At 41.2% G+C, this 288,358-nt stretch overlaps 3 protein-coding genes and 2 pseudogenes across 4 annotated transcripts in view; 2 read left to right on the top strand and 3 right to left on the bottom strand.

Moving 5' to 3' along the window:
* The window catches only part of LOC111147828 (heme binding protein 2), an 8,367-nt gene extending 1,484 nt beyond the window's left edge, over positions 1–6,883 (bottom strand). Inside the window, exons 1-3 of one of the 2 annotated variants that reach the window (XM_022504079.1) lie at positions 6,776–6,883; positions 6,105–6,240; positions 5,116–5,296 (exon numbers count right to left, since the gene is read on the bottom strand). In XM_022504079.1, coding sequence (XP_022359787.1) covers positions 5,116–5,296; positions 6,105–6,240; positions 6,776–6,877 — 419 coding nt within the window. In that variant the 5' untranslated portion in view covers positions 6,878–6,883. The remainder of the gene's footprint in view (positions 1–5,115; positions 5,297–6,104; positions 6,241–6,775) is intronic. The other variant, XM_022504080.1, reaches the window with a different exon arrangement.
* Positions 6,884–59,889: 53,006 nt separating this feature from the next.
* On the bottom strand, positions 59,890–229,191 carry LOC111147693 (ARFGEF family member 3). Its single transcript, XM_022503919.1, has 34 exons — positions 229,028–229,191; positions 221,119–221,170; positions 184,717–184,798; positions 181,159–181,290; positions 164,112–164,180; positions 152,088–152,210; positions 148,641–148,683; positions 146,304–146,382; positions 137,726–137,830; positions 136,521–136,854; positions 126,983–127,095; positions 125,113–126,023; positions 112,091–112,257; positions 110,930–111,095; positions 107,340–107,447; positions 106,765–106,980; positions 106,490–106,600; positions 104,925–105,075; positions 103,330–103,650; positions 101,058–101,191; positions 99,026–99,171; positions 96,779–96,958; positions 90,646–90,790; positions 89,017–89,139; positions 84,336–84,439; positions 82,501–82,645; positions 77,977–78,105; positions 75,555–75,731; positions 73,862–73,976; positions 72,996–73,098; positions 72,634–72,765; positions 70,199–70,320; positions 64,470–65,691; positions 59,890–60,081 (listed from the first exon to the last, which is right to left on the bottom strand). The coding sequence occupies exons 1-34, from the start codon at positions 229,110–229,112 to the stop codon at positions 59,890–59,892; spliced, it is 6,537 nt and encodes a 2,178-aa protein (XP_022359627.1). The 5' UTR covers positions 229,113–229,191.
* On the top strand, positions 129,155–129,585 carry LOC111147713 (annotated as a pseudogene).
* A 45,514-nt stretch (positions 229,192–274,705) lies between the features above and the next one.
* Positions 274,706–287,938, top strand: LOC111147607 (PERP, TP53 apoptosis effector). The gene is made up of 3 exons (XM_022503762.1): positions 274,706–275,083; positions 284,765–284,905; positions 286,449–287,938. Exons 1-3 carry the CDS (start codon positions 274,870–274,872, stop codon positions 286,673–286,675), a joined length of 582 nt encoding a protein of 193 aa, XP_022359470.1. The 5' UTR covers positions 274,706–274,869; the 3' UTR covers positions 286,676–287,938.
* LOC111147711 lies at positions 280,402–281,891 on the bottom strand (annotated as a pseudogene).
* Positions 287,939–288,358: the final 420 nt, after the last annotated feature.

Raw genomic sequence — 288,358 nt, 5'->3', positions numbered from 1 at the left:
TGGGAAAGACAGATGGAAAAGAGACTGGAGGGAAGGAGCCAGTTTGGAGGTTGCTATGGGGATGGGGAAGAAAAGACAGTCAAAAGATTTAAATAACAAGTGGGAAAAGAGAATCAAAGTTTAAGTATAGATTTTCAAGTATATAAACAAAACTATCCTGAGGTTAAATTATGACAGCACTCAGACCTAGCTAAGTTGTTGTTATGTATAGATGATGAATTTGACTTTGAAGAATAGGAAACACAGAAAATCGTGGATATTCCAAATATGGCTTCTTTTGCATAAGTTGTATTATCAATGTGCCAGTGGAAAAGCTTAGTCCTACCATTCTCCAGGTAAGATGTAAGGTCTCAAAGGTACAAACCATGTGTACTTCATTCAACGATGTTCATGAGGCACCTAGAATTGTTCCTGGCACACATCAAATAGTGTAGAAATCTAATATGCACATGTACATGAAACAAAATGTTGAATATAAATTGATAAAGCTGTTCTAATTTTCAGAATGTTGACCAATAATGATAATTCTGAACCATATGTTTACCTCCTAAATCTATTATTTCCTTAATGAAGAGCCAACTCTTAGTCTGTTCTGCCTAAAGGAAACTTGCTTTCAGATCCTATTTCTGCCCTGACATCAAATCTCAAATCCCCCTAGTTAGAAATCATCTTTTGTTCTCTGAATACATATTGTTCTACAATGACCCATCACAGCTTTATTCAGTACACAAACATATGAATCTCTTCCCACGCACCTGCCTTGCTAGGAGCTGCAGGGTATGAACAGAGGACCATGTTCCTGTATTGTTGAGAAACTTACAGTCTGTACCTCTATCACTCTAATTTAGAATAACAGAAGAACAGAGTGACTAGCTAACTGGAGAAACTGAGGAAGGCATCGCAGAGGAGGTACCATTTGATCCAAGTCCTAAAGGATGAAAGTGGATGCTCCAGGAAGAGGAGAAATGAAGAGCTAGAACTAGTAGCAAAGTCAAGGTGCATGTTTTAATATTTTACAGAAATCAACTCATTTAATCTTCATGGCAACCCTATGAGATAGGTTGGTACTATAACTATGTATATTTTACAGAAGAAGAGCTTTGGGCAAGGAAAATCTGAGGAACCTGCCTAAGGTCACAGGTAGAGACATGTGGAAGGTCCTAGCCACAGTGATCCAGTAACAGAAAGAAATAAAAACCATCCAAAATGGCAAGGAAGAAGTAAAACTTTCACTATTTGCAGATGACATGATAGTATATATAGAAAGCCTGAAAGACTCTGCCAAAAAACTGTTAGATCTGATAAATGAATTCTGTAAAGTTGCAAGATACAAAATCAATTTACAGAAACCTGTTGCATTTTTATACACCCATAATGAAACAGCAGAGAGAGAAATTAAAGAATCAATCCCATTTATAATGGCACCAAAAGCCATAAGATCCCTAGGAATAAACCTAATCGAAGATGTAAAGGACCTGTACTCTGAAAACTATAAAATATTGATGAATGGGGCACCTGGGTGGCTCTGTTGGTTAAACGTCTGCCTTCGGCTCAGGTCATAATTCCAGAGTCCTGGATAATTCCAAGCCCCGTCTTGCGGGGTGGGGGAGGTCCCTCCTTAGTGTGGAGTCTGCTGCTTCCTCTCTCTCTACCTCTCTTCCCCCAACTCATGCTTTCTCACTCTCCCTTTCTCAAATAAATAACATCTTTTAAAAAATAAAATACTGATGAAGGAAACTGAAGAGGACACAAAGAAATGGAAAGGCATTCCATGCTCATAGATTGGAAGAACAAATATTGTTAAAATGTCTATATTACACAAAGAAATCTACATATTTAATGCAATCCCTATCAAAATACCAACAGCATTTTTTCACAGAGCTTGATCAAACAGTAAAATTTATATGGAACCACAAAAGACCCTGAATAGCGAAAGCCACCTTGAAAAAGAGAACAAAGCTAGAGGCATTTCAATTTCAGACATCAAGTTACATTACAAAGTTGTAGGAATGAAAACAGTATGGAATTGACACAAAAATAGACACATAAATTAATAGAACAGAATAGAAAACCAGAACTGAGCTCACAGTTATATCATCAATCTTTGACATAGGAGGAAAGAATGTTCAATGGGATATTGGATCATCTCTTCAACAAAGGGTACCGGGAAAATGGGACAGCAACCTACAAAAGAATGAAATTGCCACTTTCTTGCACCATACACAAAAAGATTCAAAATGGGTTAAAGACCTAAATGTGAGACTTGAAACCATAAAATTCTAAAAGAGAACACAGGCAGTAATTTTCACATTGCCCATAGCAACCTTTCTAGATATGTCTCCTAAGGCAAGAGAAACAAAAGAAAAGGAAACTATTGGGAATACATAAAAATAAAAAACTACAAAGTGAAGGAAACAATCAACAAAACTAAAAGGCAACCTACAGGATGGGAGAAGATATTTGCAAATGACATATCTGATAAAGGGTTAGTATCCAAAATATATAAAGAACTTAGAAAACTCACCACCTAAAAAAACAAATCCAATTTAAAAATGGGCAGAAGACATGAACAGACATTTCTCCAAAGAAGACAAACAGATATTATGGACACTGGGGAGGGTATGTGCTATGGTGAGTGCTGTGAAGTGTGTAAACCTGGCGATTCACAGACCTGTACTCCTGGGGCTAATAATACATTATATGTTTATAAAAAAATAAATTATTAAAAAAAAGACAAACAGATGGCCAACACACACATGAAAAGATGCTCAATATCACTTATTAGGGAAATGCAAGTCAAAACTACAATGAGATACCACATCACACCTATCAGAATGGCTAAAATCAACACAAGATACAACAGGTGTTGGCAAGGATGTGGAGAAGGGGGAACTCTCTTGCGCTGTTGATGGGAATGCAAACTGGTGCAGACACTCTGAAAACAGTATGGAAGTTCCTCAAAAAGTTAAAAAAGAAAAAAAAAAAAAAACTACCCTATGGTCCAGCAATTGTTTTACTAGTTATTTACCCAAAGAATACAAAAATACTAATTCAAAGGGATACATGCACCCTGATGATTACAGCCTGATTATCAACAACAGCTAAAACAGGGAAACAGCTCAAATGGGTGAATGGATAAAGAAGATGTGCTATATATACACAGTGGAATATTACTCAGCTATAGAAAGAATGAAATGTTGCCATTTGCAATGACATGGATGGAGCTAGAGAGTACTATGCTAAGCAAAATGAGTGAGAGAAAGACAAATGTCATGATTTCATATGTAGAATTTAAGAAACAAAATAAATGAGCAAAAGGGGGAAAAAAGAGAGGCAAAACAAGAAACAGACTCTTAACTATAGAGAACAAACTGGTGGTTACCAGAGGGGTGGTAGGTGGGGGATGGGTGGGACAGGTGATAGGGATGAAGGAGGGCACTTGTCGTGATGAGCTCTGGGTGATGGATGGACGTGTTGAATTCCTTAAACTAATAGGATACTCTATGTTGACTAACTAGAATTTAAATAAAAACTTAAGAAAAAGGAGAGATGTGGAAGAACATGGGCTGCTTGGGGAAGGGTGGGAAGGTCAGCGGAACATAACTAGTGGGGAGACACGTCTGGGCCATGTTATAAAAGACATTGTGAACAATCTGAACTCCCCCCCAGAGCAAGTGGAAAGTCACAGAGATTTCTAGTGAAGTAACAGGTTGAGGTTTTTGTTTTGCTGCTGTTGTAGTAAGAAAGACCATGGATTCCTGTGAGGAGCACGAGGGGAAGAGAAGGGTGGGCAGGTTACTCCCAGAAGCTGGGAGGCTACTGAAGTGGAACAGTCAAGACCTGAGATGAAGAGACATCCGAGCATCTACTGAGGGTCCAGCATTGTGCCGAGCCCTGAGGGATACAGAGATGATTGACGTGTGGTTCCTAGAAGATGGCGACCTGAAGAAGTCACAGGGAAGGGGAGAAGGGAACAGAATTGTGGATCATTTCCAAGGAGACTGGATCGGATCTTGTAACCAGTTGTCAGGGAAGGGTGCGCTGATGATGGCCTTGGAGTCCTGCTGGGGAGGTTATCTGGTAGATAAAGGTCACTGCTCACATACATTGAGGACTGGGGAAAGCTCACTTGTAGAGCTGTTGACTTTAATCCCCACCTACCCCCCAATGGAAATGTCCAGCAATTAGGGTAATCAGGGCTGGATACACCAAATTTTGAGAGTCACTAGACACACGTGGTTGAAGCTTTATAAACAGATCACTCAGCGTAAGTCTGCTTTGACATGGGGGTCAATGCGAGCTGTCAATAGCACTTTCTGGGTAAGACAGAGGAATAGGAGGAGGAGAACGGCAAGACAGTGACTTTCTGAGACATAACAGGATGAATCAGCATCCAGAGAACAGATGAGTCAATACACAAAGACCACAGGGGTCACATGGGCAAGAGCGGTCATCACGTGACAAAGGCAAGGGCACTGCTGACAGTGACAAGGGCATTCCCAAGGAGATAGTACAGGCTCCCCCAGACTGTCCGTGGAAACAGAGACAGATTCCTTTAGCGGGTGAGTGGTGACAAGAGGGAGAAAGGAATCAAGTGACACCAGTACAAGACTCTTAGCATGTTCTGTGCATGTTTTATATTTCAACAGAGAGAATTTAAGAATGTGTCGAACAGGTACTGGAAGCCAGAAACAGTACAAGGAACCACTCAACGAACAGAGGCAATGACTGCTGGAAGCAGCCAGCATCCCTCGGGCTGGGGCACAGTGGAAGAGTCTGGGGCTATCGGAATCTAGAAGCTGGGAGGAGGGGTACTGTGCCCTGTGTGTTAGGATTTTTGTTCAGGGTTACCTCAACGGCAGGTGGAGAATAATGTGCATCGTGTCTTAGCTGTGTAAGGTATGCAACAAGCTCTTCATTACATGAATTGATTGTACCTTGCAGTAGCCCCTTAGTAACACATAAAACTAAGCCAGGAGGGAAACACCATGAAAATGCGTTTGGCCTCTTTTTTACCAGAAGGGTGAAAAGCCGGCTGAAATTGCAGAGGAGCAAAACCGAGAGCAGGCAAGGAAAGCTAGCAGTGGGCAGGGCCATAAATTATCTACCACTTACCGTACAAACACAGTCATTTCAGCTCTGTCTTCAATGAAGACATCTGACTCTGAAGGCCAGGGCGGATCGGATTGCTGCTCAGAGGGGATGTACAGGGAAATGGTAATGATAGACTCGCTAAAAGGACCTGAACCGGGCTCCACATAGCTTGTCACCGGAGCTGTCATCTTTATCTTCATTTCTGGACCATAAAATAACATATTTAATGCCATGAAAAGACCGTGAAAACAGATTTAGTTTCTTTACGACTATTTCTAAAAACATAACCTATTATTTTTTGATTGGAGTTTCCTGACTTACATTATGGTACTGACATAAAATTTACCTTTGAGATAATTTTCATCCTTAAAAAATAAGGGCAAATGATTCAATTATCCCCTGGCCACATTAAACACTTTCTCTACTATTAATATTTTTGGTTAATAAAATCTAGTTTTAGGGATGGAAGGGAAAATTAGAGATCATATAGTACAGTCTTGTCTGTCTTTCTTTCTTTTTCTTTCTTCCTTCCTTCCTTTCTTCCTTCCTTCCTCCCTCCCTCCCTCCCTCTCTTTCTTTCTTTAACAATTCAGAAACGGAGATCCCACAGGCTAGGTGACCCGCTAAAACACAAATAGCGAAAGAGCCGGACCCAGATGTCTTGAGACCCTGAATCTTGGGTTCTTTGTACCTTCCTGCTTCCTGATGACTCTTAACCTACCAGTCACCAAATTACCTGGAAGCACTAGCCATGAAATGGACTTAACAGTAGTTACACAGAGGCCTAGTTCATCCAGCAGAAACAGACAAGAACAGAGGCTGAAAAGCACTAGCCTCCTCTAGACTCTGTTAAAGGTCCTGAGCGGAGTCTCTGCCTTCAAACACTAAGTCTTTGATGATCTCATTATTTTTCTGTTCTAAAGTATCTCTCTTTAATAAGCTAAAACACAGGAATAAGCCAGGGGACTCGACCACAATATATATATAATTATAAGGTAAACTGTCTTCACCTTTCTCATTTTTGCCTTGAATGTAGCCGTTCAGCTTTGTAAAACCAGTCTGGATGGCTGAATCCCAGTCCATGGACTCAACGGAAGTGCTGACCCACTTGGCGGGTCCATAGTGCCGGATCTCGTAACTTCCGGGCTAAAATGGAACAGAGAAAACTGGGGGAAGCAATTCGAAAAAGGCAGGACGTGCGAGGCAACAGTCCAGGTTCCTTGATCTCAGGTCCACCTGGGATGGACCCCGGGTTCTGGTTCCTTCAACCTGGCGGGGCCCCTCTCCCGCGGCTCCCATCCTTGGATGAGAGACTGTGGAGGCCTCCGCCCCCCGCAGAGGTCGGGAGTCGGCTCCGTTGACATTAACACCTAGCATCTGTTAGGTCCTCTGGGCTGGAGAGTCCTCTGCGGGCTCTGGGACCTGATCAATTCCTTTTTCTTTTTTTAACCTCACAAGAAACTGAGATGTGGCCAGTTGAAATGGAGATGTGGCCATGATCCAGGGTTATGGCTAACCGACCGAATTTTCCCCTCTGAGCAGGAACGGAACTGGGGACCCAGACAACTTTTTTAAAAATTGAAGTTTTTACTTAAATCTGCGGGACCCTCCGGTCCCACTGCCAATCCTCCGGCGCGCTCCGGCCCGCACCCGACCGTCCAAGCCCGCGGGAGGCGCCTACCTGGGGGCCCACGTCCTTCGGGGCCGTCCAGCCCGGCGTCTCCACGGCTTGGGCCGCCGCGCGCTCGGCTGTCGCGGGGTCCGGCTCCAGCACCTCGGCCATGGGCGGCGCCGACGCTCGGGGGGAAAGAGGCTGGCGAGCGGAGCCAGGAAGGGGCCGCCCCGCTGCGTGTGCGCGCCGCTCCCGCCTGCTCCGCCGCGAGTCCCCGCCCCGGCGCTGCCCGCAGCCCAGGTCACCCGGCCGACGCGCGTCCCTCCTCCCCGCAGTGCGGGGGACCCGAGTTCGCAGGAGCCCGCCCGCGCTTGGGCCGGGAGGGGGCGCTGCGACCGCAGGTCCGGCGGGGCCGCGCCCCCTCTGCCGGGATCCCCCCCCACCCCCGCCCGCAACACCGCAGCGGTGAGGGCGGGAGACAGGACTGCAGGGTTCGCTTAGGCGGGCGTCCTTTGGGATTCCCTCCCGTCCCCTGCGCGCAGAGGTGTCGGCTGTGGAAGCCGGGGGTGGAGGACTCAGAGACTGGCTTGCGGGGTTTCTAGTGTAACCGGTTTGGGAACCTCTCTGCGGCTCCACCCGCGCAGGAAGCCGGTTCTGCAGATCGGGCGACTCCCGGGGAGCGGCGTGAGCTCGGCCCGCACCCTGCGTGCACTCAGTGGGAGGCGGGAGGGAGCCTGCTCGCCCGGTGGGACGGTGGACAGGCTGCCAACTGGGACCTTGGCTGTATCTTCTGCCCCTACCCCCTCCTCCAGCCGTGGGCCCAGGGCTCCGTGCACAAATCGGATCCCGGGCGCACCCAGAGACATGAGGTCCTACTCACACCTAGAAAGTGTCCAAGGTGCCCAACAGCCATCAAGGTCCGCCGGGGGAGGAGTCAGATGGGGCTACAGTCAGGCCTGGAGACAATCTTAAACTGTCCTGGTTTAATGACCTTTCCCTGAAATGATCCCAGAACCTCTGAGGTGGTCCCACTAGAACTATCAGGCTGGAGGGAGGGAGGTGAAAGGGGGGCAGAGAAATGAGGGGGTACAGCGACAGGACTCTGTGCTTCTAAAACTTTGTGGTTGGATTTATTCTTTATTTTTCCTAAGAGCTTTACTGAGATATAATTCACATACCATCAAATTCACCCATCTAATGTGTACCATTCAGTGTTTCAGTGTATTCACAGTTGTGCAACCATCACTACAATCAACTTTACATTTTCCTTAAAGACTTTTATTTTTTATTCCTCAGAGAGATAGAGAGCACAAGTAGGCAGAGCGGCAGGCAGAGGGAGGGGGAGAAGCAGGCCCTTGGCTGAGCAGGGAGCCTGCTTGGGGGCTCGATCCCAGGACGCTGGGATCATGACCTGAGCGGAAGACCACCGCTTAACCGACTGAGCCATCCAGGTGCCCCACTATAATCAATTTTAGAGCATTGTTATCACCTCTTCCTGGACCCCAAACCCCATACTCCTTAGCCATCGCTCCCCAATTCCCCATTCCCCAGCCATAGGCAACTACTAATCTCCCTTCTGTCTCTATAGGTTTGCTTTTTCTGGCATTTCATATAAATGAAATAATGCAGTGTCTTAAGGTCCCACTCATCAGGGCTTACAAGGAACAGAACCTTATTGCTCAGGGTTCTGGATGTGCGAAGTCCAAGATCAGAATGCTAGCAAGTTCAGCGCAGGCTCTTCTCCGGGAGGCAGACTGCTGGTGGCGTCCTTACAAGGTGGAAGGGGCAAGGCAGCTTTCTCTGGCTTCTTCTATAAGGGCACTAATCCCATTCATGAGGGAGTCTGCCCTCCTGACCTATCACCTCCCCAAGGCCCCACTTCCTAATACCATCACATAGAGCATTTGGTTTTCAAAACATGAGTTTTGGGGGGATGCGAGCATACAGACCATATAGGATGCAGCGTGTGGTCCTTTATCGCTGACTTCCTTCACTGAGCAAAATATTTCAGGTTTCATCCATGTTGTAGCATGCATCCTTGCTTCACTCCTTTTGGTGGCTGAGAATATTCCATTGGATAAATATTTTTCATCAGTTGATGGACGTTCGAGTGGTTTCAAGCTTTGGGCTATTGTGAGGATGCTGCCACAAACATTTGTGCCCAGGTTTCTGTATGGACATGTTTTCATTCCTCTTGAGTGAATTCCAAGGAGTGGGATTTGCTGGGTCAAATGGTAACACGGCATTTAACTTTTTGAGGAACAGCCAGACTGTTTTCTAAAGTAGGTGTACCCTTTTAGGTTTTCATCAGCAGGCTTTGAACAATCTGTTTCTCCACACCCTCACTAATGCTTGTTATCACTTTGCTTTTTGATTATAGCCATCTTATTGTGCATGCCTGATGTAAAAATAAGGGTGTTTTGAGCTACAATTCACATAATGTAAGATTCACTACTTTAAAGTATACAGTTCAGTGGATTTCAGTATTTTCAGTACGGTGTACAACCACCATCACTATCTAATTCCAGAACATTTCATCACTCCAAAAAGAAACCCCATACAATTGAGCAGTCACTCCCAATCTCCAAAAGCTCCCAGCCCCTGGCAATCACTAATTTATTTCTATCTCTGTGGATCTGCCCATTCTGAACATTTCATTTAAATGGAAAATAACACGTGTTCTTTTGTGAGCGACATCTTTCTCGGAGTGTAATGTCTTCAGAAGTCATCTGTGTTGTTGCACGTATTAGTGCTTCATTCTTTTTTATTGCTGACGACCATCCCATTGTGTGATCCTACTGCTTTTAAAACAATTGATGTCTTCTTTCTCCTTTCCCCTTCCCTGTCCTAACAAGTGGACACATGATACTTGCTAGTGTTTACATCAATTTTATCATTATGCTGATGTAAGTTAGAATTCTTTAGTGAAGGCGAAATAATGAATTTTGACTGATTTTTTTTTTAAACAGCCTGATTATTTTAACTGCTATCACATGTGATCCTCTGCTTAAGTGACTTGGCAAAGTTGGGAATATAATTTTACTTCTCAGAAAGTTTTTTTTTTTTTAAGATTTTTATTTATTTGACAGAGAGAGAGAGATCACAAGTAGGCAGAGAGGCAGGCAGAGAGAGCAGGGAAGCAGTCTCCCTGCTAAGCAGAGAGCCCGATGTAATTCGGGGCTGGATCTCAGGACCCTGAGATCATGACCTGAGCTGAAGGCAGAGGCTTAACCCACTGAGCCACCCAGGCGCCCCTACTTCTCAGAATGTTTTAAGAGAAAAAGAAATAATTTATATTGTTTAAGACTCCTGTTGTTCTTTTCATCTGCAGTTGTAGAAAAACTGAGGCTGAATTTGGAGACATTCAATTAATAGGGTGTGGAATGCCCAATTATTGAAGATAACAGCAGGTGACTCAGTTGAGTTACCTATATTTATAAGGTGATAATTAGCCACGTGTAAGAACAGAAGGAGGGAAAGAAAAGGATTTATTTCAGAATAATAGGATTTCAGTTAGCATGAATTTAATGAGATTCAGAAGGCTCAAGTTTTATACCCATATGTCAAAATAATCTAGCTAGTTTTCTTGTTGATTAATTATGGTAAAATTGTTCTATTAGCACATATTTAGTCACTCTTTGTATGACATTATGAAAAAGATACTCTGTTGAAGCTTTACAACACATGTGGTGGTGCCATTGGGGGGCGAGGGTGGGGGTGAGAACAGGTTTCTCCACTTCACCCCAGCAGGGGAAGGAGCCTGCATAGCCCTGCGGCAGTTGCCGCAGTCGGTTCTCATGACTTGCAGCAGCTTTGTTCTATAAAGTCACCATGAGTGACACCTGAGTGGCTCAGTCAGCTAAGCTTCTGCCTTCAGCTCAGGTTATGATCCCAGGGCCCTAGGACCGAGTCCCTCATCGGGCTCCTTGCTCAGTGTGGGGTCCTACTGCTCCCTCCACCTGATGCTCCCCCTGCTTGTGCTCTCTCTCTCTCTCTCTGACAAATAAATAAATAAATCTTAAAAAAAAAATCAAGCCATCACAAACATTGAATTAATGAATCCCGAACTATTGATTCCAGAGGAAATACAGAGATAGGTTCCTGTGAACCTCCGGTCACAACATCTTTGCCAACTAATCACTAAGTAACCTTGTTTTATATGCGTTATTGTATAAAGAGACCTTATTTAATAGATATTGTTGGTTCATGAACATTGAGATCTTCACCAACAACACTGTAGCTCGTACTTTAATGAAGCTTATATAACACACGTATCTCCTCCACTTGAGTGCTATGTTCAGAGGCCATTTTAAGCAACAAAATCAACAAGAAGCACAAAAATGCAGAAAACCACAGAACTAAATAGACTGCAAAAAAGGCTTGTTTACTATATGACAGCTGAGACTAGAAGGCAGAGAGCTCCACCTTATTTAACCTGAGCAGGGAATGTGTGCCTCGTGTGGCTAGATTTCTCACAGCTCTCCACAGGCAGATGTCCACCAGTGACCAAGAAGGTGATGAGAGCATTGGAGTTCTGAATACAGACCAACAAGTCAGTGAACTTGCACGTACAGAATCTGTGAACGAGGAGAATCAACGATAAATGCTTCCTGCAGAAAGCTACACAAGTCACTTCCATCCATATTTCATTGACCAAAGCAAATCATAGGCCTTGATTAACCTCAAGAGGGTGGAGAAGTTCAATCACACTGTATTTTCAAAGAAGAACTCAACTATTGGAGAGAATTACTAATGTTCATTACTGATACCGTTTAGTCATTCATTGATTAGTCCATCCTTGTGGCAGTTTTTCTTTTCCAAAGACGTGGGCCATATTATCTTCCAACCAACATGTTGTCCTTATAATGTGGCTTTGATACATCCTCCCTACCCACCCCACCGCACCCCCTCCCCCATTGAGGGATGGAGGTCTATGCTTCCTTTCCTTGAAACCGGGAAGGTTTGTGACTCCAGGATAAGTCACCCTGTGTGACTTCTGAGACTAGACCATTAAGGACTTCCACTTGATTTTCTTTGGCACAATTAATCTTAAAATCCAACAACTATGCCGAAGGGAAGCCCAAGCAGCTCCAGCTCCATGGAGAGCCTATGTCTGGGCTGACGGTACGCATCGACCCTACCTTGTGTTCAGACAGCGCCAGCCCACCACTACTGAGTCACCACCAGACATCCTCGATTCTTCCAAACTGAGGCCCCAGAGGTCGCAGGGTGGACACAAGCTGTCCCTGCAGTACCCACAGAATCTGGGAGCATAATTAAATGGTTATTTTTTTGTGCCACTAAGTTTGGGGTGACATGGTTTTCAGGATAATTGAAAAATTACCTTCTATGTAAAGTGCTATAGTAGATGTTGGTGGGTTTTAGTAATGCACAACCTGTAGTTCTGGTCTGTCTTGGTCTATCTGGTCTATCTGACTATCTTATAGTGAGGCATTGTTTACTCTGGGGCCACTCCTGCATCCATAATGTAATTAAATATTTGGTCTTTTTAGAGTTGCCACTATCTCAAATATGGCAACTGTAAAATGGGTAGAAACTTGGTAGTCTAACAGGAAGTGTAACCTTTGAATTTGCCTGGCTTCTCCTTTAGTTTTGGTGAGAATTAGAATACTCATCCATTATTGAGATATCAAGACAACCCATTGAAGCCCCTCTTACATGAAGCACTTTACTCAGGGCCTGACACATACTTGCTTGAAAAAGTTGAATGAATGCCAGTCAGAATTTATCAGACGCATTGATAGTGACTCCGTGTTTTCAGGAGCACCTGTGAAGCTCCTTTCTAATGGGCCACAGAAAATGAAGAGACATTTATTAAATGTGGGGCCGAGGAATAGAAGGCTAAAGTCTAAAACCGAGAATGTCTTGAAAAATTAAAATATCGATCCTAAGCAATATGAGGCCTGATATCACTTCTGAGACTGTGGGGAGTGGTTATAAAAACAAAGGAGAGGGATCTTCATACTCATTTTAAAAGGTTCATGCTTTGAAATAAAAAGAGACCACCAGCTCTTCCACAGCTAGATAGCTCTCACTCTCAAAAAACTCTTACCTATGGGGCTTTAGGTGTTGCCATACATTATTACATTATTTCTTGATTTAGAAAAAATGGAAGAATTGGTAGGAATGGGACTCGATTCCCTAATGACACTTTTAGAACAGAGGTGTTCAGTGTTTCAGTGCTCCCAGTTCTGAGAGGAGGAGCCACACAGCCCCAACCTAACATACACCTGTGAACCAAGTAGCTCTTAGCCTGCTCATGGGTCCCACAGAATGGTCTCTCCAGGCAGTTCCACACTTGACTATGTTCAGGTCTGCATGTTCAGAATGAGTTCCAAGCATGGGTGAGGTCAGTGGCAGATTGACTTGGCTCCAAGATGGAGGAGAAATTTAGCAGTAATGCCTGGGACATCTCGTCTTCTAGACCAGTGCTCCTCAAGCTGTCTGTGATGAAGAGCCTTCTCCCTTTAAGAAATACTTTCTAGTTCATCAGGAACCAATATGTGATTCTACTGCACAAGACTATAGGCAGCTCGCTATGTGGATCTTAACCCATGAGTTCAACAAGAATTTAGTTGGTCTATGCCATGCTCAGTGAGATGAGTCTACTGAAGATGTGCATGGATTTTGTAAAAATGTTGAATTCCTGTGACATTTTTAAACACTTACTGTCAATTTCTCTAGTTATTTTATCTCAGATCGGTGACAAATAGTTTGTGAGCCAGCACCATTTCGTGGCTCATACCTTGAAGAATACTGATTTATTCAACAGTACATTAAAAGGATTATTCACCACGACCAAGTGGGATTTATTCCAGGGCTGCAAGGTTGGTTCAACATCCGCAAATCAATCAATGTGATACAACACATTAATAAAAGAAAGAACAAGAACCATATGATACTCTCCATAGATGCTGAAAAAGCATTTGACAAAGTACAGCATCCCTTCCTGATCAAAACTCTTCAAAGTGTAGGGATAGAGGGCACATACCTCAATATTATCAAAGCCATCTATGAAAAACCCACCGCAAATATCATTCTCAATGGAGAAAAACTGAAAGCTTTTCCACTAAGGTCAGGAACACGGCAGGGATGTCCGTTATCACCACTGCTATTCAACATAGTACTAGAAGTCCTAGCCTCAGCAATAAGACAACAAAAGGAAATTAAAGGCATCCAAATCGGCAAAGAAGAAGTCAAACTATCACTCTTCGCAGATGATATGATACTATATGCGGAAAACCCAAAAGACTCCACTCCAAAACTGCTAGAACTTGTACAGGAATTCAGTAAAGTGTCAGGATATAAAATCAATGCACAGAAATCAGTTGCATTTCTCTACACCAACAACAAGACAGAAGAAAGAGAAATTAAGGAGTCCATCCCATTTACAATTGCACCCAAAACTATAAGATACCTAGGAATAAACCTAACCAAAGAGACTAAGAATCGATACACAGAAAACTATAAAGTACTCATGAAAGAAATTGAGGAAGACCCAAAGAAATGGAAAAATGTTCCATGCTCCTGGATTGGAAGAATAAATATTGTGAAAATGTCTATGCTACCTAAAGCAATCTACACATTTAATGCAATTCCTATCAAAGTACCATCCATTTTTTTTCAAAGAAATGGAACAAATAATCCTAAAATTTATATGGAACCAGAAAAGACCTCGAATAGCCAAAGCAATATTGAAAAAGAAAGCCAAAGTTGGTGGCATCACAATTCCGGACTTCAAGCTCTATTACAAAGCTGTCATCATCAAGACAGCATGGTACTGGCACAAAAACAGACACATAGATCAATGGAACAGAATAGAGAGCCCAGAAATAGACCCTCAACTCTATGGTCAACTAATCTTCGACAAAGCAGGAAAGAATATCCAATGGAAAAAAGACAGCCTCTTCAACAAATGGTGTTGGGAAAATTGGACAGCCACATGCAGAAAAATGAAATTGGATCATTTCCTTACACCACACACGAAAATAGACTCAAAATGGATGAAGGACCTCAATGTGAGAAAGGAATCCATCAAAATCCTTGAGGAGAACACAGGCAGCAACCTCTTCGACCTCAGCCGCAGCAACATCTTCCTAGGAACATCGCCAAAGGCAAGGGAAGCAAGGGCAAAAATGAACTATTGGGATTTTATCAAGATCAAAAGCTTTTGCACAGCAAAGGAAACAGTTAACAAAACCAAAAGACAACTGACAGAATGGGAGAAGATATTTGCAAGTGACATATCAGATAAAGGGCTAGTGTCCAAAATCTATAAAGAACTTAGCAAACTCAACACCCAAAGAACAAATAATCCAATCAAGAAATGGGCAGAGGACATGAACAGACATTTCTGCAAAGAAGACATCCAGATGGCCAACAGACACATGAAAAAGTGCTCCATATCACTCAGCATCAGGGAAATACAAATCAAAACCACAATGAGATATCACCTCACACCAGTCAGAATGGCTAAAATTAACAAGTCAGGAAATGACAGATGCTGGCGAGGATGTGGAGAAAGGGGAACCCTCCTACACTGTTGGTGGGAATGCAAGCTGGTGCAACCACTCTGGAAAACAGCATGGAGGTTCCTCAAAATGTTGAAAATAGAACTACCCTATGACCCAGCAATTGCACTGCTGGGTATTTACCCTAAAGATACAAACGTAGTGATCCGAAGGGGCACGTGCACCCGAATGTTTATAGCAGCAATGTCTACAATAGCCAAACGATGGAAAGAACCTAGATGTCCATCAACAGACGAATGGATAAAGAAGATGTGGTATATATACACAATGGAATACTATGCAGCCATCAAAAGAAATGAAATCTTGCCATTTGCGACGACGTGGATGGAACTAGAGGCTATCATGCTTAGCGAAATAAGTCAATCGGAGAAGACAACTATCATATGATCTCCCTGATATGAGGGAGAGGAGATGCAACATGGGGGGTTAAGGGGGTAGGGAAGAATAAATGAAACAAGATGGGATTGGGAGGGAGACAAACCATAATTGACTCTTAATCTCACAAAACAAACTGAGGGTTAATGGGGGGAGGGGGGTTGGGGGGTGGGATTATGGACATTGGGGAGGGTATGTGCTATGGTGAGTGCTGTGAAGTGTGTAAACCTGGCGATTCACAGACCTGTACCCCTGGGGATAAAAAGATATTATATGTTTAAAAAATAAAATTAAAAAAAAAAAAAGAATACTAATTTAGGTGACCTTCCCAGTCTCCTGGTGATGTTTTGGAAGGTTATTATTGATTCAATTTCTTTAGTAGATAGAACCTTATGCAAATTGTCTGTTTCTTCTTGCATGAATTTTTGCAGATTATATATTTTAAGGAATTGGTTCATTTCTTCTAGGTTATCAAATGGGCATGGAGTTGTTTATAGTATTTCTTTTTTTGCCCTTTTAACATCCATGGAATCTGTAGTGATGTTTCCTTTTTTATTTCTGATATCAATAATTTGTATCCTCTTTATTTATTTTTTTTTTTTTAGTTGGCCTGGCTTATCAATTTCATTTATCTTCAAAAAGCCAGCTTTTGGGGATGTCTGGGTGGCTCAGTGGGTTAAAACCTCTGCCTTCGGCTCGGGTCATGGTCTCAGGGTCCTGGGATCGAGCCCCAAGTTGGGCTCTCTGCTCAGCGGGGAGCCTGCTTCCCTTCCTCTCTCTCTCTGTGCCTGCCTCTCTGCCTACTTGTGATCTCTGTCAAATAAATAAAATCTTAAAAAAAAAAAAAAAGCCAGCTTTTGGCTTCCTTGATTTTCTCTGCTGATTTCCTGTCTTCATTTTAATTTTCATTAATTTCTTCTCTAATTTTTATTACTTACTTTCTTCTGCTTACTTTGGATTTAATTTGCTTTTCCTTATCTAGTTTTGTAAGGTGGAAGCTTAAATAATGATTTGTGATTTTTCTTCTTTTCTAATATATACATTAAATAATGTAGATTTCCCTCTAAGCACTGCTTTTGCTGCAACTGCAAATTTTGATAAGTTGTATATTCCTTTAAATTTAGTTTTAAATATTTTTATTTTCTCTTGAGTTTTCTTCTCTGCCCCATGTATTATTTACAAGTGGGCTGTGTAAGCTCTAAGTATTTCAGAATTTTCCAGCTATTTTTCTGCTACTGATTTTTTAGTTTAATCCCAGTGTGGTCTGACAGCATACATTGTATGATATCAATTTTTTTAAAATTTGTTACACCATGTCTTGTGACCAAGAATGTATGTGGTCAATCTTGGTGAATGTTCCATGTGAGCTTGAGAAGAATGTGTATTCTGCTGTTGTTGGATGAAGTCATGTACAGAAGTCCATTATATCCAGTTGATTCATGGTAATTTTTCAACACAACTATGTTCTTACTGATTTTCCACCTGTTAGATCTGTTTCTTATGGAGGGGTATCTCCAACTGTAGTCATGGATTCATCCTTGATTTCTATCTATCAGTTTTCCTTGCAATTCTATAAGTTTTTGCCTCAAGTATTTTGATACTCTGTAGTTAGGGGTATATGCATTAAAAAATGATGATGTCTTTTTGGAGAACTGACCTCTTTATCATTACATCATGCTACTCTTTATCTCTGGTAACTTTCCCTGCTCTGAAATCTGCTTTGTCTGAAATTAATATAGTGCAGCTTTTTTTTTTTCCTGGATTAGCATTAGCATGGCATTTCTTTCTCCATCCCTTTATTTTTCGTGTATATGTGTCTTTGTATTTATTGTGGGTTTCTTGTAGACAAGATAGTTGAGTCTTGTTTTTAATCCACTATGACAATATCTTTATTTCTTTTTTTTAAAGATTTATTTATTTATTTATTTGAGAGAGATAGAAAGAGAGAAATAGAGAGGGCATAAGCAGAGAGAGAGCAGCAGGCAGAGGGAGAGAGAGAAGCAGACCCTCCTCTGAGCAGGGAGCCTGATGTGGGACTCCATTCCAGGACCCTGGACCATGACCTGAGCTGAAAGCAGACACTTAGCCAACTGAGCCATCTAGGTACCCCGGTATCTGTCTTTCAATTGGTGTATTTAGACCATTGAACTTTAAAGTATTATCGATATGGCTGGGTTTATATCTACCATATTTATTACTGTTTTCTATTCCTTCCCCTTGTTCTTTGCTTCTTTTTTGGTCTTCTTTTGCCTTTTGTCCTTCTAACTGAACATTTTAGAGGATTCCATTTTCTCTCATTTCTTAGTATATTGATTATACCTTTTTTTTTTAACTTCTCTTAGTTGCCCTAGAGTTTGCAATATACATTTACAACTAATCTAAGTCAACTTTCAAATGGTACTCTACTGCTTCACCAGTGGCATGGGTACCTTATAATAACAAAATTGTCTTAATTCCTCCCTCCTGTTTCTTGTATTATTTCTATTATTTATTTCACTTATATGTAAGCTATAATCATCAAATACATTATTGCTATTATTATTTTGAACAAATTTTTACCTGTTAGATCAATTAAGAATAAGAAAATTTCCCAGTTTTGTTTGTCTGAGAAAGTCTTTATTTATCCTTCACTTCAAAGAATAACTTTGCAGAATACAGAGTTCAGGCTGGTGTTTTATTCTCTCTCACAACCATTGGAAATTTCACTCCATTCCACTAGATTGTGTGGTTTCTGAAGAGAAGCCAGGGTAATTCTTATCTTTGCTCTTCTACAGGTAAGGTGTTTTCTTCCTCTAGCCTCTTTCAAGATTTTTAAAGATTTATTTATTTATTTTTTTAAAGATTTTATTTATTTATTTGACAGACAGAGATCACAAGTAGGCAGAGAGGCAGGCAGAGAGAGAGAGAGAGAGGAGGAAGCAGGCTCCCCGCAGAGCAGAGAGCCCGATGTGGGGCTCCATCCCAGGACACTGGGATCATGACCTGAGCCGAAGGCAGAGGCTTTAACCCACTGAGCCACCCAGGTGCCCCTTAAAATTTATTTTTAAAATTTATTTTATTTCCTTTTTAAGTAGGCTCCATGCCCAGCGTGGAGCCAAATGTGGGGCTTGAACTCATGACCCTGAGATGAAGACCTGAGCTGAGATCAAGAGTTGGATATTTAACCAACTAAGCCACTCAGGGTGATTTTTTTTTTTTTTTAAATCTTTGATTTTCTGCAGTTTGAATACAGTACACCCAGCTGTAGTATTTTTGTTTTTTTGTTTCTTCTTTGGCATTATTCCTGCTTGGTGCTCTCTGAGCTTCCTGCATCTATTGTTTGACATTAATTTGTGGACATTTGCAGTTATTATTGTTTAAATATTTCTTCTGGGCCTTTCTGCTTTTCTTCTCTTTCTGGTATTCCCACTATGTGCACGTAACACCTCTTGAATTTGTCTCACAGTTCTTGGATATTCTGCTCTGTTTTTTTTTTTTCCTCTTTGCCTTTCTGTTTTAGAAGTTTCTATTAACATATCCTTAAGCTCCAAGACTATTTCCTCAACTGTGTCAGTCTACTAAGAAGCCCACGAAAGGCATTCTTCTTTTCTGTTTCAGTGTTCTTGACCTCTAGCATTTCCTTTTGGTTCTTTCTTAGAATTTCCATCTCTCCATTGATATTACCTATCTGCTCCTGCATATTGTCTACCTTACTCCTTAGAGCCCTTTGCATATTAATGATAGTTATCTTACATTTCTGTTCTGATAAATCTCGCATATCTGAGTCTGGTCCCAAAGCTTGCTCTGTCTCTTCAAATTGTTTTTTTTTGGGGGGGGTTGCTTTTGTTCTTGTTTTTTGCCTTTTAGTATGCCTTATAGTTTTTGTTGAATGGTGGACTTGATGGACTGGGTAAGAGGAACTGCAGTAAAGAGGTCTTTCCTAACGTAGTAGTGGTTTAGTGGAGGGGGGGCAGGGTCTATAGTCCTATATGATTAGGTCTCAGCCTTTGAGTGTGGCTGCTCCTCTGGTCTGTGAACCTCACAAGGGCTTCTCTGTTTTTTCTTGCACTCCCTTAAGTAGAACAAGATGGCTAGAGAAGCTGGAATTGGGTATTTTCCTTCTCCACTGTAAGGCTAGAGCCACATAGGGTTAATTAATCCCCAGGTTAATTAGGCTTTGATAAAACCCAGTTGATTAGGGCCTGGTAAAACAGTTTCATCTGAGGGCATGACTTGTTAAGAACAGAGTGCTCTGGCCATTTCAAAATGGTTCCTTTCCTTTCTTGCTCTACCAGAAAGCATGAGAGGCTTTTCCTCAGATCTTTACTGTGAGAACCCGGTAAGACTCCTGAGGCAAACTCACAGAGTGTGGGGCCCCTCTGGAATTTGTAACTCTCTGATTTGCCCCCTCTGAGCCTCCAGCAGTCTGTTGATTCCGATTCAGGCCTCCCTATGCCGGCACTGGTTCCTGAGGAGGTTTTTGCTCCTGGATTTCTACTCCGATAAGTTGTGCTTCTCTTTCTCTCACTTTGGGGGCAGTGGTTTGTCCTGTGACCTCTGTTCTCTGATGGAGATAAGAAGTGTTGATTTTCAGTTCAGCTTCTTGTTGGGAAGGAGTGATGGTTCCAAGCTCCTTTCACGGCTGACCAGACATTAGATTTCTTTCCTTTTTATAAAATGATGTCATGCCGATATTTTCTGGTCTAGTGTGGGATCTAGTGAAAATGTCCACATTCAAGTCACTGTTTCTATTATACTGCCTCCCATTCTTAACCTTTTCTGGCTATACAATTTTTTCCCAAAATACTTCTCAATTGCTAAAAATCTAGTTCTTTGATTTGTGGATTTTCTTCAGTCCCACTCTGGGAGCATTAGCAACCAGTCCCACTGTGTTTGCCAGTTGTGTCAACATGTAAGCAAGGGTGTAGTTTACTCTGTTGTTGTTAATATTCTGCTTGCAAATCTGCTGGATATTAGCCTGGTGGCTTCAGGCATGTACAGAAAATGTTGGGTTATAAATGATGGTTCAAAGCTTGATTTACAGATCTAGTTTCCTCTCCACCTGGAACCTTCCATCTATCCATAGTGAATTCAGCTGTGTTTTGTGGCCTAGTCACATCAATGAATTGCTTTCAGCCTTGATTTTATATTAGAATCACTTGCTTTATTTCAGTTAAATTGGCCTAGGTGGGTCCTGGTATTGGTAAGTTCAATTAATTCTACCATGCAACTGGGGGTAAAATCCACTGCTCTGTAGTAAGGGTTAAGTCTGAGGTAGCAACCATAGGCAAGTGAGCACTAACTTATGTTCCAATAACTTCATTTCTAGACACCAGAATTTAAATTTATATAATTTCACGCATCACAAAATCCTTCTCCCTTTGATATATTTTTTCAACTATTTAAAGATGTAAAAACCATTCTTGTCTCCAGGACGTGTAGTAACAGGTTACAAGCAGGATTTGGCTCGTGGGCTGTACTTCGGCAACCTCTGGTTAGGAGTTTATCTGCTGCTTCAGTTTGGTTCCAGAGGAGAAAATCTTTCTTCCTCAGATCACTGATCTATTTTAAAGGAGTCCTATCATTGACTATTTATTTATTTTTAAAAATTTACTCATGTATGTATGTATGTTAGCACGCAAGTGGGGGTGGGAGGTGGCAGAGGGAGAAGCTGGCTCCCTGCTGAGCAGAGAACCCCACCTGGGGCTCCATCCCAGGACCCTGGGATCATGACCTGAGCTGAAGGCAGGTGGTTAACTTATTGAACCACCCAGGCATCCCAGACTAAATCTGGAACTAATTGCCTCATGGTTGACTAATTGCCTCATGGTTGCAATGATGGTTGTAGCAGCCCCAGGTGTTACATGAGACATATTAACATCCAGCAAAGATGCACAGTATTTCCTCGTGTGTGTGTGTGTGTGTGTGTATTTTGTTTTTTAATGAGGCAACCTTTTCTAGAAAAACTCTCTCCTGCATTTATCTCCCCTTAGGTCCCAAAGATCTGATCAGTTCCTGGTAGAGGAATTGAGGTCACTGTGATTAACTCTCATGATGCCTCCCCTGGCGTTGGGAGGGATCTGGTCTTACACAAGTGGCCTCAGGATCCCAGACCAAATCAGGGTTCTCTTAGCAAAGGAGGAGGAATGGAGGTTAGCAAAGGAGTTGGAAAAGAATAAACATAGTTTCACCCAGAACTAGATCCTTAGGATTTAAAAAAAATAAAAATTTGAAGAAGGCTCTCTGCTGAGCTTTTCATTTCCATTTGTTTTATTTACTTCCCTTAATGGCCACCAGGGAATTTTTCAGTATAATTTTTCTGAGAGAAATTTTATTGATCTTCATTCTAATAGCTTATATTTTACATTAGTCCTTAAAGATACTATTATTTCTCTCAGATTCTATTTAGAAATAAATGTATCCTATTTGGGCTTACTTTGTTATCTTCCTAAAACCGTATCACATTGTATATCTAGCATAAAACTGCTTATGTAAAAAAGTAAAAAAAATTTTTTGTTCATTTTTAACCATCAAAGTGTCGCCTGGTTTTTGTCTTACAAAAACAACAACAAAAGAAGAGTTTTACCAACAAAATTAGAGTATCAAATACAAGTTCTAGAATCATCCACATCACTCTCCTGCTTCTTCTAATACCTCCAAGGGAATTCTGATCTGCATTCCGTGTGGTAAAAGCCCCACCTCTATCTCCCCATTTGAAAATCATAGAGGTAGTTTTGTATCCTTCCAAACTAAGCTGGGCTCCTCCTACTGAGCTCCTTGATGCCCAACCAGGAGCTTGGCCTGAAATTCCACATTTGCAATTTTCTTAGAAGAACGTCTGGTGCAGTGGAAGGTGCTCTAGCCCAGAGGGGAGAGGCTTCTGATCCCAACTCTTGATGAGGTATTTAGTCTCATACAAGTTACTTAACTTCTCCTCATTCTAGTGTTGATACCTGTAAAACAAAAGTTTGGGCCATATGATTCATGAGGTCCCTGTTAAAGCTAGTCTAGGTTTCTCCTCACTGTGTGATCCGAAATTTTGACCTTTGCTTTCCAGTGTTAAACCAGTATCTACTCTGTTACTACTGCTTGCTGTATGCCACACAGTTGCTCATGGTGTCCCCTAAGATAATGTCCTACCATAGCATTGAGGGACAAGCCGTCATGCTCTAGTGGGAGACTGTCCCACCCAATAGCCGGGTCCCTTTCCCATTCTAGGAGGCAAATTAGAACACAAGTCAGCAAGGGCTACATCAAGAAGGAGATAATTTTGGAGAGCTTTATTAGTTTTTTAAAACTAAAATGTCTGCACATGTCTCTCTGTACCTTCATTCTTAATATTGAGCCCCACTTAACCATTTTTTAACCACATAACTGACCACTGCAGCTCTAGAGATATTTTCCTTCTAGAATTCTCCAGCCATCTTGAAGCCCTCACATAAAAGTGAAGCCATAAAACCCTGAAGAACATGCGTAGGAAGAACCATTTTATTTGGTGGCAAAAGCCGTTTCCTTTGGCTTAGCAGCGTTTCTCTTTTCCTTCAGAACTCGTCCGCAGGCTTACCAGTAATTCTAAGGGTTTCTCAACTCACATAGAATTTTCCTATTTTTTTCCTCAAGGGTGTTAAATATTTTAGATAAACCTAGCCCTCCTCACGACAACCTAGGAGAAATTTTCCCTAAGGAACTTAAGAATGGTTAACCAGAATGATATCAGCTCGAAGCGCCCATTCATCCAGGAGTTTAAGTCCAGAGGCCTCCCCACCGCTCGCCTGGCCCGGCTGGCTCCGGGAGGGACTGCGAGCTGTGCTCTAGACTGTTCCCAGCTGCCCTTCCTATCTGCTTCTCCCGGCTGGGGGAGCGCTCTTTACCGGGGGGGCCCGCCTCGGCCTCCGGAACCTCCGTCCCCTGGCGATTCCTGGTGGCCTCCTCATAGGAGGGAGGCAGGCCCGTGGAGAGGAGGGCCGCCTCCCGGGGCACCGGGGAGTACGGGAAGTCCTGCTCGCCTCTCCCGGGGAAGCCCGGCAGGAAGTCGGTGGCCTCGTCTGCGGTGGGGTGCGCTGGGGGGTCGGTGCTGAAAACCTGCCCCTGGGGTCGGGGAGCCTTGCAGTGACGGTACAGGAAAAGCAGCAGAAAGGCCAAGAAGAGCAGGATGGTCGCTGGAAGAAGGATGCACAGGAAGGGCTCCACGTCGTCTTTGGTGGAGCTTATCTTCTGGGTGCCCTGGAATTCGGGAACGAGGCTGGGTTAGGAGAGGAGGAAAGACTTCTGTGTTCCTGAAGCTCCTCTCTTTGATCTTTTATTCCTATCTTCCTTACCTGCTCTGAAAACCACCATGCTCCTTTTTTTTTTTATGCCAATGGGCTTGAGCCCATGGGAAGTAAAGTAAATGGATGAGATAAAGGATGCATCGAGATGTCAAAATACATATTGTCGACATTCTACCATAGCTCCCTGAAAGTGAACCAGGAGAGTGGGTTTTAGTTGGTCAGCTCACCATGCATTCTTTGAACAGGAGCTCTTACTCTTTATGGACTTATTTTATTTAGAATTAGACCAATAATGTGGTATTACCACAAAAAGTATCCTATGGAACTCAAATTATTTAATTCTGGAATGAATTCTGACATTAGGTGTTCATAGGCCATATTAATATTTGAAATATGAGTTGATCGCTGATGTTTATGATGAATGAGATTTTAAAATTCCTTCCATTTGTTTTTGCAATATTGGTAGAATCAATATGGAAACTTGTGAACCCTTTATAGAAAAAGAATTGTAGAGGCACCTGGGTGGCTCACTGGGTTAAAGCCTCTGTCTTCTGCTCAGTTCGTGATCCCAGGGTTCTGGGATCGAGCCCACATCGGGCTCCCTGCTCAGCAGGGAGCCTGCTTCCTTTCCTCTCTGCCTGCCTTTCTGCCTTCTTGTGATCTCTGTCTGTCAAATAAACGAAATAAAAATCTAAAAAAAAAAAAAAGAATTGTATTCTATTGCAGCCTAAAATTTCTCTAAGTGGCTGTGTAGTGATGATTTGCAGCCAAATTCCTGCAACATGCAGTTTATATCTGTTCAAGAGGGAAAAAAGCCTGAATTGAACAATAAAGTTTAATGAATCTTATATAAAAAAACACCCCCCCCCCCCAAGAAAAAACCCGACCTAGTCTAGGGTATTATTAAACTAGATATGAGAAGATTTCTGCAATATCTGTGCTTTGAGAGTAGAGGTCATTTGTGGATTCTATCTGGTATTAACACTAATTTTTTGGTTGTTAGAGTACAATCTCTACAGTGTAAGCATATCTGGTGCTTTTATGATATTCATCATCTGACTTTGCATCTCAGTCAGACTTCAATGCAAACATGAAATTAAATATTCCTGAAAGTTCAGAGACGCCTAGGTGGCTAAGTCATTAAGTGTCTGCCTTTCGCTCAGGTCGTGATCCCAGGGTCCTGGGACCAAGCCCCGTATCCGGCTCCCTGCTTCTCCCTCTCCCACTCTCCCTGCTTGTGTTCCCTCTCTCACTGTGTCTCTCTCTCTGTCAAATAAATGAATACAATCTTAAAAAATAAAAAAATAAATATTCGTGAAAGTTCAGTAGTTAAAAAAAAATTGCGGATAAATTCTTTAGCAACCCAGGAGGTATTGATTTTACAATATTAGCTCACAAGGTAATGATGGTTCCTGACAGAGTAAAGAAATGTAATCGCCATGAAATGATGCTTCAGCAGCAAGGCAGAGAAGCACCAAAAATACTGCCCCAAACTGCAGAGATGTTGCTTTAAATAAAGCTGCCAGTAGTGAGGTATTAAAAACTTCTCTCTTATGTGAAGCATAAAGCAACAAACGTGTTTGGATGCACTACTACAGAAGGAAAAAACCCTTGAAGCCTTACATTGTGTTTCAAACAACCAAAATACTAAGCTCTTTATCTACTTATTTCATATAAAATATAATAATAAAACTATGAGAGCCAGGGATCTTTCCTTTATTTTGGGGGGTAAGGACAACTTTTGCTGTACTCTTTTGCTGAACTCTTTTTTAAAAGATTTTATTTATTTACTCGACAGTGGCCATGACCTCTTAAGAGTCTGGCTTATCTAGTGGTGTTTGCATTGTCTTCTTTTCTTACTAAAGAATTATGTGTTATGTTGATTCAAAATCAGATAGTTAATTTAGTATTTATATTGCCAGATATTTTGTCCTTGGTAAGATGAGTTCAGATATTTTAGCTTAAAGTGCGTAAAAATTAAAAGTGTGTTTTGTTTTGTTTTTGTTTTTGGAAACCGAGTATCATTTTTGGGGTTTGCTGGCTTTGAATTCTGGTAGGACTTTCTAATATTTGCATGACAACGGACCATTTATTAATCCCCTATGGGCCTGGATTTCCTTCTCTATGAAATGGAAATAATATCTTTTTTGAATGGTTGGGATGATGATTTAATGAATCAATGTGTGTAAAACACTTGGTGAATAACAGATATGTATTTTTACCTCGGGAACTCACATGGTTAAATTTACTAGAAAATAAAATACTAAAAATAACTAGAAGAAGTCTAGAAATTTATTGCTAAGGTTAGAAAATGCAGTGAAAATAAAACTAGCATTACTATGTTTACATTTTAATATATTTTTTCAGAAAAAATATTTTCATAACAATAGATTTTATGTGTGTGATTGTTGTTTTGTTTCTAAGTTATGGGTTCTTTCTGTTTTCTTATACATAATCTATCAAAACTATTAACTTAAAACCTGTTGTGATATAATAGGACTTTGATTACAAAAGCCATAAGATTAGATGAACTCATAAATAATTTACTACCATTAGTAAAAAATCAAGTTGGACTCCAAAGCAATTTAACTATGTTTAGGCTTTTTCTCCAGATGAATTGTTAAAAATATTAAAGCTGTTTAGACACTCTTCAACCTTGATAAACATGGATCATTATGCATGACCTAGTTTTCTTCATTCTCCATCAATTATATGGACGATAATAGTTTCTAAACAGTTGTGGGCATCAAATTTTAAATACTCCATAAGTTTGGGGCGCCTGGGTGGCTTAGTGGGTTGAAGCCTCTGCCTTTGGCTCAGGTCATGATCTCAGGGTCCTGGGATCTAGCCCCACATTGGGCTCTCTGCTCAGCAGGGAGTCTGCTTCCCCCCCGCCGCCCACCTCTCTCTGCCTGCCTCTCTGCCTACTTGTGATCTCTGTCTGTCAAATAAATAAATAAAATCTTTAAAAATAAATAAATAAATAAATACTCCATAAGTTCAAGATGCATAGAGTATAAAGAGACTTAAAGAGACTTAATGTTCTAGTTAAAAGATTTTGTGTAATAGACCCTGTCGTTTATGGCTATGCCACTTATGGTATTATCAGTATTAGTTGCATTTTTTTTTTTTTGAAATTAGTTGCCAAATTAGTTGCCACAGTCCCCTCCTGTAATCAGTATTTCCATTGGTTAAGTTTATCCAAATATCAAGTGGAACTAAAAGACTTATCTAAGATGGCAAATTCAGACAATTTCTCGAGATAACTCCTCTTGTGTTATCTCTTGTGTCCTCTTCTAGTTAAGAGAAGCACAGAGCAACAGGACAAATTTATGATGATGGTCTCCTTAATCTTCTCTTTTACTAATTCTTGTTATATTGGTTCAAGTTGTTTTGAATTTTTTTTTTTAATGCGGAAAAGATGTTTACTTTTCTAGTCAAATGTTATTTGTCTCATAACTTTTAATATTTTTGATACATATATTGACAGCATTCTTGTTCAGGGAATATTTTTCAAAATATTCAGTGAAGAGTATGACTGTTGAAGGATATAAAATCATAGTTAAATATATGCAATTATAAATGTTAAATATAAATAATATATAAATATATAAAAATATCTTTCTGTAAAAGGTAGTTTGGGAGAATGTAAATGCCAAACTCATCAGTTGGTTTTCCAGACAACAAGAAATTAGGTTAATTTTCGTCTCTTTGTGTAACAGCAGTATCTCTCCTTTCCCTCCTGATCATGAAACTGAGTTCTTAGGTTTCTGCAAACATTTTTCCTTTCTGCTGTCTCAGATTGAGGCTTCTTTGGTGATTTCCCAGACAAACCAGAGCAGCTGCTGCGTTTCTTAGAGACAAAAACCTCCTTAACCCTCTGCTACCCTGCCCGAGGTAAGATCTTTGGCTTCTCCTAACTCCTGGAAACACGGTCATTCTAAAGCCACAGGGAGCCTCTTCGTTATTGTGTATGTAGACATTGCTTTACTGTGCAAAGAACAAAGTCCTAAAACCAAGGCATAAAGATTTGTTGACTCCTCCCTTCAGGTGTACTTTGATAAGCTTGATCTATCTGGAGTTCTTGGAATATATTTGTGGCAAGTTTGACCTGAATCCATCCTTGGTCAAAGAATACAACTTTCCAATTACTTTCTTAGACCATGCCAGTCAGTGAATGAATATTTCTGTTCTATCCATAAAGTAAAATGTTGCTACTAAGTTTTAAGATCCTAAAAACATAGGCATAGTTGGTTTTAAAACTGACAAAGACACTTTGGGGAAGAAAAGGCTGAAGTCATAGATACAGACCTGCAGCTGGGTTTCCAGAAGAGGTAGGCTTGGTTCACTCGTTAACCACTCATATGTCCCCCTGCCGGCGTGGCCAAACTTCCTCCAGCTGCTGGCCATCAGTCCCCGCATGTTTCCATCCGACTGATGCACCGACCACCCTTCCACCTCGCCGCCCAGATTCCAGCAATACTGCTTGCTCTTGGCCTGGATCCAGCTTGGATGTGCTCGGCTGATGGCTGTTGGTAAACTCGTTCTCTGATGAGTGGCAACCGGGAAAAGAAACCAATCAGAGAGACCTCTTGGGGCTGGCTGTATTTAAATTCAGTGCCTCTGCATTTGTTTTTGTGGCCTTTATCACTGTGAGGATTGGCATCAGATATCAGACACAGAATAGATTTCAGACAGAGACATTCTCTGCATTAGTGTTATTACAGTGCAGTGGACGGTCTCAGTGAGAAAAAGCTGTTTATATTGAGATATAAATAAGACCCTCTCCCTTCCCTCACCACATCCCTCTCCAGAGATAACAGCTCAGCAAGAAAAACTACCCAAGCTGAATTTCCTTTAATTATTTCTGGGTTCTATGATACAGAGAGAAGGGATATTTGGTAGAGAAGCAAGAGTCCTTTGTAATATTTTAGTGAATTATTTAGATGAAAGTTGCTAATGATAAAGTTGTACAGCAGCCAGACGGACAATAGCTCAGATTATTTGGAAGAAATATTTGCTGATTTCGTTAAAAAAAAAAAAATCAAATCACCAATACTTATTGGTAATCTTGGGAACTTTATAAAATTATTTATAATAAGCCGAAAATAAGGAACTTTCAATTTGAATATTCACTGAGATAACTTTGGGATGTCTAATTCAACATATTTGCGAAGACTTGAACATTTAAGACATGGTGGTTGGATTCTCTTTCTTTTAGTGGAGGAAACTTCAGTTTCAAATATTTATTCAATTCATGACAACTCAATATTACAACTACCCACATCCTGATCTAAGCATCATTTCCATCCAAGCAGCTGTCATGATGCTGAAAGAGTAACTAGGATTTTTTTCTAAATTAGAATTCTTCCCCACTGGCCCATGGTGTCCCATGGATAGGTTTCGGGGATGGGGTAGTGAACTCACTTCACTTGAGATACAATTTCCGAGGAGAAGCCATCGTTTTCAATACCTTTTCTTTTCCTTTTTTTTTTTTTTTTTGAGGAAAGATACACATTTTTTTTTTTTTTTTTTTTACTACAGCTCATCAAGAAAGTCTTGTCTACATTTACATATTTCTGGATGTCCGTTATTCCAAAATTTATTTCAAATGTAATATACTTCTGAAAAAAAGTTTCTTATAGAACTTGATAATGATTTGAAGTTCATATGGAATGAGTTTAGCCAGAAGCATTTTGTTTTATTTTATTTTTTCAGTGTTCCAAGATTCATTGTTTATGCACCACACCCAGGGCTCCATGCAATACATGCCCTCCTTAATACCCACCACCAAGCTCACCCATCCCCCTGTTCCCCTCCCAAACCCTCAGTTTGTTTCTCAGAGTCCACGGTCTCTCATGGCTTGTTACCCTTTCAAAGACAGCAGCCCTCCTTGATAGAGTTTGTCTCTTTGCCAAACTTCTCATTTGTGGTAAGTTTTCACCAAGTTTCCAAGCACCTGGATCAGTATCCTAGTGTGGAACGCTTTATCACTTTCTCCTTTTAGTTCTTACCATGGAGTAAGTTGATTTGGTGCTCTCAGTAAAAATATTGCTTTGTCCCACTGATGTGTTCCTATTTTAAGCCAGACCTGTATCCCCACACTGGTGTATCCAAAGCATCCGGCCATCAGTGCACTATTTTGCTTTTTTTGCATGTCTGTGACTTTGCCAATATTGTCTCCTCAACTTCTCCTTCACTCTATTGACTTCAATACCTTCACTTCTTAAGAAGCAAGTTGGAAATCTGGATCAAAAGCATTAAATAGGCACAATGTAAATGTTGGACCCTCCTCTAGTACTGAATGAATCAGATACAAATTCCCGCTCTTCTAGAAGTATTTTTGGGGACCAAGAGAAACAAATCAAATAAAGTATCAGAAGGTGATACATCTTATGGAGAAAAAGGAAGAGCAGATTATGGGGGAAGTCAACTATGACCTCAGGAAAAGTAATATTTGCATAAAAAGCTGAAGGATGCAAGTGATTCAGCCATGAAGTTATCAGATGGAAAAGTATTGCAGACTAAGGGAATAGTCAGTGCAAAGGCCCTGAGGCAGTCACATGCCTGGTGAGTTCTCAGAATGATTAGAGGGTCAGGGTGGCAGGAGCTGTAAGCCAGGAAAAAAGTAGGATATAAAAGAGAGTGAGGATATGTCGGAGATGGTAGGACAGAGGGTTTATAGGGCATTGTAAGAATTGTGGCTTTAAGTAAAATGCAGGAGCCATTTTACTCTAAGTAAAATGTGGAGTTTTAAGCAGAGGAGTGATAAAATCTGACTTCCATTTTAAAAGGATCACTCAGGTTCATCTGTGTTGGAAATAGTATAGGTATTAGGGCAAATGGAGGGAGACCAGCTAAGGCCTCTTTTAATAATTCAGGAGGGAAATAATAGGCCAGAGTAGTTGCAAGGAAGTGGTAAAATTCTAGACCTATTTTAGGAATAGAGCCAACAAGATTTCTGGAAGAACTGAAAGTGCTAAAAATGGGGGGAAAAAATCAAGGAGGACTCTGTTTTAGGCTTGAGCAATAGGAAGGATGACCATTCTCCTTTACAGAGAGGGAGAAAGACTGGATGGGGCAAGTTGTGTTGTTGTCTTGTTTTGTTTTTACACAAGAGGAATAAAGAGAGTTGAGTTGAGACATGGTAAGTTTGCAATGTGTGTGAGTTTGGGTATTCCAATTTGGAGTTCAGGAGTGAGGACTAGGCCACAGTCAATAGCTGAAACTCATTGGCAAAGAGATGGTATTTGAAACTACAAGACTTACTGAGATCACCAAGAGGATGAGGGTCAATAGGGTGGAGAGACAGGGAGTGGCCAGTGAGGTGAAAGAGAAACCAAGAATGTGAGGTGTCCTGGAATCCAAAGCAGGAAATGTTTCCAGAAGGAGGGGATGATTGTCTCAAAAGGTAGGTACTGTGTAAACATGTGGATGGGTGAGATTTACAACTGGATTTAACAAAATGAGCTTGGGGAAGGGGTGTCCTTGGTTATTTGGACAGGAGGAGTTTTGGTGGAGTGGTTGGAGCAAAGCTTGATTGGAATGGTTATAAGAGAGAAAGGGGGAGCAGAATTGGAGGTAGTGAGTATCAACAATCTTGGGTTATTTTTGCTTGAAAGGGGAGCAAAGGAATGATGTCGTAGCTGGATAGAGAAGCAGAGTTAAGAGTTATATGTTCAAACAGAACAAGTTAATAGATTATAGAGAAATCATCAATATATGTCAACCCTCAATAGTTCTACTTCTAGGAATTCATCCTAAAAAGATAATCTGATGAATACTCAAAGATAATAGGTTGTTGAAAGATGATTGAGCACACCTTAAATGTCTATAACAACAAACAGATTTTTAAAAATTCCACAAAATACTTAGCTAATAAGCTATCCACATATAAAGACAGATTATCACCTGAAAAGAAATACCAGAAAAATGTAAACATGTTTACCACATATTAAGATGAACTTGCCAGAAAATTACATGTTTATTATAAATTTTCATGTCTCTACATATAGAAAAAAGTCAATGTTAACAATGGTATTTTTTCTACGTGGTGGAATTATGAGGGTTTTTTTTTTTTGATGAAACTATGGTTCTTTTTGCTGATCAACATTGGTCATTTTTCTATGAATAGAGATATTCTATTTTCAAGAATTACCAAGAAAAAAAAAACTTCTTGTTTTTTTTGATTCTGTTGGTCTGTGGAGCAGTTGGATCCAGGGCAGTCTGCTTTAGTTGTGAGACATAGTTCATCTTCTGGGTCAATAATGGAGAAAAATCCTGGAGAACTCCTGGTTAGGGAAGATTGAAATGAACTAAAGATGCCTATAGAACAGTAGTAGGTCTTTTCCCCCCAATATTTAATTCTAAGCTAGTAAATACATTTGAATTTTAGCAAACTGGTCAGTGCTCTTTCTCAGGATGCTATTATAGGAATTAAATAAGCTTATATTTGATTAGGAGAACTGAAAACTAATCAGTAGATGGCAGGCAGTGCTGTGATGAATCACTCTGCCTGAACCAGAGTTCCATGGAGACCAAGGGTTCACTTAACGGTCAGCAGATCTGGCCTTGGGTTTTGTTTGACTTTGTCCCTGATAATCTGGAAGGGAAGAGTCCTAAACAATGTAACTAAATCCGGTAGCAATAATGGACTGAGTGAGGAAGATATGCCAGAAATGATTTTTTAAAAAAACTAAACAAGTATGACAATAGAAAAGGAAAAATTATTGCTTTGAAGTTTACTTTGGAAAAATATGAACACTTATGGAAATGGAAAATTTCCATTTTGAACAGAAGATTAAAAAATATTTTATGAAGCTATAATTAAAATAAATTAGAATCTTAGTGTTCTTATATGCAAATTCTGGTGAATCTTAGCGTAAAGATCTTCTGTGTTCTCTTTGATAAATGTTGACAGTTTTATTCACCCTTATAATCACCACATAAAACAAGATATAAAACCTTTCCATCAGCCCAGAAATTTCCTTTTTCCTTAAGTCAACTATTTTTAAATTCCTGTCTACAATGGAAAAATAATTTAAAAAATCTCAATTCCTCCCCCAGATCAAAAGCAGGATATGAAATGTATAAGCTTAATGTATTTTCTGGTTATGAACTTGGGTATCTTCAAGCATTTGGCCTTTACTTTTTCTATACCTGGAATCAAGGCAAATCTAGTATATTTAAAATAGTATAATGATCACAAATGTTTGGAAATCAGATTGATATTCTTGAACTTAAAACTGGAACTAAGTAGGTGGATACATTGATTAAAAATCCTTATGTAATTTGTCTATGCATGTTTTCTTTATTCATACATATGACAGGGAATGGGTTAGCTGGGGTGGAGGAGTTCCAGTATTTAATCTCTGAATTGTCATATATTATTATATTATCTATTTTTTTTCACAACTGTGAATTATAAGAATTCTTCCTAATTTGCAGATTAGGAAATTAAGGATTAAATAATATTTGGGGAAAATTTGCCAAGGTTTTCCTAGATTCTATAATTCCTGGAGCCAGATCTGGATGTCCCCATGCCTCATTGTCTGCAAAGCAAAGCAAGTTTAAGATGATGAGGGCTGTTCCTCTTCTCCAACATGTAGCTGCCTCCAGCTTGATGTGCAACCTAGAACTGGCAAATGTTGTATGACTATAAATACGAGGCCTCTTACAAAAAATCAGTTGCCTTCAAACTCCTTTCTCTACCATTTCCTTTTTGAAATGGTTTGCCTCTGTCACCATCAGCCCAGACACATGTGGCTGGCTCCCATGCCATACACATGCTTTCATTAGTTCACAGGTTGTAGTCTGTGTTGAAATTGTCTAAAAGTCTTTCTTGACCTCCCCAATAGAATACAAACAATTGTCTTTTAAGTCTCAGTACGCCCAGTCCAGGTGTGACGCGCAGTGGGCACTCAAAGGCTTTGGGAAGAATGAAGTTCCGGAGTCTTCTTTTACATGTAATCTCTATTGCTCTATTCAACACTGTCAGACGACCTCACCAGAGGGTTATTGGATTGTATGTACTGGGACGAGGGGGCCTTTTGGGTTGACCTGGGAGCTGCTGGAACTACATCTAGGTACTGGACCTGTTCCCTGCTCTGTGGAGGTCTCTGCTCAAACTCCACAGGGCTGGCCCTTGGGAATCTGTGGGTCTATACACTGTGCTGCGCCATTCACTTGAGCTCATTCAAATCCCCTGAAAGATGCTCTCAAGAACGTGCATTTAAGCAAGGTCACTTAAAATATCCAAAACGCTCTTGGGAAAATTTTAATCTGAACCCCACATTTAGCAAGTAGTTTAGAGTGGAACAAATAACAGAAGTGGCATATGTTTGGGATAGGATAGCTCCCGAATAAACAGCAGTTACTGTTGGCCATACAGAAGAACCTCTAGAACATCCATTAACTCTGATTTAAATACATGTTTGAAGTCCTCATTTGTATCAAGGTCTTCTCCCTCTGGTTTGGAATACTATCCTATGATAAATGCTTGATAAATTTGACCTCATGATTTAAAATAAGAGAAATGAATTCCAAATACATCTTGGTTGTTTTCATGTGAGGCCTGATCATGGAGACAATGTCTTTTCCTTCAGCAAGCATTTTAGTATTTTTGAAATTATGATGTAATTAAAGTCAGCGTCCAGGTTCCCAGTATTTCTTCCCCTATAGACATCAGTCAGTACTAGTGCGAGTGTGCCCAAATGATAACAACAATGAAACCTGAATATCCCCTACCCCTCCTACAAACACACACTTAGGCTAACAGTGACAGTGTTACTTATTCCTTACCAATATGGATAACTTTTATTTCTTGTCTAATTGCTATGGCTCAGAATTCCAGTACAATATGGACTAAAAGTGTTGAGAGTGGATACCTTTGTCTTGTTCCTGACCTTAGAGGAAATTTCTAAGTATTTCACCACTGAGTGTAATGTTAGCTGTGGGTATTTAATATATGGGCTTTATGTTGTTGAGGTATATTCCCTCTAAACCTACTTTTTTGAGAATTTCTCTCATAAATGGATGTCAAATATTGTCAAATATTTTCTCTGAATCTATTGAGATGATCATATGATTTTTTATTCTTCATTTTGGTAATATGGTATATCACATTGATTGGTTTGCAAATATTGAACCATCCTTATATCCCCAGAATCAATCCCACTTGATTATGGTGAATGATCTTTTTATTCTTGCTGTTAAATGCAGTTTGGTAATGTATTGTTGAGGATTTTTCATCTATGTTCATCAGGGATATTGGCCTACAGTTCTCTTTTTTTTTGTACTGACTTTGTCTGGATTTTGTATCTAAATGCTGGTCTCATAGAATGTATTTAGAAGCTTTTATCCCTCTTATATTTCTGGAATAGTTTGAGGACTATTGATATATTAAATGCTTATAAATATTTTAATGTTTGGTAGAATTCACCTGTGAATCCATCTGGTCCTGGACTTTTGTTTGTTGGGAATTTTTTGATTACTGACTCAATTTCATTACTAATAATTGGTATGTTCAGATATTCTTTTTTTCTTGTTTCAGTTTTGGAAGATTGTATGTTTCTTCCTAGAAACATTTTTTTCTTGGTTGTCTAATTTATCCAATTTGTTGGCCTGTAATTTTTCATAGCCTCATAACCCTCTGTATTTCTTTTAAAAAATTATTTATTTATTCAAAAGAGAGAGTAGAGAGAGAAGCAGAGAAAGAGACAGACAAGCAGACTCCATGCTGAGTGTAGAGCTTGACAGGGGCTTGATCTCACGATGCTGAGATTGTGACCTGAGCTGAAATCAAGGGTCAGACACTGAACTGACTGAGCCACCTAAGTGCCCCTTTAAAGATTTTACTTATGAGAGAGAGAGAGAGAGAAAGAGAGAATGAGTGGGGGAGGGGAAGAGGAAGAGGGATAAGCAGACTCCCCAATGAACATGGAGCCTAACAAGGGCCTTAATCCCAGGACCCTGAGATCATGACCTGAGCCAAAGTCAGATCCTTAACTGACTGAGCCAGCTGGGTGACACAACCCTCTGAATTTCTGTGGTGTTGGTTGTTACTTCTCCTTTCCATTTCCGATTTTATTTATCTGAGTCCTTCCTCTTTTTTTCTTGATGAGTCTGGGTAAAGGTTTATCAATATTGTTTATCTTTACAAAGAAATAGCTTTTGGTTTTATTGATCTGTTGTATTTTTTAGTCTCTATTTCATTTATTTCTTCTCTGATCTTTAATATACCCTCCCTCCTATGAACTTTGGGGTTTGTTTTTCTTTTTCTAGCTTTTGGGGGGGGGTAAGTGTAGTTTGTGTATTTGAGATTTTTCTTATTTCTTGAGGTAGGCCTGTATTGTTATAAATTTCCCTAGACTTGCTTTTGCTGTGTTCCAGAAATTTTGGACTATAGTTTTTTTTTTTTTTTTCCATTTGTCTACATGTGTTTTTATTTATTTGTTTATTTTTAAAGATTTTATTTATTTATTTGACACAGAGAGAGAGAGAGAACACAAGCAGTGAGAGTGGTAGGGAGAGTGAGAGGCAGGCTCCCTGTTGAACAGGGAGCCCAATGCAGGGCTCAATCCCAAGATCCCATGATCATGACCTGAGCCAAAGAAAGATGCTTAACTGACTGAGCCATCCAGGCATCCTTGTAATTGATTTCTATTTTCATGCCATTATGGCTGGAAAAGATACATGATATGATTTTAGTTCTCTTAAAATTTTTAAGACTTGTTTCATGGCCTAACATATGATCTATCTTGGAGAATACTCCATGTACACTTGAAAATAATCTGTATTCTGCTGTTTTGGGATGCATTGTTCTGTATATATCTATTAAGTCTCCTTGGTCTAATGCTTTATTTAAAGACACTATTTCCTTATTGATTATTTTCCTGAATGGTATATCAATTGATGTAAGTGAGGTGTTAAAGTCTTCTACCATTAATGCATTGTTGTCAATTTCTCCCTTTGTTAAGATTTGCTTTATTTACTTAGATGCTCCAATGTTTGGTGCATAGATAATTACAATTGTTATAGACTCTTGTTGGATCAACCCTTTGACATTAGGTAATGCCCTTCTTTGTCTCTTGCTAATCTTTGATTTAAAGTTTGTTTGCTTAAAATATTGCTGCTACTTTGATAAGTGATTGCTCCACTCTTTTTGGTATGTTTCCTTTTACTTGTGAATTTTTCTCCTTTCATAATTTTCTTACTTCTGATTATGACCTTTTCCTTTCCATTTAAATGTCCCTTAAACATTTTTTATAAGGCTAAATTAGTGCTAATGAACTTCTTTAACTTTTGTTTTCTGGGAGACTATCTCTCCTTCAATTCTGAGAGATAACCTTGCCAGCAGAGAATTCTTGGTTTTAGCTGAAAAATCAGCTGATAGCCTTATGGGGTTTCCCTTGTTTGTTACTAGTTGCCTCTCTCTTGATGATTTTAAAATTATCTATCTTTAATATTTACTGTTTTAATTATTATGTGTCATGATGTGGACCTCCTCGTGTTCATTTCATTTGGAACTTCTATGATTCTTGAAGCTGGATGTTTTTCCCCTTTCCAGGTTTGGAAATTTTTCAGCTATTATATCTTCAAGTATGTTTTCTGTGCCTTTCTCTCTTTTTCTAGGATCCCTATAATACAAATGTTTCTTTGCTTGATGTAGTCCAAGAGATCCTTTAAGGTATCCTCACTTTTAACATTCCTTTTTCAGAAAGAACTCTTATCATAACAAGAAGGCAATGTGACTTAAAAATGCATAAAATATTTGAACAGTATTTCATCCCCCCCATCAAAAAAGGGAAACAAGAACACAGAAAGATTCTCAACATCATTAGTAATTAAGGAACTGCAAATTAAAGCTATAATGAGATGTCACTACATATTTTTCTAGAATGGATGAGATTAAAGAGATTTTAATCTTCCTGATAATAAGAACAGTTTTTAGCAGGGCTATGGAGTAACTAGAACTAGTATACTGTCTGTGGATATGAAAATAGTGTCACTTTGGAAAAATGTTTCAGTCAAAAAAAAAAAATTAAAACCTGCAATGTCACCACTTGGTATATACCCAGGAGATTTGAAAATATATCTTTACATAGACACCTATGATTGTTTATGGTGTTTTATCCATAAAAGTCTCTAATTGGAAACAAGACAGTGCACATCAACTGAAGAATGCCAAAACATTGTAAGAATCCTTACATTGGAACACTTGGCAATTTAAAGAAATGAATTTTTTTAAAAGATTTTATTTATTTATTTGACAGAGATCACAAGTAGGCAGAGAGGCAGGCAGAGAGAGAGGAGGAAGCAGGCTCCCTGCTGAGCAGAGAGCCTGATGTGGGGCTTGATCCCAGGACCCTGAGATCATGACCTGAGCCAAAGGCAGAGGCTTTAACCGACTGAGCCAGCCAGGCGCCCTAAAGAAATGAATTATTGACACATGCATCAACATGCAGGAATCTCTGAAAACTTACCCTTGTATAAAAAGTCAAACACAGGGCGCCTGGGTGGCTCAGTGGGTTAAAGCCTCTGCCCTCGGCTCATGTCATGATCCTAGAGTCCTGGGATTGAGCCCTGCATTGGGCTCTCTGCTCAGCGGGGAGCCTGCTTCCCCTCCCCCCCGTCCCTGCCTGCCTCTCTGCCTACTTGTGATCTCTGTGAAGTAAATAAATAAAATCTTTAAAAAAAAGAAAGTCAAACACAAAAGAGTATACACTGTACAATGCTATTTATATGAAACTGTAGGGGAAAAAAAATCTATAAAGAAGAAAACAAAATAGTGGTTGCCAAAGGCCAGGTTGGAGGGGGATGACTGGCTGGTAAGGGGATATGGTTTGGGGATGAAAGCATTACCTATTGTGATTGATGTGTTAGCCACACAGTTTTTTATTTGTCACACTTACCGAATTGTACACTTAAAACTGGTGGATTTCACTATGTGTAACTTGGACATCTATAAAAATTATTTTGTTTAGAATGCAATAAGAATGTACAGTACATGAGGCACACCTGGAATTGTTTGGGTAGGTTGGCAGGCTTGAAGGAATTTTTGGAAAAGCAGAAGCTGACTGGGAGCTCCATGAATGCAGGAGGGTGTCTTTCTTGTGCACTACTGTGTATCCAGTCTCTGTCCTTGTGCTCAGCACATGGTATGTGCTCAGTAGAAACCTACTGATTGAATGAAGAATGATAGTCTTTCTGACTGTCAAAGAATGAAGATTGGGACCAAGAGAGAGCAGTGTGAATTTCCAGAGATTGGCAAGGAGAGGACAGGAAAGTAGAATAAGCTAATTATGTGGAGCCCTCAGTGCCACGATTGTACATATTAACTATACTCTAATGATAGTAATATTAAAGCTACATTCTGTGAAAACCAAACAAATAAATACGTGATCTTAAATTTTTAAGGAGGAAAAATGATACACGAATTCCTCTGGTAACAGTGTGGATGGAAGCTAACGGAGAGGAGAAAGTTTGGAGTGAGTGCTCTCAGTGAGGAGAACATTTGGGAGGCTGTTGAGACATGTGGGTCAAAGGAAAGTTCAACTGTGGTAGAAATGAACATAAAGAAGGTCTTGGAGATCTTTATCCTTTCCTTTTTGTGGACTTTTGATTTGGGCCTAGAAAATATTTTCCTTTTAAAAACAATTTTTCTGATTATTTAGAGTAATCCATGGCACAAGGATTAGAAAATTAAACATAGAAGAAAATTAACATGTCTATTAATTTTATCAACTTAAAAATTTTAGTATATATACTTCTGATTTGTGCACTTATGATTGTATGTATTTTTTACACAAATATGAAGGTTGGATGAAAAAATGTTAAGTTGGAAAACTGCAGTTTAAGGAGTCTTAGGTAGTTTCTGCTTTCTAGGGTAGACCCTTCCTTTGTGTTGGGAGATATCCTTCATTCTAGCAGAAGTCCCAAATTGTTGAGGAATTGACCCCAGTGCAGAAATTTCAGCCTGAGTTGTGTTCTGTTTAGTAGAAGTTGATAACTGGTGGTAACATGATTTGCCCCTGACACTTGAAGATATTTTCTACATACAATTGGAAACTTTAGCTCCTTATGCCCAACTGTGAATGGGGGTCCATATTTGGGCAAAAGCAATGACATTTGTCCAAGTAATTGCTTTCAGGTGGAGTGACTGGTAGACTATGATTGGACTGCCTATCAGACAGTGTGACCTGGACTGAATGAGGTCTTGGGGAATGTTCTTTGGATTTCTTACATTGTGAAGGACTGAATCATGAGGATTAGATCAGAGTCTAGTTGTTGTTCACCAGTCCAATCATCCCAGGACAGAAAATGGAATAAATATTAAGTTAGAGGAAAAAAGGATGGCTATAGCCTGGAGGGCAAAGTAGGTCAATGTTTCAAAGGAGACAGTTGACAAAAGAATCACAATGGTATGAAACAGGGTGGGGGGCTGAAGGTGTCCTATATTTCTTCCAACCTTATTCCTAGAAAGTTTTAAGGACTGTGGAATTATCAAGAAAAAACAAGTGGTTTTTTTTTTTTTTAAGGTAAGGAAGTGGAGGGAACTGTCTAGAAAAATATTGCTGAGGAAGGGGAGTTTATTAATAATAGAGCAGTTATAAGATCACCACTGTAACTGGATCAAAAGCAATAAAAGTGTAATTCTAGAGAATGACTGCTCCCTCTTTTTCGGCTGCTATCACAAGACACCATCAACCGGGTAGCTTATAAACAACAGAAATTTATTTCTCACAGTTCTGGAGGCTAGGAAGTCCAAGATCAGGAACTGGCAGATTCAGTGCCAGAAGAGAAGCTACTTCCTGGTTCCAGATGAATGTCTTCTTGTGTCCTCACATGTGGGAAAGGGCAAGAGAGCTCTTGAGGTCTCTCTCATAAGAACACTAATCCTATTCATGAGGACTCCACGCTCTATCTGAATCACCTCTGAAAGACCCCCCACCTCCTAATACCATTACATTGAGGATTAGGTTTCAACATATGAATTTTGGGGGGGAAACAGTGTACAGTAGTAACTCACTTTTTTTTTTAAAGTAGATTTTGGGTCTAAGCATAAATTAGACTAATAGAAAACTTTGATTTCTTGCTATTTTGAAAAATATTTAGACTACCTTGTGCTATTCTGAGAATCAAATATTCAATTACTATATATCCCATTGAATTTTGCCTATTCTAGATTAATACAAATTTTAGAAATGTACAAATAAATGCTAATTGGGTGCAGTTTTTTGATAAGTTTTATAGCTCTTTAGGTTATTGTGCTCTAATGAGTTTTTGAACGGGCCTATAGGTCAGTAGTAAAATGGATAAGCTCTGGGGCAAGATTGGTTAGTGTTCTACTTCTATTTAAACAGAAATGAGTTTGAATGATAGGTAATTTCTTTAAGCTGCAGGTTCTTCTGTAAAACATGGATAATGCCTTGCTCAAAACTGTCCTGAGGATTTTATGAAATAATCCATGTCAAATGCTTTGTACTTAAAATGTTCTCAGTGTTCACCACAGTGAGGATAGGAAATGCTATTTCTCTTATTAAAAGAGAATTATACACTTAACAAATTTAACTCTGAAAGCTCTTTGGTCAAAATCCCCTTTCTCAGGTCTTTTTTAAATTGATATATAATTATCATACAATGTTATGTTTCAGGTATGCAACATATTGATATAACAGTTCCATACATACTTTACTCAGGGTTCACCACAATACATGTAGTCACCATCTGTCACTATACAACATTATTGCAATGTTATGAATTATATTTCATATACTATATTTTCCATCTCTCTGACATTTATTTTGTAACTAGAATTTTGTACCTCTTAATCCCCTTTGTCTATTTCACCCATCTACTTTCTGGTAACCATGAATATGTTCTTTGTATTTAAGAGTCTGGTTTTTTTTTTTTGCTGTTGTTGTTCATGTTTGTTTTTAGATTCCGTGTATAAACGAAATGATATGGTATTTGTCTTTCTTGGTCTGATTTATTTCACTTAGCATAATGCCCTTTAGGTCCATCCATGTTGTTGCAGATCACAAGATTGCATTCTTTTTTATGCCTGTGCAATATCCCATGATGTATTTATACCAAACCTTCTTTATCCATTCATCTGTTTATGGACACAGGTTGCTTCCATCTTGGATACTGTAAATAACATTGCAGTAAATCTAGGAGTGCATGTATCTTTTCAAATTAGTGTTTTTGTTTTATCTGGGTAAATACCCAGTGGTGAAAATTATCAGATGATATGGTATTTCTACTTTTAAGTATTTGAGGAAGCTCATACTGTTTTCCACAGTGGATGTACCAATTTACATTCTCATCAACAGTGCATGAGTGTTCCCTTTTCTCCACATCCTTGCCAAACTTATTTTTAGTCTTTTTATACTTATCATTCTGCCTGGAGTGAGATGTCTCATTATGGTTTTGATTTACATTTCCCTATTTATTTGTGATGTTAAGCATCTTTTTGTGTGTCTGTTTTCTATCTGCGTGTCTTCTTTGGAAAAATTCAGGTCCTCCACCAGTTTTTTAATTGGATTGTTTTTTGCTGTTGAGTTGTATATGTCTATGTATTTTGAATATTAACCTTCTTATTGGAAATGCCAGTTGCAGATATCTTCTCTCATTCACTAGGTCACCTTTTAGTTTTGTTGATGGTTTCCTTTGCTGTGCAAAGAGTTTTTACATCAGTGTAATCTTAATAGTTTATTTTTGCTCTTGTCTCCATTGCCTGAGGATACATATCCATAAATACGTTGCTAAAGGTGATGTCCAAGAGATTACTGCTTCTGTTTTCTTAAAGGGGTTTTATGGTTTCATTTTTAAAAATTCTCTATTTTATTTTTTCCTTTAGTTTGGTTGTTTTCCATTACTCTGTCTTCCAGATCACTGACTTGCTCTTCTACAACCTCTAATGTGCTGTTGATTCCCTTCAGTCTATTTTTAAATTTTAGGTATTGAATTTTTTCAGCTCTGATTGGTTCTTTTTCAGGTTTTCTATTTTTGTTGTTGTTGTTGTTGTTGTTGTTGTTGGCATTCTCACTGAGTTCCTCCACTTTTTTGTTAAGTCTAGTTAGTATCTTTATGACCATAACTTTGAATTTTTTATTGGGCATATTGCTTAACTGTTTCATTTAGCTCTTTGTGGTTTTTGTCTTATTCTTTCATTTGGGACACATTCTTCTGTCTTCTCATTTTGTCTAGCTCTCTGTATTTGTGTCTAGGTGTTGGGCAGGTCAGCCATATCTTCTGGTCCTGAAAGTAGTGGCTTTGTACAGAAGAGATCCTGTGGTGCGCCACAGTGCAATACCCCCTGGTCATCAGACCATGTGCTTCAGTGGTGTCCTCTGTATGGGCTGTTTGGCCCTACTGCTGTGGCTGAGCTCCAACTGCTTTCTGCCCAGCTGGGTGCAATGACCCACTTTGCCTACTATGAGCATAAGGGGTAGGGTTTGTTTTGCCTGCTGTGGAGAGGCCTGAGGCCACCAGAGGTTCATTGGTGAGTGGGAGCAGCAGTCAGCCTACATGTTGGCAATTGGCTTCCCTGCCTCAGTTGTGGGCACACTGAATGTCAGGACTTGCTCCCTGAGCAGCCAGCTAAGAACCTGCGCTGTTGGAACTGTGGATATTACCAGTGTGTGGAGCTATCTTCCTTTCTGGCCAGGGCTGCTTACAGGGTGTGGTGCTTGTGGTATTCCATTTGTGATTAGGTTCACTGTGGGTTTGGTTCCTGGCCATGTCTTCACCCTTCCTACCCTTTTCAATGTGGCCTTCTCTTTGCCATTCACTGTGGAAGGTCTGTTTTGCTGGTCTTCAGGTCACTTTCAGAGTTAGTTACATAATTGTAGCTGACATCTCAGTGTGTTCATGGGATGAGGTGAGCTCAGGATCCTACTACTCTGCCATCTCTCTGTCTCCCTTCTTGCTCTCAACTCTTTAGACAAGAATGTGATCTAAATAAAGACTGGTAAACTACATTCCCTCCCTGTCCCCATGGATGCTGAGGGACCCAAGTGGGATTGAGGGTCACCTGCTTCAGATTCTGTGGGTTATGCCATGGAGTTTTGCCACTGATCCATTTCTGGCTAGGAAGGACCTGAAATTTGGGTATCTGGTGTGGCTAAGAGAACTTGTAAGTATTCATGCTAATTATTTCATAGTGTTAGCTAGGCTACATATTCCCCGAGGGAATATTTTATTTACATGTGACTTATTTCTAACTCAAAAAAAGGTTTTAGGCTGTTAATAAACAAAAACAATACAAAATGAAAAAACAAGGGGATAGGTGCTACTAAGGAATAAAAGTGAAACAATTCTTTTCACCTTGTGGAAGACTTGAACTTTGACTCAGACCTGGACTTGAATGCTGTTTTCTAGCTGCCTCCTTGGGAAAGTGATCTTCATGCACTTTCCTTCCATAAGATAACATGATTGACTCTACCTTGTTTAAGTGTTGCAATGAGTGAATAAGGAGAGTCAAGAGATGCAGTAGGTAGAATGGTGCTTGTGGTTTGCTCATCCCTTATTCCTCAACATTCCTATTCAGCCTGAATTTAGTTCTGAGTTTCCTGGAAACTAATGCAAAACCGAAGAAGTTAATATCTAGTATAAGATCAAATAACTGTTATCAAAGACCTTGGCTTTGAATTTGGGAAGAACTCCTTGGAGTTTCTTATATAAGAAAGCAAATGATTAGTGTAATGGGTACCTACTACTTTAAATATAGATTTATAAAAAGACAAATTTGGCAATTTTTGTATTGACCTTCTTTAAAAGCCAAGGACATAACATTAAATCTTAATTTGTGAAGGCATTTCTAAAGGAAGCTGAGATAATTTGGTTTGAATACATAGCTTCTCAACAGCATAACCTAATGCAAGAATAAAATTAGAAATTCTAAAAATTGTGTGTTTATAAGATGACCTTTAAGTTTTTCATGAGTATTAGCTCTCTCAAGTTATCCTTTGGCAAAATGCTAGATTGCTGGATTGAATACAACTGTCAATTGAATTTCATGCTGCTTATTCCTATAGCAGATGAATTTATTCTGTATTTTCTATGGTCATAAAAGATTGTCTCTCATTGTGAGGACTAATGCAACACAATTATTTTGAGAGTACTGATTGAAAAAAAAATGTTTGAATTTAAGTTTGTAGGTGATTTTATCTGATTGAGGTTGGAGGTACTGCACAGGGCAAGTCTTCCTCCAGGCTGTTAATTTCTTTTAAATTTTAACCTTGAGGTGTATCATGTTCTAATGCAGAGAGCATGGCTCTCTGGTCAGACTGAGGTTTGAATCCTGGCTCTGCCAATTACTAGTCATGTGACCTTCAGAAATTTACTTTCCCTTTCATTTCTTGGAGACTTTGCTTTCCTCATCTGTAAAATGTATCTGAGAAACTCACCCTGTGGAGTGTTCCTGAGAACAGTTGTACATAAAGTGCCCTACACAGGTCTAATTGAGATAGTGAACGTTGGACATGGGGTTTATTTAGGTTCTCCACAATCTAATGCTCCATTCAGACAGGAAATAATTTTCTTACGATGGATTAAGTGTGGATTATCAGACACCCCTGTTCTTTTAAAAAGTCCATCCTCTCAGTCTTGCCTTTCTCTAAAAAATGGCTACTTCTGAGGCACCTGGGTTGCTCAGTTGAGTAAATGTCCAACTCTTGATTTTTGGCTCAGGTCCTCAGAGTCACGAGATCAAGCCCCATGTTGTGCTCCATACGCAGTGTTAAGTCTGCTTGGGATTCTCTCTCTTTCCCTCTCTCTACCTCTGGTCATATGCACCCTCTATCTCTAAAATAAATAATTAATCTTTAGAAAAGGATTACTTCAATCATCTATGAATTCATTTTAAAAACGAAAATAATGAAGATATGATTAAATAGTCTTGTTGCTCCAGGGTTAGTGCTGTAAGTAAAATTCCCCTCAATTTATTTCATAGTCTACAGACTGATAATGTAAGATTGTGATAATAAATGGGTTTGACCATTTATTCATCAGATTTCCTCAGTAAAATCATTGCCAATATTAGTTATTGAATATTTTAGAATAAATATTAGCTTAGAATTTAGTAGTCAAACTGATTCCAGACTTCAGAGTTAATATATTCATTTTTTAAAAAAAGATTTTATTATTTGAGAGAACGTGTGCATGAGCAGGGCGGGGGCGGGGGACAGTGGCACAAGGAGGAGCAGACTCCCTGCTGAGCAGGGAGCCCCATGTGGAACTTGATTCCAGGCTCTGGAATCATGACCTGAGCCAAAGGCAGACACTTAACCAACTGAACCACCCAGGCGTTCCTGGTATATTCATTAGTGGGAAGCTGAATCTAAATAAGAATTTAAAGTTAATTCTTTTGATTTGATATTTTGCCCATTTCATCTTTTAACATTGCTAGCTCTATTTTTTATTTTTGAAATATTTCTAATTCAAAACAATTTTTAAAATTTACATGAAATTAGTCTTTTTTTTAATTTAAAGAGCCAATCTGACATTAAAAACATTGCATTTTTCCATTTTTCACAATATGAGCAGAGGGAGATTTTAGGACATTCTATTTTTTTCCTACAGAGCTTTAAAAATTCAAACCAACTGGAATTTGTATAAAATTCATGAATACGTATAGAATTATATTTTTAGTAAGCTTTACTCTATAGAATGGAGACATTTCTTCTTAGTTGGAAAAAAATCTGTGCACTGTCCCCATTTGAATGCCTCCAAAGCAAGAGCTTTTGTGAGAATTTACAGGAACTGTCTTGCTATCAGAATTTTGGTCAGGAAAGTGGAATGGTTTATGTTTCAAGTGCCATTGGCAATCACTTTACTAGCCCTGTCATATGGCAGGTGAGGGAATGAGACTCAGAGGTAATTTGCTGACAAACAGTGCTAATCTGGAACTGGAATTAGGGCTTTTGATTCCCAGGTGATCACACTAAAATATAAGGTGACATGAGAGAGAAAATGCTGTTACCCCAAACGTGATTTGATGCATTTACCCCAGATTTACAGCCATTCTTCCTTATGAGAATTTTGGACAGAATTTCTCTCTTTTCTTTTCTTTTTTTTTTTTAAGATTTTATTTATTTGACAGGGAGAAAGAGATCACAAATAGGCAGAGAGGCAAGCAGAGAGAAAGGGGGGGGGGAAGCAGGCTCCCCTGCTGAGCAGACAGCCTGATGTGTGGCTCTATCCCAGGAGTCTGGGACCATGACCTGAGCCATAGGCAGAGGCTTAACCCAGTGAGCTACCCAGGCTCGCCTTTGGACAGGATTTCTTTAGCTGATTATTGTGCCATAGATTTCTTGCAGTTTGGAGAAGTCTATGAATCCTTTTTCAGAATAATTTAAAGTATTTTAAATACCTTTAAGTGCATATGGTAAAATACATTTTATTAAAAAAGGAAACGAAACTAGTGTAGTTATCAAAATATTCACCTTTTAAAGAGTATATACATATATTCTTCCTCATTAACACATTAGATAACAAGATCTAGCAGTGGTTCTAATAGCAACTTTAGTGCTTCCCAAGTATGGGAATTTTGAGGGATCTGTAATAGGGAAAGATCTTGTAGCCTTTGTGGGAAACCAGTCATAGGCCTGCCAGCGTCATGGGGGTTTGTTGCCTATAATAAAAAATGAAGGACATGTTAAATTTCAGTTAGAAGTCTGTAAAAATAGGAGGTACCTGGCTGGCTCAGTCGGTAGAGTATGTGACTCTTGATCTTGGGATTGTAAGTTTGAGCCACATGTTGGGTGGAGAGATTACATAAAAAAAGAAGATAGGGAAAACAAAGCTATAATTTTTCCTTTTCTTGTTCATTGACCCCCTAAATTCTCGGGAATCCCAAGTTACAAACCTCTGCTCTAAAGTGAAGCCATCTGGGCAAGTAAAGGTTTGAACAGCTACAGTATTTCTGGGCCTCCAACTTAAACATCTGTATTTAAGGACCAAACTTTCAGGTTTTAATTTTAGGTCAGATTCTACATCAGATTCTTAGAAACAGATTCTTTGAGTAAGAATCTTAGAATAAGGTGAAGCATCTTAGAATAATTTTTGAAGAGTGATCCATAGGTTTTCTGTATCAGAATACTTTCGAATGCTTATTGCCTTGATTTCTGAGCTCTGCCTCCTTTTTCCTGGGTCCGAATTTCTGAGGCAAGGCGTGGACACCCGCAAGTTCAACAATCAGTCAAGTGGATGTTACACCCATCCCAGCTTGGGGCTGTCTAGGGTAGCTGAGCTAGTAATGGGCATACATGAGCTAGGTGGGAAGATGGCTTGTAGGCAGGGGAGGCGTGATTTTGACAGAGGTTGAAGTCACTCTGCAAACTGTTGTCCTGTTCTATTTCTTATGATGATTACATAAAGAAACTAGTTCTAAGTCTGCATTAATCTATAATACACATGGATGGGTGATGTCTTTTACTGGTTAGATAAAACCTGAAGTGAGACTATTGCAGCTGCTGGTAGAAGAGGAGGTGAGCTGCTTAGGTTCACCCAGAAGCAAATAGGTGGAAGGATCTGGAATCAGGTGGAGGACACTGGACTGGGTTTATCTGCAGCAATGGAGCCCTGCCCATTTGGAGGAACCAAACTGCCCTTGGTCAAAACAGCTCATACATCCAAGTGCAGACAGTTTGGGAGCCCAATTCTTCATGATCTAAGACAGACTTACTCCCAAAGGGGGCGGACAACTTTTTGACACTGAGGGCCACGGACATTGAACCTGAGGGGGTCTTGTCAATTGTCAACTCAGTTGGCCCTTCCTTAGAAATAACTTTGCATTTGTGGGGGCAGCTGTCTCCCCTACCTACCCTCCATTCCAATCACCTTACAAAATCAGACATACTGTGATTTTTACATTATTCATTACAAAATCAGGTATAAATCTCAGCCTACAACTTCATGTATCACATTTTGATCTTTATTTTTTTCTGACTCAATGAAAAAAAGTATCCCAAGCTTCTGTTCTCTACAGGTGCCTGCTCGCTCTGCTGCTTCAACACCATGAGGGTGGAGATCTTTCTGATACCCTGAGCCACTCCCAGAGATTGGTTTTTTTTCCCAGGCTAGCTGGTCAACCGCAGCCAAGGAACACCATGCAGACCGGCCTTCTCTGGGCTCTTACAGTCTTGTCATTGCAATGGTCCTCCCTGACCTGCAGTATTTCTGCTACTAAACCTCTTTTCCCTGCTTCCTTATATCCCTGGGGATTCACTTCTAGTCAAGGACAAAGGAATTCTTTCTCCTTATGTTTCTACCCTAGAGAGTTTGTCTATAATCTCCCTTTCGATGGCTTCTTCCCTTAAAACCCATATTAAAAAAACCCAAACTGTGTGTGTATACATACATATATATGTACATGTATGTGTATGGCTTAGGCTTTTGGAGTATTAGAGCCAGAAAATGTCCCAGCAACTCATTGTCATTCTGCTCCATCATAACCCTCCCCTGAAACAATGAACCCCTGAGCCAGTTACCTACTTAAATATGGGGAGAAAAAAGAACATGGGTTAATATCTCAATTACTTGTTAGTCACAGGATTCTACTTAATGCTTTTTTTTTTTTAAGATTTTATTTATTTATTTGACAGAGAGAGATCACAAGTAGATGGAGAGGCAGGCAGAGAGAGAGAGAGGGAAGCAGGATCTCTGCCGAGCAGAGAACCCGATGTGGGACTCAATCCCAGGACCCTGAGATCATGACCTGAGCCGAAGGCAGTGGCTTAACCCACTGAGCCACGCAGGCGCCCTCTACTTAATGCTTTTGAAGAAAGACTTATATTCAAGAAAGAAGCCCTGGTAGATTCATCTATGATCTTTGAATCAGGGATCTGGTCCTGTAATTCTGTATCTATGCCCATTCCTGAATATTGGCCAGTCAACAGTTTCATGAAAGACACAGTCCTGGTTATTCTGATAAGTAATGAATCCTGTGCACCTATGATTATGTTAACTTCTTACTATTTGATTCCTTGGAGTGGCATGAGAGGGAAGGAAGCAGGACACAGGCTAGCTGTGTGTGTGTGGGGTGGGGCAGAGCATCCCCCCTGCGCTCCCACCAAACCCTCTGCCAGCCAAACCTGGCAGGGGGCTGAGGGAGACCTGGTGAGAGGAGATATAATTTTTATCCTTAGGGCATGCTCTAATCCCCAAGGGTTTTATAGGCTTTTCCACCTCATTGGAATAAGAGCTACTTAAAATAAATTTGCCAATTTAATAATGTAAAATTTAACTCCCTAAATTTGTACTAATTTAAACACTGCCAGTGTCTTCAGTTGATAAGGTTTGGTTTTCCAACAAGCCCATTTCCAAATAGTTTGATCTGACAGTCCGTGGTAGTATCTATTCCTCCTACTTGAAAGAAAAATCTATTCTAGGCTTTTAGAATAATGTTACTTTTATAACCTATTGTCATCTTAGAAAACCCATTGAGTATTTACTGATTCGATGGAATATTGAATTTTTAACTATAATATAGCCAACCGTATCTTCTTCTTTACAACTGGTAAATTAACTTTGATTCTTATTTTTTCAAGTTGAGGTATGATGGAGCCTTCTGCATCACAACATTTATCATCTAATTTATCTTCTTGAAGGTTATTCTCTGCAAGAGACTGGGAAACCAGGTCAAAGTCAACTGAAGTTCTGTGTTTGGGTTCCCAAACACTGTTGTAAATTTGATCCTTTCAGGTTGAGACCAACTTTTTTTTTTTTTTTTTTTTCCTGATTTAGAAACTGCTTATAAACTTTTCTGGGATTTAATTATGCTGTTGCCCCCTCTTAGTTTGCATGAGATCATTAAGCTGGAGAGTTTGTTTCTCTGACAACAAAACATTTTGAGCTATCAGATTAAGTTAGTGGGGCAGATTGGGGTGCCTATGACTTGATGTTGTAACTAGGAACCTATAAATAAAAATAAACAAGGAAGAGAGAAAAGGAAAGCTTTTAGAGTATTCTTTCAAAGGCTGGAGATAACAGGAATGTTTGTCAATATGTGAAAGCCACAATATTACATTATGCTTCAATTCTATTTTCACTTTCTTATTGAACGTACCTTTAAGCCAGATGGGAAAGTGAATTTTCCAACGAGCGAGATGAAATATTTATCAAAGCTAGATTATGCAGGTTTTGATCATAAGCCAAATAGCTGAAGCATATCAAGTCTCTACTTTAAAGAAATACATATAGATTAATGCACGTATTATATTCATTGCTGGATATTAATAATGGAAGAACTGGCTATTGACCTGGAATTTATTTCCAAAATGTTGGATTAAAGAGATCTGCATTTGGGCTGCTAACCTCCTTGTATATGATTGGCACAGAAGTTAAGCTTTCTGTGTTGGAGTGTATTCATGGGTATGAATGTCAAGGGCATGTACACATGAGGTCTCAAGTATAAATCATCTTGCAAAATAGTGGCGCTATTTCTGAGATGGCTTATTCTCCAGCACATAGTAGTACTGCATTTAGTAGTCATTAACATTTACAAAACACCGCAACTTTGGGGCTTTCGTGTTATCTTGAAGCAGCTCTGAGGTTAGAGTTTTTATTCATTTTACAGTGTGGGAACCTTGAGCTCTGTACTCAAACGTTGTATGGTTTTCCCACTCCCGGGAAGGGGTGAAGCTTGGGATGTGGACTCTGCTTTTCAGGCTCAAGTCCAGGGTTGCCTTGGGTCTGCTCCTCTCCATCCATGAACATGGTTGGTCACTTATGTTTGTGATGTCCACATGCAAAGTATAGTAGTATCTATTATAGTTTTATTTCATCCATAAGAGGAAAGGGACAGTGTCTTCGTGATACAACTGTGAGATTGCCAGTGTATGATAGAATGAGAATTGTGGTTTAAAGTCATGTACACAGATTCCATCCCTAGGCATCTTGTACTTCTTTTATCCTTCTAATGGCCAGCTTTGCACAATTTAGGCATGATGATGTCTAAGCTTATACTATTACAGGCTTTTGAAATAGTTTTAAAGCTGCAATTTAATAAGACCATGACATTAAAAGTGGCTGTATTTTCTTTTCAATAACTATCTTCTAATAATATTATTTCTATTAATTGACGGATTTAATTATTTATGAACAAAAGGTAACAATTTTTGTAATGAATAAATTCCATCATTATCTACTGATATTATGACTTTATTTTAAAAAAGAAAAATAATTATAGGGGTGCCCTCCTGGCTCAGTAGAGCATGGGACTCTTGATCTCTGGATTCTGAATTCAAATCTCAGTTAGGTGTGAGGCCTGCTTTAAATAAATAAAATATTTAAAAATTATATATAGGTTATATATATATATTTCTTTAAATGTACTTTCTAGGCATGTACCCAAATTGTTAACAGCGACCATCTCTGTGTTATGGAACTGGAAGGGGCCTCTTCATTCAGTTGTGAAATTCCATGGAAAAAGGAACCTCATTTTTTTTGGCCAAATTCTATAAACATAAGGTATTTATATAAATTATTTTGATATACGTATTAGGTAAATAAAACTGTTTCACATAGATTTTTTTTAATGCATTTGAATTTTTATTCTACAACACAGGCAACATAAATACAATATCTTTTAAAATATTTTCTCTTTAGAATTTTCATTTTCACTTCAGATAAAATGTACACAAAATACACTTGCAAGCTTGCTTACAGGGACCTGTTAAACAATGAACAGACAGATTCTATCAAATCAAACAGTTTATCAACATACAAAGGAGGGTAGTTTCAGGTTTTTTTTAATTAATTTTTTTTATTAATGTGAGTAAACTAAATAAGAAGGCAAAATAAAAACTGTACTTCCTTGACAAGTCCTTTGGAGTAAACAAAATGCTTCAAGGCTACTGGTGAATGGGACTGCAAGGATGAATTCTGCATTTTATAGATAAAATGGTATACTGACTCAAATCATTATGGCTAAAACAAGCTTCATTTATTTATAATTTTTAGTGGAAACAAGTCAATTCTTTGGCATAATATAAGAAGGGATAAAAGAACCCTTACCACCCACTGGCTTTATTTAGAGTGGGAAATGGTAGTTGGGGAACTGTTTATAATGTAATTTATTTCTCTTAGAAAAGCAGGAAAATAATCTTAAATAATAGTCTTTTGGCATGATTAGGGCAATAAACATCTTATTCTTAGCTCCCTTCTTCCCACCCCCACCCATCCACTGAAAACAAATTAACAAAGAAAAATAAGTGAAATTACTTTTTCCCTCTAGGCACCTGTTCCTGCCCCTATCATGCCATACCTGGATATCCTACCGTATGGTTTCCATTGAAGTGAAACCCAAAGTATCAACACCATTAATCTTTGTCCAGTTTTGCCTATTTAGCAGGAAATGAATTTTTATTACAGAGAACCACTTCCAACAAAATTTAGATGGAAGAATTGCCAAGGGAGGAATACAAGGTAGCCCACATGTAATCATGAGATAGCCATGGGTGACCACTGGTGGCTGGTAGTGTCAGGGCCCAAGATTCCCTAACTTGAAAACAATATTCTATGTGGTAGCTCGAAAGACTGGCTTTTAGATTGCCCCCTTCCTTTTTTGGCACCAGTTGGTAACATAAGTCGGAAATAAATTATTCCTAGAGATTAATATTTTAAATTTAATTTGAAAATCAATTACTATTAGAAGAACTAAAAGCAAACCTAATTTCCAAACAGATTATGGAAAACAAAAGTGAAATAAACCACTTCGATTATTTCCATCCACAGAAGCAAGAACTTGATTCTTTAGTATCATTAGCACTTTGACATGTTTTCTGATCTCACTAATTCTGTCATTACTTTCTGTTCATACAATAATCTAAAGTAATTTAAATGATGTCAGAATATTCAAGCAGAAGGCTTTAGAGAAAATTAAATCAATAAGAATTATATGTAATTACTATAGTTTATATGTGGATGATAATTTTAAGGTACTTAATTTTTTTCTCTTGAATTATTCGATGATCCTTATTTTTTTTTTTAATGCAAAAAGAATTTCCAAAGCTAATTAATCAAAGTGTTAGGAAGTAAACTAAGGCTCCACCTATATTTGAATTATGATTTCACTGTATTCCCAAAGCATGCTGATGCATGTGTACATTTCTCCCACCACTGGAAGATGAGAGAATACAGTCTTTGCTGTGTGGATACGAACACAACCATATTTATGAAAAATCCTTAAAACAGGCACATGGACTGCTCAAAAGGGAGTTGTTCAGTTTGCAAATTTCTTTGAAACCACTTGGTAGACTCTTGACAGGTACACAGTAAATTAAAATATTAATCTACACCTGTTAAGTGAAAGATGAAGGTACATCAAGTAGTGTAACATCATTTTGAAGTGTCAATATTTGGGTAACTAATGAGAGAGAGAAACCTACTGGCAAGCAAGCAACTACTCAAAAACCTCTGGAAGCCAGGAGCCAAGGCTGTGACAGAGTTGAGACGGGAACAGTAAAACTGTAATGCCAGAAGAAACTCAAACCCTACATATTGAAATTTAAAATCACATCAGTACAAGTCAAAGGGTCAACATGATACAAATGATTATCCATAGAACCAGTGTTTCTAAATACAAAGACAAGAAGTTTACACAGATCTCACTGTTGCATTGAACAGATACATTCATTGTCTTTTAGCTTGTAAAAAACCGAATTGTTGGTATAATAAACCTAGAAACCGGGAAGATGGAATAGGAATGCTGTAGAGAATCCAATCCCAAGTTGTCTGCCCAAGGTTCAGTTTGGTGTTTCTCTTGAGCTTGATAAGTCAGGCTGATCTTAAACGTAGTAGCTAGAAATTTTTTCAAGGCGGTCCTCAGAGTGTAGTCCCCAGACGAGCAGCACTGGCCTCACCTGGGTCCTTGTCAGAAATGCAAATTTCCAGGCCTACTAAATCCGAAACCCTGGGCGTGGGCCCAACAACCTGTGTTTTAACAAACCCTCTAGGTGATCCTGATGTGTGCTAATGTTTGAGAACCACTTTAGAACAAAGTCAAAAGATACTACACAACCACTACTTAACCTTCAGGATAGGAACTAATAGTACAAATAATTCTTGGTGGTTGAAAAGCCGGAAGGACCATAACTGGATGGGATTGACCAGCAGCTGATAAAGTTTTCTTGCTAAGATGGTCAGCCAGTCTCTCCTCCCTGGACCTCTCATGCATTATGACACACAGATAGAAGGGAAAGGTTTTGTATGGTACTAGTGGTGTGGTATCGAGTTTTCTTTAATTAGTATGTGGTGTCATAGTTTATGAGGAAATTGAGCATTGTTCTCAACTGAGTTTCTCATAAATTATCCCCGGGGATAATTTTTTTTTTTTTTGGTCTGTTTTCCCTGAAGCAATAATTGTGTTTTGGAAATCTAAGTGGTGTTCTAGTCCAAAACTTCGTATTAAACTATTTCTTACTTCCACATCAAATACAAACAATTACAAGCAGAGGAAGAGGAGCTCACAGAGGAGAGACAAACAGTTTTCTAGATAGCTCCACTACGAGAGAAGAGAACACAATTTTTTTGATGAAGCATAATTATGAGTTCTTTACTAGTTTCACAAGTCTTGCCCCATAGCAAGTTCATATTTCCAATAAAAAGTGCTTAAAAAGAAGTCTCTTGCTTTTTTAAGGCCACACTAAATGTCCCTAGGATCACCTAAGAGGTACCCATGTGTATCCAAGTTCTGTCACCTGCTTAATGCAATATGTTGGATTTTCCTTCTGCCTGTTTCCTTGTCTGCAGAGTATGTAGAAATATTTAGGCATATGGCACATGGTTACTATGGATATTGACCTGATGCCCCCAGTACCTGGATCTTTAAACAATCCTGTCTTACCCGTAGCTTCCTCTTCAGAGAGTGCATTTGAAAACTGGTTATAATTTATTTTGCATATTCCCAAACTTTGATGATGACTTCCATATTTACTACTGTATACTTCCCAGGGAAGTAAGTAGAGAGGCACTGTTGGCTACAGGGCACTTTATTTTGAGTGGTTAAATGACAATTGAAAAAAGTTTACCAACTGTGTATGTCATTCTGGACACAGACTGCCACGCTTTTCTGCGTAGCAGCTGGCCATGAGCAATACTATTCCATCATTTCCAACTAATTAGGCAAGTTTTCTAAATTACCACGGAAGGCCTGTTTTAAGATTCAACTTCAGACCTTGTTTTATTTTCACTTAAAATATTATGTTACATGGGATCTTTCTCTGTATAAACACTAGCTTTTTCTTTTTTTCAACCCTATTTGAAAAATCCCTATATCACAGCAGATCTGGGACACCGATCAGATATTTTCAACTCATTTTAACTTTTTAATTCCTTGAAACACTAAAGTGCTTACTCTGTGTACTTCGAGCACAGCGTCCTAGAGAGCATGGCCTTCGAATTCAGGAACACCTCTTTGGCAACGAGTTTTGTCATTTATTGGCTATCTCGGGCCAGTTTCTTAACCTCCCTGGGTCTGTATCCTCATCTGAAAAAATATGAGGAAATCTATGCCCGTTTGGCCAGGTTTCTGTGAGAATGAAATGCTAATGTAGGTCAGGTCTACATTCACAGTGGCTCTAGACAAATGTCACCATGCCCCGCAGTTTGTAAATTCTTGCTGTGGTTACCAGCTCCCAACAAAGGTCTTTATTCTGCTTAGTTTGATGGGTGGAACACAAAAGGATTTTCCTTTCTGAGAAAAACTTTCCTACCTAAGCAGTCTTGTGATGTATTTGGAGGAAGTCTGGGGTTATCCATTATACAATTGCATTACCTTCTTATGGTTATAGATCATTTGACTTTCTCTACTGACTCTGTATAAGCCTTCTTCTTAAAACAGCAAAAACTAAAAGCCTGGTGATACTGTACCAAGAAGTTTCCATTTAAAGGTACTTTTGAATTATGTTAAGTCTTTGTCACATTTGATTGCAAATATTTTAATCTGAGCTGTTATATATGTTACAATCTGCCTTGATCAGTCACTAAATAGCATAAAGATGGTAGAAAATGTCCTAGTTTTATATTGATGGTGAGGGCTAGAAAATAATCATAAGGGGAGAGATAATAAGGTGGTGTAAAGAGGCAGCCCAACCATTTTTAGAAGCTAATCAGGAGAGGCAAGAGCTGGGAGAGATCTTAGCCTTCCATCAAACTCTGCCCTTATGGCAAGGAAAAATCTGATGATAAGTGTGGTCTACTTGGCGGCCAGGAATTCCTAAACACTTTCAATTTTCTAGGTGCTTTCATGATACATACTTTACCAAAATATTAAAGAGTAATTCCCAGCCTTAGAGTAAATATAGGCAACTGAAAGCAATGTGAAAATCTTATTCTGCTTAGATCAGTAAATATATGGTAGTGACTGTTTACCTTGGTCTTTCAGAGACCTTGGGCGAGAAGGAGTGAAGGAAGAGATGGGGAAAGGTAGAAAGCAAGACACCAAGAGAGTGTGAGAGGTTGACCAGGGCAGTCTGGAAAGGGATCGCTTATCTACTTAGGGTTCCTCTCCACCCCTGGAGAACACGGACTTCACTGTGACCTGACGTCCTATTCATTAGAGATTGTTTGCATCAGGCAATATCCTTTTTTTACAACCACAAATACCTCTGGGAAGCATTAAGGTGGTTTAGTTAGCTTTCTGCTTGAAATCTGATGTAGATCTGGAGCACGGGGTATGCTGGGAATGGAGGTGGGCAGAGACCAATGCAGGCCTTGGGGTAGACTGTAGAATAGATGATGGAAAGGGGTCAAAACCGTCTTAAAAACTGTAGGTAAAGAACTATGTACAATTCCTCACTTTTTAATTCTTGGAACCTGCGATCAGTTTATTTTCATAAACTAGCCTTTGATCTCATAATAGAAAATCTATGGGAGAATGGAGTCTGATTAGTCTGATTTCTAAACAATTAACATACTCTGGGACATGACATTCTACATTGAGACTGGCTTTCCTTGAATTTTTATACTTCTTAAAAAGTTGCTACATTTAAGCATTTTATAATCATTCTGATTTGACACTCTACTGAAGTTTATTCCTCACCCCCAAAGTAAATTTTGGGGTCCTCATGGGGAAAAGGGGAGCTAAACCTCAGATAAGCAGTAAATCGTGGTGGTTCTGTTTCTTTTTGTAGCTTTTGTTAAAACAAAAAAGAGAAAGTACCTTTCAATTCTACTTCCAAAATATAAAAATTTTATAGGCTATAGCTCATTGCTATCCCCAAAGGTCACTGCTTAAGATCAAATAGTTGATCTGTTCCTAAACTTATTTGTCTATTGGGTAAAACCTGAAGGCAAAGAGTGTGTTGTGGAACTGAAATATGTCTTCTGAACTCTGTGGTGATTTCTAGATGGTATATGGAATGATGGGGTTCTTTTAGATTGCCTAAATAAATCAGGGAACCCTGTATTCATCTTAATCTTGTAGATAGTTACATATTTCTCAAGGAAGACAAAGTTTACAAATCCAGCACTGAGTAAAGTTCTAAGTTTTAAATCCTTACTTCTATACTGAAGAGTTGATGTTTTATTTTAAAAGAATGATACTCAATTATGAACACATTTTTAGGGCCTGGGAAAATGATAACGTATGTCTTAGCAACTAACTCTACTTTTCTAGAATGTACATGAGTGGGCTTGACTGAGGTGTTTCAATCATTATAATTTAAGAACTACTAAGTATGTGGTAATTAAGATAAAGGTTCCAAATTAATTTTCTAGTTCTATCTAAAAGAAAAATCCATGTAAGAATAGCCATTTAGAAAGACCTCAGACATACAGTAAATTTACTGTCCTGGGAGGACAAATATTTTAAATTGAAAAACTTAATTTCCTAAATTTCACCGGGTCCCCTCCTCCTTCAGTTTTATTTTCTTCTGAGACTAGAGCTTGGATGTCTGACACTGCAATTTCATGTGACGGTTGTATAATATTTTAAGGTTTCAAATGACTTCCTCCCAGTCTCCTTTCTCACCCCGTGCAGCTGTCTCCTTACCACCCCATAACTTCCTGCCCCATTCCCTGAGAAGTCTGCTCACTGGATGGAGAATGGAGTCCTTTCCTCCACGGGTGCTGATACAAAATGAGTTGCATTTTAAGATTTTGTTTTCTTAAAAACCTGATGTTCTGCCTTATGTTCAGATAACTGGAGCATAGAAATGTCTGTGCAACAAGAAACTAAGGCACCGTTTTTTTCTTTCCCTTCCTGTTTGGCCTTGGGAGCAAAAAGCAAAGACTAATGGGAAGCCAGGGTGGCAGGACAGTCTCACGTCTCCTGGCAAGAAATGTATCAGCCACTGTACTGGGATCTGTGTGTCAACAGCTGTCAGGACACAGACTTAAAACCTTGCCAGGAAAGCATTTTCTTCCTTGAGAAATAGGGAAATAAAGGCACAACAGCACCTTAAAAGAAGTTGGTTATGCCAACCAGAAAATCTTAACAATTTAGGACAACTTTGAAATGTTCTGGAACATGTTACAGAGAAAGTCACCCCTTTCTTGCTTATGACACCCAGAATTGTTTTTCCAGGTGTCTTCTTCCCTGCTAAGCCCATAATCATAATGGAAATCTTCCTCCGATGAAGAACGTCCACTACTAGATGCCAGAGGACCTACACATCAGCATGACTTACCAGTGGATATTTCCTTAACAACTGCATTTAAAAGGAAAAAAATCAAATGGATCAGTGTGGTGTTTTCAAAGGAGTACTCCTTCAAAGGGACCCTTTTGGGAGTAGCATGGCAGGCAAAAGCACTGGGAAATAGACATCAAGATTTAGAAATGTGTCAAAGAATGGAGACTTTTCTGAAATGATGTGCAAAATCAGAGTATCATTGGTGTCCTCCAAATACAAGGTGAGTGTCCAGAATGGCCCCAGTGCTGATTAGCGAGGGACAGGTAGACACTGGTTTCAGTGGGGCTGGTGGTGGGGCAAATGCTATCCGTTGGGGACTGGTGGGCATTCTCTAACCTTCGCGATTGTATTTCCTCAATGTGAGTCTTCTACACGATGATGTCATAGACCCGGCCCACTCTGCCCAGCCATTCCCTCACAGCCTGGCGCACTCTGATGTCTGTCACGTGGCAGGTCAGCTGGCTGATGCACGGGAACACTGCTGGCTGGAGGGCTGTGAAGGTCTGGTCTGGAAGGATCTGAATCTGATTGAGAACGGTTAGCACCATGTTGGTCCACGCCTACGAGAAAGGATTGAGGAGAATTATTAGCAGCTTTCTCTAGGTTCCTTCGAACTCTCGGGTGTGTGGCTAAGCCCTGCCAATTGGCAGGTGAGTTTTCTCAGGGTTTAGGTTGCAATAAATCAGTCTTTAGTCATTTACTATGGCTAAAAGTTGTCATTTTAAGTTCATCTACACAAGGCAGAGCAGAGTCTCCTTTAACATTAGGAATACCTTATTTTCAGGTTTCATGGACTACTGGCATACCTTGTTTTATTGTGCTTTGCTTTACTATACTGTGTTTTCCAGATAGTGCTTTTCTTTCTTTTTTCTCTTTTCAGACTGAACATCTGCGCAGCCCTGTGTGGAGCATGTCCATTGGTGGCACCATTTTCCCCACAGTATTTGCTCACTTGGTATCTCTGTGTTACATTTTGGTAATTCTCACAATATTTCAAACTTTTGCATTATTATTATATTTGTTATGGTGATCTGTGCTCAGTGATCTTTGATGATGCTATTGCTTGTTTTGGGGTGCCTATATAGAATGGTAAACATACTTGATAAATGTGTGTGTTCTGACTGCTCCACTGACCAGGTCCTTCATCTCTCTCCTGCTGCTCAGGTCTCCCTACTCCCTGAGACACAACTGTTACTGAAGCTAGGCCAATTAAAAACCCCACACTGGCCTCTAAAGTTTTCAAAGAAAAGGAAGAGTCACAGGTCTCTCCCTTTAAATCAAAACCTAGAAATGATTACGCTTAGTGAGGAAGGCATGCTGAAAGCCAAGATTGGCACAAGAGCCTAGCTTCTAGCCTAGGTAAGCCAAGTTGTGAATGCAAAGGGAAAGTTCCTGAAGGAAATGAAAAGTTCTACTCCGTGAAGACAGAGATGACAAGAAAGAGAAACAACCTTAGTGCTGATACAGAGAAAGTCTGAGTGGTCTGGATAGAAGATCAAAGCAGCCACAACACTCCCTTTAGCCAAAGCCTAATCCAGAGCAAGGTGCTAACTCTCTTCAATTCTGTGAGGGCTTGGGAGGTGCAGAAGCTGCAGAAGAAAAGTCTGAAGCTTGCAGAAGTGGGTTCATAAGGTTTAAGGGAAAAAGCTGTTTCCATAACAGAAAGTTGTGAGGTGAAGTAGCAAGTGCTGATGTAGAAGCTGCAGGAAGTTCTCCAGAAGGTCTGGCTCAGATCATTCATGAAGCTGGCTACACTAGACAACAGATTTTCAGTGTAGATAAAATAGCTGTCTATGGGAAGATGCCATCTAGGACATCATAGCAATAGAGGAGAAGTCAATGGCTGGCTTGAAAGAACAGGCTGACTCTTTAGTTAGGGGCTAATGCAGCTGGGGACTTTCAGCAGAAACCAGTGCTCATTTACCATTCTGAAAATTCTAGAACCCTTAAGAATTATACTAAATCTACTCTACCTGTGCTCCATAAATGGAAGAACAAAGCCTGGATGACAGCACATCTGTTTACAACATGGTTTACTGAATATTTTAAGCCCACTGTTCAGAACTACTACTCAGAAAAAAAAGATTCCTTTTAAAATAATACTACTTTTTGGAAATAGTACAGAGGTTGCTCAAGAAGTTAAAAACAGAGTTACCCTACAACCCAGTAATTGCACCACTGGGTATTTATCCCGAAGATACAGATGTAGTGAAACGAAGGGGCACCTGTACCCCATTGTTCATAGCAGCAATGTCCATGATAGCCAAACTGTGAAGGAGCCAAGATGCCCTTCAGCAGATGAATGGATAAAGAAGATGTGGTTCATATAGACAATGGAATATTACTCAGCCATCAGAAAGGATGAATACCTACCATTTGCATTGACATGGATGGAATTGGAGGGGATTACGCTCAGTGAAATAAGTCAATTAGAGAAAGACAACTGTCATATGGTTTCACTCCTATGTGGAACATAAGGAATAGTGCAGAAGACCACAGGGGAAGGGAGGGAAAACTAATGGGAAGAAATCAGAGAGGGAGACAAACCATGAGAGGCTCTTGACCCCAGGAAACAACCTGAGGGTTGCAGAAGAGAGGGGGTTAGGGGATGGAGTAACTGGGTGATGGGCATTAAGAAGGGCCCATGATCTGATGAGCACGGGGTGTGATATGCAACTAATGGGTCACTGAACACTACATCAAAAACTAATGATTGTCCTATATGCTGGCAAGTTGAAATTAAAAAAAATAAAAAATAGTACTGCTCATTGATAATGCTCTGGTTACTTAAGAGCTCTGATGGAGATACACAGTGAGATTACTGCCATTTTCATGCCCACTAACACAACATCTCTTCTGCAGTCCGTGGATCAAGGAGTCATTATATAAGAAATCCATTTTGTAAAGTTATGGCTGCCGTGGATAGTGATTCCTTTGATGGATCTGGGCAAAGTATATTGAGAACCTGGACAAATATTCACTATTCTAGATGCCATTAAGAACATTCGTGATTCATGGGAAGAGATCAAGACATCAACATGAACATCAACATTGGAAGAAGCCGATTCCAACCTCATGGATGACGGTGAGGGTTCAGGACTTCAGTGGCAGAAGTAACTGTGGTGGGAACAGCAGGGGAACTAGAATTAGCCTGCATATGGGACTGGACTGCTGCAATCTCTTGATAAAACTTGAACAGATGAGGAGCTACTGCTTATGGATAAGCACAAAGGGGTTTCTTGAGATGGAACCTACTCCTGGTGAAGATGCCATGAGGATTGTTGAAGTGACAACTAAGGATTTAGAATATATAAATTTAGTTGATAAAGCAGCTACAGGGTTTGAGAAGACTGACTCCCATTTTGAAAGAAGTTCTACTGTGGGTAAATGTTACCAAACAGCATTGCATGCTACAGAGAAATCGTTTGTGAAAGAGTCAATGCAGTAAACTTTATTGCTGCCTTACTTTAAGAAACTGTCACAGCCATCCCAACCTTCAGCAACCACTACCCTGATCAGTCAGCAGCCATCAATGTCGAGGCAAGACCTTCCGTTGGCCGAAAGACTGGCTGAAAACTTCAGACGACGGTTAGCATTTTTTAGCAATAAAGTATTTTTTAAATTAAGGTATGTGTATAGATATATATATTTCTAGATATGCTTTTACACACTTTATAGACTACAGTATAGTGTAAACATAACTTTCACACGCACTGGGAAACCAAAAAGTTCATCTGACTCACTTTGATATTTGCTTTACTGCAGTTGTCTGGAGTCAAACCCACAGTATCTCCAAGGTATGCCTGTACACAAATCTTATTTATTCCTCAGATTTTTAAAGGCACTCTTGCCTTCTCATAATGAAATTTCCATAGGACATAGGACATTCTTAATTATCAGTCTCTATAATGCCTAGCAAACTGGAATAGGACTACCTTCCCTCAGAATAACTTTTTTAAAATCATAAGCAAATCTCCAAGACATGAAGAAAATGAAGACATGTTATTTGTCAAGAAGGTCATCTATTACAGAACAAACATACATTTCCGTTTGATTGGGCTTTTACAAATCTAGTCTGCTTTTTCTGGATTCTGAAGTTTGGTTCTACATTCAAGTACCTTACAGGAAAATAAGGCATCCTGCAAGAGTCATGCTAAGTCCAAATTTATGTTTATTCTGAGAACATGTTTTTGTGTCAGTTCACAGAATCCTAGGATCTCAGATCTTCCAACTTATGCCTGTGACAGGAGCCCAAATTTAAACACCTGGATTATTTTTAAAGGGTCTCTATGACTCTAGATCCCTCTGTTTCTCTTTTACCGTCTCATCTATTCTTAAATTGAACAAACAGCACTAACACTTTTCTTCTCAAGCTGTTTTTGATGTACCGTGGAATTACGAGTATTAAATATATGAAGGAACAGGAATAGTCAAAGCCCTCTAAAGAATGAGATGTGTTATGTGCTCCTAATGGGTTAGAAAACCTCGAGATGAAAACATTGGTATTCACGGATATGACCACATAATAATAGGCACTTTGCTTTTTTTCCTTTACACGTTTCTTCCATGCCTCTTCCAATTATCAACTCAGGACCCTATGCCAGTGAAAGCACATCTCCTTTAGAAGTTTCAGCTTCATCTTGTTTATCCAGGTGAGTTCTGAGTTCTCAATATCTCGTATAACCCTTAAAAATAATTCCTGAAGTTATGTAAGAGTAAAATTTCACACTGATACATTGACCCAGATGGATGCTCCGGGTTAGGCTCGGCCCACCCTCTGACTTTGGTGGGGAAATGGGTTGGTCTCCTGCTGGTGTCTATTGACTTACACAATGTGTGAGTGTTCCATGAGGGGGACATGTCTGTCCCTGGAAGGCTAGCCCCCCCACCCCCAACACACACACTGCTAGGTGTGCCTCCCGGCATCCCCAGGCTGATGGGAACCCACCTGGATCTGTGCTTCCGCGTCCCTCACAGAGACACTCAGGGAGCTCCCGGTGGAGCCGGAGCGGGGCCTCTTCTCCTGTCGCAGCAGCTCGGGGCCTGCGCTGAATGAATGGCGCATCTGGCCCTGGTCTATCAAGTGCTGGGGACGCTGAAGCAGCGGGGAGTCCTGGCCCCGCGGACCCAGTGGCTCTCCCTTCTTCTCCCCTTTGACCTCTTTGGGGAATGTGGGCAGGTTATGCTGCTGCTTCCTCTTTTTGTATTCAGTCATCAGTTTAGAGATGGTTTTGTCGGCGGCCATGGTGTAGATCTTGTTGCCCGCGTTCTCCCACCATTCCTTCTTCCGGCTGGGGTCCTTCTTCTCCACCTTGGGGCTCGGCGGCAGCAGCAGCAAGTCCCCGCCGCCTGCCCTCAGGCTGCCGGCCTCGCCGGCATGATCCCGGGTCTGGCTCCGGTCATCCTCGGAAGGGGTGTCTTTCCCCGAGAACCCCCCGGTTGAGGGGGTGGACGACTCTGACTGGAAGGACGGAAGGATGAAGAATGGGTCAGTCTTGAAGACGGGGGCCTCCTCCAGGCTGCTCTCCAGGTCCAGGTGCATCTGGATGTAGTTGTTGCACAGCTCCATGCACAGCTTGTGCAGCCGCTTGACCAGCCACACCCAGTCGGCGTTGCTGATGGGCTGCACGCTCAGGGAGGGCAGCCGGGCCCGCCACTGCCTCTTCTCCTTGCCCCTCGGGGGGCTCACCTGGGCCGTCTCCTCAAAAATATCCTCGTCTTCGGATGAACACTGCTGGGACGAATCTGTGCTTCTCTCCTCGTCCTCAAAAAGCACCTTCTTCACTTGCTCGGCGGTGATGGTTTCCTGGTTGGTGAGGACAGCACAGACCAGCGCGTGGAAATAAATATTAAAACTCATGGCGGACTGGCGGTAGAGGTTGGCCGCGCCTCCAATGCCCGACACCTTCTTCAGTAGGCACTTCAGCCCGGGGCTGGTGTCGAACTCCCGCGCCGTCCTGTATGAGTCCAGCAACAGGTCAAAGATGACCGCCAGGTTCTGCATGGAGATGTACCTGAGGAAGCCGGCCAACTTGGCCTCTGGGACTTGCCCTGTCTTCTCCTCCCCAGGGGAGGGGCCCTTGACGAACTCTTCTAACAAGATGTCATACAAGTTCTGGAGTAACACCTGATGGGATAGCAGGCTCACCACAATTTCCCTGAAAGAAACGCTTCAAATGAAAAGAAGGGATTGATTAGTAGCCTTCTGCCCAATGTTGGTTACTTTAAAGGGATTCCAGTGTTACACATTTTAGAATGACATAGGCAAAACTATAGGCTAAACTGCTTTATTTCAATGCCTTCTTTTAAAAAGGGCAAACTCGGGGGTGCCTGGTTAGCCGGCTTCCTTCGACTCAGCTCGTGATCCCGGGGTCCTGGGATTGGACCCCGCATCAGTCTCCCTGCTCAGCGGGGCGTCTGCTTCTCCTTCTCTCTCTGCAGCCTCCCCAACTCCGGCATGCTTGCTTTCTCTCTCAAGTAGAGAAATAAAATCTTAAAAAAAAAAAAAATTAAAGGCCAACTTCTGGAGCCATTACATGATCACCATTTTAGTCATGATTAATGGAATTGCCGATACTTCCTAAAATCTAGGCACTGTATGCTATTACTGTTTTATAAAAACTTTTCAATATAGGCACAGTAATGGGATACAACATTTGACATTTTATTACTCATAACATGAAGGAGATAAAATCAGAAAGTAATAACGTCTGGTCAATTCTCTGAATTTTAAGTGGCTTTCTTCATTACTGTGTGGGCTTTTTTCTCAACCCCAAAGTTGTGAGCAATCTCACTGAAGTCTAGCTTTCTAGGGACCAAACCAGTTTACCAGGATTAACTTTTAATGCCTTCGGTGAGTGGATGTAAAAACTTCAGTGCTTCCAGCACATGAGATGAATGAGGTCCAAACATTCGCAATATTAATAAATAAGTCAAGCTTTCTAAACCAAACCTAGGAGAGAAAAAGCCATGTTCGCTCAACACGTACAATTCTCTTCCGTGTCCGTTCCTGCTATCATGGCCCACAGGACACCTCTGTGGACCCTGAATGCTCTTTTGGATCCACTGAGATGCCCCTCAGGTCAGCTGTGTGGCATGGGGGTGGGGCGAACCCTCCCCAGACACCTGGCCAGGACTCCTGGTTGAGAAGCGGGCACAGCCCACATAAGGAAGCCTTCAAAGTGCCCTTTGGTGATTCGGCCTCTTTTGTTTGGTTGGATTCTTAGACTAAGAAAACAATTTCAATTCTAGGCACTACCTTTACTAAATATTTTAATTCACCCTTGTGGTTTGTGGTTTATGGTTTCACTTTGTTTTCAGTGCTCTTGGAATTGCATGAAAGTAGCTTATGCCATTATGTTGCAAACTAATTTTCCTCACAGGGTAATTATAAAATTATGATCCTTGGATTAATTGCTTATTTCAGAGATTCAACTATTATGTCAATATGTCTAGCCATGACCTTGCATTTAAAAAGGACTCTTTTAGCAGAAAAGAACACAAATGCTTCATACATTTAAGGGCTGAACTTGCCCTTGGTGGGGTGGTACACTGAAGGAACACAGTAGGCTCAGCCCAGATCTGTCATTTACAGACTCCAACCCTTTCTAACAAATCACTGAAGTAATTTTTTCTTTTTGGTGGTAAAATATACATGATATAAAGTTGCTATTTGAGCCATTTTAAAAAGTACAATTCAGTAGCATTAAGCACCTGCACAATTTTGGGTAACTGTCACCACTGTTTCTAGAATCTTTTCATCCCAAACTCAATACCCCTTGAACAATAACTCCCCATTCTTTCCTCCCTCCTTCTGGTAAATTATTTAAGGTATTAGGAACTGTGAATATGCATTTTTCTGGAGAAGAGGGCTCAAAAAGCCACCAAGTTGGTCTAACGCTTCATGTCTACAGCTATAGGACGCTAACTAAAGGGAACTTCTGTCACCAGGCACTCAGGTCTGTTCCCTTGTCTGTCGGCCCCAGTACACTATGCAGGGCAGCCTGTTATTCCTCTATGTCCCAGGGCCTGGGAAACTGGTGAGAACAGTACTTAGTAAGTGTCCAAGACCAACGGAGTAACAGACAGATTGGTTCTATGCGCAGGTGCCTGCACAGATTGCTACCTGGAGGAAGTGTTCTCCTGGAGAAATGGCTCAGACACCTCAACCCCGTGCCCCTGGCAGCCTGGACTCCTGCAGCAGAAACCACAGCGAGTGGTGGGAGTCTGACCAACCTTCGGAAGGTATGACACCACAGCCCACAGGACATGATCTGTTACCTTTCCTGAGAGCTGGAAAGCCCTTTCCCAGCAAATATTTAAAAGGACGGTGGATACGAGGCCATGTTTGAATTTTGGAGCATCTTTATCAGCCAAGATCATCCCCTTTGATGCTTTAGGAGACAAAATTGCTAAGGGTGCATGTGAAAAGGACAGAAAATTCCTTTTGCTTTAGGTTCAAGCCACACGATGCACAATAAGAAAAGAAAAGAAGCCAGAACAATAGTGAGATAAGCATTTCAGAAAGACACGGAAAGAGTAAAATAACTGGTTACAGAGTGCAACTTTTCTTTTAAAATTTTTTCAGTGTTTCAGAATTCATTATTCATGCACCACACCCAGTGCTCTATGCAATACGTGCCCTCCATAATACCCACCACCATCCTCACCCAACCTCCCACCCCCCCACCCCTCCAAAACCCTCAGTTTGTTTCTCAGAGTCTACAGTCTCTCATGGTTCCTCTCCCACTCCAATTTCCCCCAACTCACTTCCCCTATCTCCCCATGTCCTCCGTGTTATTCCTTATGCTCCACAAGTAAGTGAAACCATGTGATAATTGACTCTCTCTGCTTGACTTATTTCACTCAGCATAATCTCTTCCAGTGCAACTTTTAAAGATTTTATTTATTTATTTTACAGAGAGCGAGACACAGTAAGAGAGAGAGCACAGCAAGGGGAGTGGGAGAGGGAGAAGCAGGCTTCCCACCAAGCAGGGAGCCCGATGCGGGGCTCGATCACAGCACCCTGGGATCATGACCTGAGCCGAAGGCAGACGCTTAATGACTGAGCCACCCAGCCATCCCCAGAATGCAACTTTTAATCACTTATTCTGACAGGAGCTAAATAAAATCAACCGATAATTTCTCAATTTGTTGTACCCAAGTGTTTCAACCTTTTTCTCCACCGCCCGTTACTAAGGGGACTGCGAAGTGCTTCTGAGGCCAAGTGCAAAGGAAAGCTGTCCTCCTGGAGAGTTAATTGTCCAACAGGTGGCTGACATAAGACATGCTAATACTAGCTTCAGAGAGAAACAGACCCAGAATTTCAAGTACCACATCTTAAAGCTCACATACGAGGTGGTTTGGGTAAAGTTCGGGGCTATCCCTGCCAACGTGATTTAAAACCACACCCAGATTTCTCTTTATTAATAGGTCTTTTTTCCACAGGTGACTTCAACATGGACCTTTGAAGATACACTGGATGGTATGTACAAGAACCTTCCATAGGTCTAACTCATCTCGTGCTATATCTTTTGCTAAGCTAAGAACTGCTCTGTAATAAGAGTCAAATCCATGTATGCCAGATGGCTCCCTGCCTTTGTGCTTGTGTGCCCTGGGACAGCTGGTCCAGCCTCTCTGAATGTTTCCCCATGGTAAAATGGGAGTGGAAATAGCCGCTGTGGCTCACATATAGTGCTCAAATAGTCGTCATTATTTGTGTGCTGAAGTTTAAAAATGGGAGATTTCAGTGGTGGCCATTATCTCCAAGTCTAGGAACAAGAGTTTTTAGGCAAAATGATAGTATTTAAAAAGGGCAAGATTAGGGGCACCTGTATGGCTCAGTCGGTTAAGCATCGACTCTTGATTTCAACTCAGGTCATGATCTCAGGGTCTGGGACTGGGCTGCGTTGGGCTCCGCATTCAGTGGGGAGTCTCCTTGAGGTTCTCTCTCCTCCTCTGCCCCCCAGCTCTCTCTAAAATAATAAATGAATAAATCTAAAAAGGGTAAGATTCATGTGGCAGGGCACAGATCTTTTTGTCTCCTGACAGTTGTATTGCTCATGAGAAGTTGATGTATTTCTCCCCAAAACAGTATGAATCATGCCTTACGCTACAAATTTGTTTTTAAAAGGCATAATATGGACAATACTATAGACACAATGAGTTGTGTCCCCTCTCCCCCAATTCACATGTCAAAGTCCAAACCTATAGTACCACAGAGTGACTGGATGTGGAGATAAGGTCTTGAAAAATAATTAGGGCAGGCCCTAATCCACCGTATGACCGGTGTCCTTATAAGAAGAGATTAGGATGCAGGCATGTACAGAAGAGTGATCCAAGTGAAGACACAGGGAGAGAACATCCAACCAGAAGCCAAGGAGAGAGGCTCTCAGAAGGAACCAGCCCTGCCACCACCTGGATCTTGGACTTCTAGGCTCCAGAACTGTGAGCAAATGCATTTCTGTTGTTTGAGCCACCCAGTGGAGGGTACTCACGTGGAGCATGGAAGCTCTGGTTAACAAGTGAACAATTTTCTGTAAAAACTCTTGCTAAATGACTCTATGAATATTTTCTGTATTCTTAGCCAAAGCTTGGATTACAAGCAGCCAGAAGTGAAGATAAATGGACTTCCTTCATTCTAAGTTGTCCACATGTTTAAGCTTCTTCGCTGCTTACCTTTTCTTGGTGTGTCCATTTGGCTTCTCATCAGGAGGCAGTTCAATAATGAGCTGACAGGACTGTGCGTGATCGAAGTTGTTTGGAGTCTTCGGTGAGCACTGGGTGTCCAACATAAACACCTGCAAAGGTATGCAAAGGTTCAGTTTGGAGCTCCATCATCCTCAACATGGCTCCGCCAGGGACTGGCTGGATGGCTCTGGGTAAGTTGCTAACTCTTCCACTCATCTCACCTATAAAATGAGGTTGATAATGGTCTTCTACCTGGTGTGTTTGTTGAGAGGGTTAATATGTATCACGTACATATTGTGTTAGAAGAATAAACATTCAGAAGTTAGCAGCTGACACTAATACTAATAACATATTTTATAACATGACAACTCATTACACTCCAACTAGCAAGCACTGATATTTAATATTAATTGAGAGTAAACAAAGAGGGGCTGTGTTTGTGAAAAAAAAAAAATCTCTGATTTTGACGTCTGTGTGGTATTATATTCTGTCCAACACAGGAGGGAGAAATTAATTAGGGCCCCCTCTCCGGACTCTGGATGTGGACATGCTACTCTACGGGATGGTGGGAAAAGTGACTAAAAAAACTGTAAGCACTTCTTGATTCTTCCCTTTGAAAACAGAAGTACTTTTTTCTTTTTTTTTTTTTTTAAGCTTTTACTTATTTATTTGACAGACAGAGATCACAAGCAGGCAGAGAGGCAGACAGAGAGAGAGGAAGGGAAGCAGGCTCCCTGCTGAGCAGAGAGCCCGATGTGGGGCTCGATCCCAGGACCCTGGGATCATGACCTGAGCCGAAGCAGAGGCTTTAACCCACTGAGCCACCCAGGCGCCCCAATAGAAGTACTTTTAAATGTTTTCTTTCCAAAGTTTTTGGTTAGGGACTGAGGAAGAGAAAATATTAAAAAGTAAAAGCTTCACTAAATGGCCTCTGCCTTTTTTCTCCATTAATGATCTACTGTTTCAGAAGGTTCCGTGTTCTTGCTGTGTGGTGGGATGTAGTTTGGAAGCCCACTGTAAGCACAGGGGAGGATTGTTAGCAGTGTGATGGATTCCCCTTAGGGAAGCTATCCTGTCAGAGGATGGCCTCTTGGCTTCTTGTTATGGTGCCTTTCTGTGGCGGCTGTTCGTCACAGCTGTGTGGGCCGAAGTGGATCCTCACTGCAGCCTTGTTCCTTCTCTTCCGACCTCTGCAGACTGGCCATGGATGCTTCAGTGGGATGTGCTCTCTCCCTTCCCAACAGAACCATCATGTCCTGGGCTGTCATGAATGTGGACAGCAGAGGATGGGAGAAGCAGAGAGTGGAAGGTTCTTGACCCACCCTGTGAGGCGTGCTAGGGAAAGCCCTTTAGAAACCAGACCTAGCCAGGAAACGTCTCAACTGATAATCCGGGTATCCTGGATTATTTATGTCCTAAGGGGAGATTTTATTAAGGATTTGAACAGATCTAGAAAAAGGGTGCCTTTGAATATAACCCCCAATTCACTTTATTTTTCTAAAGAATTAGAATACTTAACCAAAAATTTAATCCAACACTGCATACACATTTATAAAAATTGCTTAATGTTTTAAACATATCACACATTTGCAAAATATCTTCTGCATGCGAAGACATATTTCAAATACGTCTGTTGCCACTAAATGATAGACTGAATTCTCAACAACCACTCACTATTTTGAATATATGTATATTTAGGGACAGTGCTTAATCCTACTGCTGGAAGCCCCATGCAGTCTATCTCAGAGATAGACTGACATGTCACTTAAGTATTTGGGGGCATGTCTGTAGCTAGTGCTAATGTTGGAAGGCCTTTTGTGATTTAGTAACTCTCAGACTCAACAGACATTAAGTAAGTGTCTTCTACATGCCTTGCTCTAGGAACACCAGGGGAAAGTATATAGAATATGCTCTCTGCTCAGGAGAATACAACCAACTTTTCTGCCTTCTGACATTTGCCAGAAGAAAAAAGTCATTGGTACATGGTGATCCCTGCATGTGTAAGTATATTTTAATTTTACTTATGCCTTACATTCCACTGAAATTAAGCAGCTTGAAAAAGGCTCTGAAGGGGAGATATAAGGAAAAAACCACATAGGTTTGCCATCCTTAGGCACTTGTAGACTGCAAGTAACATCAATATTTAAGCAAATATGGATAATATAAGGAGTCCAAGCAAATCAAGTGGTGTATGAAGTGTAGTGGCCAGGGAGAGAAAGGGCTTTAGCTGATCTGGGCACTGCGGGATGCCCTAAGAAAGAGATGGTAGAGAGGATTCTAATGCTATTGATTGCGTTAGTCATTCCTCATCAAGAACAGTACTGACAAGATGTCAGAGCCAGGAGGGGTAGCTCTCTAACGGAATGAAAGTCTGGTGATGCAGGACCATTAGGAAGAAGCTTCTAGAAGTCCCCAGTCCTTACCTGCTGAGCCATGGCTCGAATGCGCCAGTACTCGGCCTCGGCACTGGGGGAGGAGGAGGGCGCTGCCACCCTCACCTGGCAGCCTTCCCCACTGAAGCTCTCGGTGCCGCTGTGGAAGCAGCCCAGCAGATCCTGGGGAGAAACACAGCAGAGGTTCCCTGGGTGCCCCCGGCCCCGTCCTGAGTGTCCCTCAGTCTGGGACAAAAGCACTGCTCTGACAGCTTCTTTTTCTGCCCCTGTAGGAGTTCAAGAGAGGCTGCCTTCCAGGAGGAGGAGGGCGGCATCCAGATGCCCCACCTGCGAGGCATGAGGGGACAACGGGAGACGGGAACCCGCTCTGGCTCTCTCTGCCAGCAGTTTACCTTCACGGGCTTGAGTGTGGCGGAGAAGGCATCCTGCAGGGCACAGCAGGCCAGCCTCCACATTTCTTCAGTGAACACAGGGCCCGCAGTGACGAGGACGTACCTGTTCGAGGAGACAAGAAAAGGATTCTTGAATCTGTACGTGTTGTTGCCCTTATAGAAGCATACCCAGATTCATCCCACAGCTTCCATGCACGCCTTGCTGCCTCTTGTCTTCAACCCAGCTGGTGTTCCACTGTCCCAACATGATTTCCTAAGGCATTCCACTATAAAATATCAATGGGTCCCCATGACAAACAGGGCAATGTTTCAATTTAGGCTTGCATGCAAGACTGTATATATTCTGTACTATTTTTTCCATTCTAGCCCCATTTTCTACTACTTCTGGACAAATACCAACCAAAATAACTCTTACTGGTGACTCCAATCTCCATGCATAGGTCTGTGATGTTCTGCTTACAAGTCCCCAACTAGCAAGAGCTTGCCCACCTTGGGGGACCTGACAAAGTGTCATCAATAGAAAAAGCTCTTGCTGACCATCTACTCCCCTGCCCTCCTTGGCCTGTAGAGTAACTCCTTCCTATTATCATTTTCTATGCATCTCTTTCTGTTATGTCCCTTAGAAAAGGCTATAAACCTCTCAAGGGCAGGGGCCTTGGCTGATTTCTCATGCAGCTGAGTACCTCTCGTATAATGCCTACACAATAAATATTTGCTGATTAAACACTGAAATGAGGAATTACTGGCATATACATGCAGACATTTTTACCTTTAGAAAGCAATCCAAAAGTGAATTGCTACAATAAAATAATCCCGTTGGATTTCATAATAAAAACTGTGGAGAGCTAGGGAAGGTTTTTCCTCACCTAATACAGGAGCAGCCCACTCTGGAGATGGTTTCTGTGGGCTTGGCCACACAGGCTACCAGTAACTCAAACAGGTCCTTCAGCATCGTGTTGATCATACTCTCATACCGGATGTCTACATGGAAAAGTAAAACCAAGATTTCACTCAACCCTGTTGTAAAGGAGGGGGTTGAAAAGGCATCTATAGCTAAAGGAGAAAGTCTGAGCAATAAAAAAAATATAAATATCTGGGGAGAAAAAGTAATTTTCTTGGATTTTTTAAAACTTGATTTTAGCTTGTATTAATCATTTTATGATGAAGTATGTGGCTTTGGTGTGTTGATGTACATTTTTCAAAGTTATGTATATTAGTTATGCATATAATATAATGCATAGATGCACAAATCTACTTACACAGAATAGAACACAGAACAGCCTGAATAGTAGCTAGTAAAAATTTAAATTCTTAAAAAGAAAAGAGAAAAATGAAACGTATACTTTCCTTACGCCTGATAGACTAATTAAATGCTCCTGGCAAACAAACCCTCTCTCAGTTTACTATCTTCAACTTCTCAGTCTGGCTTCAGTCTGCACACTATCCCCAGATTAAAGAAAATGAGACCTTCCCAAATCACATTCTATTTTCCCAATTCAAGAAATACATCTGTATTCTTGGGGCGCCTGGGTGGCTCAGTGGGTTAAAGCCTCTGCCTTTGGCTCAGGTCATGATCCCAGGGTCCTGGGATCGAGCCCCACATCGGGCTCTCTGCTCAGCGGGGAGCCTGCTTCCCTCTCTCTCTCTCTTTCTCTCTGCCTGCCTCTCTGCCTACTTGTGATCTCTGTCTAATAAATAAATAAAAAATCTTTAAAAAAAAAAAGAAATACATCTGTATTCTCTTCTCAAAGTCCTTGTGATGACACAGATCCAATTTTCAGTAGCCTCCTCAGTGATTTTGTGCTGGGCAAAGCAGCGATCTAGTTGAGAACATCTACCCCTAGGGATAGTTACCGTTACATGTGGAAACACCCACTTGTTTTCTTTCTCTATTAATGTTCCTTTTTTGTGGAGGCAAGTTGTCATTAAATCTAATAGAGCTACCCATTTCTTATCTTTGCTTTTTGACTCTCCCTTGGGGTGAACATCTTATGAGTTTCTCTCACCTCTCCAACAAGGGAGCCCCTTACCTCTTCTTTATAAAGAAAAGCCAAGGGCATATAGAATTATAACATCTAGGGCCAACAGTGATTTTTTTTTTCTGACTTCAATATACTATCCACCACATGCTTTTTCAAAGTGCCACAGATATTAAGATGCTTCACCCCTAACCTCCTAAGCAGCTTCTTGCCTACAACTGAAGCCTATGTTAAAATCTTCTCTCCTCCGTTTAACCTCCCAGAGGAGGCAGGAGGCTATACCCCCTTCTCACTCCCAGACCACAGGGCCAGTTCTTTTTTTAATTGATTATATACTTGAACTTGCCTCCCTTCTTCTCATACACAGATCTACTAGATGGCATTATATTTCTAGTCACATACGTATTTTAAGTGTCAAGTTTCATTTTGATAATCTAGGAGAAGGGTGGCACTGACCATATACTTCCCTTTGAGAAATTTCCAGACAAAATCATACACTGGTATTTATAAGCACTTTTAGACAGTGATGCTTCCCGTGAAAAAATGTGCTCAGCATGGACTTCTATGGGAGCATAGATACCTGAGTGTATAAAGCTTTGAATGTGCTCCACCACCAGCTCACAGGACAGGCCAATGGCATGCTTAAAATTAGCTGAAGCTGCATCCCAGTATGAATGGTCTTTATGGCTACGACGGAGCCACACGGACATCACAGGGAGGAGAAGGTGAACAACTGCATAGATACCAAATCCCGGTCCTGAAAAAGAAAAATTAGCATCAGAACTGTGATCGCAACAGCTTTCCTATAGGGAAATGGAAGTCACTGCCATGGCTTGGCATGGCCCTTCTCTTTCACAGGTGGCCTCCTTCCCCCTCTCTTAGAAGCTGCAAGGAAAGAGAATTTACTACTAATTAGGGAATATATGACCTTCGGTGGCATTTTTCTTTAAGATTTATTTTAGAGAGCATTTGAGCTGGAGGGGCAGAAGGAAAAGAGCATCTCAAGCAGACTTCCTGCTGAGTGCAGAGCTGGACATGGGGGATCGATCCCAAGAGCCCGAAATCATGACCTGAGCCAAAATCGAGTCAGAAGTTTAACTGACTGGGCCACCCAGGTGCTCCTCTTTTTTGTTTCTGTATGAATTTAGTTATGCAAGTGACACACAAATAAATTCATAAAAATTCAAATAATACCCATAAAGCTAAAGTATCACCTGATTAACTCCAGTCCCCAGATGTAAACATACAGATGCATATACACATATAAGAAAATAACTTCTAAAGTGTACATACAAGTATCTATAGGAAACATCAAGAAACACATTAACATGAGTTAGAGATCATTCTGTCAGTGGATTTAGATATTCCTCATTTTTACTGCCACAGACTATTCTGTTGTTTGTATACACAATAGTTACGTCTCTGTTCCCTTACTGATGGACAGTTAAGGTGTTCTAATTTTTTGCTTTATAGATAATGCTATAGTGAAAATCCTTGTGAAAGTGATCGGTTTTTAAAGCTCTGATCACAAAAACAAGCATCCTTTTCCTAATAAACAGAAAACATAAGAATACAAAGAAGAAAGAAACCTTGCCCACAGAGATAATCACATTTTTGTTCGACTTCTAGTCTTTTTGAATGTACGTATGTATTTATAGATGCATAAACTTTCATGTTGTGATTATATTCCATAGTATATATACCTTAAATGTTATTCACAAATACTCATTTGAATGTCTGTGGAAAATTCATCTGCCCTTATCATAATTTACTTAGCACATTTAAGGTGTTCATAATTTTTTTGGAATTCAGAATATTTCAGCAATCATTATAAACCCATTTTGTCTTCATCACCATTAATTTCCTTTGATGATAGATTTCTAGAATTAAGTGCTCCTCACATACATCTAATGGCAATGTGAAAACAGAAAATATGTACTAACTAGTGAAAGAGTGGTATATAATTAATTCTATAAAGTACCTGCTTATTTTTGGATAAAAGATATAACTTTCTGACATATGGGAGTAGCTATGCTGGATTTTCTGAAAAAAATTCTCCTATACACTTTGCAATGGATTTTAAAACAGTATCAAGTATCAAGTCTTCATCACTTTGTGATAACAAAACTCTTATTACTCTGGAATTAACTAGTGGGTTCATTTGTGGTTCTGATTGTGAAAACTAAAATTTCTGTAAGTTGCTTGGATCTTGGCAAAATTTGCATGGGTTAAGTGCACATGCTAAATTTAATTAATTCAAAAGAAGAAATAAATTCCTCAGGGCCATTCTTTTCTTATACTATCAAGGTATAGATGATCACTACAAGTCTTTTTCCTTTTTTGAGAGAGAGAGAGCAAGCGAGCGTGCGAAAGCACGCATGAGCAGGGGGAGGGGCAGAGGGAGAGAGGAAGAGAGAGACAATCTTAAGCAGGCTCCATGCTGAGCATGGAGCCCAATGTGGGGATCATCTCATGACCCTGAGATCATGATCTGAGCTGAGATCGATAGTCAGATGCTCAACTACTAAGCCACCCAGGTGCCCCTATATGTCTTTTTCTCAATCATTAAGGATCTTGCTGTCTTAATACTGTATATACTTCTGAGTGGTTTATGTCCTTGGAAACTCAGCGGGCCCTACTGACAGCCCTGGGGCCAAGAGCATGTAACATCTAGCTAAAGAGGAAGGCTGTAATCATGGAACAGAGCAAAGCCAATAACCTTGCCTCATTATTGGAGGGATCCAACACACCCAACTAACTGGATAGCACACATTATTTGTAAATGGACTGGTGGGAATATATGTCAACAATAACAGGACATACCATAACCTATCACTGCCTCATTGTCATTCAATAAGTGTTTACGAGCAGCTATTATGCAGGAGGCTCTGTACCAAGTCTAGGGGTAGAGCTGTGAAATGGGCAGGCACACGGAAATACCTTCCTGAAAAAAGTTTTATGTATCACAACTCCCCACAAAAGACAGACATAGAAATTTTTACCAGGTGTTTTTGTCACGTCTCTCAACAGCTCAAAGAGTAAATCCAAGGTTGGCGGTTGGTGCTGACGTGGACAGTTGGACACAGCCGCTGTCAGCTGCTCTAGGAGGATGATCCACACTTCTATCAGCCCTGGAAACCAAGCAGCAGATCTTAGTGAGATCCAGTTAGACACAACACAGAGTCATTGTAAGAGCCAACTAAGCGTCGTTAGCATGGCAGAGTGCCACATGGTGTGGTAGCCCTCAGTGTCTACAAGCCTGGGCAGATGATGACTAACAGCCTCTAACAAAGTCAAAGGGAAAAAAAAACAAAATTTCTTCTCATCCCCCTACAGGAAGAAGATTATGTGGTAAACTCTACTATAATGAAATAAAGGTCAGATATCTTGGGAGCTGACAATACCAAAATAATAAAATATCATTTTGCATCATCTTAGTATATTTTTTAAAAATTATTTTACTGTAAATATGTAACATACATATATATATGTATATACTTTTCTTGTAAATATATATAAATATATAACAAAAATTTGCCATTTAAGTCTTGTTACATATACAATTCAGTGGTATTCATGCACAGTTTTGTGCAACCATCAGCCCTGCAACCAGTAACTTTCTGTTCTCCCCTCATTCCCCTGGCAACATCTCATCTACTCTCTGTCTTTATGAAGTTGTCTATTCTGGATATTTCATATAAGTGGAATCATGTAGTATTTGTGTTTCCGTGTCTGGCCAATTTCATTTAGTGTAATGGTTTCAGGATCCATCTGTGTTGTACTGTGTATCAAATGAATAGTATTCCCTGGAATGTTGTACCACGTTCTGTTTGTTCATTCATCTGTTGATGGACACCTGTGTTGTGTCCACCTTTGGCTGTGGTGAGTAAGGCTGCCATGAACACAGGGGTGTAAATATCTGTTTCAGTCTCTCAATTCCTTAGGGTATAGACCCAAGAGAGGAATTTCTGGGTCATCTAGTAGTTCCGTTTTTGAAGAAATGCCAAATTGTTTTCCATAGAGCTGTACCATTTCATATTCCTGCGAGGGTTCCAATTTCTCCACGTCCTTGTCAACACTTATGTTGTTTTTTGTTTTAACTACAGCCATCTTGGTAGGTGTGAAGTGGTTTTGCCCCATGGCTTTGATTTACATTTCCATGATGACTAATGACGTTGAGCATCTTTTCATGTGTTCATCGGTTATTTGTAGATCTTTTGAGAAATACCTATTCAGGTCCCTTGCCCATTTTTAAATTGTGTTGTCTTGTTGGGTTTTAGGAATTCTGTATATATTCTGGATATTACAACCTTATCAGAAATAGGATTTACAAATATGTTCTCCTTTCGATTGTTCTTTCACTTTCTTGATAATGCCTTGGATGTACAAAAGTCTTGAAATTTGATGGAGTCCATGTCAACCAGTTTTTCTTTTGTTGCTTATGTGTGCTGGCCTATTTACTTTGCTCTTCTTTGTGCCCCATTTTCTCCAAAGGTCCATCATTCATCTCCCATTTCACTCTTTTTTTTTTTTTCTATCTATACATTATTGTGAATATAACTGCCCACCTTGCAGTCGGCACTGCTGGCGCTCTCTCATCCTGGGTACATGCAAATCACTTCATTTACTGCTCACAGGTGGGGAATGGTACTCACAGCATCGATGGAATCACATGCCCAGAGTAGCACACCTCTCAGCACATACCTCTCTCTTCCTCCTCCCCTCCAGAGTTTCTTTTTTAAAATAAAATACTAACTTTTAGTGTTGCTCATTACTAGAGAAAGGAAAAAGCATGAGAAGCTTTTTACTACATCTGAACAATTTTAGTTTTGCCATTTACAGAAGTACTGTCTGAGCCAACATTTCTGCTCACCCCTGCCTTTGGAAATCTGTGAATCTGACACTCAGATAACTGCTGCAAGGAAGGGACTTGACTTCCCTAGCTCCATCCCAAAGAACCCAGGACAGAGAATAAAAAAAATAGTCCACCCTACATTTTAATCCTAATACTTCTCATTTTCCTGTGAAAGACAACTGTCAAAAGATGGCTGCTTTTAAATATTCCCATTAATCACTGGGGCACCCAGGTGGCTCAGATGGCTAAGTATCTGCCTTTGGCTCAGGTCATGATCCTGAGTCCTGGGACTGAGCACTGCAGTGGGCTCCCTGCTCAGAGGGGAGTCGGCTTCTCCCTCTTCCTCTGCCCCTCCCTCTGCTCACACTCTTCTCTGACTCTCTCTCTTTCAGGTAGATACATAAAATCTTTTAAAAAATAAATATTCCCATTAAGAAAAATATACTGGGGCACCTGGGTGGCTCAGTGGGTTAAAGCCTCTGTCTTTAGCTCAGGTCGTGATCCCAGGGTCCTGGGATCAAGCCCCGCATCGGGCTCTCTGGTCAGTGGGAAACCTGATTCCCTTCCTCTCTCTGCCTGCCTCTCTGCCTACTTGTGATCTCTGTCAAATAAATAAATAAGAATCTTAAAAAAAAAAAAAAAGAAAAGAAAAAAAAGAAAAGTCTACTTCCACAATTTTGAACATCCCCATTCAAATTTAGATTCATTTGGTGTAGGAAGCTACACCAAACCCATGAACCGCAAATATAATAAAACTAGGGGACAAAGGCTCATGAACCTCAGAATATAAGCAGTGTGAATAAGCTAATTTATAGGAAAGGCAGAAGCCAGAATCACATGTTATGCACCACTCTAGGGGGTATAACCAATAAAGTCCACATGGAAAACTCCATGGGACATGGGACCTCACTTCTTCCACAAATGAAGAGCGAATGAAAAAGAGTTGGAGAGGAAAATCTAGAGATTGTAAAGGACTTCAGAGACCTATCAGCCAAACATAGAGTGCAGATCTTAGACCAGTCCTGGAAATTCACTGACATAAGAAAAGGGAAATGCTAACACTGAATTTGATATTCAATAATTACTGTTAATTTTTTGGTGTGATAGTGGAATTATGATTATGTTTGTTATATTCAAAGATCACATACTGAAACATTTACAGATGAAATGCTATAATGTCTGGGATCTGATATAAAGTAGCGGATGTGAATGGAGGGAGGAAATAGAGTGAGGGTGTATGTGTAAATATATGTAATAGATTGGCCATAAGTTAATAGCTGAAGCTGGGTGATGGGTACATGAAGGTTCATTATACCAGTCTAGTTTTACACGTTTGAAATTTCAATAAGAAAAAAAAGTTATTTGCTTTTGGAAACCAGAGGAATAACATCTAAGAGCATATCAATTTTTAATACTAAGTTGAAGACTTTGTTTTCAATTCTTTTGTCTGAGCTAGCTATGCTTCATATATAATTATAAATTGAAAGATCTCAATGAATTGATAATGTGGAAAAGTTTAGATAGGTCTTGGCTGAACTTAATCCTTAAAAAATGGAGTGCCTAGAAAAAAACCCAATGGATTAATGATTTGCATGAATGGAAAGAGGATTGCTGACTGCCACGTACACAAACCATTTACAACAGTTTAAGACTGTATTATAGATAAATAACACTAGCTTCTGTTTATAATTGTCTGGGTTGGAGGTTTAAGAGGCTAAGTAAAAATTCTTAACTAATCATTAAATGAAACCTCTATTGAGCAACATCTAGCCAATTTCCATCTTAATAGTTCTCTACATTAGCTATTCTTTCCTATGGTTTTTCCTTAAAATTAGTCTCAACTAGTGAGGCTTTACTGTTTGTAATCCTTATGGAAAACTATAAATCCTCTTGCTACTCTAAGTGAATTTATAACAGAAAAATAAAACAAAAATTAAAAACAAAGAAGCAAATTAAAAACAACCTCTCCCCGAAACTCCTTTTGCAAGGGTGTGAATCAACCTATGCCACTTATTAGTCCCCTTTAAGGATGTAATTTCCATTTTTAGATCTAGAACAGGGCAGGGTCGACTGAATCAGAAGACAAGCATGAGCGTGATTTAACCCATCTGAAAATTTCCCAAAGTTACTAGACTGAGCTCCAATCCACAGGAAATTACATGGGAACTAATTTGAAACACATTCTTTAAAATTATTCTTTTAATGAGCCTTCAGTTCCACCAGTCACAAATAGATTCTCTCTTCAGTAGTGGCTTAATTTCCCCAGTCTCTAACCAAATAGTCCTGCAGGAAGTAATTATATAATGATTGTGTTTCCTAGAAGGTATTAAAGACAATTACCAGCCAATTTAAGTACCAATGCAACCACATTCCAATTTGCTAAATTATAGAGAATTCGGAGTTAGAAACTATATTTGGTGGAGTCTGCAGATCCGCACAGAGCTTGGAGGGAGGCATCCATCTAAAAAGGATGGGTTTGGAGACAAGACATCAAATGATGTTTTTAAACAGTCCATGGAAACTTTAGGTAGGCTTGTGCTGTTAAAGTTAAAAACAGTAGCAACATATGCGTGATCATTCTTACGATTTATAAGCTACTGAACTCAGGGCTCAAGTTTCTGGGAATACAAACACAGCAAATAACCTCGTTCAGTTCAGTCAGTCAACTCACCAGTGTCGTCATCAAAATCCGACAGGACTGACTCCATTCCATCCTCGCTGCTCGCCGACTGCTCCTGAAGTCTTCGAGGCAAGCTAGCGAGTCGCCCACTAAGGAATATTGGCTTCAAGGGCATTTTGTAGATTTTGGCCAGTAACTAAATAATGGAATACCAAATTGCAATTATATGTCGGAAAAAGCTGCACTCTGGGTGTTGAAGAAGAATAAAATTGTATACCAGCAATACTGGGGTTAGGGAAAACCAGAGAAGCTCCCAACGTATGGAAGTTTGAGGCTGTTCGTGATTTGGACTCAAACAGTAGCTTATGAGAGGCTTCTTATCCCGTGGAGCCGACGAAATAGCATTTAGTGGTAGAGGGAAAAAGGCTCTAGGGATACTTTTTCAGCATCTCAAATACCTATGAGTTTTATAGACTTTTGTAAACTGACCCAGGGAACCACAAAACATGTCAAGAGTTTCTGCCTATGGGAAAGTGTTCTGTGGGGATCACTGAGAAGAGGGTCTCTAGGTAAATGGGATACCAGACTGACTTCCCCTTCCCTTGCTTCAACACCAGGGCCAGGAGGCCAACAGTAAGTGGGGAAAGGGAGGCATCTGTGGGCCACGGGGGACAGATGAAGGTATGGAAGCAGAGCTGACAGACTGCCCTGGGTTCTTTATTCCCTTCACTGCTAGAGCCCAGCCCCCCAGGAATCCTCATTACTGGGCCAAATGCCCAAGGATCTTCATGGATTAGAAGTGTGCCTGCTGTTCTAGGAAAAGAGTTGTGGGTGAGACAGACAAAATTCCTGTTCTGGGGTCTTACGGTGATCCTTTCACAAAGAATAAATAAAATTTTGGACATAAAAGCTATAGAAAATATTGGGTGATACTAGAGTAACCAGGGTATGTGGGAGCACTGGTGGTGAGCTGATCGATACTCAAGCTCTGGTCTCTCTGAGGAGGTCGTGTTTCAGATGAGAGCCAGGAAGATAAGGAGTGTCGCAAGGAGATGCAGGGAGAGGCCATTCCAGTCAGAGGGAACAGCCGTGGCCCTGAACATTAAGGCACCATGTATCTGAGGGGAAGAGAGTCAGTGTGGTTGGAGCCCAGAGCAAGAGGGAAGGATCTGAGGGTGAAAAGGTAGATGGGGTCCCGTCATGTGGGGCCTTGTGGAGGCAGCTAGGGGAAGAAGCTGGGGCTGGGGATCCTTTCCAAAGCCCTGGGATTTCACACTATTGCTGCTATCCCCGTGGGAGTGGCTCCACAGACTGGAAGAGGCCTGGTGACATGACCCGCAAAGATAGGAGGGGGCAACTACTGAGCATTACTGAAGCCTGGGGGAGAAAGGGCTTCAGGAGGGAGCATCCTCTTGGGATAATGGCAATTACTAGGTTTAGCACAATGAAGGGCGCTGTTCCCTTTGACAAGTGTAGTTTCATGGGATTTCTTCACTAGATCTTGACAGAATGTGCCCCTCTTTTGTTTTCGTCTCTCTTCATTGGTGGCATCCCCACCATCCACGTCCTATCATGAAGACTTCCCAGGACTTCATGACCTCTCTCCCTATATCCTGACGAAAATATAGAGATTACGACAGTTTCTGTGTCTGAGTATATGTGAGAAGTTTCAGAGATTTCAATTCAATTGTGTGTACCAGCACATGATTATTCCGTTTTTCTCTCCTTCATGGAAGAGGTGGGGACAAAAATTTCTACTCCAGATCTAAGCCCCCAATCTTCTCAGAATCAACAGAAAGTGTTTCTCTTGGGCTTCGGCAAAAGACATTCAGGCAGGTTTTTGAGTATCATCTGAGGTGGGTTTCAGGGCCTGGAGCTCAGTGTACCTGAGAGCAGCGCCTGAGGTAATCTAGGGCTGGGAGGCACAGGTCTGGGGATGTGGCTCCGGGTCCGGGGACGCAGTCTCCTATTTCCTTACAGTCCACCTCTCCTGGAAGACAGACAGACAAAATTACTTTTGCGTTCGCCCTTCAACGGGAGACCTATTTATTCACACAACATTCGTTCATTAAACGTTGGCTAAAATAGAAGAAAAAATGATCCTGAACTCTGTGACCCTGAGATGAATCGTTTCAGTCATTTTTTTTTCCTCTGCCTGGTGTACATGCAGTTGGGAATGATACCATTCTTATTTTGTTGGGATTAACCCATTTTGTAATTCCCCTCTTCACTAACCTATACTTTCCCCGTATTCTACCACAGTTCCTGGCTGGCCAGAGTTCTTTTGTACCTGGCCCCATTGGAATTCCCTTCATGGTGTCCCTGCTGTGGGTGGTGTGACTGTGAAGCTTGATGATAAAGAACAATCCTGGTGACAGTCCACACGCTGGGCTGGAGGGAAGTGCTAGGTCACTGTCTGTTTGGAAAAGGACCCATTTGCTGCCAGTGTTCAGTGCTAAACAGTGATGATAAATTAAGTCCCTGGGTAGAGTCTGAACATCTGGGGCTTGGGGATAGAGACTACTGAATGGAATTGAAATGGTTTCTATTTTTCTTGTGGTACGTATCTAGAGATTTCACAGATCTGGAGAGCATCTAGATTTCCTATAAGTAAATAGTTGAGGAATACCAGTTTTATCCTCATGTAATGAATCTATTTCATACTCTTAATAAAATCATTCCACGGTACTGTAATTGTTTCTAATTGTCTACAGTCGTAGCCACTAGGCACCCTCCCCTGTGGGTAAACACACCTAATTATGAGGCATTAGTTAAAATTCAGACAAAGAGGCATGTCTCTCCTTAGAAAAGATAAACAGTTGTATTTTAGATCAGCGATTGGCAAGCTATCTGTGTAGAGGGCGAGACAATAAATACTTTAGCCTTTTGGGTCATCATGTTTTTGTTACAACTCCTTGAATCTACCATTGTAACCCAAAAATAGTTACAGACAAATGACCATGGCTGTGTTCCAATAAACTTTATTTGTAAAAACTATTGATAGGTTGGTTCTGGCCTGCAGGCCACTGTTTGGCCAGCCCCTGGGTTGCGTTAACATATTTTACAACATAAAAACACAGACTAGGTCAAACTCATGTTGAAATAACCCAGTGGGAATTAAAATAAATTAATTTTTAAATTAAATTAAAAATAAATTCATTTCTTAGCCTGTTGGTCAAAGTGAGCATCCCCTTTTGTTTTGTCTTTTTAACCAAGGCCGCTGTGTTTCACATCAAAGTCTGTGCAAATGGCGCCCCCTGGAGTCCGGGGCAGGACATAGCCAGCTTGGCAACGGAAGCTCTTTGGTTCCTGCAGACTCCATGCCCCACACAAGTAACTCCCCTTATAATTCACAGAAAAAAAAAAAAAAATCCTCCACGTACATACCAATTATTCTGCATCTTTATTTGCTGCCTCTATCTCCCTCCCTAAGATAAAATCTCAAATTTGTAACTTGCTGCTAGGCATTTCCACTTGAATGGAGTTTCACAGAAGCTCAACCTATCTAATGTCCAAAGATAGAATTCATAACTTGTTCTTTTCCTCCACACCTAATCTGCTCAGCTTTCGAACACCTTATTTCTGGGTAACACCAGTCCTTGGAAGGGAAGCAGAGAGTGGTGCTCAGTTCCTCCAGTCCAAGCCTCCACTGGAGCAGGGCCAAGCCTCACAGATCCCACCTCTACCATGAGCTGGAGCCAATCACATCCTGTCTCCTATCTCTCTACCTGCAGCTGCCCATCCCCATGTATGGGGGCATCAGTCTGCCAGAGTTCATGTGGTTGTATCATTCTTTACATAGAAACCCTGGGCACCTGGGTGGCTCAGTGTGTTATGCCTCTGCCTTCGGCTCAGGTCATGTTCTCAGGGTCCTGGGATTGAGGCCTGCATCAGGCTCTCTGCTCAGTGAGGAGCCTGCTTCTCCCTCTCTCTCTGCCTGGCTCTTTGCCTACTTGTGATCTCTGTCTGTCAAATAAATAAATAAAATCTTAAAAAAAATTCTAAGTTATTTCTTAAAAAAGAAAACTTCCCCACACATTCTGGATTCCTTGAACCTTCCCCAAATGCCCCCTTCCTTTCTTTCCAACTCGTCACCTATTATACCTTTTTTGTGGGTACCTCCAATATACCCTGTTTTTTAGAAAAGCAAACCTATAGCTTACTCCACAAATTTCAAATGTCACTTCCTCTTTGAAGCCTGCACAGGCCCCCACTACCAAATATCTCTTTCAGGAGCTTGTTTATTTCTGCTTAAATGCCTTTTTCCTTTTTTTCTTTTTACTATCCTCCACAAAAGTATTCATCTTACTGAATTGTAGTTATTGATTTATGTGTGCTTCTGAGAAGAGGCTGTGAGCCTCTCATAGGCGGGAAGCGTGTTTTGTTCATTTTTACACCTTCGCAGTACATATGGGCTGTTGTGCCCCACGGTGAGCACCTAACTGCTCACTGAATAAGAGAATACCAGTAATTATTCTTAAATGAAATACAAGACTGTGTCATAGTAGCAAATACATATATTGGTCTCTGTTCCTAGTTCCCCACACAGAGCCCCTAAAACCCTGGTAATTTCCCAAGCGATAAGAGTACTGGAAGCATCTTGTGGTCTAATGTTTGGTCTTTGATTCCAATTCCTGACACAGAACTCCTAACTCCTTGGGGTTTCCTGGATGATAGGAAGGTCTTCTAATCAAGGCAACACGTGGTGCGCTCTTAGATGTGGATTGGTCACCAGAAAGACCAAACTGCGACTAGAAGTTGAAATGTTTAGCCACTTTCCACATCCTAGGGCAGAGAGCCTGGAAACAGAGTTAAAGATCTGTCCTGCCTACGTGATGAAACCTAAATAAAATTCCAAAAGTATGGGGTGCAGAGAGCTTCTGGGTTGGTGAACACATCTCCATTGTGGGAGGGTGCACACCCTCACTCCATGGGGACAAAAGCTCCTGTGTTTGGGACCCTTATGGATCTCATCCAATGTATCTCTTTGGATATTCATCCGTATCCCTAATTATATCCTTCATTATATAAGAAAGGGTGAACATGTTATCCTGAGCTCTATGAGTTGTTCCAACAATTAACCAAATCCAAGGGGTGGGCTCATGGAACCCCCAAAGTGTAGCCATGTCAGACTTGTGGGTAACCCGGGGATCTACCTTTGTTTTGGCATGTGAAGTGGAGGGGGGAGTCTTGTGGGACTGAGTCCCTAACCTGTGGAGTCTGAGCTAACTCCGGGGAGTGCCAGAACTGAATTGAGTTATAGGACACCCAGCTGGTGTCACAGAATATTGCATGGTGTGAGACCCTCACACCCCACCCCTATGTCCAGTGTCAGAGCACTGTGAGGGTGCCATTCAGAGGGGGAAGGGAACAAAGAAGCCACCCAGGGTGAGCTTTTCCTATAGAAGAACTGAATTTTCTACTACCTGAGACAAAGATTCATACTTAAAGATCTTCTTGTGATGGAGATACTAAATTACTTGGTTTTTATTTAACATAGAGCAGAGTTAAAATAAATAAATAAAATCTGATGCTGTAGATCACAAGAAATCGTCCTCTGAAGCCTAGTTTGTAAAATCGATGAGAAAGTGGCCATGGTTGTCCTGCTCAGTCCTCCATTCTTTGGGGTATATGTAACAACAGAATGAGGCACATGTAATACATAATAGACTATAATAACAATGGTCAATACATCAGACTTGTTGCCTCTATCCTGAAACTTGCATTTTTGTTCCTGCTCCCCAAGAAGGGGAACATGAATGAAGTCCCCTAGTTTCTTTGTGTCCAGTCTTTTTCTGCAAGTGAACTGTTGACTATTTAGCAAACATTTAAAAAAAATTATGAACCTTATATTGTTCTTCTTCAAATTGTTCTTAGCCTCAGGGTCTAAGAGTACTCCCTGGTGAGGTTCTCAAAACTTTAAGACTTCAAGTCCTTCTCAAATTTTTGATTTCACTAACTGCCCTCTCTTCTGTTTCACCCCAGATCAACTTGGGCTCCATAAAAAATCTGCTTCAGCAGGTCAAATTGTATAGCAAGGCTCTCCTTTGTTCAAGCATTGCTCAGTGAAGTGGAAAATCAGGCCTTGTGTATTTCAGAGAAGGGGGAATTTACCCTCCAAAGAAATGTTATGATTAATATGGCCCAGGGGTAGGCATCCTAAATTTTTGCTTAGGAGGAGCTGGAAACTCAAGCTCAGGCTGCTAATTATGTGACATTGAGGACAGCAGCTCCCATGTCAGGAAGATTATAGCATATGATACTGAATATTTTAAGATTCAAAACGAAGTTGGAGTCAAGTAACATATAGATTGAAAACATGCTACACTACAAGAGCATTCCAGGAACATGATGAAAAATAGCAACCCTGGACAGAATCCCAGCTGCTTTTACAGTAAGCTTTCTGCTTCTGAATACACAACGCACACCGCCATCTGCTTAAAGCCCAGGCAGTGGGCTTACTGGCTCTAGGCAGGCAGTGGGCCTGTCTCCAGGGTTTTTCACACACGGTCACCCAGGAAAGGGCCCTCCAGTTGTCGTGAGGGACGACAAGAAGACTCCACTCACCCAGTCCTTTGACAAACTTCATAAGGCACATGATGTAACTTGTGGCCGCATTAGCAAAGACCTGGATGTTGTCAGTATTGAGAAACGCTTCAAATACATCAAACACTGGAGCCTGGCTCTTTCCTAAGGGAGGAAGGTTGTAGAATATTAAGAACATCAACATTACCCTTCAGGTTGCCCATACTCGCAGCACCTTCCATGAAGACTTGGAAAAGACCTACCACTGGAGGAAATTCCTGGCCTTTTGAGGGGACAGGGAGCTTGGCTCCAATGCTGTCCTTCTCAGCTTTGCCTGCAGGGGGAGCTGCAGGAAGGCTACAAATACCAGAGAGCTCCTCCACAGGGACAGGAGGGCAAAGCCCACTAAGTGCAGCGCTGTGGCAATGGGTGGGTCTACATCCTTGGGAAACACGCAGACCTCTGGGATTCCACACACGTAATTATAGGGAAGGGAAGGTTTAGATAAGCCCTGATGGCATATACTAATTGATTCACAACTGTGCAGGAGAAAGTTAACAGGCTCGAGATTGCTATCCTTAGAAAAGCTGGCTTACAAGATTGGCCGTTGGCTCACATCTGGGAACTTGGTTCTCAGAATATTCCTAGGCAACAGTGAACTGATGAGGGTGGTTCACGGTGCCTAGACTATGAAAACAACATGGTTTGTTCTGAACATTGGCTTTCCTCTGGGGAGTCTGGGATTTTGGTAGGTGCTGGTCAGGGGGTACTTAGATGGCCAGCTCTTAGCTGGGTCTCCAAAGGGCTTCGCTGGGGAGGAACATCAGACTCATGTTGCTGCATTTTCACTCCCAGAGCAGAGTGTGCTCTGTGGGACCCTCGGGGGAGGCTGAGAGCACACGGTAGCCTGCACAGGAATTTGCCTTAATTCTGTGTCTTCTGCCCTTACAATCTGGTTTGTCCTCACCATGTTGCCATGATAATCTGAGCCATGCAATAAGACTTAGCTTACCTATATGCTGAGTCCTGTGCATCCCCTGTTGGGTCTCTTGGCTTGCTTTATGGGTCCCCATTCATTTCCAGCTAAGCTCAATTTCCCTAACTGGGATTCAACTGTGTTATGATGCTTTTTTGCTTCTTACTAGGAAGCAAATAATGCTTGCTTTTTTGGCTTTAGGAATGAACTCAACACAGATATGTAAAACTGGAAAGACAGAAGTGTCAGCATTTGGTCTAACCTATCAGTGAGAGCAGGGCCTGATAATGCTTAGGGTTCTTGGTCTGCCAGCAGAACTCAGAATGGGTGCCCCTGCTAGAACAGGTTCATTTCCTACCAAGAAAACATGGCTGAATGGTAGCCTGCCCTGTTGTTCAGTTCCTTTTGATAGCATGAAAATTGGCATCAAGAATTCATACTTTATGATAAAAATCATCTACCCATTCTTTCCTCTCACCACCCTTATTTAATATAGTACTGGAAATACTCCCCAGAGCAAGTAGACAGGAAAAAATAAATAAATAAATAAAACACATCCAAGTCAGAGAGGAAAGAGTAAAATTGACTGTTTGTAGATCACATGATCCAAATCCTAAAGATGCCACCCAAAACTTTATAACTAATAAGTGCATTCATTAAAGATTTAGGATACAAAATCAAACACACGTTCTTACCCATGGAGTAATCACCGACCAGATACTCCTTCACCTCAGACTTGTTTCCACTGTGCACAGTTTCCAGGGCACTGAACAAGGGCCTCCATCCCGACTGAATTTGTGTGGAACACACCTCAACTAGCTCGCCAATGGATGTCACGACCTGGCAGAGGCAAAGGGGGTGGCACTAAAAATCTTTCCCTTAAAAGCAGGAGGAAAATTTCTGGGAAGGGGGATATACTTCTCCGCTTCCTATTTCTGGGTTCATTACAGTGAAAAAAGAAAAACCAGAATTCATCCAAACCCACTCAAAAATCTCCTTAAATGAGCCGCCATATTGCATTAATTTGCATTTGCTAATGACTAATGTTGAGCAACTTTTCACATGCTTATTTGCCATCTGCAAATGTTTTGCTGTTTTTTTTAAAAAACCTTTTTGTCTTCTCATTATTGTCTTTTCTCAAAGAAAGACTGATCTATTTTTAGAGAGTGAATGTACGCGTAGATGGGGAGGGCCAGAAGGAGAGGGAGAGAATCTCAAACAGACTCCACACTGAGCGTAGAGTCCAACATAGGTTCAGTCTCATGACCCCAAGATCATGACCTGAGCCGAAACCAAGAGTTGGGCGCTTAACTGCCTGTGCCACCCAGGCACCCCTCATCACTGTTTTTTTTTAGTGAGTTGTTAGAGCTGTTTACGTATTCTAGATTCAAATCTTTCCTCCGATACATGATTTACTCTTTTTTTTTTTTTTACAGCTTTGACTTTGTCTTTTTATTTTTTTAATGGTGTCTTTTAAAGAACAAGTTTTTAATTTTGACAAAATCTAATTCATCAACTTCTCTTTTTATGGATCATGTTGGTGTCATTCCTAAGAAATCTTTGCCTAACCCAAGGGCCCAAAGATTGTTTCTAATAATATTTGTCATACTGGTGTTCATTTGGCTGGAGGTTAATATGGCTACCCCGGCCGTTTGATGGTTACTGTTTGCATGGCATATCATTTTCACCTCTTCTACTCTCAATCTTTGTGCCTTTGAATGTAAAATCTGTCTCTTGTAGACTGTGTATTATAATATCTTATTGTTATATCCACCCTTACAATTCTGCCTTCTGATAGCTTGGTTATTTCATGTTTTTTAACATTTTTAAAAAAGATTTTATTTATTTATTTGACAGACAGAGATCACAAGTAGGCAGAGAGGCAGGCAGAGAGAGAGAAAGAGAGAGAGAGGAGGAAGCAGGCTCCCCACTGAGCAGAGAGCCTGACGCGGGGCCCGATCCCAAGACCCTGAGACCATGACCCGAGCCGAAGGTAGAGGTTTTAACTCAGGCCACCACCCAGGCGCCCCGTTTTTTAACATTTTTATTGAGATATAAATCCCATATGATAAAGTTCACCCATTTATACTGTACAATTTGGTGTTTTTTAGCAGATTTAGAGAGTTGTGCAACCATGACTAATCTAATTTTAGAACATTTTCTTGACCTGCCTATGCCCCCAAGCCAGCACGTGCCAGTAGTCATTCCCTCCACAAAACCCTACTCTCTGCCCTAGGCAATCACTAACTTACTTTTTCTCTCCTTAGATTTGCTTATTATGGACATTTTATACAAATGAAATAAAATGTGGGGTTTTTTTGGTTGTTTGTTTATTTTGGTGACTGGCTTTTTTAATTTAGTGTAATGTTTCCAAGCTTCATTCATGCTGTAGCACAAATCAGTACTGTTTTTTTTTTTTATTACAGAATAGTATTTTATTGTGTGGAAATACCACATTCATCCATTTATCAGCAAATGGAATTTAGGTTGTTTCCAACATTCTGGCTGTTATGAATAATGCTGCTCTGAATGTTTGTGTCTAGATTTATATGGATATAATAGAATTTCTTGCCAATAGACCTATCCTATAAGAAGTACTAAAGGAATTCCTTCAGACTAAAAGGAGATAAAACAACAGAGTTAAGTCAGTTTCACAAGAAGAAATGGGTGTGTGGGTAAATATATTTTTTAATTTTAAAAGCAATGTTTACATAAACACTGACTCTAACACTGTATTTTTTAATTTATTAACTATAAAGATGTATATAGCCGTAGCAAAAAGAAAGGGGAGAAAATGAAACTATTAGAAGCAAAGTTGCCATATTTTGCTAGAATTAAGTCATTATTAACTTGAATATTGTGATAAGTCGAAGATGTATATTCTAATCCTTAGGACAACAGCCTTGAGAATAACACAAAACATAAATTAAAAAGAGAGGAATCAAAATGATACACTAAAAATATGTTTAACACAAAAGAAGGCAGTAAAGGAGGAACAGAGGAACAATAAACACATTATATGTGGAAAAGAAGTAGTAAAATGACAGATGTAAATAAGACCATTTTAATAGTATTAAATATGTATTTGTGAAAAGAGGCTCCACATCTTTAGTCATTAAGGAAATGAAAATCAAAACCACAATGAGATATCACTTCAGACCACCTAGGATGACTTCAGTAAAAAAGATGAAAACATATATCTGTATAAATCTAGACACAAACATATGGATATATGTTTTCATTTTTCTTGGGTATGTACCTTTTGAGGAACTCCCAGACTGTTTTCCATGGCAGCGCATTTAGTAGCATATGGAAGTTCCAGTTTCTCCACATCCTCATGAAACCTTACTATCTTTTTTACTGAAGTCATCCTAGGTGGTCTGAAGTGATACCTCATTGTGGTTTTGATTTGCATTTCCTTAATGACTTCCCTTTTCCTTCCATCCTTCCTTCCTCTTTCTCTCTCTCTCCTTCCTCTCTCCCTCCCTTCTTTCCTTTTTGCCTTCCTTCCATTTCCATTTCCCTCCTTCCCTTCCTTCCTCTCCTTTCCCCTTTCCTTTCCTTTCTCCCCTCTTCCTTTCCTTTTTCTTTGCTGAAAAGTCAACATTTTATATAACATATTGTGGCAATGCTGAATTCTGATTAATTTTTGAGTTGTTGTTGTTGTTGTTGTTTTTCCTAAATAAGGGGTTGGATTTATACTGTGAAATCTGTCTCTTCCCATGTGTGAGGAGCCAGTGTGTCTGGATCAGTTTCTTTGTTTTTAGGTCTTAGATTTACTATTTAACAATCCTCCCCATGTCTGAATAGGTTAGGGGTCAGCTGATGATTTGGGCAGAAATTGTTCTCAGACAACTTGAGCCTTTAAGGCTTCCATCCTCCTCAACCAATCCACATGTGTAGGTTGGGGAAAATATTCTAAGTTTAGACAGGTCTTGTTTTTTACTTTCTGATGGGATTTGTATGGTCTATAGTGCATATGCATATGTTTCATTCAGCCAGAGATGCGTGAGGAATCGATCTAGTCTTTCTGTAAGTCTCTGGTTTCCAGGGACTCATGTTACATTTCTTATTTGATCACTGCTCACTATAACCTTAGGCTAGCAAAATTGCAGTTTCCCCTGTTCACTACTACTACTCCTTCTTCTTCTTTTTAAAGATTTTATTTATTTATTTGAGAGAGCAAGGGAGAGACAGAGAGCGAGCACAAGCAGGGGGAGTGGCAGAAAGAGAAGGAGAAGCAGGTTTCCTGCTGAGAGAGCCCGATGCCGGGCTGGATCCCAGGACCCTGGGATCATGACCTGAGCCAAAGGCTTGACTGACTGAGCCACCCAGGTGTCCCTCTAAGTCTTCTTTAAACTAAATCTGTCCCTTATAGTGGAAAAGCTGCTGATTTTCTAAGTTAGCTTCACACTAGTCAAACTACTATACTAGCCAATAGCTTGAGAGTAAGGGTGATGGGGACAGTGTTTGGCAAGAGGTCACAAACTTCCATTGTTCTTAAGCAAAGTTCTGGCAAGAAGGATTTCTAAGCATAAATGCTGCTCAATTTGTTGTCTGCCCTTGGTCAATTTCCAGAAACCTGAAACCATTGATTTTGACAATTTTGTCTTGTTTTATACTTGATTTTTGTGAGGTAGCTTCATTAACTTTTTCATGCTGCCATAGCCCAAATCCCTCCAGTTCTAAATCTTTTTTTTTTTTTTTTTAAATTTTATTTTTTTTAAACATATAATATCTTTTTATCCCCAGGGGTACAGGTCTGTGGTCTTTTTTTTTTTTTTTTAAGATTTTATTTATTTATTTGAAAGGGAGAGAGAGAGAGAATGAGAGAGAGAGCATGAGAGGAGAGAGGTCAGTGGGAGAAGCAGACTCCCTGTTGAGCAGGAAGCCTGATATGGGACTCGATCCTGGGACTCCAGGATCATGACCTGAACTGAAGGCAGTTGCTTAACTGACTGAGCCACCCAGGCACTCCCAGTTCTAAATCTTTCTGAACACATTGAAGCATAGTTATTTTAAAGTCTGTCTCTGATGACTCTGGATCCCTGGCTAAGCATGTGATTGTGTGTGTGTGTGTGTGTGTGTGTGTGTGTGTGTGTGTGTATCTATTTTTATTGTTTTTCTTTTTGTTGTCAGTGACGTGTTATTTCCTAATGAGCCTGATTATTTTTGACTGAATGTAGACACTACATATGCAAATCAAGAAATAATTTGAATCCTTGGGATGACGTCATCTTCTGTCAGAGAGTTGTTTTGTGCTAGGGCAGAGGCCCCAGAACTTGCAAATAATCTAATCTCATGTTAGGGATTGGGATTATTTAAAGTTGGGGATTATTTCCTGGTATGATTAGTCTATTTAAGTTTCACTCTTCTTCCTAATATGTCCCTTTCTATTCATGGTTCTGTTCCAGGATGTCTGTAAGTTACCAGACTTGGTGGGCCCCAGATTCCAGTTTTGGTTAGTTCTCAATCTTGCAACATCCTTTTCTGAAATTAGTGGATTCCCTTTTCAGGAAATGTCACCTCCAACACCAGGCACAGACTCTGGGTATTCTTCTTCTTGTAGACATTGGCCTCAGTTATTCATTGCCTTATGTTCCAATATCTAACAATGATGAAAAAAAATTTTTTTTTATCCAACTTTTCCTGGTTGTTCCCTGTGGAAAGTTGATCTGACCTACTTAATTCACTATGATGGAAATCTTCCAACTTAGTCTTTAGGCATTAACTTACTTTTCATTTTGCTTTCTTTTGTTTCATTAAACTTACTTTACATTCCTATTTAATATTTTGCAGGAAGGATACCAACATTTCAACTCTTTTCAGTCCTGACTGTACCATCTGTTATTTCAGCAGCTTGCTCTGAGTATTGCCTTGTCTCCCTGTGTGTTTTGTAATATTTTGGAAATACTGTGAACTCACATATCTGGGAACTTTATTTGTGGGATTCTTTTATGGCCCAAGTTGAAATGAGTTCCTCTGGGGGAATTTCTGTTGCTTTTGTATCATGCCTGTATAAAGTTATTCAGACTACAAAGGTGGTGTAATTTCATACGCTGACCTGCTAGAAGGGATAGCTTGTAAATTTAAATCCTGTAGAGTTTTTTTTTTTTCCTTGTTTGTTTGTGTTTTAGTCTCTATGAAGAGCCAATGTTAAAGAGAGGCTGCTACTATCCACAGGAGGGTGGTATTGGGTTCATTTTGAATTCAACTTTGCCCTGAATGAACACCAGTCTTACACAGTTTGCCCTGAGATTGATCTCCTATTCCTGTGGCCTCAAGGAGGTGCTAAGCAGACCTCTGTTTCACCCAATGGCAAATTCCCTCATGGCAAAGGCAGGCTTAGGACTCTACTTAGTGCTCTGACTTCCCATGGTTACTTAGTTTTGGACACATTAGTACTCTTGCCTTTCTTGCCAGAAAGGGTCAATGCATTTACAAGGAATTTTTAAACCTTTATTCGACCTTTTTGGTAGGTTTCAGAGGCAGAGCCCTGAATTATGATTTCCTAGCCCACCATTATGATATGAAGTAAACAGTTTCCTTACTGTCTGTCTCCTGGCAGAGGTACTGTAGTGATGAAAGAGTATGGGTTAGGTATATCGAAGTATGCACTGGTGCAGCTAGATTGCCTAGGTTCAAACCCCGGTTCCACTAATCATGAACCACGTATCATCAGCTAAATTGCTTGGCCTCCCTGTCACGGATTCCACAAAGGATTACTGGAAAGATGAACCATGCAAAGACCATAGAGCAGGGCTGGCCAGGGCGCTCAGGAGGGGCCGGCTCTGATGCTGGCGATGCTGACTTCCACACGCCACTGACCTGGTCTTGGACGTCCTCATCACACAACTCCAGCTGCATGATACGCTCAAAAGGTCGGAAAAGTGCTTCATTAAAGTGAAAATGAGGTGGCTCATTCCAGTCAGTGAGAACCTCTGTCAGTATATCATGGATGAAGGAAACAGCCTTCTGAGACACGTGCCTTTCCTTATGGCAGGCGGCCTGCAAAATCCAAGGGAGAGTAGAACACCATCAGGACTTTACGAAGCAAGAAATTGGTCTCTTAAACTCCTAACCCACTTCGTTGTGGGGAGGTAGAAGAAGCAGCAATTCTGTTGACGTAAAAATAAATAAATAAATGAAAAGAAAAATAACTCCAAGGAATAAGTATAGATGAACAGCACACTAAAGTTAATTTTTTTTAAAAGATTTTATTTATTTATTTGACAGACAGAGATCACAGGCAGACAGAGAGGCAGGCAGAGAGAGGGGGAAGCAGGCTCCCTGCTGAGCAGAGAGCCCGACGCGGGGCTCGATCCCAGGACCCCGAGATCATGACCCGAGCCGAAGGCAGAGGGTCTAACCCACTGAGCCACCCAGGCGCCCCTAAAGTTAAATTTTTAATAATTTAACTAAAGATCACACACAACTCTAGTTTCACCTTAATATTTTGGAAAAAAAATGAGACTTTCTAGTAATTTTCTTTTCATTTTTCTTCTTGTAACATGACAGTTTTCTTGGGTGGTAAAGAACACAAGGACTATAAATACACTGGAAGCTAGTGGGGGAACTGCCTATGGTCTCATTTTAGCCATGTTCTGAATATGATCAGAGGTGTCACCTGTCCCTCAAGGAAGTGGGCCAGTTGCCCCCAGGATGGTCTAACTGGCTCACATCTTTGTATGCATGCCCTTGTGGAACCCTCTCTCTCACTGACCTTGGGCTTGGATGTGAGATCTGCTTTGGACAAAGGAAAAATACCAAACATGTATCAGTAGAGAACTGGAAAGTTGCTCTGATTTGGGGTTTGCCCTCTCACTTTTCTTGGGAATCCTAAGAATACCACGTGAATGAGCCAGGGCTAGTCTGCTGAAGGGAGAGACACCATGAGGAGAGGCCCCCATGTCCAGCCCTCCTAGTCAAGGCTATCATGAACCAGCTGACGACAGGTGTACAAGTGAGGCAAGAAGAGCTCAGCCAAGCCTAGCTCAAGCCAGCTCAGATACCTGAACCACAGTATCAGGAGCTAAATAAATGGTTGTTGTTTTATGTGGCCAGATTTTGCGGGTGGTTGGTTGTTGTTTAACAGATAAGTCATAAACCCTGTTTTTCCATGACTAAGTTGTGATTTTCTATCCCTTTTCTTTACTAGAATGTTCTCAGTTTAGTGAATTAAGTTCCACAAAACACTTTATTTGGTGATGTAACTCTGCCAGATTAACACTGAAGAACTAATAAGAATCGTTTTTTGAAATGATTACTGAACGATTACTGAAACGATTACTGAAAAAGGAGGCAATAATTTTCCCACCAACTGAGAAGGAGCCAGTCGTTATGTACTGAAATGCTTAGTTCATAGGATATAATTTAAGGCATGCACTACTTTGTATGAGAGTGAAAGGGGTCCTAACATTAATTTTGTTGGGAAAACTAGGGCATATGGTTCACCTATTTACAGGGTACTTCCCAGAGTACATTTAGCTCTCAGAAAAGAGAGACTGGCAGAACAAGAGGCATTTTCTTTATACATAATCATGTGTAAAAGTGAAACTCCTGGGGTGCCTGAGTGGCTCCGTGGGTTAAGCCTCTGCCTTGTGCTCAGGTCATGATCTCAGGGTCCTAGGATCAGGCCCGGCATTGGGCTCCCTGCTCAGCAGGGAGCCTGCTTCCTCCTCTCTCTCTGCCTGCCTCTCTGCCTACTTGTGATCTCTGTCTGTCAAATCAATAAATAAAATCTTAAAAGAAACAAAAAACAAAAAATAAAAAATAAAAGTGAAACTCCAGCCTCAGGCTGAAAGTAAAGCATAAAGATCGGAAAGCCAGCTATGGGAAGTACTTCACCAAGTCACGCGACTGTAAAGAAAGATTGGGGCAAAACCAGGGTGGGACTGCCCTTTGGGGTGATTCTCTAGATGCCCAGATGTCGTTTGGAGACCTGTGATGTTTGTGCCCGGGTTGCGGGGAGGGGGGGGGGGGGAGTTGGGAACCTTAGCCTTGCTCCGAGGCCACGACGCTCTTCAGCCCACCCCGCATGGCAAGTCCCGTGAGGGCTCAGCTGCAGGGGCTCACCTCCACCAGGTGTGGGGCCACGAGGCTCCAGCAGCGCATCACGTGGAGCAGCGGCCGCGACTTGCTCCGCACGATCCTCAGCATGGCGTCGCCGAGGCGGAAGAGGTGGAGGGCGCTCTTCCGGTCTTGGGTCGATTTAACTTCTCCTAGAAGAAGGCAAGACCATAAAAGCCATAAAGCCCAAACACAGGGGTAGTTCGGCCTGTTCTCAAGCAGAGAGAGGATGAAAATCAAAGGGGATGAAAAATACTCAGGGTGGTAGGATTAGTCAATGCGGGCCAACTGAGGGAGGAGAGGACCCAGGGTTCAGGAGGGACGAGGGGGTTCACTCAGCACCTCTCCTATGGGCCGCCATATTCCCAGGGCCTGCCGGGACAAGCGTGAGCACTGTTTGTGGAGAAGGGGGAATGGCCTGGTGGTTAAGTAGGATGGGTTGGGACTCAGACTGCCTGGGCTCAACTCCTGGCTGCACCATTTAGTAGCTAGGCTTTGTTGGACCAGGACTTTCTCTCTCTAGGCTACATTTCGTGTAAAAGTGGGGCTATCAGCACTTACCTCTTCAAGGATTAAATATGGAGATCCTCACAAAGTGTCTATCACAGGGCTGGGCACATACTAAACACCCCCTGCTGTTAGCCATTAGCATTACTGCTGTCACTGTGTCATCCACTTTGCCAACCCTTAATGGCACCCCTGAAGTGCTTACCAAGCAGGTCAGGCCCCTTTCTACTCAAGGACATGCTTGTTGAACCTGCTCTGTCTTGCTTCAGTGTAATCCTCACCTCCTCCGATCTTTTGCTACTGCTCTGCCCTGTCACCTTGGTCTTCTCCCTTTTCATCACTTTCTTCTTCCTCATGTCCTACTGCTTCTCCTACATTGCCTACAAAATGCTGATCATTATCTTGCTCTTGCAACCAGATTGCTCCTTTCTAATTAATATTGCCATAGCAGATAAACTTCAAAATGACAGTAATATTATTACCAACTCACCTAAGAGAGTGTAGCTGGAAAAGATGGACACAGCATTTTAACTCCTATCTGATTCATCCCAAAGCAAATGCCTCCTCCTCCCAGCTGCCTCTTCCTAACCCTGCTCCTTGCTTTTTGGTAAGATGAGAGCTTGCTGATTTTTCAACCCCAAACACTTTGAAGGTGGCCCCCAAGTCTAGGGCTGTTCTGGAAGTTCGAGGGGTCTGGGAAGTTGGCGTTACAGAGCTAAGGTTTTAAAGTCTATTAAAAACTAGCAGGGAAAGGACTGTGCTTCTCAAATCAGAATCTGCAGTAAGGGTCAAAAGGCCAAATGCATGCACTTAGAACTTAAGATCCCTAAAGATGGGACCTCAAGAGGCTATATGATCCAGCTTGCTGGTACAGTGTGTCCCCAGCATGTAGTTCTGTGCCCCTGCCCAGACTCATCAGGACAGAGGCTCACTGTTTTGGCACAACAACCTTGGCTACTGATGGACCATTGCATCTGTGAGCAGCCTACCACCCGCTTGGGACCCTTGGGCAGCTCATTACAACTGTGCTCCCTTCAAGGTCCTCATCAGTGAAGACAGTGACATTGACCTATCATTAGGGATGTGCCTCGACAGCAGTTTTTCTAAGAGTAGCAAGCAGCTTCTCCCCCTTCCACTCTTCTCTCCCCTCAGCCTCTTGTGGAATCAGGAGCTGCTTCTGCAAGCAGCTGAATTGAATGAAACAAGAGACATGGCTTGTGATACGGGGAAGGGGGTCCCACCCTCATGGGAACTACCTGCACCCTGAGTAGCCACATAATTTTCTCTATCTCAAGCATAAAACTTTGCAGAACCACCCGGCACAGTTCCAGTGGGAAGAGGGGCAGCACTGGCCGCAGCAGCATTTCTCCCAGCATGCCTGAAAACTGATGACAAATCTGCACTAGATCTTAGCCAGGGTGACCATGTGTGATGAGAATGGGGATTCAAGTCTTCAGGTGGGCCTCTGCTTTCAGAGATCTGGGCTGCTTCCTCCTGATCTCATGGCATGGTTCTTCTGGGAAAGAATTACCTGGCATGGCCAGAGAGTAATCCACTGTATCTGTAACAGAATGGAAGAGCTGGGACTGGGACGCTTTCTTCAGCTGGTAGAGGAACCCCCCCAAAGCCATCAGGTTCAATTTGTCCGTGGCATCTTCGAAGAGCCTGGAGGAAAGAAACAGATTTTTTACTTGGGAACAATTCCACCAAGTCTTTGTGGTAGAGTGATGATGGTAATTTTGTTAACTGTGAGTAATGAAAATGTGTAAAACTGTAAAGAAATGTGCGTTATGCTTCTCTACCTATTATTACTGTGTATAAGTCTGCTCAAACTAGGAGACTTTCATATAAAGGGCACAGACCATTAAAAAAGAAATCTTTGTTTCCGCATGGCGTAGCTCAGCCATGCTGGGCACTCATAAAACATTTGGCAAGAAGCTGAAACTTGGCAAAGCATCACCCCCTAAAACTGAGTAACTGGGAATGGAATCCTTAAAATTAGTTTTAGCTTCATACATGTGATAGAAAAACCCATTAAGTCAATCAAGTCTTTTGCTGGGCTACGATTGATGAGTCTAATGTTGGGTTTGGTCTTCAGAAGGATACAAAACCAAAGTACACCCAAACCTGTAAGCCCCCTGGGGGTGGGCCCAGTTTAATTATTGCCTCTGACTCATACACCCAGCACCCTGCACGCAGTGGGAGCTCAAGTAGCTACTAAAAGAACAAATATTCCCTAACATAATGAACCTCGCAGGTTCCTTCTGTTTTCTACTCTGCTGGGCGCAGACATTTCTAGCAGAAGGAGGAGGGGAACACAGGTAGCAGGGCTTGGAGGAGGAGCTGAGGCTCGCTGGAATTCAGAAGGCTGGCATCCGATGTGGGTTTCTATGGCTGGCCTTTCACTGCTCTTCAGTCATCTGCTGCTTGCCCACCAAATCTGTGCTTACATCAGAAGGGCAAGCAGCCCCGTGGGCTGTCACATGCTGAGCAAGGGAGAGGGTCTCCAACAGGAATTGAATACAGAGTCCCTTTTGAAGAGGTTATATGAGATGTACAGATTTTTAAGATGGGAATTAGTAGGTTAAGCATTCACAAATGATGGAAACAAAGACTTTTTCCTTGCTATTTTTGTAAATCCAATTTTAATGTCATTTAGTGTCTGCGTCCTATTAACCATTTCTTCTCTCTCGTTGCTAGTAAAAGAAGAGCAATGAATATTATGCCCCGCTGGATGCTTGCATACTACTTTCCAGATACCAGCACACTTTCCCAGCCACCTTGTTGGATAAGCTGGGAAAAGAGAACACTGCACGGAGTCTCAGCATAACTCTTTATGCAGACATGACCTTGTAGTTGATTAGTGTCAAAGCCAGGAAAGAACTCAGGTGTTCTGAGCCCCCGTGAGTGCTGTTTTTCTTTCCCACTCCCCGGCCTCGGGCTCCCTGTATAAACTTCACTGCCCTGGGGCTGGGGGCACAATGACCCAGTGTGGACAGTGCAGTGTGGTAGGATGACATGTGACGTGATGACCAGCAGCAGGTTCAACATCAGGAGGTGTTGCCGCTTGGGGCTGGGGTTATTGAGTTTTTCCTTTCAACCTCAATATGGTTAAAGAATATATCACCCCCTTAGGTGTGGGATATAGATAATAACTATCATAAGAATAATGGGTTTTTGGTGACACCTGGGTGGCTCAGTCAGTTAAGCATCTGCTTTCAGCTCGGGTTATGAGCCCAGCATCCTGGGATCCAGCCCTGAGTCAGCCTCCTTGCTCGGCACGGAGCCTGCTTCTCCCTCTCCCTCTGCCTGCCGGTACCCCCTGCTTCTGTTTTCTCTCTCTGTCAAATAAATAAATCAATAAAATCTTAAAAAAAAATAATGGATTTTTACAATTTATCAAGCTCTGTCTTAAGTGCTTCAAATGTAGTAATTAATTTAACCTTATGACCGCCCTGAGAGAGGCTGACTTTATGGCCTTATTTGAGGTGAGGCAGTCAGGGCCCTGGGGGGCGAACCTGCCCAAGATCCCAGAGTTTACGTGCAGGGCACTAGCCCCAGGGAACCCGCCTCCGGGTCTCTGCTCTTAATCAACAGACAGCAGTTCATTTTAAGTGTGGGGCCTGATGGGAGACAGAGGTATGTTTGAAAAAAATGAAAAAAGAGGCTTAAATGACTGGCCAACCCAACACATCTAGTTGTCCTGGGAGTGATTTGAGAGGAGAGACATGGGTGTGGTGTTGCCCACTGGTGCTCTGCAGGGAGCACTCCTCTGAGGTATGAAGACCCCAGGGCACTCTTACCTGTCCGCCTGGGTGGACAGCGTGAGCACGGCCTTGGCGGCACTGCTCCCGGTCATGAGGCTGCCCCCGCGGAAGTCAGAGGCCCGGCCTCGGCTGCCTTCCCTGACCAGCTCTTGGATGGAGAGGGGCTGGATGACGGGGGCTGCGCTCAGGGAGCTCTCGGGCTCTAGGCTCTGCTCTGGGGCCGAGCCCTCACACTCTGGGTCGCCGAGGAGTCCGGAGCCCCCTGACGCCTTCTGGGGCTGGCTGATGGTCAGAGGCGGCTGAGAGGTGCCGTCGCTGAAATGTGTGTGCTCCAGCGTGCCTACGTACTCACAGACCCTAGACAGAGGCGCAGACAGACAGATGTTAGGTCGCGTAGCTCAGCAGGCCAGCTCTGTAAATCCCACAGTGAGAGAAAGGAACCCCACCCAGCTTTGCCGTCCCCCCTCTCCCCAATTTCCTTTCTTCTCTTATCAGAGCAACCTCTCCCTCTCCCCCCTCACTATCCATATTATTTTTCTTTTTTTGATTTGGACCAGATGACTTGGAAGTGGGGTAAGGATTCCTCAGACTGCCTTCCGTGCTGGGAGGAAAGGTGGGTAACAGAAGCCCTGTTCGTCCAGTTCCATCCCGTCCGGTTTACTGGCTTATTTGGACTTGGGCTGCCTGAGGGAGTTTTCCCAGGGGGCCCTCTCTGCTTCTCTCTAGTGCTCTGATGAGGACTTGGGAAGCCCTTCTTTAGGATCCCAGCCGGAGTGTGCATGTGCCTGGCAGGCCCGCTGGACACACTGGGCCCACTCTCAAGGGCTCTGCTCAGCCATGTCCCGACTGGCCTCAAAGGCATCTAGTGCTGGTGCTGGGTTCGCACCCTGATCGTGGCAAACCCAGAGAAGCATCACAATGTAGGGGATAGCTGCCAACTTCCAAACTGTTCGTGCCCAACAGACCCTGGGGCTAAGATGGTTCATAAGAGGCCCAGTAACCCAGAGAAGTCCAGTGACTGATAAAGATCATCCCGGATAACCCACTTTGTGTTCTATGCTCAGGCAATTTTTTGATTCCCTATAAAATGCTCTGGTGCAATTTAAGTCATTTTCTTTTTCCTATTTTGCCTGTGAGCACAACGAAGAGCAGTAGGACACCAGCTCCCACGCTGAAACCCATTTGTTCCAGGCTGATTCATACTGGCTCTTTCACATGTTCCCCCCAAGACGGGGTTTGCAATCCTTGAACGACCTGCATGCTTCTCTCTTTGAAACCCAACACTTAGAACTATATTTGCTTTGAGGGCATCAAACTGAACCCAGATTTGGCTGGGGCTCTGGGTGAGGTCTAGGTGCCTGGGTCCTGCCCTTGTCTGCCCCACCGCTGCTCTTCCAGAATGGAGCTCAGTGCAAGGCATCAGGCGTGCACTGAGGAAGCAGTGAGGAGACAGCCTGGCCCCTGTCCCCTGCCCCATGCCGGCACCATGGACACTGCTTCTCTGTCCCAGATCAGCCCAAAGCCAATGCCTGCAAGACATGCTTTTTGTCTTAGTCTCGTGAGGACTGTGGAGAGATCATTGCTGCTTCTGCCTTACTGTAACTGATCGGGGTTGGGGGATCATCATGCACCTGAACACGTGGGGCCAGCAGTCCGGATTGTGGCTTCCCATCTCCAGGCCTACGCTGAGGATGGCATCCATGCACAGGACGTGGGCGGTGTGCAGCCAGACCCCCTGCAGCTTCCCGATCTGCTCCAGTTTCTGCTCTACCTTCAGTTTCACTATGCCGGAAAGACATTCATTAATGTAATGGTCCAAGACAGGGCCAGAGAAGGATAAGAGAGAAGGGATAAAAAGGAGAGAATGGGTTGCCATGCAAGAGCAAAAGGGAAACAGCAGATGTCACTTGATGGCACTGGCAGCCAGGTCCTCAACAGCACATCTCTGTGGTTCAGTGTCCAAGCTACACAGCCGTCAGCCCCTCGGATGCTGGTGAGCCCAGTTTGGCAGCCTCACAAGGTGGATGGGGTTCTTTACCCCAGCTAAAGCTGTTTGCGCCCGAGACCTTCCCCACCCATGTGTTACACTGATAAGACAAAATTCCTGGTAATCTGTGAGTTCTCTGAGGTTTATTTAACATCACAGGTTCATGGTGATGATCATCTAAAATATATGTATACATATATATGCTCTGAGCCCATGATCATCAGATCATTTCATTTCCTGAATTTGTTTATATTTGTGATCTTCAAATAACACTTTTTAAATTGTAGATAACTAATGAGAAAGGATGCAGAGGGTAACTTAATATGTCAATTATGCAAAATGCCAAGGCAAGGCCCAATGTCAACATCCTCCATGAATAAAGGTATCAACTCATTGGAATATGGGTCCAGTGGGATATGTGAAGGATGGTCTGGAGTCTAGAAACACAGCACGCTCACTTCAGAGGAGTCAAACCATATTCCTGCTGTGAGAGGCAAACTGAGTTTTAGCCAAGTGTTTTTGTCGTATGGCTGTGATACTGATTTTATTTGTATATAACTAGGACATCAATTCTGGTTTTATAATTTTTTAAGAACTTTAAATGTAAGGATTTTTATGTAATTTATGGTTGTGCATATCAAGTATATATACTAATCATCCACTTCATTGGCTAACCGATTTTCACAAGTTAAAAATCAACTCTTTCGGGAGTTCACAAAGCTCAGGTTTTTCTCTTACAAGAACAAACTTTTCCTGAAGCCTCTCTTGGGGATTTCCTCCATTTGATTTCCCTCTTCAGAAAACTGGCTGTTCTGCCTTTCCCTGCTAGGACCTGAGGAGTCTTCAGATGGGTACTCTGTGCAGTGCCAAAGCATGTGGCCAGATGAGGACAGAAGAACGAACAGCTCGGCCAAGCAGGCCTCTGGTGTCCCAGAGGACTCCTGTGAGCAGCCATGAGCACTTTCCGAGTCAGCAAGGGCCAGGATGTCTATTATCTCTAAAGGGATCTACAGAGGCGCTCTGCAGGGTCAGCTGTGTCAAAGAGAGCCACACCTGGAATCTGGATGGATCCAGACAGGGACTTCGTGACTGGCGGCAAACATAGGCTGTGCATGCCTCAAGGATCCGGGACAGGGATCTGCTCACATGTGCAGGTGTGTGCAGATGGCACAGAAGGCGCCAGGTGGATTCTGGCCCTTCGGTGGTTACCTTGGGCTATGGCATCACTGGGTTCTTGGACTTCCTTTTCCTCTTTTTCTTCCTGGACACAGGAGGCAGCTGCCATCTGGGCAAGGGCTGAGGCGCAGTTAGCCGCAACTCCTACAGAGACAACAAACGATCGCAGCTCACTGAGTCTCTTCTCCAACCACTTACCAACAGGGCCCTTCCAGAAGACTTGGAAGGCCAAGTCTAGGCCATGCCCCAAGCACTCCTCAGGGATGCCCCTCAGGTCACGCATCAGGGGACGTCACTCCCTCTGGTACCTAGAGCACAGCTCAGCCGCGCCGCTTTCCGCAGCCCATCGAGGCTCATGCAGATGGCATCACGCTCCTTTTGGTTCTGCTCCTTGACTCCTTCAGCTCCCAGAATGAAGGCCAACCCTTTGGAGCTTCCTGCCATCCGGCCAGTCAGCGGGGTTGATAAAGTATCGATGAGGTTCTTCCAGCAGCCCACCAGAATGTAGCGAGCAAATGCCACACCTGGAACGTGAAAGGGTGGAGGCATCACTTTCCAGAGGCAGAAACAACCTGGCAGGGAGCGGCACGGGATCTCCTGACCATCCAAATAGCAAGCCTGAATTGTGAGGCATTCTGCTACTGGAAATATAATTTAATGGCTATTGGATTGCATTTTACATTAAACATTTGTGTGTTTATAAATAATGAATGTTGCGTCATCAGCAAGACATTGCAAAGTAACTTCCATCAGGCACACTTTTTCTGACAGGATAAGACGTTAATTCATCTACGTCAGCACACAAAGCTGCCACTTAATGCTTTAACTGCTGGTAACATACGTGACACATGCATATTCATAAACTCAAGACCCAAGTCATTACCTGCCACTGTGGAGTCATCAATTCTCCTGCCCTGGGTGAAAGGGGACTCGGTAGAAGCTGAGGCCATCAGCTGGCCCCCAATCGCACTGCTCTCTAAGCCATCGATGTCTGTCAGGGAAAAAGACAAGGTTTTCCCTGATTAAGAACACTCCAGTCAAAAACAAATGGCCACCGCAATATTCATTTCTTCCCAAACAAACATCCATTGGCTCTATTATGTAGCAAGAAAATAATAATCTTTTATCAGAATATTAAAATTTTTGTTTAATCTCATAGTCCAGTTTTCTTTCATTGCTAGAACATTCTTGTTAGGCTGTTGTATATTTTTTACTTTTAAAAAAGGAAGATAAACTCTATGTCTGTTGTTGGAAAATGTATTGATTTAGAATACTTAGATGTCTGAATACTCCTTTTATCCAGAACAGTGACATTATTGCCAAGTTTTATACATGCAGGTTGCCCCAACCTGGATTTCTCTTTCAGAGTTTCCTCATAAGAATAAAGAAAAGAAGAATAGTATCTCTTTGGTCAGATAATCACATAATCTGATTTCAAAATACCAAAAATCACTTGATAATAATACCTTACAGTTTATGAAGTGTTTTCCCATTTAGATTTTTCTGTCAACTCTAAGTAAGTAAGCAGGATAGGTAGCATTTTTCCCATTTCACCAAAAAAGAAATAAATATTCAAAGTAGGTAAGCTACCCAAGGCCATGGGGCCAGTAAATGAAGGAATCAGACTTAGTATTCACGTCTTCGGATTCCCATCTGGGCCTCTTTCCATGACATCATATACTCCATCCAGCTCAATACAGGAATCTTAACTCTCCTTCATTTGAATTTTTGTTAAAACACTCATTTCTGGAATTATTTCAATGAAACACTTCTTAATATATTGGCAAGAAGAAACTGGCCTGGGACTGAGAAGCCTTAGCTCTGAATTAAGTAGCCTTGCAGCCATGGGCTAATCTGCACCCTCTGGGCCCCAAATGTCTCAGTGGAAAGGAGGGAACCGCTAGAGAAGTGATGGAATTGGGGCATACGTACTTGAATGCAGCTAACATAGCTGAATACCAGCCGGGGAGAGCATGGGAAAAGAGGGTAGCTGAAGTTTATTCCTTGACCCTAGAACTTGACCCTCACCAACAGGATGAGCCTTCTCTGCATGCTGTCTCGAAATTATTTTATTATATCTTTGATTCTTATAGTAAGTCCAAGAAGACTAGAGACTTTTGGCAACACATCTCTTTGAAAGTTGCAAAGACAGCAGATCTTAAAAGTTCTGATCACAAGAAAAGAAAATTGTAACTATGTAAGGGGATTGACATTAACTAAACTTACCATGATGATCATTTTGCAATAACACACCACACACACACACACACACACACACACACACACACACACACACACACGATATGTATCATCAAATCATGCTGTATACCCCAAACTAAAAAATGTTTTATGTCAATTACGCTCTCAACAAAACTGGGGAACAGAAGCAGGGAGAAACCTCAACGGCTACTGAAGTGGGAGCAGGCCTGTTTCAATGACATTAATTTGACTTATAGTCAAATGGTCTTATGGCATTCACCGAAAATTGCCATTTCTGGAAGTTATGAGGTTTCCTGTATGCTAGGTAAAGTACTGCTGGATTCAAGTAATACGAAGCTTATCTAAGCACTAAAATTCCGGTACTACAGAACACCTTTCCATGACATCAAGAATGGACTGTTTGTATAACATTGATAATAAGATTGCTGCTGTTGCTTTTCCCTGCATGTGACGAAAAGATCAGATGGAAGTTTCCAAGCTCCAGGTTAATTGCTGATCAAATTCATTTGCCATTTCATACCTGGAATTTGCCACAAAGAATCATAGAATTTTATTTTGCAGAATTGTATGGAAAAACCTATGTTTTTATATCGTTTTGTGTCTAGAACTCTCCCATGGAGGTAGCGACTGAGCTTACAGTTCCGTGACAAAGAGGTGGCTGATACACAGGAATGTGTGACGCATGTGGCTACTGTGAATGGCCTGTTATTTCTTCATTTTTATAACTACTGAATGGCTCCCTTTGTTAAGGTTCAGGTAAGAGAGTCACAGAGATTCATTTTGGCAGAAACTGTGGTCTTTGAAAATTAAAGTTGGCATGTTTAGGATCCTTACCCAAATCCCAAGGCACCTTAAGCTCTGGGAAGTACCTTCAATCCCTATTGGAGGGATTTTACAAGGAAAGATGGAAACCGCACACTACTTATAGGATGCCTGAATAAATGTCTCACACATTTATGAAGTCCTAGATTTCAGATGGATATGAAAGTTATCATGATTAGTCAAACACAAATTAGTCACCTGTCCAGGGATCCTGATCCCTACACTTAGGGACCTTGCCCTTGCTTCTCCCAGTTGCATCCTAGTTCTAGAACCAAGACTCCAAACGCCAGCCAATGATCAAGGCTCTGTCTGCTGTGGACAGACCACACTATGTGTCTTGACTCCCTGCCTGATTCCTAAAGAACACCTCAGCCTAAATCCCTCTTTGTTGGGTTTTATCTGTCAGTGGTCTACTCTGCTACCCTTGTAAGAGCCCCCGACAAACTGGCCGCAGGTAACATAACATTGCCCTTGGACATTGGATTTTGCCTCCTCCCTGGACTGTCCTGCCCCAGCCCGGTTGGGATCCTGCCCATGTGGCCTGCCTGGTGCAGAGCCATGCTGAGCTGGGTGTGGACATGTGACATGATAGAGGCAGGGGAGGTATCTGGCATAGGGCTGTGCCCTACATACCCTGTCACCTGGGGCCATAAGATGATAACTTGGATCAGAAACCAGTCTGGGAACTCAGCTCAAACAGAAGACGAGCCTGGATATAATATATGAAGCCTACTGATGGCCAAGGTCTTGAGCACTCCCTGGTCTACGTGACACCATAGCTAAGCTGTGAGAAACCATGAATGACTGCTTTCTCTCTCTCTCTCTCTCTCTCTCTCACACACACACACACACACACACACACTCAAAAAACAAAAACCCCTGCTTTGTGACCACACCCCATAGAGCTCTCTATGCTCTCATGTAAAATTTCTAATAAACTGGATTTTACAAACTCTGGACACTGAAAACAAAGATGCTGGGTAACCTCTTGGTATTATTTCAAATTCTCATATAGTCAGGAAGGGAACAGAAGCCAAATTTAAGATCAAGCATTTTACATTTCTGGCAAATTTGGGAGCATTAAATGATATGGGGTTATCTATTAGCACATGGGAGTTTCCAGGAATAATTCTGGGCTCTAAGCCCAGAAAGTACTTCATATCCCTAGAGAGGCCCATCGTTTTACTCTGACAGACACAGGTGCTAAGTAGTCCTTATCTAATGGGGCACAGTGAGTCCCCCAGTGTCCCATGTGAGAAACAGACAGAACATTCCTATGAGATGAATTCATGACACTTCCCTGGAACTGTTACCAGTTGCTGGGGAGGCTCTGTGGGTGCTGTTTCGAGGCTGGCTTCTCTGAAAGGGGCTTTGGAGTGTCTGTCCCCCCTCCACACCAAGAGTCTCGGAGCTGTGTGAGGAGCCACTGACCGGTCAGCATGGTGATGAGGGGCAGGCTGTTGTCCTCCGGGCTGCCCCAGTAGCCGGCTTCTCCAAGCATGTTTCTGTCGAGCACCTGATGGTAGAGCTCCTCAATCCAGGCCTGGGAGAAAACCATCAGCACCCCGCTGGTCTGGACCTGCTTCATGAACTCTTTCTATGGAGAGGATCACATGAGAAGGTGACCAGATAGGATCCCTCACAAATGAACATGTTTCCCTGCTGCCGCTTCCCTTCAGGCATCCCCTACCTGAGTCAAGGCTTCTAGAAAAAATAAAACCTTATTGATTGGGGGCAGGTGGGGGTGTGGTTAAGGGAAGGGGAAACCAAGACGGGGAAGTTCTAAACTTCATGAAGTTCCTTTTACTTACAGTATCTTTTTAAGAAACCCCGTAGAAGGATTAGGAACGCTGCCTCTCATCTCTCCCATCTTTGATGTGTGGGGCGACTAGAGACGGTGCAGAAATATGAACAGAGCAGCTCCATCTCATTGCCCCAAGAGCAGCAGAGATGGAAAGTGTTCCCTGAAAAAGCCTATGCGGCTCAAGAACTACTGGATTTATACCCGTTACCCCTGCGGACTTATAGTTTATGCAGCAAACAAATGCAGCTCGACAGACGGAGGCTCACAAGCTGACATGAGGGCGGAGACGACCACTGGACGATCAGCTTGCACGAGGTGCTCTATTTCTGACCAGTGGGAAGTGTGGTTGTGGGTTATGAGTAGATCTGAGTACATTCTGGAAGACCATGAAGAGTGTTGGTAAAGTAGATCTTGATTTTCAGAGAAGGGGACCATTCCTTGCCCATCTTCTGATGTTTGAATGGTCCGTTCTGATCACCTGTTTTGGACTGCAGCTCACACATGTGTGTGTAACAGTGCCACTGGGGGGACATTCCTGGGCCGCTGGCAGGCAGCCAATTCTAGGCACTTGGGTCCTTGCTTCTCTGGAGCAAGGTGGGTAGCCGTGTGGCCCATCGCACTCTGCAAACCGCCTTGCATCCCCCTCGGCCCGTCACAGCCCCCCACCTGCATTGCCCATGCCACGCTAGTGGGGAAGAGAGCACACCATGCCACTCCTCCCAGGACACTGGTGCTCGGCTCTCCAGCCACCTGTCCTCAGAGGGTCGGCACAGAGGCGTCAGGCTCACCATCATGCCTGGTGCCAGGGCGGGCCGCTTCCGGTAGTAGTCGCCGTGGGAGAGTTTCAGGTTGAGCAGCAGAGCACAGTGCGCGGCCGTGTACAGGCTGTCCGCATTCATCAGCATCTGCAGGCTGAGGCTGCCGGTCCCATCGAACCCGGGGGAGTGCATCATGCCTGTGGGGCAGAGTGCAGACACCACTGGGGCTACAGACAAGGTGCCCGGCAAGGCTGGCTTATGGAGAGCTCTGACCTAATCCTTGTGATGGGAACATGCATCCTGTAGGACACTTAAAACAGCTACAGAAAGCAAGGAGCATTGTGAAGTTTCCATATATGCCCTAGCCTGCTGGGGATGGGGATGTACTCTGGAGTGAAGCGACTTGGGCAAGTTTGGATGAGCTACTCACCAGCTACTTTGGTAAACTCACTCAGACCCTCCAAGTCTCAGCCTCAACTGGTCCATCTCCTGCTCAAAGTCTCCAATGACTTCCCATCACAACAAAATAAAACCTGGACTTCCTCTCCTCTCTGTTTCTCACGCCCCAGGGCCACTAGGACCTGTGCTGCTCCTTAGACCACACCAAGACTGGGCCTGCCTCAGGACCTTTGCATTTGTTCTTGCCATTCCTCAGAATGATCTCTCAAGATCTCTGGAGGAGGTACTCCCTTCTTTCAGGTTTCTGCTCAAACATCAGCTTTACAGAGGCCTTCCCTTCCAGTTCCATCTCAGACAGCATCCCACTGCTCCCACCACTGCTGTGCTATTCTTCCTTCTCACCTTTGTTTTGCATTGTTTTCATTGCCTTGATGTCATTTATGCCACCCTGCATTGTATTAACATCTATTTATTGCCTGCTGTCACTACTATTATCTACTATTATGTAAGATCTATGAGAGGGCAGGACTTTATTAGTTTTGTTCACTACAGAGGCCCCAGTGCCTAGAAAAGTGCCTGGCATATAGAAGATCCTTAAGAAACATTGCTGAGGGGAGGGCGGTAGGGAGACAGTGGTTGGGTTATGGACATTGGGGAGGGTATGTGCTATGGTGAATACTGTGAAGTGTGTAAACCTGTCACTTCACAGACCTGTACCTCTGGGGCTAATAATAGATTATATTTTAATAAAAAAATTAAAAAATTTAAAAAAATGTGCTAAGAATGAACGAACATGTTTGTTATGAGAACTAGACGTAATAACACAGGTAAGATGCTTAGTGCAGTAACCCATTAGTACATACTTTTAAAAAATAGTGTTCCTCAATAAACAAAGCAGAATTCCCATATGACCCAGTAATTATGCTCTTTGTGTGTACAGTATGCCCCAAAGAATTAAAAGCAGGGATTTGAACAGATCCTTGTATACCAATTTCACTGCATCGTTATTCACAACTGCCAAACTATGGAGACGATTGGACTGTCCATCAGAGAGGAATGGATCGACAGAGTACAGTACACACATACCACGGAGTTCGGATCCATGCTTCACCATGGATGAACCCTGCAAACATGCTGAGTAAAATGAACCAGGCACAAAATGATGTCAATTGTATGATCCACGCAGAGGAGGCTCAGGCAAGAAGAGCCAAATGTACAGAGACATTATGAGTAGATGAGAAGTCACCAGGGGCTGGCGGAGAATCCTTTCTCTTTGGGATGATAAATAAAATTTCTGAAAGTCAGGATGACGGTAATACAACGTTGTAGATGTAGGGAGTACCATTGAATTGCACATGTAAAAATGGGAAAAGTGGAAATTTTTAAGTTTTATATATTTTTTATCCCAATTAAAATAAATAATGTAATATATCAAAACTACTGAACTGCACACTCTAAATGGGTGAATTGTATGGTATGCAAATTATATCTCAATAAATTTTATTTCAGTAACGCTCTTAAATGAGGAAACAGAGTCTTAAAAATATATGTAAAGGAATAGCTGCTGGTTCTTCCCTCATTATTTTTTCTAAACATCATTTTATGCTTAAAAGTTTTTCATTTTGAAGGGCTCCATGTGTTTTATACAAATTAACTGAAAGAAACAAAGAAACAACTATATGTCATAGATGGGCTTTAAAGATGGGCTTGTTTGGCCAGAGAGGATTAGTGCCTTGTTCAAACTTCAGAGAATGTGGGGGACAAACATTTCTCAGGCTGGGTTCTCTTCATCTGGTCCCACATCAGCCTCAGTGCTCCTCTTGGTCCTACATACACTCTGATGCTTGGTTTAGAAATGTGGCTGAAACAGACCATCCGAAATAATATGCATGCAAACGACACATGTCTGTATGATCTTCATATGCTTAAAATTATCCTGTGATCAAAAAGGTACCTCTTTGGGGCACCTGCTTTCCCCTCTCTCTTCTGCCTCTCTGCCTACTTGTGATCTCTCTCTCTCTCTCGCAGTCAAATAAATAAATAAAATCTTTAAAAAAAAGATACTTCTTCTATAAAATGCAAGAGTTTTCAACACTAACAGTCAAATATATTGGAAATACAAATTTGTAACTGGAATTGTTACTTATATGCTTATATCCCTGTGGATTTCTTTCTTTCTTTTTTTTTAAAGATAGATTATTATAGATTATATATAGATTAAAAAAATAAATTATTTATTTATTTATTTATTTATTTGACAGACAGAGGTCACAAGTAGGCACAGAAGCAGGCAGAGACAGAGAGAAAGAGGGAAGCAGGCTCTCTGCTGAGCAGAGAGCCAGATGCGGGGCTCAATTCCAGGACCCTGGGATCATGACCTGAGCCGAAGGCAGAGGCTTTAACCCACTGAGCCACCCAGGCACCCCTCTCTGTGGATTTCTTAATGAATATGCTAACAAGAGGACATGGGCCAGAAGAAGCTTTGAAGCTGAAAAATCTTCAAGACTTTTGTTAAATTTGAAAACGGCATAAATATCCCTTAGTGGGCGTTAAGTATATAGCTTATTCCCATAAAACCACTTTACTCAGTCAAATGTTAGGCATCTCCCCGGCTTTCCTTTAAGAACTTTGCAGCTGTTATAAGAAATATTTTGTTGAGGGAACTTTGTGATCATAGGTGGAGGTGCATTTATAAAAGGAAGGTTGAGAGTGAGATTTAAAAATGTCATCCTTAGGGTACCTGGGTGACTCAGCCGGTTAGGCAGCTGACTCTTGGTTTCTGCTCAGGTCATGAACTTGGCGTCCTGGGATTGGGCCTGTGTTGGCTTCACACTTAGTGGGGAGTGTGCTTGAGGATTCTCTCTCTCCCTCTCCCTTTGCCTCTATCACCTGCATACAAGCGCTTTCTCTAAAGTAAATGAATAAATCTTAAAAAAAAAATGATATCCTTGATCAGGACATGGGCAATGTGTTTCTTCCGTGATGGCCCAGAGGAATACTCCATACTCTTAAGGTCCTGGTGGGGTTAGTTCTAGTCTCCGGAGGAGATAAAGGACACATGATGGGTCTCCTTCTAGAGTAAACAGAAAGCAGATCTCAGCATTGTTGGTATTTAACTATCCAGGATCATAGATGAAAGGAATATTTGAATCTGTGAATTAGGAAAATGACATTTGCAAATGGCTTTGATTTCAGGCTTCAGAAATAATTTCTTTTAACGTTTTAAAACCAACCACTATTTACCTTGGATATGGTTTGGAAAACCAAGCACATACTCAGATGCTGAAAGGGAAGAAGGCAGCTGATGTGTCTGCTGACACAGAGACCCAAATCACTAGCAGAGGTGTGACAATGTTCTAGAAGGGCTAGTGCATATGCGGAGTTCTGAAATGATTTGTCAGGCCTGTTAGGAGCAATCTGTTGGTACTGACCTCTCTCTCTGTAAGCAGGCTAATTTCTTACATTACAAGGAGCTGGCAAATTTGAGAATAAAACAAAAGGATGTATAGTCTATCAACTTAAGGAAGACACTCATTTTCTTGCCATACCAGATAGAGTTCACTGGTGATGTTAATAATGGAAATAACAAAATAGCTATAATGTATTAAGTGCTTTCTAATTTTTAGAACCAATCTCTTCTTATACTTTATTTCATTTGACATATAAAGTCTATATTGATTGCCTTCCTTTATTTTCCCAGTAAGGAGAGTGCCTCAGAAATATTAAAGTAATTTGCCTAAAGTTATATAGCTAGAAATTGCAAAGGTATTTTGGGCCCAAACTCCAGGCTTTTTGCACAATGCCATGCTGTACTTATTTCTAATGTTGTTAAAAGATTGTACTCTATCATGTCCCTCTCAAACAGATACTCTATTTTAAATTCATCCTCTGATTGGGTTCATTGAAGTGTTATAAATTTGGAATGACAAACTATAGGAGATCTGACCTTTAACGCATTTTGGCTACCCTTTTCCCCCAGTTTTCTGTAACTAAAGTTCATTCTCTCCCTCTATAATCAAGATGTTCTTTACTGTCAGGAACAGAAGGCTGGGTCACTTGCTTGATTGCCTACCAGTAAAAGACTGGATACAAAATTAGCATAAGTGACCTTGAAACATCTCCTCCATTCCTTAGATAATTTTTTTTTCAAATAAACATTACTTATGTCACTTAAGAGTACTAAAAAATATAAGTAAGAGTAACTGGTCCCTGCTTCTTCCAAGCCCCAATGATACCCATCCCAGCACACTTAGTTCCTTGTATGTATTGTGTGGAAATATAATCACAAATGAGATCATACTACATACACTGTACCAAGACTTGGTGTTTTCTTAGCAATACATGTTAGGTATCTCTTTTTATTTTGTTTTATTTATTTTTTTTTTTTTAGAGAGAGAGGTGTGTGAGTGATGGGAAGAACAGGGAGGGAGAAGGAATCTTAAGCAGGCTCCATTCTCTGTGCGGAGCCTGACGCAGGGCTCGATCTCATGACCCTGAGATCATGAGCTGAGCCGAAATCAAGAGTCAAATGCTTAACTGACTGACCCACCCAGTTGCAGGTACCCTTAGATATCTCTTGATACTAGCACTGAAGGATCTATCTCATTCTTTTCAAATAACTATGCATATACCACTGCATGGTTGGAGTATGATTTATTTAACTAATGCTCTCTTGGTAGACATTTATGTAGTCTCAATTATGACAAAAAGCTGAAATGATGAAATGATGAAAAGCTGAAATGCCTTTTAACACTTATGCAAGGGTATCTGTGGGATAAATTCCTTAAAGTAGACTAAAGAACATATATAAAGCTTGACAGATACAGCCCAAATATCTTCCCAACAGTTTATAGCAATTTTTCTCCCTACCAATGGTACATAAGAACACTGTTGTACCTACTCAGCAATACTGGGGATTATTGACTTTCTAAACCTTTGTAACGATAGTATATGATTTTTGGTTGCATTTCTATATACTAATAACAAAGTCACAGAAAAAGAAATTAAGAAAACAATTCCATTTGTAATTGCTCCTAAGAGAATGAAATACCCTGCAATAAACTTAACAAAGGAGATGAAAGACCTGTACTCTGAAACTATAAAACATTGATAAAAGAAACTAAAGATGACACAAATAAATGGAAAGATACCCTCTGCCCATGGGTTAGAAGCTTTCATATTGATAAAATGTCCACGCTACCAAAGCAATCTACAGATTCGAAGCAATCTCCATCAAAATACCAATAGCATTTTTCACAGAGCTAGAAGAATCCCATAATTTGCGCAGAACCTCGAAAGAAACCCAAATAGCCAAAGCAATCTTTAGAAAGGTATCACAGTCCCAGATTTCAATATATACTACAATGTTATATTCACCAAAACCGTGTGGTATTGGCTCATCAATAGACCTATAGATCAACAGCACAGAACAGAGATCCCAGAAATAAACCCATACTTACATAGTCAACTAATAGACAAAAAAGGAACCTCTAAGAATATACAATGAGGAAAAGACAATCTCTTCAGTAAATGGTGCTGGGAAAACTAGACAGCTAGATTCTGAATAAAATGGGATCACTTTCTTACACTAACTCCAAATGGATTAAGGACCTAAAAAAAGTGAGACATGAAACCATAAAACTCCCAGAAGAAAAATAGGCAGTAATTTCTTTGACATTGGTCTTAGCAACATTTTTCTAGATATGCCTCCTCAGGCAAGGGAAACAAAAGCACAAACTATTGGGACTACAACAAAATAAAAAGCTTTTACACAGCAAAGGAAACCTTCAGTAAAACAAAAAGGCAACCTACTGAACAGGAGAAGATATTTGTGAATGACATATCCAATAAGGGGTGGAAATCCAAAATAGATGAAGAACTTGCACAACTCAATACCGAAAAACCAAATAATCTGATTAAAAAGTGGGCAGAGGACCTGAATATATGTTTTTCCACAGAACACGTACAGACGGCAAATAGATACACAAAAAGATGCCACACATTGCTAATCATCAGGGGAATGCAAACCCAAACCACATGCAACATGATCTTATGCCTGTCAGACTGGCTAGAATCAAAAAGACAAGAAATAACAAGTGTTGGTGAGGATGTGGAGAAGAAGGAACCCTCATGCCCCTGCTGGTACAGCTCCTGTGGAAAACGGTATGGAAGTCCCTTAAAAAATTAAAAATAGAATTATCCTATGATCTAATAAACTATTGAGTATTTACCCAAAGTAAATGATGGGGTGAAAAATACGTACCTCTAGGTTTACTGCAGCATTATTTATAATAGTCAACCAAGTATGGAAGCAACCCAAGTGTCCACCCATAGAGGAATGGATAAAGAAGATGTGGCATATATATGTTTACAAACACACGCATCATGGAATATTATTCAGCTGTTAGAAGAATGAGATCCTGCCATTTGCGACAACATGGATGGACCTAGAGGGTATCATGCTAAGTGAAATAAATCATACAGAGAAAGACAAACACCGTATGATTTCACTTACAAGTGGAATCTAAAACACAAAACAAACAAACAGAAAAACAAAAAGCAGAAACAGACTTGTAAATACAGAGAATAAACTGATGGTTGCCCAAGGGGAGGGTTGGAGGATAAGCAAAATGGGTGAAAGGAAGAGAGAGATACAGGCTTCCAGTTATGGAATGAATAAGTCACAGGAATACAAGAAACAGCACAGGGAATAGGGTCAATGGTATTACAGTGTAATAGTGTTGTGTCTTGACAAAGGGTAGCCACACTCGTGGTGAGCACAGGAAAATGTCTAGACCTGTTCAATCACTATGTTGTATACCTGACATTGCTGCGACATTGTGTGTCAACTCGACTTCAGTTAAAACAAAACAATTACACTATTTTACTTGGTAATATATCTCCTTAAGTCCATGTTTCCAATTTTTAAATAACATAGCTATTTTATTTTCTGCTGATAGAAGTCATAAGAAAAAAAAAATTTAAGGGGTTTGGAAAAAGGTACAAAGAAGAAAATGAAAATAATCTGTAATTATATCATCATGAAGTATTAACATTTGAAGTTAATTTTGAATCCTTTTTAAAATTACATTATGACCATTAACTGTACCATTAAATATCACTTGAAAACATCATTTTAAACAGCTACATAGTGTCCTAAGTGGACATAGTAGAAATCATTTAACTTTCCTCTTATTTGGGGGCATTTAGGTTATTTCTAGTATTTGTGCTATGAAATATGTATCATATACATTTTGATATAGAAATCTGCTTGAGTTTCTGGTCCCTTAGTATAAACTCCTGTGGTTCTCTCAGGAGCCAGTGAGATGATGGGCTTCCATGGCCTCTATCAGGATTTTTCTGTCAGGACTTGGAAAACTGTCCCACATGTCCTGGGCTACAGTCTGCAACTTCTTTTCTTATCATGGCCAATCAACTCCAGAGGGGTTTGTGTTCTTGAACAGAGCCTCTGATTTACCCATCCATTCATCCCTCCTCCATCCACTCCTCCCCCACCAACGCAGCAGGCACAGTGTGGTACTAGGAACAGGTCTCTGAAGCCAGACTGTGTACACACCTTGGTAGCTGTGTACCTTGTTTGACTTAGTTGACCTCTCTGTGCCTCAGTTTTCTTACCTATAAAATGAGAATAAGAATACTATCTACCCTATGGGGTTCTTATGAATTTTAAATGAGTTAATATAGATAAAAGCCTTAATCAATGCAGAGCTATGTTCCTGTTAGTTATTATTATCCTTGCAGATACATATCAAGGCTGAGAAATGACTCCAAGGAAAGACACCAAGATATTTCAGAGGCAAACTCTGGGTGGTGTATAATTATGGTTTTTAAAAATCTTTATATTATTATATTCTCCAAATTTCATATTGCACAAATGACAGGGTATCGGAGGAGGGTTTTGTTAGACTACTTATTCCCTAACCCTGCTTCCAGAATACTCCTCTTCCTCCTTTCTTAAAGCAAACGAACAACTCCACCAGCAGCAGTCATCTTGGCAAATGAGGAAACCTCAGGATGAGAATCCCGTGTTAACAAAGGTAGGGCAGGGAGACAGGAGAGTCATCACAGAGTGCCGGACAGCCTACCCCAGCCTACCTCAGACGTAATTTAGGAGAAAGAAGCTGAATCTTAAACACTTGAGTTTTTTTACCAAAAGCAAACAAATCTAATTCTAACTGATAGAGGCAGGGTAATACATTATTTATTTGAGATTTTCTTTCTGCATTTTACCTTTTGTATTCCACAGACATACTCTGGACTGTTCAAATCCCAGGGCCAAAAACTGAAGCTGGCAAGGGCATACTTGCCTTCCTGGTTTCGTATCCACAAAGCCAGAGATCCTTCCAGGGACGGTGGTCTATTCCCAGAAGGCAATGAGAGGAGAGAGGAAGCAGCAAGGCAGAGAAGGGAGACCCCCAAATGGGCCAGGGTTGGAGATCTGTGGCTTCCTGCTGCTGGCAGTATGGGGGGCATTGGTGGGGCCTCAGAGGAGAACATACAATGGTGCCCAGGGGCTCCCAGTCTTGCCAGAGCAGTCCTGGCACCATGCTGGCAGAGGGGTAGCAAAAGCACAGGATGTCAGGGAGCCTGTGAAGTGGACAGTGGGGGCTCCTTGGCCAAGTGAGGTGAGAGGCCTCCCTGTCCAGATAGATCCCACATAAGCTCCAGCTTCTGGTTTTACCCTGGGATGGGAACCTGAGGGCTAACTTCAAATGTTTGGCCACCCAGGCTGGCTGGAGGGTTTGCAGTCAGGTTTGCTTTAATTCAAAGAAAGAGATAGTTCCTGCATCACTGAGATTCATACTTGCTCTAGTATCCTTTATGAAATTTGGTACTTTATAGACATCAAATGGCTTATAAATAAGCCTCATGTGGGGTCACAGAGAATCCCAAGGTCAGAACGGAATACCCCGCATCTAAGGAACAGCGATCCCAAGGCCACGTAGGTGCCCGCGCCCCTCTACTCGTTGCTGTGTGAGGCTGGTCTTGCTTCTTCATCCGGGAGGGGCCACTTCACACAGATACCACTCTGTTCTGCGCAGGATGAGGGAGGAATTTCTGCAGCTGTCACAGCTCACGTCCACTCCCGTCTCTATAAAACCTATTGCATTTGGATGTTTTCAAACTCCCCCACCGTAAAAACCTTTCATTGCTTTCAGAGGAGAGGCTCCCTTGAATCATGTGGAATTAAGGGGCTCATTTCAACTGGATGTTAGTTGTCTGAGGACAGGGTCCCTGAGAAACACTGAGCTAGTCTGGTCTCAGCCGCAGAGCAGACCCTGATACAAGTCAGGGGCAAATGCTCAATGGGAGCTTTTGACAAAATAAGGTTTAAAGCTTTTGACATTGAAGGAAATAATGAGCAAAATACCTGGGTTGTCACTCAGGGAGACTCACTTCTCATTTCCTGTTGTTACCTTTTCAATGTTGTCTTGGATAAACAAAGGCCATCTGTCTTCTCTCTCGTCCCTACAGGGTACAGGTGTTTCTCTTTTACTAGTCTTTCATCTTGGAGGTGATGCTGGCAGTGGGAGGCGGGGATCGGCAGGGCCAAAGTGGACCCAGGCCAATATCTAGCAGCTTTGGCCTACCCCTAGCAATGGTCAGTGTGATCCATCAAACCACAGCTATGACTGAGGAGACTGACCTTATTGCTAGCGGACCACAGCGTGATGGGTCTGTAATTTGTAAAGGCAGACCAACTCCTAACTGGTAAAAATACTGTGGCATTCATTAGAACTAAAAAGACAAATGACTAACTCGGTTATAGACAATTACTAAAAATTATATTTGGAAACAACCAAAAGACTGTGAAGTCTCTTTTCAATGTATTGGTTCCTACATATAAAAATCAACATCACAACATATTGGGTCTGATGGGACATTTTACTGACCTCTAAAATTTGAGCAGTTTGCAACATCCATGGAGCCATTTCCATTCTGGAAAAACTGAGTGAAAAAATTTACCCAAGCTCTGTTCAGCATGTACTGTAAATAAATATTGATTTGAAAGGTACAAAAACACAGCTGGTAAGATTTGCTTTAGCTTCAAATTTTACAAAAGACTTTGCTAGGATTCTGTTTCCCAATTCTTGTAGGAAATGAAGCAGGGCCTTTGACGGTCAGTCTTTACACCAGAACAACTTACTTATCTGGAATTACTTAGGGATGTTGTTGATAAATATGAAGTAATCTGAATGTCAGATCTTACCTAGGTAAAGGCTGAAATTTCTGCAGCTGAGTTGTTTTATATGGATTAGCTTCATTTTATATATGTATGTATCTGGGGGTGGGGGAGAGGGTGAGGGGGAAAGAGAATCTTAAGGAGACTCCACGCCTGGTGCGGAGCTTGATGCGGGGCTCGATCTCACTACCCTGAGATCATGACCTGAGTCGAATCAAGAGTTGGACACTAAACTGACTGAGCCACCCACGTGCCCCAAGATTATTTTAATTTTAAATACAAGACCCTAAAGATAATTTTTCCATTTGTTAATGATTCAAGGCCACCAGTATCATAACCAGTGGCAGTGCTACAGTCTGATATACGGCTGTTCCTTGGGATCACTGATGTTCCCCAGCCTGCCTGCCTTGGCACTGGGGAGGCTGGTCAGAGCACCTGCTGAGCTCCTCTCCCCGTGAATACTACCAGCTGAGAAGGAGCACAGGCTCAGAGGTTCTACCAAACCCCCTCAAAAGGGAAGTGAATATTCCTTCCAGTTCAGGCTTTACCCATGACTCACTTCTTCAACCCATGCCATATTCCACAGGTTAAGGGACCAAAGAACAAGCTTATGAATCTACAGTCAATACATATTTGTTGAGAGTAAGTCATGTATATCATGTATATCTTGAGGCCCCTAGTCCAGAGCACAGTGAAGCTTCTCTATAAATGCTGACTGATGAAGTGTCACTGTGTGTGTGTGTGTGTGTGTGTGTGTGTGTGACAGAGAGAGAGAGAGACAGGGAGAGAGAGAGGAGGAGACAGACACACAAAACATACTAGTAATGTTCAATAAAACAATAACAAATTTAATAATGGTAGCATAAAAGATATTAGGAGAAATAAATTTTTAGGAAGAGTATTTACATATTATCTTAGTATCTCAATGAAACATGAATTTTGCAGATGGGTGTGTGTTCCTTCATACAAATCGAATATCCTAACTTTATTTTTGTATTTAATTCCAAAAGGACAAGTATCAAGAAAAAAAATATTGGGTAGCCTTAAAAATAGGAATTTTTATGTCTTTAAAAGAATCATAGTATAGTTAGGAAAGCTGAGAAATTATATGTCTCTTTCCAATCTCTGGATAGGTTGAAAAGTCCAGGAGTATTAGTCCAGGACTGGAAGTTCATTACCTCTGCTGGTACTTACAACTTTAGATCATTCTCATATTAAAAAATGTCCTTCCTTAAATATACCTGAGTTAAAGTGTCTTTTTTGTGTCCTTTTGACAAAGGACAATCTGGTCAGTTTCTTAAAGATACTTATTAAGCTAACTCTTAACAGTACAGCAGTGAGCTCTACCAAGATCCAGTAAATGGGCTAGGATTTTGTGTGTGTGTGTGTGTGTGTGTGTGTGTGTGTGATGTGCTCTTTTGTTGGAAGACTGAATATGTGTTAGACACGGTTGGAGCATGCAAGGAGTTCAAAGGACAGAGGGGAAGGTGGATGCATCACAAATAACTTGATAGATGGGGTAAGTGCAATGACAGACACATGCCCAAGCCTTACAGGTGGAAGAGCAAATGGTGATCCTGACTTTTAACAATGCAGTGTTCATTTTTAGGATTAGTCCTTTCTCTGTGAGCACAAGCCCAGCAAGTTCCAACCAGCTCGGTGGGTTGTGGTCAAGAAACCCTTGAGTGTCAGGGGAAGGCACAGGTGATTACCTAGGAGTAAGGCACTCCTAGGTTGCCATAAATGTTTGCATCCATCTTTCTGTAGTCCTGTGAGATAATTAGTCTCCACCCATTTCCTGGCACAGAGCTCCTAAAATCCTTACAATTTCCTGAGTGATATGAACTCTAGAAGGATCTCTTGTTCTAGTATTTATCTTTGACCTCATCCTGAGTCCTAAAACCCTTGTAAATGCCTAAGTGATAAGAGCACCAGGAACGCCTTTTGTTCTAAGGAGGTGACTCTGGGTGGGCTGTTGGTTGGGGACTGACCACCAGAAAGCCCCCCACAATGATCAGATGCTGGGATATCCCACACTGCAAGTTCGGGGGAGTCAGCCTATAGCTGATTCAAACCCTCATTTAAAATAGTTGACATACTGGTATACCCAAGTGCATGGCTTTGTGATTTTTAGACAGAGAGGTGTAGAACTACACTAAGAACTCAAGGTTTTGAGAGTCAGAGATTGTCATTTTGTTTTAGTCAGCAGCAACTTTCTAGAAGGTAGCAAGCTCTATCAACCTCAGAGTATCCCAGCCATCAGCTGCCTACAATTCCAGCCGGTGCCAATAGGTCTTACATTCCTTTGTTCTCTTCAAATATAAGAAACCAGAAGCGTGATTAAGATGTTCTGAGCACTTCAAACTACAGGCCAGACGGCAATTTCCCATTTCAGCAAAATGCCCTGAACACCCTTCCTGACTCGATAGCCAAGCCCCCTTTTACAAACCTGAGCAGAAGGTAGAGGCGAAGTTCTGGAGGGCCGAGTCCACCTCTTCCACGCTGGGCAGAGCCAGCAGGCGGGGAAGGAGGCTTTCCAGGGTCTGCAGGAACAGCCTGGCGCTGTGCTGGTCCGCCTCCTGGTTCTTCAACAGTTTCAGGGACAGAGCGGCGGTCCGCAGGGACCGGTGGCCCAGGCAGTCCCGAGGGGTCTGCTCTTCATCCGCCAGCGAGCCGTTGTCCGAACCGATATCCGACACGTCCGACCTCCCCGAGTCCTTCTCTGCCGCCATTGAGTACTGATCACAGGAATCGAATTCGGTCCGCGAAAGGTCTTGGTCATCTACGCTGAAATTGCTTTCGCTGTACCTGGAGCCGTAGGACCTCATCCTGCAGTCCACCGACAGGAAGTTAGTTATGTCGGGGAAAGCAACCGTGTGGCTTCTCTGCACCACATCTGGCTGGTCCACGGCTTCGGCCTCGGGCACCTTGCTCAGCATCTCCTTGCTCTCGGGCACGGCGGGCGACTTGAGGCTGCTCTTGTGGTGGTCCGCGTGCTCCTCGGGCGTCGTCTGGCCCAACTCGCCCTCCAGCGTGGTCTGGCCCGTGTCAGTGGTCACGCTGATGCTAATGTCAGGGCTCCTCTCATTCCCCAGCTCCCACGACGTGTGCTCCGAGGACAGGACGCGCCGCTGCCAGCGGAAGTCGGCCTCATTGATCTCCATGGAGTCCCGGCTCCACTCGGCGCCATCCTTCAGCTCCTCCAGGCGCAGCAGCAACAGCTGGACCTGGCCTTCGCTCAAGCCCTTGCCCTGGCTGAGCTCGTCCAAGGCCCCGAGCAAGGTGCAGACGCAGGACACCGCAGCATAGCATGCTTCGATGCCGCCCTTGATGCACGCTTCTGTCATGCCATCCATGATGCTGAGGGTCCAAAGAAGAAAACAGCGTGAGAAACATGCGAGAATGCTCCAAAAGAAACAAGAAGTGTCAGTCTAGTGAACAGCACAGTATTCAAGAGAGATCCTCTGATCTGTATGGAATTAAATGGTCTGGGCCAAGGAGGAAATGAAACTAACATGCCTGGGCCCACAGAGGAAAACCTTCAGGTAGAGTGGCCCACCTTGAATCACATTCTCTCTCAGTTGGCTGGTTTATTTGGATATACACAAAAATTCCAGATGGACTTTATAATCTCCACAAGGACAGAGGACAGGCATTGAATAATCTCACTTTTGTGTTATGTTCCGTTTTTCACAATGCCTATCCGATAATGAGGACATCCTCTATGAAACAAACATGTTCCTGAACAGATGCATGTGAGTACAACTATTACAAATCAGATAATATTCAGTTTTCTAGGGGAGGGCTAAAGGAACCTTACAGTACTGTGATTCAAAAAGTTTTTGCCTAGGGACGCCTGGGTGGCTCAGTTGGTTAAGCAGCTGCCTTCGGCTCAGGTCATGATCCCAGCGTCCTGGGATGGAGTCCCACATCGGGCTCCCTGCTCGGCAGGGAGCCTGCTTCTCCCTCTGCCTCTGCCTGCCACTCTGTCTGCCTGTGCTCGCTCTCTCTGACAAATAAATAAATAAACTCTTAAAAAAAAAAAAGTTTTTGCCTAAAATAACCCCAATGAATAATTGTTGTACATTTCACTTTGCATACTGGGTTTACTTTAAGCCAATATGAAAATATGGAAAGCACATGATCATAATACATTGAAATAAGATTTCTCATATGGCTTGTGGGAACATTATTAAACAATAAAATTCCACATAATGCAGATTCATAAAAGTTTCAGGGATTTTAAAACAAGGTCAAATGTATTCAGAGAAAGAGTCCTCGCCAGGCAATAATAGATGGAAAAGGGGAATGTAGCATACAGTTTGAGAAGATCCAGATGAGACTTTCTTTTAGAAATTGATCTTTTTCTAGATTCTGGTTCAGTGGAGCTGGGTCCTGCCAAGTCACAGAGACGCTGTGGGCTCCCAAGTAGCTTTAAGAAAAAGGGGGGGAAAATAAGTGTAGTGAATACCATAAAAAAGCACAAGGTTTTAAATTGTGAGCTCAAGTAAGCATGTATTTTAGAGAAAGTGAGTGATATACTCTAAGGAAAAACACAACTATTTGGAACTACAAATCTTAATAAAACTGATCTAGTATTCCTCTTGTCATGGAATACACGGGTTCCCTGCTCCCTAATTCAGGACTGGCTTAGACAAAGAAAATTCTCTAAGGATTGTTTCAAAAAATTTTATAGCACAGAATCATAAGGCCCTTGCATCTACGCTCTTTACTGAGAATGGCCTATAATTTAACTTCTTTGTACTCTCTTTGTCTCATTTTGCTATCAAAGCTGGTTAGCTTCAAAACAGGACTGATCAAGTATACATGGAACATTCTCTGGGGTAGATCATAAGTTAGGTCATAAAACAAGTCTTAAATTTAAGATAACTGAAATCATAGCAAGCACCTTTTCTAACCACACTGGCATGAAAATAGAAATTAATTACATGAAGACAGTATCGTTACACTTTAAGGAACTGGAAAAAGAAAAAGTGAAGCCCAAACTTGGTAGAAGTAAATAAAGATCACAGCAGAAATAAATGAAACAGAGACTAAGAAATAATAGAAAAGATCAATGAAACTAAGAGTTGGTTCTTGGGAAAGATAAAATGGACACACCGCTGACTAGACTCGTAAAAAAAATCCAAAAACAAACAAAAAACCCATTAGATTTAAGTAAATAAAATCAGAAATGAAAGAGATGTTAAAACTGATACCACAGAAATACAAAAGATCATAAGAGACTCCTATAAAGGATATATGCCAACAAGTTGGACAACCCAGAAGAAATTAATACAGTTCTAGATGTATTCGACCTATGAAGACTAAATCATGACGAAAAAGAATATCCGAACTGACCAATAACCAGTATGGACATCAAATCGGTAATCAAAAGCCTCCCAACTGGATGTGCACTGGGTGTTATACGCAACTGATGAATCGTTGAACGTTACAAAAAAACTTATGATGTACTATATGCTGGCTAACTGAACATAATAAAAAAATTAAATTCATATATTAAAATTATTTTTTAACATGGAAGAAAAAACCTCCCAACTAACAAAAGTCCAGGACCAGATGGTTTCACCAGTGAATTCTACCAAATGATCGAAGAAGAATTAGTATCAATCCTTCTCAAAAAATAGAAAAGGAGGGAACTGTCCCAATCTCATTTTGTAAGGCTAGCATTACCTTGACACCAAAACCTGGCAAGGATACCACAAGTAAAGAAAATTATAGGCCAATATCCCTGAGGAACATAGATGCAAAAATCTTCAATGAAATGTGATCAAACTAAATTTAACAACATATTAAAAGGATCATATACCATAAACAACTGGTATTTATTTCAGGGATGCAAAGATGGCTCAATGTGCACAAATTAGTGGAATGATACACAACATTAACAAAATGAAGGAAAAAAATAGATCATTTTAATAGATGCAGAAAAAATATTTTGACAAAATTCCACAACCACTTATGACAAGAATTCTCAAAAAGGTGAACATAGAGGGAACATACCTCAACATAATAAAGCCCACATATTATAAACTCACAGCTAGCACGGTATTCCACAGTAAAAAGCTGAAAGCTTTTCCTCTAAGATCAGGCACAAGACAAGGATGTCAGTCTTGCCACTTTTATTCAATATAGTATTGTCAGTCCTAGCTACAGCAATCAGGCAAGAAAAGAAATAAAAGGGATCCAAATTGGAAAGGAAGATGTAAAACTGTCACTATTCACAGATGGCATGATATTATATATAGAAAACCCTACAGACTCTATAAAAAACTGTTAGAACTAACAACTGAATTCAGTAAAGTTGCAGGACACAGAATCAACATACAAAAATCTGTTGTATTTCTATCCACAAATAAACTATCAGAAAGAGAAATGAAAAAAAATTGTATTTACAAAGCATCAAAAATAATAAAATGCCCTTCCAACCCACCATCTGCCATGGAACTACCACCAAGATGTAAAGTTTCATGAAAACCCTTAAGGCTGAACCCTTGGCTATAGTAGACAGTGTAAAAGCCAAGATTCAGGATAAGGAAGGAATTCCTCATGATGAGCAGAAACTGATTTTTGCTGGCAAGCAACTGGAAGATGGATGTACTTTGTCCGACTACAGCATGCAAAAGGAGCCCACTCTTCATCTTGTGTTGAGACTTCGTGGTGGTGCTAAGAAGAAGGAAAGAAGAATAAGTCCTACACTGCTCCCAAGAAGAATAAACGAAGAGAAACGGCTGTTCTGAAATACTTTAAGGTGGATGAGAACGGCAACATCAGTCACCTTCTTTGGGAGTGCCCTTCAGATGCGTGTGGTGCTGGAGTTTTTATGGCTAGCCACTTCGACGGATGTTATTGTGGCAAATGTGGTCTGACCTATTGCTTCAACAAACTGGAAGACAAGTAATTATATATGGGTTAATAAAAGACATGAACATTCAAGAAAAAACAATAAACTGCCTAGGAATAAATTTAATCAAGGAGATGAAAGATTGGAATACTGAAAATTGTAAGACATTAATAAAAGAAATTGAAGATGACACAAATAAATGGAAAGATACTCTGTGCTCATGAATTGGGAGATTAATATCGTTAAAATGTCCATAGTACCCAAAGCAATCTGCACATTTAACGCAGTATCTATCAAATTTTCAATGTATTTTTCACAGAAATAGCACAAATAAACCTGAGGTTTGCATGGAACCTTGAAAGACCTGGAATAGCCAAAGTAATCGAGAAAGAAGAACAAAGCAGGAGACATCACACTCCCTGATTTAAAATTATATTATAAAGTTATAATAATTAAAACACTTATATAATAATTTATATAATAATTAAAACAGCATTTATATAATAATTAAAAGTTTTTAGGTACTAACCTAAAAACAGACATGTAGATCAGAAAGTATACGTTTATTTCTAGGCTCTCTAAGAATAGAGATCCTAGAAATAAACCTGTACATATATGTCAAATTAATTTACAACAAAGGAGGTAAGAATAGACACTAGGGAAAGGACAGTCCCTTCAACAAATGGTGCTTGAAAAACTGGACAGTCACAAGCAAAAGTATGAAAACGGACCTCTGTCTTATACCATACACAAAAATTAACTCAAAATGGATTGACTTTAATGTAAGCCCTGAGACCATAAAACTCCTAGAAGAAAACACAGGCAATAGCTCCCGGACATGAGTCTTGGAGAGATTTCTTTAATCTTACACCAAAAGCAAAAATAATCATGTGGGACTACATCAAACAACAAAGGAACCGCTGACAAAATGAAAAGGTCATCTACTGAAAGTATTTGTGAGTCATATATCTGATAAGGGGTTAAAATCCAAAATACATAAAGAACTCAAGTAACTCAATAAAAAAGCAAAAAACCCAAATAATCTGATTTAAAAAATGGGCCGAGGATCTGAATAGACATTTTTCCAAAGAAGACATATAGATGGTCAACAGGCACATGAAAGATGTTCAGTATTAATAATCACGGGAAATGCAAATCAAAACCGCAATAAGATATCACTTCACATCTGCTAGAATAGCTATTATCAAAAGACTAGAAAAAATAAGTATTGACAAGGATGTGGAGAAAAAAGGACCACCTTGCACAGCTGATGGGAATGGAAATTGGTACAGCCACTATGGAAAACAGCAGGAAGGTTCCTCAAAAATTAAAAATAGATTGCCATATGATCCATCAATTCCACTTCTGGATATTTATCTGAAGAAAATGAGAACACTAAATAAAAAAGATACATGTACCCCCATGTTCACTGTAGCATTATTTACAATAGCTAAAATATGGAAACAACCTAAGTGTGTCTCAGTGGATAAATGGATAAAGAAATACACACACACACACACACACACACACACACACACACACACACACACACAATGGAATATTACTTATCTATAAAAAAGGATGAAATCTTGCCATTAGTGACAACATGGATGAACCTAGAGGGTATTATGCCAAGTGAAATAAGCCAGACAGAGAGAGACAAATGCTGTATGATTTCTCCTATAGGTGGAATCTTAAAGAAACAGACAAAAAACCAAGCTCGTAGTTACAGAAAATGGACTGGTGGTTGCCAGAGGTGAGGGGTGGGAGGATAGAAAAAAATGGATGAAGGGGGTCAAAAGGTAAAACAACTTCTAAAAATTAAAAAAAAAAAAGAAAAACCAAACACGTTGAGAAGCATTTCCTCTTTCTACTTTCTGGAAAAGTTCATATATTATTAGAATTACCTATTCCTTAAATGTTGGTATAAATATATATATATATATATTTAAGATTTCATTTATTTGGCAGAGAGAAACACAGTGAGAAAGGGAACGGGAGAAGGAGAAGCAGGCCTCCCACCGAGCAGGCAGCCTTGAACCCAGGACCCTGGGACCATGACCCTAGCCGAAGGCAGATGCTCAACGACTGAGCCACTCAGGCACCCCAGTATAACTAGTTTTTAAAGTTATATGGGGAGGTCAGTTTTTTTTTTTAATGGAAATATTTTTTATATACTGATTCAATTTCTTTAAAGATTCTAGAACTATGTAGGTTCTCAATTTCTTCTTGAGCCAAACTGTTAAAGGTTGTATTATTTCCCAGGGATTTATCTATTTTATCTAAGTTTTCAAATTTACTGGTCTCAGTGGCCTTAATACCTTCTTTAATGTTTTAATGTTTATAATACCTGTAGTTACATGCATGTTTTCATTCTTATTTCCACTTGTTTTTACTTATTCTGGAATTTTTTTAACTGTGTTTATCAAGAGTTTTTCAACTTCCTTAGTCTTTTCAGAGTCCTGGTACTTTTCACTTTATTGATCCACTTTATTTTCTTTTTATCACATTCCTTTCTGCTTTCATCCTTATTTTTCCTTTCTACTTTCTTTGAACTTAATCTGCTCTTTTCCCAGCTACCTAACTTGGAATATTAGAATATTAATTTTAGGTTTCCAATTTTTAAAATACAATCATTTTAAGCTATGAATACCCTCCTATGTATAGCTTTGGCTACATCCTACAAGTTTTCATGTATAGCATTTTCATAACTGTTCAGTTCTTACTAGTTTTTATTTCCATGTGGTAGAAATCTTTGCAGAGAATTTCAATTTGAAGCTAATTAATTCAGGAAAAGATTGGGCTAAGTGTATTGGAACAGACTTCCTATCACTAAGCCCATTATTTTCAAAGTAATTTATAGTCACAGGAAAAGGTATATTAACTAGAAAAAGTTATATCTTCAGGGGCACTCTTCTTTCCCTCCCTCCTTCCACATTTCCTTTGTACCCGGAAATTGCAAATGTCTCTCTTAGAGGTATAGCAATGAAGCTTTTCTCTCCACATTTTATTTTTTTTTTTTTACATTGAAAGAGTCAAGTTTCCCTTTCTCCTCTCTTTCCTTTCCCCTCCCTCTCCCTCTTTTCCTCTCTCTCCTGCCCTTGCTCTCCTCATCCCTCTCCTCCCCCCAACCCTCTCTCTAACCACCAGCCTGCCCTGCATCCAAGGGAAGGGGTCAGGCCTAAGAGCCTCCAGCTGCCCCCTCTCAGGCTAGAAAGGAAGGTGCATTTCAGAGGGATAGCTGTGGGGAATCTCACTTTCTCTTGGAATCTCATTACATTCTCGAATCTAACCTTACCAGTAATAAGTTAGATGACATATTTGAATCCCCACATTGATTTTGGGTTTATTTCTCAGTTGTTTCCAAATCTGGAAGGAAAGCAATCACGCTTCTAAAGAATCCTCAACAACCACTTGAAGAAAGGCAGGGCACGTGGAATCTGAGCTTCCTCCAGGGGGAGGGAGGGATGTGCTATCAGAGGCTGGGGTGTCACAGTCTGATAAAGATTAAGGAACTTCTGGGTACCTGTATGGCTCAGTTGGTTAAGCGTCTGCCTTTGGCTCAAGTCATGATCCCAGGGTCCTGGGATGGAGCCCTGTGTTGGGCTCCCTGCTCAGCGGGGAGTCTGTTTCTCCCTCCCCCCTGCTCATGTATGTGCTCTCTCACTCTCTCCCTCTCTCAGATAAATAAATAAAATCTTAAAAAAAAAAAATTAAGGAACTCCTTCTGAAGCCAAACCAGGGAAAGAGGAAAGGAAGCAAGGTGAACTTTTGATTACTGTTCCTTTTTTGGGAAAGCAGAAACAGAGAAGAAAACTGTCATTTGAAGAACAAAATGTCCTGTCTTTGATTAATAGGCACACGGCGTGTATGGCGGGGTGACAAGTCACAAAGACAACAGGGAAATAACACACCAAGTGCTCAAACTCTGAAAGGTTGAACAAACATCCTGGGTGCGCAGTGGTTTTCCTTGTGTGCACAGATGGCACATTTTGGTTTCCAAGTTACAAGCTTCCCAGCTGATTGGTTGTCATAGTGAGTGGAGTAACTCAGCCCCCATCGGTCAACTGTGCTCCATGGGGCAGCATGGCCTGGCCATGCTACTTATGTAAAATCATCTGGGGGAGAGCTAGACAAATTGATGAGAAAGGGGAAAACATGCCAAATTTCCTGCACGGTGGCCAATAAATGCTTATTGAAAATACATTTAGACACCTATGTGCCCCGTAATGCGATGTATTTACTTAGCATTCAGGCAGCAAGTGCATCTGCCGTGGGCAGCCACAAGCCCAGGACCAGTCATGTCTGGGTGGGAAAGAAAGGTTTCTGCTGTTCTCAAAACACCCTCTTTGCGGATATTCTGTCCTCAGGTTCATCTGTCATTCAGCCACAATTCCCTGAGCACTTACGCTGAGGCAAGCACTCTGCAGTGTTAGATAAGGGGGTGGGCAGGGCACACATAAGAGTAACGTACACACACACATACTTGAAGAGACAGGAAGTTTGTACCAAGTCATACTGGGAAACGATCAGTGGGATGGGACATAAAATTAATTGCTAAATGATGGAATTTAAAGAATTTCATGGTTTAAGGAAGCAAAACTGTAAAGGAGGAGGATTTTGACAGCAGAGGCAGCTGTCCTTAGAATGTCTGGGTTCACCTGGTAGCCCGGCTACTCATAAGGACTTTGGGCAAGTAACTTCACATGGGGCCTCAGCTTCCCCATCTGGAAATTGGGCATGGTATTCTTTTCCTAAGAGGGTTTGTAAATAAACGAACATGTAGTGCCAGCTACACCTAGCACAGTGGAATCACTTCTGGACCCTGCTACAGGGCATGGGCCCTGGGGAGAAGGGAAGGAAGTCTGAATAGAGGCAGGAAAGTGGGAGCGGGACAGAGCAGGGTCAGTCAGATGGAAGGGGGGTGAACCTGGGAAATGATGGGAAATGAGAATGGTGAGAGAAGGATCTGGAAACTGGGCAGAGTAATTCAGTCTTGCTGAGAGAGTCAACAGGAGCCATTAGAGCCTGAAAAATACTTAACGGTAGTGACTTATGAGCCTAAATTCAGAAAGACAAAAGGAAGAAAACAGGCAGGCGGCAGACAAGGAGCTGAGCGAGAACTGGTATACTACTCTTGGCAGGAGGTCATGAGGACCAGCTCTTTTCAGCCTCCACACATTTCTTCTTTTCCTTAGGATAGCGATAAGCATGCCAAATAGTTACCTAGCACTTTATACTTACAGAGTATTTATACCAACGTTATTGCATTTTGAGCCTTTGGAATATTGCTACTGTGTAAAGATAAAAAATTGTGAGTTCAGGGTTAAATGATTTAGCTGCTACAACCTTGCTGGGGAGTGGCAGAGACAGGATCCAAACCCTGACTCTTCAACTCAGTCTCACCAAGGGGTAGGTGAGACAGCATGGAAAGGGACTCCCAGAATCATCTGCATTGCAATATCAAAGTGTGGTAATAAGTGTGTTGCAGCAAAAGATGATGGGTTTCAGGTCAGATGGACCATGGTATACACCCTTCCTCTTTCTCTGTGACCTTGGGAAAATCATCTGACCCCTTGGGATCTTAGTTTCTTTGTGGGAGGGAAAATTCCTTTTCCCGGCATTATATCTCTACGAGAAGGAATATTCAGTGGAATAAAATTCTGGAGCTCTTTCCTTTCTCTCCCTTCCTTCTGAAGGAGGGGGAGTCTCATCTGACTGGTGGATTTAGAAGGAATTGAGCATGTGTAGCCAGTCCCTCCCTCTTTCTTCCCCTTGAAGATCTGCTTATTCAGACAAAGCCCATCTTGTGTCCCCAGTTACACACTCAACAAGGGTAGGGCCAGGTCCCCAAGGGAGGGCCACCGCTGTCTGGGTGGTAACAAACTAGTCTAGTCTCACTTGCCTCCAAAGCCGTATTGGGTTCACCAACCTAGGAGTAGCCAGGTATTAAAGCTGACCTCTTTTGTTCTCATTGCCTGAGGCTGTGATGGGGGAAAGAAATACCATTCTTTACAGGTAAAAGTTGATATATAACATCAAAGAGCTATTAAGAATACTAAAGATAATATATACGAAGTGCTGGGCATATAGAAGGTAAGAAAAAAAATATTATGGTGTGCTCATAGATTTCCTTAAAGAACAAAGGAATCTGGATCACTCCTTCTTTTCTAGAAATGTTGAGTTAGAACTTTCCATTGCTCATTACAGTTAAATCTTATTAAAACAACACCAAGAGGCATTTTAAATTAAGCTTTTGAGAAACCGATGAGTAGCAAATATTACTTAAAATAAATGAATCATCAACAAAGGAATTTTGTTACTCTGGGTTTGTTGTTGTTTGGGAATAGGTACGAAAAACAAAGCCAATAAACAAGTTTCCAAGTACAAAAATGCCGATCACTTTTCTTTCTGGTTATTTACAAGAAAGCAGAGAAATTCTTCTTTGAAGTACCTCCTCAAAATGGTGAAAGATGGGATTTCTATTACAAGCTGGACAAGTCTACCTTCTCACAGGGGTCATGATGTTTGGGATATGAACCCTAAGAAGGAATGCGGCAAAGGGATCCTTTTACCAGTCAGAGATTAGCGATTTTTTTTTTTTTTTTTTTTTTGGATAATGTACAACCTGAGCATAAAATCAGTTTGAAATCCAATGTTAGCCAAAGGGAATAAACACCGATATCTGCCCAAACAGTACCTAAGGAAGAGAATGCAATCAGCCTGTGGCCCAGTCAAATGCCTGCAGCTTTAATTATCAATGACTTTGCATCAATGAGCACTGATCAACCCCTCCTCACCCAGGCTCCCAACACATGCACCCACACCCCAGCCCTAAAGATACAGCCTAAAGATTACTGGATAGCACGAGGTAGCAAGTAAGTGTTAGCAGGTGATCGGCAAACATGTTCTGAGTGCTTCCTGTAGGAAAGCCACTGTGTTCAGATACTGCCCCCCTGGCAAGCATGGTGGCCTTCTTCATGCCTCCCTACCTCTTTCATTATTTTGATGGCTTCCACCCGGTGCTGGGGTGGGGGATAAAGCAGCACACGGTGATAGAGGGACTGGAGCACGGGCTTCATGGAGTCCACCGACCCCACCAGCCGGACCAGCTCGGCCGCAATGTAATAGATGGTCCGAGCCACGGGCCCACTCAGGGCTGGTGCGGTGGACGAGCAGCCCGACCCCCGGCCATGGTCAGAGACTCCCGGAGACGCAGAGTCTGACTCAATGCCCGGGCCAGTGCTGCTGCTGTGAGCGGAGGTGATGCTTTTATCATGGATCGGATTCCCCAGGATCACGACGAGAGCAGGGCAAAGGTTTTTCCTGGGAAGACACAGGAGGAAAAAAGGGCTTTGTTAACAAGGCAAAAGGATAAGATGTGAATACAGTCCTGAGGGTAAATACCAGATGCCACAAAAATGACTAGTAAGGGCGGGGTTCTTTGCTGCTCCTCTTTTGGGTGACATCTTGCCCCCATCTTCCATGTCTCTCATCACTTCTCGATATACGAACAGAATAGCTTTTTCATAACTCAAGGCAGAATGAACTAAATAAAAATACCAAGAGAAGTGTTAAGAAACCATCTTATATAAAGAAACTGACTCAAAATGCTAAATGGCTTAGTTAGAAAGTTTCATTTTACCATAAATAACAAAATTATTTCTACTTCTAATGTGAGAAGTTAATTTAAATTTCTGACACATACACTGTCACATATCCTTCGACTTCCTCCCCGTGGAAAAGCCCAGGAACCCTGAGCAACTAGCTGGCTGCTTGGGACCCTGTCACCTGTGGGCCCTCTGGCTGTAATAGAGTGACTAGTCTTCAGGCTGAGACGGAGAATGTACCAGGCAAGGGCTAAGAATAACATTCAATAGCTCTTGCCCCCCCCCCTCCCGAGCAACTTTCTGGTGCCTTTGTATACTTTTAGGATGATCTAATAACCTAGAAAATACTCTCCTCATTTTTGAGTCACATGAGCCCGTGGCGTCAACAAAACACAAGAGGCCCTCGGATCTAGCTTCTGTATTTTGATCCAGTGCATGTAAGCAAAGCAATTTCCCTACTTTTCCTCTAAATACTATTCACACACAGATGAGGTGACCAGTTGGGCATGGATGCCATGGGCAGGGACCCGGGTGCAGAGCTGGAAGGGGGACGAGTCTGGTCGGTGTGGGGGGCGTAGGGGGCTCACCAGATCAGGTCGGTGAAGGCTCTGTGCAGGTGCATGGAGGACGAGGAGCTGCTGAGCACGGACAGGACGCACTCCAAGTACAGGAGCTGCAGCTGCTGCTGGTCACTGCGGAACAAAACCAACACACAGACACATGCACAGGAAGGCAGAATTAAAGAGGGGGTGTGTGGGGAGCACTTGGAAGAATGCCAGGCATGAGAGAAGTGCTCATTTTGGTGGGGGGCAGTTAGCATGAGGGGTTGAATTGCATCCCTGCGTGTTTCTATGTTGAGGACTGAACACCTGGTACCTCAGAATATGCCCTGATAGGAGACAGGGTCTCTGACACAGGCCATCAAGTTCAAGGGAGGTCCTTTGGGTGGGTCCTAACCCAATATGACTGAGGTCCATATAAAATGGATAACACTGGGCATAGAGACACACACAGATGGAGGACAATGGAAAAGACATAAGGAGAAGATGGCCGTCTGCAAACCAAGGAGAGTGGTGTGGGACAGATCCTTCCCTGAAGCCCTGAGAAGGAGCCAGCTCTGCTCATATCCTGATCTTGGACATCCCACCTCCAAAACTGGGAGACAGTAGATGTCTGTTCTGTAAGCCACCCAGTCTAAGGAACTTTGTTACAGCAGCCCAAGCAAACTAATACAGTTCGGGGGAGTTTTTTTTTTTAATTAACAGACTTCGTTTTTCAGAGGAATTTTAGATATATAGAAAAATTGAGCATGGAATAGTTACCGTGTTCTACCTCGCCGGCATTTGCTACCATTAAAGAACGAATATGGATATATCATTATCAATTAAATTCCACAGTTTATTCCAGAAACATTCAAACTCTTAATGTGTTCAATTTAATGTGTGTCTAAACTTTTCAAAGACCACTAATCACATTATCTTTTAAATGGTGAACATTTTGGGGCACCTGGGTGGCTAAGTGGGTTAAGCCTCTGCCTTCGGCTCAGGTCATGATCTCAGGGTCCTGGGATCGAGCCCTGTATGGGGCTCTCTGCTCAGCGGGGAGCCTGTTTCCCCCTCCCTCTGCCTACCTCTCTGCCTATTTGTGATCTCTGTCAAGTAAATAATAAAATCTTTTTAAAAAAATGGTCAACACTTTACTAATTTGAATTTGAATTTGTTTTGAAGGTAACATGGTTTTTCAATGGACAAATTATTTTTCTCAGAGTTATTATCATGAGATTAATCCATACAGCCAGATTAAAAAAAAAAAAAAGACAACTTCAGGGGATGCATGTTCTTTTTTTTTTTTTAATTTTATTTTTTATAAACATATAATATATTTTTATCCCCAGGGGTACAGGTCTGTGAATCGCCAGGTTTACACACTTCACAGCACTCACCATAGCACACACCCTCCCTAATGTCCATAATCCCACCCCCCCAACTCCCCTCCCCCCATTAACCCTCAGTTTGTTTTGTGAGATTAAGAGTCACTTATGGTTTGTCTCCCTCCCAATCCCATCTTGTTTCATTTACTCTTCTCCTACACCCTTAACCCCCCCAGGGGATGCATGTTCTTATACCCAGGCTAAGTTTTCTGTCTAATCCACCAGCAAGTATTAAACTCCAGGTGGGTGGTAAGTGACCGACAGGAATAAGGAAGAATTTGCTGTTTGAGTGCACATTTATGATATATAATAAATACTTCTAAGAGAATTCATTCAGGAGTCCTGTATGTTCTGAAAAAGGAGGAACTTGCTTTGAAAATCATTTTTGGTTGTATATCTTTTCTCCTAACTTAAATAAATGCCAAAAGGAAGTTTAATACCCATAACAGTTCAAATACCTCCCAGGAGAAGGGGGTGGACATGAGAGGCAAGACCAGTGACAGGCAGACTAGAAATTTGAGACAGAAAGGAAGAAAAGTTTACATCAGCCCATCCCAAAGACCCAGAGATTACACACATACCATTGCCAAACTGAAAGTTTGTACAGATGCAAGACGAAGGATCTCAAGACGGGGGTTGCTGCGGGCCCCTCGCTTAATGGCTATGTTAGATTTTTGGCAATAGGTCTCTGTAAAATCGACATCAAATTCTAAAACTGGTTGGCAAGCTATATCCAAGAGCAAAATCCTGCCTATGGCCTCATGATCTAAAAATAATTTTTACGTTTTTAAGGGGTTGTAGAAAAACAAGAGAAATGAATAGGAACAGAGGTAGTACGAGACCCTCCACAGAAAAAGCTTGCTGACTCATACTCTATGATGATCTCCCTTGTCCAAAGAGAATTGCACAATGATCCAAATAATGCCATTTTTCTGAAGAAGGGAATTCCATGGAGCTCTTGGGTGGCTCAGTTGGTTAAACATCTGCCTTCAGCTCAGGTCATGATCCCAGGGTCCTGGGATTGAGTCCTACGTTGGGCTCTCTGCTCAGTGGGGAGCCTGCTTCTCCCTCTCCCTTGCCTGCTGCTCCCCTACTTGTGCTCTCTTTCTCTGTCAAATACACACACACACATATATATTTTTTAAAGGGAATTCTGCTTATATTTGGATATACTCTTCCACACCTGCTGACGGAGGAAGAAGAGGTGGGTAAAGGCTGAGTTTCCACAAAAATTATTACCATTTACCAAGAGGAAGGTGGTGGTTGGAGGAAGAATACAAAAGGTAATACCTACTTAGCCCTTCTGGGGTCAGGGAAGGACTTCATATTTCTATACTCCTACACCCACAAGCTTCCCTGTGCTTTTGTGCAAGACATCATTCCTGACCAGAAAGAGCACATTCTTCATTCTCAAGGGACTAGAGAAACAAGGAAGCAAGTAGGTAAAGCATTGTGTAAGAACAGCTGCACATGAATAATTTAACACAAGGTTCTATGAGAGTATATGGGAGTGGCATCTAATCCTTAGAAAGATCCAGAAAGAATGTCTAAAAGAAAAGCCATCTTCATAGAAACCTAAAGTTCAAGTAGGAGTCTTCCATGTCAGTGCTGGGGAGAGGGTGGTGGTCTGTGGTTGGAGCGGACTGTGAGGATACTATCAGGGAGAGGTGGGCCTGGGGAGGTGGCAGGGGCCAGATCAGGAAGGGATTGGGAGGACTTGTTCTGGACTTTATTCTGCAGGTAGGAAAGGGACAGGACCAAATGTACATTTTAGAACAATCATTCTGGAAGCTGTAGAAATGAACAGATTGGAGAAGGTAAAACAGAAGTGTCATAAACCAATAAGCCACATTTTGAAAAAGTTCTAAAAGGACCATCTCTGCTATAGTCTCAGGTTCGTCTTTCTGACCAATCACCAGACTTATTACTCAGCCATCAAAAAAAGAAATCTTACCATTTGCAATGATATGGATGGAACTGGAGGGTATTATGCTAAGTGAAATAGGTCAATCAGAGAAAGATGATTATCCTATGACTTCAGCACATGTGGATTTTAAGAAACAAAACAGAGGCTCATAGGAGAAAGGAGGGAAAAATAAAATAAGACAAAAGCAGAGAGGGAGACAAACTATAAGAGACTCTTAACTACAGGAAACAAACTGAGGGTTATAGGAGGGGAGGTGGCGTGGGGGGATGAGGTAACTGGGTGATGGGCATTAAGGAGGGCACCTGATGTAATGAGCACTGGGTGTTATATGCAACTGATGAATCCCTGAACTCTACCTCTGAAACTAATACACTCCATGTTACTAATTGAATTTAAATAAGATATAATAAAAAAATTACTAAGTGTCCCTATTCAAAAACATCTATTTTTCAAACTGGCAGTCTCACATCGCAGAACTCAAAGAATTATAGACGATAAAGATTCCCAGTTTCTGAAACTGGAAATTGACCCGTAGAAAAGCCACGAGCAGTCAAGGGTCCTCTGAGTATCTGCAGAGAACACACACGGCAGCAATACTGCAAGCCTGAGTCATCACACCCGATGACAGAGAGGAGGCATCGCCAAGGTAACTGGCCTGGGAGTCTCCTTGGAGACCAAACACAGCAGCTTTTCTGTGGGCTGCTGCAGTCTGGAAAAATGGGTGCTCATGGCCTTGCATGAGTCACGTCACTAAAAGAGCTGTCTGAAATGTAAGCGACCTCCACACGTGTGCCTTGCGAGATACACACGGGCATGTGCCATGTGTGTGTGCAGTTCTTATTTGTCTGACTGTAGACAGACAAATATGTGGAAGGCACAGCATGGCGAGAAGCCAAGAAGCCAGCCAACCCTTTCAAAACACATGAGGAAAAATCTGCCAACATGGAGTGTTGCGAGTCCCTCGGCCGTGTCTTCCGTTGGAGCATTTCATGGATGGCAGGTTGAGGAGCTGCTGGTCTCATTCTCTGCCCATCTCTGAACTTCTTCCCAGGTTCAAGAGCCATGGAGAACGACTCTCGTGAGTGGACCAGTGGGCCCTGAAAGCTAAGGAGGCCCCATCCCGGCAAGGTCCCTGCGAAGGTAATCTGGTAGCACATCCTGGATCTCTGGAGTTCTTAGAATTTTGTTTGATGATCAATCATTTGGATCTTACCCCTTCCCCCTTGAGACAATTCAAATTTAGGTAGCAGAAGGAGAGAGGGACTTATGTAATTGTGTAAGAAGTGGAATGAAATTAAACACATGATAGGAACACCTGGCCTTGCTTCATTGGTCCCAAGACTGCTTTGGTGTACACTAGTCTCTGACATTCTGCACTGGGAGGAGAGGGAAGTGGGGAGAGGCTGATAGGAGACCAATGGGCAGAGGATGAATAAATATCTTTCTAAGCCCAATTATCCTTCCCAAAACCCTTGGATTTAAAAAGCATCGTGTAACTCAACATGCCTAATATAGAGGTCTATTAATAACACATCTCCAAGGCATGTGAGTTATTCTGCGTACCTGGATGAATTTTGTGAATCCTCCCGGGAGACTGAGCATATCATGAATACATACCCATACAGAGTGAAATGAGGTATGTGGGCACTAATTTTTGGAAATGGTTGTTGAGGGAAGGTACTGACCATAGTGTGATTTCAGAGGAAGAAGATATTTAGAAGGTAGGAGAAATATCAAGTTTAGCTAGTAGAAATAAAGGGAGTTTGGGTAGCAAATTCAGAAGAAATTGTAAAAGATGTGGAAACTTAACAAGAAGAATAAAGAGAACCACCAGATTGAAAGTAGCCAAGAGTATGGTACCATCTGACCAGGTGGCCTTACAGGTCTCCTGTTGAAGCTAATGCTTAAGCAGGCTGTACTCCAGTGTCCTTAGCAACAGAACCCTCATCTTAGGGAAATGGAATCATGATGAGAAAGGCCATACTCAAACACAGTGAACAGTCTCCAGAGGCAAAATGATGGCTGGGGCATTGCATTAAAAAACCAAGCAAGACCATGGGAATTCTATAAAAACCATTAATCTCTATAACAACATGCCTAAAGCCATCTTTGAGTTAACGTCCAATGAGAAATCCTAGAAAACCATGTATGTGCTGCATGAATTACTTTTCCTGTTTAAAATCAATTCCCAAGTCATATGGTTCAGAAAATGTTTTCATCCTTTTTTTAGTGACTGATAGAAATCTATGCCCTTTAGTTGGTAATATGTGTATACGTGCATTTGCAGTTTGTGTTTGTGCAATGTATTTTCCTAATAATCTACAAATGTCTGATGTAAGAAGTTCAATGTCCCAAACTGCATCATAAACCAGAAATAGCACTGACAATTCTAAAAGTAAACAAATAATTTTAGAATATCAAATATTTATCACATGTTAGGCACTATGCAGTTAAAAAAACTCCATTTATCCCAAACTTCCTAGAAGATACCAATACTGACAATCTATAATAAGTACAACAGGTGTAACCTCAGACTGTCCCAGGTATACTAGATCATGTGGTCACTCTACAGATGGCAGTCCCTTCAGCTGATGTTAGAGACATCTAGGTTTTAAAGATCCATGAACTTGAAGCACTTATTGGACCCAGCTGAAGACAGTCTTGACCAGTGAACAATAGTATGTTTTAAATCTATCATTCATAGACCTATAGATTTGTTCAGACTTACCTTGGTGGCTGATTTTCAATTATTAATAGCATAACTACCTCGAGGTTTTTTAGTACTTAAAATCTTAGTTTTCTCTTAGTACACTGTTCAGGAAAAAAGTGTGCAATTTTTTTCCCCCTTGATTGCAAGGTGATGAACATAGCCTTTATATTTTTCAAAGTTTTGATGGTCTTTGTTTTTTTCCCTCATAATGCTGAGACCTGAGGGGGTGGAGGATGGAGAAGAGGCATCTTTGACAGCTGGCGACTGCCTAGTTACTACCAGCCAGCTGGGATGTCTCCCTGGGGAACACAAACAATTTCACAGAATGTTAATATTGGATGAGGACTCTTCACAATGGCAACAGAACAAAATGAAAGCCAATCTATGAATTGGCCTGATCAGAGATTTAAAAAAAGGAATCCTGTATGACTACAAAAATGACCAAATATCACCTTCCCCTGTAAATGACTCCTGTTTCTTCTACAATGATAGCTCCTTAACTGTTCCTCCCATCAGCTAAATAAAAATGAAGATGTCCCATCCTGGGAATGCCCCTACTTTCTGACAGCACCCAATCCTTGAACAGAGCCTCGGTTCCTTTCACCCACTCCAGATCGCCTAACTCTGGTTTGAATCCATAACAATCCCTCCTAACATCCTTTGCCTGATTACCCTTGGCTCCCCAGAGTGTACAGCCTTCTTCATTAATACAAGTTGATAAACCAAATTCTCTTAGCCTCAGGTAATCTTTGGTTATTGGGACTCAACTATCTTTTAAGTAAATTTTCTCATTTCATTCTTACAAAAACCTTAATATATTTTATATCACTAATACTATATCACATACAAATAATAATAAATAATATATTAATTATTTTACAGGATATATAAGCTTTCAGTGGTTGAGAGCTCTGCACAAAGACAAGAGGTAGTAAGGGGCCAAACAGGTTTTACCCATCTAATGCAACAAAGATAATGTAGTTGAGCCAATAGTGATTAAACACCAGATATGTTTATATCTCAGGAGAAAACAAGCCAATGAGAAGCATCCCCCACCTCTGACATAACCACTGGCTTTGCCATGAGGTAGTAGAACTAGGCAGGGGTGGAAAGGAGTGAGCACTAGAAGAATCGAAACCTGGGTCATGGATACGTACAGTGAATATATAACCTTTCCCAGCCAGGACACTGTCAAGAGTGAAGGAGGGTGATTACAATCATACAGAATAGGTACAACCTGGAACTGTCCCAAGGTAATCAGGTCACATGAAGACTCTACAGATGAGGTCATTGTAGTTGGTGTTAGAATCTTGAGGTTAGGATCAGAGTCTGGGTCCCAGGCCTACTGCCCTAACTCTCCATGGTCAGGGGAGATGGAGACTTGAGCAGAGTAAGGAGAAGCCAACTACACATGGCATCTGCTTTTAGACATATCCCCTCTGAGGAAAAATAATGTTCTGCCCAGGGTCCAGGGGTGAGAGAAACTTGCAGGTGGGGCTTGTGGAAGAAGTGCTTTTCTTTTTCGCTTGTAGTACCTATGGATTCACTAGATCTCTTCATTGTTTAAGTGCCTAATATGAAGGGAACTTCATTTGGTCAAAATGTACAAGTGACCTAAAGGAATGATGGATACACCATAAAGAAACCATTGGACAAAAAACTCGAAAGAGTCATTCTAAGCTTAGCTTTCAAAAATCCCAAGTTTATTTAAAAAAGAAACAAGAACAAAAACAAAAACCCAACAAGTTTCTGCAACTCTTCCCGCAAAGTGAGAAGCCTCACTAATGTCTCAACTAGACTATGTCTCCCAACTTATTAGTATATAGGAAATTCTATGAGTAAAAGTTTTCTGAATTACCAAATATTCTAGTTACTAGCAAATTACAGTGTCTTTCACAACTCAAAAGGCATTTCAGAATTGTATTGTGTTGTAGATTTTGTAATTAATTATATATGTAGCTGGTAGAGGCTTTTCATCTCATCTTGGAAAGTCTAGTCCTTTTATGATTTGGCTTGACTAAAGATGCATGAATTAATAAGTTAACTTACTACATGGAGAGTTGGAACAGTGGATATCATCTATATGATCTAATATTGAGGATTAAACTGGCATACAAAAAATGAGTATATAAAAGAACAATGTGTTCTTTTCAAAAATATGCATATGAACTCACAGGCTCAGGAAATGTTAGAAGAAATATGGAAAGACCACAGAGTCTGTCCTTGCCATTAGCAGAGGTCAGTGAGAAGACTCATTTAGAGTCACACAGCTGGGATGTGCCTGGGTTACATCAACTAACTTTGTTAACTACCTCTTAGCCAACATTCTTCTCACTCAGATCCATGCTTGAGGGATTAAGTCTTCTTTGAAAGCTATTGTTTTCCCATTTCTCATGAGAAAGTTATATCCTTCAGTCATGGTATTGGTAGTGTGGGCTTGCCCAAAGTCACTGAGTAGATTTCTCAGGATTGGCAGGTGAATACCAATGGGGGTAACCATTGCCCCTATAATCTGTAATTGTAAGTGATGCTGTAGACAAAAGTTATCTCAGAAATAGACTAGTGGTGAATAAGAACACCAATGTTGAAGGCACTTACTTAATGGCGGCTTGCAGCTTCTCACACAGAACAGTGAGCACAGAGACAAGGTCATCACAGAGGGACTCAACTGTCGACCCTTCAAACAGAAGAGATTATAAGCATTAGACATTGGCAGAGGGCACTAGAAGCTTCCTCAACAGTCCTTCTCATCCTCTGCTTTTAATGTTTTCAGGACTGAAAAGAAGGTCTTCAGATGCTGAGCCTTCCTCAGGCCACTAAAATGATCATAGAAAATATAATTATTCATTTCTGAAGTAAAACACTTCAAAAATTAGGTTCAAAAAGAAAATGATACATTGTTTACTATTATAAATTAAACTAATTCACACGTAACAAAAGGAGAGTTCATTAATTTAAGAAACAATACAACTGACAACAATTTCCACAATATTTAGGTCGGTAGACTACAAATGTATCCCTTATTCTGACCTTTGAAATTTCTGGATCTCTTGAGCAGATTTGAGTTGTATCAAAGAGATAAAATGTGGCAGCATGGAAGAAAGATGGGCTTCTCAAACTAAGGAACCAGGGAAAGATGGCAAAATAACTTACTCCCCATTTGCACTACTTTACCTATTTTCCCAGCATCCTCTGGGCACACAGTTGCTAACAGAGCAATGACAAAGGCCAGAAGAAATAATTTTTCCTCCAGACATGTTCATGTTCAGAAGCTAGCAACAAAACACCCACAGAAGCACTGAATGTATTGGAGAGAGGGTGAAATTTAGAATCTGGTCAGGTACTGGTCCACAACTTGCTGACCATGAGAGTTTGGGTAAGCTTCAGTTCTCCCTTTGGGGGAATGGATACAAATAATCCCAGTCTCACAGAATTGTTGGGCCCAGTGAAATAACAGGTGAAAGCGTTTGTTTTTCTAATAACAAACACCTTTAAAGATCTATACAATTGGGGCTGAGTATTTGATGAATGCAGAGATAAAAAAAAATGAACATGAGGTCAAGAATGATGGAGAAAAAAATGGCAAGAGTGTAAGACAGAAAACGACAGTGAAGTCAGAGGAGGATGGGAAAGAGAAATAGCTAATCCTGAGAATTTATGCTCTTCCACAAAGAAACAAACCTGAGAAATGATAAGACAACAATAAGACACCACTAAAAATAAATAAAACCCATAAGTAGTCCTTAAACAAAGTTTTAGATAAAAGTCAGTGGGTCCATCCACTTTTTACTAATATATATATTTTTAAAGATAAACCTGTGGCCAAGAGGACTTGGACCTCCTCTTTGGTTTATAAAACCAAAGTGAAGGTTTTATAGAACCGCAATGACCCAAGAGAGGGAAAGACAGGTGGAGCGCGTCACTGGGAGCTTCCACAGGTGGCGAGATGCTGAAGCATGTTCTGGTCGGCAGCCCAAGAAGGGAGTGAGGGGGAATGAAAAACACAAGCTCCAGCAATCTTTCAGAGATGACTTAATGCCTTTCTCATTTCTTTCCTTCATTCTGCGTCTCCTAATTGTGGCTGCTTGGCTGCATTTCTTTCTGCCTTTTATTCCCCTTTTCATCCTCTCTGTAACCAACTTTCCTCTCGCCTCCATCTTTTCTTATTATTAACATGCAACGATATCAAAGAAAAGCAGATTTTCTCATATTTTTTAAATTACTGAATAAAATATGAGATAAAACATGTTTCCATTTTCTAAATTCAATGGTTTGAATTTTTCATATCTTTTCAGAAAATACTACCAAACTAAGAAACAAAACAAAAGACCCCAAAAAACAAAAGACAAACTGCTTGTCAGTTATAGGTAGACCTCTGTTTTTCCTTTTCCTCTGGGTCAGAATGAAATTCCTTACCTGGATTTCATCTGCCACCTATATTGAGCTGTTTGTCCTACTGTCAGATTCCCTGTGAGATTCATTTTTTTTCATATTAAAAAAATGGCATTTCACCAACTTATTGTGGGTACAGTAGCTCTACGCCAATCAGGTTTCCACAACCCTCTATCCAATTCTCATTTTAACAATTAATAAACCTTACTTCATGGAAAACAAAACAAAGCAAAAACAAAACAATGACAACAACAACAACAAAAACAAAGCCACAAAAAAACCCTAGCCTCCAACAGGGAGGTATATGAAAAGTTACTCTCCTTCACAGAGTTGGAACAGAAATAGGTGTAGGGGCAGAGTACAGGGCCAGAAGGAAGGTTAGGGAACAGCTGATGAAGTACTAGCTGGTAAAGCAAAGCTAAGCAGAACCTCCAGGGAGCTCCCTGAGAGCCCCACTCACCTCTATATCCCCAGTGCCAAGCACGTAGTAGGCATTCTTAGACTTGCTTTTTAAACTGAACTAGCAAAAATCAAATGCAATACCTTGATTCCTGAATTCCTGTGGGACATCCGGGTTTTCAATTATCTAGCAAGGGAAACACACACAAGACAATTAGGAGATTCAGGCACAAAAATTCCTGACTCCTACACCATGGAAAATCCTAGGAAACAAATGTCATTCTGAGTGCTCTGGGCTCAACGAACTATCCTAAGTGGCCCTTCCAGGTCTTGATAGCATTTCATTACTCATGGTATTTGGGAGAAGCCTCTGATGTCTGGAACTGAGTTCATCAGTTCCTAAAATAATTCATTCCAGACTCCACAATCTTAATAAGGCTTAAGCCCTTTGCTCACTGTATGTATGATTCCAGGGCACTGAGCTAGGGCCTGGAGCTGTCCCTATGGAAACAGGTGAGTTACCTTTGCACAGACGGCTTGTTCCAAGGTCACAGCCTATACTTGAGTTGGCACCTACTGAATACAGACTCTTAGTAATGAGAAGGATTAAAATAGAGGTCTGTAGAAAGGTTCTTCAGTCTTCCTACCTCTGAGCACTGGGAGAGAAAAGGGTATTTTCCAGCTGATCAACTGCCAGATGTAGAAATTCTCCCAGGGCACTGTTTTGTCTTTTAAACTTGTTACAAGCACATATTTTTACTTTTCTTTGTTCATCAATTTGCAAGCTCAGCGGCTTTCATAGCATTCATGGTGAAAGGCTATGTCAATATCAACAGCTCAGCAGTGGCTAAATAGAGAGTGTAGAATAACATTTTCTGGAGAAAATACATCTGAATCATCTTTAAAGGACAGGAGAAGCACTACCACCTACATCCTAGTATTTACATGTGGCATTTTTGCTTTTTGAAATTAGTAACTTATAATTTAACAATGGTTTTCATCACCTAAATAATTTGACAATAAAGCTTGATAGTAACTCCAAGATCCTGATGGCACAAAATCAAATTGTGTGATCTGTTCTGGGAGTAGGGATAGCTATTAAATTGAAATTACAGGTGACCCATGAACAATGTGGGGGCTGGGGGTACCAATTACCTCTAAAAAAATCTGTATGTCCCTTCTGACTCCCCTAAAACATGACTACTAAGAGCATAGTGTTCACTAGAAACCTTACCAATAACATAAACAAGCCAAGAAACACATATTTTGTATGCCGTATGTAAAATATTCTGTTTTTTTAATAAAGCAAGATAGAAAAAAGAAGGTATTAAGAAACTCATAAGAAAAAATACAGTACTATATTTATGAAGAAAATCTATTAGTGGACTCGTGTGGTCCAAACCCGTGTTGTTCAAGGATCAACTGTACATTTCCTGCTAAGGGTTTTGGCATTCTAGATTCATTTTCTTTCTGTTGTATTTAAGCCTTCCTAATTCTGAGGTGGCCCATGAAGCGATCCTGTGAGGGGTCATGGTACACACTACATATCTTCCCCAGGTAAGGCTAGGTGGGCTGTGGGCGAACACACAGTCTCTTTTGAATGAACCTCTCCACTCCTGTAGACCACTTCCCTTTACTAGCTTTTTAAAAAAATCACTGTTCTTAGCTGACAAAACTTAGGTCTCCCACTAGTAGACATCGCATATGCTTCAAATATTAGCATCCTGAGAATTATTTTTCTGGGACATGGAAACATCTCCGGGGACTGCATGAGTAATGGAAAGGAAATGACAGGAAACACTAATTTTCCACCTAATTTGGGATCTTGCCTCAGGTTGGGTAAGTCCAGATGGTCCGTGATGAGCAGGACCAGAGGGCTTGTTAGACACATAATACCACAAGCAAAGGAAGATAAACCTCTGAGTTTTTGAGTTTTTTTTTTTAAAGATTTTATTTTTAAGCAATCTCTACACCCAATGTGGGGCTCAAACTCATAACCCCATGATCAAGAGTCGCACACTCTGGGTTTTACCCTGACCTCTATAATGTGCCTGTTATCCTTCCTACAGAAGAGCAAGGTGAGCTAAAAGGCTGAGTCATTTCACTTAAAGCCTCATATTCTCCTCCTTAACATTTCAAAAATAAGATTAAGTTAAGGGGTACAATGGAAATCACTTTGAAACTACAAAGTTTCATTTAAATGTTTCATCTCAAAACATGGAGACACCATTAGTATTACATTATTTCATCACATTGCATTTAGCAAGGATGAACTATGAATGTATGATTAATATAAGATTTTCAATGTCTTAGGTTTACTTCTTTTAAAATGTGTTTTTAATGTTTTTTGGGTTTCTTTTCTTAGCTTGTTTGCTATTTATAATCTGAATTTCTTTTTAACTACTATTTCCACGCTATAATACTCAGAATCCTAATTTAAGTGAAGTAGTTTTTAACAAAGGGTAACCTAAGGTAATACTCTCAAGATAAAACAATTTTTTAATAGAAACTTGGGCTGTGGACATAGCAAACGTAAAAATGTAAAACAAACAAACAAACAAACAAAAACCAACAACCATTAAAAGAAAAAAGTGTTTGCATTTTCAGATTAGTGTTGCTTTTTCAAACCCTATCTGCTGCAGAGGCAGGAGCCCAGTGACTTAGTTCTGGCTCTTTTACTGATAAGCTCATTCATTTTAGATTTCAATTTCACCTTTCTGGGCTTCATCTTCCTCATTTGTAAAATGAGGGCTAAAAGAATTTGACTAGAAAAACCCTAAGGTTCCACTCAACTGTAAAAATTAGAAAATAATTGAGGTTAAAAATTGGAAATAATTTAAGTTAAACATGAGAACTTCACTTCTATAAAGTTAACTTCTGAGATATTTCAGACCACCCCTGAGATTTCCTATTCTAGAGAATAATAAAGTGTTCATTTCAGAATACTTCTTGTAGATTTTTAAAGAATTTTAATCTGAATTATTCAGAAGCAGATAAAAAAAAACACCACATACCTATTTTAAAGAATCATCATCTCCTTCATTAACATTCCCCAAAGATAAAATATACGAGAAGCCAACGACATTTACATTTTTCTTGGGAACACTCATTTTAGACAGTCTGTTCAAGTTTAGATCAATAAGTGCCAATGGACTTTGGTGACAGAGAGAAGGCAAATCAAGCTTTACCTTGATGGTCCCAGAAGGTGAAGAAAGATCTGGAACAATCTTTTAGTTAACAAAGAGCAACAGACACCAAGCCTCAAAGCAAGTAATTAATTGCTATTAATTTTGCCTAATTTTGAACTTACTTCTGGTATTTGTTAGGATATTAACATAGTATTTTTATATAAAATTTTCAATAATGACTAAAAAATGATAGGAACCATAAGGAAAAACGACTCTCAAAACTTTAAACAGGCAAAAATATAAAGAGCTGAATTTATAGAAATGAATGTTCTTCTAAACCAAGCAAGCCTCCCCCACTGCTTCAGGAGGAGGCCGCCCTAGCGGCAGGTGGGAGAGGAGGGAGCATCGAGGGTGTGGGACACGCAGCATGCAGTTACACAGAGACGCTGGCAAGCCTGCTCACCGTGTTCTCCTGCCTTTGTCGTAACTGTAAAGTCAAGTCACTCAGCATTTGACTGAGAGTTGCCCGCACAGCCGTGTTTATACTACGTTGGTGACAGCTACATATGTATGTCTCAATGCACACCTGGTAAAGAGATAAGATAGCAACATACACGCTCTGTAGATACCAGTTCATTACCAACATGCTTTGGAATTAACCAGAGAGGACAGTAAATCCCTCTTGAACAGAAAGTCAGCCTGATTTAGGACTAATTATCGATGAGTACTATAAATCTTTAAAATCCCTGAAAATTTGTTTTTAAGCCTATAGGCAAGTAACATTGTGATAAAGATTATCACTCTCAGAACTTACTGTTCTGAGCATCATAGGAGAATGCAAAGGAGTGATTTTTAGATATGCCAGATAATTCTATCGAGAGCAAACTCAGGTGTCTGGAAATTAATCCAGAAAAACTCCTCCCATGGTCAAACAGGAACAGAATCTACTCACTCCTATGTTATGAAGCATGGGGAAAGGGTTGTGAATCCCTTTCTCCTGCACTGTAAACAGTGATCTTGGATTTACGCTCTAGCTGTGTTCTGGAAACCTGATACAAATGGACAATCGGCTGGGTAACTGAGCAGCGTGGCTTAGGGTGAAAGTGTCTCTCGATGACTACGTTGCATCTGAATTGGAAAAACTATGGATGGACTTTAGAAACCTGGCAAGAAGTCACAGGTTTGGGTTTCCTGAGTGAATCTTGTCATTCTCATGTCCTCTTAGAGACTTCCACCAGCTCTGCTTATGGAGTTGTTATGGAAATTCTGGTTCCTCCATGGTAGAAACATGGGGCTCCTAAAACAAGGTGACTGCACCCACCGAGGGGGCTCTCATCTCTTGTTTCAAGGCTGACACTTGAGAGCTGCAGAGTAGCTGCTGGACGACTGCAAGGACTCCTTCCTGGGAGAGAGAAATGCCTGCCAGGGCCCTGTTTCTCTTCCCTATCTATTAAGCAGATGTCATGCCAATTGTGGCCTATGTGGGTCTTGTGAGTCTGAATGTCTACTGGGACCTGAGTAGACTCCCTGATGGCTGCAAGCATGGAGAAATCTCAATTTGGGGATTTGATGATGATGATGTTTAATGTCATGACTTTGCAGATTTTATTGCCTCTAATTCTTCTGGAAGCTATAGGGATGGTCATAACAACAAAAGCGTGCTTTAAATTTACCTGCTACTTTCTGTCTATCAGGTGGGTCATCCTTTCCTGTTTACTAAGTATATTTAGACCCACAAAAAGAAAGAGATTTAATGTACCTTAATTATTTTTTGAGGGATAACTCTGAGATTATCTATAATCAAAATAAAGTGTTCTCACCTCAGTGACAAACTTAATTTGATGGATAAGAAGAGAGATTGAAGAGATATTAAGTGTTAACCTTCATGGCCGCTATTGCTTACGCCGGAACATTCTTTCGGGCCTCACAGTTATAACTTTTCAGTAAAATTAATAATGTAAAAGTAAATATTCTCCAACAGTTAAATTTATCTATTGAATCCTCAGTAGTCCGATTGAGGATTTACAACTCATAAATTTAATTGGAAGTTGGCTTAGATTAATTTGTTTTTAGCTAAAAAAGAAAAGCAAATTCCAAAATAATTTATTTTTCAAATTGCCATCGAAGGGCACGTCAGTTTTTTTTTTTTCAGCATAACAGTATTCATTGTTTTTGTACCACACCCAGTGCTCCATGCAATCCGTGCCCTCTCTAATACCCACCACCTGGCACGTCAGTTTTAAATTCATTTTCTCAAATGATCATGGATTAGAATGTATGCAAAGGCACAAACTATACATAGGTAGAAAAAAGCTGTCTTCATCCTGGAATGCGTTTACTTGGCATGTCATGAAATGATGTGCAAATGCGGGAAATACATCTAAATGAGTTCGGGGCATCACTTTGAGGCAACAAATGCTCTGGAGTGTCCTTCAGCAGAGCAGGACTACTCGTGACTCAAAATTTAACAGTTTTCTTTAAATCCCATGTTCTCCCCAGAAATCTTCATAGCTATTGATCTTTAAGATTTCTGAGCTCTGACATTAATTGAAGGGGGATTTTGAAGCCGCAGAAGCATTAAAGATGAGAAAGTAGCTATTTTGAGAGCTAAACTCATACTCAGTCTAAGCATGCTTCTTTTAAATTCGGACAGCCATAGCGGCTCTACAACCGCCCTTCAAAAATTTTATTAGTTGCTTTAGAGCCATAAATGAAAGCACGGATGAGTAATCAGAGTTTATGTAACGCACATGGTACTGTATCCGGGCAAGAACTTCCTAAATGCCAAATGCATTTCTTTGAGTTTTAACATCACCACCACTTCTAGTTGCTAATCTCAGGGGTACAACACTGGGAAGGACTCCTTGCATGCTTACTCGGCTTAAAAAAAAAAAAAAGGTATTAATCTGGGGCACCTGGGTGGCTCAGTCTGTTAAGCATCTGGCTGTTGATCTCCGCTCAGGTCTTGATCTCAGGGTTGTGAGTTCAAACCCCACGTTGAGCTCTGTTCTGGGTGTGTAGCCTACTTAAATAAATTTTAAAAAGGGTTAATCTAAGAAGCTCACTCTGCATATGATGGATGTGTAAGTACTTACTGTGATAAAAGGGTATCCTTTTAAATATAAAAATGACCATGTACCTGATAATATTACTATCTTTAATTCCACACAAAGAAATGCTCTATCAACTATCTTGACATTTTCTAAAAAAAAAAAAAAAAAAAAAAGGTTCTCATACTTTTTACAATCATAATAAATGGGTAAACCAGGAAGAGTCCTAGAAGGAAGGTTTTCATGACAAACCTGACCACTATACTCCAAGCCAATGCTTTTTCCCTTTGTAAATGTTTTTCTGCCTCTTCCTTAGGGTAGCGCTAAAATGAGCGCACTGAATCGGAGAAGTCAAGAGAATAGCGAGTCCAAAGGCAGGCTGAGTTTCTGGGAAAAGGCTCATCAATTTCCTCTTATAGTATTTCCAGTGGCACTTCTACCTCCCCGTGCCCTTTGCTTTCGTAGTGCAGAGTTGACCCTTAAGGACCCTAATCCTGTATCTCTACCAGAGGCTTAAAGGGCCAAGTTAAATACCTTGTGAAAAGCCACAGGCCCCTGATGGCCAGGGAATGCACGAAGACACAGGGCAGTGAGGAGTTTCGTAACGGACTTTTTAGCCATTTCATGCATTTGCAGATGTCCAGCTTTATGGCATGCGAAACACAACTGAGGGCAAAACCACAGAGTTAATAAAGCAAAACAAATGCCGAAAGCAGAAGGAAAAAGAGCAAGAAAACACAAGTCTGCAAGCCATACATAAGCAACCAGAGTAAGCAGTATCCTCAAGTAAGAAGATGGATAAATAACAGTACGCGGTTAAACCCCGGGCAGAATCATTATCACTTAATTCAAAGCAGCATAATAGAATGTAATTGATACTCAGCGTTGGCCAAAGTGATGACAAATTTTAAAGTAGCCACCACAAGAGAAATCTGTTTAGCTTCGCAAAATACATATGACCTTCGCTTTGTTGAACTGTGCATTTGCCTTCTCTTTCCTATCTGAATGGGGTTCCTAGCACAGCTTTGTTAAATCTGTGTATGATACTGAGTAACAAGTTCCAAAGACAGTTGGGATAGTGTGTTTTCAATGGGAAAATTTTTATGGAGATAAAAAATAATGTATGGTGATAAAAAATAGAAAGATCAAAGGCTGAGCTACAAGAAAGCAGAAGAAATGTCTTTTTATATAGGGAAGTTACGAAAGCTTGTTGATCACATTGGAACCACGGACAATTTTGACCATTACTACAAGTCTCAACTCTACACTGAATCATGATGACAACCTGATGGCCAAGGTGCTTCCAGGTGAACAGCTGTAACAGGCAGGAATGTGACAAAAGGCACCTCAGGAAATGGTTCCTGCTGATACGCACACACACACATGCGTGCAGGCGTGCGCGCGCGCGCACACACACACACACACACACACACACACACACACACCCCAACACACACAATAACTGAAGTTATTATTCCTAAGGAATATGTGTATAAGTAAGCCAGACCCCCAAGCTGGGTCGGGAAATGTGTTCATTTTCCTTTTGGAAATTTTTCAAGCGCCCAAGCATACATGGACACCTCTGACTGTGACTTCCCTTTTCCTCCTCCATATTCCTCTTGGCTTAAGCTGGCATATTAAAATGGCTTAAGGCACCTCAACCCTTTAATTCCTGCACCGGGGTCCCCAGAAGGTCTACTGAACTCTAGCCTTGCCCTATGAACTAGCTCAAATGAAGTAGAGAGGATCTCTGAACCACTCTGTGTGTCTTCTAACTCCATGCAAGTTCTTCAAGAACTGTGTAAGTCAGACGTTACAGGGAAGTGGGGAAAATCTTTGCAAAAGGACTCGTTTGCTCAAAGCCCATCCAGCAGCAAATAAGCAGAGAACAGACACTTCCAAGGAGTCAAATCAGAGTCAGTAAAGACACAGGCCCGGAAGGAAGAAAAGAAAGGGTTTCCGGAAGGGAAAGTGGAGATGCTCCTCCTTAGAACAGGATTTCCTTACTTCAGTGGCCTCAGCCAATTTGATACAACAGTCTGGGCTCCCTTGACCAGTTTTCTTGAGAGGAGGTGGGGTTACTCCTCCCAGTTTTAGGTAGAACATAACAAACAAGATGCTTCCAAGAAAAACTGACCGGGTCTCCTGTGTACTTTTCCTCTGGATTTTATCTGTGGACTAATCTGCTCCTTAACTGTAGAATATTTAATTTGCTGTATGTCTCAGGAATAATGCTACTACATCAAACTAAAAGAACCAAAACGTATCACTGAACATTCAGGAGTTAGAAGTCAGCCCAATTAAAAAAAATACTTTAGTGACAACTAGAATCATTAAATCGGTATCTCTGGTAGCAGGTCTTCAGCCTTAATGGTTTTGAACTCCCGTGGGGGTAATAAGGGACACTAAACGAAACTATAAACATATAAACATCAGGTCATGTGATGCTAGCATAAAGCTCAGAGAAGATAAACTGAGTATCGATACATAAAGATACCCAAGAAGGTGGCACATGCCTGCCAGTCACTTGGATCTATGGTCACAAAAAAAGTAAAATTCTTCAGTACTATGGTTCCCATGTGAGAACACCACACAGCTGCTTTCTAACTAAGCACCGTGGTGAAGATCCAAGGTGGATGAGACGCCTACGAATGTCAGTTGGTTGCCAATATTATTACGGCAAGATTCTACCAACATTTTCTAAGACTAATAGTAGCGAGGAAGCAACATAATACAGTGGTTAACAGCCCATATTTGAAATATAAAAAGTCTGAATTTGAATGTCTAGCTGTAGAAACTTGGATAGCAAATTATTCTTACTTTTCGTGGGATTCTTTATCTGCCTTGTTTGGGGTAAAGATGAGAGGAGAATGTACAGAAAACACAACTTATTGACACACACTAGTGACTCAGTAGCTAGCAGCTACCATTATTAGCTGGTTATTGTTATTAACCAGTGTTTGGCAGTTGAGGGATGGATGGACAGATGGAGTGAAAGAGGGAGGACCCTGAAACTAAGAACCTTAAACAAAGAATGGTCCTTGAGACACTTTGCTTGGGCTTGATAGGATAAAATACTGGAAGTTTCCCACGAGTCAGTAAGATTGAACCAGCAAATACACATTTATAAACAAGGCTTTCTCACTTTGAAAAATCCCTCAGAGAAACCTTGAGCAGGCTTGAGAATACACCCTGAAACTTTCCAAAGGAACAACATTAACTATTTTCAAATTCATTCCACAGAGCTTCTGGCTATGGCTTCTCTTCTTCCTTTACCCAAAGACTTTGGCAATTTTTACTCCCACGGCTTCTTCCAATATTAAGTTACTACCTCTGGAAAACTCAACAGCAGATCTGCTCATTTGGGCATCATGCTAAGAGAAATCTTGGTCTAGCTTTCAACCAATGGCAAGAAGGATTATGTATCCATAGGGAGTTTTTATTTCTAATTATTCATGAAATTGAACAGAAAACACATATCGCATATTTCATAATTACCCATTTCTAAATTTGACGATATGTCTTATTCTTCCTGTATCATGAAAAACTGTGATCTGAAAAACTTTCATTATTACAGTTTAATTAAGCAAGTTAATGTGAGACATACAAATGAAAGTTTATTTACATTTTGAGTGCTTAATGATCCTTTTACTGTTTCAACAGTGCCTTGGGGGAAATGGCCTCATTCTTCATAGTTAAGTACACATGTCTATTTCCTGATCAACAGGTTTCAGGGTAAACACTGTTCTTGAGTAAAAGTCACCCTTGCAGCAGGGTAAGAAAGAAGAGGATGTCTGGATTTTTTCTCAAAAATTCCACAGGAGTTTTAAATGGTTTAAATGTTTTTTTTATAAATTGTTTCCCAAGTTAATAGCAAAAGTGACAATACAACATTCTTTTTTCATTAAGTTAAAGGCTTATTTTATGAAAAGTTCATATACAACTAAGAAAGCTTCCAGGAGCTAACTGGTGGTTTTAGGCTGAAATGTCCTGCTTTTGAAACCAAGATGCAGATTTTCAAAGGCTAAACGAGCAGGTGAGAAGCACCTGAGAACCTACAAAATCACTGCATTGAAGTCTACAGAATGCTATTCTTTTTGAGGCTGTATAATTTTCTTACATAGTTAATTCTTTCTGTTGATGCAAAATCATTTCTTAAGTGACTACTACGGTGGGAATTGAAAGGTTCTGAGCTGTTTTGCAAATTTGAGGAATGATACAGGCCAGTAAGAAAAGTGTTTCTTCCTCTCTTGCAGAACTAATGCAAACCATGATTTCAGATGGTCCTACTATTTTTCTTTCTTAAATTATCTATATATGAGTCATCTAATAATTTACTATTTATAACTACAGATCCATATGCTTATAAATTGTTGCTGTGCTTTTCATATAAATAGATCTGCTCAGCCTGTGCCAGATTACAGAATTACAGAGTGAGGTGGGGGCATTCACCTCCCCCCTTTTTAAAGGCTGACAGTGGGCCTTATGGTGAAAATCCATGCCTTCAGAATCACCTGGGAAGTGTTAGTAAAAATAAGATGTGTCCCACTGAGGAACAGTGGGACACCCTGTAGCAGATTTGACCCTTAAAGCATAAGAAATACACTTGATATATATCAAGCACTGACAAATGGGAAGGGGAAAGTGTGGAGGTGATCTGGCAGGAGATGAAGGATGGGAGGGATAGGAGAATCAAAACCTTGTACTTATCAAGGGATCACAGTCAAGGGGATGCTGCTGCTGGTAGGATTCCATACCTGGTTGGGGAAGACAGTGCTCACCTGGGCTTTAGATCATTTAAAAGGAGGTTATACTGATATTCAGACATGGCACTTTTTCCCAAACTTGAGTAGGCCCATGAATCACAAGAGGGCTCCAACTAGAAAGCAGATTCTTACTCATGAGTCTGGGGTGGGGCCTGAGGTTCTGTGTTTCTAACAAGCTCCCAGCAGCTGCTGATGCCTCCGGTCGGTGGACCACACTCGGAGGTTTTATGGCAAAGGCTGGTGGGAGAGAAGAGTCACCATCAGGGCAGCTGTTCTCAACCTGATGTCCCCAGCACAATCACCGGGGACCTCTTGCAAAATGTGTAAGCACAGTTCCCCCCAGGAGCGAACAACTCAGATTTTCTGGGGCAACCCTACACATCTTATTTTTACTAACACTTCCCAGGTGATTCTAACATGCAGCCATTTGATGAGAACCACCAATGCGGGAGGAAGGCTCCAAAGGTTGGTGGCTGTAAGTGTCCCATACAGAACAGGGGGTTTCAGGAGTGCAAAGAGCAAAAGCCAAAACTTAGTCAAGGAACTACTGTAAACAGCCAACCTTATAGAGGAACATAAGCAAACTTTTAGAAGCCTATCCCTTGTTCTGATCTTTGATCATTGTTAGTCAATGCAGTGTACTATTCACTTCATCAAAAGACATATTTTCAAGATAAAAGGCAAGGCTAGTTTAACTCCAACATTGTGTCTGCACAGTATTCATCCCTGAGCACGGTTTGGGATGAAGGGGGATGGGTAGCCTCTAGGAGGGTTCCACCACTTACAGAGGAGGTCATCAGGGCCCCCCGGGGTGAGGGGGCTTCTACAGCCAAGCTGGGTGCTGTGTGCTGCACGGTGTGAAGAGTAGAAGCCCAGTCAGACCTGCTGGTCTCGTCTCCCAGTTCCACCACTGCTGAGCTGTCTGACTTTTGGAATGTTGGTGCCCCTCTCTCTGTCTGTCAAAGATGGCTAAGAGGATTTCCTGCTTCACAGAATTGCTGTGTGGATTTGTATGATTTCCTGTAGGCAGAACTTTTAAAACAGTGACTGGCCCAGAGTAAGTGCTAAATGAACATGAGGGACAGCTATAGAACATCGTCTTTGAGTTGATGTACTTGTCTCTCGCCATAACCAGGGACATGATATGTTCTCGTGCCTCCTCAGAATTACCAGCTCTGAGAGAGAGTGGCCACTGAGGGCTCAGAACTAGAGCTGATGCTTCGTAGAAATAGGTGGGGCAGTGGGCAGGCCTGATGGATAAATGGCCACTATTCTTCTCTGAGGGAGGTGCACACTCCAGGGTGTGTCTGTTGTTGGCTCTGGGATCAGGGAAGCTGGAGACGGAAGCCCTGGGTCTAGCATCTGTGGGGCTCATCATGCTTGGGGTCACTCTTCCTCTCTCAGCAGACTGGGTTGGAAATGTCCTTCCCATGGACTGGACTGACAGAGGAGCGGGATTCTTACTCTCCTGAACACGAGATCTATGCCAGGTCTGTACTAGCACAGAGGAGCAATTCTGCATGCTGCCATTCGTTAAGGCACTTTGAAATGATGACTCTTGAGGTGCCTCGGTGGCTCAGTCATTAAACATCTGCCATCGGTTCAGGTCATGATCCCGGGGTCATGGGATCGAGCCCCGCATCAGGCTCCTTGCTCAGTGGGCAGTCTACTTCTCTCTCTCCCACTGCCAAAGTCAAATAAGTAAATAAAATCTTTAAAAAGAAATGGTGACTCTCACGGCCATGACAATGCAGTCTCCACAGCCCTGTTCTGTCCAGGGACCAGAGCAAGGTGGCAGATGGAGGGAGGCATGGGAGACCTGGCCGACTAAACCGTGTCCCGCTGTGAACAGGGAGGTGGAAGGGCCTTCCTGTGGGCCTGCAGGAGAGGCAGAGCTTAAAACATCATGTGGGGGCCTGCACCCTAATGGGAGACCCCCACCACCCAGCACATGATGGACTGTTCATTTTCAAGATCTTCACCGAGTCCTTCTGAATTCCAGAGAATATGGTCTCAAGCCTTTATCATAAACTCTGAAGTCCACACGAGCATGGGGAACAACACATTTTTCTGTGATGGTGTGACCCTGGCTTCACGACCTTCATACAGTTGTCCTGCTAGGGACTCTTCCCCAACTAAAGGATCGCAGAGGGCCAGAGCGGAACACGGAGAGCTAGTGAGCTAGTTACCACTCACACAGGAAGCCACCTGATCGATGCCCCATCCTTTCAGGGTCCTGGCCAGATCAGCACTGCCCAGCGGACCGTGGACGTCATCATCAAGTGCAGCTCCTGACAGCAGCGGCGTGAACTTACTGCGAGGCTGGGTCTGCCCCAACAGCTTTGCACGTGGATTCTCTCCCCCTTGTCCAAATGGCACAAGCACACAGCTAACACTGCCTTCACAGAAAACAAACGCAGGGCTGGGGAGGTAGCCAAGGCAACACAGCAGGTGGGCAGGAGGTGGGAGCGCTGGGGTTTACATCCAAACAGTGCTCCTCCAGAGCCCAGAGCTCCACTTCTCCCTTCCTGCCATGGCCACTGCTAAGCTGGAAGGCCTCTGTCTCTATATTGCTTTGGGGTGGAGAGTTTTTTTTTTCTTTTCCAAAAAACCAAAAAAAGCTTGGTTTTTCCTTTGTAGGTTTTGGTAGAGACCACTGTGTTTTGATGCTTTATTCTATCTAGAAAGGCCTGCGGAGTCTCTATTCTGCGTTCTAACTACCTGCCGTAAACAGCCTGAGCTTGGGCACGTCATGGCAATGTGTCCACTGCTCAGGAATGACGTCTTGATCAGATTTGCATTCAAACACTAGTTCCTGGGAGGATGGTAAAGGCAACCTTCTCCTCCTCTGGAAGGAGAAGGGAAACACTGGTAGCTCTCTCTCCCCTCTTGAAGGTCCTGAAACAACCTGTGCCCCATTCCCCACCCACCAAGCTCCATCAGCTGGGGTGTGGGGGGTGAGGTTCCTAGGCAGGAACAGCTGCTTTCCCTTCTCACCCTTCACATGGCAAAGGGCTAACAGGCCACTTAGATGCCAATTTGTTTTCTTGCTCTAATTAGAAACTACATTTGTCATTTAAAAAGCAAACTGACACGGTGTACTGAAAATAGTCCAAATCACCCAGAGCAGAGGCTGGTAATTGCCAGGGGCTGAGGGGAAGGGAGGGTAGAGAGTTACTCTTCAATGGGTCTAAAGTTTTAGTTACACAAGATGAGTAAGTTCTAGACATCTGCTGAGCGACATGGTGCCTGTAGTTAACATTACCGCATTGTACACTTAGAAATGTGTTAAGATAGATTTTGTGTTAAGTGTTCTTACCACACTCACAATAAAAAAAGAGAACCTGCAAATAATAGGAATACTCACAGGTATCCCTTAAAAATCGCCTGAAAAAAATTACTGATAGATATTCTGTTTCTTTACCCATACGGAGTAAAACATAAATAGGTTAAAGAAAGGTGTTCTTTCTACCTATATAAATACACATTTGGGAATTTACATTGTAGGTAGAAGTCAGCTAATCATTTCTTGTTCTTTTGATAGACACATAAAAATGTTCAATGTGCTCAAAAATAATTTTCTCTTACTCTTCACTCTTTAAGGCACACGATACCATAAAAGGCACAAGTAGAGGACAACAGAAATACTACTCATGATAAGGTTGACTATGTGAGTTGATGGATATTTTAATTAGTTTCACTGTGGTAGTTATTTCACAATATGTATGTATATCAAAACACTAAGTTGTAGACTTAAAATATATAGAATTTTTGTTTGTCTATTATATCTCAACAATGAGAAAAAGAAAAAAAGAAAACATGTCCAAAATGCTACATTTCTACCTGGTATACTCAAGAAATGATGATCATTACTATAAAAAACATATATACCCATGAGTGCTGACAGTTGAGCTTTTTCTTCCTAATTTCAGAATTCAGATTATCATTGCCTCTTTGAGGTCTGCACATGTATTCCTGTCAAAACACATGAATCCTGAAGATACTCTTTTCAAGAAATGGAAGGAAAATTATTCTAAGTGTATTAAAGTATTGCTTTGGAATGCTGACGTTTCCAAAAGCCAGAGGCATCTGCCAGGCACTGGAGAAGCCAAGAATTCTGTTGGACATACTTTTGGGAGTGCTGGAAGGCGCACAGTTCCCTAGCCTGCAACACAGATGGGAAAGAGAAGGCTTTCCAATGATAGTTATAAAATGTGTTTATTGGGCTTTAGGAGACAGGCCTGGAATTTCATCAGTAAAACCTCCCTCTCACTCTCGTACCTGGTTTCTTGAAAACCATTTTTTTTAAATCAAATCCTTTTCAATTATTCTTAAGAAAAATAGACTCAGAAAGCAAAAGGAGGCGCAGCGCCTAGGTACAGGAGCTTTGGGAGAACCAGTACTGTTATTTCCATTTTAAAACCTCAAATGAAACAAACCAAAGCATGCAGAAGAGCATTATGACCAAGGCTGAAAGAGCCCACAGCCTGCTTCCTACAGATCAATTCCTTAGTGGAAACTCCCCAAGGTAATGATCAGAGAAGGGCTCACCCTACTGCTGGGCCTCATTTCCCCTCCTCCCGGGACTTCTCCCAGCCTGGGGGAGGCAGCTGTGAGCAGGCAGCCAGGGAGCACAGCACATGCTCACTGGGAGGAGGGGGCACTACTCACCTCGGCAATCTTCAGCACCGCGCTTCCGTTCAGGTCGAATGTCGGAGTGTAGGTGATGCAGAGTAAAACCTTTAGCAACCGGGAAGTGAGGGAGGAAGGGAGAGAGAAGGGGTTAAAAATTCAGAAATAAAGAGAAATGTGGGGCATGTGGGTGGCTCAGTTGTTAAGTGTCTGCCTTCAGCTCAGGTCATGATCCCAGGGTTCTGGGATGAACCCCGCATCTGGCTCCTGGCTCCCTGCTCCCTGCTCAGCAGGAAGCCTGCTTCTCCCTCTCCCACTCCCTCTGCTTGTGTTCTGTCTCTCGCTGTGTCTCTCTGTGTCACATAAATAAATAAAATCTTTAAAAAAATTAAAAAATAAACAGAAATATGATTTCACATATCATTTGTGCAGCCCTGTTTTCATGCCTCTTTTTCTTTTTGCTTTATTTTAATTTACTCAGTTATTTATTTAAAGATTTTATTTATTTGACAGAGAGTGAGCACAAGCAGGAGAAGTGGCAGGCAGAAGGAGAGGAAGAAGCAGGCTCCTTACTGAGTAGGGAGCCCGATGCAGGATTTGATCCCAGGACTCTGGGATCATGAACTGAGTCAAAGGCAGATGCTTAACCTACTGGGCCACTCAGGCACCCCTGCTCTTTGCTTTATCTAACGTTTCTTCCCATGCTACTCACTGCTCTCTAATGAGTAGCTGCACATTGCCCAGTAAAACAGAGACTAATACTGTAAGTAAAGGGAGCTACCCTCTCCCCGCAGGGAATGGCACTGCAAGAATGGCCAGAAAAAGCATTCCTCAGTAACTTTAGGAAGCCCGTCTGATAATAACAGGCTCAGAGCTATGCACGGTGTGTGAATTACCTAGGTTGATACTTTCAGTAAATGTGATGATTATTGTCCTTATTTCCCTGACAGGGAAATTGATGCTTAGAAAGATTAACCCACCTAAGACCATACAAGTAACAAGCTCTACAGCTGAGATTTGAACCCAAGGAATCGGACTCCATGCCGTGAACCACCGTGCAATCTGTCCCGTCCTCTTCCTAGACCCAGGCATCATCATAACTTCTGTTCCTGTCCCCTTCCCAAATCCCCAAGGGATTAGAAATTCTTTAGCAGGCACTTTCCTCTTCCTTCCTATAACATCCCCCAAGATGCTGCCCAGCGTTTACTTGTTCATCTCAGGTGACCCTTATTCTACAAGATAGACAATGAGTTAGAGACATTTGCAAGATCTTTAATGACCACTAAAAATCTCACTTTGTATCTGTAGAGCTATCACAGAACAGATGGATAAAAGCCTGCGGCATTTTAAAAATTGTTTCTAATTTTGTGGATAAGAGGCAAGACTCTCCCTGTTCCATCCTTTGACTTGTGGCACTGTGTATTTTCTCCCTGCTGGTCTGAGATATAACTGCCGGTGTCTGCTCCTTGATCTCAAACCCAACACCTGGGTCCTGCCAGCAGCTTGGCTTGTCAGTGGGGGTTGCCTGAGGAGGCTTCTTATCTGGTTCTGCCCAATTCATGAAAGAATGCTGAAGCCTCACAAATCTACCTAATTCAGGATATACACCTAATCAGCACAGCAAGAAGTGCAATTGCCAGATGGGACAAGGAATCTCTCCTAATCCCTCAGTCTTAGTTACTGGCCAGGCCACCCTAGGGACAGCTGCTCCTCCAGGGAAAACAAATATGTACGTGATTAAACAAGGAAAAGGGGATTTTTGCCAACTTTATAGTCATGAGCTTAGATAAGTTCATTGCGGGTCTGTCCCTCAGTCTTTTGATCCTTAAGGTGCCAGGCACCCAAGAGTCAAGTCCAGATAAAAATCGTCCCATGTCAAGCAGGCTGACAGAGATTGTGGGAACAGCTGTCCTAAGTCCTCCTGGGAAAAGGCTTTCTTCTGTTTAATGAATATCTTTGGGGGTTGGGGCTTTGTAGACAAGAAGTGATGAAAACTGAAGAGAGACAGCAGTGTCACCAGGACCTAACTGGGCTTGGAGGGAGGCCATGTCATCTAATGCCTCTGTATGTGGTGGTACCTTTGCCTGAAACCCTCCTGTCCTTGGCTCTTCCTGCATTTGTTCCTCATGTGACTCATTTAGTTGGCTTCTTCTAGGTCTCAGCATAAATGTAATCCCCTCAGAGAGGTGTCCTCCTCTGACAACAAAACCCCCTAACTGGTTTGTCACATCCCTTTGCTTCATGACTTAAGAGCATGTGCCAGTCTCATAAACAACTGGTTTACTTATTGATAATCTTCCCATTAGACTAAAACATCCACTGGACACCTGAAAGACCCTCAAGGCTTTCTTATATGGTGCTGTCTTACTTTGAGTTTTTGCTATGTCACACAGCTTCCTTTTCTTGAATTGCTACCCCCGCTGTGATTCCTGGCAGGTGAGTGGGAGGTTATGAGGGACTGATGGAGATGGTGGTCCATGGAATTGGGAGATGGCTTTTCCATCTGGGCTCTTGGCTTTTTAAGTATTTACAATAAAGACTGGCAACTGGTAATACTTTACAAGGTGGAAATAATGGCAAATATTTGTCTAAATTGGGTACTGTTACTTCGAAGACTGGTGATCAGCTTCTGCCTTCCATTACTCTGTACATCCATACAAGGTGCACAAGAGTGGATTTGGAAAGAAGTTTTCAAAAACCAAAGCAGTTTTCTGTGACAAGAGATGCTTTCGGGCAGAAGGGGTTGGGGGAAGTGGGAGCAATACCACTGGGGACGTCTTCATGAAGGACACTGAGTTGGTGGTATTTGGTAATCAAGGTTCTCTGGGGAACAGAAAAGGGTCAACTTCCTTTGCCACAGGGAAGCCAGTCAATATAGAATGAGGCCCCCTAGCAACAGTCTGAAGGAAGCTGAGGATCCCTGGACCAAGCTAATGCTGATAGAGTTTAAAAGATCTTTGGAAAAAGGCTTTCCACACTTCATGTCTGGCCACCAATATCCAAAGACTCATGGAATTATTTGCAAAAACTAAGAACAACCAAAGAGAATGAAAGCACCTTAAGCTCAGGTAGTTTCTGGTGTCAGAAGCATAGAAGGTTTTAAATACAGGGAGGACAGTTCTCCTGGGCCTCTATGACTCACATGGTCTATATAAAGAGCACAGTGTCTGGCAAGGATGACTCAGTAGACAGAAATGACTTATCAAAAACAATCAGTGGAGAAATGGCTGATGTGCCCAATGCCTAGTAAGCATTCATTCACTGGATTAAAACAAAGACTGGGTAGGACATTTGGGGGACAGCTAATGAATTCAAAGAATCTGATTTCTGTTGCACCATGAGTAGGCAGAAAGTTCAGATTCACATTCTGCACACACTGGCCTCAAGGAAAACAGGAGTGACTAAATCCTGAGGGCGAATCCATTAAAAATACATCCCTCACAGGGTCAGTAAAGCTTATTGACTATGTCGTTGTCGTTGCTGAACAGCAGGAACTTGGGTGATTGGCAGTGTCTCATAATTCAGCTTGCTGGCATGGCCTCCATAGAGGAGCTATGAGGATAGGGAAAACAGGCACAAGGTTTTCCAGGAAATGGGAAAAATCATTGCAAAGACTGAGAGAAATCCCAATCATTAAAAAAAAAAAAAACAATAATCAAATAGCTATGGTGTACAAGAAGCAACCCTTCAATTTAAAAGATGTATAGAAACTTTGGGGCACCTGGGTAGCTCAGTCAGTTAAGCATATGCCTTCAGCTCAGGTCACAGTCTCAGGGTCCTGAGATTGAGACCCATATCAGGCTCCCTGCTCAGCCAGGAGTCTGCTTCTCCCTCTGCTCTCTCTCTCTCTCTCAAATGAATAAATAAAATCTCTCTTAAAAAAAAAAGAGGTTTATGATCATAAATTTAAACATGTCTCCAAAGGCAAAGGAAACAAAAGCAAAAATGAACTTTTGGGACTTCATCAAAATAAAAACCTTCTGCACAACAAAGGAAACAGTCAACAAAACAAAAAGGCAGGAATGGGAGAAGATATTCGCAAATGACACTATAGACCAAGGGCTGATATCCAAGATCTATAAAGAACTTCTCAAACTCAACACCGAAAAACCAGATAATCATGTCAAAAAATAGGCAGAAGACATGAACAGACACTTCTCCAATGAAGACATACAAATGACACATGAAAAAATGTTCATCACTAGCTATCAGTGAAATTCAAATAAAAACAACACTGAGATACCACCTTACACCAGTTAGAATTGCAAAGATCAACAAGGCAGGAAACAACAAATGTTGGAGAGGATGTGGAGAAAGGGAAACCTTCTTATATTGTTGGTGGGAATGTAAGTTGGTGTAAACACTTTGGAAAAACAGTGTGCAGATTCCTCAAAAAATAAAAAAATAGAGTTATCTTATGACCTAGCAATTGCACTACAAGGTGTCTACTCCAAAGATACAAATGTAGTGAAAAGAAGGGCCATCTGTACCCCAATGTCCACAATAGCCAAAATGTGGAAAGAGCTGAGATGCCCTTCAACAGACAAACGGATAAAGAAGATATGGCCCATATATTCTATACATTTTTTTGGAGCAGCTTAGACATACTAGTTAAACCTGTGCACCCTCTCTATGCCTCATTAGATTTATAAGCTTCTTAGAGGAGTAAAGTGTGACTTTTTGATGCCCACCATGTTTCTGGCAACTTGCCAGGCCCCAGGAGGTGTGGTGTCCTGGCCCAGGCTTGCCCCTTCTGATGCATGGTCCACATGAATGATGACCCTCAGAGTTTCAGTTAGACTGTGCACCTTCGTACCTGGTCATTATTGTAAAATGTGTAGACAACGTATTAAGACAGCCCAGTCATACAGAAGAAAATTATCCTGGGAATCTGAATAGCAGAATCAGGTTGGTATTGTGTACCATCACAAACTGGCAGGTTTTGTGACCATAAAAGTAAAAGTAAGTAGTAAAAGTGTTCATAAGGTAAGAATCCTAGAGTTTCTGATGACTTGGTTAGGATGATCAGAATTCTGTAAGCCTCCTTTAGGAATGTCCAGCCACCTAGCAGGACCTCACTCTCGACAGGGAAAAAAATCATCTCTCCTAACCAGAGGCCATCTCCCATGAGACTCATGGAACATTTTTTCCTTTCTGAGACCTTCTGCTATGCTCTGCTGAGAACCTACCTTTTGCAGTCAACATAGTAAATGGTAACTTGCCTAAGATTTAGGATTTGAAGATCTCATTTCTGCCAAGGTTCCAAATGAATCCTCTCCAGGACCATTCCTGCAAATACTGGAGTGGAGAAGTGGTTCTTGACCTTAATGGGTAGCAACTGTGTGTCTACTTTACATCTAACCATGTGCTGCATTACTCAGGCTTCCATTCATGGATCCAACAAGTATTTATGGGTGTGTTATTAGGGGTCTGATCTAATGCTGGTGTTGGGCATATAGTACTGAACCAAAAAGACACCCTGATCCCTGATCTTGCAGAGCTAACACCTGGTGTTGAAGACCTTCATAAAATAAGGGGTTGCAATAAATTGTGATGGGTACTATGACTGGGAAAATCACTGTACTCTGGACAAGCTCTCAAGGTCTAATTCAGAGCATACTAGCCATAATGCTACTTTCATCTTTTCGTGGACCTTTAAATTTAATATACTACAACACACACTATTAATAAATTAATCCTAGGAAAGAAGACATGGGTTCCATCAAGAAATGTGCTGATTTGGAGGAGTCAAGGCCCACTGAGGACACAGGGGTATACTAAGGAATTCTTCTTTTCCTCTTTCTTAAACTATTAAAATTATCTTACTTTACATATGAGTGCATCTTGAGGTGACTGTAGTTTCATTTTTCCAAATACCAGATGTTATTTATAAATCAAACCAAACAAAATCCACCAGAGCTCAAAAAAGTAGCTAAAACCTTGAGTACAGCCTTGTCTTTCCTGGTGCATGGAGAGGAGGAGACTCTCTTCAAATTCTTAATGCCAAGTGCATTTCAAACCCCAGCTCGGGTTCTGGCTGAAAATCTAACTTTGTTCCTTAATGCACAGTTCCTTCTGGCCTTTGCTATGTCTTGGCATGAAACTTCATAAAATTAAAAATGATTGCATAATTCCTTCTCTTTAGAAACCTTCCAGTTCTTTTTTTACTCTGTCAAATACGGCAAAAACAAGGATGGGAACTTCAGTGTTGAGCATGGGAATTCTGAGCCACCAAATGCCTTTCCATTCAGTGCAGGGCATGTCCACTTCTGCCCCTGCAGCCTTATGGGGTGTGTACCGCTGACAGTATATCTTGGCCATGAAGAGGAAACAGACTTGAAATACAAGCAACAAAGCAGACTCCGTTTTCCAGAGATGGCAGAACGTGTGCCATCAGAGTGGGGTTGCGGGTAGTCACAAAGTACATACCGAATGTCCGGGTACATTTTCTTATCTAAATGTAAAATATGGCTGCCCCAAATAAGCATTTTTCCCCTTATTTTTTTTTTAAAGATTTTATTTATTTATTTGACAGACAGAGATCACAAGTAGGCAGAGAGGCAGGCAGAGAGAGAGAGAGGAGGAAGCAGGCTCCCGGCTAAGCAGAGAGCCCGATGTGGGGCTCGATCCCAGGACGCTGGGATCATGACCTGAGCCGAAGGCAGAGGCTTTAACCCACTGAGCCACCCAGGAGCCCCTCCCCTTATTTTTTGATCAAAGTTGTTCAACCTCAATACTATGGAAATTTTGGGTCAAATACTTCTTTTTCTGGGGGACTGTCCTGTGCATTGTAGGGTGTTAGCAGTACCCCTGGCCTCTCCCCTCCAATGACAGTGGCAATCCCAACTGTGACAACTGAAATATCTCCAGACATTGCCAAATATTCTCTGGGGGAAAAATACTCCCCAGTGGAGAACCACTGTTTTAGATCACTTATACCCCACACACCCTGTGAATATAATGGAGAACCCCTACAATATTATTACTCTTCTTCCAGAAGCCTCCAAGCTAGAATCCAGAACTTTCAGATGGCATCTGGGAAGGACCCACTGATCCTTCATTAGGTTTCAGAGACCCCAGACTGAAAGTAACAAGAAGTAGTTGATCTATGACCCAAGTCTTTATTTTGGTTCAAAGAAAATAAATGAAATTATTGTATTGCATGAACCATCTACCCCTTAGGACTTGAACTGATTTCTCTTAGGCTGAGGTGACAGATAATTTGAGAAATCACTTTCTGGTTCAACTTGCCCACATTCTGGCAAATTGCTATTCTGAGATTTTTTTTAGTCCATAGAAAATATTTTGCTAGTGTTCCTGAGTACCCAGTTTGGAAAATATTTCTAATTATTCATTGGCATATGGTTGTGTCTTTTCTGGCCTTGATTGGGTGCCTCTAGTAGTTAAGTCTGATATTCATTCATATTTATTAATATGCCCTTAGCACCTAATTCTAGGAAATACTATAACAGTGATATCTGTAAAAAATTTCTTTGTACATATTAAATCATAATGAACTTGGCTGATTCACTTGAACAAATAAATAAACGATTCTTATTCTTTCCTCCAAATTCTCTCCCTTGGCAAGTTCCCATAATTTCTCCCTCTAACTGGAGACTCAAAAATCTATCATTGGAGCCAACATTTTCTCCAAGTTTCCATCCCTAATTTCAACTTCTCAACATCACCAATGAGTATATGCAATTCCATGAAAATCATTCAATCTCCAACATGGTAAACAGATAATACTTCCCCCACCTCTCAAATTCCTAATTATATAACCATTAAAATTACACTTGAAGAAGAAAAAATTACACTTGAAAGAATAAATATAGCCATCCGGGAAATGTTTATAATCTAAAGTGAAAAGAAATAAAAGTCTATATACACAATTAATATAACTGTGAACATATACATATGATTAGAAACAAATATTCAAAAGCCAGTCATCCTTATGGGATTTACAGTGAACTTTTCTCCACTTTGGAAAGCCTCTAGTGCTAAACTCCTTGTATTTCTTTACATGACCCTTTAAAAATATTATGATTCTTTCTTATGTGACAATGTGAACTCACTATGTCTCTCTTAAATTGGCTCCTTAAAATCCATCATTCAGTCAGAAACTCTGGTTCCTCGTCCCATCATCACCTTGGATTTTTCCTTTCCCGCCCACTTACCACCTACTCCAGTGCCAGTCACTGCGGCTCCTGCTTCTCTCCCTGCCTATCGGCTCGGGGCACGTGGGTGCACCTGTCTGCACAGCGTTGCTAAGGACCCTTCCTATTGCTGCAATCTGATTCACATCCTCAGGACTTCTTGCTTAGACTCTTACAATAAGCTAGTTCACCAGTGCCTCTGACTCAGTCCTGTTGACTTCAGACCATCCTGCAAAGCCCTTCTTTCTTCCTGTGCACCCTCAACATCTAACACTCAGCTCTGGAAGTGTCCCTTTCCCACTTCCTCTGACCAGGCCCTAGAGAATCTCCCCCAACCTAACCTCCAGCCTCATGGCTCACCCACCTTCAGGAATCCCAGTGTAAGCCCACACTTTCTAATCCATGGGGCTTTTCTCCTCTACCAAGAATGCCCGCCCTCCCCCCAAAATTATCTTAATTCTGTACACCTTTCAAACTTCAACTCAAATAGTATCCCCTCCTTGAAATGCTGATCTACCCAGCTCAATGTAGTTTCTCCTTCTGAATTTTTCCAACTCCACTTCTGTGACAACATACACAAATACTTTGAATTATGGTAAATATCATTATCTCTTTCCGATTAGTTTATGAGCACTTGCCTTTGAATGTATGGCTTCTGATCCTACAAAGTTTTATATATTGCTGGTAATGAAAATACATTCACTGAACAAACCAATGCAAATAAATCTAAAAGAAAACAATTCAAAAGGCTCAATGAATTATCTTTTTCTAGGTTAGTCTGTAACAAACTTATTTTCTAGGTTAGTCTGAAACAAAACTTATTTTGACCTAATCTCACAGCTGATAGTTTAAGAAGTAAATTTCATGAGCACATCCCAGATAACACCTTTACTCTTTCCTTCTCTTTTCTTCTAAGACTCTCCCCAGAATGGGCACCTCATCTCAGATAGTCTCTGCTCATATATACTCAAGGCTTTTGATAATTTCATAAACAATGCTTGTAGACATGACCAACCAAGTTCCACAAGATAGTATTTAAAGGCCTAAGGCCAACTTGATTGTCTATATGTGAAACATTTAACAATTTAATAAGTATAAAGCTCTTCTAGAATATCTAAATCATATGAATTGTGCCAGGATGGAACTGAAATTTATTGGTGTAAATGGTGGGATGTTTTCTGTAGACTGTGGAATCACGGCAAATGGTTAGGACCCAAAATATATGTAGGTGGACAACTGATAAATCAGAATTTACAGAATTCTTCTTTGAAGCTACAATTCAACAATAGTAAATATGATGAAGCCCTTATTTAGAAATCAGAAATATATGATGAAATACACATTCTTCCATTATGACAAAAAAAAATACCCTTATAGGCTGTATAGAGGGCGGGACTATAGAAGAAGAAAAGAGATAGGAAGAAGAAACTCCTAAAGCAAAGATAGTTCTAATGTTCTGGTTCATAATTCTAATGAGTTTAGAGGTATTCATTTTATTATTATGCTACACATCTTCTTTTCTAATAATTGTAACAACAATGAAAGCTAACACCAACCCCATGCTCTGCATTGTTGCAAGCACTTCTTTCATATTAACTCACTGAAGGCACAACTCTAGGAGGTATGCATCATCATTGTTCACATTTTACAGATCAGAAAATTGAGGAACAGAGAAGCACCTTTCGCAAGGTCATCAGGCGTTTTAGCTCCAGATCTGTGCCCTTACCACTCTGCTACCAGGTATTTTGAAACAAAGAAAAAGTAACAAGAAGTTTAAAAACAATAGAGCCTAATGATTGTTTCATAGGACAGTTAACCCTCTGCCATCTCTTACTCCCAGAGACACACTTGGCCACTTAAGTGTTCCTCAGGGGATTCTATCTACTGCAAGAGAGTGTTCTTCTTTCATTAGGTTCCATTATTTTTCAGAAGCCGTAGGACTCACATTGACCTTGCAGTTTACTTAAACACAAGTCTGAGAAGTTTTCTTCTCTACCCATCCAATAGCACACATCGGGAGACCAGATCAAGTCCCAGCCTTGCTACAAAGTCTTTGCAGAAAAATATAAAGAGCTGAAAAAGTAACCCTGCTACCCACCACTGTGCAAGCCCAGACAAGTAGCTGGACCACTACAGCTTCCATTTACCTATAAAAAGAAGGATCTGATGATATGTGAACTTACTTCCATTCTAAAGTGTGAATCTGTGTTAATCCTTCTCATCTGTGAACTCACACAGGTTAATTATCTATCATCATAAATTTAGTTCCTTTTGCTTGTTGCTTACCCTCGTGGTCAAACCTTCGCCTCTCCATCCATCAATAACTAAGTTAACAAGCAATTAGTAAGCCATGTGCCAGATGCTCTGGTTGGCACTAAAAGGATAAAAACAATACCAAAACATGTAATTAGTTTTCACTAACTAGTGAACTTTTCCAGTTATGCCTGGACCAATAGTTAAGGAGTAAACATTTGGAGAGATTATAATGTGCACTTTCCCCAAAGGGCCCACTGTAGGTAGTCCCCTGGGCCTTGGCTAAACTCCTACCTCCCCGAACACAAGGCCACCCTCTTCTGTCCCTGACAGAAGAAAGGTAACAGAGGGGATGATGGGTCAGCTGCATTTTGGGAAAATATGCCAGACTGTAATCCCCATGTGACAAGTGATTGTGGAAGACTGCCAGTTATTGTTCAACATTGTCCCCTTTGTTTTCAAGAACAGAACTCTGGACACACAGCTGCCCCAATAAAGACTACACTTCTCAGCCTTCCTTATGATGGAAAGTTGCCATACATCCATGGCCAATAGGTTGTAAGCAGAAGTGTCCTCTTGCCAGGTGGCTGGAGTGTGAACCATTGATTGAGGATGGGGCACCATCATGGACCACAAGATGGAGAAACAAAATTCCAGAAACAAGGATTTTAGAGCATGAGGTCCAGCCAATAATGACCTAAGTCTGTGAAAAAATGAAAATAAACCTCTGCCCTGTGTCAGCTGAAATGAACTCTAATTAATACAACAATCTTTTCTTCCCTTTCTCCAGGCTTATCCTCTTGTCTGATTCTTTATGCTTTAGATGTCATTTTATTTGCTTATTTAAATTCAACTAGCCACCAACATTAGTTTCAGATGTAGCGTTCAATAATTCATCAGTTGGGTATAATACCCAGGCTCATCCCCTCACATTAAATGTTATTTTAAATGTTACTTCTTAAGAATAGCCTTCTCTGTCGTCCTCTTCATCTGTCCTCCATCAGACACTATTAGAAATATACTTTTAGGTCCCTAGATTTTTCTTTCCTCATGTTCATCACAATATATGTGTACTTATGTGTTTCATTGATTTCTATCTGCATCGCTAACCTCCAAACAGACTCTGTTTCTATTTGGTTTTGGTTTCATTTTCTTCACCAAAGATCTTCTGTGGCTTGCATAGTGCTTGGCGCACAAGAAGCAATAAAATATTTGAGGAATAAATGACTGAAACAATTGAAGGATCTCCCTACTTTACTAGAAACTGTGGACCATCCACAGAGAACAGTGAAGGCCTCTCCATCTGTACTTGCTTAATAAAAATTATGAGGAAAATCTGTAAAAACATTTAGCAGAACTGTTCCCAGATGTATTCAAATGGCATGGCATTGGAAATTGTGGCCCTTAAAAAAATAGATAATGTGAAAATATCTTCATCTCAAAAATAATGCATACTATTGAAAGGAAAATTGCATTTCTAAGATTTTGGTGTTTGCTTCTTACTTCTTCATATATTTTTATTGTCTCTCTGAGGCAGTCATAGCGGAGAGTAAGGAAACCTGGGAGAAAAACTTAGAATTTTATCAGTGTGTGTACGAAGTAGGAAAAGAGGATCATCATTCAATCTTAGCAGCAGGAAAATGGGTGGTTTGAGAACCATTTACTTAGCAGATCCATATATTTTACAAACTTCTCTGCATTAATTACAGAAATAATATGTTTGTAAACAAGTCAGATCAATCTCTAACAATGGTACATTAAAATTAAACGGTTTTCATCAAATCCTGGATTTTTCCTTAATACCAGAGATTGCTGCAGATCTTCCAGATTGTCTCAGTAGCTTTAGACTAAGAAGGGATTTCTCCTTGTTACGAGAGGGGAAGACAATTTAACCATTTCATCCTGAAGCTGCACTAACGATCGTTTCTCACATGAGGCACTCCGGAAGACCCACTGCCCGAAGTCATGGGCATCAAAGCTAACCATTGGATAAAGAGCCAGTATGAGACTCCTCCATCAGGACATGACAGAGAGGAATTTAGAAACAGTCCCTTTATTTGGTCTGTTTCTTTCTCCCAGACCAAGGCACTGACTGCGTTGTTGGTACATAATTTAAAAGCACGCTCTCCTTCTCACTGTAAGACCAGAGTTCTAAATGGACACCTTTGGTCTATCTATCTCTACGGCCATCAGCTCTTTCTCCATCTTATCTGTATTTTCTGTAGGTGTTTGGTTGGCTTTTTTGTAAAATAGAAAAATACCTCAACATTAAATGACATGCTCTTTCCCTCCCCCCAGCCTGGTCTCAATCTCAATCCTTCTCTATCACACACACACACACACACACACACACACACACACACAGAGCCATTAGCTAATTTGGTGGGAAAGACATTGATTCTTCTTCAAACTTGAATCTAGGTCTTAAAACTACTAAGAGAATGTATGGTCACGGACGGTGCCAAAAACCCACAGGGTTCTGAGCCACTATTAGCTTTGCCCCTTATCAGCCTGTGACTTAACTTTTCTATTCAATTCTCTTTCGAATAGGGATAGTGCTAACACCCAGGTGCCTTTTAGAATAGACTCAGAAGGCAAGCGACTTAACCCACTGTTTAAGAGCGTAAGTTTGACCTCCAGCGGCATTACAGGGCAAATACTGGCCCCGCCATTTGACTAGATGTATGACCTGAGTGTGAATGTACAGTATTGACCAGTGCATCTGATGCATAGTAAATATCAAATTATCAACCCTTGTCATTTCTCCTTGAAAAATTGTGAAGGATCCCACCAGTATCATTTCTATCACCAAAAGACGCACCCAAAGTAAAACATCTAATAACAGCACATCCATCAGATGCTTTCTCAGTATCCATTATCACATCCTTCCTTATCCACAAAGCCGGCTGCCTCCCTCAGATAGGATGCTCACATTTCTGACACATTTCTGGAGGCAGAAGGCCAGCCACAGTTCCCTTCAGTTTTAAAGACTCAGCCAGCTGTATCAGCTAATAACCTCTCTACAGGTTATCTATCAGGAAGAAGGGGGAAAAAAGTCCTAATTGCTCTAGTCGGAGATGTCATTAGTTATGTACCCGGCTCCTGGGGAGTCTGCGTGGCATTTACCCAAATGGCACCCACCATGGGAAAATGTTACCAAAGCGGGCAAGTGTTTAACCTAAATATTAAGTAGTTCCCTGCTGTCTGTTAATCCCTTACTAAGATAATCTATCTTCAGAGAAACCTTCTTTCTGATTCTACAGTCCTGATCTTTGATTTGCTCAAGCTATAAAATTTTTATTTGGATTCCATGGCTGTTTCCATAAATCATAATAAAAATAAAATTTTTATTTGGAAACATGGCTGTTTCCATAAATCAAAATTGCCCTTTCTCCCCCTTTTGTTAGACAGTAAAACCATGCAGAACAGATCTTAGACTAAGTGATCGAACCTCACTCCGATTTAATTTGTCAGGAGCAAGCATCATTGATTTTTTTTCTTTAACTCTCCAGTTGAAAGTCTAGGGCCTTCTTTCCAAATGAGAACACTACCTTTGGAATCTTGAGTCTCATTATTAGATAGTTTGTTTAATCTCTGGGAAACTTCAAAGAGGAAACCATATTATTTTCTCTCCAGGAATTTAATACAAGCGCTCCACACTCTTAAGAGTGTGGCAGGGTTCAATTTCTCGTGTTTACAAACACTACCAGAGAGCAACGTGTGAGTAAAATGCATGGCATAGCTTCTTAAAAAAAATGGCACCTGGGGTTTGTCATAAAAATGGGCTCTGCTGTGGTTAGACAGACATAAATAAAAACTGAATGGTGTGGCTTTATTGCTCCTGAATAACGTCCTAGTATCTGAAAATGCCTACCATATCTCACTTTAAAAGATTTTCTAGTACCTACAAAATATTTATATAAAATGGATTTTTATAGGAGATGCCTAGTTTAGATCATTTATCATGAGGATGAGTTATATAAAGCATCAAGAATAAATATACCCTTCCTGTGTAATGGGGATCGAGCCTTTCCTTGAGGGCTCATCCAATTCTTTCTTTTGGCGAGAACAAGTGACAAAACCATTTTAATATGGTAATGATATTAGCAAAACCAGGATGTATTTGGGAGTTTTAAGTTGGGCCATTATAAGTAGGATAGCACCCAAGAGAAAAGGGCACACGCTTCTAAAGGTGACTGAAGTTACTGCAGAAATTTTTCCTGCATAGAGAAAGGGTATAAACACTATTATTATTTCTAAGCCAGAAATGCTATAATTTGTGTATGTCTTTATACCCAAATAATTTAAATGTCAGAAATAAGTAATGATCACAGAACCTTCCCTTGTGGACTCTCACACTTGGACCACCGGCTCTGGAGATCCACTTGAGGCTAATAATATCACTTGAGGGTATAGTTAGTTATCTTGTCTAAAAAGGTTTGTCTAAGATAAAAGTACACTATAAGAGAAAGTAACTGAAGGCTAGGTTTGTTGTAAACTGAAGTATTTTTTTCCCCACTCCCAATGTTTAAATGGTTAAAATGATTAATAGCATAAGGCAAAGGCCCTTCTCTTTTTAAGCATTTTGGAAATCTAATTTTAAAGAATGGCAGGCCAAATTACTATTTTCTTCTTGTCTGACAATGCCTGATTTCTTCCCGAACATTAATGTCGAATTCTATCATGGTGTCATTAGAAAGTCCATTAAGATATGCTTTCCAGGATTTCCAGTAGAGTTAACATGTGTCAACTTCTGTCCTCAGCAAGGCTAGCAGAAGGCACTGCTGGGCTGGAACGAGGAAGCAGGCCTACGTTTTCAAAACAGGTGTTACTCTTGACATAACCATTAAACATCCTGCTTCTCTAAGACTTGTAGAAGAATGGGCACTTTCTCCTTCTATTTCCATAAGAATGTGAGTCTGTGGGATGTGTGTCTCCTTGTGACACCACAGCTCACCCTCCAGTACACGGAGACCTAATACTACAAGAACAACTCAACAGACTGGTCTTGGAAGCCACAAAAGTTAACATGGCGGCCGGCCTTGTCTGTCTCTCAACAGTGGCATGGAGGAAGTGGAGAAGTCAAATAAGTTCTAGAAGTGGTTGCTCTTCAGTTCCTATGAATGCACAGCTGCCAAATGGATGTCAGAGGACAAGGCAAAACTGTGCATTACAGAATCAGAGAGAGTTAAAGACGAATGAGATCTTCGGGATCAGCTAGCTCGGGGATTCTCAATGTTTACTTTAAGAATAGTCCTAGGGGCACCTGGGTGGCTCAGAAGGTTAAGCATGTGGTTTTGGCTCAGGTCATGATCCTGGGGTCCTGGGACTGAGCCCTGAGTCGGGCTCCCCGCTCAGTGGGGAATCTGCTTCTCCCTCTCCCCCACTTCATTTGTGCTCTCTTTCCCTTTCTCTCAAACAAAGAGTGTTTAAAAAAAATAATGTTCCTAGACGCACCCACTGAGACTATGACTCAGCACCCGCAGGTGGGAAGTAGTAGGCATATGCCAACACTTGTAAAGCACTGGCTTTATGCCAGATACTGTGCTAAATTCTTTATAAATATCACTCATTTAATCCTTGCAACAATCCTGTTGGGTATGTGCTACTATTTCCCACATTTTATAGATGAGGAGACCAAGGCACAGAGAGGTTAAGGAATCTACCTGAGGACATCCATCTGAAAAGTGAATCAGCTGCTTCAGAGTCTCAGCTCATCATCACTGCACTGAAATTACCCATCAGCTATGGGCTATGCTGAGGCCCAGGGCACTGAGAAAATATCGTGACTGAAATCATCTTCTCTGAATGGAGAAACTGAAACCCAGAGGAGTGAATTCTCTTACCCGAGACAAAAATCCTTCAGTGCATTTCCAGGAAGAAATCAACCATTCTAGGACACCAACTATTCTTAAATATTCCTCTATACTCATTCCTCCAGGAGAAAATGAATAGATGGCATTATTAAAAGCCAGCCCAGTGGTTCCAGCTGTGTTGCTCTGACTGAGGTGCTGTTCTGGGGCAGAGATTTCCATCCTCTGCAGCTCAACTCATTGTTCATTCACAGGATAAGACACATTCCAGAGTCGACATAAGGAGCTCCCAATCATGGTGATCCACAAAGGGAGGGCAAAGGGAAAGGAGAGGGAGAGGTGCCATCTCCCAAAGTGGTAACTGAAATGGGGGAGATAAGGTTCCCGTAATTTGAGAATAGACAAGAAAGATGGGATTCTAATGTAGTTCCCCAAGTTGGTCTTCCTGACCCTAAACTGCCTATTTCTAAAGCCTTAGTATATGTGAAAACATCATTCGGTCACTGCTTTGTTTTAACATAAATAGGCAGCAGAATACCCAGAATGACCAGATCTACTCCCGTGCATTCTCTCAAAAAGTGATAAAGACGTTACCTAATAACATTGGATGTGCAGGATCAAGCCAAAAAATCATATAGATTTACCGAAATTCTATCTTTTTACCTAGTTATTTCTGTTCAACAATCCAGGTAATTCTGGGAGACCATAAGCAAGAATAACCATATATTCCAAATGAAAAGGGAGCCGGCATCACCACCACAATATGGAGGCATTTCTAGGCTAACAGTGAGGGGTTGGGGTGGGGGCGGGGGGACAGTCTGTTCCCATCCCAGTGATGCAAACCAGCAGCCACGTCAAACCAACCTTCATCACTTCCACCTGCAGGTCTTCATTGAGGGAAGGCGTCACTTTCACAGCGTTCAGGATCTGATTGAGCAGCTGCTTCTCATCAGAGTCTGTTTCCATGGATACAAACCTCTCTTCTGACAGAAGCTTCTGTAAAGAGGCACAAGGCAATGATCACAGACAGGCTTTCCCCTGCTGCCATAGTCAGTTGTATCTTAGTATGTGATGAGGATAATTTTTCATACTCAGGAGCCCTGTCGGTGGAGGCCATTTGGAAAGAACTCATGCTACATGCCAAAAAACAAGGACAAATGCATCAAACCTTTCGCACAGTTGGGCAAAGACTTTTTTTTTTTTTTAAGATTTTATTTATCCATTTGACAGAGAGATCACAAGTAGGCAGAGCCGTGGGCAGAGAGAGAGGGGAAAGCAGGCTCCCCGCTGAGCAAGGAGCCAGACATGGGGCTCAATCCCAGGACCCTGAGATCATGACCTGAGCTGAAGGCATAGGCTTTAACCCACTGAGCCACTCAGGCATCCCTGGGCAAAGACTTTTTGCTGCTGTTAGAGAATTCATTCTAAATAACATGGCGACCATACAAGTTGTGTGGTTGGTGGGGACAGAGGATGAATGTGCCCAGGGCCATCTAGCACCTAACCAAAGTCACATTCACACATAACCCTTTCTGAACATAGATTTGTCATAGGAAAGGAGAAGGTCTTGTAGACAACAAGTTCATTTTTCAGATATTTCCTAACGTGAATAATCATTTACCCAAGAAGTATTCATGAACTCACAAATCTTAATGTGTTTCCATCAGAAAATGAATCCCACAAAAACTAAAATGAGACATTCACTTTCATGAGGTCTCTCAAGAGATACTATACATCACAGTTCTTTTTTGTGAGGGGACAACTCTCATTTTTCATAAAATTATTAAATTGTACAAAAACCCTCCCTAGAACTCCTACTCCTTCATCTTTTCCTGGAGCCATAAGACTAAGCTAAAATTTCAGAAGTCAACTATGAAGTCCCCCTAAGTCTTTTCTTCTCCATACTAAACCTCCTGGGGCATCTTCAAATGGTCCTGGTGTAAGATGGCTTCACAGATGCTCTCCTGCTTAAAAACGGGGACTCCAGAGTGACTGTCACACTTGAAGGGGTGGTCTGACATTAAAGAATTATGCAACCAAGACCAGTCCCTAAGGTACACTCTGAACTTCGGGTGATTAAGATCTGTCACTGTTGGTTGATCCCTGGTTAAAAAAAATACACACCATTCTGGTGAGTGATAATGGGGGAGGCTAGGCATGGGTGGGCATAGGGGGCATATGGGAAATTTCCATACCTTTTTCTCAATTTTATTGTAAATCTAAAACTGTTCTTTAAAAAAAATCTTAAAAATGTTTAAGATGGCAGAAGGGAAAGACAAAAATAAATGGGGTCTTTGGTGGCACCATTGAGCGGTCACACCCAAACCAGAAATGCCTGCCTCTAGAATTCTAGTTAAGTGAGATAATTAAATGTGTTTATTGCTTAAAACCAAAATCTGAAAAACAGCAATGCCTGACTTTAATTATATTCTCAGATCAAATGAGCTTAGTTGTAAGTCACAGTGCATTCTAGGCTGACTCACCCTGAAATCCCTAATTCTCATTCGCAAGGGCTGCAATTAAGCTATTCTATTTGAGACCCTAGTGTAGGATTTTATATTTATCCCTGTTAAATCTGTCCTCATCCCATTCCGTGTATGGTTGCAGCCAAGAACCTTTGAAATTCTGACTCATCCTGTGTAAGGACTCCCTCTTTCAGTGGAATGTCACTGTAGATCCAGAAAACAAGTTCTTCAAACCTTCTCAGGACTCCCTGACACTTGTTCATATCCTCTCAAAAGAGATTCCCTGCCTGCCCCACTGTCACGCAGTGCATGCCGGGCACCCCGGAGTTAAATTTATATACACACGTGTTTTTACTTGAGGTGATAAGGACTGGAAAGCCCTGCAAGAATGCGAAAGTTCAGAGGAAGTAACAGGGTGGTAAGAGGAAGGCTCACTGCCCAGCAAGTCCCTGGAGTTAAAGTGATAGAGCAAGCCCGTGCAAACACGGTTCTGTAAGCTTGGAGTGTTTGGGAGTTAAAAAAGTAAACAGAGGGGGGGCGTGCCAGGGTGGCTCTGTCGGTGAAGTGGCTGACTATTGATTTTGGTGCAGGTCATGATCGCAGGGTCATGGGATCAAGTCCCATAACAGGCTCCGGGCTGAGCAGGGAGTCTGCTCAAGATTCTCTTTCTCCTTCTCCCTGTCCCCTGCCCCCACTCTGCCCCCACTCTGCTCACTCTCTCTCTCTCTCTCTCTCTCAAATAAATAAATAAATAAATATATCTTAAAAAAAATGGGAAATCTGTACATTTTCTTAGAGAAAAGGGAACATACATGGCAGGTCAAAACAAACTCCCATTCACACCCATGGTTGGCCCAATCATGTCGGAGAAAGCAAAGAGTTTTTAATATCACTGACAATGTTTAAAAAGGTCTAATACTGGGACGCCTGGGTGGCTCAGTTGGTTAAGCGGCTGCCTTCGGCTCAGGTCATGATCCCAGTGTCCTGGGATGGAGTCCCACATCGGGCTCCTTGCTCGGCAGGGAACCTGCTTCTCCCTCTGCCTCTGCCTGCCTCTCGGCCTACTTGTGATCTCTCTCTCTCTTTCTCTCTGTCTCTGACAAATAAATAAAAATCTTTAAAAAAAAAAAAAAAGGTCTAATACTAATGCATATTAAAACACATTATCTAATTTCAATCCGCTGGAGAAAGAAGAGCTATAGTCTTCTCACTCTTTCATATGTATGAGAAAGACACTTAAAGGATGAAATAGTACACACTAATGTAAAAAGACATCTGACAAATGCCACCAATCCACGGCCACCCTGAACAAACCCCATAGGCTTGTCACTTAGGAACTAAGTCACTTAAAAGCAAATATATTATATAGTCATCACCTTCACACTGTTGGAATTGGACCTATTCTATATGGTGTAAAATACGAATGAACAAACGCTCAGAGAAGGAAAGTACTCAAGCAATCTGACTTTTCTGATTAGGCTAAAATTTTTCCCCCTCCCATTCTTGCTCTGGAAACAAAACACATGAATTTGTTCACCAACCTAACTGTAAAATAGAAAACAAGACAAAATCTTTCCGGTTTACTATTAATTCTCCTTCCACGGAACCAAAGAAGCTGAATGTACATAAGATTTGGATTGGTACAGAACTTAAGGTGTCTCTCTTGGGATCCTTTGTCCTCCTAAAGGTGGACGTCTCCTAAAGTATTTCATTTCTGTGTGAGCTTAGCTGGGAATCAGTGGCAGATGACAAACGCTCAGCAGTCTAATGCTATGTCCCAAGAAATGCTGGTAAATATATGAAAATTTGGTTATCCTCTGTGGTTATTACCTAGTTCAATCAAATTGTGGTCCAGGTCTTTAAACAGCTAGTATTTAAAATGTTAAGTATTTGCTCTTTCAATGCCAAAGTAGCCTGTTAATTTCTGTTACCTGGTTGTGACCAGTGAGTGCCATACCTGTATTCCTGCCAGAGCATGTTGGGCCAGTTTCACATTCTTGGATTCCAAAGCCAACTGGAGAGGAAGCAAGCATTTCTCCCTGGCAAACACATAAATAAGGACAACATATGAGCTCAGCAAAGCTGGCAGTCAAGTGATACAAGCCTTATGCATACCCACTCCCAAATACTGCGACACACATACATAAAAACCATAACCGAGAATAAAAATGCACATGGACTTAAAAAAACACACAGCAAAAAAAAAAAAAAAAAGAAAAAGAAAGAAAAAGAAAAAAACCAAAAAAACACCAGTGCAGAAATGAGAGCATATCTGCACTTTCCTTGGCCACAGGAAGAGCCAACACAAGGACCCTTGAGCAATTGTTTCGGTGTACAAATTATTACGTGGCAGCAGTCTCACCAGTCCGTGCATGTGCCTTACTCTCTTGTAAATATAATTGCTATGCCCAGTACACCTGGGGTGAATAACTCTAGAAAGCACCATTGATATAGATTACAATGTTTTGCTCATACCTCTCTCTCGTCTACAAAGTGAATGCATCACCACCACTACTCTGCTTCATCAATATAAATTGAAATTCTATTAACGTGTCAGTTTCTCTCCAATTCAAAATGTTCAGTAACCATTTATCATTTTTAAATTCACTTTTTAGTCTCCATCAGGTAGAGCTGCATTGTGTGATGGCTTCTCCATAAACATGTTTCCAGGACAGAAATATAAATATCAGCATCTTTGACCAATGAGAAGTCCCTGGTACCATGGGAAGGATGAAAAAGACGTATGTGGAGAGGTACTCAGAAGTTTTAAAGCTTAAAAAAATAACTGGGCACTAAAATATGTTAAGAATAAGCCAAAAGAGCTGTTTAAAAAACCCATCTTTCTGTTAGAACATTCACTCTAAATAATTAAACAATATCCAAGAATTTTAATCAATCTATTATTTCCCCATGGAGCTACACTGGCACAACAAATGGAATGTTACTTAATTTTACCAGGATCCCCCACCCCCACTTAAACCACAGCAACCTCATTTTTATCTGTTTTCTATTTTCAGCATAAACTGAAAGATTCATGGAGTATGAAAGCTACAGGGTGAGGCTATGGGATTTCGTCTTTGGAGAACTAAGGGTCACTGTTGTAGAGCACAATGAAACAGAAAGTTAATTATAGCTCTGATTCCTTCCTATCAGAAGGATGTCAGGCCCTGCAGCCCTGCTGCTTTTCTGTGGATCCTCTAACAGCAGCTCCACAACAGATGAAGCAAGAGTCCCAGACCAACCCTGATGCTGGCCACAAAGACAGAACAAAGACAGATTCCATTAGAGAGAACATGAGCCTTCCCAGTCCTTCTCATCTCTCCCCTCACCAACCCAGTGCTACAATAGCCATTTTTATGTGACAGTCAATTAACACTGCAGCCGTTTTTTCATTAGACATATCCTGCGACAAATGGGTAAATTACCCAACTATGTTCCTTCCAGCTGGGGGGGCTGGGATTTTGTCACTGTACCTATTACCACCAGCTTACCTACCATTATAAGGCAAACTTGGCTATGCAGTCAAGTAAAGCAAGAGTGGCTGAATTGTTCCCAAGTTGTTGTTGTTTGTTTGTTTTTTCCCTTTGGTTTAATCATAACCAGTTTATAAGCTGGACAAATTAACTGGAAAGGTGAATGCTGATAAGTAGAAATAACAGGCAGATGGAGTATTAACAGAAGAACCACAGAGTCTCATCTGCAAACCCTTGAAACAAATTTCCATCAGGATTCATTCACTGGGAAAGAACTTTCTGCTCATATTTGGAGTCAGATCTGCCAATGATGGCTCAGTACCCATGAGCAAGTATGTAGGTCTAAAACCCCCATGGTCTCACAGCCCAGAGGAAGGAAAGTCTCTGCTGAGTGGCCCTGTGCTGCAAATGCACAAATCGCACACATCACCCACCAAGGGCACCAAACAAGAGCAGAGGCCACACTCGGCAGCCACAAGGACACTCTGGAAATGCTGAACCTCATAACCTTTGGTAAGGAGCCCTGTGTTGGCATATAAGCAGCTACAGACTCCTATGGCTCTGCTGTCTTCAGAACTAGTCTTTGAAATCCTCATTCCACTTTCTCATCTACTTCCACATTCACACCATTTGTACCACAGATCTGAGCCAAGCTGTGGACAAATGTCAGCCCCTGCCCCCCAGGGTTGTACCATGATTCTAGGGGCCATCACTGTGTGGCCTGCTTCCATGTGCTAGTCATGGTCACCAGACAGGACTGAAAGATGTAGTGGTTCAGCTAGGTTTGGGCTGAATTGAAAGGTATCAGTGTTTAGGGGAAAGAATCACATAGACCCAGATTACTTTAAATTGTATGATCTCAAGATACTTAATTCTGTTGGCTCTTACTTCCCAATCCAGAAAAAGGGCATCTGACGACCAATCCTACAGGGTAGCACTAAGGAGTACAAATAATGTATCAGGGGTTGGCAAACTTTTTCCATAGAGAAGCAGGTAATAAATATTTCAGGTTTTCTGTTCATGTTGTCTCTGACCTAAGTACTCAACTCTGCCATAGTTCAAGAGCAGTCATAGACAATACAGAAATCAATAAGCATGGCTATGTCCTAATAAAAATTTACAAAAACAGGCAACAGGCCAAATTTGGCCTATAGACTCTAGTTTGACCAGTCCTGATACAGATAAAGGCAGCACAGATCATGATTTCCCGCAGGATAATAAGATCTAATCTTGTCAGAGTATGTAGAAAGATTTTATCCAGGATATGAAGCTAACTGTCCTGGGAGGACTTTGACAAAACCAAGCTCTCTCCTACAGAGAGATCTTTTAGGACCAAGATCTCTCTTAGTAAATACTGTGTTTTGAGAAAGGAGACGGAGTTCATCTAGGTGCGAAGCCAAGGCACTCCGTCCATCCAATCATCTATTCAACCAACATTTAAGCGCCAGCAAGACACCATCAGGGTGCTCAGAAAAATCTGGCCAAAACCACAACTGAACAGATACTTGCTTTCATTTCATTCAAGGAAAGACAGAAAAAAACAAAATTAGCCCTTATTTCTCTGTTTAGTACCTGTCACTTCAACCTTAAATAAGCATTCTTATCTGGTTTTACATTTGAGAAACTGGAGGTTCAGAGAGGTTCTGTAGCCTGCCCAAGGCTATATTGCTAAAATCTACTGGATACAATCCAAATGGTATTTGACCCCCCAAGACCAAGTTCCTTCCAACACCTTTTAATCTCAAAAGATCAAAGCACAATTAGAATCGATCTGTTTCCTAACCTTTTCTGGATCATGAACGTATCTGGGACATGACCCTCTTCCTAAGAAAAGTACAGAAATCATGTTGAGGACTCATGACCACCCCCCCCAAGCGCCAACTTCATATGGATCCCAGTTAAAAGCCCCCAACTTCAAGGGAAAGGACCCTGCTCCAAATGGCAGAAATTTTGATGGGTCAGGGAAGAGGGACAGGCTCCCTGACTGGGCTTAAGAATTCCGCAAGGAACTACTGGGTATTTACCCCAAAGATACAGATGTAGTGAAAAGAAGGGCCATCTGTACCCCAATGTTTATAGCAGCAGTGGCCATGGTTGCCAAACTGTGGAAAGAACCAAGATGCCCTTCAACAGACGAATGGATAAAGAAGATGTGGTCCATATACACTATGGAGTATTGGTATTATGCCTCCATCAGAAAGGATGAATACCCAACTTTTGTAGCAACATGGACGGGACTGGAGGAGATTATGCTGAGTGAAATAAGTCAAGCAGAGAGAGTCAATTATCATATGGTTTCACTTATTTGTGGAGCATAACAAATAGCATGGAGGACATGGGGAGTCAGGAGAAGGCATTTGGGGGAAATTGGAAGGGGAGGTGAACAATGAGAGACTATGGACTCTGAAAAACAATCTGAAGGGTTTGAAGAGGTGGGGGGGTGGGAGGTTGGGGGAACCAGGTGGTGGGTATTAGAGAGGGCACGGACTGCATGGAGCACTGGGTGTGGTGCAAAAAAAAAAGAAAACTTGTTAGGTTGAAAATAAATAAAAAAAAAAAAGAAAAGAAAAATAAAAAATCTTAAAAAAAAAAAAAAGAATTCCGCAAGGATAGGCTTTGAAGTGATGTTATGCTGAGTCCTGGGGCAGAGAAGGGGGGTGTGTCTGTGTGTGAGACTCTATTCAAGATCCCAGGTTTCTTCTACCCCCAGACCCAGCAATGCCCTAGATTAGTATCACAAGCCTCAGCTCCTGACTTCAACAGGAAATGAACACATGGGAAATGAAAGAAGCTTACAGGCACGGCTGATTTCATTGTTTGCTCTGTGGTTCCGTGAAAACTCTGCTGTCTTAGTTTTTTTAAGTGATTTTAATAAAAGAGAATAACAGGCCTGTTAATTGGGTCTCAGGATGAAATTTATAATGAAGTTGCAAGGTGGTGCACACCCGGTCCCCTTTGCCCGTACTGTATTAGAATAAATCATCTTTTGAACTTTCTAGATGCTGCCTCATTGGGAAACGGTCATACCAAATATTAATATTCAGTTACACTAAGTGATTATTTTTATGCACAGGCATGTGCAAGTTCCCTCTAGCCTAATTAAATAAGGGCAATGGCCTCAGGTTCCATGTCCTGACATGTGATTATTCCTTAAAGAAGAAGAATTAGCCGTGTTGCATATGCATGTGGAACTCATCATCCCACGACACTGTGTCTGGTTGTGTCAAGGAGACTAAACCTATTTCCTTTACTGTGTTGTTAAGACCAGCGTTATTGGGCTAGAAGAAAGCAATGAACACGGGGCAACTGAAATAGGTCAACAGCAGGAAAGTTAGGATTTACCAAAAATCAGCTTTCAATACCAACTTCAATATGAACTTGAAGTAAAACCAAATCAGTTCCTCAATGTTGGCTGATTCCTCTTGGATGAACACAGAGACACTTTAGACTTGTAAGGTCTGCTGACTCTCCAATTCTAGGATTCTAGGATCCAAGCCATTTATTCGATAATTGCCTGAAATGCTTCATATAATAACCATGGCTCTGATCGAAAATCAGAGGCTTGTATGTGCAAATGCCCATGATCACATGTTCATCTTTCCTACTTTCCTATTTTATTTAATTACAACTTTTGAAAGTAGAGATTTAATTGTCAACAAGGTGAAGAGATATGAGATAACCTGTCCAAGGTCCCATGTTTGTAAATGAGACAGGCTGTGATTTAAACTTGGACCCTATGTGTCTTCAAGACCCACAGCCTAGGCCTCCCCAGTGCCTTCACCAGTACACAACTCCCCACCAACTCGGCATTAAGACACATGGCTTTAAAAACAGCAGTTCAAATGATTCCCAAGTAAAAAGACTGGGGCAGGCATCAAACAAGTAATGTAAATTACCTTATTTTGAGTGACCATTGATGAAGCAATGCATTATATTTGACAGCTGGTATGTAGTTATAAGAAGGTATAGACAGTTTAGATGAATGGAAAAGTGTGGCTTAAAACCAACTGCTGAGTTCAAGCTATAGCCATCCACTTTTCCTAGGGGCCACAGACATTCCTAATTTGAGTTCAGGAGGTTTTTTTCACTGCTTCCCCTCCGCCCTTGTGTGACACTTGGGACTTTATTATTCGTGTTTATGAATACCGAGGCTGTAAAGAGTTTTTTATCAACACCGATGAATTTTCATTGACTAAGGTTCGCCAGGGCCAATTCTATGGAACCAATTGGAATTTAATTGGTTCCTTAATTCACTTCCTCTGCTGTGCTGTTAAATAGGTTTCCACTGTATCGTGATTTTCATTTCTATTTTAATAAAATTATTTTATCAGTACCAATCTTTTATATTTTATACCAAAGATTAGATTCACCCTCTAGGAACTTCTTTAGGCCCTACGAATGTGACTTTGAGCAACATAAAATTCCTTCTCTCCTGCAGCCCTTCAAGATTTCTTAGCAAGCCTCCTGCAATTATTAAGTTGAGCACATGAAATTACCATTTTTGCAGGTTGGAAAGCTTTGAATATCAGCAATTTTATATGATTTAATCTATTCTAAAATTCCCAAATAATATAATATGGTTATGCTCATATTTTCTCTCAAAATAAATATTTTCACTATCATTTTGTGATAAAATGTTTACATGTACCTAAAAACATTCAAAGAGTACAGAGGGACAATAGCAATGAAAGTCAGTTAAGGTACCCTCTAAGACAGAGTGAGCTGAATGTTGGCGATGGGTGTTTTTAGACAGTGGCATGGGGGAATCTTTTTTTTTTATACTTTCTATTTGTATCAATTTTTATATAACTCTAGAATATACTTGCATAATTTGAACAAAATACTTTTTAAAGCCATAAAGCCATTGGCTCCTTACAAAAATAACCATCATTGCATTTCCTTCTGTTCAGCTCAAAAAGGTGAGTGCCTTTGCTTGTACTTAGGCAAAATATTAAATATGGAACTAAACTTTCTCCCATTTCTTATTGGTACTCACACTGACAATCCATGTATTCTTATTTTATTATTATTATTATTATTATCATCGTTTTTAGAGACAGAGAGAGAGCAAGCATGCGTGCACACACATGACTGGCTGGGGAGGAGGGGTGTGATAGGAGAGGGAGAGAGAGAATCTTAAGCAGGCTCCACACCCAGCGTGGAGTCCAATGACGTGGGGCTCGATCTCATGACCCTGAGATCATGACCTGAGCCAAATCAAAGAGCTGGACATGTAACTGACTAAGCCACCCAGGTGCCCCATTATAGTCTATATATTCTTTATAGCAATTATACCTGCTGTTGTTGTTGTTGTTGTCATCCATAAGGAAAGCCTCCACTTATACAATAGGCCACACTATGAAAATTGATTTGCTTTTGTAATGAAAAGCATACTTAATTGCTTGTAGTTGTCCATCAGTTGTCTGAAAAGTTGTAAATACTATCTGGATTTTTAAAAAAATTTAATTAAAAAAATTTTTTTATTATGTTCAGTTAGCAAACATAAAGTATATCATTAGTTTTTGATGTAGTGTTCAATGATTCATTAGTTGCCTATAACACCAGTGCTCATCATAATGCATGCCCTCCTTGATACCCATCACCCAGCTACCCTATGCCCCAAGCCCCTCCCCTCAGAAACCCTCCATTTTGGAGTCCAGAGTCTCTCATGGTTTGCCTTTCTCTCTGATTTCTTCCCATTCAGTTTTCCTTCCTTCCCCTGTGGTCCTCCATGCTATTCCTTGTGCTCCACATGAGTGAAACCATATATAACTGTCTTTCTCTGCTTGACTTATTTCACTGAGCATAATCCCCTCCAGTTCCAACCATGCCTATGTAAATGGTAGGTATTCATCCTTCCTGATATCTGAGTAATATTCTATTATATATATGAACCATGTCTTCTTTATCCATTCATCTGTTGAAGGACATCTTGGCTCCTCCCACAGTTTGGCTATTGTGGACATTGCTGCTGTGAACATTGGGGTGGATGTGCCCCTTCATTTCACTAGGTCTGTATCTTTGGGGTAAATACCTAGTAGTGTAATTGCTGGATCATATTGCACTTACAGTAGCACCAAAACCCAGAAGATACCTAGGAACAAACCTAACCAAAGAGGTAAAGGATCTATCATTTAGAAACTAGAGAACACTTATGAAAGAAATTGAGGAAGACTCAAAGAGATGGAAAACATTCCATGCTCATGGACTGGAAGAATAAACATTGTTAAAATGTCTAAGCTGCCCAGTGCAATCTATACTTTCAATGCCATCCCTACCAAATGCCACTGACATTTTTCACAGAGCTGGAACAAAGAATCCTAAAATTTGTATGAAACCAGAAAAGACCCTGAATTGCCAGGGGAATGCTGAAAAAGAAAACCAAAGCTGGGGATATCGTGACACCTGACTTCAAGCTATATTACTACCTGGATTTTACCTTTGCTATCTGATAGATCTGATGGCTCCTCCTCTCTAGTAGATGGGTGTATGAATGGAGGTAGGTTAAATTTGTTCAAACTCTAGAATTTACCTTGAAAATAATATTTTTCTAACATATAAAAGCCAAACTTATTCTCTTCACATTTTTTAAAATAAAAGAAGTCAATTCAGAAGAAAAAAGCTGCAAAAGAATAGAAAGTAACAAACACAAAACATTATCTTGTTACATTCTTGTGATGGGACAATGGTAAACCCATTTACCTTTTTAAAAATACAGAACACGATGGGTCAAGAAAACAATTCATAAAGGAGAATGCATTTTTATTTATTTTGAAAATACCTTTTTCCAGTTTTATTGAGACTTACTGACCTATAACATATTCATTTTAGGTGTATGGCATAATGATTTGAAATATATGTATACTGCAAAATGATAGCCACAGTAAGTAGTTAACAGCTAACACCTCACATAGTTATATTTTTTTCTTGTGATGAGAACTTTGAAGCCTCTTAGATGAGAACTTTGAGGCCTCTCTTAGAAACTTTCAAATACACAACAGTGTTGTTAATTATAGTCCCCATGCTGTACATGACATCTCAGAACTTAATTATCTTTGGAAAATAATGAAAAACACATCTTGGCTTGATATTTTCCCCCACAATCTGGTAATACTTCTGCCATAAGATATACATTCTGTGTAATTAAGTGGAAAAACACTAAGTTTTTTTTTTTTTTTTTAATTTCTAGAGGAAAAGAGACATGAAGTCCACACTCATCACAAGGGAGGCTGCTCTAGAATTCATCTTTTTCTATAACTATTGAGTGTTTATTACGTTCAGGGCATTGCACTGGGCACAGAGTACACAACAGAGGGAAAAGCAGACATCATTCCTGCCCAAGATAGGGACAAGTGTCAGTTCAACCTTCTGATCTTCAAAAAGAAGGAAAATGACTGACAATGTTAGCATCAAGGCTATTAAGGTGAGCTGAGCCTATAAAGACAAGCGAGTCCAATAAAAGGATCAAAGCAAGTGGCCTTCTCTTTCCACCAGACACAAACATTGTATTAGACACAACATATTGGTTTTTCTTTGGCTCGAGTGTTCTGTCAACAGCCGGCCAGACAATCTAATTGATACATGAGGGAGGAGCCCCGCTAGTGTAGAAATGCCATTTATTAATAAAGGCTTCAGTATGCTGGGCACCAATTTAAGAGCTTAGGTTATAATATAATCTGCTTTAAGCTTCATGCCAAGCCAATGAGAAGGGACAAAAAATACTGGCATTTATCGATGAGGGACAGGAGCATAAGAGAGAAAATCTCACTCCTGGAAATGAGGTAGGGCACAACAGGAGCCGTGACCTCAAGCTCCTCGGCCCCAGAGGACCTTAGTGGTTACCATTTGTCGCTCTCGAACCCTGTTCCAAGACAGGGTTAAGCATTTTACACCCAGTAAGCCTGTGGAGGACCTTTCATGAAAGACGAACGAACAGCCCAGCTCCTTTCTTCCTGTCCATTGTCAATCCAGTATTTCCTCACATCATCCCCCATGTCAACCATTTACACACGGACTTGTACATTTTTCCACTGTGAAACACTAAACTCTTTCTCACCTCCATCAACACACTTAGCGATTCCTCACAGAACCTTTCCCTGTGGCCCCATGAAAGGTTTATTCTTTAACACTTCCATAAAAAATTATTTGTCAGTAGCTATCCAGAGCTTACGAACATGAATATAGTTTCGCCGAAGATTTTCCATTCCATGAATCTGTTCTAAAGAAATCATTATACATGTAGTGAAGGTTTAGATGCAAAGGCTTTTCATTGTCATTTTATTTATAACGTAAATAAGGTTAAAGAAATCATGACACATTCATAGAAGGGAATAATAGATAATAATTAAAAGTATTCTAGAAAGTTTTCATTGATACCGGAAAGCGCTTTGAAATCTTATGCCAAAAATTTAAAAATGAAAATGCGATGGAGAATATATACCGTGTCATGGCCCCGCTCTGAAATAAACCATTACTACAATTATAGAATAGGTGGAAGAGAGAGAGAGGCTGGTAAGAAATTCCTCAGAACACATCCAAAATCTCTCTCTGCCTGTTGGGAACATGGATGATCTTGGTTTTATTATTATGTGTTTCTACATTTAAAAATTTTTCAAGAATATATTACCTTTAGAAATAAAATGTGAAGCTAGCCTTGTACTACATGAGCAAAAACACCGTCTCACTTTCCTTCAAAGCTTTTGGCCCGGGACCCTGAATGGCCGTGTTTCCCGTAACAGCTTTCATCTAATCCTTCCTGAGCTGCTTCTGTGCCAACTTCTCATACTCTGTCAAGTCACCACCCTTCCCTCTTTATCAAAAACTAGGCCATAATTCCTGGAACAGTTTCCCTTCTCCTTTCCTCTAAGACATTCTTTTGCCATTTTTCAAACACTTCCTGAATTCTTTCTTCTCCCTCAAGTCTTTTTGACTGAAAATAGGCTTGCTTGTCACCCTAAAATATAATTACCTTAGTCATATAATCTAAAATAAGTATGCTTAATTTCATTTTGCTTCTTTCTAGGACAGATTTTCCCACAATCAAACTTTTGGGCTTATCATGTAATATACCAAGAGCATGAAGCCTGCCTCTAGGACTGGTTCTGCCCTGCACCATAACACAGAACCACATGCGTTTTGATACTTAATGATTTTTTTTTTTTATGATGGAAGTGTTTCAACTAGCAATCAAGAGGTAGGACTCTGCCCAGAATTTCTGCCATGAAGAGGCAAAAAGCAATAAACCACCAAAACAGAAAGGATTGCTAACTCAAATATTCAAATCTTAGGGAAGGAGAAAAGTAGCTGGACAATACAACATAATCTTTTTTTATGTGCTGACAATTTTATGCAAAAAGGTAGCTACCTCATGAAAAATAACAATTAATGGTATAAATATCTTTCAGAAAAGCCTATGTAAGTAGTAACTTGAAAAGGCAAAACCAAACCAGTCACATTGAGACAAAACTGTGATTTATGCTTTATTCAGAACTCAGTGACCTGTTAAAGTTCACAAATAATATAGATCTACACATTTTTTAACAGCGACTTCTCGTCACTTAAATGCCATGATAGTGCAATTACAGGACTAAAAGTAAAGTGACATTTTTCTGTTAAATAGAAATTGCTGGTTGTGATGTCAAATGCCTTTAAAAAACCAGTCCATTGGCAGGTCAGCCCAACGGGCAGAACTAAAATTTGTATTCCTCAATTGTCAGTAACTCCCTTGCGAAAAGTACATAAGATTCTTAGTATTAAAATGGTCTTTCCAAAAAAAAAAAAAAATCATCTAGCCTACCATATATGTCCAGACTCTGTATGAAAACTTAGGCATATAATGAAAAGATACCTGCATGCAAACAAAAAAAATGAATACTGTTAAGTTGAAAATAAATTAAAAAAAAAAGATCAAAAAAAAAAAAAAAAAAAAGAAAAAAGAAAAGATACCTGGCTCATGTCTACATGGAAGCCACAGCCTCAAGGAAGGAACAGACATGGGATATTATAAAAACATAGGTAAGAAAGTAATGCACACTTTATTAAAGTATAAACAGTCAATTAGGAATGTATAACAGGGGTAGGAGAGATCCTGTCTAGAAAAATTCAAGTGTCTTCATGGACAAGGTGATATTCATTTGGCCTTGAAATTGGGGGTGTTGTATGGGACTTGGTAAACCAGGGAAAGACATACCACGCTGAGGTTGTAGGTGCAAAGGCACAGAGTGTGTTCATTATGACTGGATAAGTCATAGTGGGAAGACTCATGAGAAAGGAGCCTTACCTTTGGTAGGGTAGATTCTAAACAGCTTTTGAAGGGTCTTTGCATGCTATTCCAGAGAAACTGGCCTTTAGCCAGTTGAAAATGAGGAGCTAATGGAAGATTTTTAATCCAGGGAAGATTGTGACCTCAGACATTTTCTACAAAATGGAACTCTGGCTACAATGTAGGGAATGATAAAAAGTACACTATCATGGAATAAAATTCTAGAGTCCAGTGAATCTGCATCAAATTCAGGCTCTGCCAATTATAATCTGTACACTTAGTAACCTCTGCAACTCTCATTTTATATATGGACCTAATATCACCTACTGGAGAAATATTACAATGATTAGATAAAAAACTACATTAGAAAAATTCCTGATTCCTTACCCTAACATTCACAGCACTCCTGAAGTTTCCTGGCCCAGCCCCCGTCTTTTGCCACCTCTGGCTCTGTCCTGCCCCACAAGGGTCTCACAGCATGGGTCTCAAGACTACAAGCTATGCAAACAGCTGCTGTTTAGCCAGCCCTTGGGCCTAGACATGCAGACATTGATGGCATCATCTGCCTTCTGAAAGATAAAGCCATGTCCACACGCAGTTTTTGGAAGGAGACTCAGCATCGTCTAAGAGGCAGGGAGTCTAAGAGGGAATTCTGAGGTCTCAAGTGCCCAGAGCAAAAACTGAGGGGATAGGGTGGGTTCTAGGTGGAAATGTTCCCTCCACCTTGATGAGGACAAGAACGGGGCCTCTACAACATGAGCCCAGAGAAGGGTCACACTTCTCCCAGGACTTACGGTGATATGATAGTGCTTAGCATGTTGCACATACTCAACAAATTATTATTGTCTTTGATACTTTTTCTCACTGTCACCACTTTCTTGTTACTATAGTTTTGTTGTTGTCATCACTATTTACTGGAGGCAGCAAAGCCTGGAGAAAGGGACTACACTGCTATAAGGGCCCAGTGCTGAAAGTACAATGCAGTTAGGCCATATTCAGGAATGGAAAGGAAGAAATGGAACCTAGAGATAGTACAGAACTGGAGTAGAGAGGACCTACTGGAAGAACAGTTTTGAGGATGGAAATGGGATGGATGATAACTGTATCTTTATATATTATGGAATTTCAGATTCCTTTGGGCATCTAAGTATTGGTAAGTACAAAACTGGATGTACTGGTTTTGAGCTCAGGAATGAGAAGATCTCCATCTTAAGGTAGCTGAAGCCTTGGAAGTGATTGAAACTTCCAAGGCAAAGTACAGGAAGAAGGACAGCAGAAGGACAGAGCTCAGAAAAATCTGTCTAGCCGGTGAGTGAAGAGAAGAAAGGATGCTAGCAAAGAAGTCAGAGGAAGCTGTGATGCATAGAAAGATGGCAGAAGGGAAGCTGTCCTTCAATGATATGGCCATTCAGTACTAGTACCTACTAATCACTGAGTGCCCGCTCTGTGCCAGGCATAAGGACTGGCCATACATCCATGATCTCATTTAATTGAGTACTTACAAAACTGTGATTACCTCTTTGTGATCAATGAGCTAACAGGCTCAGAGATGGTAAGTACTTTGTCCCATGTCACTTAGCTGCTGTACAGCAGTAGGTCCCATTAGAAGCATAACCTTACTATTAAAACAGGAAAAACAAGGAACACTTTGGTCATTGCTCTAGAGGAGATGTAGAAAGAAGTAGTAAGCCCATCCATCAGAGGAAGCTATGAGCTGGGAACTTTCCCATAATGTTAGAACTCATTTAATCCTCATGGGAACTTGGACGGTGGCCATTATCGAGTTCATTTTACAGTCCAAGTCAAGGAGGCTCCCAAAGTCACATACACATGAACAAAGGTGGTAAATGAATGAGTCCAGATTCAAATGTAAGGACTATGCAACATGAAAGCCTTCTCTCTTTCCTAGCAGCATGTTACCTCTCCATCATGAGGAAGCAAAAGATAAAAGCAGAGGAGAAAGGTATCTACAATATGGAAACAAGCACAGGCATCCCTGCAAATTAGCCAAAGTAATAAAAACTTTTTATTTTCCAGGTGACCTATGTTCTCCCCCCCAGAACAACCCAGCACATGAAAGCCAGTGCAACAGTCCCCACTTTTCTCAGGAGAGGGACATCTGAGAACTGTTTCCATCTGATTAGCACACTCAGATATAAAATGTATAGGCCTATAGGCCACAGAAAATAGAAAAATCTGTATCATTTACTATTTTTGACTTTTTATCTACAGCAATAAAATTTTCAGCATTAAATTGTCAAATTTAGTCCACGATGTAAAACCTAAGCATCTGGCTAGTTTGAATAAAGGGAAAGGCCAAGAACAATACATTAAAGCTTAATCTCCAGTGTCAAGATAGACTGTACCATTCAAAGCTAACAATCGTTCATCACAGGCATGCTCAGTGCTTTTAAACCTCATGTCCCCTCTGTTTACATGTCCATCCGTCTTTACAAATTCTACCTTCCTCCACGCTTCCGCCTGACCCTACCAGCATTTCTAGAGTCCCTCCTCGCTGGGTCAGGGCCTCCCCTACCCTACAGGATAGAGTAGCTGGTTACACAGGTGGTCAGGGATGTTGTTAAATAACTGTGGAGGGAAATATATTCACCTTTCTTGGCTCAAAGTCAACTGGTAAGGAAGGTCCTTGTGAAATCTACTAAGCAAGTGAACTGTCTTACTAATATTACAATGGCATACTACACCTTAAAATTGAGACTATATCTTTTTTTTTTTAAGATTTTATTTATTTATTTGACAGAGAGAGAGAGAGAACGTGTACAGGCAGGGGGAGCTGGAGCCAGAGGGAGAGGGAGAAGCAGGCTCACAGAGCAGGGAGCTTGATGCAGGGCTTGATCCCAGGACCCTGGGATCATGACCTGAGCCTAAGGCAGATGCTTAATGACTGAGCCACTGAGGTGCCCCAAACTGAGACTATACCTTCAAAGAAGAGAAGCTCCCTAGCAGTTTATGCCAATTTTTGATCAATTACTAGAACAATGAGGGAAATACTAAAAATGACTTTTCTTATGGTATACCAATTGGATGGAATTTTAATAGCCTTCAAAATGTTTTTAAAGAACTCCTAGTGGCACTTGAAAATTGTTTTCAATACTAAGTGAAACTAGCAAGTTGCAAAACATTATATACCTTGTGACCTAATTTTTATGACATACATTCAAAAGAAAATAAACCAGTGTTAAGATTTATTATCTCTAGATGATCTAGCTTTTGCATCCAGCTGTCAAAGGTGGAAGTTCAAGCTTAACCAGTTATTACTGGGTCCTAGCTGTTTCATACCTCAGTGTCCTCATCTATAACGTATAGATGTAATGAAACCTATGAATAGTTCAAATAACACGGCACTGTACATCAAGAATTACATTTTGAATGTAGGCTTTTGAATTTTCTACAGTATGAGCATACTTTACAATGTGAAAACATTCCTTCCCCCCCCGCCATGAGTGTGTCATTTGTGTATTCTCTTACTTTCTAGATAATTTAAAACATGTATATTTCATACTGTAGGACACAATGATTCCTTTTAGACCCATCTCTTCTGCCACTCACAAATATTAACTCAAAATGGATTAAAGGCTTAAATGTAAGACCTGATCTGCTAAACTCCCAGAATATAGAAAAAAATCTCCTTGACATTGGCCTTATCAACAATTTATTGGATAACAACCAAAAGCACAGACAACAAAAGCAAAAACAAACAACTGAGGGATCAAACTAAAAAGGTTTTTCACAGCAAAGGAAACAATCAACAAAATGAAAATGCAACTTACAGAATGGGAGAAAATATTTGCAAACCATCTATGTGATTGAGGTTAATATCTAAAACATGTAGGAAATGTATACAACTCACTAGCAATAATAATAATAAAGAATCCTATTAAAATGGGCAAAGAAATGGAAAAGACATTTGTCCAAAGAAGACGTATAAATTTTCAGCAGGTACATTAAAAGGTTGCTCAAAAATCATTAATCATCAGGAAAATGCAAATTCAAAATCACAATGAGACATCACCTCATACCTGTTAGGATGGCTATTTTCAAAAAGAGGCGCCTGGGTGGCTCAGTGGGTTGAGGCCTCTGCCTTCAGCTCAGGTCATGATCCCGGGGTCCTGGGATCGAGCCCCGCATCGGGCTCTCTGCTCAGCAGGGAGCCTGCTTCCTCCCCTTTCTCTGCCTGCCTCTCTGCCTACTTGTGATCTCTGTCTGTCAAATAAATAAATAAATAAAATCTTTAAAAAAAAAAAAAGAGATAACAAGTGCTGGTGAGGATGTGGAGAAAGGGCGCGCTGTGCTCTACTGGTAAGAATGTAAATTGGCACAGCCATTATGAAAAACAGTATGGAGCTTCCACAAAAAATTAAATATGGAACTACCATATGGCCCAACAATCCCTGGGCATATACCCAAAGGAAATGAGACCAGTATCTCAAAGAAATATCTGTATGCCTATGTGTGTTGCAGCATTATTCACAATAGCCTAGGTATGGAAAGGACCTCAGTGTCCATCAACAGATGAATGGATAAAGTAAATGTGGTATCTATCTACCTAAATATTGATATATAAATATAGGTCTATTCATAAATATATAAAAATGTAGATATCTATATATGTACCAGATGTACCTAGGTACCTTTACTTTAGATATCAAGCATAAATACACAGACACACAATGGAATATTACTCAGCCACAGAAAGAAAGAAAGCCTGCCAAGTGTGCAACATGGATGAACTGAGGACGTTATGCTAAGTGAAATAAAGCCAGAGTCAGAAAGACAAACAGTGCACGGTCTCACTTATATTTGGAATCTAAAGAAGTCTAACTCAAAGAGAGTAGAATGGTGGTCACCGGGGGCTGAAACGTGGAGGAATAAGGAGATGTTGGTCAAAGGGTACAAAGTTTCCATTATAAGATTAATAAATTCTGGGGATGTAATGTACAACATGGTGACGATAGTTAGCAATACTTTATTATATACTTGAAATTTGTTAAGACAGTAGATCTTCAGTGTCTTCCTAACACACAAAAATTGTAACTAAGTGAGGTGATGGATATGTTCATTAACGTGATTGTGGTCATCATTTCACAATGTATATGTATCTCAAATCATCACTCTATATGCCTTAAATATATGCAAATTTCTTTGTCAATAAAGCTGGGAAAAGCCACTGAATACCTTTTTATATTTTGAAATTACAGCCTCTGTCCCATTAAACACCCCACAGTTCTTTCCCCATCGGCATGAAAAATCACGTTTGGCCAATCATGTACAAAGATCACGTCTCTTAAAGCAATACATTTTGGCAATAAGCATCAGAGAACCACGATGTAAAATTTTATATTCCCATAAATAGCAACTTCTCCCAACAGTCATGTGTGTGTGGTGTTTTAACCACTGACAATCCCAAAAGATTCCGCTCTGTAAGCGCTCTCGAAAAATAGGCCTTGGGTGAGAGCCGAAAAGAGCGGTTTGTTTCCTTATTAGCCGTCTGCTTTAAACATAATGTAGATTTTATGCCTCCCCTCGTCCCTCCTGTAGACTCCAATGAATAAGATCCATGTTAATCTGCCACTCAGTAGCCTCAGGTCTGGCAAAATCTGATAAGAAGACAAGACTGCTTCTTGGGATAAATTTAATTTTAAAGGTTGGGATTGTGTCTGGGCACTAGTTACCCTTCAGCCTGCTAACCTGCCTTGGAGCCCAGGCATCCTGAAAGCAGCTGTGTTTGCAGCAACACATCACCAAGGGGCTGCTTTATTCCACTCAAGGTGGTTATCGACTCTTACACACCCACATGACCTTCCTAAATGAAACACATACTGGAAGAAAAACAAACATGCCACATATTTTTTTTTCTTTTTAATGTAGTGAAGAGAAAAAGTGGCAGCGGATGGCTCTCTTAGTAAAATGATTATAGATCAGGACAACAAACCCTGCCTGACAACCATCCCAGGCCGGGGCGTGAACACAGGATGTCAAGGGGACTGAAGGCTTGGCCAGACCAGGAGGGCCGTGATGGTGGTCCTCTGCCTTATGGTGTTACCATGAGTCGGCCTGGTGTTCCTGTCGCCAGCCACAGCCCCCAGAGATCACGGGGAGTGAATGCCACACAGCCAGCTGCTACAGGCTTGGCTCTCAATGGCCTACATCCAAATAGGGACTTGGTGAGTTTGCCAAAGTATATATATGGGTCCCTACAAAATCCAGGAAAACAAGCTGAGATCCTGCAGGCTCATAAGGATGTTAGAATGGAAGAAAGGGAAATTTGTAGACAAATGTGTATTCAAGTATTTTAAACACTATAACCAAAATTCTGCTATAATTATTTGTAGTGGCAAAACCTCATTAGGTAAAAACCTCTGGCTAAGGAAAGGGGTCTCTTCTTCTATAAGGTTAAAAAAAAAAAAAGGACCCCATTCATTTTCTATCCTAATACTGATGGGAGAGGTCCCCACTATGGAAAGCTGAGATTAATGGACTCTATCACTGAAACACTTTTCCAACTGCTCAGATGCCTTGTCACTAGGGTGATTCAACACAGTGTTCGCATCACTGTGTTCTTCCCCGTGTGTCAGGAGGCACCGGGCACCCTCAGTTCCAGCCGAGGGAGGCAAGAACACGCCAACCAGGCTCAAAATGACCAAATACTCTGCTGCTAAAAGACAGGGTCAAATACCTTGGGAAAAATGTTTATACTCCAGTTTATGGGCACTAGCTTGCTGTCCTTCCTCTCTGGGGACTCCGAGGGACCTGATGTCTCTCTGCAGGCTGGGCTCCACCCAGTTGTCCCTGAAAAGCCAAAATCATCCATGCTGGGAAACTGGGGTAGCTGGGCCTGCCCAACAGAAAGTCCAAGGTATCTGGGCAGGAAGCCCACCCCGCCCCCCAACCCCGGCTCTGGATTAAGTATAAGGGTATCAGAGAAGAGCACAGTGCCAGGGAAGGCAATGGAGTCTGTTAAAAGAACATTGGCCTAACTTGGAAATTGGTGATTTTGTTTTGGCCAAGAAATGTCAGGGATAATACTGAGCATATTACTTTGGTCTTCTGGTATGCAATTTCTGTTCACAAGACAGGTGCAGAAGCTTTCTAGACTCCTTTGAAAGGATGGGAAGGATAAACAGTAGGGATATGAAAGAGCTTTGAAAACACACATTTTATGGGAAATAGTTGGGAAGCGCAGTAAGAAGAACAGCAGAGGCTAAGGAAACCGGCTCTTAGTCTTTACGTCTCAGCCATCCTAGCAGTGAGATGGGGGAGCTCTGTCACCTCTTCAAAATCTCACAGCCTCTGCTTCTTTGAGCTGTGTGGTTTGCAGTTGTCAGCCTTCTCCCTGTAACTTGATTGCAGCTTCGTTTTTGGCTGATGGCATGCCCAGCCTCAAGCGGTAAATCAAGACTGGTCTAAGTTGCTCCTGACAATCCTGGTTCCTACTTTCACTGCCTTCCTCGTGGCTCTTGAAGTACTTTGGGTTTCTTGATGAAAAGGGCAAGACCCGTTTAGTCAGCTCTGCCCTTCTGTCTTCTGTCCTTCTGCCTTCCGTCTGGGGTGAGGGTGTGCTGACTATGGCTGCAAAAACCATTTTGTGGTATAAAAAGCCAAATATAATGGAAGTTCAGCAGTATCCTAGACATCCCAGACTGCCTATTAGAGGAGGAAAATAAGCCCCATCTTGTTTACACTATAGTTAGGCTTTCCATTACTTACAGCTGAATGCATTCGTCACTTACATACTACCAAAGCCAACTTCTTTCTTTTTTCTTTTAAGATTTTATTTCTTTATTTGAGAGAGAGGTAGAGAGAGAACAAGGGAGGGTGGGGAGAGAGAGAAGGAGGTTCCCCATTGAGCAGGGAGCCCAAAGCAGAGCTTGATCCCAGGAACCGGGATCACAACCTGAGTAGATGGCAGAGACTTAACCCGCTGACCAACCAGACACACCCTAAAGCCAATTTCTAGAGAAAAGCCAATATTCAAGTAATCACACGTGTGCCTTCTGCCCCAATACGTTTCCCAAAGGTGAAAGGGGAAATGAAGGGATAGACAGGGACAACAATAATTCCTATTTTAACATATCTAGGTGACAATATTCAGCAAATATCCATTGAAGATGTAGATTATATTAGCTAAAAGAACAACTTTCAAGTCAAACCTGTACTTGAACCTCTGTCTGTCCTGTATTAGCTGTGAGAGTTCATGACAATGATTTTATCACTCTAGCCTCAGTCTTCTTATTCAAATATAAATTATTTTCGTACCTATCATACTTACTGCAAAATTTAATAAGATAATGTATAAAGTCATTAGCACAATTCCTGGCATGGACTGATGCCTCACACTTGGTCTCCTTCAATACTGTGGGGAGCTACGTTACACTGCGGGGCTGGGAATAAGGATGACAGGGTTTAGAGTCTAGCTGCAGGGAAGTGTATTAGCAAATCAGTTATTTGTGGCAGAAGAGGAAGGCTACAATATGCCCCAGTGTGCCCAGGGTGTGGGAGAGAGTGCCAAAGCCCCAGCTCCAGGCCCCCAGACCTTGTAAATGCCACAGATGTAAATATTCAGTACTATTGCCCCAGAGTTACCAAATGCTTATTTTAGAGTTTCCTTACCCTTATCCTGTAGAAGAAATTAAAAGGTCAGCAAAATGGTCAAAATGCAGCCAGGCAACAGGAAAGGGACTCCACCTAGAGATCTCCCGGACTGCCGCATTCACCTGAACTCCCTCCCCTGGACCCTGGGGTCACACGGATTCCTTTAAAGTGGGTGTATCAGGGAGAACACTTTCAGTTGCGAGTGACAGGAAATCAACTCCCTAAACGGCTTAAACACGGAGGCAGGTTGGCCCCAATTCTAGGTGATCCAGTGCTCGGATGACACAGCCAAGAACCCAGGTTCTTTCCATCGTTCGGGTGATCCGCTCTTTAAGTGTCAGCTTTAACCATTATCCCCACCCCACGCACACCCCCCCCTTACCCCTGTCCACCCTCCACGGGTTCCCTTCACAGCTGCAAAGCAAGCTGTGGCCATTGCAAGCATCACTGAAGATGAGAAGTCTCCGGGAAGAAAGAACTTCCCCTTCACAAGTCGGAGAGAGCATCCCTCTCGCATTCCATTCTGATACCCCTGACACAGGGCACAGTCATGGCCAGATAGGACAGTCACACCTGTGATGGGGCAGGCTCCTTTGAAGCACAGGATGGACAATAAAAGCAGATCGTGACACTCAGTCAGGTCCTGCAGGTTAAGGTAGGGGGTGATTGGATGTTGGGTAAGCGATCAGAGGTCTCTGTTCTGGGGGAGAATGATGGAAGGTACAGAGAATTTACATATGCTAACAATTACCTCCGAACTAGGAAAACCCCTGCATGTCTTCTGGTTCAAAACCAAACCAAACCATTGCCTTTAGGTATGTACAGGGTGCAGTTCTACTGGAAATTTGGGTCCTCCCCCTGTCCCTATAATTCCACCAACAGCCAGCCTCATCATGGACTGCCACAAGTGGCCAGCTCAAAGACACTGCTTGAGTCTAGAAGCAAAAGTGGAAGAGGAACACAGAGTGCCATTAGATTTCACCTTCCTTATTTCAGATGCTAGAATTTACGGAACAACCCTTGAAACTGCCACAGCGAAGTTTCACTGATGGCACCTGCTCAGGCTCATTTGTCTCTAGTTCCCAAGCACCAGTTAGGCCTCTCTGGGTTCTGAGTGAGGGATCAGAAATAACACTGCTTTAATTCCAACTCTTATCTGCTCCTTTGTACCTGAAATCTCTTTTTCTATCTAAAATCACACTTTGAAAGTCAGCACAGAAGGTAGGGGGAGAAACTGAACCAAAGAACTTGAATCTTGCTGCAAACTGCCAAAACACCATGAGCCTGTTTTATCAGGTGGTGTTTCACTTATGATTTCATGTACATTCTGTAAAGCACCATCTTTTTTTTTTTTTTTTATTAATTTGACAGACAGATCACAAGTAGGCAGAGAGGCAGGCAGAGAGAGACAGGAGGAGGAGGCAGGCTCCCTGATGAGCAGAGAGCCCGATGTGGGACTCAATCCCAGGACTTTGAGATCATGACCTGAGCCGAAGGCAGAGGCTTTAACCACTGAGCCACCCAGGCACCCCTGTAAAGCACCATCTTAATTAAAATCTTAAGCAATCTTCATTAGACCCCAGTAAGTATTATTTGCAGTGCTGTTCCAGGGCAACTTCCATAGCTCCAGGGGATAACACCGGTGTAACAACGTGACCCAGGTGACAGTTCCACAGGCCTGGGCAGCACAAGACAGGCCCACCTCCCTACAGAGCATTATAACATGATTGCTGTGCAGGCCTAAAGCTTGGAGCCCAAGGACAGGGGCTGGAAAGGGCAGGCCTGGAAAGGGCAGGGTTGGGAGAAGCTCCAATTCTCAGGTAAGAGGAAGCGTTGGTGGCTTAAAAAAAAAAAAATTAATTATTTGAGAGGAGAGAGAGAGAGCATGCAAGCAGGGGGAGGGGCAGAAGGAAAGGGAGAGGCAGAGGCAGAGAGTCTCAGGCAGACTCCTTACCCAGCATAGAGCCTGATGCTGGGCTTGACCCCACGACACCTGAGCCGAAACCAAGACTCTGATGCTCAACCAACTGAGCCACCCAGGTACACCCAGTTGGTGAATCTTAAGAAGGAAGGCCTCAAGGATTCAAGATTTTGACATCTAAAATGGGGAAGAGGGATGCCCGAGTGGCTCAGTCTGTTAAGCATCTGCCTCTTGGTTTTGGCTCAGGTCACGATCTCAGAGTCCAGAGATCAAGACCCCTGTCAGGCTGAGCACTCAGCAGGGGTCCGCTTGAAGATTCTCGCTTCCTCTGCCCCCCCCACCCCATATGCACTCTCTCATCTACTTTTTGCTCTCTCCAATAAATAAATCTTTAAAAAATATAAATAAATAAAATGGGGAAGACATGGTTCTCAAAGGGGAACCTAGATGCCCAAGACCCTTTTAGAGGGTCCATGAACTCAAAAGTATTTTCGGTCTCAATCTCTCAGGAGTATATGGTGGACTCTATGAAGAAAGAACATCTGCCATTATTTGAACAGGCGATTAAGATTCCTTTCCCATTTTAAACTGCTTATCTTTATGAGGCAGGATTTTCTTTATCTCCTTCAACCAGAGCAACATATTGGAACAGACTGAATGCAGAAGCCAAGCTGAGATTCCAGCTGTTTTCTTCTACACTGCTGCACAGGAAGGATTTGCAAAAAATGTAAAATTCTTCTTGCTAAATTTTCTTAAAGTAGTTACTTCTCATAAAAAAAGTCATTTATATTAACATGTCATAGGTTTCTTGTTACTTTTAAGAATTAATAAATATTTTTTTAACTTTCTGTTTTAACTTCTAGTGTGGTAAATACTGATAGATACAATCCAATATTTTTCCTAAAAGCCCTTTGGGGTCCTCAATAACTTTCAAAAGTGTAATGGGTTTTAAGACCAAGAAGTCTGAGAACGGCTGCACTGATGTGACTGACAGATGAATGGAGATGTGACAGATGAATGCACTGATGTGACAGATGAACTTTCCCAAAAAGTGGTACACGAGGACTCGATGGGATATTACTCGGCTGTGGAAAAGAAGGAAATCCTGCCGTGGATGACATGGCTGCCATCCCGCCATGACAGCAACATGGATGAGCCTTGACAACACTGTGCTAAGTGAAATAAGTCAGAGAAAGACAAATACTGTATGATTGTCCTTAAAAGTTCTCATTACACATGCACACAAAATGGCAGCTATGTAAGGGGATGGGCATTAAGTACCCTTATGTGGTAATCACTTTACAACTTAAACATATATCAAATCATCCCGTTGTACACCTTGAACTTCCACAATGTTATGTCAATTCCATCTCAGTACAGCTGGAAACAATATACGCCTGTAACGTGGAGGGACCTGAGACAAGGCCTGTGGGCTAGAGGATGCTCTCCTGCTCAAATGCTGAGAAGAGAGAAGAAAGGAGGAAGTAAGTCTGTGTCTCTTCACCCGCAGGGGAGGGAGCATGCAAGCACCCTGAGCCCTTCTCTGGGGAGACAGAGTCTGTCTCTGTGGTCTGGAGCAACGTCTCTCTAGATCTGTTCTTCTCTGCATCTACTGATTGGTCAATGATCGCACGGGGATAACAAAGGCACCATACCACCTTTCACTGTCCATCTTCAGTTACAGAAGCTGACAGACAGAATGACCAGCTCAGGGTCCCAATGGTCGTACACAGAAGAACAAGGACTTGGACGCAGGACTTACTTTATTAGACAGTTCCCTGTTTCCTTTCCCCTCATGTGGCGTGCTCTCAGAGGGGAGATGGTCTGTTTTACTTCCAGCACACAGGATATGGCCTGTTTGGCTGACTCTGAGCCATCTGCTGAGTCCCCATCTGCCACTGCCTCTCCCACCACAGCCCAGACCCCCTCACACTGTCTTCCTACTACTGATCACAGCTCCAGACACTCCAGGCATTCAAGACAGAGCTGCAAGGCACCATCACAAGCAAATATTTATGAAGGTGTTCGCTGTACTGGGCTCTTGGGTGTACACACCTGAAACTAACAATCACTTTCTTTCTTAATCAGATATCCTCTTGACTATAAAATGACAGCTATATTTTTACTATGACTGAGACACATGAGCAATGTCATGTTCCTGGCCCCGTCTTTCATCTCCAGCTATATTTCAGAATGGGGCTTAAAATCCCATGGGGCAAATACCGTCACCCTCCCCAGGTCAACCCAGGGGAACACAACGCACGCTGTGTTCAGCCCGTCTCTGCCAACCACAGCTGGACTTCTTCTCTACCAAAAGACTCTGAAATAAACATACAAAACCCCTTTTGTCTTTGAAAGACTTTTCTCCCAGCTGATAAATGCAGAAAAACAAAACAAGGCTCACAAAATAAAACAAGCAATGGGGGAAGTTACAATTTCAGAGAGAGAGAGAGAAAAAAAAATCTTTTTTAAAATACAACAGTACTCTCCGGACCTCATTAAATTAAAAATTAGCTCAAGTCGGCTCCCCCTCAGAATGTGTTTCTTTTGGATGTGTTTCTTTTCTTTTTTTTTTTTTTTTAAAGATTTTATTTATTTATTTGACAGACAGAGATCACAAGTAGGCAGAGAGGCAGGCAGAGAGAGAGGAGGAAGCAGGCTCCCCGCTGAGCAGAGAGCCCAATGTGGGGCTCAATCCCAGGACCCTGGGATCATGACCTGAGCCGAAGGCAGAGGATTTAAGCCACCCCGGTGCCCCTAGACTGGATGTGTTTCTTTAGCGTAGTCTGACCCCGTAAAAACCAGGCCTGTGCTAACCCTCCTCACAGGAGTCCTGCAGGCTCGCTCGTCGACCCTCCCACGTCGGCTGCTGCTTACCCTCGTCCTTACTCAAGTGAGCAGAAGCTCAGAGAGGTAAGGGTTAGTTAATTCCATAATGACTCGAGTCTCCCTAGTGGGTGCTCAACACCAGTTTCAGATGAAAGTCCTTTATCTTAAGGTCTCTTTCTGCCTGACAAAGAGGAAAAGTCAGTTTAGGTCCTTCGCTGGCAATGTTCTGTATACGCACAGATCTCAACAGCTTCGATAATTCACTGCTCTTCCATCAGCCTGAATACATGACACCCCCTCTTTTAAGAGCTCTGGCTCCTTGGAAGTTGCATTTAAAGTTGTTTCAGTAACAGGTGATCTTAACCCTACTCCTGCGTTCGTCAGTTGCTCTCTGAGTGGGCAGTGGCTAAATACAGATTTCCCAAGTGCTCTTCTCAACGCTGGTGCTTCATCAAATAATCTGCTGCATGAAATGTAGTTTTCTGTATCTTGGCTTTTCACAGAAGCTACGAAGAAAAAATAATAGACCTCTGTGATGAATCAGTACTGGTGGGGGGAATACCCCACAGTAAGACAGTAAACTCTGGAGGTTAGCGGTTCCGACGCTGCCCCAGGCCGGCTCGAGCAGTGCGGCTGCCTACAAGGTCTCTCCACACCTGAGTCGTTCCCCTCCCTCAAGGAAGGGCTGTCACGGTGGAGACCAGTGTGCACGGTGCCTAGGAGAGGCCCTGTCACATAAGAAAGGTTTTCAAAATGTCAACTTGTGTTCTTAATTGTCCCAAAATTAGTTGAGAAAATATGAATCAGAAGGCTATTAAGCATGCTACAAGGCACCACATTAACAGAGTACCAGACTATAGAGGAGGTAAAGGAGATCTCCTGTGTCAAGTTTACTGAACTTCACTTGAAAAGACACATGAGGGTATTACTGTATAATTACACAATCGTACTGCTTTATAAACAGTTCAACAACACAGAAATATGCAGTAGAATGAAAACAGAAAAAAATATAAAATATTTAATAAATGAAGATGTCCAAAGAAACTAAATGATTTTAGTCTTTGCACCATGCCTTCCCCAGTAGGGAAAAAAAAGTCCTACAGGGTGAACAAGAGAGATACAAACAACTCACTGAACCATTCACATCACGAATCAGTAAGCTCCAGTCCCTACCCGTCTTCTGGAATCCACTGTTACAACCCATCAATAGAAACAATTTCTCAGAGGTATACTCTGAAATAAAGCAGGAAATTTGGACCTAAATTGCCTGTAAGGCACAGTTTAATTATAGAAACCAAACATAGAATAAAAAGTCTACCTTCCTTCCATTCAAAAATAATAAAGAGGCTCAAGAAAGAAAATTCATGATAGGATTGTTATATTTTTTTCAAAATGGGGTTTTATGTTTCCTTCCAATACTTCCCTTTAGAACCAAGGGCTATAAAATAAAGATATCAACCGCTTGTCATAAAGGAATGATGCGTGGTTGGCTACTCTTGAACATTAATATCTTGCTCACATCCCAAAATGTCAATCAAGCCCAATATCCCCTACAACCTAGTTGGGTGGGTTATGCACTTATTTAATTGACTGATCATTTAAAAGTGCTTTTAGGTCAGGGGCTATTAACAAGGAGAAACTTTATAATTGAGAGCTAATTGTAGGTCTTCCTTATCAAAAGGAATAGAACAAGAAAACCATTAGGATTGGCCTACAGGCTGGCAGATAACATAGAAGAAGCTGTTTGTAAGTTAGGAAATCCTATAGTATTGTTACTTATGCTAGGTTCCAAGGTGACAGGAATACTCTTTGTCTTCCCTAGCAGCAGGAAAAGGAAAAAGAGAAATTAGATCTTTGGGGCACCTTGATTTTGAACATGGATTTCAGCATCCCTACTGCTAAAGGCTTCTCCACATGTCACGTTCTTCTTGCCAGTGGGTTTTTGTGCCCAACACAGAAATATCATTCTGCTCACTTGTTTAGGGCAAGCCTGATCTAGGAAGATGAACATCAGCTCAACTCCAGGACAAGTCCTTGTTCACTTAAATGGTCCCCATCTACCTCCAGCAAGGTTGACAGAGTCTCCCTCCTCCCTTTCATGACTCGCTGAGATAAAGAATTCTCTATAACTGAAAATGAGCCAGTCTTAGACTAACCAAAGGGTCTTAAACCTATTATTATTATTATTATCCTCATCTTCCTATTGCAGAACCAGCAAAAGATCAACAGAGCTAAAACTGACTTATATTTGCCTGCTTCTGCAAAGGGAGGTCAGCTGTACTAGGGAAGAAAAGCAGAAGCCAGAAAGAGGTAAGACCTCAAGATGAGCTTAAATCCACGAGAAGCACAGATGTTTGCAATTCACCTGGAAGAAAGTGGAAGCCTCGTCAGAAGCACCTGTCTGGCACTTCTGCTAACAGCCACCATTCAGTTAGCACAGCTGAAGACAGGACCTGGGAATTCTACATGAGCATCCCTTGCTTCCTCCTCTGGATGACAGGAGCTAGCAAGGAGAACCCAAAACTCCTCCATGATACAAGAAAGACAAAGAGATTAAATAAATAAATAAATTGATTGAAACTGTCTGCCAAAAACCATGACGGAGGTATTTGCTGTTCTCATCCATTTTAAATCAGTCTTTCCCAGTTGATGTGACCATGTTTATTTCAATTAAAAAATAAACATTTTGCACATCCTATTGAAGTGGCTCCAGGATTCAAAGCATAGGATGGAAACACTAAAACAGATAAAAGCAGCAGAAAAAGCCATTAAAATAAAACCATACTGGGGTGCCTAGGTGGCTCAGTCGTTAAGCATCTACCTTCGGCTCAGGTCATGGTCTGGGGCCTGGGATCAAGCCCCCTCATCAGGCTCTCTGCTCAGCAGGAAGTCTGCTTCTCCCTCTCCCACTCCCCCTGCTTGTGTTCCCTCTCTCGCTGTGTCTCTTTCTGTCAAATAAATAAATAAAATCTTAAAAAAATAATAAAACCATACAAAGAGTGGGAAGATACTGTGGAAGGTTCTCTCAAAGCATAAATGCTGATGAATGTGGAAAGATCAGTAGTTTCCCCCAATCAAGATAGGGACGCATGTGCCAGCATCTGAGCTGAAAAAAGGATGTGGACCAGGCAGGCAAAATGAAGCAGAAGGCTGGGCAGAGGCTCATCCAGGGTGGGGACGGGAGTGGTATGGGGGACACAGACAAGGACAAATGGGGAAAAGTGCTGTTAGAGCCTTTCCGGGAAGAGCAACTGGCAGGAGAAAGGCAATTAGGCTGAGGTTGGCTCTGAATAATCACAGAGAAGGTGAGTGAAAGGCGGCGGGGCCGTGGCCGGAGTCATGTCTGGGATTGTTCCCAGAGGGGCACTGAGAAATGCCAACAAGAGGTTCACTGCCAATGGCTGCCTTTTAACAAGACAGCTCGAGGATTCCCTTGACATTTTTATCTCATCTATACCACTCTCATGGTAAATAACCTGGGCTAAGAGAAGGGGCAAATCTGGGGGTGAGCGTTCTTTAAAACAGAAATACTCCCAAGTGGAATTCATGTTGGGAGTGTGGGAGGGGAGGCAGCTTGCCTCTTTCAGGTGGGCCAATGAGAGCTCAAATCCTTGCACAGTCAATGTCCTTTGGCACAGAACATTAATCAGGGTCCCAATAAGTACCACCAACTCCTAACCCCTGATTCAATACACATTAGGCTAGTCAGGGCTTTGGTTGAGGAGAGAGTGAGGAATTTAAGACTATACTAGGTGAAATCAATGGATTGGGTGTTGGGTTTCTGGTCCTAGTCTCTGGGACCTCCCCTTTCAGTCAATGAGATGTGACAAGTCCTATTGCTAAAGCTGAGATTCCATTCTGGCATGGATTCTTCCACATACTATGTTTCCTAAGAATCTAGGAGATGAGGCACAGGCTCCCTGGGATACGCAGTGCAGTTTGGAGAAGAGTTTCATCCTTCAAACTCATACAGAGCACCAAAGTAGGGGATGAAAAGATGAATAATTTGGGTGCCTTTGGCTCAGGTCATGATCCCAGGGTTCTGGTATCGAGTGCTGCGTTGGGCTCCCTGATGAGTGGGCAGTCTGCTTCTCCCTCTACCCTTCCCCCCACTTGTGATCTCTCTCTCACTCTCCTCTCTCGAATAAATAAAATCTTTAAAAAGATGACTAATTTATATATATGAACTTCTTGAGGATAAGGTTTCAGAACAGAACCCCTAGATTTAAATGCCAACCTGATGGATAAGCACCATGAGAAATTTATGCAGAGTGTAGTGAGGGCACAGAGGAGAGAAGGATCTCGTCTAGCAAACACAGTTCATTCTTCAAGGATAAGTAGGATAACGAAGTGGGAAAGGCTGCATGTATATGAGACACCCAGTGGACAATTTTGATGAAAAGAGCGGCTCAGAAAAATACTTCCTGTTTAAGGGAATTTGGGATTGGTAACCAAACACCACAGACCAGCCGTTTGGGCCTAAGCTTTGGCATGAGGAAGGAAGAGGATTTGTAACAGCATGCTTTATTTCAATTTCTCAGTTGGGCCCAGGAGGAAGGAGGAATGGGGGCTGGGAAATGCCTTAAGTAAAACACTAGTACACGTGGGACAGCATATCCCCGAAGTGGGGAGTCTTATTAATCATGACCTTCATCATGGGAAAGAGCTTGTTTCCCTGATGGTGCATGCAACTGAGGTTCCACTCAAAGCAGGGCAGAAACCAAGGTCCTTCATAAGAAACAGTCTGTGGAATCTGAAGGGGACAGAATAAAGCTTGACTTGAACGTGGTGGCCAGAGCAGCCATGAGAACTTTCTGAGAGCACCGGGAGTGCAGGGCTAGAACTCTGGTGAGATGACTGAGGCACTGGCCTTGGGCACAAAATTTTAGGGAGCATTAAAAAACTCAGTCAGCTAGATAAACAATATTTTAATGCCACATTTTTTTTGAATTCAGTATAATTAACAGGGTTATATTAGTTTCAAGTGTACAATACAGTGATTCAACAATTCCATACATGACTCTGTGCTCAACATGATAAGTGTGCTCTTGATCCCCTCACCTATTTCACCCATTCCCCCACCTCCCCTCTGGCAACCATCAGTTTGTTCTCTGTAGTTAAGGGTCTGGTTTTTTTTGTTTGTCTCTTTTCTTTTTGTTCATTTGTTCAATTTCTTAAATTCCACATGAGTACAATCATATAGTATTTGTCTTTCTCTGACTTATGTTGCTTAGCATTATACCATCTAGATCCACCCATGTTGTTGCAAATGCCAAGTTTTCATTATTTTTATGGCTGAGTAATATCCCATTGTATACATATATATCTCATCTTCTTTATCTATTCATCTACTGATGGACACTTGGGTTGCTTCCATAATTTGACTATTGTAAATAATGCTGTGATAAATTGAATAATTTAATTGCTGTGATAAACTTGAATTAGGGTTTTCATATTCTTTGTGTAAATACTCAGTAGTGGAATTACTGGATCATATGTTAATTCTACTTAATTTTTTGAGGAGCCTCCATTCTATTTTCCACAGTGGCTGCCCCCGTTTGCATTCCTGCCAATAGTGCACAAGGGTTCCTTTTTCTCCACATCCTCACCAACACTTGCCTCTTGTGTTTTTGATTTCAGCCATTCTGAAAGGTGTGAGGTGTTTTAATGCCACATTTTAAAAACTCAAAATGAATGCCAAATTCCATAATGAACGAAATACCGAACCCTGTACTTGCATGACTCCGCCTCACTCACCCCACCTGGTCCCAGTCGAAGAGGAATGAACCTCCTGGAAATTTGACAGGAAAGACAGAGTAGAAAATTCAGAGAGCCAGGCAGTTCAACTATGGCAGCAAACTGGTGGGGGCTTAAGGTCTCTGGACCTTCACATGGGGTGAAAAGCTTCCTTCTTGCAGATTTATGTAGAGCTATGTGAGGATATAGAGATCCATAGTCACCAGAATTTGGAGTTTCAAAGCCACTAGAGAAGGCAGCAGGCAAACCATTCTTGCCCAGATGCCAGCAGAGAGACTGACCACACCCAACCAAGACTAAGAAGCAGAAGAACATTGCAAAACTCCATTAGACAGGGAAGACCATTTTGGGGGAATGTGCCAGCAGGTCAAGAATGATCTAGAAAAGGCGGTGACTACATACAACAAGAGTACTGAAAGGCCCACAGAAGGCCCCTTTTCTTTTTTACAATTAGGGTTGGATATAATATAATATAATATAATATAATTTCTGAGGGAAAGATGATCAGACAGAACCAGGTATCATCATAACCAAGCCATCACAAGGACAGTGGGGCATGGAGGAGGATGGCTGATGAACCAACTTGTAGGCTGCCAAACATTCCAGAAGTTGTGGTTAAGCCCAGGTGGGCTTAAGCCAGGTGTTTCCTGCCAAGCAAGGCTGGCGACAGTTCACAAAACACAGACATCAGCCCTGAATATTCATAACAAAAACCACCACAGCCCTGAAGATTCCAGAAGTGACCAGGTTATTTTGGTTCTATCATTTGATCCCCAGACCACACGGGAAAAGCAAGGAGGTAGAGAGGGTGACAGGATAAAGTAGAAAAAACGTCTGAGAACAGAAAACATTTCCCATTAACTACTGATATTTCTCGACCAGTAGCTTCCCAGTCTTATCATCACTTGGTTGAAAACCCAGTGGCTAACAACAAATGAAGTCAACAACGCTTTGTGCTCACTTGACTAGGTCAGAGATAGTTCACCAAGTCTAAGGGAGCACCCTTAGTTGCCTTCTGCTTGTAAAACAAGTAGAATAAGGAAATGGTGACCCCAATCAAAGGAAGAGCCTGAGCTATCGATGACCTCCTTTTTGAGTCTAAGGACACTTCAACAGCCCACTCATTCACAGGTTTTCAAACCTGTGAAGACATGGAAGGACTGAAGTTTAAGAAGAAGAAGGAAAAGAGAAGCAAAGGTCATGAGGGGACAGGCTCTTCATGGAGGAAGGTAAGGACCCTTAAACTCACTGCCAAGCTCAAAAGCAAGACTTAGGGTACGAAAGACAGAATGACTTTCACATTACTACCTACTAACAAATTCAGAAATATTCCAGAGGACAGGATCCCTGGGCCTTCCTCCATCACTGACACAGGCTCCCACCGGCACTCTGCATGAATCCCTACCCCTGTTGCTACAGAGGCTCCCTTACCAATCATGAGAGTGGACGTCTACTCACTAAGAGCCTGGGGCGGAAGAGGCAATGCCTCTGACCACTCCTTATCTTCACCTAAAATGTTTTACCACGGGGTTCTCCCCTGCAGTGCTCTACGTATGACTGAGTCCAGTCACTGGAGTGATGAAAATTATTCATGTGACATCTGGACAATTTTAGTTTGGAGAAGAAGTCCACAGAGCAATCAATAGTAAAAGAAAAACAGAAGATAATGCAACCACAAGTCTCTCAAGGTTTCAGTTTTCTTCTGATCTGAGCTATCATTACTAATGCACACAACTGAGCAAAACAGTATGAGTAATTATTTATCAGAACGTTAATATAGTTAATGTAAAAAGCAATCAGTTGGTGGCAAAAGAAAACTGAAGAAAAACAGCATAGCAAAAGTATCTGAGATTTGAATTATTCCCTATTGCCCTTTCTGAAACAACAAAATATCTGTAAATAATCACTTCTAAGCGATTATCAGAAATGGAAATGGAAACTGAATACGAAATCAGGAGAACGCAAGACATAGTTAACTAATCTGGTTTCTTTCTCATGTGCTAAATAGAAGTGTAACTGAAGAAAAATAATTAAAATATAATTGAAAAAAAATAATTAATATATTCAAATTCTTTCTTGGGTATACATATTTACAGTGACTAGATCTTTTTTATTTTTATTTTTATTTTTAATTTTTTTTTTGAGCAGGTACTCAAACAATAGAAAGATGCTCTGTTAAACGCAGTGACTGGACAGAGTTAAGTACTCTCTGGGTTTCAAAGTGCCTGGCAGTGGAATCAAAGGATTAAAGCAAAACTGACTTGACAACAAAGAGACAACTCTTTATATCTTTATATAACTCATTATATCACTTCTCTTACAATAAAGGGAAATAGTAAATCAGACAAATATTGATTCAAGAGCTCGTTTTTTGTTCTAATTATGGCTTCTTCCCATACCCTAAAAGAGGCTTGAAAACTATTATGACTCATGGTCAAACTGAAACCTCCTTATATGTATACAATTCTACCATAAATACACAGTGGCCAGCACAAAACACGGTTTTCCAGTTCTGCGCGTCTTTATCCTCCTCCTTCCGAATATAAAACCTTTAGGAGCAATGCTCACATCTGCTTTGTCTCATACATAGGGTTTAGTTCTCAGCACAAAGATGTTTGGTAGACCTCGCTGCACACCGAGAACACAATACACACACACAGGATGACCTTGGCAGCTCTTTCTCGTTAGGATAAACATTCCGATTTATCTGCTAATAGTGGTGAAGATATGAAAAGACACCGATATATATTTGTCCACAGCTCCTGATCCGGCATCCTTCCCAACAGTTTGGTGACACCCCCCAGCCCCGCCCTTCTCTGGGTTGTACAAGACGGCAAGCTGGCTCTGGGGAAATCTCAAGGCCATGGGTGACAGGAAAGCTAAAATGGCATGGCTAAATGCCGACCAACCATGTTGAGGTCCCATTAACACGGCATATTCTCTAGCTCATCTTTCCACGCCCCCAACACACATACCAAGAGTTGGAAAATACCAGTTGTCTTTTGATGAATGTTCTTAACCAGCAGGTCAGGAGGCTTCTCCAGTGTCATCGCTGCCTTCTCACCCCTAACACTAGAGGCAGAACTTTCATCACAGACCCAGAACCAAAGAAGCCCAGCCGCCAGGTTCAACAACTCTCTGGATCAGGAACTCGCCTTTAAGACGCTGTTAACCAAACTTTTTTTGCTCAAACAGCCACTAAGAAAAAGTTAAAGTTCTGTTTTTCATGTATTTTAAATTGACATTTACATTTCTTCATCATAATTTTAATTAATGGAAAAGGTTATGATTCTGGCATATTGAAAGTACTACAATTTTTAATATAAAACATGTCAGGTCTTTAAATGTATTTAGTGAAATCTAAATACCACAACAGTTTGAAAACCACCTTCATCCAACAAAAAAGTTTATGAGCAAACTCTTCTTTAACAATAAAAAATGCTACATTGGTCTCTTTTCTCCTTGAGCTTATATTTCTATTCTATTTCCCCAACTTAATTTTCTCTTAATATAATATGTTTTAACTCTTGAGAGGCTTTCATTAATCTCCCTATTACTTTTCTGTATAACAAAATGTGTATAAAGTGATTTTTTAAAAATTTCCTATGTCCATACTATTTAAAAGTGTTCACTTTTCTTCTGGTTCAAGGTGTGCTTACTAACGGACCCAACTGATCCAAACAACATTAGTGAATATTTATAAGAATGTTAATGTAGTTAATATGGAAAGTATACTTTTACTTTGTCTTTTATTTTATTTTTTTCTGTTACCTTAGAATGCATTTCTAAAGAAACAGATAAGCCAAGTTTATTTTTCTCCAATTACTTCATATACCTATGGATGGAGTATTCCTTATTGCTATAATAAGGTGGGGATTTAACATCATTTCCACACCTTTTCACTTTTATGGATGTAAGCAGTAAGAATCCTTATTTACATAAAGAAGAGAATGAAGGAGACTTACCATCAAAACGTCTTTTTGTCTATTATCTTATAATTAGATTAGGTCTTCCTTCAATTTTGTTGAAAGCCAAGATGTAAAAACTAACTTACAAAAAGATGTGTGGTCTGGCCATTATATTTGGCCTCTTTACTAACACAAACACTAGTATTTTCATAGTGCTTTGTTGGTGGGATGAGACTTTTGCACCCCAGGACAACACACCACAGTAAGGTTGGGTAATAGCTGAGCCTTCCTTGGTCAAGGAGAAGAGGGACTCTAATAGGTAAGATAGAAAAGGAGATGTAGCAAAAGCAGTTTTCAGAAAGAGTATCTATAGATGATGGGAACCAGGAAACCATCTCCCTAAACCATCGACACCTTCATATGTCTTAGAAAGTCTTCATGTTCTCCTGTGTGCATGGATACCCCGCCTGGAACACGCCCCCCCCAACCCCAGGCAAGAGTGTTATTGCCAGACATTCTATCCATTTAGCTTTGTACACATAAAAGCACATTTGGTTTGATTAATACGTGAATCCCCTACAATATATCAGCTTGTAGCAGATACTATAGGAGAAGCAATAAATTTTTTAAAAACACAGAATCAGAATTCTTGTTCTTTCTACTTGTAGAGGTGGAAAACACCTAATAAATCATAATGTCCTACAGTATAGAACTTTACTCAACAAAAGACTGTTGAAGTCAATATTTTTAATAATGTCAAAAAAAATCTAGAAATCATTCAAATATTTAATAATAAGAAAATTACTGAATAAATGTTACAGCAGGCATATAATGGAAGAATATACAATATTTTAATTTGAATAACATATATTGACATTAGAAAATGTTCTTCATATTATGTGGCCTGAAAAAATAAGGAAGAAACAAACATAAATAAAATTCATACTAATTTGTAAAAATGTGTATATGTAAGGAAAAGTCTGTTAAGAAAATCTGTTAAACAGTTTCCAGTGATTATCCTTAGGTGATGTAATTATAGGCAACTTTCTTACTTGTTCTTTTCAAATGTTCCACACAGGGCATTTCTTTCATGATAAAGGAGAATGGGGAACCGTAAGGAAGGCGGGGAAACAGGCTCTCTACCTCTGGCTTGTTGAATATGGCTACAGAGTTTGTGAGAGATGGTGTCCAGTCAAGGGACCAATGGGAGTTTAAATCCATCCCACAGGGTGTAGGACTGCTTCTCCCCAGCAAGGGGTGAGGGCATTTCCTAGTCTGCAGTGGAAGATCTTGCCCAATGTTTACATTCTCTCTTAGATTCTGGACATTTTTCTCCCTGACCAATTTTATACTTCCACCTCATTCCTCAGCTGCTTTCTCTGGATTACTGATTTCACTCACTCCACAGATGCCTAGAAATCACTGTAGTCAGGTTCCCATCATGTTAACCTCATGAACTATCCCAGATCATGGATTTAAAAAAGAGCGTTCAGTCAACAAGTAAAATGCTATATGCCAGTCAGGTTATCTGGGGCTTCAGGAAGACACAGTGGGCGATTTTTACTTCCACCATATTTTACCACTCCAGTCTCCTTACCTCAGCAAGTGTGGAGGGATCTTGACAATGGTATCCACACCACCCAGGGTTTCTGCAGAAGGAAAATTACAAAGTTAAAAATAAATACGTATAGACTGAGAATCTGCAGATAAATTTCTGTTAGTTTCTTTTTTCCCTGGAAATTCCTATAATTATACATTAGTCAGTTCTCAATTATCTGCATGCAAGTCATTCATACCTAAAAACCCTCTCTTGATAGATAGCTCAAAAGACTTCCTCGGAGCAGTTAAAAAATTAGGATACATTTCCTTATAGAAACACAGAACGAATAACTAAATTTCAACCTGAACCAGAATTCCAATTTAATCTACAACTGGCTAAAATGTTATATTCTTGCAATAAAAATAGACAAAGGACAAGGGAAACAAAAGCAAAAATAAACTCTTGGGACTACATCAAACTAAAAAGCTCTTGTAGAGCAAAGGAAACAATCAGCAAAAACAAAAGGTAACCTACTGAATGGGAGAAAATATTTGCAAATCATATATCTAATAAGGGGTTAATATCTAAAATATATGAAGAACTTATACAACTCAACACCAAAAAAATAAAAAATAAATAAAAATCCACTCCAAATAATCCAATTAAAAAAGGGACAGAGGACCTGAATAGGTATTTTTCCAGAGAAGACATGCAGATGGCCAACAGACACATGAAAAGATGCTTGACATCACTCATCATCAGGAAAATGCAAATCCAAACCACTAGTAGATATTACCTGACACCTGTCAGAATGACTAAAATCAAAAAGATAAGAAATAAGTGTTGGCGAGGATGTGAGAAAAGAGAACCCTCATGCTCTATTGGTGGAAATATAAATTGGTACAGCCACTGTGGAAAACAGTATGGGTGTTCCTCAAAAAATTAAAAATAGAACTACTATAGCATCCAATAATTCCACTACTACTGGGTATTTACCTGAAGAAAAAAACCCAGTAATTCAAAAAGATATAGAACCCTTATGTTTATTGCAGCATTATTTACAATAGCCAAGAAATGAAAGCAACCTAAGCATCCCTCAATAAATGAGTGGATAAAGAAAATGGGGTACAATATATATAGTGGAATATTATTCAGTCATAAGAAAAAGAACGAAATCTCATCATTTGTGAGAGGGTAGATGGACCTCGAGTACATTATTCTAAGTGAAATAAGTCAGAGAAAGACAAATACCATATGCTTTCACTTATATATGGAATCTAAAAAACAAAACAAACAGATAAACAAAAACCAAAAATAGACTCATGAATATGTACAGAGAACAAACCGAAGATTACCAGAGGGGAGAGGTGTGGGGGATGGGTTAAATTGGAGAAGGGGATTAAGAGGTATAAACTTCTAGTAACAAAATAAATAAGTCACAGGGATGAAGAGTACAGCATAGGGGATATCGTCAATAACATTTTAAGAAATTTGCCTCGTGACAGACGGTAACTACACTTATTGTGAACATTTTGTAATGTACAGAATGGTCAAAACACTAAGTTGTACACCTGAAATATAGTTTTGCATGTCAATTAAACTTCAATTTAAAAAATAATAAATATAGAAGGGAAAGCTCTTTCTTTGAAATACTGCTTCAACACCCTCAAATAATCATTTATAATCGTGAGAGCCTCGATGTTTACAAAGCATTTTACACAACATGTCATGATGCTCACATACATTATGACATGGTAGATAAAACTTTTTTTTTTTTTAATCATCCTATAGTTAGGGATATTGAAAGGAGGCTCACCCTCAAATCTCATTAACCCAGCCTGGATGTTCACTACTTTACCATTGCTGTGGATTATTCACACTGCTCCTGCCTCCAACTGCAGAGATAATGAAACACTATTCTCTTCCCCCTCCCCCACGGCCCCCCAGCCAAAGCTGTTCTATTTCAATAGCACTAACGATTCTGTATCCAGTTCCAACATGTGTGGTTGGGGGAGGCTTCCCCACACCAACAAGTAATTCTCTTACACCAGCTGGCGGTCCTACCATTTAATTCAATTCTGACACTGTTGACTCGGAGACAGCATCAGATCCCACAGTTAAGGGCTCAGTCCTACAGGACTGCACCCCCTCTTCAGACCCCAATCCCAAATCCAGGTTGTCGTCTTGCCTTCTGACCGGCCAGCTATAGGCTGAAGGTATGAATGACCCCCCTCTTTGGGTTCAGTTAATTTGTTAGAACAGCTCACAGAACTCAGAGAAACATTTCACTTACTACAATACTGGTTTATTATAAAAGGACAAAACTCAGGAAGGAAGGGCCCAATGGAAGAGAAGCATGTGCCAAGGTATGGAGAAAAGGTGAGCTTCATGTCTCTCAGGGTGCCGGTCTCCCCATGTTTCCATGGGCTTACCAACCCAGAAGCTCTCCAAACCCCATCCTTTTGGGTTTTTTACAGAGGCTTCATTATATAGGAATGACTGATTAAATCATCAGCCATGGGAGTCTGAAGGCAATCTCCAGCTCCTCTACCTTCCCTGGAGGTCTGGGGAGGGACTGAAAATTCCAACTCTCTAAACACACGGTGGTCCTCTTAGCAACAGCCCCCACCCTTAGATTGCTTCGTTAACATGACAAAAACACTTTATGGTCCTCTTCATCTAGAAATTCAAGGATTTTAGGGGCTCTGTGCCAGAAATAAGGACAAAGACCAAATATTTATTTGTTATTAGAAATCTCAATATCACAAGTTCTGATTTGTTCCCAGTTTTTTCAGCTCAAACTGTGTTGATTCCTTTCTTCATGGCTTAGAGTCCTCAAGCCCTGTCAGTATGAGCCAGTTTCATTGGAGAAGGAGAACTATTTCTGCTGGTCTGCTAAAAGATCAGAAGGAAAAATGGATACCAGATGTATCTCCAAGACTCAGCAGTGAGAGCAGTCTAAAACATGATGAGAGGATCTCAGCCTGTTGTGGCCAATGGAGCAAAGAATGGGTGTAGGCAAGACAATCTGCAAAAGAGAAAGATGGTATCAGTAGGGTCAGGGATGCTGTGGCCGACAAGGCCAAAGGAGGAAGTGGAAAAACTGAGGTTAGTCATTAAAATGAGACAGGGTAACCCTAAAGCAAAGCCCTGAGATGCAGGTGCCGGGAGCAGATCAAAGGCCGGTCAGGTCAGTGTGGCCTCGTGGTTAGCAGGCCAGGGCCCCGGACAATACGCTGCCGCTCTCCAAGGGGAGGTGCTGACACTCAGCAACCAAATCCTGGCAGTTTTCCTCACTAGGCAGGGGGGTTTATATCCAATTCAAGAGGTTCAATAGCGCCCAACCCTACAAAGGCTAACCAAGAACCTGAAGAAAGAAAAAAGACAAAGGAAAATCGCAGAGCAGCCATACTGAGCATATCCTCGTCAAGCGGAGACGCGGAGAAGGTACCTGCACCGGGTCACCTGGGGAACCCAGGGGCGGGCTAGTGAGGGAAATGGGTGCATCACATTCTCAGCTGCTGACCTGAAGCTGTGGAGATGGGTGTGGTCAACTCCAGTGGGGCTGGGAGGAAGGGAAGAGGCCTCCGGGCTGACTTCTGAGAAACTCAAACATTTAGGCGAGGGAGAAGTGCGGGAGCTGGCAAAGGGAGCAGGGCCGCTTGGGAGGCATGATAACAGTGGGCAAGGTGTGGTCCTGGGGGCCAGAGGAAGTCGGGTGCCAGTGTGTTCCCTGCAGCTGAGAATCCCTTAGCTGGATGGGGATTCTTCACCACCAGGTGGTGGCATGATGGGAGATGGAGATAGAAAGAGGTGAGTGGAAGAGGGAGTGGAAAGCCAGGCTGTGGCCACATGCACTACAGACTTTTTGAGAAGTCAAGCTGTAAACATAACAGAAACTGGCTGGAAGGAAAAGTAGGTGGAATGGTAGAGGGAAAGCAGGGGGGATAGACTATTCTTCTTTCCCTACCTGATGTTCCAGCCCCTAGTTTTCTTTCTCCTCTCCTCCATTTCCAAATCCATTTTGAAACAAGTCTCCTGATATGTGTAAACATCACAGGTTTCTAAAATGAAGACATGGTGCCGGCCGTTCCAACGTTTCAACATTCTGTGTCATCCAGCCCAAGAGCTCACGTGCTTCCAAGATCACCAGTCTTGAAGAAAAATGCCATTGTCTCCGCTTTCCACAAGCTGTCGCCGTCCCTTATTCTATGACCTCGTCAGACCATTTCCTCACTGGCAAGAAAAATATCTAACAATCTAAGTTGCTCAAAGTAGAGGGAAGATACATATATATATATATTGCTTGTTGGTTATTATGCAGCCATTAAGAAAACCGATTTTCAGAGAAGTATCAATGAAAACACAGAAGATGCTAAAGCTAAGAAAAAACAAATGACAGTCTGCCATAGATAGTATGACCCTCTGTAGAAGGGAACTACTCCAAAATGTGATTAGCGTTCTTTCTAGGTTTTGAGATTACAGGTGATGTTAGTTTTTTTCTTTATACTGTTCAAATATTTTTCAATATTCTAAAATGAGCGTATGTAACTTTTGCAAACAGAAAAAAAAGATGAATTTCACTTAAGACCCAAACAAGTCATTAATGGGCTGATCTGTTTATAAACATCTACTTCTCTTATTGTAGGTGTGAAAACCACACAGAAGCATAAGGGACAGTCCCTCCATTCAAGAAGCACATGTCTACACTGCTGACATTTGTTGTTTGGGCTGACCAGCCATCAGAAACAGAATCCTAAATTTGTTTTGAAGAAACTATCCCTTTCTGAGTCAGGGATTTGAGTAAGCCTTGTAGCCTAGATTGAAGCCAGATAGCCCATTCTATTCCTTAGCTGGAGGACTGGTTTGGGTATACACATGACCCATTAGGACCAAGAGAGAAAAAGTGAAACCGAAGACTGGGCAGGAGTGACTGGGAGAGCTCCACTCTCTTGAGATGATCTGATGACAGGCAAGTGGGAGAGGACCCCTTTCTCCTGTGATGGCCTACATATGGCAATGACGTCTCCATCTCCTATGATGCTTTCAGTGGGAGACAACTCCTCTCTCCTGTGATGGTTTTAGTGGGAGATGACGCCTCTCTCCTGTGATATCAAGGTAACCCCTTTCCCCTATAATGGTCCAAGTGGGAAATAACCCCTTTCTCTTCAGATGGACTAAGTGTGGAAATGACTCTTCCCTCCCATGGTGGTTTTAATGGGGGTTGATCCCTCTCCCCTCAGATGGTCTATGTGGGCTGATGCTTCCTTCTCATGAGATGGTCTCAATGTGATGATTCACAAGCCCAGAAGACTCATGAGGAGTGTTTTAATCTCCCCAAAAGAGCAGAGCAAGGTCCTTGAACTGTAATTCCTGAGCCATATTCAACCCACATCTGGCTTTACAGGGGATATTTAGTGACGAGAGTGAATAAATTCCATTTTGCTCAAGTCAGCTTGAATTAGGGGTTTGTTGTTGTTATTGTTATTGTTGTTGTTGCTGTTGTTTTGGGGCAGGAGGGTTTGATCTCCTGAATACAATATTTCTCAATTATCTTTCCCCTAGAAGAATTGTCATGGCCAAATAATCCAAAGTATTAGGTGCTCTAAGGCAGTCATGAAGGCAGGGCTCTGAACCCAGGGGAGGTACAGATTTGCCTGAAGAGCCCAGGGAATGCTTCCTATGTGAGTTAGACCTTAGGAGTCTGGAAAGGGAATTCCCAGCATGAGTAAAGGCAGAGAAGCAGACAGTGCCCGGTGTGTTCACAGAAGAGCTGCAGCTCACTGTAGTTTATGAAACCCTTGGGGGTCACAGGGCAAGAAGAAACAAGAGCTGGGGTTAGATTCTAAAGAGTGTTCTAAGGAATTTACACTTTAATCTAGAAAGAAATTATGGGGTTGAAGGGGATGTGTTTTATAGTAAAAAACAAAAACAAAACCAACAACTGATGGAATGGTAGAAAATGGACTGGAGCAGAAAAGAGAGCAGGAAGCCATATAGTCTTTGTTCATGCTCTCTTCTCCCTTCACACGCCCTCCTAATACCCTCCTTACAGGGAAGAAGCATTGTACTCATCCTTCTAGCCCCGTGCTCGGTACAGGGGAGGCCTTCATAAATGTTTGCTAAATAAATAACTGAAGAGAAGAAGGAATCCACAGCTTACCCATGATTTCAAGGCAAATCTACTTTAAAAGCCCTACCAGCTCACAGCAATTTCCTCCCCACCCTACCCCTGACCCCATATTCTATGCCCTCTTCTTTGATCTGTTTTCCTGATTTACTCATCCCAACCCTCACAGTGAATGTCAGGCACTGTTACTTAACTATTTCATGTACTCTGTCTTCCCTCGGTAACTACAGAAGAACAGTCACTGGGAAAGGAATCAGAGCCACTCCTGTGGTCAGGTCGGACTCCAGGCTTGGCTCGGATACCTGCCTCACGTGTGGGCTTCTCAGATGGCTTCAAGGATCTAGACTCAGCAACACTGCAGTTTAACTTAACAATATGTTGAATATCAAAATTTAAACATTAAAAATACTCAATTATTCTTCTCCTCCCTGTTATCTCAATCTGCTTAATTTACAGCAAAATAATAATGAACATAGGAATGGCATGTTTAAAGCGCAGTCAGGCCCGGCTTTATTATGTTACTCAGCCATCTGTGACCCTTCATTAGAGGCATTTGGGAATCTAGCGCTCAATGGCTCTGCTGAATGACAATGGCAATGGAAAATTAGTACTGTGGCTTTAAGAGCCTAGCTGCTTAAGTATATCTGGTCCCTATTCCTGTAATGTAAACAATGGTCAAGTTCAGCCTACAAGATAAACTTCCATGACATATGCAGATGTCAAAGAAAAATGACGTTGCTAGGATTGTCTGTACACATACACTCAATATATGTGAATTTCAATCTTCTGAATATTAACAGAGTCACCTAAAACACCACCAGATTCTACATTTAGTGGAAAACCTGCTAATGGCACTTCTCTCTTTTCAGGTTGTACCACAGTGGTGTCATATCACGCACTGATTGCTTTCTGATTAAGACAGAAAGAGATTCAATCTTATTTTGTAATTGAATGGCAACTGAGGAATGGCACACAGGCTTGGGCCAGGCCAGGGGCCCCCAAGGCTGCCTTGGTTTCTCCTCCGCCTTTCCGTGGTTGGATCAGTGTCACCCAAAGTATGCTCTTGATCCCTCTGCATTCCCTTCCAGACAATTCTGATTGCCCAAATTCGTGCCGAATTGGAATGAATGTCTTGCAGTCTTCTTTGAGGTGGAGTTGGGCAAACCCGAGTCTGATGGGAATCACAGATGTGCTACCTGGAACTTATTTCAATACTTGCACGGCTCACAAATTTAAAATCCCACCTGTCTGAAGGGCACACCACATCAGAATTGCAGAGGTAACGCAATGCCATACGCAAGTTATGTTTCATGTACAATAACCATGGAAGCTAATACTTAACAAGCTGGCCTCTATCTGGAAAATCAAAGAAGCCATTTCTTCCTGGTCACATTCGCCAGTGTTTCGAGATCAGGGTTGATGGTTCAACTTCCCTTTTTCCCACAGGCGCTTGGAATCAGGCCCCTGGATTCGCACGGACTGGTGGTCCTGTCTAACTCGGAGATGGGTGACCATCGTCCACCTTGCTGGGAATAAGAAAAAGGGGGCCTCCTGGCGGGGAGGACCATGGTTCCCCGCTAAGGTCTGGTAGAAGACAGAGACCAGAGAAGAGGCAGATGGATGTCAACGCCCGATCCAAAATTCTCATATCCCGCATCAATTCACCGAGGCAACTCTCTCAATCGCGCGAAACGCATGCATAACAGCAGCTCAGCGGAAGCCCCACGCATCAGGGCCGGCTCAGCCCCAGCCCGCGCGGCCCTCCGGCGGCGGCGAGCAGGGGCGCGGGAGCCCGACCGGCCGGCAGGTGCCCGGCGCCCCGCGTCCCGCGCTTACCCAGGGCCCAGGTGCAGCTCTCCTTGATGGCTTTGTACTTGCTCCCGGACGCTTCCTTCTGCAGCTTCCTGAGGATCTCTTCCATCTTGACCTTCGCAGGGTCTCGGCCACCGACAGGAAGAGGAGCGCTCTTGGGAGGCCCGGCCGGGAACGCAGCCGCCTCCGCCGCCTCCGCCGCCGCCGCCACTGCTTGGCTCCGGGTGCCCTAGGCTGCCGCGGCGCTCGCCCCCAGCCGGTCCCGCGCGGCAGCTGATGAATCACGCCCGCTCCATGCCGCGGGCCACGTCAGCCCCGCCGCCCCGCCCCGCCCGCCGCCCCGCCCGCCAGGGTCAGGTGCGCTCGGCGCGCGCGGCGACGAGCCGGAGCCTGGAGGCCGGAGGCCGTGGTCCCTGACCCGGCGCCGAAGCAGGCCCCGGAGCCACAAGGCTTCGCGGGAAGCTGGAAGCGGATGTCCGGAGCTGGCTCGCCTGCCGGGCGTTGGCCCGCCGCGGCCCCAGGGAGCGTCTGGTCCGCCCGGGCAGCCGGCGGGGAGGGGCCTAGCCGCTGTCCCCCCCACTGCCCGCCCACCCGGATCCCTATCCGCGACCCCCCTGCGCGGCGCCAGGCGGGGTGGGGTCGGCACCGCCGGGTTTGCCGAGCCCCGGGCGGAGTGTGGCGGCGCGCGCTAGCATCCCGGTGTCCGGTGCTCACTGTTCAGTGCACAGCCCTTCTGGGCCACTCTCTGCGCCGGGCTCGGGCGCTACCTGTGAATAGACTGCCTCTCCCCTACCGGGTACCAACACGATCTCGCGGAGGAGGTGGGGGGATGAGGGTTCGTAGCCCCATTATACACAGGAGGAAACCAGGCCAGAGAGGCTACGTTACTTCCCATACCTACCAGAGTTAGCCTCAAAACACATTCCTAAATCCAAAACCCCCTTTTCCTTATTCTCTTGCGCTAAATTGTTATCCTCTGGAGGGAAAAAAAAGGGAGGGGGGACGCACAGGGGCCCACGCAGCTGTCTAACTTTGGTGGGGGTGGGAAAGGATGGGCAGGAGGAGCTTCCCCAGTGAAGAACACTTTGGCTGAACTTGGGAAACAGACTGTGGGTGTCCAGATACTGGAGGAAGGGAGCGATACCAGGGCCGCAGGTCCTGAAAGAGAGCGCGCGCCGTGCTTCCGGGATGGCTTTGAAGGAAAGAGGGAGAGGAAAACAGGAATCTCATTTGGCATCTCATTGTTTCCCTTTTGAGAAAACCGTGACTAGGAGCTAAGAACGGATTTTAAGCATATTCGTTTTTCTTTAAAAATGTCACTGTAGTGGTAGGGAAAAAAATTTTTGCAAAGGAGTAACTGGAACCTGGGAGAACAGTAAGAAGATTCTACAGTAATCTAGAAATAAGTTAGGCCAATAGTAGGTGGAAAGGAATAGAGGAAAATATAGCCAGAGATATTTAAGGAGTGGAAGCAGTAGGATTTACTGACTGATTGGGGTGGTTAGCGTCTGGGATGACTTCCAGGTTTCTTTTCTGGAAAAAGAGGAGGATTGTGGCCCCATCTTCCAACTTAAAGAAGAGAAGGAAAGGGTTTGCAATCTGGGGAGGATAAGAGTTCAGTTTTGAACATATTCAGGTGGAAAATGGTAATGAGAAACCCACAGGGTGTTTCACTTATGGGCAGGAACGTAGTACAGTGCTGCGTGATAGAGATGAGGATTTGAAAGCCTTCAGGTATTGAGTTATTGATTCCTGGGGTTTGGCAAAAGTTGCAGGAGGCAGTGGATGGAATGGATAGAGCAGGATGCCAGAAAGAAAACTGGGGTCCCCTTATTCTTTTTAAGAGTATTTATTATCACTTTATGATTAAAAACAAATTTACTAGAAATTTACTAGAAAAAGTAGTAATTTCAGAGATATAAAGTTCTAATAGCTTTGTAATAAAGCTCTTGCAGAGTATTAAAAAACAGATGCATTTGCACACTCTAAAAAAAATGGGCAATGATTGTGAAGTCAGTCCACAAATACAAATAACTTATATAACCTTTGAGAAATATTCAAACACCTACTTATCAAAAGAGCACAAACATTCAAGTAAAGTGTGATTTTTTAAAAAAAATCAATCAAATTGGCTAAGAGCTGGCCAACTGGACCCTATTGTGTCATGGATGCTAGTGGGAGGGTAATCCTGGAGGGATTCTAGATGTGTATAGAGCACCGATGTGGCTACGATTCAACAATCCTACTTTTAGGAATTCATCCTAAGCAAGTGATTATAGAAGTGGATAAAGATTTTTCTACAAGAATTTCAATATGTTGTTCAGTCATTTTTTAAAAATTGAAAACTATCTACATGTCCAACAGTAAAGAAATGGGCAAAAGAAAAAAATCCATGATGTATGCATCCATAAAGCAGCATATTGTATAGCCTTTAAGAATAATGTAGGAGAGGAATGTTCAGTGACATGAAAAGTGGTTGGTACTACATAGTTAAATGAAGTAAGGAAGTTGTAATATGCTATTACATACATCCATGTACTGACTGATCCCAATTTTATTATTTAAATATTTGAAGTGGAAGTACATAGGAGTTTTAAAGAAAAATACACATGCACACATAGGAAAATAAACATTTTTCTTTTTATAATTGCAAGGTGTTTTTGTTTTTGTTTTTTGTGTGTGTGATAGAAAAAAATAAATAAAAGTAGTATACAGGCAATGGGAGGACAAAGATAAATACAAATGGATCAAATGGGCATAAGAGTTTAGATAGGAAGTCTGCCCGAGAAGAGTAATGAAGGCAGAGACTGGTTGCAGTAGATTAATTAAGACCAGGTAGAAATACATGTATAAACAACTCACTCAAACTGTTGACTATGAAGGAAATTAAGAGTAAAATAATCAAAACACTTTTTTTTAAAACATCAACTCAGTAGAAAATACCCTTTGCATCACCACCCCCAGTATACCCAGAAATACATATATAGGTAGATTTAAACACTGAAACAAAAGATTTTTTTGAGTAATCTCCACGTCCAGCACGGGGCTGGAACTCACAACCCGGTATCAAGAGTCCCATGCTTCACTGAGCCAGCAGGGGTCCCTCAAACAAAGTTTTTATTGATAAAACAATCCTTGCTGCTAAATAGAATAGAGTTACTATTAAATAGGATTTGATTTCATTGTTGCAGGCATGCTTGCCTGTTCTTAAATTTGTTCCAGGCTGGAGACAGGAGGATAATGCCGCATGTGCAACCCAGGTGTTTTGTGTTTTGATGTCTATTCCTTCCCACTCTTTTCAGTTATTTTGGTTAAAAATTCTGGTTCACAGAAACACGTTGCTGTGTATGTTACTTATAACAATACACATTACTTAGCAACTGAAGTTACAAATGTCAGCAGATTCTTCTTTAATCTTAATCCAAAATGGTGATAAATTTATAATCATTCTTCAATGTATTTGAATAACAAAGCATTAATAAGTAGTTTTCCTTTTTGGGCATCAACTGTAATGTAAATACGGATTCAGGATTTTGAAAAACAAATGAATCTTTTACCCAATTTTTTTTTCTTGGCATTTCAAATTTCTTTATTGGAAATGTTTAAAGTTTGAAACAGACTTGCAATATCTCTAATGTCTTTAATTTTATTCCATTCAGAGTGTCTTCACTAATAATATTCTCTTTCTGTGTTGCAAAAGGTTGAGGACATATAGTAACCATGGTGACTACTTAAAATGTATTTTGTAACTGTTGTATATATTAAGCATCTTGAAGTGGAGTGTAACTTTTTCCCTATGGTTCCAAATCCAGCTATTAAAAAATGTTAAAAATACGAGTTATATGTGCCAATTTTGTTGCTAAAATCCCATCTCCAAAAATGATAGCCAAATGAGATTGCTTTTAAACAGAAAAAAAGTGAATCCCATTCTTGTGTTCATATCGCTTAATATTTTTCTCATACCAGCCAATAACTCCAGTATAACATAACACATGCAAATATTAGCTAATGGAAAGGCTAAGCTGCTTAACAATGACCCAATGATACAGTGGTTGGCAGAACATAGACTTTTATTTATAGTTTAAACTAAGTGGTGAGTCAGTGATGGGGGTTAGTATAGCAGCTCCAGAAGATCATTTGAGGACCATATACCTCACATCTTACTGCCCCACCATCCTGGAAGGCGTTTTTTTCCCAAGATGGGTCCTAGGCAGGTTGCATTCTAACTGATAGGGAGAAGAACAGAGAGTATATGAGCCCAGGCTTCAGATGGAGAAGCCATGCACATTCCGTTCCCTATACTCCACTGGTGAGGACAGTTACAGAGACGCACTTGGATACCATATAGTTTATCTGGAACCTCAGGGCCCCCACCGCAGATCTCTTCCTGTGGCAGAGGGAGGAGGATTTGGTGGACGGCCACCAATATGAGTCACAGCTCCATTTGGAACAAAACATATCAAAAAGTAACAGTTCTCTTAATGAAATTTAACAACTATTGCTACAATTGCTTTCCAGAGAGTCAGCAGAGATTCAGCAGAATTCTTAGGATGCCAAATGTATGAACATGTGTGAACAGTGATTTCAAGTAGCGAAGTAGAACGAAATTCCTAATAATATTTTAAATTATTCTGCTATGTTTCCTGGTTATATTTACTTCCAAATCACTTTCAATTCTATTACAATTTACCGGTTTAATTTATATTTTTCAAACAGTGTTTTTCCAATTCTATTGAATTACCCAAACCAGTTATGTATTAGCTTAAATTGAAACAACACAATAAATCCTTCTTAAAAGTTGTCACATATATTTGACATAAACGGAAAGTATAATAACTTGAAGTATTAGTGTTCTCATTAGGTAGAATCATGCAACCTATACCTGCTTCTGCCTGGCTAATAAGTATTAATGGTATTCTGTATATTCTATGGGCTGTATTATCACTTAGCAGTATGGTTTTAAATTTCTCAGCCAATTTATCATCAAGAATCATACTCACCATGACCATGTATGCCAAGAATAATTTGTTTTTCAGCAACTATGTGAGTAACTTTCTCTTTGGCCACACCTATACAGCTAAATATGATCGTAACACTTCTTGATTAACTAATGTAAAGGGTGAAATAGTGTTGACAAATTTGTCTTTTTTTCTTTCTTTGAAAATATGTGAGGGCTTTATTAACAAGTTTGACTTGCTGTATTTCCAAGTTTGTAGTTTCCTTTTTGTAAGACTTTCAATTTTCATTTGCAATATCATTGCACCTTGGGAAAGAAAAACAAAGCTGAATGCATCACACTCCCTGATTTCAAATTATATCACAAAGCTATAGCAATTAAAACAGGATGGTATTGGCATGAAAACAGACGCATAGATCAATGGACCAGAATAGAGAGTCCAGAAAGAAATCCCTGTATATACAGTCAATTCATTTACAGCAAAGGAGGCAAGAATGTGTAATAAGGAAAGGATGGTGCTGGAAAAACTGGACAGGCACAAGCAGAAGAATGAAACTGGATCACTAGCTTCACCATACACAAAAATAAACTCAAAATAGATTAAAGATTTGAATGTAAGACCTGAAATTATAAAACTCCTAGAAGAAAACACAGGCAGTAATAAGCTCTTTGACACTGGTCTTGGGAGTATTTTTTCTGGACTTGACTCCCAAGCCAATGGCAACAAAAGCAAAACTAAAACAAATGAGACTGCAAAATACTAAAAGTCTTTGGCACAGCAAAAGAACCCATCAATAAAATAAAAAGGCCACTATTGAACAAGAGGGGATTGAGAGGGAGACACACCATAAGAGACTCTTTATCTCACAAAACAAACTGAGGGTTGCTGGGTGGCGGGGGGCAGGGAGAGGGTGGCTGGGTTATGGACACTGGGGAGGGTATGTGCTATGGTGAGTGCTGTGAAGTGTGTAAGCCTGATGACTCACAGACCTGTACCCCTGGGGCAAATAATACATTATATGTTAATAAAATTTTTTTAAAAGGCCACTATTGAATGGGAGAAGACACACATATTTGCAAATCATATATCCACTTATGGGTTAATATTCAAAATAAAGAATTCATACAACCCAATAACAAACAAATAAAATCCTAAACAATCTAATTAAAAATGGACAGAAGATCTGAATAAACATTTTTCTAAACACATAGAGATGGCCAACAGACACATAAAAACATGATTAACATTAATCATCAAGGAAGTGAAAATCAAAACCATAATGAAATGTCACCTTATACCTGTTAGGATAACTATTATCAAAAGAACAAGAAATAATAAGTGTTGGTGAAGATATGTAGAAAAGGAAATGCATTATTGGTGAAAATATAAATTGGTGCAGTCACTATGGATAATAGTATGGAGTTTCCTCAAAAAATTAAAAATAGAACTACCATATGATCCAACAATTCCACTTCTGGGTATTTAGCTGAAGAAAATGAAAACACTAATTGGAAAAGATATAGGCATCCCACGTTCACTGCAGCATTGTTTACAATAGCCAAGGTATGGAAACAACCTAGGTGTCCATCAGCTGACGAATGGATAAAGAAGATGTGGTATTTACATTTACACAATGGAATACTACTCAGCCATACAACGGAATGAAATCTTGCCATTTATGACAACATGGAAGGACATTGAGAGTATTATGCTAAGGGAAATAAGTCTGACAGAAAAAGACAAGTACCATATGATTTCACTTATAAAGTGGAATCTAAAAAAAACAAAGCTAATAAACAAACAGACAAAACAGTACTCATGGATACAGAAAACAGCTTAGTGATTGACAGAGGAGAGGGGAGTTAAGAGGTGGACGAAATGGGTGAGGGGGATCAAGAAGTACAAACTTCCTGGGGTTATGGACATTGGGGAGGGTATGTGCTATGGTGAGTGCTGTGAAGTGTGTAAACCTGGCGATTCACAGACTTGTACCCCTGGGGCTAATAATACATTATATGTTTATAAAAAAATTTTAAAAATTATTTAGAAAAGTCTTTAAAGAAAAGCCTTTACTTAAAAAAAAAAAAAAAGAAGTACAAACTTCCAATTACAAAATAAATGTCATGAAGGGCGCCTGGGTGGCTCAGTGGGTTAAGTCTCTGCCTTCAGCTCAGGTCATGATCTCAGGAGCCTGGGATTGAGTACCGCATTGGACTCTCTGCTCAGCAAGGAGTCTGCTTCCTCCTCTCTCTCTCTCTCTGCCTGCCTCTCTGCCTACTTGTGATCTCTGTCAAATAAATAAATAAATAAAATCTTTAACCCCCCCCCAAAAAAAAACCTAAAATAAATGTCATGAGATATAATGTACAACATGGTGACTAGAGTCAATAATGTTGTATTATAGAGGCACTTGGGTGGCTCAGTGGGTTAAGCCTCTGTCTTCAGGCTCAGGTCATGATCTCAGGGTCCTGGGATTGAGCCCCGCATTCGGGCTCTCTGCTCAACAGGGAGCCTGCTTCCTCCTCTCTCCCTCTGCCTGCCTCTTTTCCTACTTGTGATCTCTCTCTCTGTGTCGAATAAATAAATAAAATAAAAAATAATATTGTATTACAAATGTGAAAGATGTTAAGATGCTAAGAAAGTATATATCTTGGATGTTCCCATCACAAGAAAAATATACATTGCCACTTTATATGGTGATGGATGCTAACTAGACTTATTGTGGTGATCATGTTGCAATGTGCACAAACATCAAATCACTATGTTGCATCTGAAACTAAGACGGTCTTGTCAATTATCTTTCAATAAAAAATAAATTCTAAAAATGCTACTTAATAAATTAATATATATTTTTATCAGCTAATATCTGGTTATTAATACTTTTAATACCTTCAACTATCTGGCAAATGTTAGATAAACTAATGATCTCTTAAAAAAAGAATGTCACTGTAAGTAATACATTTTTAGTGTTTTAGTGGTTTTGAGCATTTGAAAAGCTATACTTAAACCTTTTTTTTACTAAGCTCAAATTTTAAAAAAATGTATTGAGTAGAAGAGACATTTGTCCTAACGTTGTCACTATTCATAAGTCCAAATTTGGCAGTTCAACCAAAACATGCTTCTGTGTTTTTTAACATCATCATTCTCATTTCTTCTAATAATGAAATAAAAATAAACTATCTTAAGAAGAATTTATGCAAGTTTGATTAAGATGTATGATTATTTGCAAAGTCAAAAAATGCCTAATGCTTATGCCTAATCCAAAAATTCACACTGAAAATTATTAACTCACAACCAAAAGTTAATAGGAACTCTTGCTGCCCTTGCCAACAGTGGATAAATTCTTCTAAACCTCACTTCATAATTAACTGCAAATTACACTGACATGAATTAAACTATAAACCATTAACTCTCCTGATACAATTATGATCAAATCCAGAAAACCAAATGAAACACCAGTGCACAGAAGGGTCAATGGCCAGCTGGCTCCCAGCCAATGCACACAGTCATTACATCCCCTCCATCAGCTGTCACTCAACTCAGTTGACCCCAGTATTTGCTACAGTGTGAACAGCATGACTTAGAATGTGTCACATTCCAATATTGAGGATTCCATAACACTTCTTTTCTAAAAAGAACACATTCTGGTGAAAGAGACTAACTGATTTCACAACCCATTAATGGGTAGACCTGAAATTTGGAAAACACTAGACCAATGGGAGATTTAAAGAGTCTATCGGTGAGAAGTATATTTATACAGTGAAAGAAAAGAGACTTAAATGTAGAAGTTGAATAGGTAGGAGGCAGCCAACCCAAAAGGTGAAATAGGCATTGTAAGAGGAGGGAAAGATCACATTTGGTATACAGAAAGTTATCAGTCCAGGGAGGGTCTGAAGACCAACCTCTGAGTAAGGAGGGGAGGATGGAAGACTGGGTTTTGGTGTGTTTAGGGATTTGTGATACCTTGTTTCCCTTGTGGAACAGGAAGATATTTGGTGAATCTAGGAGATGTAAATAGAGGAAATGGGAAAGAGAGGTGTCCGAGGATGCATAGGAAGCTTCCTTCAAGTGACAAGGGCCCTGGAAATTCCCTGTATATGAATGTTTATGGAACAGTCCCAATTCAGCAAAATTTCCAAGTCTGGTGATATCTCATGACTGTGCTATTATTTGCTTCAGATGCTGACCATCCATGTTGATGATGCTAAATCCAAATTTCCAGCTTGAATTTCCCTTTCAAGTTTATTTTGGCTAATATGCAAATCATTGATCTTTTCACTTATTCTGGTACCTAATTCACAGTATACTGAAGAAACTTGTTCACAATACTGTATAACCCAAACAAGCACCAGTATAATCTGGAAGTAAAATAAGCATGATTTTAGATTAAATTCAATGTTGTATTAAATTCAGTCTAGGAAAATAGTATTTAATTTGAAGATGGCTTACAAAATCATTAGTGATCTTGAACATTTAAAAAAGCAAATAATTACTTCCAATACATTCTAAGTAATTTGTATAAAATATAGTGTATCTTTATTTAGGGAAACATTTTAAATATCCCCCCAAATAGGCAACATTAACATTTATTAACATTTAAAATGATTCCTTCATTTGCAAAGAAGTTTCTACTTTAGGAAAAATTAATGTTATCTGTGTACTTAAATATGATACAATTGAACTTTTGCTTCCGGCTACGATTCAGGACCTTTTATCAGAACAAACTTACTGTTGAAAGACATTATAAAACTGAATTTAAAAAATTAAGATTGCTTGTTTGAAGGCATCAGAAACAACCAGGGAATCCAGGATTTAAGGGCCAAGATCCTGGAGAGAAGGGGAATGCATAGAAGTGGGTCAGATGTTCTCTTTTTTCCCTCGGAGCACTGCCAGTATGTCACAGTACATAGAAGGCAAGTCAAAAATGGTGGCCTAGAGATGTCAGAGTTCCCAAAGTCTGGGAAAACAAAACTAGGAGTTCTGAATTATTAAGACAATTAGAACTTGAGGAACCAAAGTGCCAGGGAAAAGGGAAGCGCACAGTGTGAAGGCTACATAAAGTTATAGATAACATTATAAACAATAAAATGCATGACTCAAAGACTTGACACCTGCTCATTAATAAAATTTTAATAAATAGCCTTTCTCATAGTTGTGGTATGTCTATGTGTGTGGATGTGTATATGTATATGCACATGTAAGTGAGGTAATATTATATATGCTCTTATTATACATTCTGCTTCTTTTCACTCAGTGGTATGTGACAGGAAGTTTCCTTTTAAATTGTTGTTTATTTTTCTATTGTATGACCCTAGCAAAACTTAATCAATCCATATTGTTGGTTCCAACTTTTACCGTTTAGAGAAGTCTTCAGTGAACATTCCTGTGGTTATTACATGACTTCCCTATTAGAATATCTTCCTAGAGTAAATCTCTAGAAGTAAAAATACTGAGTCAAAAGGCACACACAGTTAAAGTGTTTGATGACACATTGGCAAACGAGATTCAAGGAACATGGATGTTTGCTTCCACCAACAGTGCACAGAAGAACCTGTATTTCTACTCTTCAGCATTACAACATATTGAAAATCTTTTCCCCTTTCACCAACTGAAGTGGTGAAAAAGTTGTTCTCTAATTCTTGTTTTAGTTTATAACTAACCGTAAAAGATGAGGTTGAACATCTTATTTTTATCACCTCATCTCTGCCCATTCATGTCTTTCGCCCATTTAAAAAGTTAGGATATTACCTCTTTTTATTAATTTATAAGAGTTGATTTTATATCAGGGATAGTAATTTTTATTGCAAATGTATTTCTTAAATTTGTAATTTGTTTTTACATTTTGTTTATGATTCATTATATAGACATTTTAAAGTGTGTGTGTGTGTGTGAGAGAGAGAGAGAGAGAGAGAGAGACTTTGGTAGCAGATTCCTCTTTATTAATTCTCTTTCTCATTGTTGCCAGCGGCAATCTTCTAGAAAACCATGAAGGAACATGAAACTTCTTCACAGGTGTGAAAGCAAAGGAGATTGTGTTGTATTCATCAGTAACTTAGACAGAAGAAAACACGAGTGCTACTATAGGCAATATGGTGATGACAGAAATAGATAAACCCTTGGGAGAAGAGAAAGGGAATTACTGTAGATGCAACTTCATAAAGTCTCCTATAAGGTTTTATATTAATAGAACATTCCAGTTCTTTAGAATGCTCCGTACTTCACCGTCATCCATTCCAAGTCTTAGTTTCTTAAATAGACCCTGCAATAGGCCATAGCAGCTTCTATTAATGACTTAGAAAGGGGAGAGTCCCCAATTCTGATATTATGCGTGCAACAAAGGGAGGTGTGCTCTCAGAGTCTCAATCTGAAGTAAAGAATACATTCGCCTACAGACACATTATTATGAGGGCTGACTAAACTGACAGGTGGAAACACTGTGATAAAGGCAAGCATCCAGACACTTACAGGTTACTTTGCACTGTTTGGCATCTGAATATTCTTCCATTTTGGGAGCGATTCCTCAGAAGTTCAGAGAAAAACCCTGTCATTCTGTGGATGCCAATGTATGGCATCTATTTCTTCCTCGTCGGTGCATCCATTGGAGATTCTGACTCTGAAGCAAGCACCAAAAAGAAGGAAACGACATAGGTCCATGACAAGAATGTTCCTGTCACCGCTTCTCTTCAACAGTGGACTGACTAAAGATTACAGGCAATACAATGAAACAAGAAAGTAAGTACATGAGGTAAGAAAAGAACAAATAAAACAGTCATTATTTGTGGATGTTATAATTATCTACGTGGAATATTCAAAAGAATGTAGAGAAAAATGGTCAGAATTAATGAGTTTAGCAAGATTTCTAGATGTAGTATCAATATAAAAAGACAACTGCATTTTTACTTATTAGCAAAAACAAACAGAAATTTAGTAGCATAAAGTAATATAAAGCATCTAGGAATAAGTTTAAGAAAATATGTACAGATCCTTTGTACAGAATATTATGTCTCTACTGAAGCATTTTAAGAAGATTCAAGTAAATAGAGAGACATATCTTGCTTCTATAAAGACAAAATATTTGACAATAAGCAATTCTAGTGAAATTCCCAGTGGGCTTTTTCATGGAACACAAAAGGCTTAATTTAAAGTTCATCTGGCTCCTTTGTGTAAATTAATTGACCAAATATACATGGGTTTATTTCTGGGCTATTTTGCTCCATTGATCCATGTGTCTGTTTTTATGCTGATATCACACTGTTTTAACTACCTTAGTTTTGTTATGCAGCCATGTAAGATAGCCAAGACTATACAATGGGGGAAAGACAGTTTCTTTCAATAAATGATGCTGGGAAAACCAGAAAGCCACATGCAAAAGAATGCAACTTGACCACTATATTACACCATACACAGAAATTAACTCAAAATGCATTCAAGACTTGAATGTAAGGCCAGCAATCATAAACTCCTAAAAGAAAACATAGGTGGTAAGCTCCTTGACATAGGTCTTAAAGCATAATTTTTTTAGTCTAACACTGAGAGTGCAGCAACAAAAGCAAAAATAAAAACATGGAACCACATCAAACTAAAAAGCTTCCGCACAGCAAAGAAAGCCACCAACAAAGTGAAAAGGCAGCCTACTAAATGGAAGAAAATATTTGCAAATAATATATTTGATAAAGGGTTAATATCCAAAATGTATAAATAACTCCTAAAACTTAATAGCAAAAACAAGGAATCTGATTTAAAAATGGGCAGAAGATGGGGCATCTGGGTGGCTCAGTCAGTTGAGTATGTGACTCTTGATCTCAGCTCAGGTCTTGATCTCAGGGTCATGAGTTCAAGCCCCATGCTGGGGCTTGAGTTCAAGCTCAATTTCAAGTTCAAGTCATGAGTTCAAGGCTCCATGCTGGGCATAGAGCTTACTTTAAAAAAAAAAAAAAAGTGGACAGAAGACCTGAATAGACATTTTTCCAAAGAAGATAAAGAGATGGCTGGCAGATTCATAAAAAGATGCTGGGCATCATTCATCATCTGGGAAATGGAAGTCAAAACCACAATGAGAAATCACCTCATACCTGCTTTAAGTGTTACTATAAAAAAGACAAATAACAAATGTTGACGAGGATGTGAAGAAAAGGGAACTCTTGTTACACTGTTGGTGGGAATGTAAATTGGTGCAGCCACCACAGAAAATAGTCTGGAGTTTCTATAAGAAATTAAAACCACAGCCACCATATGATTCAGCAATTCTGCTTTTGGGCATTTATCCAAAGAAAGCGAAAACACTAACTCAAAAAGAGATAATATACACCCCATGTACATTGCAGCTTTATCGACAATAGCCAAGATACGAAAATAACCCAAGTGTCCATCGGTGGCTGAGTAAATAAAGAATTGTGGTATATACATGCAGTGGAATATTATTCAGTCAAAAAAAGAATGAAATCTTGCTTCTTGAAGCAACATGTATGATCATGAATGCATTAAGTGACATAAATCAGAGAAAGACGAATACCATATGATCTCTCTTACAAGTGAATCTCAAACAAACAAACCCAAGCTCATAGATATGGGAGAACAGATTGGTGATTGCCAGATACAGGTGGCTGGAGGTGGGAGAAATGGGTAAAAATCTTAAAAAATTTTAAAAAATTTAGAAGCAAAGGCAATTTGTGAGATTGTGTAATTAAATTAGAGGAAAATATTTTCTCAAATTTCATTAGCTATGCATGCTGCTGTAAAAATCAAAGGTCTTAAAACCCACAACATTTTTGATGATTCTTGCACATACAACAAGCAATTCTCAGACACCACCTGGACAGTGTCTGAGAATGCAACTCAATTCTGACACTAACTACCTGGAGACAACATCAGATTCCACAGATCGAAGGTTCAGTCCTGCAAGACTGCCCTCCCTGACCCATCCCACTTCGGACACCAGTCCCAAGCTCAGGTCGTCATTATCTGTGTTTCTGACCAGCTACCGACCTGAAGTTCCAATGACTCTTCCAACTCAGGATGTCAATCACAGTCTAGGTTGTTACTTGTACTTCTGACTGACTGGCTGACTATAAATTAGAGGTTCCCTTGAGTCCCTCCTTAGGTTCAATTAACTTGCCACAATTAAGTGGCTCACAGAACTCAGAGAAACATCTTACTACAAATCACTAGCTTATTATAAAAAGATACAGCTGTGGAGCATCCAGATACAGATCTGCATAGGACAAGGTAGGTGGGAAGGAGTGCTGAGCTCCCAGGCCCTCTCTAGGCAAGCCTGTTTTCCCAAATCTCCACATGTTCACCAGCCTGGATGTCCTCTGAACCCTGTCTTTTGGGGTTTTTATGAAGGTTTCATTATATAGGCACAGTTGACTAAATCATTGATCATTGGCAATTGATTCTAATTCTAGCCCCAAGCCCCTTACCACACCTCTCCCCAGAGGACCAGAGGGGAGAGGGAGGATTTCCTGACCCCTCTGCTTAGGTAAGGGTGGGAGGACTGCAAATTCCCACCCTCCAGTCACATGGTTGTGTCTTCTGGCAGCCAGCCCTCATCCTTACATGGGGACCAGAAGTCATGAACTAATGCATTGATGTAACAAAAAAACACCTTTAGGGCTCTCACCATTTAGGAAATTCTAAGTGTTTTAAGAGCTCTATGCCAGATATGGGAGGAGGACCAAGTATATACATAAATTACAATCTCACATGTCACAGAGGAACATATAAGTGTGATTTCACTTATATAAGGTAAAAAAAAAAGTGGTAGCTGTATAGAGTTTGGGGACACAAATATGTAATAAAACTGTATAAAAAATCCAGGATTTCAGTTTCCTCCAAGATAAGGAAAGTTATTAGAAACGTACTCAAGAAACTTCAAAATCATGATTTAGCGGCAGCTATAAAATTGTTCACTTTATTATTCTTTAAACTGTACATAAATGTTATGTCCCTCCCCCCCTTATTTTGGGTATGATTTCCCCCTACAACTAAACAAGATGAAGAGACAAGGGACAGTTTGGAATCATTCCCGCACCGATACGCCATGATTCCTACAGCATCTGGTGGCAATAGCCAGGTGGAGCCAGGTGTGGGGTGGCTGGTTAATCCACCCCCTGCCTGGAGACTTGATCTGGAAACCTCTTCACTTGGTCTCCTTTGGATTTGGCCTGTTTTCTAAGCCCAAGTTCTTCTGCTTTTCCATTTAAATTCTGTGAACTACCAGATATCCTTCCAAAAAAAATTCTCTTTCTCCTTAACCAGAGAAACTCCTTTATCAGAGTTGGTTGCTATTGTTTAAATTCAGTAAAGAAATAAAAGGAAAGGAAATGAACAGTGCTTTTCTGAGGATCTAAGAGGGGAACTTCACCAAAATGGCATTGGGAGCCTTCGCACATGTGGGCCATCTAAACTCTGACCTGAAGGACTGGTGGAAGAGAACCAGGTGACCGAAGGGGAAGACAAGTGTTCCAGGCTCCTCACATTAAGCCTCTTCAGATGCCTCTCTTGCCATATGGTTTGTTTGACTGCCCTGCCCTCCCTCTTCCCTCCTGGTAGGTCTCTTTTCTTTAGATACCTTAGAAAAGCCTTCCATTTTATGATCTCTCCCAGTAGCATTTGATATCATGACCCTTCTTTTCTTAAAACACACTCCTCTGTTGGATTCTGTGAAACAACATTTCCCTTGTTTTCTTTTACGTTTTCTAACTATTTTCTAACTGTACTTCTAATTACCTTCCTTACTGACTCTCATGAGAACAACCTTACACCTCAATCCTAGCTTTCTTTTTCTCATGGTTTTCTCTGCTTCTCTCTCTCTTTTTTCCTGCCCCTTCTCTTTTCTACCTCCCCTTCCCAACTTTCCCATAGACTATCACATCTCTTCTCTTTAAAAAAAAAAAAAATGTATTTATTTGAGAGATAGAGAGGAGCTGCAGAGGGAGAGGGACAAGCAGTCCCCATGATGGCTCAGAGCCCAACTCAGGGCTCAATCCCAGGACCCTGAGATCATGTTCCGATCTGAAATCAACAGTTGCTCGCTTAACCAACTGAGCCGCCCAGGTGCACCTCTTCTCAGAGCTTTTAAACCTATCACTGTGCTGATCACTTTCCAGCGCAGGTATCTCTTCTGGATGCAAGAAGTTTAAGAGTCAAGGAGGAGGTAACCATGTTTGTTTTGCTCACTGTTAAATGTCCAATGCCTAATATGGTGTCTGGCCCATGACGGTTATTCAATTCAAATATATATGAATGCTTGAGTGAATCATTATACTTACATTACTCCAGGTGTCTAGAAACATCTATCTTTATGTTTCCATTAGATGTTCTGTCTTATATTGAAACTTTAACTCTCCATTTACTATGGGAAAAAATAAACAATATCAAATCTTTTTGGAGGTAGGGATACTTTTTATTTTTTTTTTGAATGGCTGAACAGTATTTTCTTTCTTCCTTTTTTAAACTTTAAATTCAATTAGCCGACATATATTACATCATTAGTCTTTGATGTAGTGTTCAATAATTCATAGTTTCATATAACACCCAGTGCTCATCACATCATGTACTCTCCTTAATACCCATCACCCAATTACCCCAACACCCCACCCACCTTCACTTCAGCAACCCTGAAGAGGTGAAGAGTCTCTCATGTTTTGTCTCCCTCTATGATGACTTCCCATTCAGTTTTCTCTCCCTTCCCTTGTGATCCTCTGCACTATTTCTTATATTCCACATATGAGTGAGACCATATGATAATTGTCTTTCTCTGATTGACTTGTTTCACTTAGCATAATTCCCTCCAGTTCCATCCACATCTATGTAAATGATAAGATTTCATCCTTTCTGAGGGCTGAGTAATAGTCCATTATATATACATACCATATCTTCTTCATCCATTCATCTGTCAAAGGACATCATTTAGATAAAGGATTGCATTTGGTTAGCAAACTCTGAGAGACTCACTGAATCAATAATTTAGTGGTTGGAAGAAAAGTGATTTTCTCTTGGCACTAAGGAGTGAATACAAGAAGCAAACAAAATGAGTTTCCAGGAAGATGGCACAGTAGGAGGACCCTAAGCTCACCTCGTCCCACAGATTCAACTCCATAACACTCACATCAGTTCAAATAACCCAGAAAAATGAAGAATGGAAGAGACTGTCAGAACAAACTCTGCAAATGAATGTAGAGAAGAGGCCACACTCAAGAGGGCAGGAAGGGCAGAGATGCGGCAGGGAGCTAAACCCCATGGCTCTGGCCACTAGAGGGAGGGAGCAGTGGGTACGGAGAGTGATGAGAATCAGACTATTACATCAGGGGGCTGCCCAGGGAATACAAATCCCCATAACACTTGACTTTGAATATCAGAGGGGCCAAATTTCATGAGGTCTTATAACCAATGGGACTTAAAGCCTAGAACTTTAAAAATCGATAGGCTTGGCTCTGGGAGAGCCCAGAAGGTGATAGAAAGCTGAGTCCCTGCCCTTAAAGATTCAGTGCAACAGACAGCCCTCAAAGGTAAAGCTTAGAAACAACAGTTTCAAAACTCCTGGGGCATATGGGAGGCAGAGTTAGTTACTAATCTCGGAGTTCACTGAGGGACCTCTTGGGGAACAAAGGAACCGGCAGGCACCATTACCCTCCCACTTTCCCCAGCATAATCTTACAGCCTCCTGCAGGAACAAGCCCTGCACAGGTATTCACTACCTACCTTGTTTATACTGACTATGCCCTGCCCTCTCCAGCTGGGCCTGCTTCAGTCCTCATGCCTCCGGTCTCCTCCCCAGGAAGACTGGTGCAAACCTTGCCAACACTGCATCTCCCAACTTCCCACAGAGGACATGAGCACCTTGTTAAAACTACACTCTCTTATGAGGCACGTGGGTGGCTGCTAGCTAAATGGTGACTCTTGATGTCAGCTCAGGTCATGATCTCAGGGTCCTGGAATCAGCCCCATGTTAGGCTCCATGCTCAGTGGGGAGTCTGCTTGAGGATTCTCTCCTACTCCCTCTGCCCCTCATCCTGCTCACTCTCTCTAAAATAAATAAATAAATAAATCTTAAACACACACACACACACACACACACACACACACACACACACACAACCTCCACCCATATGTGTGCACTTAACAGAGTGGATCCAGCTGCCCCAGCCTCTACAGTGGCTGTGAGTCCCCTGTAGAAGGGGACCGGTGATATCTTGTTAATAGTGCGTGCCCTGCCCACTACTTTCAAGAGCAAGAGACATAGCTGACTTACCAGAACACAGAAACAGACATAGAGAGTTTGGCAAAATGAAGAGACAGAGGAGTATGTCCCAAATGAAGGAACAGGACAAAATTATAGCAAGAGACCCATGCAAAATGGATTTAAATAATACGCCTGATAGAAAATTTAAAGTAATGATTATAAAGATACTCACTGGACTTGGGACAAGAGTGGAGGACCTCAGTGAGATCCTTAACTCAGAGATAAAAAAGAACCAATCAGAGATGAAGTACACAATAATTAAAATTAAAAATAAACTTGGTGGAATAAATAGGCTAGAAAAGACACAGGAATGAATTAGCAACCATGAATCAGAGTAATGGAAAGTAATGAAGCTGAACAAATGAGAGAAAAAAATTATGCAAAGTGAGAATAGAAGCAGGGAACTCAGTGACTTCGTCAAGTATAATAACATTTATGTTATAGGGATCCCAGAAGAAGAAGAGAGAGAAAAGGAGACAGAAAATTTATTTGAAGAAATAATAGCTGAGAACTTCCCTAATCTGGGGAAGGAAACAGATATCCAGATTCAAGAGGCACAGAGATTCCTCAATGAAATCAACAAAAGGATGTCCACACCAAGATACCTATTAATTAAAATGGCAAAAAGTCATTTAATCAAGGAAAAAAAAATTAGAAGCAGCAGAAAAAAGAAGACAGTTACATACAAGGGAAATACTAAAAGCTATCAGATTTTTCAACAAAAACTTTGCAGGCCAGAAAGGAGCCATATATCCAAAGTGCTTTCAACCATATATTCAAAGTGCTGAAAGGGAAAAATCTGCAGTCAAGAATACTCAATCCAGCAAGGCTATCATTCAGAATAGAAGGAGAGATAAAGAGTTTCTCAGACAAACAAAAACTAAAGAAGTTCCTGACCACTAAACCAGCCCTACAAGAAATATTAAAGGGGTCTCTTTCAGTAGAAAGAAAAGGAATGGCTATAAATGAGAGTATGAAAAGTAGGAAACATAAAAGTGGTAAAAAGAAAAAAAAAACTTATCTGAAAAACCATCCAAGGGATTCACAGAATAAAAGGTTGTAAAATATGACACCATATACCTAAAACATGAATTCAGACTTGAGCAACCATCACTTCATATAGACTGCTATATGCAGGAGAGGTTGTATACCAACCTAAGGTAGCCACAAATTAAAAACCAGTAATAGATATGCAAAGAATAAAGAAAAAGGTATCCAAGTATTCACTTGGAATTAAAGTGAACTAAAGAAAGTGAACTATGAAAGAGAAGAAGAAAAGAAAGAATCAGAGAAAAACTACAGAAACAACCACAAAGTAAGTAACAAATTGGCAACAAATACATATCAGTAATTACTTCAAATGTAAATAGAATAATGCTCCATCAAAAGATGTAGGGTGACAGAGTGGATAAAAAATAAGACCCACCTATATGCTGCCTAAAGGAGACTCATTTTAGACCTAAAGGCACCAACAACTTGAAGTGAGGGAACAGAGAAACATCAAGCAAGTGGTTCCCAAAAGAAAGATGGGGTAGCAATACTTATTTCAGACAAAATAGACTTTAAAGCAAAGGTTGTAATAAGAGACAAAGAAGGACACTCTATAATAAGACAGGAGACAATCCAACAATTGTAAATATTTATGTACCCAACATGGGCACACCCAAATACATGTAACAGTTAATAACAAACATGAAGGAAATAATTCATAGTAGAACAATGGTAGTAGGGGGCTTTAACACCCCACCTACATTAATGGACAGATCATCCAAACAGAAAATGATTAAGGCAAGAGTGGCTCCCAATGACACACTGGATCAAATGGATTTAACTGGATAGCAATATGCAAAAGAATGAAACTGGACCACTTTCTTACACCATACACAAAAATAAACTCTAAATGAATTAAAGACATAAATGTGACACCTGAGGTCATAAAAATCTTAGAAGAGAGCACAGGCAGTAGTTCATCTGACATCAGCTGTAGCAACATATTTCTAAATTAAGTCTCCTGAGGCAAGGGAAATAAAAGCAAAAATAAACTACTGGGATACAACAAAATAAAAACTTCTGCATAGCAAAGGAATCAATAAAACTAAAAGGCAACCTATTGAATGGGAGAAGATTATTTGCAAAGGCATATCTGATAAAGGGTTAGTATCCAAGATATATAAAGAACTGATACAACTCAACACCTAAAAAACAAATAATCCATTTAAAAAATGGTCAGAAGACATGAACAAACATTTCTTGAAAGAAGACATACAGATGGCCAACACACATATGAAAAGATGTTCAACATCATTTGATGTCGGGGAAATGCAAATCATAACTACAATGAGATGTCATCTCATACCAGTCAGGATGACTAAAATCAAAAACAGAAGAAACAACAAGTTTTGGCGAGGATGTGGAGAAAAAGTGTGCACTCTTGGTGGGAATGCAAACAGGTGCAGCCACTATGGAAAATAGGATGGGGGTTCCTCACAAAGTTAAAAACAGAACTACCATAGCACCCAGTAATTTCACAGCTACTGGGTAATTACCCAAAGAAAATGAAAACACTAATTTAATGGGATACAAGAACCTCTAAGTTTATTTCAACATTATTTACAATAGCCAAATTATGGATGCAGTCCAAGTGTCCATGGACAGATGAATGAATAAAGAAGGCATAGTACATAAATACAATGAAATATTATTCAGCCATAAAAAAGAACGCAATCTTGCCATTTGCAACAACATGGATAAAGCGAGAATATAAAGTTGGTGAAATTAATCATTCAGAGAAAGACAAACACCAAAAAATTTGACTCCTATGTGGAATTTAAGACACAAAGCAAATGAGCAAAGGAAAAAAAGAGAGAGCAACAAACCACGAAGTAGACATGGACTCTTTATTATATAGAACAAACTGATGGTTTCCAGAGGGGAGGTTGGTGGGAGGGATGTGGTGAAATAGGTGATGGGACTGAGAGTACCCTTATCGTGATGAGCACTGAGCAATGCAGAGAATTGCTGAATCGCTATATTGGACACTTGAAACTAATTTAGTAATTTACTATATGTTAACTACTCTGGAATTAAAATTAAGAATAATAAGAAAGAAAGAACCAAGCAAAATGGACTTCACTTCTCTCAACTCCAATGATTCTAACCTTATTGTGGGAGGGACTCAGAGGTGCTAAGAAAGAGAACTATAATCAACCAAGCACACCTGACCTGTAGGAACTAGGGCAGCAATGTGCTACTCCTGATGACAGTTCTACTGGGTGCAGTGGAGGCTCTGGGAGTCCCCGACTGATGGTGAAAAACAGCTGGCTGAGCTGACTAGCTGGGAGAGAGGACAGGTTCGGAAAATGAAGAGTCCTAAGCATGGGCCTGCCTTTTTTTTTTTTTTTTTTAATTTATTTATTTATGTGTTTTAGAGAGAGATATTGAGTACCAGCAGGGGAGGAGCTGGGGGAGAGGAGAGAGAATCTCAAGCAGACTCCACACTGAGTGCAGAGCCTGATGCAGGGCTCCATACCATGACCCTGAGATCGTGACCTGAGATTACCACCTGAAGGACATCAAGAGTCGGAAGGTGAGCCAACTTAGGCACCGAGGCACCCCACCAGCCTGCTTTTTTAAAGAAGACACTTTTGGTCCCAGGATTAGGAGGAAATGAAAGTTGTGTGTTAGGCACAGAAACTATGCAGCAATGTCCTCTAGAGCAATCCTCTGATCTACCGTTGTGACACTTAGATATTTATTGCTGCAGAAATGTTCGATTTCCACAAAACTTGAGGAGATTTTTTAAGAAATCCAGAGGTGAGCAAGGATGAATATTTCTCCTCTATGACTTAGTTTTTTTTTTTTAATTTAGGGGAAACATTATGTATATTGTTTTATAAGCACAGGTCATGTCCCTCAGAAGCTTATGGTTTTAGTACAAAAACAAATGTAGAAGGGAATGAAGAAGCAATGTGTTTGAAGGGGAAGGAAATTCTGTTTGCCTTTATGGCTGGAAGGTCTCTTGAGTTAGCTGTAGGCATGCCCAGAAAGGAACACTTTCCTTTTTATCTTTACAATTGGACTGGGCTTTAATATTAAAGATAAAATGTACATTTGATTTAATACTTCATCAGATAAAAATAAAAATATTATTTTAACTATTAATCTTCACTTTACAGGTAACGCCCAACTTATGAATGACTTATAAACCCCAAAATACTTTGTTGGGTCTATGCTTGGAAATGTTATAAATATGGCTCATTCTCAAACTCACAAAATCTTATTTAATCCATCATGAGGATGAAATATTTCTAAGTGTAGCTCTTAGTATTCCCAGAAAGAGACACCTGACTATCACCTCATACTCTGAATCCTAAGCCCTAAGTCCTGAGAGTCCTGAGCCCTGATGATTTTGTTCATAAGGAAGAACGCATGGAGGTGCCATGGGCTGGAGAGGCCCCACCCAGATAGGCGTTCCTGGTGGTCTCCCCAGCAGTGGTGGGGAAGGAATCCTGGATGAAGGTGTCGGTGATGGGGGAAGATTCCTGGAGGAGGATATCAGAGACAGGAGAGGACTTGTGGGCATGTGGTAGTAGTTATTCATTTGTAAGTATTTTTGTAAGTATTATTGTAAGTCAGAAGATGTTTCTATATATAGTAGTTTTTAAACATTTCATTCTTTTTAAAAATGTCTGTCACCATAACGTTACTACAATATTATTCACTGTAGTCCACAAGCTGTACTTTTCATTTCTGTGACTTACTGACTTCATACCTAGACATTGTACCTCTTAATCTTCTTTAATTTTTCACCCTTCACCCTACCCCCTCTACTGAGGGAAATATACCACTTCTCTCGAATTTCAGCACGTGACAGGTGTTGGAGAGCAGGTAATTTGACTCTGAGGACTTTGGTAAGATCTGGAAGAATGAGAAAGTTTTAACTTGTTTATTAGAAATATATATTTAATATACATTTATATGTTATTTAATATATATAATATATTAATATATTAAATACCATGTGAAAAAATGACAAAGTTGACATTTCCCATGAAAATTCAACTTCTTCACCGTCTTGTATACAAGGTTATCCACACCTTCATACAGGTGAGTTCTTCTTTTTTCTACCTATGCAGAGAAGATTTTAAAAATATGAATTCCTGGGATAAAGATTCTGACTGACTGGTAACTACAATGAAATCCTGTGATTTTGATGGATTCATTTCTAAATTTTGAGTTTTAGGCAAGAATTTATAACATATAGACTTCATAAAAATGTTTCCTCATATAGAAAATAATAAAGATAAATACAAAATGACCAAAAAATGTATGACAAAATGAGAAAAAACATTTATAGTATACACAACAAAGATTTAATATCTCTAATAATATATTTTATGTAGATGAGAAAAAGAGTAATACCAAAGAAAATTGAATGGGAAAGGAGAAAAGGGGTCACATAAGAAGAAATACAAATGGGGCACCTGGGTGGCTCAGTGGGTTACAGCCTCTGCCTTTGGCTCAGGTCATGATCTCAGGGTCCTGGGATCAACCGCATCAGGCTCTCTGCTCAGCAGGAAGCCTGCTTCCCGCCACCCCGCCCCTGCTTCTCTGCCTACTTGTGATCTCTGTCTGTCAAATAAATAAATAAAATCTTTAAAAAAAAAAAGAAGAAATACAAATGACGAACAAATCTTTGAAAAGGTGTTTAAGCTGCCTGTTCAAAACTGAAAGCATAAAATGGTAAGAACTGGGGCACCTGGGTGGCTCACTGGATTAAGCATCAGACTCTTGCTTTCAGCTCAGGTCGTGATCTCAGGGTCCTGAGACTGAGCCCCGTGTCAGGCCCTGCACTCAGTGCAGAGTCAGCTTGATTCTCTTTTCCTCTCCATCTGACCCTCCTGTTTGTGCTCTCACTCTGCAAAATAAATAAATAAGTCTTTAAAAAAATAATATCTTTATGAGATTCAACTCTCATATACCACACAATTTACCCATTTAACCTATAACATTTACTGATTTTTCAGCTTTTCAGAGTTCTGTCATCATTACTACAAACTCTCCGGAGGGAGAAATATGGGTGGAAACCGCCTAGCTTCTGTTTACTTATTTCCCCACCCCATGGCAAGATGATGACCTAACTGTTTGGTACATTTAGAGAGAGGGACTGAGCATTTTGGCTGAGCCTTTTCTGGGCTTCTGTTCCTTTTGGAACCAGCCCTTCTGCAGAACGCATACATTCTCTGTCCCTCCATCTGATAAGGCCTGAGGTGGCCCAGTGGCCAGTGTTGATAAGTGCACAAGGTGGCCCTCTACTCCCTCCTACTGGTCCAGCTCCTATCAGTAATCAAAACCCGATTTTGCTCTCCATCTGTCTAGTTCCTGCATTGATCATTCAATCATTTACAAACACAGAAAGGGATGAAGGTAGGGTTGTTTATTAACCTCTTGGAATTCCCAGTGAGAATGAGTAAGAAGTCAGAATGAAAGCTTAGCTGAGGTGTGGAGGGCAAGGGAGGCACACTTGGACAATAACTAGCTTCACTGAATATATTTATTTTACAGAAAAGATTTTCAAGGCACAAAGATACTAGAGAAGTTTGAGTTTACATGGTTAGTTACACGAGACTGAATGAGAACACAGAAATCTTGACTTTTGGAACCAGTGCTTTTACTTGGTCATTTTTCAAATAGTTAATACACTGTACATTAGGATCCAATGTTTATAAAATTCACCAGTGTGCACTTGTCCTTCCTTCAAAAAAATATTTTAGGAGCAAAATTATTGCCACATATAAGAAAACAGAAAAATCTTTATAACATTATACACTTATTTCTTAGGTATATCTGAAACTCTCTCAACTTCAACTTGAATTATCTTAAATTCAATCCTGAAAAAACCAGGACTTGGTTCATATATCTAAAAAAAAAAAAGATTACAATTTCCTCACACTTGATCTATGTTTCCTGTCAGACACATAAAGATACATCAGAATGAGCTATTATGATGTCCTTGTAAAATGTTAAATTGGCTGTGATTTAGGGAACCTTCTCATTCCATACATTAAAGAAAATATCTTTTGAAATCTTGGATAAAAAACAGAAAAACTGAACGTTTAAAAGAAAGATGCACTACTTGGCTTTGCAAAGCGCCTCATTCTGTAAAGACCCAGCACGGCTGCGATTACTCACTATCTCTTGCAGATGCTGACAGGTACTACCCTTGCCACTCAGAAGCCAGGCGGGAGTGGGAATCCCCGCTTTTGCAGCCGCTGAGGGAGGCCACCGCACTTGGGGCCCGGGGCAAAGGGGCTCTAACCAGAGTGGGGCGGTTCCTAGCTCCGGAGTCCTACAGTCCACAGCACTTTCCTCACACGCATGCGCACAGGCCGGCTGCCCGCCCAGCAGGACTCTTCAAGCTTGCACAGGTGTACTCCTGCCTTCCCTCCCAATTCTTTCTCCACTGACCTCTGCCTTCCTTAGGCTCTACTCCCCATTTTCGTACCTCACTGGGGACAGACTTGTTCACAGACTGTTGCTGGCCGGACGCGAGAGGAGAGCTAACAGACTCACTGAGGCTTGCAGCAAGAGTATAGTGTTTTGAATAATGAAGGGAAGACAGCTTTGTTACTACTTGCGAAAACAAGTCTTAACAAATACGTGAACTTCTGTGTTTGGCTCAGCTTGGCTCCTCTAAGCTTCCAAGCAGAGAGTGACCAATCCCTGATGACCTCTGAGAGGTCTTGGGAATAAATGAGTTCATAAGAACTGTTAAACAACTTCGAGGAAAGAAGAGAGAGTTAATAATGCCAATCACAGAGTTATGAATGTAAATGAAATAAGAGATGAAAAGTACTTAGTAGAGTTGAATGCTTAATAAATGCTAGTTCCATTCTATTTTTCCCTCTCAAATTCCAAGAGTATGTGTGAAAAAACCCAGTTGCCTTCTTGTCCAGTATACACTTTTTTTTTGAAGATTTTATTTATTTACTGGACAGAGAAAGAGAAATCACAAGTAGGCAGAGAGGCAGGCAGAGAGAGGGGGAAGCAGGCTGCCTGCTGAGCAGAGAGCCCGATGTGGGGCTCAATCCCAGGACCCTGAGATCATGACCTGAGCCGAACGCAGAGGCTTAACCCACTGAGCCACCCAGGCGCTCCCAGTATACACTTCTCTGTTCATGTTTGAGGACCTAGTGGCAAACCTCTGTAAGGGCACAGTGTTGCCGAGAAACAGAATTCAACATTTCAGATGGTGACACTGCTACCAAGTTGCCTCCGTTCTTTGTGTGTTGGGAGTGAGGATTGTCATTTCAGGGTTTTGAGCTTGTGCAATGGGGATGCTAAGCGTGGACCTCTGGATGGGTATGAAAATCTTTTCAGGGAAGAACACTATGTAGTGAGGTCTCCAAACAAAAGGGACTGCAGGAACCATCTTTGAAAATCATTTCAGTTCTTTTTCCATTAGTGTAGCGTATATGCTAGACTGAGTTAAATTGTTTCCCCACCCCCTACCCCACCATTCACATTCACTAGAAACCAGAACGAGCCCTTATTTGAAAATAGGGTCTTTGCACTTAAGGTGAAGTCATGCTGGATTCCAGAGGGTCCTAAATCTAAGGATTGGTGGCTTTATAAGAGAAAAGAGAGGGAGATTTGGAGACACATATGCAGACACTCCACAAGGGAGATGGTCATGTGACAATGGGTGCAGGGTTCCTAGCTTCTCATGGCTATCTGCAATCCTAGACTTTTCTTGGCCATCAAAAGCTGGGAAGAGGCAAAGGAAAAAAAAATTTTTTTTCTGGAACCTTTAGATGACCCTGCCAGCACCTTGATTTCAGATTTTCAGCTTCCAGAACTGCAAGAGGATTTCTGTTATTTTAAGCCACTCAGTTTTGTGGTATTTTGTTATGATAGCCCCAGGAAATTCATGTAAACACTCAGAAGGGAAGGGATTCTTGCATACCTCCCTCTCTTTGGATAGAAATGATATGCCACTCCTGTGAGAGTTCTCAGTTCTCTTTCTGACTTTTTCTCCTAATGATGTTTCTTCCGAGGCTCTGGAAAAGCTACTTTGCCTGGTAGCCTATGATAGGCATCTCCATTTGCCCAGGATGTGGTTTTAGCTCTAAAAGTCCTGTGTCCCAGAGATCCTTTCAGTCCCAGACAGACTGGGACATTTGGTGACTCTGTCTGAAAGGCCCTTCCTTGTTACATAGCAGATGGTTCCCTCCAGGCAGAAACGCTTCCTAGAAGTGCTATAGGTCCTGAGGGATCGAGGGAGATTGACTCCCTCAGGAGGAGTCCCATTACGTCTTCACATGAATCTTGGTGAATATACACCCATAAGTACTGTTAACAACCATACGGTTCCATTTGCCCAGGACATTTCCTGTTGGCCCAGAGTAACATTTGGAAGATAAATTTTATGTACCCCTCCCTTACTACAGAAATATATTCTATAGGCATGGAGTCTAGGAAGTCATGATTTTAATAAGCACCCTGGTGATTCTTATAATTACCAAAGTATAGCTTCAGCATAGAGCCTATTCTATCCGTATTTGACTTACCAGGCCAGATCAATGATTTTTCCAAAAGCAACGGACCTACACTTGCCTGAACAAGAGCAGTGTGGATATTATAAGACTTGACTTTATTAGTTAGGGTTTAAATTCATTGCCAGCATAGGATTTATTTTACTACAGCAGGATTTATTATTATTCTGATTATGCAAATCTGCTTATATATATCCTCACTTCCCATTCTCCTTTTTTTTCCCTAAATGATTTTTCATCTCAAAACACAGATTCCCACAAAGTGAATGCAGTCGAAACTATTTATCTCTGTGTCATCAACCCTGCCATAAGCAACAGCCCTTAAATAATTCACTTTCTGTTGTGCCTTAATACAGAAGATGCCATGAAGTTTCAGTGAAGTCATTCTCCAGCATCCTGTGAGCATGGAGAAATCTTGAGTCCAGAAAATAAATTGGTCTGTCGTGTATGACCAGTTCGCTTTGTAATTTGTGCCTGAATCATGAATAATCATGAATAATAACGTCTTCTTAGCAGCATTTTTTAATGAACGAAACAGATACAGAGGTTTTAAATCATTTTTATCTCTTAAATGTTTGTGAGTTATTCTCCCGTCATTTATAATTTGTGGGCAAAGCAGATGGCAAGAGCTAAGCATCAGGTAATGTCATCATAAAACACTCTCCCCACCCCTCAAAAAAAGCAGAAATGTTCTATATTGAAAACTTATTTCATTTATTGAAGGTTTTTTTTATTCCATTGGAATGCATCGCAAGAAGTTATGACATTAGATAAAGAGACATTTCCACATCAGGAAGTTCAAAAGATTAAAATGGCACTGAAGTATAAGTTAAAGGAATTCATAAATGTTTCAGAAAACATTATAGTAGAATTATTACTATCATTTGAGAGAAGGCAGGGACTGTATAAAGTGAGATTCATTACAAAGCCAAAATTATTTTTCAAGCCTCTGACATATTTAGATAGAATCTCATGCCAGGTCAAATAATTATGAAATTAAAAATTGCTTGAAGGAATGCTTGGAATCTTATGCTAATAAAGGCTTTGCTTTAGAGGATTGCTTTTCTGTGAAAATGTTATGTTTTACAATTTTCTTCTAAGCTCTCAAGGTGTACAAGCACAACAAAATTCTTCTAAGAAGCGGAGGGGAGAGGAATTTATTGTAAATACTTACTCAAGTATTTCATTTACTCATTCATTGATTCATTTACCAAATAGCTATGAGTGTCTGGCACTGGGCTAATTTCCAGGTGTGCAGCATTGGAATATACAGACAAGGTCTTTCTGCCTTCAGGGAACCATCTTTTAGGAAGGGAAATACACAATCCACAAGCAATGAATGAACAAACAAGACATTTCAGGGTGGGCAGTAAAGGCCCAGCTTGGCAGCCCCAAGTTGTTCAAATCCTCCACATTTCCAAAAAAAAGCCCTGTCTTCAGGAAGACTGACCCTTGACTGGCTCCTGGGAGATAACCACTGAGCCCTTGGAATATCCTGCCTGGGTAACAGTGTTTTTAGTTGGGCCATCCTATGTCAGCTTGATCTTTGTTGGGTTGGAAGACTGAGTAATAAGGTCAGTCACATGGGTAGTACAAGCCTGCATCACTGATCTGTAGTAAATACCCTGGACACCGAGGCTCAGTGCACTTCTCTGGTTGGCCATACTCACAGGTACTGGCATACACTGTTGTTGGGACAATTAAGGGTATTTCCACGTGTCTCCACTGGGAGACGCACCTGCAATCATGCCCCGACTTCCCCTTGACTTGCCCATCCACCTTCTCCCTTTGTTGATTTTGATCAACAAAATAGTATCCTTTCACTGTAGTAAACCATAACCATGAATAAAACAACTCTTTGAGCTTCATGATTCCTTCCAGCAAGTTGCTGAGTCTGACCATGACCACATTCAATGAAATAAACAGGGTGATGTGTTAGACTCACTGGGGCAAGTTGCTTTGTTAGGATGGGAAATGGATTGGAGGCTGAAGGATGAGAGTGTGCTGGGCATGTGAAGAGCATAGGGAGGTGTCTTCCAGGCAGAGGCAATAGTAACTGCGAAGGCTTGGGGACAGCAAAGTAGTCGGTGGGTTGGAGGGAAATTAGGAGGCCAGGACTGAGCCTGATGAGTGGAAACAATGTGGGGCCGGGTGGGGTTGGCAGGGTTAGTAAGGGCCATGTCAGGAGAGACCCTTAGGTCTCAGGAAAGAGTTTAGGTTTCATTACAAGCAAATGAGTCTTGCCTAGTGAGGTTACACCCAGTTCTGTTTCTGTTACATTTTGCTACACATAAACCGCAGGCACCTGAAGTCATTTTTACCAAGGGGCTCACAGTCCTATTGCAGAAGCATGTAAAACTTAGAAGAAATAATCACCAAATAAAGTGAGTCCTTGGGCACCGAATATCCAGTTCAGAGAAGGAAGACATTATTCTTTTCCCATATGTTTTTGCTCTGAGTAGCAGTCACCTTAAGCTCAGTTCTGGGCAGAATTTCAATTTTAAGTTATTAAGAAATACAAATGCCCAATACCTACATCCCACCCTACTCAAAATGAGCTGAAAATCAAATCAAGGGGATGCCACCTTTTTTTTTTTTTACTTATCAGACTTGCAAAAATGATTAACACTTATAAAATGCAATGTTGGCAAGCACTTGTCAGAACTTTCATACGCTCTTAGTGGAAATGGAAACAGGTGCCACCTTTTTGAAGGGCAATTTGTTAATATCAATCAGTTGACATATCATCTTTAATCCATTATTTCCACTGCTACAGATTTATCCCTAGGGATGAATACACAAGAGGATGTTTGTTGTGGCATTGCCTGTTATAAGAAGCTGCTAACAACTTCAATATCCATCAATAGAAGAAGGGTTGCCTTAATTATGGTTATTTTATATAATGGGATTCTGGTGCACAATGAAAAGAGAATGAGAAGAACTGTGTCTACAAGTATAAAAAAAAAAACTTAAGTCACAAAAGCAGAGCCTTATGAACTGTATCATACCATCTGTGTGTCACGTACTTCTATGTGCCTAAATGACCTGCAGAAGGAATCACATACCTTGTGCTTCTTTCTCTTAAAATTAATACATTCACTACAGAAAATGTAGATAAATTTACAAGTGAAAAATAAAAACCACTTAAAAAATTAAGAAATTTCTTGATACCTATAACTTACCACCCAAATGTTAGCAGGGGTTAACATGTATATCCTGTATCCCCCCAGTCCTTCCTCAGGCATACGAAGATACTGTTTTAGATTTTAAAGCATGTTGCGCCTGGGTGGCTTAGTTGGTTGAGCATTTGACTCTTGATTTTGGCTCAGGTCATGATCTCAGGGTCATAAGATCGAGCCCCATGTTGGGCTCTGTGGTTGGCAGGAGTCTGCTTGAGATACTCTCTCCCTCTTCTTCTGCCCCTCCCCATTGCTTGCTCTCTCTCTCTCTCAAATAAATAAATAAATCATTAAAAAAAAGCTACAATTAGGTAATGGTGGCAGAACAGACTTCTTGAAAAAAGGAAGGGATAGGTGGGTAACACTGCCCCCCCCATGCTTGAGCAGAGAAGATGGAGAGATGAATGCAAGCTTCAGGGGTCATTGGCCTCTCAGATGATGCTCCTCTTGATTGCAATGGGGCTTTATAGAGTGTGGCCGGAAGCTCCCTCCAGGTCCACAGGAGAAAGAGATGCTTAGATGTCAGTCTTTAAGGCAGATGTGTCAGATCTGTTGCAAATCCTTGCCAACAAAGGGCACCTGAGGTCCCTGCCCTGGCTTGGCTTTCAAGGGCCATACACTGGCCATCCCCTGACTGTGCCTTCCACCTGGAATAAAGAATCCACAAGGCCAAGGGGACACAGCCACCCATTGCTTTCATTGGACCTCTCTGGACCAGGTTCTGGGTACCCGTGTCCCATAAATTCCCTGTCCTGATTGCCTGAGCTTGGGTACATACTTGCCAATGTCCCAATGGGTACCCTTAGGCCTATGTGGTAGCGAGGGGCAGCTGTTTGCAGGGGCTCTGGCCAGAGCTTGTCATGTGGGATGGGGTGCGCACACGGGGTTGCACAAGGTGTTGGCAATACGGGAAGGAGCCAGAGATGGGAAAGAATGGGGGTGGGTTGGGAATCAACATTCCATGGTTTCTAAATTCAAACCTGTCCTTCCAGATTGTTAGGAAGTTATATTTGTTGCGATAGGAGAATAGAAAAGATTTTATTTCAGTTTGTTGCCTTGATTTATAACTTTTACATATTTAAAATGTGTTCTTTGTCCTCCATTCCTAGTCTCATCCCAGGCTCCCCAAATATTCAGGTATAGGTCTATTGGGTTTATTTTTTCCATCAACAACAATTTTACTGTATGTTGACTGTATGCAAAGATGTAAGATAAGGAGGTAAATTTATGGAATTGTCTAGAAGAGTCTCAGAAATCATCTCCAATATCTTTGCCCTAATTATCTTGCTATCTCAGGAAAAACTATTTCAGCATAAGATTATCTGGATAATTGATTTCACCTTACATTCCATTTTTATAACTGTGTTAGCAGAGTGTTTTATGGATGATGAAAATGAATTGCAGAGAGACTTAGTGTGTTTTCCAAAGACATAGAATTAGTTGCAAAATCAACTGAAACTCCAGTTACTTCCTGGTCCAATTCTCTCTCCATAATGTTGCCTCAGAGATCAATCGAGAAGAGTGAAATCTGGGCTAGTGCTCTGAGATTTTGGGACAGAGCTAAATATGTTGCAGAATCTGCATTTTAGGGGACGGCACCATCTGGTCTCTTGGAAGGAGATTTTTTTTTTAAAGATTTATTTATTTATTTGAGAGAGAGCGACTGCACACAAGCTTGCAAGTGGCAGGGAGAAAGGGGGTGGTGGGAGAGAGGGGGTCAAGGGGAGGGGCAGAAGGAGAGGGAGAGAGAAGCCCAAGCAGACCCTGTGCTGAGTGCAGAGCCCAATGCAGAGCTCAATCTCACGATCCTGAGCCAAAACCAAGAGTCAGGTGCTTAGACGACTACAACACTCACATGCCTGAGAAGGGGACTTTAAATCCATTCCACCATTACTTACTAGGCACACTGAGAAAGCATCTCCCCACCTTCTATTCTTAGCTTATCTTCACTCTCTCATCTCTCTTTCCTTTGGAAGTACAGGGCAAGTTTCTCAGAACTCCACTAGCCTGGACACATTCTTATCCTCATCCCACCATGGGGTAGCTGTCCTTCAGGTCCCAGAACTTCCCAAATATTCTGGTCAGGAGAGCCAACAGCCAGCATTCTAGAACCCCAGCTGGGCTATATCCTAGATTTCCTAAGTAGTCCAATGCTTTTGTCCTGTTGTTTGCAAGACACAATACGGGCAAAGCCCCAGAATTTCTTTAGTGAGGGCTCCATGACATTCTTGACAGTTGGAATTGTTCTTTTCACGCCAGATTACTTATATCATGCTCTGATCAGTAAATTCATCTCTGACATTGCCTTTATGGCAACTAGTAACATAGTCATATGCTGTTTCATGAGTTTTTAGATAGCTGAAAAATTAGGAATCATTAAAAGCACATTTCATCCTTTTTAGAACATGATCTCAAGGGGCAGTGATGTATAAGTTAAGAGACCACAGGCTTTACTAAACAGACTGAGCAGAGTCCTAGGTACCAATTCTTCTCTGTGAGACCTTGGGCATGTTGCTTAACCTCTCTGAGCCTCAGTGTCCTTACCTGCAGTGTGAGGGTTCCGGTATCTCTGTGTTAGGGTTTGGAGAAGGAAGGAGTGCAGAGCACGCATGGGAATTGCTTGTCGCAAGTCCTGACTCATCGTGGACACTCATTAAGTGATGCTTCTTACAAGGTCATCACCTCCTTCCTTGTACTTTGTGGTGCCCCAGAGAAATTTTGAAACAAATGCTAAGTGTAGTTGCCTAAACCTGTATTCCTCTGAGGCTAGAGAAGTGTCATTATCGGCTAGAACAAGTTGCTGGACCTTGACAGCCTATGGACATTCTCTGCAGCCAGCAGCCACAGCTGGGTTGAAGCACCCGTTGAGACCCTCTCCACCATCCTCTTCCGACCTCCATCCTCGCCACGGAGGTCCATCAAGGATCACTTTCCCGCTCAGTACCCAGCTCAGTCATATACGCTCCTCACCATACTGAGCCAGGCTCCCACCCTCCCAGTTCCCATCACCTTGCCCTGGGTGCCTCTTTGCCAACCAAGAGGCTGCGGTGGGATGTGAGCGGGATGCCATCATGACATGTGCCCAGAGCCACGGTCCTCCCTATGACCATGCAACTCAGTGTGAGGACCAGTCTGTTAGGCCCTCCTATTTTGTCTTCATGGTGTTTTCAAATTCAGGGTTTTGTTGGTCATCCTTGCCAGTGGACTGGGCTAGGGGCATCTGGCTCACCCAGGCAGCCTTTAACAGCTTAGGTGTCCAGAAGAAAGGTTAGATGTCTCTATTTCTTCCTTTCAAAAGCCACTGAGCTGCTTATACAAAATTCCCTGCCTTGTCCTAAAAGCCTTCAAGCGTCAACATCTACACCTAGTACAAATATACCCACATGACTCCATACTCTATCTCTTAAGAGGAATTGTTCCTGTCCCCCAAACTGTGGGCTGTTCACTGTCCCTGAACATGACTCATGCAAATCTATCTGTGGTCACTCTCTTTTGTCCGCTTTGTCAGGCTGGGAAGCTTGTCTCCTTTGCTCATCATTTATATTCCAATCATCAGATATCAGTGTATTACATAAATATCTATGAAATGACTAAACAGTTCCTCCCTCTTGAATAACCTTTTAGCACGCTTACTTATCTAGAACCTAGCTTTCTTTTAAGGTGCATTCTGGTTTCGCCTTCTGTGTGAACTGTTCCGTAAATTCTAAGAGTGGCTCCCAGTAACCCTCCCCTTTGGGTAATCCTCCCCTTTGGGTAATCCCCCCCTTTGAGTCGGGTGGAACCTGGGATCTGTGATCATGTCACCTCATATGGCCAAGGAGAGATGATCTGGGTGGGTGCAATCTAATTAGACAAGCCGGTTAAAAGCAGAGTTTTCTCTAGCTGGCAGCAGAAGAGGAAGTCAGAGAGATTTCAGGTGTGAGAAGGTCTCCATGCACTGTGTCTCTGAAGATGGCTTTGAAGTTGGAGGAGCCCCAGGAAGAGTGAGGACCTGACTGACCCCCAGCAAGAAAACGGGAACCTTGGAGGAACAGTCACAAAAAACTGAATTCTCCTGGCAAGGTGAATGAGGTTGGCAGCCCGCTCTTCCCCTGAGCCTAGTCAGACCTAACTGACCCCTTGGTTTCACCTCGGGAGACCCTAAATAGAGAAAACTCTGAATAGTAGTGTGAGCCCTCTGGGACTTCAGAGCTTCGGCTCTGGGAACTAACAACTCGGTGTTATTTAAAGTCACCAAGTTTGTGGTAATCTGTTATACAGCAACAGAAAACTCACATACCTGCCTACCCATAATTCTCTTTCCAGCTCTCCTCTGAATTCTTCCTCAATAGATCTCCACTAAGTACTTAGTCATAAATACTTTTTAATGCTACTTGTTCTCATGTATATTCCAGTAGGTGCTGTCCTCCAAATTAAATTGCAAACTCAAAGGAAATAGGGGTGGAGGTCTATATTTCTTTCTAGCTGCCACATAACCAACTGACAAAGTGCCTGATTAACTCATAACTATTTTAAAAGAAACACTGCTTTACATCTTTGGAAAAGTAAAAAAGTGACCCTCTTAAAAGAAAATAACCATAATGAAACTGCAAATTGCGCATCGATCATAAACTATTTCATAACTCATCAAGTGGTTTGGAAACACCAAACAAATCCAGAAGACCCCATAATTAATTTTTACCATTTGGGATATCAATGATTTTTTTTAAAGATTTTATTTATTTATTTCTCAGAGAGAGAGAGTACGAGAGAGCGAGCGCACAAGCAGGGGGAGTGACAGGCAGAGGGAGAACCAGGCTCCCTGCTGAGCAAGGAGCCTGATGTGGACTCAATCCCAGGACCCTGGGATCATGACCTGAACCAAAGGAAGATGCTTAACCAACTGAGTGACCCAGGCATCCCAGAAATCTCAATGATCTTTTTTAATGCCCTCTAGGATTCCCCAGCTATATGCCAAGATTATATGGGATAAGTAAATATTTCTCTAAGTTTTGCAAATGACATAATCTCAAATTTATTAAATTTCTCAAACCAGAAATCCATCACTGGCTTATTAAAACAAAGCATTCCTGTGTCATACATTGTGTGTGATGCATAAGCATGTGTACAGGGCGTCAGGATGAGAGAAAGAATGGAAAGAACAGACCTCCTCATGTGAGTTCAGTGAACCAAAACAGTGGCAACAATGTAATAATGGACAAGAAAAGTCACTCTGCTGAGTTCATTCCCAGAAAAATCAATCTGCAATTTTGACAGAACAACTTGAAGTTACTCTTTTTTTTTTTTTTTAAAGATTTTGTTTATTCATTTGACAGACAGAGATCACAACTAGGCAGAGAGGCAGGCAGAGAGAGAGGAGGAAGCAGGCTCCCTGCTGAGTAGAGAGCCAGATGTGGGACTTGATCCCAGGATCCTGGGATCATGACCTGAGCCTAAGGCAGAGGCTTTAACCCACTGAGCCACCCAGGCACCCGAAGTTACTCTTATATTCTATTTAATATTCCATGTGAGTTCTCAAGAGCCAACACGCTTCTTTCAACACTAATTGAACACTAATAAATGATTGATAAATAATAATTAATTAATAATTAAATAATCAATGAATAAATGAATGACCTTGGACTGCTGTTCCACACCATCTCTCCATCTGCTTCACGGGACAGCTGAGTCAGAGCAGGCTGATTCCCTGAGCTGAGGAACGGCTGTTTTGTCCTCAATAGAGGTACTAAATATTACTTAACATTTATATTCTTAAGAATATATTTTTCTTTCTAATCTCTACCCTTAGGGCAATCCAATTTATTATCTGGCATTAATATTTTCAGAAATCAAGAGCTATGGAGCCTGGCTGGTTAGGGGGATGCCGTAGGAATACAGAGAGGTACAAACCACCCCCTGGAGGTTTGCAGGTCAGCTGGAGAGATAATGCGGAGACCTGTGTGGAGGCAGGAGACAAGGCCAGTAGGGGCTGGGCTGAGGTGGGCTCACACAGCGGCTCAGTCGTAAACAGGAAAGAACTTGCAGAAAGTGCCAAATAAAATAAAATGTCTGCATCAGCCACAGATTGCAATGTGTGAATTTTAACTACTACTACAACAACAACAAATCTCCAAACACTGATGGTTCCCTCAAATTGTTAAAGAAACAAGTCCATGATTTTCGATACCACCGTGTGCAGCCTGGACCCAGGCTTTTCATCCCTTTCCCTATCTTGAGAGTATATTTTTAAAAAGTGTATTTTAAAAGCACAGCTGACACATTGAGGTCTTCGCTGAATATTTATTGGAAGTTTTCCAGGCTGAAATAACCCTAGAATATACAACATGCATTTTAGTGATCGTCCCAGGGGCACAATAATCCTCTTCCTACTAGAGGGCGGGCGGGGAGAGGGAGAGACAGAGCACAGTTGGCCTTGGTTTGGAAACATGACTAGTCTTCAGATATAGACCAGCGACGGGATATGTGCTATAAATTTAAAACGTACCCCAATAGATTAAAGACTGTGCACACTAAAAGTGAGTTTTAGGTGTTAATTGGGCAGATTCTGCAACCTAATGTCTGGGTTTGAGGCCCAGCTCTGCCACTTACTAGCTGAGTTATCCAGAAAAAGTCGTTAACTTCTCTGTGCCTCAGTTTCTTCATCCATGATATTGTAGCAATAGTCATCCATTGCTCAAGGGACTGCGAGGAGAAGAGAAATGCATGTGTGCTTGAGCAGGCACTGGTACATGCTAAGGGTTGGTTACTATTATTATTATTATTTACATGATTAGTTGCTATTATTATTATTCGCATTGTGGTTAGGTGCCAAGACCTTAGGAGAGTTGGCCTGGGCTTTAACCCCAGTTAACCTGAACTTGTTGGGTGATCTTAAACAAGTAATTCAAACTCTATTTTAATATCTGTATTTGCAAGGTAGAGGTCATCATTGTATCTACCTCATAGGATTATGCTGAGAATAAAGTAATTCATACCTCTCACGTACAAAGACTAGTGCCACACACTTGGAAGCACTCAATAATATTAGTATTTATTATCTCTAATTAAAGCTTGGGTTCCAGATGACATGGTTTGAGCTCAGTATCTCATTGTTTTCAATGAGTTCCAAGCTTGGAAATGATGTTGAGATGTAACTACGTTCTACACAGAATGTATATCTAGGCTAACCCTTCATTTCCAAGTGCTGTGCTTACGTAAGAAACCGCTGCTGTTGGAAGAGACATAGCACAGACGTGGTGCAAGTAGATTGGGCCTCGAGCCCCCTGATTTACGAAAAAAGTCTGGACCAGAAACAAATTTGGAAGTTTCCAGCATAATATCCAAAGACATGAGAATAGTGGCTAAAATGAGTTACTTAGTAGCTCAGTTTCAGTTTTTTTCTTCTCTGCAATGGGCATAACACTATATAACTTGAAGACAGTCAGGAGAATTCTAAGAGATATCACGTGTCACTTTGGGGAGTCCTTTGACCACAGCAATTCTAAACAAATGTTAGTTGCTCCTAACCCCTGGAAGGCTATCAATGAGTCCCTTTTGGAAAGTTGTCCCAATGGTCCTAGGGAGGAGTATGGTATTGAATTTAGGTAGAATTAGGTCATGGGGAGCACCTGGGCCTGAAAACAGCCCTGTCTCCCACTCTTAATAAATGAGCCAACTGCTCCAAGGCTGAGAGTGCGGCGTCCCCTCCTCTGCTCCCACAGCCCTGGGCACAGCCCTCCATTAGCAGGGCAGCCTGCAGGGGCACTGGCATGACTTGCTGGCGACATCTTCCCCCTCCCCTGAGCACTGTGTGGGTGGCTACGGGGCCTGTCCTCTGTATTTCTACACTATTTCCTGGCACAGTGCTGCGTGCATGAGAGGAACTCAATAAATGCTTCCCGGAGAAATGAATGTATAAGCGGCATGATACAGGAATATAAAGGTCCAAACAGGGCAAATAATCAAACATAGCAAGGGGAGGACAGGTCTTAAGTGCTTGTTAATGGCCATTGTAAATGCCAATGTGTGTTAGCAAAATAATCATATTTTACCTATCAAGTGAAAACGAAAAACCAGGATAGAAAATTATAGAGTGGAATCCTAATCTAATCTAAAGACAAATGTATTTATAATATACCGTATACACATGTATATGTAGGAGTATGTCCATGTAGAAAAAAAAGAGTAGAAGTAGAAAGAAACGTATGAGAATATTAACTGTGTTTCTGTGTAGGTGGACAGCATTATGAGGATTTAACATTTTCTTTCTTATGTTCTCAATAATTAAAAATTGTATCAGAGTTCTATCAGAAGATGAAGGCACTCCAATTCTTTTAACAGGTGCAGGCAGGGACCAGCCAGCTGCTGAAGACCTCAGCAAGTGGGGCAAGTTTAATTCCAAGTGCCATGGGCATTGCTGTTTTGTTAAAACCTTAAAACGTTATGTAGGAAAGTGATCTGTATCTTTCAACATCTCTCTGGCTGCTCTAAGAGGATAAGAATGGACATTAGAAAATCAATGAGGAAACTATTACAGTAGCCCAGGTGAGAAAGGATGGTGGCTTGGAGTAGGGCAGTGATAATGAACTTGCAAAAACTACATGGATTTGAGATACATTTTTGCAGGTGGCAGCTGAAGATTTTCTGATGGGTTGGATGTGGAGCAAATGTGTAGAGGATGGTTTCTAAGAAGCTAGAAGATGCTGATATTAATAAATGATACTTATATTAATAAATGGTATTTATTAATATGAGTAAGACAAAGAAGGAGGTATGAAGATGAAAGAGCTCAGTCTGGGCTGTTTTATGTTTGATATTATCTGTGAGACATTCAACTTAAAGCTCAGAAGGGAAGTCTGGCCCAGAAATAAACTTGGAAGTTTCCAGCATACTGTCTAAGCCTGAAGTAGTTAGGGTCATCTAAAGAGAGAATGCAGGGGGAGAAGAAGCTGCTGGGACCAAATCCTGATGAACCCCTCCTGGTCCGGCCACAGGCTCTAGAAAAGAAACCTGTGACAGGCTGGGAAGAAACAAGAAGAATGTGTGTTAGTAGGAGCCAAGGGAGGATCTCAGCTCTTAGAGCACATAGGGAAAAAGTCTAAAACAAAAGGTCAAAATATTAGCAGCAATTGACTCTGGTTGAAAAGAAAGAAGCAATCGTCTATGGATGATGTATCCTTTATATTGTCTGTCTTCAGATTTTCTAAAATAATACATTTATAATCACAACATAAGAATAACATTTAAAATAAATAAATAGCTTTTATTTCTGAATATCAAAAACTTATTTTTAAAACTTGAAGGTGAATGATGGATTATGGGGTTTTGTATTTAATTTTATATGAGGAAATGATGGATATTGGGGTTTCATATTTTTTGTATGAGAAAAACGATATACTAAGCAGTGTAGAGGCATTTAAAAATTATATTTTAGAATAGTTTCAGATTTATAGAGAACTTGTGATAGTACAAAATTCCCCTAGCCCCCTGTACTTACTGTTCCCTATTATTGACATTTTACACTAGTATAATACATTTCTGTAGTTAGGAAACCAATCTGGACACATTGTTATTAATTAAAGTATAGACACATTTAAAATATCATGCTATATAGCTATTAGTTTTTCTATGGATTAGATCAATTTTAAGTCTTGCAAACGCTATGCTGAAAAACTGTATTCTACTGCCACCTACTGTTCCAAATATATATATATTTCAATTTCTAGTCAAGAATTTTTTTATTCATGTGTACTTTCATAGCATTTTAGAGCTACAGATTTCCTTGAAGTTTATTTTTTAGCCATTTCAACAAATAAATGAACATACTAAAGTTCAGAGAAGCCAAGTCTCATAGCTACTGACAAAACCATCCATCCATCCATCCATTCATTTATTTGTCAATTACTTAACACCTGCATTTGAAAAGATGCTGGGAATACAAAGACAAATAAGACATGGTCACTTTCTTCAAGGATCTCACAGTCTAATGGAAACACACATAAAGATTACTATAAAATGAAGTGAATACTACATATGGTTCACGTGTTCTGGGAGCACAGAGAGCACATAGTTACCTTAGATTGGAGGCAGGGATAGAAGGAATATGCCAAGATTCAGGGAAGTTTTCTGGAGGCCATGGTGTCTGAAGCAGATCTTTAAAGATCAGTAGATATTAATAGGTGGTTGGGGAGGGGGCTAGGAAGAAAGCTATTTGAGAAATAACATCAGGAATAAAAGCAAATATGATATCACGAATGTGAGGAAGAAAAAGACTGGACTAAGTCATCCAGGGAGAATGTGAACAGTAGAAGAGAATGAGAAGGACAATCAGAAAGGTCAAAAGTGCGAGCGCCATGGCAGAGGGAGGTGTGGGTTTCCAGGAGGAAGTCATCAGCACTGTTGAATAATCTGATAATCTTATTAAGAGCTGTTCTAACGTAGTGGCATGAGCAGAATCAGATTGTGATAGGCTGGGGAGAACCTAAAAGATGAGAAGGCAAGCAGAGGGGACAGATGAGGCTGGAGAGGCAAACGGGCTAGACCACAGGAGAATTTGTGTGTCACTTTTAGGAATCTCATTTTTGATGGCAGAGGCAATGAAGAACCAGTGAGGGGGGGGTCAAAGAGAGTGTGAGGTTCAGATCCGCATCTAGCTGGATCACTTTAGTGGTCTTATGGAAGATGGATTTTAGGGAGAGGGGAGTGTCCAGAACTAGAGGGGGGACAGCAGTGAGGGGCAGCTGTGGCGGTGAAGGTCAATGACCCCAGGGCAGGCAGAGGAAGGGCAGAACAGAGAGTGCACTGCAGAAGTATTTGGGAGAGTGTGTATTTGCACATCATGAATATATAGGTAGGGGTTGAAATCATCAAAGTGGATGATGCAACACAAAGAAAATGAACAGAAGAGTGATATGGGAAAGAATCCCAGAGAATCCACCACTGGGTGAGGACGGAGGTCAGAGGAGGACGAGCACATTATGGAAGGCGGGAAGGGTTGGGTGGAGATGTTCATGGAGACCCAGTGAAAGAGAAAGAAAAAGCCAGTCCCTGGCAGGTGGTAATTGTTCTAGCAGCCAATAGCTAGGCCAGGATAACTCAATGCTGAGCATGCGTAACTTCACAGGATATAAACATCAGATGAGGTCACTGTGTCATTGTGATAGAACAAAATAAAAACAAGACCATTCCATAATCATATCTGAATGCAGGAAGAAAAAAAACCACCATGCGACTACAAAATAAGATACCGCTCTTCCTGACGTAATTCAGAACAAAACACCCACATCTCTGAACCCCCTCCTAAATCACCTGACATAAGCCTAATCTTTGTGGCTAAGATCTCCTAACATCCTCCCACTGGGACATCCCCGGAGTACCCCATGGTGTGCTGTGTGCTTTGCTGCAGAGTGAACAAATCTAACTTTATTTGACTATAGGTGTGTTTCTTTTTTTAAAAAAATATTTAATTAATTTATTTGACAGAGACAGAGCACAAGCAGGGAGAGCAACACGCAGAGGGAGAAGCAGCCCCCCCCGCCCCGCCCTGCCCCGCCCCAGAGCAGGGAGCCTGATGGGCTGCTTGATCCCAGGACCCTGGGACCATGACCTGAGCTGAAGGCAGATGCTTAACTGACTGAGCCACCCAAGTGTCCCAGTATAGGTGTGTTTCTGATGATCTTTGAGCACTGGGCTTTAACATCTTTATAGAAGCCAAGAGAGTAGAAAGTTTTATTGGAGGAAGACATCACAGTATCTAGTGGAACGAAAAGGTCAATGATATCTACTGAATTTGGCAAATAGGAGCTTTCTGGTGACCACTATGAGAATATCTTTGGTAGGATACTAGGGGTAGACGCAAGGGTGTGCTTTTATTAGCTTGAGAGAGATAATTATGTATATTTCTTTCCAATTCTGTGTTCAGTGACATCAGGTGGTAACTGGAAATCAGCCTTGGGAGAGTTTAACATGATAGAAATTGGCAAATGCTACAAATCAAGGATTTGGGGGGGTCAGAAAGTTGGTAAACATGTACCATCACACCACTGGGTAGACTAGACAGGAAGGAATAGGAGGGGAGAGAGTGGAGACAGAAGTTTGCAGGGACAGAGGAAAAGAGAGATGGGACAAGAATTAGAGGTGAGGCACAGGGTCAGCAGTGAGAAGAAGACTTCCGACTACCTGATTTCCTGTCCCACTGTGCTCATTCTACCTGCACGTGATTACTTTGGTTTACAAGTGAGAAGATGGCAACTTAAATGGGACCATTTCATTAAGCTCAGGAGAGATTTGGTAGTGGGTTGGATGTTTACAAAGGCAGAGAAAGGGAAGAAAGAAGGAAAATTATGGAGGAATATTTTCCAGATTCTTACAAATGGTTATTGTGGTAAATAGCACCGGCTCTGGTGACACACGGCCCAGGGTAGTGTATGGGTTTGCCACTCAGGGACTGTGACTTTGAGCAAGTTACTGAACTTTGTGCCCCAGTTTTCTCATCTATATGAGGATGATAATAGTATATACCTCATTTGTGATGTTTATTGCTTTTATAACCATGAAAATCCAAAATTATAAAAATAAAAACCTTTTTTAGATACACTTTACATCATCAGGCGCTCTGCGATTCCTAGATTATCCAGCAGGGGGAACTACTGAGCTGCCTATTCGCCACTATACGCCGTCATTTCGCTAGTATGGCTAAGAGGAATGATTGCATTGTCTGAGAAAACTTAACGGTCTATACAGTTGATATTCTTGTAAAGAATCTGTTCCTTATAAACATGTAAAGGCCCCTTTCCAATCTTAGTAAAGTGGGAAACTTACGTGAAAAGCGTCACTATCACCCCTTTTATTGTAGCTGTGTGCTGGCACAATTCTTTGTGCTTTACATATATTAGCATTTTAATACTCATTACGACACTACGGGTGAGTACTATCCATTTTAGAGATAAGGGAACTGAAGCACGAAGAAGCTAGTGTCCCAATGTCACACAGCTGGTATGAGAAAGGATCTGAACCGGAGTCATCTGGTTCCACAGTCTGTGAGACCTATATTAGGTACTTTCCAGTTAGAACCCAACCAGGCTGGGTGTACTCTCTTCCGGAAATTCTAAAGAGCTACAGTCCTTGCTTTCACCTCAACATGAATGAGCTCTTTCCCTCATATCTACTGGAACAAGAAAAATAAGTTATATTTCGTCCAAAATCCTTTAGAGATCTTAAGACCCATGAAACTCACTTTGCTCCTGATCAGTTCTCTATTTATTTGTAGAATGTGATATTCCCCCCTCACAAATATCTTACAGACACAGCTAATTAAACAAATATTTACAGTAATTTTGAAGACCCTGAGAGCACATTTTCTTTATACAATCTACACCGTATGCAGCTAACTCTTGGCGGAAGCCTCCCAGCCCCATTTATGCTATTATTCCAAAGTGAAAATATTTGCCTCTAAGGAAAATATGCGAACTTGGCTTATGTCAGGCTAAGGCTGAAGAGATTTTTTCATGTGGCTTCAAACACGAACTTTCTCAGCACGTTTCTTGTAACAGTTCTCAAAAATTGCCAGAGAACCATAAGACAAAATAGTATTCTTTTTCTACTGAGAATACTAAACTGAAATACAGAGAACTAAATTTTAAACATTGCTAAATATTCCCCCTTTCTCTTATATTAAATTGGTGGGAAAAGCAAGGGATTCAGAGGAGAGCTCTGAAGGTACGAGGTAAGATGTGACCTCCATTAAAAAATTGTGACCCTCATTGGATGCTTTTCATGATTTGCCCAAGGCGACTGTGGAGCCTGGCACTGAGAATTTGTTTCTCCTCAGTGCTACTCCCAGCTGCCGTTCCAGCTCCTCCCCCAGCCCCACACTTGAGTCAATGGTGGTGACAGGGCCAGGACACTGGAGGTGGGATTTTAGGTGCTGGTTGCATGTTGGCATACGGTTTTTATTTGGAGAAGCCTCAAAATATCAAACGAAAAGAGTAGATTAAGTGGGCTTAAATAGCGACAGACCTGTGATAGGGAGTGTGGACTGCTGCAGACGGGACCTGAAGGTTTCTGGGAAGCCCGATGAAACTCTGCCAAGACCGAAGTGAGCATCTGTTAAACTCAGTACATTCATGCATTAAATGTTAATTGAGCCCCCCACCCGTCCCCGCCAACATCCAGACACAGTGCTAGACACCAGCGATACACAGATAAATAAAACATGGCCTCTGCTGGCAAAGAGCTCCAGACCCAGCAGGTTAGGCGGGTACATAGGCAGATAAGAGTACGAAGTGAGCTACGGTACAAGGTACAAAGGTGGAGCCCGGGAGGAAGTGGCCACCTCTGCCTACGAAGGTCAGGGACGGGCTCCTGGGTTGTGCACAAACGTTCAAACGCAGTGCAGCATTGACACACAGGTACAACGTGAATACCCATCTCAAGCTGCTTGAAACTTAAATATGGGATTGTTTAAAGTCAGACCATTATCCGACAGCAGAGATTAAATATTTAGCTGGTTTGCACGGATTAAAACGGGCAGCCGGTGAGGCACTGTGAAAACCACATTTGGCGTGAGAGGCTCCAGGAAGCGGGAAATGAGGCAGTGGGGAGGTGAGGAGGCGCGCGTGGCAGCAGCCCGGTCCCCCGGCCCCCATCCCTGGCCGGGCGGGGCGCCCCGCGGCTCCTGGCCGGGCGCGGGCGGGTTAGGCTCCCCCACGTCCCGTGTAACCCGAGCCCGGCCCCGCCTCTCCCCGCGCACACCCCAGCTGGCCGGGCAGGTCGGGGCGGCGCGCCGTGAGTCACCGGAATCTAGGTGGGGCCCAGGCGCCCCGAGCCGCGTCCTCCCGGGAGCCGCCTCCCTGCGGCCTCTTCCCTTTTGTCGCGCTGCCCGCACTTGCGGGCCAGTCTCCGCGGCGTCCGAGCCCCGCGCGCTCCTCTCCTCCGCGCCGCCACCGTCGAGATGCTGCGCTGCGGCCTGGCCTGCGAGCGCTGCAGGTGGATCCTGCCCCTGCTGCTGCTCAGCGCCATCGCCTTCGACATCATCGCGCTGGCCGGCCGCGGCTGGCTGCAGTCGAGCGACCACGTCCAGACGTCCTCGCTGTGGTGGCGATGCTTTCATGAGGGCGGCGGTAGCGGGTCCTACGATGATGGCTGCCAGAGCCTCATGGAGTACGGTGAGTGCCGCCGCCTCCGGGAAGCCCTTCGGGCTGCGGCTGGGCCTTTGCCGCCTTCGGAAACCGCCCCAAGTTAAAGGACTGAACTGGGGCAGCGGTAGTGAGTGATTGCAGTGGGGTGGGGAGGAGTGTGTTTAGAGCTTAGGTTCAGGCATCCGACCTGAACAGAAGAAAGCAGTAGCAGCTTTGAGTGGCCAAAACCAGACCCAACACTGAAGCGAAAACGGCCCTAGTTTAAACTATGTTTCGTGTAGGCTTTGTCGGTTATGTGCAAGAGGAGATTTTCAGCCATCGAAAAGGTTTAGGTGAGGAAATACAATGAACAAACTATATTTTCTTGAAGACCTACTGAAATCTCTTACCATTACACCTCCTCCTCTGATTCCTCATAAGATTAAAATAAAATATTAAAATATGTGCCTTCCCCAAGGTCGGTGTATCGTTTAACCGGAACTAAGTGAAAGCAACAAAAAGGCCCTTTCCGTCCAAGTGTTAGCAGTCATGATTTCAAGAGGGACCGCAGTATTTTTAAGCAGCAGGCTGGTTCTTGTTAGCTTTAGGGGGTGTCTTTTTGACTTAAGTCCGCCATTGTTGTTTAGAAAAACTTACTTATTTTAATCTGATTTGAAATCGACGCAGCAAACACATCTTCTACACCAGCAAAAGGAAGCAAAAGGAAGTTGACAAATTTAATATAGTGCAGATCGAGTATTTTATTTTTCCAGCATGGGGGCAGCCTGGGTGTTCTTCGTAATAGGCAGGACTGGAGAGGAGCACAGCCCTGTCTGCTGCCACTCCCTTCTTAGGATAGTGGGGAAGAACAGCCAGGATCTATTGTGATTAGCAGTGTTTGCCTGGGGTGCGGACGAGAAGGGTTTAAGTATGAGCATAATCCAAACTTAAAGCTAAATGCTACTGAATGGGGCCTTAGCAACTGAATTTAATAGTTTTAAACTCAGAAAGAAGGCTACCCTGCCATTTCTCGTTCCCTGCCTAGGACCATTAATTTGATTCTTTACTCTGAAGTGGCCCACGGCTTCCAAGCACAGTGTTTATTTGTGGTTCTGGGGGCCCCTATCCAGAGCTTGGTGCTGTATCTTATCTACTGTGGACTGTTTGGAAATTCCCACTATGAGCTTTCCCGCAAAGGGAGGCATGGTCCTCATTAGCAGCTAATAAAATGTAAAGACTGCATGGAATTTCTCCTTTTCTTAAAGTCTGTGTTTTTTCTCTCTTAAAACAAATAGAGCGCCTGCCAGTGTTTCTATTATCTCAGATCTTTTAGGTTTTAAAAGGGAATTAATATCTTTGAAGTAATGTGTTTTATCGTTTAATCTTTTAGTTAAAACGCATTGGAGCTCAGTCTCTTGTAGGGGAACTTAACAGGACTGCTTAAACAGGTGTGTTTTTAAACAGACTTGATAATCATACTTCAGAACAAAGACTAGTATAGACCCAAAGAGCACTCTGCAATCCCCCCCAGCATGTGAAGTCAGCTTAGTGCACCACAGGAAGAGAGGAGCTGGTAGAACCACCAGCAGCAGCGCTATTGCTGGGACATGATCTGGCCTGCAAGGCTCTGGCTGTGACTCCAGCCCTCTTGGGAAACTCACTACAATGCAGTTCTTATTTTTCTTGACTTGCAAGATGAGCTCACCTTCGTAGGGTGTGGTGTCTTGAGCCTCAGAATGATATAGTGCTTTGTATATGGAAGGGAATAAACAGGTTTTGTTGGTTTAATTTTTTAATTAGAAATCTAAAGCATTAACTCTTTTAATTGTAAAGGCAACACTGATCCAGTGTATAAAATACGTTTCAAATTGATGTAGAAATTGGTCTTCGGTAAAGTTCAATTTTCCAAGTTAAAAAAATCTATTGCTACCTTTATGATGCAGCAAGACTGATACTCGTTAAGTGAGTGGTGGCTTTAACATCCCAATTAAGTTACTCCTATGACCTTTGCAAAGATAAGAATGTGTCAATAACATGTTAGATGAAGCTTTTGTGCAGGACCTAGAATCAAATCATGAATCCAGGATCCACTGTCATTATTTGTTCGTGGGAAGAAGGATATAGATGTGAACTCCCCAAAGAGAGGTCCATCTCAAGTTCCTGTGGTCAGAGATGAGTTGAGTGTTTATTATACTTAAACTTCATTTTCTGCCATTGACTATTGGCTAGTTTTGCTTCACAATCGAAATTGTGGATTCCTACACTGTAGGGCGATTTTCTAGGCATCTCTAACTTTGGAGATTTTCAGATAACCAGTAAGGCTTTTTGGAAAACAATATGTTTACAGGAGATTTCTCTAAAACGTAGTAAGCAGTTTATACACACTCCCACATATGTATAAACACAACAAGGAATAAGGTGAATGGCTCTAATTAAAATGATATCTTAGGGGTGCCTGGGTGGCTCAGTTGTTAAGCATCTGCCTTCAGCTCAGGTCCTGATCGTAGGGTCCTGGGATCGAGCCCTACATCAGGCTCTCTGCTCAGCGGGGAGCCTGCTTCTCCCTCTCCCAGTCCCCCTGCTTGTGTTCACTCTCTCACTGTGTCTCTCTCTATCAAATAAATAAATAAAATCTTAAACATAAAATCAAATATCTTAATATAGATGATTGAATGTGTGTATCGACTCTTAAAAAACTTCTTGATATGTACTAGAGTGTAAATGTTGTGATTTACATGGAGTAAATACTATTAAGAAAGTATATCTTTTTATTACAAAGTGCTTGACCATCTCTTTCTATTAATTAATATTCATAACATTAGTATGTTCATTTTGATATTAAAAGCACAGATTATTCCTGGCAAGTATTGGCAATAACACTAATAATAGAGACGTTTTTGTAAAGGGAAATAGTTTCTTAAAACTATGTAAAATGCAGAACATGATACTACCCATTAGAACTATGTAAAATGCAGAATATTATATTCCCCACAGTTATCAATGGTTTTTTAAAAGAATTTCAGGTTGCTACATCACCTCATTTTCCCTCATAAATGAACTAAATTATCCCCTGAATATTTGCTTTTACCTGATATTAACAACTACAGAAATACCCAGTTTCACAAATACCCATTTAATTTTTAAACAAAATCATGAGCATGTAGAGCATGGAGAGAATCTCACTTTTATATTTGTCCAAACAGGAAGAGAACATTGCAATGATTGGTCTGATTTCACCCATACATAAAATGCAAACTTGGATTTGCATGCATGTTCATGCATCCTGTTTTTGTTCTGCTAGCACCCTTTCTTCTCCAGTTTTAAGAAAAAAATACATCAGGAGGTTATTTTAAATATCAGTGATACAGATTTCAAATCCCAAGCAGGCACCTACTTGTCAGGGTGGAGACTAAGGGTGATGTGTCTATGCGCCAGGAATGGCAGTGAGGACCCAGGGCAGCTCAGTTAGAGTGCCTACCTCACACGTACAGAGCCTCCTTTTTACCAGACACCTTTGAATACCGCACAGTGCATTGAATGGGCTGTTTTCTGCTTTTTGTTAGCTTGTTTGTTTTTTGGTTTGTTTTGCTTTTACATGAAATCAGTCTTAGGTAAGTCCAGGAATCAGAGTATTATAGGACCTATTTTTAGATCATTTAGCCCTATGGTTCTTAAATGTATAGGAGATGAGAAAGATAAGCACAAAGGGAATAGGTTTATATCGCGCTAAATTCAACTTAAAGGACTTCATGTTGAGATTAGGCTCGTGAGACCCTTTGACGGGGAGGCAGGGTAAGGTATAGAAATGTTATGGTTTTATGAAATTAGGCATTCGTGGGATAGATTATTCAGTGAGTGGATGTTCATGGTTTTTACACAGCAAAATAAAAAATTGGCCACTCAATTGATTTTCATAATTAAAAAAATATAAATTTATATTGATTTATAAGATCCAGATGTGTGGGAACCAACGACTGGCCCACTGGCTGCATTTAGCAGGAACTGCCCGGGAGCCTCACTCCCTTTTAAGTGGCCTAACTTGTTTTCTCCCTGCTAGCGGACACAGACTCCCAGGCTGTAATAGAAGGACATAAGAGCACACCTGTTCAAGCTTTCACCAAAGTCTGTGCTCATCAACACCACCCACGACAAGCTAAGCCTCTTCCCTTTGTTCCACAACTTAATTCAGTTCTCTGGACGCTGTTCTCTGTCTAAAAGTACTTGTCTTGTACTGATGGAGCTCAAGTATGCTTCCACGTAAATGCTACTTCCCAGCCTTTTTCATCTGACCCACTTTCAAGTCTGTGAGGATTGCTTCCCGATTCCCTGCTAGTTATCTTGTCTATGTTCATGGTACACAAATCCCCATGTTCACATCTTGCTGGGTAGGATGGTTTCCCCACTGAGATGTCAAAAGAAGACCATAAAGAGAGAACGTATCACGGATCTATAAAAACCCAGTGGTAAGTAGTTATCATCAGGCTCAGTTTCTGGAGAAAATGTGGAGCATGTAAAGAATCTCACACCAGCTGGATGCCATCCCAGGGGACCTTGACCTTGCTTCACTGCAAAATCGCTTCTTCGATGTACAGTTTTTTGGAGGCCTGTGACGAGTTGTTCTGTTGATTTTTGCAAATCAACATGTCCAGATGAGGGGCATCAGCGTCACCTGGAAGGTTGTTACTTCACAAGATAGCCACGTGATTTGTAAACACTTTCCAGTTTCAGAGGCCCCGGCCTGTGTTCCTGCCCATTACCTCCTCATTGGACACGCCCCAGTCTTTTTGAATATATACTCCACCCATGGGTTATCTTTTAACATTTTAATTTTTTCACCCATGATTTTATCCTGTTTTCAGTTCTGTGACCCAAAGAGTCTGACATAAAGAACCCTATGCAACCAGTATGAGATCTGACCCATTCTCAGATTTACTAGGTAGGGCCTTTGTACTATTAATAGCTGAATCTGTTGTTCTGGAAAGGAACCCTACTCAAATTGGGCGGCAGGTTGGTATCTGCAGGACACTGAGTAAGGGGCTAGGCCAGACTGTTCTGGTCAGGGTATGGTGGCCATGTATAAAACTAAAAAAAAAAAGAATGCAGCAAATCCATTATAAGAAAAACTAACTTTGGAGGAACGGTTAGTGACAGTCTGCCAAATGTTGCTCACAATACTAAAAATATTAATAGTGCTCTCATTTTACAGTTGTTTTTTTTTTTTGTTGTTGTTGTTGTTGGTCCCCCACCCCGCCACAAGATTCAGTTTGGTTAATGGTTTCTAGCTTGGCATTCAAGGTATTTATTTATTTCTACTGTCTACCTATTTATTTATTTGGCTCCTTTCTTTCTTTTTTTTTTTTTTATACAAGAGAACAAATCTACACCTTTATTTACTTTTCATTAAATTTAAATCCTTGAGGGGTACAGCATCACACAGATTCTGTGGCCAATGGCTTTAGCAGGAAAGTTGCTTCGGAATTTGGCACGAACCATGCCGCTGTTTCCATGAGCACGAGTTACTTTTCCCCAGGTTACTCTGGTTTTGTTTGGTTTGCCACCAGGAGTCACTGTGTTGTTCTTTGCTTTGTACACGTAAGCACATCTCTTGCCTAGATAGAATTCCATTTCATCTCGAGCATATACACCTTCGATTTTAAGAAGAGCTGTGTGCTCCCTCTGGTTGTGGAAACCCCACTTATAGCCAGCAAAAATGGCCTTGGACCACAGCCTTCCAGACGTTATTCGGCGTTTTAGAGGAGTCCTGTTCCCAGCAGGCCTCGATAAGGCCCAAGATGGCGGAAAAAGCTTGGCTCCTTTCTTATCAATTGACCTCACTGGTCTTTTCCTAGCTGTATTTGACTTGTAACATCGTGTTTTCACATGTCATCACTGGAAAAAAGATACAGCATTTTTCTCATACAAAAATCTTAAAAGCATTTCCTAGGAAAAAAATCAGAATTTCTTCAGTGACTGATTTAAGGTTTAACCTTTGCAAGTGATGGCAAAATTAGGTAAGCTGTTCTTCATCCAAATGGATCTTTAAAGAATCTTATTTACAAGTGGATTTATAAGGCCGCTGGTTTCTTTGATAATAGGAACTTCTCCAAATGGCACTTAGAAAAAAATATTAGGATATAACAGATCATATTTAACACCAAATTCATCTTCCCTTAAGGGGACAGAACAAACAGAAACTGTTCCTGCACAGAAACACAGAATCTGGTTACCTCGAGTCCTACCTGATTTGTGGTTTCTGTTCAGAGAGTGCTAATTGAGAACAAGAATCTTCCCCGCCCTCTATCACAAACCACAATTAGGAAAGGCAATACAATTTGCATATAAAATAATAATGGTGGACAGACTTGTCTTCACAATGAAAAAGCACATTCTGCCTTTGAAGAGCCAAAGACCATCTGTCTGTTCAGTCATGGACAGGTTTTTAAAAAAATCGATGTTTTTCTATTGGGGTTGGTAGATAACAGTATAATTTAGATCATGGTATAATATAAAAATATAAATAGTTCCCCAAAGGGTTGGGTAAATTTGCAGGTAGTAAGCTCATTCTGGGTAATTAGGTGAGACCAAAGGTACTTGGGGGTACAGACTCATCTCAGCCTTTCAAAATGTATGTCATGGAGATTTGCTATGTCTACATGGCTGTATGTCATGGCAGAATATTGGGCTGGGCTGACCCTGCTCAGACCCGGGAGGGTCCATCTCATCATTTTACAGCAACATAGTCATTGATATGAGAAGGCAGTTTGTCTTACTCCGTATTCATCAGCCAGATCTTCAAAACCATGCCAAGATCTGGGTCTTCAGTGATAGTTAAGTGATTCATTCTGGGTGTTCCCATGTTGTAGGAGCAGGTTACATGCCTTCTACTTCCAGAGAAGCCTTTCTTAAGACAAGAAGGCACTTAATTTGCCATTTTGATTTTCTTTAGACTCAGCATGTTAAGTAAACAAGCCACGATGGAATTATTTCACACAGCATAGGCGGGGTGCTTAACATGGGCTGTGTTTCTGTTTGTGCTCACCTGTTGGCTTCAGGTTAGGTGAACTGGCTTGCTGGTTTCTTAAGTTCTTTCAAGTACTTCAAACTACTGTAAATTACACCTCAGCTATCATGTTAGAGGGAGTAATAGTAATAGCAATAGTCTGTATTCATCTTCCCCAAATAAATAGGATTAATTATTGATGTCGCTCTTCGAAGCTACATCATGCACGACTTGTTTAGCTATACGTACAAAACCTTAATCTGTGACTGTCAAATTTTGGTTATCAAAATATGCTCCTTGTTAAGAAGTTTTATTGTTGTTATTGAAAATTCACATTCTGCTATGCAGTTTTTCCCAACGTTTGCATTCCTCTGCATGCTTACGTAGATGTCACCTTTTGTTACGGTTTGTAAACTGTGAACTCAAAAGGAAAAATCAGTATCTACTTCTTTGAATTTAATAGTTGGATTTAATTGAATGTAATGATTGGTGGTAGCCATAAAAAAAAATCTATAGAATGTGGCTATAATTGACCGTGGGTCACATCCTGAAAATTATATGCTCTTGTTTTTCCAGGGCTGCATCTGGTCCTATAAGGAAATTAATCATCTCTCTCAGTTCTTCTCACACTTTAGCATGGATGTAAGAAACGTCAGTAAGGTGCAGATGCCTGGGTACTACCTCTTGAGTTCTGATTCAGTGGGTTAGGAGTAAAACCTGGGTGGATGTGCACATGACTCTCTTTCTCGAGTACAATACAGAGGAGTAGGTCAAGAGCGCATGTTTGTCCATCAGTGAATGAATGATTGGATAAATAAAATGTGGGAGATCTGTACAACAGAATATTTTTTGGCCACAAAGAGGGATGGAGTACTGGTACCTGCAAATATGGATGAGCCTTGAGGCCACTATGCTAGGTGAAAGGAGACAGTCACAAAAGGCCATGCAGTATGGATCCCATTTATAGGAAATGTCCAGAATAGGCAAACTGATAGAGACAGAAACTAGATTAATTGTTGCTGGAAGCTGGAGTAAGGGGAGAATTGTGAATGACCTCTAATGGATATGGGGCTTCTTTTGGGGGTGATGAAAATTTTGGAATTATAAGCAGTGATGGTTGCACCACCCTGTGAATATAATAGAGACCCCTGAATTGTATACTTTGAAAGAGTGAATTTTATGGGATATAAATTACATATCTGAAGAGTCATGCTTTGGATTTATCCAGGTTGGAAATCAAACTCTGCCTGAACCACTCACAGTGGCAATTGCTATGTGGCAATGGGCAGGTCATTTGAACTTTCAAAGTCTTAGTATATCCTCATTTCTAAAGAAATGATGATAAACTTTTTAAAAAAAATTTTTAAGTAATCTCTACGCCCAACGTGGGGCTTGAACTTACAACCCTGAGATCAAAAGTCCCATGTTCCACCAACTGAGCCAGCCAGGTGCCCCAGTAAAGAAATGATGGTAGTATGAACTTTTAAAGTGTATTGTGGGGGTGTCTGGGTGACTCAGTTGGTTAAGTGTCTGACCCTTGATTTAGGCTCAGGTCATGATCTCAGGGTCGTGAGAGAGAGCCCCACATCAGGCTCTGCAGTCAGCGTGGAACCTGCTTAAGATTTTCTTTCCCCTTCATCTGCGCCTCCTCCTCCTCCCTCTCTTAGGAAAAAAAAAAGACATTAAAAGTTATTGTGAAGATTTAGTGAACTAATGCATGTCCAGTTCTTAGCACAGTGCCTGGCCAGGGCAATTACATCATCAATGTCAGTTAAGCCCTCTAGAAAGCAGGTTGTGTGGGAAGAGATTTTTGAAATCAGTGCAGGTTGCACAACGGGAATTACTGACTGGAATTGTTAGGCTGGGTATCATGGCTCTCCTATTTCCATGGGCTGACGGTAGAACGATACAGGACTGGAGGTGCCCACGCAGATTTTCAAAACCAGAACTCAATTTTCACTTCATCCTGATTGTTTTTAAGAGTCCTATCCATCATTAAGAACTCTTGCGCTATAAATTCTGAATACTTCAGAAGTTAAAATTTAGACAAACAATGGGATATGTTTATACCTAAACTTGTTATAAAAATCGAAGCTTCTTTATAATTAAATCACTTTAGTGCACCTCTCTGCCTAATCATAAGTACGCTTTTCAATGGTTATTTTGGCACAGGACCAAACGTTAACACAAAACAAAGATCTTTTTAAAGGTATTTGAACCATTTCCTAAAGAGATTATAACTTAATTTTCCAATACCAAAAGTGTTGTTTATTATATGTTATGTTAGAACTTGCATGAACCTTTTATTTTATTTTATTTTATTTATTTTTAAATATTTTATTTATTTATTTGAGAGAGTGCAAGAGAGTGAGAGTGAGAGAGCGCATGAGCGTAGGGAGGGGAAGAAGGAGAGAGCCTTTTAAATATACCTGTTTATATGGCCTCTTTATTACGTGAGAAAGAGTTGAATGAATTCTAACTTTCATTTCAGAGCTAGAAACATTTACCCCAAGTCTGAGGGGAGAAGGTATTACCACAAGCAATATATTAGTGCCTTCTGTATGAATTGCCTGTTCTTCCCTTGAGATATGGAGATGCTTAATTCCCGTCAAAAACACTTTCTACCAAATATAAGTAGTAGAAAATTAAAAAAAAACCTTCTATTGATACTTTGATAGGTGATTTTTAAATGTGGCCTGTGTGTCTTATTCATTTCCTTTCTCTTACAGCATGGGGAAGGGCAGCGGCCGCCATGCTCTTCTGTGGCTTTATCATCCTGGTGATCTGTTTCATCCTGTCCTTCTTTGCCCTCTGCGGACCCCAGATGCTCGTCTTTCTCAGAGTGATTGGAGGCCTCCTGGCCCTGGCTGGTAAGACAGGTTCTTCATTCTTACCTTCAGTAGGCATCACTGTAGTACTGTCCAACCCACAATCCTTGACAATTACACTTTCAGGTCTGTTGTCAGATGTGTCACCATGTGTAGAAGTAATGGAGACATGGGCTTTTAGGTCTCGGTCCCTTTCCTTCTGTGTCTCAGGCAGTACCCCATGTTTCCAGTCCATGCTACGTGACCCCACGTCCATGTCCAGTGACACCCCTGCCTTGAGGGACCAGAGCTGACAACACAGGGCTGACTCACTGCACTTTTTCCACTGTGGCCCCAGGGCTGTCCTCCTGTGAGCCCCATGCTGAGCCCATTTTGCTTATAGAAGGAATGTTACAATCTTATGATGTGGCGGGTCATAGGAAGTTTTTCTGCAGTGGGACAGGAGACCCTAGGAGGGGCCAGGTCCGGAACTTGTATCATAGAGCTGATTCTGCAGCATGGGAGACTTCGTGATGCAGGTGGGTGTGGTCAGAGTGAACATTTATTAATGGAATACCAGAACTAGGGCTCTCGGAGCACAGCCGGTTGGCACCGCTGGGTGTAGACTTAGTGTCTTAATGTTACAGAGCGAAAATGTGTTCCTACCCTCTGACGTGGCAACAGACATGGGAAATATGATGTGAATAGAATACAGAGCACAACATAGCATGTGTGTGCTCATTATAGCTCCATGGAGTTATGCATGTTCATGAAAAAAGAAAACAAAAGTCAATTTAATCAAGTTCTTATTTTTAAAGTTGCTTAAAATGTTAATATGATTAATAGTAACTGTAATAGGGTGACTCTAATGCCAAAGAGGGTAGAAGTCTTCTTGACCTGTGTTTTCTTTCTTAGATCCTCCTTACACTCCCCCAAGAGAAACACTCCTGTGTTTCTCTTCCCCCAGCCTGGAATGCTGTTCCCTCTGACTTCCATCTCTCGCTTTCTATTTACTCCTCAGATTCTCGCCTCCTCCACAGGCTTTCCTGGTGTTTCTCTGTTGATCATTCACATCATTGGCTTGTAGATTCATTTAGTTACTCATTTATTAAATGAATATTCCAATCGTGTGTTGTTAAATATCAATATTGTCAAATATATGTGCGTGTGTGCACACATGTGTGTAGGTGTATATATATTATTTTTGCTAGCCCTGAAAATATTTACTGTGTTTGGCACAGGAAATACCAAGATGAAAACCTACCACCCTGCTTTCAACGGTACACCATAGTTTTGCACTTTTTACTTTAGTAAACACAATGCTTACACAGGTACTAAAGAGGGGTTCTCTAATTGCCATTCGTCTGTGTTTCATATAATCAGCATTCTGCTCAGTGCCAGGTCTCTCTGACATACAAGAATCAATAACGTGTTTTGGCTCATGCTGAATAGATCCCCTCCACCCCAAGTCCCTTTCATTGACAGGAAGTGGATTTAACACTAATTTAAAGACAAAAACCAGTTGTGGAAGAGGGAGTTGACCTGTTGTTCCCATGCATTCATTTGTGCATTTGTATTCACTTTGGGATGTTTTTCTTCCCTTTAGCTGTATTCCAGATCATCTCCCTGGTAATTTACCCTGTGAAGTACACCCAGACCTTCAACCTTCATGCCAACCCTGGGGTCACTTACATCTATAACTGGGCCTATGGTTTTGGGTGGGCAGCCACGATTATCCTGATCGGCTGTGCCTTCTTCTTCTGTTGCCTTCCCAACTACGAAGATGACCTTTTGGGTAATGCCAAGCCCAGGTACTTCTACACATCTGCCTAAGGTGGGGAGTGAGCAGAAGATCACCGCTGCCAAGATGGATCCCAGAGCAAGACACTGCCTTCGCCAGCATCCTTTGAACCCATTTTGTGGGCAGTGTTCATCTCATTAAACTAGTCAATGCTAAAATAATTTGGGAGAAAATATTTCTTAAATGGTGTTACAGTTTCATATTCATCTTTTATATATGTTTTGTAAACAAAGCTTACTTCTTTAAACTAATGACCTATAATATGCCAATATCCTCTTATATCTATAAATACCATTTATATGACATTTGTAAAAGAATATGAATATGAAATGTAACCACTGTATAAGGCAAAAATGAGAAGGCTTCAAAGATTGGACTGACCTGATCGAGTTTCTGCTTTTCCCAGGTGGAATGGACTGTGTCCATTAAGAGCCAACGAGAAGAGAGAGAGATTAGTAAAAATTGTCAGTGACCAAATATCCTAAAAGAAATGCAAAAAATAAATATTTTCCAAGCCTTCACTTATTTAAAGAAGTGGAAAAGCTTCCTCAATGCATATTGTTTGTGAGAATTTCTAACGAATATCCTAATCTTTTTTGTGAAGCTTTCTGTTACCATGATATGGCAACTAGGAAAGTATTCTTTCATACCCAAAGCCTGCAGCATGATTAAGGCTTCCTTATGTAGTGAAAGGTTAAGATGAATTTTTTTCTTTTAAAGTGGTTTATAGGGTTGGGGTGTGGGAAAATGCTGTATTAATAAATCTGTACTCTTTTGTGTCTATATGTTCAGGAACACAGTAGATGGATTCAAAGATGGGCTGGGTCTAATTCATCATGACTGATAGGCATGAACCGGTGGTTTAGTAAAGCTTTCAGAGCTCCATTCCTCTCACAAAGTGTCATTAAAATAGCCGAAGGAGAGGAAGTAGCTTGAATTGTTCATCTCAGGTTTGGCTGGGCTCTAATCATATAGACACAGCTTCTGGTAGATTGCAGTTGTAAACACCACCTTCAATGTAGACAAACCTGGTCTTCCTTGGAAAAAGAGATACAAAATACCTGATGTAAGACATACAGAATTCAGGGATGTGAGATTTCTCTGAATGGCAAATAGAGGATATATCACATTGACTATGTTTTGGTTTTGGTTTTTTTTTTTTACCATTTGTATTTACATAGTGAAAACCAATTCATTTTATATATCAAATTATTATTTTGTAAGTTGCAGGATAAGCAATTGCAGTTTTCATTATGAATTTTTCCCAATAAACCAGGTGTTTAATCTTGTTCCTAGTTTGTTGTTTTTGGTCTTGCTTTTTTCCCTTTTTCAACTCTGGGGAAAGGAATTTTTAAAAGATGCTTTGGATGGGCCAAGAACATTGGATAAAATGAAAAGTAGCTTTTTCTTAGCTTGAAGGATCTTGCTTATTTTAGGTTTCCCATAACAAGTTTGGAGGGACTTTCATGGATTCAGGGAGTCTGCTCCCTGGACTTCTTCCTCAATGACCAATACCCAACACACAGATCCTATACAGCCTCTATCCAGTGTTATCACCAGAGGGAAATTGCCTAAGAGACTTCTCAGGGAATGTTTGTGTGGTTTAGCAAAGGTTCATTCTTCTCTCATCTTCCTGCTTGAAATGGGATCTTCTTCCACTCAGGGAGTGAGACAGCAAGCAGTTCCTTCTATTCCCCTTGTCCACTTTCCCGTCT

The sequence above is a fragment of the Enhydra lutris genome, unplaced genomic scaffold, assembly GCF_002288905.1.
Source record: "Enhydra lutris kenyoni isolate GAN:26980312 unplaced genomic scaffold, ASM228890v2 scaffoldscaffold17, whole genome shotgun sequence".
NCBI lineage: Eukaryota > Metazoa > Chordata > Mammalia > Carnivora > Mustelidae > Enhydra > Enhydra lutris.
This window is presented reverse-complemented; position numbering and strand designations above follow the sequence as displayed.

Bases quoted from the DNA above. Each gene is read 5' to 3' on its own strand.
- LOC111147607 (XM_022503762.1), top strand. From the start codon at position 274,870: ATGCTGCGCTGCGGCCTGGCCTGCGAGCGCTGCAGGTGGATCCTGCCC. The intron at 275,084-284,764 runs GTGAGTGCCGCC...TTTCTCTTACAG, and splicing joins CCAGAGCCTCATGGAGTACG to CATGGGGAAGGGCAGCGGCC. The intron at 284,906-286,448 runs GTAAGACAGGTT...TCTTCCCTTTAG, and splicing joins AGGCCTCCTGGCCCTGGCTG to CTGTATTCCAGATCATCTCC.
- LOC111147693 (XM_022503919.1), bottom strand. From the start codon at position 229,112: ATGGAAGAGATCCTCAGGAAGCTGCAGAAGGAAGCGTCCGGGAGCAAG. The intron at 106,601-106,764 runs GTACCAGAGGGA...TTGTCTCTGTAG, and splicing joins GCGGCTGAGCTGTGCTCTAG to GAGTTGCGGCTAACTGCGCC. The intron at 90,791-96,778 runs GTCAGTGGCGTG...TGCCTCTGCCAG, and splicing joins ATGAGGACGTCCAAGACCAG to GTCGTGACATCCATTGGCGA.